The 288,358-nt window shown below is 41.3% G+C and overlaps 1 protein-coding gene across 3 annotated transcripts; it reads right to left on the reverse strand.

Moving 5' to 3' along the window:
* Window positions 1-80,971: 80,971 nt before the first annotated feature.
* LOC127632644 (ephrin type-A receptor 8-like) lies at window positions 80,972-211,923 on the reverse strand. Of its 3 annotated transcripts, none has more exons than XM_052111350.1 (17): window positions 211,770-211,923; window positions 171,415-171,479; window positions 133,094-133,757; window positions 104,177-104,332; window positions 103,215-103,673; window positions 101,442-101,566; window positions 100,287-100,449; window positions 99,451-99,547; window positions 95,329-95,396; window positions 95,020-95,145; window positions 93,188-93,373; window positions 92,691-92,752; window positions 92,349-92,558; window positions 92,038-92,187; window positions 85,615-85,805; window positions 84,959-85,114; window positions 80,972-84,136 (listed from the first exon to the last, which is right to left on the reverse strand). In XM_052111350.1, exons 1-17 carry the CDS (start codon window positions 211,852-211,854, stop codon window positions 84,022-84,024), a joined length of 3,078 nt encoding a protein of 1,025 aa, XP_051967310.1. In that variant the 5' UTR covers window positions 211,855-211,923; the 3' UTR covers window positions 80,972-84,021. The 3 variants fall into 3 exon arrangements, with proteins under 3 accessions (XP_051967310.1, XP_051967309.1, XP_051967311.1); XM_052111349.1 differs by having other exon boundaries at window positions 99,442-99,547; XM_052111351.1 differs by having other exon boundaries at window positions 84,929-85,114; window positions 99,442-99,547.
* Between the last annotated feature and the right edge of the window lie 76,435 nt (window positions 211,924-288,358).

A 288,358-nucleotide genomic window follows, 5' to 3' on the forward strand; every position in this document is an offset into this window, starting at 1 on the left:
CATATCAATATGAACAATGGTCATTGTTTGGTTGCATAGTTTTCATTGTATTGTATTGTACTGGAGCCATCACAATGAAATACCCTTGCATTCAGAAACAAAATCATTCAAATACACACGTATTTGTGCCTAGTCTCTCTTACGCAGTCACTCTTCCAAAACCTAGTGAGCTCCCTCTGTAGGCAGCTTTTAAAGCATCATACGCTGTCCACGCTGTGACCTTCATGACCCTGAGGGCGAGGTCGGTCGCAGAGCGCAGTTACTGCAACATGTCGGGGTCAGGACTACCCAAGTGCAGATCTTCTAGTGCCTTGGCCTGGTGAACTTGAAGGAGGGCCATGGCATGCAGGGCGGAGACGCCTGTCCAGTGGCTCTGTAGGCTTTGGCGGTCAGTGACGACATCATCCTACAGGCCTTGGGAGGGGAGCACTGGGCGATCCTGCCAGATGGCGGCATTCTCAGGACACCAGTGGATCCACCTGGGGGACTTCCAAGTTCCTGTGGGCCACCATGCCGTCGAGGGTAGTGAGAGCGGATGAGCAAGAAGGTCGGTTGCGGGCAGTAAAAGGTGCCCTCCACAACCTCGTCAGCTCGTCATGCACCATAGAAAGGAAACGGGGGGCTGTGAGTGATGAATCATCATTGTGTAATTAGATAAAATACGATTGTTTGTCATGTTTAAAAATAAGTAATTAAATAATAATTGTATTAATAACCCCAGTGAGCAAGCTGAAGCAAGGAACACAAAACTCCATAAGATGTTGATTAATGGAGAAAAATAACCTTGGGTGAAACCAGACTCACAGAGTTCCCCTCTGGCTAACATCATGAATATAATGTAAATATTACTTATGTATAGTTAAAGTCCATCCATCCATCCATCTTCAACCGCTTATCCGAAGTCGGGTCGCGGGGGCAGCTGCTCCAGCAGGGGGCCCCAAACTTCCCTATCCTGAGCCACATTAACCAGCTCTGACTGGGGGACCCCGAGGCGTTCCCAGGCCAGTTTGGAGATGTAATCTCTCCACCTAATCCTGGGTCTTCCCCGAAGCCTCCTCCCAGCTGGACGTGCCTGAAACACCTCCCTAGGGAGGCGGCCAGGGGGCATCCTTACCAGATGCCCAAACCACCTCAACTGACTCCTTTCGACGCAAAGGAGCAGCGGCTCTACTCCGAGCTCTTCACGGATGACTGAGCTCCTCACCCTATCTCTAAGGGAGAAGCCCGCCACCCTTCTGAGGAAGCCCATTTCGGCCGCTTGTACTCGCGACCTAGTTCTTTCAGTCATGACCCAGCCTTCATGACCATAGGTGAGGGTAGGTAAAAAAATTGACCAGTAGATCGAGAGCTTTGCCTTTCGGCTCAGCTCTCTTTTCGTGACAACAGTGCGATAGAGCGAGTGCAATACCGCCCCCGCTGCCCCGATTCTCCGGCCAACCTCCCGCTCCATTGTCCCCTCACTCGTGAACAAGACCCCGAGGTACTTGAACTCCTTCACTTGGGGCAATACCTCCTTCCCTACCTGGAGTACGCACTCCATCGGTTTCCTGCTGAGAACCATGGCCTCAGATTTAGAGGTGCTAATCCTCATCCCAGCTGCTTCACACTCGACTGCCAAGCGATCCAGTGAGAGCTGAAGGTCACGGACCGATGACGACATGAAGACAACATCATCAGCAAAAAGCAGCGATGAGATCCCCAGCCCACTGAACCGCACACCTTCCCCACCCCGACTACGCCTCGATATCCTGTCCAAGAATATCACAAACAGGATTGGTGACAAAGCGCAGCCTTGGTGGAGACCAACCCCCCACATGGAATGAACTCGACTTTGTGCCGAGGACCCGGACACAGCTCTCGTTTTGGACGTACAGGGATTGGATCGCCCTAAGAAGGGACCCCCCCCCCCCACCCCGTACTCCCGCAGCACCTCCCACAGTCTCTCCCGGGGGACCCGGTCATACGCCTTCTCCAGATCCACAAAACACATGTAGACCGGATGGGCATACTCCCAGGCCCCCTCCAGGATCCCTGCGAGAGTAAAGATCTGGTCCGTTGTTCCACGGCCAGGACGAAAACCGCATTGTTCCTCTTCAAGCCGAGGTTTGACAATCGGCCGAACCCTCCTCTACAGCACCTTGGAGTAAACTTTACCAGGGAGGCTGAGAAGTGTGATACCCCTGTAGTTGGCACACACTCTCTGATCCCCCTTTTTGAAGAGGGGAACCACCACCCCGTTCTGCCACTCCTTAGGCACGGTCCCAGATTTCCACGCAATGTTGAAGAGGCGTGTCATCCATGACACCCCCTCAACATCCAAGGCTTTCAGCATTTCTGGTCGGATCTCATCAATCCCCGGGGCTTTGCCACTGTGGAGTTGTTTGACTACCTCAGTGACCTCCCCCAGGGAAATAGAATCTGATCCCCCATCAGCCTCCAGCTCTGCCTCTAGCATAGAGGGCGTGTTGGGATTTAGGAGTTCTTCAAAGTGTTCCTTCTACCGCCCAATAACCTCCTCGGTTGAGGTCAACAGCGTCCCATCTTTGCTGTATACAGCTTGGATGGTTCTCCGTTTCCCCCTCCTAAGGTGGCGGACTGTTTTCCAGAAGCACTTTGGTGCGGACCGAAAGTCCTTCTCCATGGCTTCTCCGAACTTTTCCCACACCCACTGCTTTGCCTCCCTCACGGCCGAGGCCGCAGCCCTTCGGGCCTGTCGGTACCTTGCAACTGCCTCCGGAGACCTCCGGGACAACAAATCCCAGAAGGCCTCTTTCTTCATTCGGACGGCTTCCCTGACCACCAGTGTTCGAGGGTTACCACCCCTTGAGGCACCTAAAACCTTTAGGCCGCAGCTCTCCACCGCGGCTTCGGCAATGGAAGCTTTGAACATTGCCCACTCCGGTTCAATGTCCCCAACCTCCGCAGGGATGCCTGAAAAGCTCCGCCGGAGGTGTGAGTTGAAGATCTCATGGACAGGGACCTCCTCCAAACGTTCCCAGTTCACCCGCACTACTCGCTTGGGCTTCCCAGGTCTGTCCAGAGTCTTTCCCCACCCCCTGACCCAACTCACCACCAGATGGTGATCGGTTGACAGCTCTGCCCCTCTCTTCACCCGAGTGTCCAAAACATATGGCCTCAGATCCGACGACACGATTACAAAATCGATCATCGACCTTTGGCCTAGGGTGCTCTGGTACCACATACACTTATGAGCATCCTTATGTTCGAACATGGTGTTTGTTATAGATAATCCATGACTAGCACAGAAATCTAATAACAAACATCCACTTGAGTTCAGATTGGGGAGGCCGTTCCTCCCAATCACGCCTTTCCAGGTGTCCCTGTCTTTTCCCACGTGTGCGTTGAAGTCACCCAGCATCACTATGGAGTCCCCTACTGGGGCCCTATTCAGGACTCCATTCAGGGTCTCCAAGAAGGCCGAATACTCTGAACTGCTGTTCGGTGCATATGCACAGACAACAGTCAGAGTTTTCCCCCCCACAACCCGTAGGTGTAGGGAGGCGACCCTCTCGTCCACCGGGGTAAACTCCAACGTAGTGGCGCTCAGCCGGGGGTATCCCCACACCCGCCCATCGCCTCACACCCTTGGAAACTCCAGAGAAGAATAGAGTCCATCCCCTATCCAGGAGTACGGATCCAGAGCCAAAACTGTGCGTTGATGTAAGCCCCACCAGATCCAACTGGTAACGCTCCACCTCCCTCACCAGTTCCGGCTCCTTCCCCCCCAGTGAGGTGACAATCCACGTCCCCAGAGCTAGCCTTTGCTGCCCGGGTCTGGTCCGTCGAGGCCCACGGCCTTCACTGCCACCCATATGGCAGTGCACCAGACTCTTGCTGTTTCTCCAATGGGTGGTGGGCCCAAGGGATGTAGAGGAGTATTTCACGTCACTTTTTCGGGCTGTGCCCGGCCGGGCTCCGTGACAACCCGGCCACCAGGCGCTCGCCGACGAGCCCACCATCTGGGCCTGGCTCCAGATGGGGGCCCCGGGCTTCCTCCGGGCAGGGTAACTCCTCCTCCTTCCATAGAAAAATGTTTCTGTAAGATTAATTACCAATGTCTTTGAAGTCCATCCTGGAATAACTGCAGACGTTCACATAGATGCAATTGTCCTTGTTAATTGGCTGAAGAAGGCTATTGTTGGCAATTGTTAGTCTATGCATTCCATTTCAATCAATAGACCGAGGTGATGCAGGTAGAGATCAGAGATGTGAAACGCAGTTCAACCTGGCCGGTAATTTCGGTGAGGTTTGGTGTGGTCCATCCTAAATCCAAGGTTCAGACAATGGCATATGAAGTATCCCATGTCTTATGGTTGGAATTGGCATCAGTTCATCCTCTGAAGTCCATCATAGTTAAGTGATATATTTTAAAAGTTGGCATACAGTGTTCATTATAAAGGGGAATAGGTTTTGCATCTCGGTACTCAATACTCACTACTTTGGAGTACTTTTAAATGAACTATTCTTTTTCTCTCACTTGAGTAGTTTTTAGGACAGCTACTTTTACTCTACTCACAAAATATTTTTTGGAGTATTTTTCTACTGGAGTATGATTTTTCAGTACTCTTTCCATCCCTGATTGTCACTGCAACAAAGATGTAAAATTGGCTATAACTTTAAAATGGGCCCCATTCACTTTCACTGTAACCCAGATTTGTGCTTTTTTTTATTTAAGAAAAGGATGGATATGTCAAAATACATTTTTGTGGTAATCAATATTACAAATGCTGTCAATTGAGGTTAACTTGTATTGAACCCGTAATATTCCTTAATAAAAAAATAGTAAAAATATAGACATTTATTAAAAATTGGATTGCTGACAAAGTGAAAAACAGTCACTACAATTTACTTGCTTCATTATCATTCATTCAATACAGAAAAATATATATTTTTAAACAAATTACTAAATGGATATGCAGCACATGTTGACAATTTCAAGGACTGTTCATCGGTTTAAGTAAGAAACATCTTTGTCCATTAAATGTTTCTGACTAGTTGTCATAAGCTGAGTTTGGAATGGCATACTACCCATTCTACTCCTACTGCCATATCTGTCTATGGCAGATATTGTAAGAGTTGTATGGTAGCATGCCATCTCAGCCATTCTCATTCAAAACAACAGCAGGAAGCGCTTCACTCACTATGACTTTTACACAATTAAGGTTACTAATATTAATATGATTGTAAACATTAATAAATAAATGAATAAAATGTCATTATTAAAATTTGGTCCATGTTGTTCGGTGGCTGGATTCTCTCCGTATGTCTGGAGCTAAAGGAAATGAAAGTGTTGAGATCCCTGAGAAATCGACCACAAATGGACGAATGAACCGCTGCAGCTGGAAACATGCTGTACTAACAACTGGAGCACATGTCTTATCTGTGGAAGGTGAATGGAGTTTTTTTGCAACTAAAAGTATGATTCATAGGTAGAGTTTAGCTAAATCAGAGTATTTCATTACGGGCTCTAAAGTTCCATCTCAGTCAGGATGCTTCCTTAGAAGGCAGCTGCCTATGTAGCTATTTGAAAATCCTTTTCTCATGCCATCTCACAAACCTCAAATCTTTCTCTTGCTCTAATTGAATCTTCTATTTATACCAATCACAATAATATACTAACTTAATTGGCCCTGACAGGTTCTTAAAGTTGATTCCAAACAGCTTTTTTCCTGCAAAATCTCCTTCTCTTTTTCTTTTAACTTTCTGTTTAGTTACAATCATCCTGAATGACATTTAGGATCACTGATATTTGTTTGAAGGAGACTCCGCTCTTAAACTGCTAGTCGCAATTTTGATTGACGCCAGGTGTATATTTGCTCCTTCAAAGCATTCAATTAATGAACCAAGGAGGGTTCAGAAATTAATTCATCTGTAAGGATGTGCCAGGAAATGACATTATCAGGCATAAATCAGTCAACACCACTTTGAATATCACATTAGCTGTCTTATATGTTAATTCAGAGCAAGAGGGTTGTGGAAAGTGTGTTTTTTTTCAGGTGATGGATATGGCTTTGTTATTTGCCCTCAATTATCTGGTTATTCCATAGCACCGCAGGTTTTCGAATATATTATATGATCATTTGTCTAACAAAACGTAGCTTTAGCAAACAACCCACTGTGCCTCGAAATCATGAGGTCTTTAGAGCAAATGGTTGCTCTGCAAGGCACTTACATTAAAAGGACAATTCTGTCACACACAGGCACATACTGAGGGAGGGAAGAATAAACCTTGACCAAAGAAATGTGTTTCTATAGGACATTGAATCAATCACTCAGGAAGGGGCTTAATAGTTAAAGATATGAATTAGAAACCAAAAGGTTTTTGGTTCAAACCCCAATGATGGCAATTTCAGAATGCATCTCCCAAGATTCACTGTCAGATTCCCGACACTCTAGTTGAGTCTTTTCTTCAGTGTCTTGACCTGGCACTTGTGTTTTGTCCTGTATGTCTAGTGTCAGGATCCAGCCACTTCGGTTAGTCTTGTGTATAGTTGGTGGCTGGGTCCTGGCAATAGTGTTGTGAGTGCAAATGGCTTTGTTGTGTTTCCTCATTGCCATGTGTATTCTTTTCAGTTCAGTCTTTAGTGATACCCCATCCCCATCACCTTGTTACCTTATCTGTTCCACCTGCTCTACCTCTTTACCCTCTTCATTTTCTCCCCATTTAACCTCACTATGTTCTCTGTCCTGTGTTATTTTGTTGTGTTTTTACCATGTTAGGTGTCTGCCAAGTCGGTTCCTGTTGTGTTCTGTTTTGTCTTTTCCAGCCCTGTGTTCTCAGTCCAGCCGGTGTGCGCTGTCCTGGACTTTGGAGTTTTCCCTTTTTGGGTAGTTTTTGTTGGTTTTTGTTCTTTTCTGAATTCGAGTCCTCACCTTCCCCAAACCAAACCTGACATAAACCTTTATTAAACATTTGTTTGCTGATAGCCTACACAAACCACATCTTTAGGTTGTAATTACTGTAACAATCTGGGCTGGTATCTGAGAGGTTATAGGTTTAATTCCCACAAGGCACTATTGCATTGTGTCCTTAATCCCAGGAAGCTCTTGTTGGACTGTTCCTCTATAAAGTATTACTGTATGTTTTTTTGGATTTAGTCTTACAGAGACAGACTTTTGACCATCGACACAAAGTCTGATCAACTTTACATCTTATTCTGGTCAAGAGCCACCCACTTAGACATGAAGAGATTGTTTGACTGACATGTAAAATAACCATCCACAGTTTGTTTAGCTTACATGCAGTGTAGGGTTGGGTTTATCTAAAACAGCAGATAAACAGAAGTTCTGAAGTTGAAATCACATAATTTGTTTCCCAAATGGGAAATTGATTATGATAGTTTATAAACTTTTAAGGCTTTAGATAACCAAATTGGGTCGCATAGCCATATATGTTTTGTATTTGAATCTGCAATTATATCCTTAGTAAGAGTAACTGAAATTAATAAGAGCAAATCCAATCTGTACAGCGTAGTCTTCGACAGTGTCATTGGCTTGTACTATCTTTAGGCTCTTGATCTTGAGCCAACAGGTCACTCAGCTTGACATTTTCTAGATGCTGTGGTTACCGTGTAGAATAGTCAAAATAAAATACTACAAATACATTTGTGAATTTGCTTGTCTTTGTTTTATCTTAAGTATCAGAAAGAGCAAGAACAATGCATTATGTGGGCAAGTTCAAAGTAATTCAAGTTCAAAGAGTTGCTCTTAATAACAAAATAAGACGTCATCTCCTCAAGCCTGTCAGATCAAGACGAAGAGAAGTTCTTCAATTAAGTCAGGAAAATGAATAAGAATTGATGTAATGCTGAAAATAACCAGAAATATGCAAGTACTGTCTATCAAAGTGGGATATAGGAGTTACTTACAAACAATCGCTAGGTACTGTTGTGTGTCATGCAGTTAATTTTTCATGGTCCAACCATTTATTCCAAATAAATGGAAAGACATAGGGGGCCTGGGTATCTCAGCGTGTAAAGACACTGACTACCACCTCTGGAGTTGCAAGTTCGAATCCAGGGCGTGCTGAGTGACTCAAGCCAGGTCTCCTAAGCAATCAAATTGGCCCAGATGCTAGGGAGGGTAGAGTCACATGGGATAACCTCCTTGTGGTCACTATAATGTGGTTCACTCTCAGTGGGGCACGTGGTGAGTTGTGCGTGAATGCCGCAGAGAATAGCGTGAAGCCTCAACACATGCTACGTCTCCACAGTAATGTGCTCAACAAATCATGTGATAAGATATGGTGGCATATCTTATGGCAACTGAGATTCATTCTCCGCCACCCGGATTGAGGCACTACGCCACCACGAGGACCTAGAGCGCATTGGGAATTGGGCATTCCAAATTGGGGAGAAATATAAAAATGGAAAGAGATCTGTTCAGCAATGACAACTATCGGAAAGATTTAGCATATTAATATGTGTTTGACATATTGGTAGGATACTGGTCTTGGGGGACAAGATCTGCTGCACTGCTGCAGACCAAGTAAGGAGACTTGCTACTGCTAGAAAATACACATACATACTGAGTTAAACATGTGGGCATGCGGCTGCACAATTTGACAAAATGCAAGACATGATGCATCGAGCATGTAGGACATACTGCTGCATGAAAAGACATTACAGACAATCCCCCAAAAAAGCAGGGAACACACAAACAGAGGTATAAATATGGCGTAAACGAATGAACTAAATTTCTATGTGCATCTTGGCCTGCTAGGCCAAATGGCTTAAACGGTTCATTGCTGGACTCATAATGTGTAACTGGACCAGGAAAGCCAATAGCTTATTTAACCTGTTGATACACACCCCCTTTTTGAGCACAAACCATGAAAATGACATACCTGAACTTAAATGGTTGTATTTACTGGACCCTTTGGAGTATGGACACAGCTGTAGTATTTTGAAAGAAGACACTTTGGGCTTTATTTTCCAAGTTTCAGAATTTATATATGTTGTTATTTCTTAAAGTTAAAGAAGCTTAAGTTTATAGTAATGGAAATACTTTGTGCTGAACATATTTTTATAATCTAAAAAACAATAATAAAAGTACCAAAACAACCCAGAAATACAATGATCTCAAAGCCACAAGTCTAAAGAAGTTATGTTTCAAATTTGATGATATAACAAAAAAATTAGGTTCCTGCTAGATTTTTTCACTGTAAAATCACTGGCGGTATACGGAGTAAAATTAAGGCTCCGCCTATCAAGACAACACAAAATCTGACTGCAATGCTTGGCTATTATGAATAAAACTACACTGCATTTTTAAAAATAGACTTTGGAGACAGGCTAATTTTGTTTATGAGGCTCTAATATATAAGATAATATACAGTTTTACAACATGAATGCTGGTCAGATTGCATAGTTTGTCAATGAACGCTTGTCATGGACAATTGACCCAAGTGTGGCAAACTGGATTCATCTGGCGATCGCGTTTTCATAACAAAGGTATGAAGTCCCGTTTTGATATTGCATCTTTTCATTTGTACTCCTGGCACAAATAACTAAATCGCTGTTTCTGGAGCATTGCTATTGAGAAACAGAGATTGGATATCAATGTTGAACCCTTAGACCTTCGAAAAGATGTATAATTTGATAACATTAATTACAATTATAGACGGTAAATTACATGTTAAATTGTGGCCGAGGCTTGCCTTGTTAAAGACACACTTCTTTGTGTTATGGCCAAAATCAGAGCTTACCATGCAAGCTGATTGAAGAAGCCCCCAGCAACCACCTGAGCAAATAGTAATTTTAGAGAAAAATTCTTGCAGTGAGCTGCAGTGAAACCAGCTTATCTGCAACACTGAGAGACATCCTGTAAATTGATAGACTACCCGATTACATGTCAAAGAACCAATCAGCTTACACTATGCAAGCTTAACATGTCACATGTGAGCGAGCCAATTGGCTAACAGAGAAAAAAAATAACCTATCAAAGTACCTATCAGCTTGTGCCACATAGAGTTTCATGGCTGAAATTTTGTCATTATGATGAAAAATGGTCAGCTTGACACTAATTTATTGATCTTATCTGTTCTGTAGAACCAATTTTCACAAATGTATAAACCCTTTACCATGGTAACCATAGTTTCTGCCAAAAACCAACTGCAATTATTGTTAACAGGCCTACAAGAAAACGTCTAGGTTACGTATGTAACCTCCGTTCCCCGATGGAGGGAACGAGACGTTGTGTCAGAGAAGCGACACTAGGGGTCTCTCTTGAGCCGATATTCACCTCTGAACTATGAAAAAAGGCCAATGAGAGTTGGCAACCAGTATTTGCATGTCCCGCCCCCGGACTTACGGGTATTTAAGCGGCGCAAATACAGGAGTTCATTCAGGATTTTTCTGAGGAGCCGGAAATGGTCCGGCCACAACAGTGGCTTGGCTCAGCGACGTGGCAGGGGAGACACTCCATCGGGGAACGGAGGTTACATACATAACCTAGACGTTCCCCTTCTGTCGCTCTCTCCACATTGTGTCAGAGAAGCGACACTAGGGGTCCACTTATAAAAGTGCCATGCGCTGAGCTGTGTACGTGAACTGCTGATACAGGAGCGAGCAGGTATTCTTACGTGCAGGACGGCCAACTGTATCAGGCTGCACGTACCCTTCCCCAATGCCCCATTTAAGCCATCAGGATTCCTTATCGTTACCCTGGAGGGGGGAACAAGGTGCTGGCCGCCAACCTGAGAACGGGCCAAGCCTGGCCGGGCCTCTTTTCTCTCTATGTTTCTCGCATAGAGCAACTAAGGCCAGGGCCCTTACACGCATTGAGGGAAGGGGGTCTTAGCCCTTATTCAGGGCGGAGAATGTACGCCCACGAAGGGGGGCGGAGACCTGGAAAACTGAATTGCGTAACCGAGTCGTATGGTCCGGTGCAGCCAGCGTGACGGGTTGGGCAGTGAAAGCCACGCCTCTAAACTCCGTACTAGGGGCACCAAGGGGACGAGTTTTTTGGACGTACCCGGCGGGGCTTCGCAGCGGTTCGGAACAGGTAACGCGGCGTCGGGAGGCAACGTGGCGTCCCGAGGCTCTGGTGCTGAGAATAAACTCAAAGCACTTACCTTTCTCCGCGCATCCGGGAGGGGGCGGGTTCGAGCATTTGCGGGCCATGTGCCCCAGAGACAAAGGAAATAGCTCTTTTATTGAGAATTTGGGTACCGCAGCCCGTGTTAGGGGGTGCGGCAAATGAAAAAACAAAGGATTCTCCTCCCGGCCCTCCACCGGGGGATGGAGCGGTCTTACCACCTCCGGAGCTAACGTCTTGGGCTCTGGGTGCGTTGTCTCAGGAGCGCCTGGAAGCCTTCCGAGTCCTTGAGGGGGTCCGTGAGACAGGGGGCGTGCGATTCCTGCGGTTTGCTCGACGCTGGGGCTGAGAGCTGGGCCCGGGTTGAGGCGGAGCAGGAGCTTGTCTTCTGGCCACGGGAGGACGCCCTCGGCGAGCAGACGGGGCATGGGCCGTGGCGGCAGGCTTGCGGCAAGGCATGATGTGAGAGATGGCCTCCGTCTGCTTCTTTACCGTGGAGAACTGCTGGGCAAAGTCCTCGACGGTGTCGCCGAAGAGGCCGAACTGGGAGACAGGGGCGTTGAGAAAGAGAGTCTTGTCGGCTTCACACATCTCGACCATGTTCAGCCACAGTTGACGTTCCTGGACTACTAGCCTGGCCATCGCCTGCCCGAGCGCTTGCGCTGTGACCTTCGTCGCTCTCAGGGCGAGGTCAGTCACTGAGCGCAGTTCCTGCAGCGTGTCGGGATCAGGGCCGCCCCCGTGCATGTTGCGAAGTGCCTTGGCTTGGTGGACCTGCAGGAGAGCCGGCGCGTCCGGTGGTGCTGTAGGCCTTCGCTGTCAGCGAGGAGGTTGCTCTACAGGTCTGGTTCCATCGCAAGAGGGTCGGCAGACTGGCTGTGAGGCGAGTCGCCGCCGCCTCGAGCATGGACGGGAATCAACGAGCGTGCTGGGGTGCGGGTGGTCCGAGGGGGCGTACCCGGCATCCATTTGTCATAGCTTTTACTGAGATCTAAACACTTTAATTTCCTTTAGCTCCAGACATCTAGAAACATTCTGTAAAAATTGTACTAATGACATTTTATTACAATCCTGTTAGCATTAGTAATGTTAATCATGTTAATCACTATGAATGAAGCACCTTTTGCTGTTGTTTTGAATTAGGAGCGTACCAATCAGAAGTTAGTTGAAGACATTACTATCCACTGTGAGAGCATTGAAAAGCTAAAAGGAGTGGGGACAAAAACAAGGGTCATTTGGAACTCGCGAGTGTCCTCCGGATGCCGCATTTTAAGACATCATAGGCGTGCTCTCGACATGAAGGCTGTTCAAAAAGTTAGGCATCTTTATTCTGATGCCCCTTAAGATATCCTGTTTTGGCCAAATTCTAAGGTTGCATTGTATGTATCCTTCATGGGTAGGTGATCCCAGAATGAGCTCGGCAGAAAAATAAATCCGAGATGGCAGACGAATCGAGATAAATTTAGATTATAAATATACATATAATCAATTTAATACTGAAAAGAATAGATAAATAAGAGTTTGATATGACACAAAACCGACCATTTAACTCAAAATGTGTGTGTGCTGTGCATATTTATGCTCATTAGAGGATTGAGTCCTTTCTCGCATGTCACCTGTATTGAAATCAGTTGCGTGTCGAGTCGTGTCTCGCGCGCTGCGTATGAGGAGCACTATTGGAATGATGCACGGAGCTTTTGCCTATATAGAACATTCCAAATCGCTCTCTTATGAGGCATCATGTCAGTAATGATGCTGTCATAGATGACAGTAAGGCAGCTCACTAAGTTTTGGAACAGATCCTTTATTTCCAGGTGGACTAGTAAAAAACCTGCACACCTTAATGCCCAGAAGTTTATCAGATCGAGACAGTGCTTGTCATCCTTGTGTGCAATATACATCAAATGTTCAGTGAACGGACCACTTTAGATGAGACAGCATCTACTAAATGATTATGAATAAACATTGATGCAGTGTAGGGATGGTAAGATTCACCGATTCCCATGGGTGCATCGGTATAAAAGTTAACGATGCGATGCATCGATTTAAAAAAGTGTGCATCGGATACAAGTTGGCATTTGTATGTATTGTATTGTAACATATTTGCATCTGTAAAAAACTATTTATTTATATATAATTATTAGAAGATGTGCTAGAATTTTATTATTTGAAAATTTTCTCTCATCACCACTGCTGCTACGTGAACATGGCGTATAACAACACTATGGAGACCGAGGCGTGTCCTGACAGTCAAATACGTCAACTAGGTTCACGCCTTCCAAGATCAGAGCGCGAAATTGTGAAGCTAGCAGTGTTTCAGACTAGCTACCAGCAACTGCTGCCCGGATTATGCAAAACTGTCTGATTCCATTCAGTGCAAGTCATCAGAATAAGGCAAATATCCTGGCTATTGTAATCTATTGTGCTGTAGGTGTTTTGGGTTTAGTGTTAAAACTGAATGATATCAACATTGAACATTATTATATATTTTTTAATTAATTAAAAGGTGAATTCAATGTAGGGATGCAGTAGTCCCAACTAGCATTTAAAAAAAAAAATTTAAAATTAAACTGTGTTTTTTTAGTTGGTAGATCTTATTGAGTTGGTCATTTAAATGTAGATCATCATGCAAAAAAGTGTGGACACCCCTGACATAGAATATAGATTAACATGGCAGAGGCAGAGCTGCATCTTCCACCAAATAATTACAAATCCAATGATTGGAATCACTTTGGGTTTTATAAGAGAGATGGAGATTTTGATAAAACCATGCAGTTTGTAAAATATGTCATGCTGCTATAAAATATACAGGCAGTACGACTAATTTAACAAAACACTTGAAGCGCCGACACAAAAGCACATTCGTCTGCTGGCAAGTTACGGAACATTTCTTCATTGTTTATCCCTGAGCATCCTTAAATTGTGTCACTGTTAAATGTGTGAACTGTTAAAAGTGTAACTGGAAACAGAACAGGAAAATAACTTCTGGTTTTATTTAATCTTTTTTTTTTTTTTTTGCACTACAAAGGCCTTTTTGTGAAAGGTCCATGCGTTAGAAGTCAGAAGGCACTTAAGTAATTTAATGATTTGCTGTGTGTCTGAACCAAAGAAATAAAAGCGAACTATCTGTAGCCTACTATATTGAATTGCATAGCATCATATTTTTTCCTATTGCATCGTATTGCATTGAATCACATTGTGTTGAATCGAAATCGGATCGCACTGCATCGTAATAGGGGTGAAACGTATCGTATCGCATCGGTAGCTGCTTCATATGTATCTATAATGTATCGTATCGTTGGCTATGTATCGAGATGTGTATCGCATCGGCCTCAGTTATGAAGATGCACATCCCTAATGCAGTGGCATGTGGTGAAATGAGGCAGACTGCCATCTCATTGTTTTTTTTTTCTTATAAATCCAGAGCGAATTTAAATTTATTTGACATTTACATAGCTTTCAGGTTAAACCCATACAAATCTAAAAAAAAATAATATATAAAAAGAAGGCCACACAACAATAAATGATATAAAAATTCACATACCGTAATTTCCGGACTATTGAGCGCATAAGCCGCACCCACTGAATTTAAAAAAAATTATAATTTTGAACATAAATAAGCCGCACCTGTCTATAAGCCGCAGGTGCCTACCGGTACATTGAAACAAATGAACTTTACACAGGCTTTAACGAAACACGGCTTGTAACAAAAATAAATAGGCTTTAACGAAACACGGTGTGGCAGCGGGGGCGTGGTCAAGCGCCCGTCCGGAGAGAAAAGCGGTAAGGGCGCTTACATGCCACACACGGCTTGTAACAAAAAATAACAAATTAGCAGTAAACAGTAGCCTAGCAAGAAAGTCATTGGTCACTATCTTCCTCCTCTTGTGCACATGAAACCACTGAAGTCATCTCCTTCGGTGTCGGAGTTGAATAGCCTCAGCTTTAGTTGTCTTTTTGCACTGAGTCAATTCATCACGCTGCTGTTTCCAACGTCTCCCGTGCAGCAGCTCTATTTCCTTTTCCAACAGCCAGATCAATCGCCTTCAACTTGAAAGCTGCATCATATGCATTTCTCCGTGTCTTGAGGGTGACAAAATGACTACCGTAATCAGAATGATGGGAAGTTTGAGCACGCTTGATTTAATCTAAACAGTAAACAAAAAAGTTGTTTGACCTTAACCCGTTCGGCAATTTCATTGGTCTAATGAAAGCTTCATGCCGCCAAAAAACTGAGCACGTCACAGAATGTTTTTTTTTTTTTTTTTATAAAATTTGAAAGCGGGAAAAATCCATATATTAGCCGTGTCGTTGTTTAAGCCGCGAGGTTCAAAGCGTGGGAAAAAAGTTGCGGCTTATAGTCCGGAAATTACGGTACTTAAACATAAATGCAGCAATATATATTTCAAAATACTAAAAATGGCTTTTTTCCTATATGCAACATATATTTTCCTTAAATTTAAAAAAAATGTGAATACATTTGAATAGGCTGTGTACATACAGTATATGCCCAAACAAAATTAACTAAAGTTTGATATACTGTATGTTAATTGATATATGTGTTAATATAAATCTGTTTGCCCATTATTTTTATAGGCATCTTATTTTTGGATAATTTGTCATGTATTCATTGGTAAAAACTGCAGGTTTCATGAAGGCACGAACTGCAACATTTAAGAGCAAGCGATCAAGCAGCTCACTAGCACACCAATTCATGTTTCAAGTCATTTCAAGTTAATTTTGATTTGGATGTGAACAAAAGTGCTTTTGTCCATGTCCGTTAGTTGATACTGTTCAAATAGTTTCTCCACTTACATCAGTTCATCCCATTCATAGTGATCTGTGGAGACACAATTGAGCTTGAGAGGCTGGCATTATTGCATTGATTGACTGACAGTGTATTGAACAAATCAGTGCTAATCTGATGCCTTGTCTCCCCTCACGTGACATTTCTCCATGCTTTAGGAGCTCAATGATATTGTCAAAACTTTATCCGCTGGTGTCACTGTTTGACAGAGGCATTGCCTCATGGATAAATCACCACTGCGCTGATTATAATATGCACTTGATCTTCATGCCCTCTATGTGACCTTGTCCTCTTAACATCTCTGTTTGTCTATTCTGCTAAACTGCACATTCGACTTGAACACTCCAAGCATTGTTTTTCTTCCTGATGTGCGATATAGACCTAGATCACATTTCTGCCCTGAAGGCAGCCTGATAACGCTAAAATTATCAGAATCAGTTTTTCTCACCTCAAAAAACACTGAATAAAAACCACCCAGCATTTTAACCAGCTACAATGGAACAAGTTTCTTCTCCTTCATCGGTCTCAATCTGTCAATCATCATCACTCAGACAGATTCAAACAGAAGTTTTGTCGCTTAGAAAACAAGTGGAGAGATGAAAGGAGAATCGACATCGAGGACATATCAACCCCAGTGAACTGAGTAAATTTAAGGCAGGTCAAAGAGTGGTCTTCCTTTATCCATAATTTCCCTCTCCCTCGCTCTCAAATAGTGATTGACTTCGGCTGCCCTCCTCTTGAAAAAGACAAACTGTGAAATAGAGGAGGAGAGAGAGAGAGAGATGGTTTACGGGGGTCACGGCAGGTTTGGACTGAGTTGCTCTAAGAGGGCGTCCCGCTGATATAATCACTGATTCCATCACAGCCTTCACTGGCTTTGGCCAAACCTGCTTTCCCTCAGACCAGTGGATAGATTGTTAAACGATACGCTGATTTTCACTTTGAGCAAATGAAGAACAATGAAGATTTGAAGGGTGGGAGAAACTGAATCTTGAAGGAGGAAAATGTGTGTATTAGGGCTGTCAATTTAATAGTAAATTTAGTGTAATTAATTATATGATTAATTATCATTCCCCCAACCTGTACATTCTGTAATAAGGAATGTTCCTACTGTTTGAGCTGAACTTAGCCCTCCGTGGATATGCTTTTGCGCTCAAAGACAGCTGGACTGAGCTAGGACCTTGGAGATTAGTTTTTCAAACTTGGCACAACGTAAACCTAAAAACACAGTGCTTAGGACTACAGGTGCTGAAATCTGTAAATGCAACCAAAGTGAGATGCTCAAAAAACACCCATATGAGTAGACAAACAATTAAAAATAGAGCACGAGGATGTAGACAATAGGATTATTTCCCCCTTATCTCAGTCTGTGTTTCGGAGTTACCCCCTCACCAACGGTGAATGCTACAAACCCTCTTCCCATCACTCATAGACTGTGCTCCACCCCTGAGTCAATGGCTGCCCACCAAGAGGCAGTGGCCATTCCTGCTGCAGTGTTTCTGAACGTCCAGAGGAGGAGAAGGAAGCAGAGTAAGGCGCCCAAGCTCCAATCACTACCAGCTTTCCCAGCAACGGAGGCCGTTCCCCAGTCGCTGCCAGCATGCACGACCACGGAGGCCATTCCCCAATCGCTACCAGCATGCGAGACCATGGAGGTCGTATCCCAGTCTCTGCCAGTGCTCCCAGCAACAAGTCTGTCCAGTTCCCTGTCCATCGACAAGTCTGTCCAGATCCCAATGACCTTCGATGGGCCCTTTCAGTCCCATGGCCATTGACTATCCTGTCTAGTTCCTAGTGGCCGTTGACATGCCCTTTTCACAGTCCAGTGGCCAGCACTCATCAGACACAAGTCACCAGTCTGTCACTTATCCCAGTATCCAGCATCCATCAGACACCAGCGACCAGTCTGTTGCTCAGTCCAGTGGCCAACACCCATCAGACACCAGCCTGCTATGCAGCCCAGTAACCAGCCCCAACAGAAAACAATCCACCAGTCTGTTGCTCAGTCCAGTGGCAAGCACTCATCAGACACCAGCTACCATTCTGTTGCTCAAACCAATAGCCAGCACCTGTCAGACACAAGCCACAAGTCTCTTGTGCATTCCAGTAACCACTACTGTCACGACTTCAGACTGGCTGCGGAGTGCCGGCGCTTCTGACCTTCATGGCCCTGGGGGCCGTGATCTGTCATTGAGAACAGGACTAACCAAGTGCAAGTTTGAAGTGCCTTAGCCTATTTCCACGTCTCAATTCTGCCTCGACACCGACCCTTCCTACGGTTCGCGTTCGACGGCCAGGCGTATCAGTACAAAGTCCTCCCCTTCGGCATGTCTCTGTCCCCTTGCGTCTTCACGAAAGTCACAGAGGCAGCCCTTGCCCCACTCTGAGAAGCCGGCATTCGCATACTCAATTGGCTCATTCTGGCCCACTCCTGAGAGTTACTATGCGCTCACAGAGACCAGATGCTCAGCACCTCAGCCGTGGGGCTTCAGGTCAACTGGGAAAAGAGCAAGCTCGCCCCGGTTCAGAGCATCTCTTTTCTCGGCATGGAGTTAGACTCAGTCTCAATTTCAGTGTGCCTCACCAACGAGTGTGCCCAGTCAGTGCTAAAATGCCTTGCCGCCTTAAGGCCGGCACGAAGGTCCCTTTAAAACCTTTCCAGAAGCTCCTGGGGCATATGACATCCTCCGCGGCGGTTGCGCCGCTGGGGTTGATACACATGAGACCGCTTCAGCACTGGCCCCAGACTCGAGTCACAAGACGAGCATGGCGCCGCGGCACGCACTGTGTAAACCCGCCTGCCGCCAAACTTCAAAACCCTGGACAGACCTCTGCTTTCTACAGACAGGAGTCCCCTTACATCAGGTGTCCCGATGCGTCCTGGTCACGATGCCTCCAAATTTTTAGAGACCAGTTAGTGAACCTGCAAGCGCTGCCCCGGGAGGAGGCAGACCCAGCCCCTTCGTTGCTGTGTCCAGTACATGCTTTGCGTACCTATTTGGACCGCACGCAGAGCTTTAGATGTTCTGAGCAGCTCTTTGTCTGCTTTGGCAGACAGCGGAAAGGGAACACTTTCCCACTGGGTCGTGGATGCCATTTCATTGGCCTATCACACCCAGGCCGTGCCCCCCCCCCCTTTTGCGGGTCCGAGCACGCTCAACAAGGAGTGTTGCGTCCTCTTGGGCACCGGCCAGGGGCACCTCCCTAGCAGACATATGTAGAGCAGCGGGTTGGGCAACACCTAATGCCCTTGCGAGATTTTTACAATCTCAGGGTTGAGTCAGTATCGTCCCGTGTTTTTTCAGGTCCAAGCCGGTAGAACTCGGTAACACGCTGTGCGCTTTGGTAACTGTGCGCTTTCTCCCCCAGGAGATTCCGCATATTCGGATCCCTGGATGATTCCTTCCTAGCCCTTGTGGGTCCGCAGTTCAGCGGAGGGTCCGCAGTTCAACCCAATCCTCTGCGGGTACTTAATCTACCCTGTACTGGAATAGGTGCTCCACAGGGCAGGACTCCTACGTGGACTCTCCCTGTGTGTATTATCCGTGGTACGGTCCCCTTACGAGTGGACCCGCGTCTCCCTTATGGAGTCCCAGCTTCCCACCGGCCGCCATGTTGTAGCAACTCCCCCCTCCTAGCGAGACTGGATCTACCACTGCGCCACTTTCCACATGCCACCTAAAAACCCATGTGATGTATTCACCACTCTTGCCACACCTTCTGGGCAGGCGTGGTCTCCGCAGGGTCTTTTACCCCTGAAAGAATAGGAAACTGGGTAAGACCTCTTCCCTCAATGCGTGTAAGGGCCCTGGCCGTTTCTTGCTCTATGCAGAGAATCATAGAGAGAAAAGAGGCCCAGCCAGGCTCGGCCTGTTCCCAGGTTGGCAAGCGTCACCTTGTTCCCCTGTCTAGGGTAAACAGAAGGATTCTGACGACTCTTTTGGGGCATTGGGGAAGGGTACGTGCAGTCTGACACAGCTGCTCGCCTTTGCATGTAAAATACCTGCCCGCTCCTTTGTCAGCAGAACACGTACACGGCTCAGCGCATGGCATGATTTAAATTGGACACCTAATGTCGCTTCTTCGACACAACGTGACTAGGTTATGTATGTAACCTCCATTCCCTGATGGAGGGAACAAGACGTTGTGTCCTCCCAGCCACATCGCTGAGCCGAGCCACTGTAGTGGCCGGACCATTTCCGACTCCTCAGAAAAATCCTGAATGAACTCAACGTATTTCTTCACCTTTATACCAGTATGTCCGGGGGCGGGGTATGCAAATACTGTCTGCCAACTTCTCATTGGCCTTTTTTCATAGATCAGAGGCATATTCGGCGCTCGAGAGACCCCTAGTGTCGCTTCTTCGACACAATGTCTTGTTCCCTCCATCAGGGAACGGAGGTTACATACGTAATCTAGAAGTTCATACAGTATAAAAATAATTATGTCTACGGAGCGATAGTCGCACCAACGTGTGTGTGTGAAGGAGAGAGGGAGAGAGAGACAAGCACTAACGTAAATAAACTTGGCTGCGTGCAGCGGATAATAGCTCTCGGTCAGCCTGTTTTCACTGTGAGTAAATGAGTTTTAAACTGTTATCATAGTGCTTTTGTGATAGTTTGACAGTCTTTTTCAGAAAACAAATGTATTATATGCCTGAAAAGACTGTTTGAGGTGCTGTTTGTGTGAATGAAAACCGCATCTGCACCTAAGCAGCAGACTTGGCTGCGTGCATGGAAAGATCGCGTTTGATGTATTGACTGTGCGTACAAGTGCTATAAACTTTTTATCGTGGTGCTTTGGTGATAAGTTGGATGTATGTATATAAAATAAACATTCTGTGGTGAAAAAGACTGTATGAGTAACTGTTTGAGTGAATATAAATAACAGACGGTTGACCTGCGCATCTTGTGTTGGTGCGAAAGCTGATTTGAATCTGGCAGCTTGTAACGCAACTGGCTGTTGCAGGAACACATATGTGTATAGAATATCTTCAAATATTTGGAAAATGCATTATAAGCTACAAAAAACTACAAAAACAAAAACAAACATAAAAACCTGCTGTATTTATTCCCAGCACCATTACACAAATGGTTTTCACATGGTATATATTAATTAATGAGTCACAAAATGTATTGGTTACTGTTGTAACCTCCGTTTCCTGATGGAGGGAACAAGATGTTGTGTCGATGTAGTGACACTAGGGGTCGTGCTTGGGAGCCCCAAACACCTCTGATATTTGAGAAAAGGCCAATGAGAATTGGCGAGTTGAATTTGCATGCCACTCCCCGGGACATATGGGTATAAAAAGAGCTGGCTTGCAACCACAGAGTCCCGGCCATTTCAGCGGGTAGTTCAGTGTTGTGGTAATAGGGACACAATGTCTCGTTCCCTCGATCAGGGAACAGAGGTTACAACAGAAACCAAGACGTTCCCTATCTGTCACTCACTCAACGTTGTGTCCATGTAGTGAAACTAGGAGCCCCTATACAAAATACAAACAGCAGAACTGTGTTACGTAGGCATAGGCAGAAGGACTGGGGTGGGAGTGGCTGGAGTGGCTTTCCCTCTTAAGAAAAGCCACGACCGCAACGTTGCCATGGTCATGCTCATGCTCTCGCAGTGAGAGCATGAACCATCCTGGAATGCTGTGTCGGCATGTCAACAGCCCAAACACGTGAGGCAGTGATCGTGGCCATCAGAGGCGGAGCAATAACGACCGTATTCAGGTACTGCACATAAATGGAAAGGTATCTTTAAAAAGATGCTTTCCGTCAGTGCTCACTCTTTTATCGAAAATATACTCTTTTAGTTTGCTCAAGTGTGGCTGCTGCAGCATCCAGGGGCATTCTCTGCACTTATATGTGCGAGAGGGGGAGAACCTGCTGTAATGCGCCATATATCCAACAGCCAAGTTTAACACTTTCGCTTCGTCAGAAGTGAATGGAACGGCAGTGGATTTCATCAATACCGCTGGGCTCCGAAGTACAAATCTGAATGAGTGGATTGCAAGCCGGCTCATTTTATACCCATATGTCCAGGGGAGTGCAAGTTCAACTCGCTAATTCTTATTGGCCTTTTCTCAAATATAAGCGGTGTTTGGGGCTCCCAACGCAACACCTAGTGACACTATATCGACACAATTTCAAGGGAGTGACAGATAGGGAACTTGTATGTTCCCATATAACAAAGGTAAACTTGATAGAGTTTGTTACATAATTAAATAGCCTTCATTTATGTTCTGAGAATATGCATATCTATATGCACGAAGCACAAAGCAAAATACCTTCAGACAATATACTTTCTATTTCAGGTACTTCCTTATTTAAATTACAATTACCACATTAATTTGTTTTATATTTATGCTCTGTGTTCATATGCTTCATGTTTACTTACAGACAGTCCATACATTTTATCCAGCAAACATCAATCAATGTTTTACCTCAACAAAACCTCCAATGCAAACAAGCCTCTATCTGTTTGCCTGCTTTGACCCACTGATTACCATGGTGGCTGTTTTATGCAGATTCTGTTACACAACTGCATTAAATGTTCTATTCTTACTATGGCCCACAGGCCTCTATTATTTACTCCTAAATAAGCATACAGTAAACTTATCAAGATCATCTCCCCATCAATGCAAACATTGGGCCATACAGAGCTTTCAGGCTTGATTCCTTTTTAGGTTCCTTCTGACTATGTCCTTCAATGGTATATTGAGCACGGTGGTGCAGCGGTTAGCACTGTCGCCTCACAGCAAGAAGGTTGTGGGTTCACACAACCCTGGTTGCCCCGGCCTTTCTGTGTGGAGTTTGCATGTTCTCCCCGTGTCTGCGTGGGTTCTCTCCAGGTACTCCGGCTTCCTCCCACCATCCAAAAGACATGCAGGCTAGGTTAATTGGTGTCTCCAAAAAAATTGCTCTAGGTGTGGATGTGGATGTGGAGGTGAGTGTGAGTGTATGTGTGGCCCTGCGATGGACTGGCGACCTGTCCAGTGTGTCCCCCGCCTTTCGCCCAATGTTAGCTGGGATAGGCTCCAGCCCCCCGCGACCCTGTACACAGGATAAGCGGTTGACGATGGATGGATGGATGGATGGTTCTACTCTCTAAGATGTTCATGCAATCATCTTTATAGCTCCTCATATACATATATCTTGCAAACTCACCTACTCTAACTTTTTTCATTCTCTCTACAGGTGTCCACATGGTTTCATTAAACTATTTTGCATAAGCAGCTGTGATTTCATCCAGTTCCTGCAAAGCATTATTACTAATTCTCTAAATACCTCACTGCTTCAGCAGTGTTCAACTTCCTGCTCCTGTGGGGAGTGCTTTTATTGCTGCAGCAGTAACAGAATTGTTAATGCACATGAGAGAATAATGTAAGTTATGTATTTTTATGTACTTTTTGTTTCCCTGCTCCTGCAGGAGAACATTTAGCTATTGTCTCTACTATGCCTCCTGCAGGAGGCACCCCCTTTTTTACTCCACTGCCACAGCAGTGCCTTCACTCCATTCCTGCAGGAGCTTCTCATACTATACTGTACCATCTTAACATCTCTGCTGCAGCAGCAGCACTTTAACCCTGTTTCTTGCAGGAGGCCACTTTTACTCTACCATGACAGCAGTACTTCCACCATGCTCCCACATGATCACCTTTGTTCTAGGTTTAACTACTCCCCCCGTCGCAGCAGTTCTACTGCTCGAGCACCTTTTACTATTATCTTGACTACTACACTGCCGCAGCACAGTTGTCCTGCAGGAGCACCTTTTTATCTACTCCAGTGCCACAGCAGTGCTCTAAACCCATTATCGTCCTCGGTTTGTTTGGTTCCAAGCGTGTTGACGCTTTCTTCCTCATATGTTTCAGGTGCCGCTGGCATGCAGAATCAGCGTTTCCATGGGAACGCTGATCATGCCGACTTTCAGCAGGTGAGCGGCACCTGTTCCTTGTTTGTTCATGCCTATATTAATCCCCTCGTGTGTCATGTCCTTTGCTGGTTTGTTGAATGTTTAATGTAGTTCAGTGTTGACTGAATGTGCTTCATGAATGTGCTGTTTGGTGTGAATTAACTAACCTCACTCTCTCTGCCTAGTTAGTCCTCTCTCGTGTATCTGTTGGTTAGGTGCGTGGCAGTTGTGTGATTGCCTTCCAGTTCGCTGCTTGGCCCTTGCGTGACCATGGCAAGCATGCTTCTCATTCATCACTCCCTGCTGATGCAGCCGGTGCTGAGATCCTCGACAACCACAGTGACTGCTCATATTTATTGTAAATAAATCCTTTGAACTGTTCCTCGGTATCTGGGTCTGTTTGTCGCTATCGCACATTACATACTATGTAGAATCTTTACTCGGAATATGCATTTTTATGCGACTTACTGTATACCCTTGTCTTGTTCTAATGCTCTTTAATGTGTAAATGTACACTGGTTTATATTATATTTTTGCATTCCTCTAATAAAAAAAAAACGTACTTATACTCTGTGACGTGTTCCCTGCTCACATAAATCATGTTTAAAATAATAAAACAACATGACATACTTTTTCTATACTTCATTATCCCCGAAATGACTGTAAGGTGAGGTAGGTCTGTTTAGATCAAGTATTTGAGATGAATTGTACATAAAATAGTCATAATGAAACGAAGCTTCCGCTCTGTGAACACAGAAGTGTGATAAAGGCCTATTGGGAGAATAACTTGCGATTGAAATCTGCCAAAGTTCTGCTATAGCATGTGCTCTTAAAGGCAGCTCCACTTCATTTTCTTTAATTTAATTTACAAAGACATTTCATAATAAAACATTATTACGGTTATTGTGAGATTATTACGAGATTTAAATTTTGTTTTATTTAACTATTTTAAATTTAATTATTCAAATTTCTCCCCTTAAATTAACGTTAGCATTACTAGGTTAATTGGCATAACATTACACTGCTTACGGTTTCACTAGCTAGCATTCCTTAGCAATCTGATGTAATGTTAAAAGATGAGGACCCCAGATGAGGAAGAGACAACTAACGCTGAGGTAGGTAGCTGGCTATTAAGCAGAGTAAGTAAACAGGAGTAACTGCCGAATTTTAACGTTGCTTGTTTCTTTGTAGCATAACAGACTCCAGGTAATGGGAGAGACAGCCTCAGGGAAGGTAGTTCCCCCAGGGAGAGGGGTAGCAGGGGAGAAAGCATCCCCTGAGGGGGGGACAGCAGGTGTGTTTGACAGCAGAGAAAGGGGCAGTAGTTTCAGTAGTTGTTGGTGTATGTGGGAAATATTTATTTTGTTTATGCCAAGGAACCATAACAAATCTATGTTTACCACCTCGTTTACCATGCTTTGTGTGTGTGTGTGTGTGTGTCTGTGTGTGTGTGCGTGTGTGACTCTTTTGCAATGTCATCACCATTTGTCGATACGACGTGTTTGATTAAAATGTTTCCTAGGGCACAAAATTGTTAAAGCTACAGTAGGTAGTATTTTTTCATTGAAAAAATTGTTTTCTTTATAAACATGGTGTCCAAGTTAAATTAGGCCCTGTGAGAGATTTGTTAGCACCACAGATCGGGTAGTGTCAATCCAGCTAATTTTAGCCAATCTCTTTTGGTGAGGCAGGCCTTGGCTCTGTTTGTGAACAGCCGTCAATTGAACCCTGGCTGGAGGTAAAGAGCATCATGTATATGGGGAAGAAATGAGGGTGCTGTTTCTTACAATTCAATTTATTTAAAAGTTGCCTACTGCAGGTTTAAGAGCACAAAATTGTTTACAAGAGTACAACACTAGCCTCTTAATTTTGCTCTCAAAGTGCACCAGATGGAAGTATTTAACTTTAAAATGTACCAAATTTTCTTAGAGGGTTGGAGGTCCATGCCCCATAGTCTCACAAAATCCTGTGGGAAACACTGATATATATATATATATATATATATATATAACACAGCATTAAAAAGAAACGTCCACTCACTTTCAACTGCTTATTTTCAGCAAATGTAACGTGCAAATATTTGTACGAACATAAAAAGATTCAACAACTAAGACATAACTGAACAAGTTTCACAGACATGTGACTAACAGAAATTGAATAATGTGTCCCTGAACAAAGGGGGTGTGTAACAGTCAGTATCTGGTGTGGCTGTACTTCAGTGCATCTCCTCCTCATGGACTGCACCAGATTTGCCAGTTCTTGCTGTGAGATGTTACCCCACTCTTAAATGGGATTGAGATCCAGGCTCATCGCTGGCCATGGCAGAACACTGACATTCCTGACATTCCAGGAAATCGTGCACAGAACGAGCAGTATGGCTGGTGATGCTGGAGGGTTATGTCAGGATTAGCATGCAGTAACGGTACCACATGAGGGAGGAGAATGTCTTCACTGTAACACACACTGTGACTCATCAGTAAAGAGCACTTTTTGCCAGTCCTGTCTGGTCCAGCGAAGGTGGGTTTGTGCCCATAGGCAACTTTGTTGCAGGTGATGTCTGGTAAGGACCGGCCTTACAACTGGCCTACAAGCCCTAAGTCCAGCCTCTCTCAGCCTAATGCAGATAGTCTGAGCACTGATGGAGGGACTGTGTGTTCCTGGTGTAACTTGGGCAGTTGTTGTCGTCATCCTGTACCTGTCCTGCAGGTGTGATATTCGGATGTACAGATCCTGTGCAGGTGTTTTTGCATGTGGTCTTTCACTGTGGACAATTATTTATGAAGAAGAATTCCAGCAACATGATTTAGATCTAGAAAAACCCAGCCTTTCAGTTTGGAATGTTTCCACATCATAAATTACAGGCCGTCAGCAGGAACCACCACACAGTTAAACCAAGCTGTTCTGTGTAAGGTTACAAGGACCATCTGATTTGCACAACTCTAAGACATTTCATCTTAATCTAGCCTTGCTAGATAATTCTGAAAATCGCTTTGAATTGTGGTAAAAAAATTTCCTGACAAATTCATTATTATAGACTGATGGACTTCTTAAAAATGTGTGAAGCGATCTGCAATCACTTATAATTGATAAATATAATCTTTAATTTTGTATGATTCATCTCATTCTACTAAGAATGGTAACTATAAGGCTTAACTTGATAAAATGCAATGATGTGTAAAACCAATATGATTTTGTAACCAGGGTTCCCCTTCTGTCACTCACTCGATGGTGTGTCGAATTAAGTGACACAAGGGGTCTTCCTGGGATGCCAAACATACCACTGAACCTGAAAAAAGGCCAATGTCAAGTTGGCAGACATAATTTTCAAGCACCGCCCCAGACATATCGGTATAAAGGGAAGCGGGGCAGCGAGTGTCAGTCAGAATTTTTCGCATAACGGTTGTGCAACAGCAAAAATTAGTTCACCACTGTTCCACTAACCTCTGTTAGCATGAAGCACTGCTGTTGGATCTATGGCGCGTTTCCAGCTGGCGTTCTCTCTCTCTGCACGCTGTGCAGTCCACGCCCCTGGGCGCTTCGACAGCGCTTTCATTGTCTGAAAGAGTGTTTCTCCTCCTAAAAAGAGTTTATTTCCTCTAAAAGAGTTTTAGTTCCCACTCATAAAAGAGCAATACACAGCAGGCTTTGAACGTCCTTTTCAGGACGCGTCTTTTTAACCCTCTGGGGTCTGAGGGTGTTTTGGGCCCTGGAGAAGTTTTGACATGCCTTGACATTTGTCCTTTTTTCAGTTGTTTAAAAACATATTAATGGCTAAAGTCTGATAACACTGTATTCAGCACAAACTGGGCTACAATAATATGTGAGCAACATGCATGTACAGGTTTGTATTTTTGAGAAAATAACGTTTATGCATGGTTTTTGAAAAAAGTAACTTTTGAAGTCATTGAAATAAGGCCATATAACACATACTAAACATTTGTCCTTTTGAGAACTGGATATTGTAGCCTAGAGTTTCTGCTACCAAATGATGTGAAAACCATCCTGATCAATCATTCATACAAAACAATTTACTAATTTAACTTTTGTAAGACAATTTTAGTGTTAGAAAGGTCATATGCGAGGAGGCGTGAACTATCATGAATATTGAGGTGATTCACACCTGAGGAGACAAAAAAACCCTGCCCTGGGCCTATCAATGAAGAATGTGACAGAAAGAGAATGAATATGAGGAGACTTAATGATCAAAATCAAGTTTTAAGTTAAAAGAAGTAATCTGACTATACATTTTCTTTACATAAAGACTTAACCTACAATACCGTTTAAAAGTTTTAGAAGAAGTCTCTTCTGCTCACCAAGACTGCATTTATTTGATCCAAAATACAGTTTAAACATTGTGTGAACTATTTTTACAATTTAAAAGAACAGTTTTCTATTTGAATATATTGTAAAATGCAATTTGTGATCAAAGCTGAATTTTCATCATCATTACTGCAGTCTTCAGTGTCACATGATCCTTCAGAAATCATTATAAGATGGTGATTTTCTAATATGGGCATATTTAAAGTGCATTTTACTCAACAGATATGTGCAAGCACAAGCATTGATGATAATGAGGCAGCATAAACACTAGATCAAATATATTCTAAACATTCATATAATTTTATATCATATTACATATCATATATCATACAGCATACAATTTAAATACCTGCTTTAGCCGAAACAGCATTTAAATGTAACTAAAACTTGCTTATTAGGACATATTTAAAATTTCAATACTCTGAATCCTGGCTGGCAATTCTGGAATCAGTCCCACTAGTAAAATATGTACATGTTTATATAAAATAGCATGTCAACTAATGAAAACTAAATTACTTACTCGTCCGAAATTGTATCCTCGGCTGGATCAAGTCTCTCTTCAAAATACAAATGTTCATCGGAGTCCCGCTCTTCTTCTAAGGAAAATGTTAACTCTTCCTTACTATCCAGGAGTTTCCTCATATGTGTAAAGTTACAAATGCGCAGTAAAGTGAATGAATTGTGTTTACATCAAATCTTACTGTCGTGGGCATTTACCATTTACATTGATCGTCTCAGAACATTAGCGTATGAATGGTGCGCTCTGCTGGTGGGTGTGATAACATTAGCTATAATGAGCTGAGCCAGTGAAAACTGTCCATCACTTTGTTTTATACAGATTACATTGCAGGAGAATATATTGTTTTAAATTTGAATTGTTTTATTTAAAAGTAGAGCTTTTAAGCTTTCTTTAGACATATGTTTCATGTTTGTGTGATAAGTATGCGCAGATTTTCAGTTCATTTTTGTGACATGTTTCAGAAATTTGCTCGTGGAGACAGAGACGTCTGATAGCTCACCCTTTTTATTTACTTTATTTTACAAAAGCACAAGGTTTTGTTGTTATTGTGAGTGTACACAAATAAAAGTAGACCCTTTATAGTCTCTAATGATGTCTTACACTTATATGTATGCCCCAAAAAGAGTATTTTAAGTTGTTTCCGCTGTAATGCCGAAAATATCCAGCTGGACACGCCAGCGTGTCCGTCGACCCCAGAGGGTTAAAGATGTCTTTCCGCCTCTGTGTAGTTCCTGGATGCGGTTGATTTCTCTCCACTTCTGCTTGTCATAAAAGCTGCCTCGCTTGCCTGGGCTGCGATCACACGCAGGCAGCTTTTTATTAATTGGTCATGTTCTCAGTGTGAGAACATAACCATAGCAACATTGCGGTCACGGCTTTCTTTTCTCACGAGAGAAAGCCACTTCAGCCGCACCCCGCATTGTTCCTTCTTTCCACGCTTGCTTGCTTCCGTCCGAGCTTGGGATGAGTGCGGCTCACCTCACGGCCAGCCAGCATTCCCTCTTGAGCACCCAGAATAGGATCGGCGGACCCACGTTTCCCTTGGGCAGCCCCGCTGCCCCGGTCGTACATTTTCCCACGTACAGCTTCACAACAATCGTGGTGCATTTGCCACATGTTACCTACCCCTAGACTGGGCAGGATGTGGCCTCCGCAGGGTATTTTCCCCCTGAAAGAATAGTACTGGGAAAGACCGCCTTCATAGATGCATTTCATAGTGTTAAGCTTCACATCCTATGTGAGAGACATAGTGAGAGAGAAGGCTGCGGCTGCCGATCTTGCTTCCATGCTAGTCATGTAGCACCTGCCCCCCCCCCCCAGGGGTGCGGGGAACCTAAGGTCTGTATGTAACATCTCTTTGGGGAGGGCTACGTGCAGCCGACACAGTTGCCTCTAGCAGGCAGTAGTCTGTTTGGACCTGTCTCAACAGTTCACGTATCACGGTCAGTGCGTGGCGTTTTTAGATGGGATTCCATGTGTCATTTCATTCGACACAATGTCGAGTGAGTGACAGAAGTGGAACATCATGGTTACTGTTGTAATCTCTATTCCCCGAGGGAAGGAATGAGATTTTGTGTCCCTCCTGCCACAGCAGTAGACCTACCACTGTAAACGTTCGTACCTTATTTTTCGACTCCTCAGTGCAAAATAATGACTGACAATCGTTGCCCCGCTTCCCTTTATACCCATATGTCCGGGGCGGGGCATGCAAATTCTGTCTGCACCTTGACATTGGCCTTTTCTCAGGTTCAGAGGTATGTTTGGCAACCCAGGAAGACCCCTTGTAACACTTCATTCGACACAACGTCTCGTTCCTTCCCTTGGGGAACGGAGGTTACAACGGGAACGGAGGTTACAACAGTAACATGACGATTTTCATGTTTTGATACCTACACGTATAACAGCCATGAAAAAATGTCGTGTTTAGTATGCAAGCGTTCGCTGGCGTATACAGAGAAAGCTGATGACAACAAATATCATGTCTCTTGTACCATTCAAGATATAAAAGCTCACGATTAAATATGTGCTATTTTTGAGCGGGACATTTTTAAGAGTCTGAAACAAAGGACCATAACTCAACTGTCGGAAAAGACAGCCCAGTTGACCATGTGACTCTGAAAAGTCACTTCTACTACACCTTTGGGGATGTGGCCAATTTCAGTTAAAATATTTCCAAACAGGAAGAACACGCTCTCTTCTTCTCTTGCCTCTTACCTCTTCTCTTCAACCTCTTGAGGCTCTTCGGCTTTTCTGCCAGCAAGTGCTTCGTCTGGTCGCTCCACTGATGGCCAGGTCCTCCCATGTGACGTCCCAAGAAGGAGTGAGAAGGCCTCGCTTCACAGCTAACCTCACTAATTCATACAGACAATAAATTCGATCATAAAACACATTGACGAAACAGAACTATCGACCATGAACCAAGCAACACAAAGAACGCAAGGAACATCTCAAATAATGTTCTCAAAGTGCTGGTGTATTAATTAAATAATCTGGGTAATCCGATTGCATATCGACGTAGACACAAAGAAGGATAAATGGTTCTTAAGGTATTGTCAACAGGCTCCATAAAGTTCATTTTCACTGTACTGATCAGTTTTCACATTCTGTCACTTTTCACCAATCTGTCTCATGTATATATTTGTTAGATTACATTTATGTTTAGAATAGGAATAAAGTGTCTGTGTTTAAAGACGACGTGACTGTGGTATATTTTGACAAATAATCTGTTTATAAAAGATTTCGCTTCAAATCTGTACCTAAATGTGTGATATTATTTTCAATAAGCCATGAGAATAATATCACTCCAATAAGTGAATTAATCATAATTCACTTACTCAAACTAATTCCTTACAGTAGAAATTGTGAGCTTATACAACTAGATGTTGTATTACAATTTCAATGGTGGAGAATCTATGAAGACAAATAATCTAGTTATTTGTCATTTATCTAATTTATAATGGTTGTCGAACACGACTAATTATGTTATACATTTCATTACCTAATAAGGTACAATAAGGACAGTTTAATTTATTCCATAGCTCACATACTTCAAAACCCTAAATTCCCTTCTAAATGTCGCATTTCCTTTATTCCCTACAACTGCGAGGACGATAAGCTATCTTTCCTGTCTCCCTGTAACGCTGTCTTAGGTGTCTCACAGTGCGGTCAGCAAAAAGGTATTTTTTGTATAAAAATGTTTCTACATTTTTATAACTGTGACCTTAATTGCCAACCATCTCTAAGCTGTTAGTGTCTTAATGACCATTCCACAGGTGCATGTTCATTAATTGTTTATGGTTCATTGAACAAGCATAGAAAACTGTTTAAACCCTTTACAATAAAGATCTGTAAAGTTATTTTTATTTTTACAAAATTATCTTTAAAATACAGTATACTGAAAAAGGGATGTTTCTTTTTTGCTGAGTTCATATATAAAACACAAATGAATAAAACAGCAAAAATGTACAAGATAACATACAAAAAGTAATTTTTTTTTATATAAAAAGCAGCAAAAATATTGTATTACATTTTGGAGGACTGAATTCACAAGTGTCATTAAATGTTTTAATTCCCCCCCCCCAAAGGTTTAGAATTTCAAAGATGCTTGAAACCAAAAAGCACAACACAAGCACTGAAAGAGAAAAGAAACAATGGACATTTGACACACACAGACAGATATATAAATACATACAAACAGACAGATAGACAGTGTATGAGTGTGTCTGTGTCATTGTATTGAAGAGAGTTCTTGCATAGAGACACAGACAGTCTAGACAGTATAGAGTCTTGACCCTCGCTCCATTAGAGGTGGCTTTGCACTTTATTAATGGAAGAATTAATGTTTGGACGATTAAACTTTATTGGCCACTTCAGATGTTAAAATGACAGAATGGAGTTAGTCGCTACAAGTTGTGGAAAGGTCAGCAATTTTCCGAAACAGTCAACCCACACTAATATGTTTTTGAGGAGTCATTTCCAGAGTTGCCAGCTTCACGGCGCATTATAAATATCAATGGAATACTTTTGCTTAAGTCACTTTAAGAGGCTAGGCTGTTTTCACATGCCATTGTATATATGGCAAAATAATCTTCCAGAGACAGATTTATCTTATTTTAGCAAGCTTTTTTAAGTTTCCATATTCTATACTGTTGTAGCATTCTATTTTTTCTCTAATGCACTTTATTAAAGTCAACTATTAATTTTAGTTGATTTAGTTGGTCTCTAGCACCAAAACGGTCATAATTCTCATCAGTTATCATCTTCAGAAACTATGCACAAATTATGGTAATAATTGAACAATATGCATTCATAAAATGAAATGAATAAAAATAACATTCCAAACATTTGGAAAAGGTATATAAATTTGAGATATTCAAGTAGTGTGTTATACATTCAACCATCTGGTGCAGAACGAGTACTCTATTAGTCTCTTACTCTTGCACATCCCTACTATATAGTTACACTTTCATTTGCTCTCAATTTGTTTGTGCATTTATATTAATATTTAAAAACTAGACAGAGAGAGAGCGAGAGAGAAGGAAAGAGATATTTATATGTATATATATATATATATATATATATATATATATATATATATATATATATATATACACACACACACACACACACAAATATTACTAAATCGTCATTGAGGAGAATGTAGCATCTACCTTACATGTCATAGAGAAAAACAAAACAAGTAACAATTTAAAAATAAAAATTCCTCTCTGAGTTTCAGATGTCAAGAAGAGACCTTGAACTTTCTCAGCTACCTGTTAAAGAGAGTCTGTCTCCCTGCCCTGCACCATACAATAACAATTTTCACACGGCCTCTCGCTTCAAATGCTTGACCTCTGACATGCACTCAAACCTGGCAGGGAGCTCTAGCTTCTTTCATTGTGACATTGAGAGAGCTACACAGCCAAATGCTCTAGGGCCAAACCATTACCATGTCTTTGAAAATTTGTTTCTAAGAACATGTTCTTTTATAGACCAGCACCTGGGGAAGCTCTGACCACATTTTAAACTTAATTAGATTGAATCATTATTGCCCCTTTATTTTCTTTGAAGATACAATTGCTAAAATATTTTCAAGCTTCTACAATGAAGTGTTTTTAAAAGTGATTTTTAAGTTGATACAGCACATTGCTCAAAAAAGTCAATTGCGATTGTAACTGGGTACAATGGAAAGGAGGAGGCGAGAACTGGCTTGACAATATAAATAATATTTTAATGATCAACTTAAAGCAAAAGACATACAACACAAATGCATACAGGGCAGCTGCCTATAGGTCGTTCTCTCTTTCAAACTGCCACCTCTGGCGGCCTTTATCCTAATTATGGCCCTTATCCTGACTTTAAGTTAACGACATCACAATAATTCAAAATATAAATCACAAATTTGCATTAAAATATAAATAACGTCAATTTTGTTTTAATGTTGACATTAAGATAACGACCATACAATCATTCATAATCGGACCATGAATGTGACTACAAAGTAACATGGCGAGGGGGCCTGGGTAGCTCAGCGAGTATTGACGCTGAATACCAACCCTGGAGTGACAATTTCGAATCCAGGTCATGCTGAGTGACTCCAGACAGGTCTCCTAAGCAACCAAATAGGCCCGGTTGCTAGGGAGAGTAGAGGTTCTCGCTCTCAATTGGGTGGGTGGTATGTTGTGCATGGATCGCGGTGGGTAGCATGAGCCTCCACATGTTGGGAGTCTCCATGGTGTCATGGTGTCAGATTGACTGTCTCAGAAGCAGAGGCAACTGAGACTTGTCCTCCCCCACCCGGATTGAGGTGAGTAACCGCGCCACCATGAGGACCCATTAAGTAGTGAGAATTGGGCATTCCAAATTGGGGAGAAAAGGGGATAAAAATTTTTATATATAAAAACATTAAAATAACATTGTGACAATCATTTACAAATGATTATATGATATGATATATATTGAAAGTGAATGGTGACCGAGACTGTCAGTCCCTACATATAGGGACTGACAGTCTATAACATATTTTTAAAATAATATTTTAGCTCTGTAGGCCAAAATGTTTATGCTCCAAAAAGCACATAAAGGCAGAATAAAAGTAATCCATAAGACTCCAGTGGTTAAATTCCTGTCTTCAGAAGTGATATGATAGGTGTGGGTAAGGAAAAGATCATATTTGTCATTTTTTGCTAGACAGCAGGGGGCGATATGCAGAGAAGAATGTGAATCACCAAAAACACAAAAAGAAAGTGAAAGTTTTTCTCATCCACACCATTCACATCGCTACTGAACATACCGATTTAACCACTAGAGTCTTATGGATTATTTTTATGCTGATTTATGTTTGTTTGTTATGCTTTAAAATAGGGCTGCACGATATTGGGAAAAAAACTGACATTGCGATATTTTGTTTTTCTGCGATATATATTGCGATATGAAAAAATACAGGATGACTTCACCAGATGACATGAATAGCTCTATCTGAGAAGAATTAATTATTCTAGAATGATTGCAGGAACTACATCTTCATGGAAAAGAAACTGAAAATGACTTTTTACTTTTTGACTTATTTTGGATAGATTATTTTATTATAATAGTTAATACACTGTTTAATTCACCATGGTTCCATTGTATTCATGTAATACTCCTCTATCAATTCACCCTAAAGTCAATGATCTAACATGTTATGATATTAATAATGCATGTTGCTTACCCTAAAATAAAGGGGCTCATTTGTGAATGAAGTGTGGTGTCTAGAAGGGATTCGGGAGATTACAGGAGGCTTTATCTCTGTACTCCAACCAGGTTAAAACAGAGCATTAAACTAAGGAAGTTTCATTATCACAATAATTTATGTAAATGACAAAATAAGTAATTTATTTATTAATTTTATTATATTACAAATTAGATTACAAACCTCTTTTTTTAATTAATTTTTTTAAGAAATGTAAACAATAAATATCTTTCAATTTAAACCCTTTGGGGAAAAAAGTGCAGCTATACACCAACCCTGAGTGGTTTACAAAAATACAACAAAAAATAAAATGTTCCTAAAAGAAATAACTTAAAAAAAAGTTGGGTGATTGTATTACATACCACTTGTCAAGCGACCAGATCATGTTTTTACAACCTTCTTTGGTAAACATGTTAATTGGTACCATGTCTTTCGCAATGTGAAATGTTACTGAATCTGTGATTTTTCTCTGCCGTTTGGAACCTTTCTTGTATGGTGTAACACTAGCAAAGACATCTGAAATACTTTTTCACTTTGGATGGCATTTAGATCTGGCTTTGCACTCGACATACAAAGATATGTGGCACTGACTTAAATAATCAAACCAATTGGTGGTGTTTCCTCTTGTTGTGGCAACAATTACAAGACAATCTCGACAAAGTACCTGTTTTTGGTCAACATCATCCTGTCTGTAGACAAAATATTTCCATATAACTGACAATGCATTTAATTTTGCAACGAAATCCTCCATTTATTTTGGCGCAAGCAGCGCGCAAGCAGAGCCTGCACATCAACAACGTGCAGCAATGAACGTTTTTTTATTTTTTATTATAATAAACTCTGTGTATCTATGAACCCATAAATCGGAGTAAATTACATAATATCAGACAGATATAATGCTACATTTCCTATTGGAAAAAGAATATTGTAGACTATATGTTTATCTTACTACATCGCACGTTCTGCGATGTGACTGTTGAGGATGCGCACATCGCGGTTTTCAATGTCTTAAGTATTTAGATAGTTAGTTCTGTACAACAGTACCGCCGCTCTCTAAATGCAGATCTCCAGAGCTCCGACACTCATGTCCGAATTCACTCATTTCACTTACCGCTGAGATATAGTGCACTAATTGCCATTCACGATATAGAAAATAGTGAATTTGTGAATGATTGCGAACACAGCCATTCTCATCGCCACGATTGCATTGTGCACATCACATACACGCGCCCCACGGTGCACGCGCAGAAATGCTGTCTGTTCGCGCTCCAGTTGTCCATCACGCGAAAGGCAGGTTTAGACTTAATTTAGATGTTTACATGGATATATGCAGTTAATCCACCTGAAGTAGCTGCAATACTTTCCAGTCCCCCTGCGAGGGCACAGAGTAAATGCATAAATACTGCTTATAACATGCGGGACAAAGCACACTGATATATTGCTACACTAATTTTAAAATGTACACTTAAAAACTGATGTCATAAGAGCCCAGTTACAAAATCACCCTGAAAATGACCGTCTCATTACACAGAAAAGCCCACATTAGAATTAGAGCCAAAACGTACCTCAGCATGCTGAAGTTGGAGCTGTGACTTTAATCTTGAAATATCAGCTTGTCTTGGTGTTAAAAGAAGGCATTGCATGACGAAACTATTCTTTTTCACTGTGTGGAGCGAAGAAAGTGTTTCACTTTGAAGAGTTTGATGCTGCTGCACTGATGACTTGAGTGACAGTCTGTGATACCGGCTCATCACGCGCAGCTGTGAACCGCTCTGGTAAAAGTCCCATTCAATAATCTCTACTCAATAAATTACACATTAATTCAAATTAAACCCAGTAATATAACGACAGTAACACCACACATTATAAAGAAGTAAAAGCAGAAAAAATTCATTAGAAATGTACTTGATTGAGAGTAAAAAGTACCCACTTTTAAACCTAATCAAAGTAAAAATTTCCCCAAAATGTTCAAGTAAATGTAACGAGTTACTACTCACCTCTGCATACACATCATATTCTGAAATGCATAAAATATGATCATGCATTTGTTTTCGTATCTCGTCTCACTTCTCGCATGTACTCTGTTGTGAAACGTACTTTGGAATCCAGGCAGAGTCGTCAGGGATTGTAATGTAATTTGAAAACAACTTTCATGACAAGACAGACAGTTGTGTTATATGAATGGTACCACATCTTTGAAAGTTGTGTAATGTGTAGGAGGCATAATGTAACGACATCGCAATCATTCCTAATATGATCAGTAAAGTGCATTAATTGTGTGCAATAATTTAAAGTTGGATGAACTGTAGAAAGAGAAAGAAATACCGTGAGGCGATAAGTGGGTGCAAGCTCGTCTTTATAGATTTTCTTCCTATTAAATTTAAAGAAATTGTATCTTCTTTTTTTCAATGTATAACCAATCTTTACATTCACTGTAGTTTCAACATTGCATGTCATGTTAAACAGAAACATTCATAAACCTAGACAACAATAGTCCAATTTCAATACACAAATTCTCAATAAAGTCTTTTCAAGGTCAAGGTGTCTTTGTGCATTATTTCTTACTCAGAGTTCCAATACCACACAATATGATCTGTAACATTACATTTTCTTAATAGTCTGTATAGAAATTGTATATATATATAGTGTAATGTCGTTACAGTTACATTAATAGGTTCACAATGTTCAGTGTTACATTAGTTAATAATAATGTTGTGTTTATACCTCATTATGGGAGGGGTTGGAGTTATGTGGGTTCTTGTTGTCATGACTCCTCCGAGGGAAGGGTGTGTGTGAGAGGCAGCTTCAGACAAGAGCTAGACCGCAGTGATATTGAGTGTAAAAGTGTGGGTTACGGCCATAACAGTAGCCCTATATTTGTGAAGTGTTCAATAAACACTAAAAGAGTTCAGTTGTCGTGGTGTTAAATGAGAAACGCTACATTTGGTGTCAGAAGTGACGAACTTAGCGCAAATACAAGCTGACTGCAATGGATGCTAAGATGGATGCCGGGGCTCGGGTTAATGTGAAAGTAGAAAAGCTGAAGGATGAGTGCTTGTGGACAAATGATCCTTATGTGGAGCAGTGGTCTGTGAGAAATGCAGCTGGCTCTATGGAAGCTGCCATGCTTCGAGCTGCTGAAGCCGGATTGCTCCGCCCTTAGTCCCACATGGTGAGATCGCACAACACAGTTTTCACGCCGACATGACAGCACGGTGCCTTCACACAATGACGCAGGGACACATGATGTAAACAAACATGGCGGTGCCCATATGCGGAGTGGATACGTTGGAGACGAAATGCTCGCTATCAAAACATCGAAATACTCGGGTAAGACAGATTAGGATGATTTTAAAGCACAGTTTGAACTGCTAGCTGATGCTGCTTGTTGGACAGAAAAACATAAGGCTTTACAGTTAGCTCTGTGCCTCACTGATGATGCAGCTGCCTGCCTGATACTGTTGAGCCCTGGGGAGAGAAATGATTATGCAGCATTAGTTGGGGCTCTTCAGAGACGTTTTGGACAATGTTATCAGCCTGTCCTTTTAAGGACTGAGTTTAATAACAGGCGCAGACAACATGGAGAGCCATTAATTCTTTCCCCGCCAGCGTTTTTAAAAAAAGTTGCCAGCCACCGGCAGGGTTTTTGACGATTTTCGCTAAACTTTAATGGCCCGCAGAATATTTTCTTCCATGAATATATGAAGATGCTATATATCAAAATAAAGATCTCTGCTTTTAGGCAAAAAAAACGATTTTATTTTATCTTCATTTGTTCTTTTTTTATTGCCACTTGAACAGAGGTAGGTTTTGTCAAAAACAACATTTCGGACAAAAAGCTGAGAAAAAGGCATTTTTATCAAACAAGTGCTTTAGTATTAGTATGGTGTTCCACTTCACGTTTGAGACGATCGCAGTCTGTTTCTTTGATCAAAGAGTTGCATACTCTTTCAAAACATGTCGTGTGGTCTTCCTTACCGTATACCACCTAAAACACGGATACCCGGAAAATTCCGTGTTTGGCGGGGAAGCGTTTTTTCATAAAACCCGGAAAATTCCGTGTTTGGCGGGGAAAGAGTTAAGAGTTTTGTCTAATGACATTGAAAGCCTATGCAAAGTGCCTATGCTGACATGCCACCCACAGTCCAGAATGAGCTAGAACCGATTTAACCAAGCCCTGAGCCCAAGAGAACTATGTATTCAAATTCAGCTGGCTCATCCTAATACTTACCTAATACCTGCCACATACCAATTTTAGTGGAGGGAGTCACGTGTACAGCCCTGGACGACACGGGATCAAATGCAACTTTGGTGTGGCCTGATCTGGTCCCAGAGGGGACTGCAGTAGAACTGACATCAGCTTGACTATAAACTGTGACTGGTGATTTCGCCCCAATAAAAGGAAAGGGACCTTTCTTTTCAATGTCAGAGACCTGTCTGTGTCGTTCCACACAAGGGTGGCTGAAGTGCAAGACCCCTGTATTCTTGGCTTAGACTTCCTGAAGGCTATAGGTTGTGTAGTAGACTTACGCAGAGACTTACTTGCTCTTCCTGATGGACACTCTGTGCAAATGACTCAACAGCAGACCCTCCCGGCCAAGCCTGTTCCCCTCCTGGGATCTCTCATTGGTCCTCACGGGCCTCCAGAGATCTCCCTTCGAACCGCTACAATCAGCTGGACTCAGGGCCTTCTCTCTTAAAACGGCCCTGCTGATCGCATTCACCTCCATCAAGACGGTCTGGGACCTGCAAGGATTCTCTGTCAGTGACACTTGCCTGGAGTTCTGTCCTGCAGACACATATGTGATCCTAAGACCGCGGCCGGGCTATGTGCCCAAGATTCCTACCACGCCCTTTAGAGACCAGGTAGTGAACCTGCAAGTGCTGCCCAGCCCTTTTGTTGCTGTGTCCGGTCCGTGCTATGCTAACCTATTTGGACCGCATGCGGAGCTCTAGATGTTCTGAGCAGCTCTTTGTCTGCTTCGGGGGACAGCGGAAAGAAAACGATGTCTCCAAACAGAGGCTCGCCCACTGGGTCGTTGATGCCATTTCATCACGTCCAGGCCGTGCCCCCCCCTTGCGGGTCCAAACGCATCATAAGCGTTGCGTCCTTGTGGGCACTGGCCAGGGGCACCTCCCTGGCAGACATTTGTAGAGCAGCGGGTTGGGCAACACGTAATAGCTTCGCGAGATTTCACAATCTCCAGGTTGAGTTAGTATCGTCCCATGTTCTCTCGGGTACGAGCCCATAGAACTCGGTAACATGCTGACGAACTGGCCGGGTGAATCCCTCAGCTGAGGTAAAACCATGCGCCTGTTTCTCCCAGGAGATCCCATCTTTCGAGAAATATAGAGAGAAAAGAGGCCTAGCCAGGCTTGGCCCGTTTCCAGGTTGGCAAGCATTACCTTGTTCCCCATGTCAGGGTAACCAGAAGGATTCTGATGACTTTATGGGGCATTGGGGAAGGGTACGTGCAGTCTGATACAGCTGGTCGCGTTTGCACGTGAGAATACCTGCCCGATTCTGTATCAGCAATTCACGTACACGGCTCAGCGCATGGCACGATTTAATTGGGACCCCTAGTGTCGCAAGTGAGCGACAGACGGGGAACGTATAGGTTACGTATGTAACCTCCGTTCCCCGATGGAGGGAACGAGACGTTGTGTCCTCCCTGCCACGTCGCTGAGCCGAGCCACTGTAGTGGCCGGACCATTTCCGGATCCACAGAAAAATCCTGAATGAACTCATCGTATTTCCTTGCCTTTATACCCGTACCTGGACATACGGGTATAAAGGCAAGGAAATATGATGAGTTCATTCAGGATTTTTCTGAGGATCCGGAAATGGTCCGGCCACTACAGTGGCTCGGCTCAGTGACGTGGCAGGGAGGACTTCTCATTGGCCTATTTTCATAGATCAGAGGCATATTCGGCGCTCAAGAGAGACCCCTAGTGTCGCTTCTTTGACACATGTCTCGTTCCCTCCATCGGGGAATGGAGGTTAAATACGTAACCTAGACGTTTTGTCACAAGCGTTTGTTTAATAAGAGGTCCATTCTCTGGCATGGAGTCACTGTTGTGTGTTTGTTTGTAGTGTGTATACAAGTATAATGTCCCCGCTGGACACATCGCAATGGTTCCACGCTTTAACCAATGTTCAGAAATCAGACAGAGTTTAATAAAATGTCAGAATCTAATGTCAAATCGGTACATGCCTTAATCACGATTAAGAAAAAATTGTGCCATACATGTTAAATTAATCACATGCACTAATGTGTTAATGCTGACAGCACAAAAAAAAAAAAACACACAAATTTACAGAAAATAAGAATTGGGTACTTTGACATGCAGTGTGAACATAGTCTTAGACTGTACACTACTGACTCAAGTAAGGTTGAGTTCTTGTCTCATATCTCTAAATTCATGCTGAATGTTGATTTGTGGTCAGCAGGTGTTTGGAGTATCTCAAAGTATTGGTTTTATTCTGAGAAGCACTGACAATATATTATCCATGCAGAATCAATACTTCGGCATAATTAGAAGGCGATAATAGGCAAGATGAGGGTATCTCAAGGAGGATGAAAATACGTTTCCAACAATAATTAATCAGCGTTAAGACTTCTTAAGAGTATGTTTGAGAAATTGCATTCGAAGGCATGTTAAAATAGCAATACTTTAGATTGCAGACAACTTGCAAGAAAATGACAATTATGAGAGAAAATTAAGGTATGCATGTGTTAATCTACCATATTCATAACCATAAATAAATGTGACCCATTCATGAAATCAGTTTAAAGAGGGTGAGACTTCAGTTTTGATTGCCTTATTCAAAATGTCCTGCTTGAACGATCTCAGTCTATATTAGACGGAGAGACAGTGGCTTGCTTAACGATAATGACAGAGCACAAAAGCGCAGCTCAATCAGGAGTTTGCTCCTGTCAGAAGAGGTAGCGTTGCAACTTCCACAGCTGAAAGAACGGGAGCAGCTGTCTCTGGTGTTACAGTACTGGGATCTTAACTCTACAACCCCCTGACGGAATACATCAACTCTGGGAGACAATCAACTGCTCATTACATAGTCCAGTGCATACGGTTAAAACAAGGCACGTGTCAAATGCAAATGGATTGAACTCGAGTGCAAGGAAGTTTAGTGTTATCTCAGGACAGCTTATTTGTGAATGAGCAGAATATATAGCTTGTTGTCCTCAAACTGGAAAGAAACAAAAAGCAATTTATGCAGCTGTGTGATACACAAATTGGAGTGTGAAAATAGCTTGTCTAGCTTTCAGGTTAGCTAGATAGGAAGGTGTTTATTAATAAAATTATTATGTTTTGAATGATGCCTTAAAATTAGGGTAATATAATAATATATACAACACACTCTCATGGTGAAATCATCAGGATTCATCCGGCTTTCCTAAATTTGGCTAATTCGTATGATACCGTGTGACTGCACCTGTTTGAATTTCTTCAACTTTCACTACAGCCAATGACGTCGCTGGAAATGTACAGGTTTATGTGAACAACATCGAGCGAGACCATACGAAATAGCCAACTCATAAATTATACGACATTTCATGAGATTGGGTTGGCATATATAATTTTTATATGTCTGGAGAAACACTGAAAAATGCAAGTATTGAAAGAATGTAAAATGTAAACCCTTTACGCATGTACAACTTTGTTTTTAAGTTTATCAGTAAATAAGTTAAACACATGTTAGTGAGCACATTTACATTCACAATATTGCACCAATTATCCTTCATTTATAATTTTTCTGATTGTGAAAGTGTTTCACAAAACATAAGTGGAAACCTGTTTTCAATTTCCGATCTTCAGCGTTTTCACTCATATTGGCAGATGCTCCTATTGGATAATGTGATGTTTAGCATTTTAAATTTGTAAAAATTGTCAAAAAAGCATGTGGCTCAACAGTGCTGATACATTAGAGAGTCTAACGTATTTACTAAATACTGACAGCTGCAGTTTTTACATTGCTTCTTATGGAGACAAAAACCAATAAAACATCCATTGGTGATTGGAATCATCATGGCGCTGCCCAGTGGTTAGTCAGAAAAGCTGTGAATAGGCTGACAATTTATGTTGTCATGTAAATGCATTAAAAGGAATATTCTGGATTCCGGTCATAATATTGATTACCACAAACAGTTATTTTGACTTTATTTATTTTGACCCCTCCTTTTCTTAAAAAAAAGTGAGTCACTTACAATGGAAGTGAATGGGGCCATAAATGTTAAAATACTCACTGTTTCAAAAGTATAGCCACAAGACATAAAAATGATATGCGTTAACATGATTTTAGGGTCATAAAATCGCTTACTAAGCTTTTCTGTGTAAAGTTATTTAAATGTAAAAAATGGCATTCATCTGTAATGGATATCATGAACATGGGTTTGGGATAACTTTAGTAAACCTTTGTTAGTCAACACCACTCTCCGGTGCATCCACAGATGCAAGTTAAGACTTTGCTATGCAAAGCAGAATCCTGTGAGAACACCATGAATGCAGACAGACATGTAAACATTTTGGAGCAACATACACTTCCATCCAGCACTGTCTTTTCCAGGCACGTCCCGGCATTTTCCAGCAGGCAAACTTCAAACCACATACTGCCCGGATTACAAGTGCATGGCTGTGTAAGCAGAGAGTGCGTGTGCTAGACTGACCTGCCTGCAGTCCTGACCTATCTCTAATTGAGAATGTGTGGTGCATTATCTAGTGCATTAGATGGCAATGTAGTCCCCATACAATTGTGCAGCTAAAGACCTACAATGGATGAATGGGGGAAAATTCCACTTTCTAAAAAAAGTGTCCAAATGCTTAATAAGTGTTATTAAATGGCTACAACCCCTGGCGTTTGCTAGCGTGCTAAGTGACTCCAGCCAGGTCTCCTAAGCAACCAAATTGGCCCGGTTGCTAGGGAGGGTAGAGTCATATGGGGTAACCTTCTTGTGATCTATAATGTGGTTCCCTCTTGGTGGGGTGCGTGGTGAGTTGTGCGTGGATGCCGCATGGATGGCGTGAAGCCTCCACACGCGCTATACCTCCACGGTAACGACCTCAACAAGGCACGTGATAAGATGGGCGGGTTGAATGTCTCAGATGCAGAGGCAGCTGAGAGTCATCCTCTGCCACTCGGATTGAGGCAAGTCACTATGCCATCACGAGAACTTGGAGCACATTGGGAAATGAGCATTAAAAATTGGGAGAAAAAGGGAAAGTATATCATATATATATATATACTCACCTAAAGGATTATTAGGAACACCATACTAATACTGTGTTTGACCCCCTTTCGCCTTCAGAACTGCCTTAATTCTATGTGGCATTGATTCAACAAGGTGCTGAAAGCATTCTTTAGAAATGTTGGCCCATATTGATAGGATAGCATCTTGCAGTTGATGGAGATTTGTGGGATGCACTTCCAGGGCACGAAGCTCCCGTTCCACCACATCCCAAAGATGCTCTATTGGGTTGAGATCTGGTGACTGTGGGGGCCATTTTAGTACAGTGTACTCATTGCCATGATCAAGAAACCAATTTGAAATGATTCGAGCTTTGTGACATGGTGCATTATCCTGCTGGAAGTAGCCATCAGAGGATGGGTACATGGTGGCCATAAAGGGATGGACATGGTTAGAAACAATGCTCAGGTAGGCCGTGGCATTTAAACGATGCCAATTGGCACTAAGGGGCCTAAAGTGTGCCAAGAAAACATCCCCCACACCATTAAACCACCACCACCAGCCTGCACAGTGGTAACAAGGCATGATGGATCCATGTTCTCATTCTGTTTACGCCAAATTCTACCATCTGAATGTCTCAACAGAAATCTCAGACCAGGCAACATTTTTCCAGTCTTCAACTGTCCAATTTTGGTGAGCTCTTGCAAATTGTAGCCTCTTTTTCCTATTTGTAGTGGAGATGAGTGGTACCCGGTGGGGTCTTCTGCTGTTGTAGCCCATCCGCCTCAAGGTTGTGCGTGTTGTGGCTTCACAAATGCTTTGCTGCATACCTCGGTTGTAATGAGTGGTTATTTCAGGCAAAGTTGCTCTTCTATCAGCTTGAATCAGTCGGCCCATTCTCCTCTGACCTCTAGCATCAACAAGGCAATTTCGCCCACAGGACTGCCGCATACTGGATGTTTTTCCTTTTCACACCATTCTTTGTAAACCCTAGAAATGGTTGTGCGTGAAAATCCCAGTAACTGAGCAGATTGTGAAATACTCAGACCGGCCCGTCTGGCACCAACAACCATGCCACGCTCAAAATTGCTTAAATCACATTTCTTTCCCATTCTGACATTCAGTTTGGAGTTCAGGAGATTGTCTTGACCAGGACCACACCCCTAAATGCATTGAAGCAACTGCCATGTGATTGGTTGATTAGATAATTGCATTAATGAGAAATTGAACAGGTGTTCCTAATAATCCTTGGAGATATATATATATATATATATATATATATATATATATATATATATATATATATATATATATATGTATAAATAAATAAATAAAAATAAGTGTTATTCATATGGAGATTTCTTTTTTTTGGAGCATGTTACAAACAACTGATTTGAAATTACTGTACATTAAAAACAAAATTAATTCACTAGGTAAAACAGCACAATCTGATTGCACACGCAGATTTTTTTTACCCATAACACCAATTTCCCATTGCATGTAAATACCTTTTTAATGACACATTTATTTATAAATGAAATCCAGATGGGAGTAATTAGTTTTATGGCTGAATTTAACTTTCATCAAAGCTCAAAAAGTATAAAATATAAGTGTAACATTGAGTCTACATGCATAATAACATAAAAAAAATTGAAAATGTAAGATTTTATTTTTTACATTTGAAATCATCAGGTTTTCAAATCATTACAGTTGTGCGCACAACACTTTGGATAAACCATTAGAGCATGGGTAAACTGTTTCTCAGACAAAGTTTCTCCATCTTTTACTGATAAATGAGAATCCTGCAATGGGATTGTGTTTAAGTTTTGAACTCGGTCAACAGTGGCTCATAAAGGTTTTAGCAATTCAGTTCTGACCAATCATCATAAATATTTGTCTCTAAAGTTGTACCTTCATCAGGCTTTATGTTTCAGATGATTTGAATATGTTGATAATGCAGGTCTTAGAGTCTGTCTAAACTTACAAAAAAGCATGTGTGCTAAAACAACACTTTACATACAAATACCAATGAAAACAAATTAGATCACATTGGGTTTTCAAATTGTCATATCTTTTAATGAAGGATAATTACAATGCGATTAGCTGTCATGTGTAAATGCTCACAAGGGACGGATAGAATTTAAGAACTGTGTTAATGATAAAGAAGAGACGGCAAATTTGATCACAGGTTAACGTGTGACACCATTTAAGTGCTCTTAATTGTCAGATTGTAAAATCAGGTATGTGCAAAAACACTCGCTAATTAAAACAAATGTTTGGGTCCTTGCAGTATGTTGTTTCATCTCAATAATTATTTATTTATTTCTATATTTATACTTTTAGAAATACCAGCCATCTGGCTGTTAGCATTCCTGGCAGTAACTTGTTCTGGCAAATTTATTGCCATCATGACACTCCATTAAAAAATATAAAATAAAATTAAAGACATATTTATGGACTGAAAAGGAACCAGAGAACATATGTATCTTTCACTCAAATGAAACAGTGGACAAAAGGCAGTGAAAGATATTTCTCACATCATTGTTATGCTTCTAATAAGCCGGTGGTGTTGTCAACAAATAAAAGTGGTTTCTCAGCAGAACTTTAAAGGAATCTTGCATAAAGGAAAAGAAACTGAGAATTTCAATAATAACTAATAATAACCAGTAATAAGTATCCAGCTCTCAGAAGCAAAATGATAGAACTAAAGAAAAACAAAAAATCTTTAACTTTAAAAGGGATAATGGACACAAAATCAAATCCGTCATCTTTTGCACACTCTCGTATTGTTCCATACGCATATGACTTTCTTCTGTGAAACAAAAGGATATATTAGAAAGAATGTTAGCCTCAGTCACCATTCACTTTAGGTACATATTTGTTTCATACAATGAAAGTGATTGGTGACTGAGACATTCTTTCTAACATAACTGTCTATGATGAGCCACTGCAACTAATCTAATATTTTCTAAAATTCTAATATTTTTGCTCTTCTTGATGCAGAACGAATAATTACAATAGTGTGTATGGTTCGAGAAACCATAGTCCTTGGTGTTTCGACTTCACACTCAAGGTTGCTGTGATCTCTTTAAATGTAAGCTGTCAAACACTTTGAGTCCAACCCTCAGCACTGCTGTAGATGTTTTTCTGTAGTGAAGGTCAAGTGAAGTATCATACACTTCCTGTCAGAATCAAACAATCTGGGAATATGCATGCTGAAAGTTTAAAGGGATTTTTCAGTTCACCCAAATAATCTGTCATTATTTACTCACCCTCATATTGTTCCAAACCCATGAGAGAATTTGTAAACAATACTAAGAAAGTTCTTTTCTATACAATGAGAAAATTCTTATGGGTATTTTTTATCATTTTCCTATAGATATAAGACAAGATAAATGTATAGTGTAAATATGCATAGAAGCAATGCTGCAGAAGATATTAAGACTTGCTTTGAGGTTATGTATCTTTAAAAACACATTGCTATACCTACAGTTTTTCAAAATAATTTTTACTTTAGTATTATTATTATTATAAATGGTTCTTGTACATATTGCGTCAGATTTATGGTGAAATGAACACTAGAGGCGCTACAACAACAATGACCTTTATTCCCTTTCACACAAATCACAGAGTAAATCCAGAGTAAAGGGGCAGATTATCAGTTCATAAACACTTCCTTTTTGCCCTGTTCCTCTCACAATGCAATGCATTTTAATGTTTAATGTTTAACTATTTACAAGCTTATTTGAGTATGATCCAATTGCCCGGTAGCTCAGCACATTGTTAGAGCATTGTATGAGTCCAGAAAAGTATGCAAGTTGACACATGAGCTAAAATTGTCACATAAGCACCACAAAAAGACATGGTTGCTTCAACAATTGTGTCTCTCATGTTGCATTTGCTTTATATGACACTATCGGTTAGGTTTGTGTTAAAGGTTTAGGGTAGGGAGGTAAGTTTTGTTGGTTTATATATTTTGGAAGAAAATGTAACTCACTTTTAGCGCCACACAGTGGACATTTCACCTCAGAACTGCCACAATACGTGTAGGGAACAACCACGTAATACTGAAAAACACTTATATTAAAGATACATTATCTGAAAACATTTCTTAATTTAAAACAGACCTTTATAAAGAGTGTGGTCTTTTTGTATTCCACAAAAAAAAATAAACAAAATTATTAACGTCATACAAGTTTGGAATACAATGAGGGTAAATAAATAATAGCATAATTTACTTTTTGGGGTGAACAATCTCTTTAAAGAGAGTATTGCATAACATTTACATATTCTGCATGATCTAAGAACACTGTAAAAGTGTGTGATTACTCTTTATTCTTTTCTCAATGTAAGAACACCAGACGTCTTACCCTTGACACCTTCACCATTTGGGAAACTAACAAAGAGGTCAGATTTGCTCTGGACAAAACAAACAGAGCACTGCTTGATTTATATCCAGTGCCAATGCTCTTTATTAGACTGTCAATACATTACCTGTTGTCTATTTGCAGCTGTCGAGTCCAAATACACAGACAGGGCAAGACGAGAATAAATGCATCTCTGGCGAGTGAGAAAAGCCGCCAGTGATGAGCACCTTGATGGACAGAGTGGTAATTGTGCAGTGGACCGGAGGCATTCCACCATTCTGCCATGTGATGAGCTCTCTTTCCTCTGGATCTCGCTTTGTGTCGGAGCCCTGAGCCGATGTTTACCCTGCTCTGTGCTTGCTTTGCCTGTCGATCTGAGCAGGGAAGATATTGCGTGTCAAGTGCTCTCCTGAGCTAAACTATCATTTCAAAGTGTTATCACACAATGCTGACTCCCAAGGGCCATCAGCCCGCCCGCCTGCCTGCCATACGGAGGCGTTGGAGGAGCTCCAGGGTTTTGCCAAGTCTGAGCATATGACATCTTGGCAAAAGGATTGAGGTTGTAAAAAAGGTGCATATAACATTCCAATAAACCAAACTATTAATCAATGTTTGCATAAATATGGCAAAGAAAAGAAAGTGTGTTTCATCAAGCAAGTGTCTTTTGGTCATAAACTGAATTCAAAATATAGAACCAGGGCAATTGGGCCTTTTGCCACATTCAGCAAAAACTAATAAATAACGTTCAGCTACTATTTTAGTCGTCAAAACAAATGTTTCCTCATTTATTATTTTTTTGCCAAATCACCCCTTTTTAAGTGGCCAGGACCTTGAGCTGCCCCTCTCTGGATGAGTACCCTGACTTGATGTATCAAGGCACCTTCGCCAACTGGTAGACCATAGCTGTGTTTGAGTATTGGCAATCAAGGTCATTTAGATCACAAATGTTAGCCAATTGTACCATTCATATCTTATGATGATTCCCACTGATATTTTAAAATAATGAATTAATGATGATTATAAGCAACTTTGCAAGACACTATTCTGATTAGGGCTGAGTATCGATAGAGATTTCCAGATTTAGCTAGATTTCGATTGACAAACTCTCATTTCGATTCCAATTCAATGTGATTCGATTTCGAAAAAAGTTGGGTATATTTCCAACATGATCACACTGTAAGTCGGCACGCTGTTTCAGAGAGTTCCAATACCCTAGGATTGGCCACAAACGTGCTGATTTTCTGACAAGCGGCATCTCCTATCATATTGTCACGAATGACGGTGAAGGTAGACTCGGGATGAGGATCTAAACGCAGCAAGTTTTATTAAAAATAAAGGCAACACAAAAGAACACCAACAAAAGAAACATCCACGATGGGAAAAGGTAAATAAAATACGAAAGGCAAACAAAGGGTTAACATAACACAGAAGGCATACACGGTGATAACTACAGCGAAAACAACGATGGAAGCATAGGAAACGGGCATCTACTTACAACAAAGACCGACAGGGGAAAGGAGAAACAGACACGGTTAAATACACAAACACAATGAAGACTAAACGAGACACAGGTGAGAACAATGAAGAGTGCAGGCAGTGAGAGAGGCCCGGAATTGTGGTAATTGCGGTTTCACGCTCGGACAGTGAGACTACGGGCGGACAACAGGGAAAACGTGACATGGAATGGGAGCGGTGACGGGTGAAACGTAAAACACGGAGCGGACAACAAGGAAACGTGACATAAACGTGATTAGTGAAACAGAGAACATAGGGCAGACAAACAGGAACGTTACACATATGTTTTCAGTGTATTTGCCTTCCGCTGTGGCGCAACCAGATGCATGTAACGTTTGCAGCGTGGGAGATCAGGGTTTGTATCCCTCATTGAAACCAGGAAGTAATCGCATTTGCAAAACCAGTGTCGAGCACATTCAGAAGTTGCATTTTTCCCTCTAACATTAATTGTTTACTCCACTGATGGTTAGGATTAGGTTTGGGGTTTGGACAATGAAATTAATAAAATGTATTTCTCTTTACTGTATTACAAACTGTACAGCTGAAAATAACTTTGGTTCCCCTTCGTGGATATCTCCCCCTGGAAAATGGACCTCACATGGCCACAAAGGGCAGTGTTTTGAATTTCGGTAAGCATAGACTGATTTTAGCTAAGTAAAAAAAGTCAACCAACTATTTCTGATTTCACTGTGAGAACAGTTTAATATTTCAGTTATAATGTCCATTTTGCTAATATATGAAAACAATTTTAAGATTCTAAATACAATTCCAAACCCACAGAAATATTAGCTAGCCAATTTGCAAAAACATTGTGTCAAGTTCTCAATCATAGGTGTATGGGATGATATGGACATGTCCCTACCAACTTTACGTTATAAGTTATGTAGCAGACACGGAACACAGACATTCACCTCGTGCTCGCACTTTCTCACTGAGCCCCGCAACTCCTACCAACAGATTCTTCTAAACCCTAAAATAAGTTTTTGCTAACGATAGTGTGATCTCATTGTGCTAATGTACATTCCTGGTCAAAGGGCAACATGGGTCAGAGGTCAAAAGTTGTATTTTTAAAAATGATATTACTAATTGGATCACCCTTGAATAGGGCAAATATGAGCAAATTAATTTTGCAGTCCCAGAGTCATTTCAAGGACATCTCCAGCAGTGACATCTGTTGTTGTCAGCAGTAGACGCGAGTCAATGTGTCTTCCTCACCACATGCTAATATATTTCAGGCAAGTGTCTCACCCTAAAAACACTTCTATTACTCTACCACTGTGTAAGATTTACAAAATTGCCTAGTTAATGTTCATACCAAATATATTCACCCATTTAAGCTATTAAATATTTACATTGAATGCTGTTAACATTTGTAACGTGATATATTTCCAAGTAGGGCTGGGTATTGATTCAGATTTCCCAATTTGATTGGGTAATGTTTCAAAGCTCTTGATTCAATTTCAATTTTGATTCAATTTGATTTTGATTCATTTGGGTATATTTCAGGTAATTATGTCCATTGTACTTACATAGGCAATAAATTATCTCTCGGGCTATGCTGATAATTATACAGGGGACCTTCTGACTTGGTGCATTATAAATATATTAATTTTAAAATGTTTATTTTATCAGTAGTTTTTACTAACATTGAAATACTTCAAAGTTCAAACACTTAACTCATGGAGCCCACCCAATATTCATCACAACAGTGGCAGCTTTTCCACTAGCCTTCCTTAAGTGAAGGATTAGCATGTCTAATTGTGCACCAATGGCCAAACTCTCTGTGCTGATAAGGTGCCGCTTATGAGTAATGCATTTCTGTCTTCCTCTGAGCACTAGACACAGACGGGATTTACTTCGGCCTCAAATCTGTCTCTCTTCTTGTGCGAACAGGCTCAGGGGGAGCATGCTGTCGGCTCATCTACATAAGCAATCAAATCAAATGCTGCATTCACATAGACTCTTTAATTTAGGCATACGATGCAGATGGGGCACTGGTGAAATTGTTTCTTTTTGACTTTCTCATTCGTTTAAAATGCTGCTTAAAGGAACTGGGAACAATGTGTGGAACTGTGTCCAAAATAACATTGAAAGTGTTGACCTTTCAAAATGGCCACAAGAAAAGTTCAAACTAATTTTAATTATGCAAAGCAGATGGCCATTTTAACATCTATTTTAATCTAATTAGTGCTTGCTAAGGCAAACCTAACTATTACTATTGCTCAAACCCCTTACCCAAGAGTGGCGCTAGGGCTGGGCTACCGGGGCTTAAGCCACGAATGCTTTCTGTAAAGCCCTGAATTTTGTTGTCATCTTGTAGTGTTGTAAGAAGTACCAGTGCTTCAAAGTTGACCCTAAAACATACAGTATATTTTAATATTTTAACTAAATATTTTAATATTAAGTCATTAATTTATGATACATGTGTTTCTACAGTCAATAATCCTGACTTGGTGAGATATTGGAAACTGTTGGGAGTTGGTCCATCCAGATGCATTTAGTACCAAATATTGATATACAGTATATGCAAATATACAGTTTGATCATCTGAAGTGGTGCAAGCTGCGTGGCGATCATCTATTTGTATGTCTATGTTTGTTTATCACTCATTTTTACTAACATTGAAACAAGTCCAAACACTTTTTTTTACTCAATTGCTTTGTTTTTTCTTTTTGTTTTCTTCATGTAGTGCCATGTGAAATGTTTTATATTTAATTTTTTTTCCTGAAATCCAAGTTTTGAACTTCAGCATTAAAATAGTGTTTAATCAAATGAAGTCATAAAAATGTAATGAAATGAAAGTAGAACAATCGCTTTTCGATATACCATTGCATTTCTTTTTTTTTATAAAGTCCTTCTGCATAGATCCTTACAGCATAAACTAAAACCCAACATCGGTCTTATCTTTTTGTAAAATAAAGTGCTGCCCAACAGAGCATCACAGTATAAAATATTGATTTAAAAAATTATTCAGTACAACAGCACTCTTGCTTGTGAGATATTTCTTAAAACATTATTATTTAAACAATTATTATTGTGAATATGCATTTTAGAGAATATTACATTTTACTTTACCGTATTTACATAATTCTGTTGCAAATGGAATTGAGCTTTTATTTTGACATGATGGCTTTTTGTTATTAAGGGTGTAGCTTCACACCTCTGAACAAGCATTTGTTTAATTGGCCCTGTGTCATTATTAAAGCGCAAAATGTTGCAATTTAATTATATAAACATAGTTTGCAGGCACTCTGCACTTCACACTGAATAGGTGCTCTGTTTTGTCATCTATTACTATAGCATTTGAGTGGCTTCACACATTCACTGTGCAGCACATGCAGACAGTATATTTATTTAAAGGAACCACATCCTTTTGTGGTTTAATCGTCTCACTAGGACCTATTATGATTTTAATTATATTAACTGTGCATAAATGTTTTCCCAAATATGTTTTGTATCAGTCTTGTATCAGTCAGACATTGTGAGGGTACTGAATTGACTCTGTGTTTAGTACTACCAGTACTACTCAATAAACACTGGTATCGTGACATATTTTTGATTTTAGTATTGACATGTTAGGTCTGAACTTTACAAAAGTCAAATGTTTACAGAAATGCAAAGATGTAATTTTGTTTTAATACAATGAATGAAAGCTCTTCAACTTGGTCTATCAACACTCAATGGAAATAATAGATTGTGCTCTTGCATACTAGCATCAGTGAACATCAGAAATGGTAGTAAAAGGTAGCGAATTCATGCCAGTTTGCTGGTGTAGCTTTTTTTCTGTGACTGTGTTAAAACTTGCAGTATGAAGACTGAGTGGAATGCTCTCTCATGAATGAAACATCACGACTAATGAAACGAACTGCTCCACTTACACCGGCACACACGCTCAAACACATGGACACAATCACACTTCCTCAGTAACACAACATGAACGGGCAACCCATCTATATTTAATACTGAAAATAGTAGCTTTTTTACTCCATTGCAGGCTGTGGAGAGGCACTGCTTCAGAGTAGAGGCAACATCAAATGACGAACTGAATTGCTTGGTGGTTTTGTGCAAAAACAGTGCAATCTAAATGTGCATGCAGCACTGGATGTCTTACAAACCAAGCAGCCCATGAGGTCTTGCCGCCGATTGTTAGTCTGCGTGACTTGAACAAAATTTTAAAATATCAAACATGAGAAAAAATTAAAAACTCTTTTGATATCATATTAAAATAGTTTTGGATTCACAAATACTCTATAGGTCTGTAATTCCACCCTAGGAGATCCGACACACTGACCAGTTTTTTAAGTATAACTTTGGGTTTACATTGGGTTCAGGTTTGTCATTATGCGAGGTAAAATATAATTAATAATTTTTTATGTGTACATTTTTGCATAATTCTTAAAAAAAAAATAAAAAAATATCCCATTGTCTTACATTGAAGGAGGGACCAAAATATCACACAGAAATGGGGATGGGCTTAATAGATTGCATCAGTGCCCACCCACTTTTTCAACTTTCCTGAATTTGTAAGTATTTTTTCCATTCATTTCATCCATAGGGATTTCATGAAGTACTTCATAAAATAGTGTTTAAGCCATTAACCAAACCAATCAGCTTTGAGTTGAATCACAAAATTAGGAACTTTATTTTGAAGCAAAGATGTTTTTCAAAATCGGCTAAAACGAAAAAAAATCTGTGTACTCAACGTCTTTAATGAGGTCATGAATAACAATTCATGAAGCACAGTGAAGGTTGTAAGCAAATTAAAAACAATGGTAAAATACAAAATTATTGATTTGGATTTGTTGATTATAAGTATACAAACAATTTATTGAAAGTTTATTGCAAAATATTAATGTATGAGCTGTCAACATTAACATAAAATTGTTAGCAAATACTGTTTAATGTGTACAGGAAGTGAGGCTTAGGAGGAATCTCCTTGGGTTTTATACTCTCGATGACATCATAATTGAGGGACACATTCTGCAGTGCATTTCATCCAATTGGAGTTCGATCCTTCAGAATTTACATTTACATTTATGCATTTGGCAGATGCTTTTATTCAAAGCGACATACAGTGCACTTATTACAGGGACAATCCCCCTGGAGCAACTGTAGTTAAATGCCTTGCTCAAGGACACAGTGGTGGTGGATTTGGGGATCGAACCGGCAACACCATCCCCGCTCCTTCACAACTAGATGTAAAGTGAGCAAAGCTTGATGGGATCTGCAGTCTGTTTGGACTCCATTAGTTTGATTTTGGCACTGTTTCCTGTGTTATCAAGCTTTGAGTGTTCCTACAGGCCTCAGTCAGGCTTTATGACTGTGTGTAGGCCTGCCTTTGTCTCCAATCTGAGCACTGAGCAATCCGGATTTTAAACAATTGTGTCCAAGTCGAGTCCGAGTCAAAAGGGAGCTGAAACGACTCAAGACTGCGTTAGTCATTACAACCAGAGTTATTATTATTTTAAATTGTATTTTTTATTTTTTTCTACTTCATTTTCAATTTGTCCATTCAATTTTGTTTAGTTTTAAATAAATACAACCACAGAAAATAAAAACAGAAAAGATCAGATACCATTAAAAACCTTTATATACTACAGTACTACAGTTCACACTTTTCAGTCCTCCTGCTGTACCCAGGAGTAGCCTACTTCCCTAAAGTCAAGATAAAATCTTTTGATAAAGACGTTTTTTTTCAAATTATATTTAGTATTGATAATAAGTGAATAGAGACTTCTCCCCTCACTTGTGTTCCTCAATGTATTTTCTGACTTTTTTCCCATTGAAACACAAGTGCCAGCTTTACAGGTGACACACAGAGGTTGTTATACAAATATGTAATGGACTGAGTTGTACAATTTCCATCATGGTCTATTTCTTCCATCATATTAGTTTAAATTTCCCTGATACATAGTAAATTTGATTTTGTCTCGATATAGTCAACATTTCAAGTTAGAAATGACTGTGTAGTAAGCGTGATTCTGATAAAACCTGTTGTATTTAATAATTTTGGGGAGTTGGGGGAACATACTTTTTAAAGTGTACTTACATTATTGATATCGAATCGTAGACATTTAGATGTAATTATGAAATCCCGGCCATATAAAAAGGTATAAAGAAAGAGGAAAAGAGGATATATGGTGACCCTATGTTACATAATTATTTTGTTTATTTCTTTGGTTGGTTTTCATTGCATCACAAATGCCATGAACTTGGCCGGACTTCCAAAAAATTTCGCAAGTTCGAGAGGCTCGAGTCCGAGTTAAGTCCGAGTAAAAATGCATTTGGACTCAAGTCTGAACTTGAGTAACCCAACTGTACTGGTTGGAGTAGGGCAGAACTCTGAAGGTCCAAATATCACAAAGACAGTTTGGCACTAGGAAGTGTAATCGAGTCATGATCATGCCTAGAGAATGAGGCAAGAGGCAAGATATACAGTGAACGAGTTCGATTTTGGTTTGTTCTCACCCAAAACCGATAGAATCACTTCATAAGACATCTATTACACCACTGGAGTCATATGGATTACTTTTATGCTGCCTATATGTACTTTTGGAGCTTCAAAATTCTGGCCACCATTTACTTACATTGTGAGGACCTACAAAGCTTACATATTCATAATAAAATCTTCAGTTGTGTTCTACATAAGAAAGAAAGTTATACACATCTGGGATGGCATGAGGTGAGTAAATGATGTGAGAATTACAATTTCTGGGTGAACTATCACTGTAACACCAAAACGCAGAATGAGAAATTGCGCTTTTCATGTGGAGTTCAAAGCGGTGCTTGCCAGTGGCGTTTGACACCCTGTTGCAGATCATGAATGCAACTTCATGATTGCTGTAGCACAGCGGATAGCCACAATCTGCTGGCCAGTTAATACGATGGAGGATTAAAGTTTAAGAGATGTAATACTGTGGCAGCGGGGGCGTGGTCAAGCGCCCGTCCGGGAGAGAGAAGCGGTAAGGGCGCTCACACCTGGGCCAAATTATGTCTAACACCTGTCTCTAATTGCAGTAGAGTGAGGAGAGCAGTTAAAATGCCAGCAGCCACAGAGGAGAAGAGGGTGACCGACAAGCAGACCCAGTGTTTTGCCATTTATATGTAGTGTCTGTAAAATAGTGTGGAAAGAAGATAATTAAAAGCTTACCGTATCCTGAAGACCTGTTTCCTGTTGTCCTTGCAGAGAGAGAGAGTTTTACACTGGTGCCGAAGCCCGGGAACAAAGATTATTAGGAACACCTGTCTTCCAAGGATGGAACGGAATCGCCCCGTAGAGTCCTCCCAGCTGGCGGAAGTCCTCCAGTCCCTCGCTACACTCCATCAGAGCCACCAACAATCCCTGCTTGAGCTCCGGCAAGACCAGGATCGTCGCTTCTTTGAAATCATGCGGGCTCAAGCAGAGGACCGGCACGCCATCCGGAGCCTCCTCAGCCAGGAGGCCGCTCCAGCCGCAGCCGCGACCCCGGACACCCGTGCCACATTGCCCCCACCCGCGTTACAGAAGATGGGGCCGGCGGATCGACCCAGAGGCGTTCATAGACCTCTTCGAGAGAACGGCGGAAATTTGGGGTGGCCCCAAGACCAGTGGGCGGCCCGCTTAGTCCCTCTCCTGTCCGGGAAGCACAGCTCGCGGCACAACAACTGCCGGCAACAAGCCTCCTGGCCTACCACGACCTGAGAAAAGCCATCCTGCAACGGGTTGGTCGGAGCCCGGAGGAAAGTCGCCAGCTCTTCCGGGCCCTGAAGCTCGAAAAGTCCGACCGCCCGCTTGCGCTCAGCTCAGCGGCTCCGTGATGCCTGTCGGAGGTGGCTGCTCTCGAGGGACCGCGGCGTCGAGGAACTAATCGACCAGGTGGTACTGGAGCAGTTTGTTCAACGCCTGCCCCGAAGACGGCCGAGTGGGTCCAGTGCCACCGCCCGGCGTCGCTGGAGGAAGCCGTCCAACTCGCGGAGGACCACATGGCGGCGATTCCCAGGGCGGATGAGCCCTCTCTGTCTGTCTCCCCTTCCCCTGTGTCTTCCCCTGTTTTTTTTCCCTCCCCTCTTCCCTCTCGCTCTGCTCTCTCCCCAGGGTCCGTTCCTGCCCCCCGCAGGCGCGGAGCGTTTGCGCGCCCAGCTCCCCGGCCTTGGGAACACCCGCCAAGCCCTTCCCCATCCTTCAGCCGCTCTCCTCCTCAGGTGGGGGCACCCGCCAGCACGGGTGCGGCCGCAGCGCCTGGGCCGGTCTGCTGGAGGTGCGGAGACCCGGACCACTTCCGGGATCAGTGTCCGCTGATGGAAATAGGGGCGGTGGTACGGGTCTCCGATGTTCCACAGACTGCCCCCGATCGGGCTGGAGCGTACCGGATTCCGGTAAGAATCCAGGGGTACATACCAAGCTTTGTTGGATACCGGCTGTAACCAGACCACCATCCACCAACGCTTGGTTCAACCCGGGCTTTGGGCTCAGCTAAACTGGTGAGGGTAAGGTGTGTGCACGGGATATTCACAAATATCCCGTGGTGACTCTGGCGATCAAATTCAGGGAGAAAAACATAGTGTAGAGGCAGCGGTTAGTCCCCGCCTCACCCATCCGCTAATTTTGGGTACGGATTGGCCGAATTTTAGAAAGTTATTGGAGGGAGTTTGTGCGGATGGGTCCTGCGTGAAAGTGAAGGGGTGTGTGATGTGCGATGCTTTGGCGGGGGAGGCGGAGCCAGGGCCGTCCTCTGCTGCTCCGAGTGACGTGGGAAGGGGCGAGGTGGACGCCCCTCCTCTCCGGAATTCCCGGAGGGGACTTTCCTTGGAGCAGTCGCGGGATGATACCCTTAAGCACGCCTTTGACCAAGTGAGAGTAATCGATGGTCAACAACTCCGGCCGGGTGTCGCCGTCTCATATCCGTGATTTTTCGCTGATCAATGATCGCTATACAGGGTGACGAGGACGCCCAAACAAAGGAGGAAGTAACACAATTATTGATTCCACGGAGCCGCCGGGAAATGGTTTTCCAGGCGGCTCACTATAATCCTATGGCCGGTCACCTAGGGGAACGGAAAACACTTCTCCGCCTAATAGCCCGCTTCTATTGGCCGGGCATTGGCGGTGACGTCCGCAGGTGGTGTGCGGCGTGCCGTGAATGTCAGCTGGTAAACCCACCGGCCACCCCAAAAGCGCCATTGCGCCCTCTACCATTAATCGAGGTCCCTTCGAAAGAATTGGGATGGACCTCGTCGGGCCATTAGAACGGTCAGCACGCGGACATCGCTTCGTGTTAGTCCTAGTGGATTACGCGACGCGGTATCCGGAAGCAGTGCCTCTGAGCAACATCTCCGCGACGCAGTGTTGCAGGGGCACTCTTCAAGATAATCTCCCGGTGGGGATTCCGAAAGAAATCCTCACCGATCAAGGCACAACTTTTATGTCACGAACACTTCGCGATCTTTACGAGCTCTTGGGCATCAAATCGATTCAGCACTAGCGTTTACCATCCTCAGACAGATGGCCTAGTGGAACGGTTTAATAAAACGCTCAAGAACATGATTCAGTAAATTGCATACACGATGACGCTAGAAATTGGGATAAGTGGCTAGACCCCCTGTTGTTTGCGGTACGAGAGGTCCCGCAAGCCTCCACCGGGTTCTCCCCGCTTGAGCTGCTGTACGGGCGACGCCCCGCGGTGTCCTTGACGCCATCCGCGAAGCATGGGAGGAGGGACCTTCTAACAGTAAAAATGAAATTCAATTCGTTCTTGATCTTAGAGCAAAACTCCACACACTGGGGCTGACTAACACAGGAGAATTTGCTCCAAGCTCAAGAACGCCAACGCCGGCTGTATGACAGGGGTGCTAGGCTACGGAATTTGCACCGGGAGACAAGGTACTCGTATTACTCCCAACATCGAGCTCTAAATTACTCGCTAAGTGGCAAGGACCCTTTGAGGTCACACTGACGAGTGGGGATCTCGATTATGAGGTTGTACGCACCGATAGAGGGGCGCGCGTCAAATTTATCACCTCAACCTCCTGAAATTATGGAGGGAGGAGGCGGCCTCTGTGACGCTGGCCACGGTAGTTCCGAGAGGGCGGAGCTCGGACCGGAGATAAACAAAGACTACAATCTCAACACTCCGGTCACTTGTGGAGACCAACTCTCACCGCGGCAGCTCACAGAGGTTTCTGAGTTACAAAAGGAGTTTGCGGACGTGTTTTCCCTCTCCGGGCCGTACAAACCTCATACAGCACCACATCGAGACCGAGCCGGGCGCGGTGGTGCGTTGTCGCCTCTATCGCTAACCCGAACATAGAAAGAAAATCGCTCGGGAAGAATTAGATGCAATGCTTGATATGGGCGTAATAGAGGAATCCCACAGTGATTGGTCCAGCCCGGTTGTTCTTGTTCCCAAGAGTGATGGGTCGGTTCGGTTCTGTGTGGATTACAGAAAAGTCAACGCGGTGTCTAAATTTGATGCGTACCCAATGCCCCGTGTTGATGAACTGCTCGATCGGTTAGGTACTGCTCGATTTTACTCGACCCTGGATTTAACAAAGGGCTATTGGCAGATCCCCTTGACACCAATGTCCCGCGAGAAAACAGCCTTCACCACGCCGTTTGGATTACACCAATTTGTGACGCTTCCTTTCGGTTTGTTTGGGGCACCAGCCACGTTCCAGCGACTCATGGATCGGATCCTCAGACCGCATACCGCGTACGCCGCTGCCTATTTAGACGACATTATCATCTATAGCAATGATTGGCAGCGGCACATGCAACATCTGAGGGCCGTCCTGAGATCGCTGCGGCGGCGGGCTCACAGCAAACCCTAAGAAGTGCGCGGTTGGGCGTGTGGAGGTACGGTATCTGGGGTTCCACTTGGGTCATGGCCAGGTGCGTCCCCAAATTGATAAGACCGCGGTGATTGCGACTTGCCCTAGACCTAAGACCAAAAAGGGGGTGAGGCAGTTCCTGGGGCTGGCTGGCTATTACAGAAGATTTGTGCCTAATTATTCGGACGTCACCAGCCCGCTGACTGACCTCACTAAAAGGGGGCTCCAGATCCGGTCCAATGGTCGGAGCAGTGCCAACAGGCGCTTACGCAGATTAAAGCTGCACTTTGTGGGGGCTGCTTTTGCATGCACCTGACTTTTCTCTCCCTTTTCTATTGCAGACGGACGCTTCAGACAGAGGGCTGGGGGCCGTACTCACGCAGCTGGTGGAGGGGAGGAGCCCGGTGCTGTACATTAGCCGGAAGCTCTCCTTAAGGGAGACTAAGTACAGCACCGTGGAAAAGGAGTGTCTGGCCATCAAGTGGGCGGTCCTCACCCTCCGATACTACCTGCTGGGGCGGGCCTTCACCCTCTGTTCGGATCATGCCCCACTCCAGTGGCTCCACCGCATGAAGGATACTAACGCCCGGATCACCCGTTGGTATCTGGCTCTCCAGCCTTTTAAGTTCAAGGTGGTCCACAGACCGGGGTGCAGATGGCTGCCGCCGACTTCCTCTCCAGAAATGGGGGAGTGGTAGGCAGGTCGGATGACGCCCGGCCTGAGTCGGGCGGTGGGGGTATGTGGCAGCGGGGGCGTGGTCAAGCGCCCGTCCGGGAGAGAGAAGCGGTAAGGGCGCTCACACCTGGGCCAAATTATGTCTAACACCTGTCTCTAATTGCAGTAGAGTGAGGAGAGCGGTTAAAATGCCAGCAGCCACAGAGGAGGAGAGGGTGACCGACAAGCAGACCCAGTGTTTTGCCATTTATATGTAGTGTCTGTAAAATAGTGTGGAAAGAAGATAATTAAAAGCTTACCGTATCCTGAAGACCTGTTTCCTGTTGTCCTTGCAGAGAGAGAGAGTTTTACAAATACCCACTACAATGAATATGCAACCTATGGGGTGACTAGATCTCTACAGTCAACCACCCACTAAGACTTTGGGAAACGTTTAATTTTACTTGAACGGATGCAATTCTTTATCTTTATTCAGTGGAAGGTTTTGTTTGGAAAATGTTATTGATGCCTTTTTGTTATATATTGTTTTGTTTTTCTGTATTTAGAAGGAAATAAATGCATTTTAACAGAAAATGTTTTTATATATATATAGAGTATAATTTCAGCAATTTTTCACAATTAACTATGAAAAACTGTGATTAGTTGGAAAAAATAATAATTTTTAATCGACCGACAGTACTAGTGCAATTATAGAATTAGTTTGAGACTGTAGGGAGACTGACTCGACTGCATCATTCACAGCGGTCATGCGAGTGGGCGGTCAATACAGAGCTCTTTTTGTGTGCTTTGTTTGCCACGGTTCTATGATTGGTGGACCTTTCTCTTCAGGATCACTGGTAGTGTAATTCTTCACCAGGATTCAACTATTTAACAAATAAAGTTGAAAAAATGTGGACTGATGTCTTCAACCATGGCATATAACATTGATTAACAACCTCTGATCTCACGGTAGGTCTATCTTTAAAGGTTTGAGTTATCACAGATAATCAGTTCCCCTTTGGAAATATGAATGGGATTTTAAATCACAAATACAACTGATAAAAAAGTATGGAGACCCCTTCTCTAATATATAGGAATATAGCATTTAGTGAATATAGTGAAATGCATTCGGCATGCATTATAATTTTACAGATTTGTCAGTACTGGTACAATACCGCCTAATTTATTTTGCCACTGAGGTCATCTATCTTGATGACATTTTCAGGTTTTCAAGGTGAGAAAGTTTTAATGTTCAGAGCTTGCTGTATTCACAACAACATGGAATAAGCAGTATAATACTAATTTTATGTAAAGACAGAAGCAGTTTTCTTTCATCCAAAGTGTTGCCCTTCAAAAAGGGGAAGATGTTATCAGACATAAAGCTCTGATGCTTTAACGCCCAGGAGAAATCTCACGCTGGGCTGTAGGTTACAAGCGGGAGCGTTAAACCAGCAGTGAGAGGTTCAGCCAGCGAACACATGCGCCCAGCGGACAGACCCAAGGAGAAAATCATGCTAGGGCAGGACAGAGGCTCCAGGGGTTTGGAGATCAATGCACATAATTTTGTGCTCTATTTCCATGTTTTTTCCTCTCTTCCTCAACGGAGGGCTTAATGAGTCGGATTGAAATGTGCTGATTCCCTAAAATGTATTTTTGGCATGGAGGTTAGACTAGTTTGCATAGAGTAATCACAATGGTAATCAGTCTTGCTTAGTTGTTGTCCACAAAAGCATGCATGGCAATACAGGTGGTTAGATGCTTAATGTTGTTAACAAATCTAATTTCTTAACAGTTTGGGTAATTTGTGCTTGTTTATATCAGTTTGGACACTGCATTGTTTGGTTTTACTGTGTGTTTGGTGTGTGATGTTTTTGCCTGCCAATATGATCATACGGGAACTTGACGTCAGTACCGAATGTTCCGGTACCCTGACATGAACCCCATGACAAACAGCATCTATCGGCAGACATTTTGGTATCAATTCAAGCATCAACACATTTCACTCTAGCACTACTAACAACCTCCGAGACAAAGGTTCTGGTCTCCTGGAAACGAGGAAGTAATCGCATCATATAATCCATGATAAGCATGAAATGGAAGTTGCATTTTCCTTTTATGATTACAGTTTTACTCTACTCATTGTTAGGTTTAGGGGTTGAAATTAGAGGTCTGCAAACAGACCCAGCCCGACCCAAGGTCAGTTTATCAAGTAGGATTTAGGGTTCGGGTCAGGTTTAAAATAAAGAAAAAATAAACAGGCTTACCAAACTTGTTTCACGCATGCGCTCTCACTCACAGACATGCAAATTGACAAGTTAGGGGCAGTTCACACCGGACGCGTTTATGCGAGCGTCTGTTCTGTTTTCCCATTGTTTAAACACATGCTGGACGAATGTCTTTGACATTTGTACCACGTCTTGCTTTTTCTTCGGCGTCTCACGCAGGGCTGGCACTGTTTAAACACCAAGTTAAAAAGAACTTACATTTTTCAAAAACGTATGTTGAGACACCTGCGCTCTGTTTCATTCTTTGCGCTGATTTTAGATTGTTTTCAGCACAGTTGTCACAAATGTTCTGAACAAGTTCAGGCTGCATAGAGGGGACTGTTGCATTGTTTCATATTATTCCAGATTGTTCTGCACCAGGTGAAGTTTCAGCAGATAAATGGTAAGTCAATGTTTTTTCCCCTTCTGCGCTAGTGTACTAAGGGGCTGCTGTGCCTTATTAAAACAGTGTATGTTTACTTTTTCTGTACTGTTACGAATATGGCCTATATGCTTACATAAAATACAGCCTAATGCAACAGTACTTGCTAGGAGAAGAAATTAGATAGTGAGCAATATCGGGTTCAGGCTTAAAATCTGGCAGTATCGTTCAGGCTGTGTAGGGTCAGGCCACACAGTCTTGGGACTGGTCGGGTTTCAATTTAAGGCCCGTGCAGACCTCTAGTTGAAATAGGCTGTATGGTTAATAAAATATGCATTCGTAAAAACAACACATTTTAAAACTTACGTTTGGCCCCAATTTTCACACCAGGATTTGTATTTTTCAACCGTTTTACATGATTTGCCTATGACATTGAGATTCCCCACTTTCACTGGACAGTTGAAAAACACCCATCCCAGTTTGACACACACAGATCGGGAATCACCCATTATTGTTCCGCAGAGACCTATACTTGCACATACGTTCAGAAACACCGCCTGCTTTGGTCACTGAGGGCAGTGGTTTACATTTCAGTAAGCACAGAGTGATTTCAGCTGACATACTATTGCCAAAAAAATTTCAATCAAGTTTTCTATTTAATTTTAGTAATGGAAACTTTTGAGCCATTTCAAAGGTCTACATCATCTAGCATCAACTGATCTGACTTTCAGAAATGTTGAAAGGAGGAGACTGTTATTCTGTCTGGGGTAAAGTATCTGTCACTTTGCCTGCATATACTGCCGCCCCCTTGTACTATAGCCTACCAGTGGGGGAGCAACATCATGCTGGGAAAGCAAACTACAGGCAAGATACATGTGTTAACTAGGAAAGTGAGTTTTTCAAATATTAACGTCGATCTCAAAACACACAACCATAAAAGAGGATAGATATAATCGATGGAGCACGTTTTAACACTATTTGACTGTTGTTAGCAGGCATCTGAGTTTATCTGAGTCTGAGTCTGAGTTTCAAAATTAGTTTAATGACAGTGTGTTTAAATTTTTTACTGTTGGAGGCAAGAAATAAACTCTACGCAAGTACACAAATGCAAACTGGAGTACTTGGCCAGCACATTCCGAACCGATGCCCTGTCCGGTTGAACATACTTGTAAAAGACCTCTGTTTGGTCGGGAAAGGAGGAAGCTGGGACCTGACTCAGCAGTCAACACAAAGTTTTAATGATACAAATGAACTTCATCATAACATAAAAGACCCACACAAACATAACTCTGTGTGTCTCTCTCTCTCTCACTGGCATCTTCAGCTCCCCTTTATCTCACTCTCCTGCTGATTAGGTGAATAAGTGCCGGCCATGCACCCTCACGGCCCAGCCACGCCGTCCTCTACAATACTAATGTGTGTTATTGTGTTACTGTGGTGGTAACAAACCTCAGTACTCATGGGGGCATAAAAGAGATACCTTCAAAAGTCTGTGCCATTTAACCGGATATGTTATTATTGAGGTAAATTTTATATAAATACATTGACTTTAACTTACTTGCTCAACAATATTCTCTTCAAACTATTTACTTGAAAGAGAAAACTCACCGTTCACACTAATGTCTGCCATACCCGGCCATTGAGGCAACATTGAATGAATGAATGAATGACCGTTACATTTATATAGTGTTTTTCTGACACTACACTCAAAGCACTTTACACAGTGAACAGGGGACTCTCCTCAACCACCACCAGTGTGCAGCATCCACCTGGATGATGCGACAGCAGCCATAATGTACTAGTATGCTCACCACACACCGGCTATTGGTGGAGAGGAGAGAGAAGAATTTTTTAGCCAATTAATGGATGGGGATTATTAGGAAGCCATAATTGATAAGGGCCAATGGTGGGAATTTGGCCAGGACACTGAGGTTACACCCCTACTCTTTTTGAGAAGTGTCCTGGGATTTTTAATGACCACAGGGAGTCAGCACCTTGGTTTAATGTCTCATCAGAAGGACAGTGCCTTTTTACAGTATAGTGCCCCTGTCATGATACTAGGGCATTAGGACCCACACAGACCACAGGGTGAGCACTCCCTGCTGGCCTGACTAACACCTCTTATTGACATTGAGAATGCAATGCTTCCTTGCAATGTGTTATTGTTACGATTGAGGACGGAGTCAGACAAGGGATGAGGATCCAAATGCGGGGTTTATTTGACATGAATGGAAACGAACAGGTATGAACAAACAAAACTACCACGATGGGCAAAATGAAATCAAAACACGGGAACTGGAAACACGGGAACACAGGCATGGGAGCGAACATCAACAGGATACAACTACGTTCACATACAATCAACGAAAGACAAGGACTGAACCAAAAACCAGGATATAAATACATGAAGGAACAGGGGACCAATGAACAGACAGAACTCCAACAAGATGACGAGGGAATAAACAGAGGCAAAAGGCAAGTTAACAAGGGACAGGTGAAGACAATGACAGAGAACACGAATGCTGACAAGGAGACTATGGAACAAAACAAGGGACAAAAGTGAAAACTATGGAATTACAAATGTGACAGAACATGACAAACAAAGGGCAACGGAGAAACTAGACAAGGTAACCGTTACAGTTATGAATTGCATTCTGAGAAATTTCGGAATGTTATACTCAAGCACAGATTCAAAAACATCACGAAACAAAAGCTGCACTTCTCATATTCATGCAAAAAGGCAGTTTCTTGCACTGTTTTCCAGCAGTGGTGCTCCCCAACTGCAAAATCTACAGCCCCAAGGCAAAAGAAAACATATTTTTCTGAGTTGTAAATGTCCGTTTGCAGTCTTAATTTAATGTTGGTGAGATAAAAAGACTGTATAGGTAACAACATAGCAAGTACATCTTTCAAATGAGTTTGTCCTTGCGGGCAGAACACAACATCCAGGCATGTGTATTCCAATTCAAATAAGTGACTCTTATGAACCAATTATTTTTAGAGAAACAAAACGTCTCAGGTTACATGTGTAACCCTTGTTCCCTGAAAAAAGTGGAATGAGATGCTGCGCTTTTGCTAAGCGCTACGGGGAACAATCTTGCATTGTGAGCAGCTGTGAATTTGTGTGAAACAAGTAAATGAACATTGACCTGAATTTATAGCCTCGGCTGGTGAAGATCATTAGATGCACCTGTGGCCAGGCTATAAAATAGAGGCGTCACCAGTGTGTCGACAGATACCTTTTTCTGAAGAGCAGTCCTGGGACGTCCCAGTGTGGCAAAAAAGCGCAGCATCTCGTTCAGCTTTTTTCAGGGAACAAGGGTTACACACGTAACCCGAGACGTTCCCTTTACAAAAAGCTTCACTTTGATGCTGCGCTTTTGCTAAGCGCTACGGGGAACGCAAATACCCACGGTTGTGAAGTGTGCTCACAAAGCGCGAGAGGTCTCAGACATGAGCTTGATGTCGACTCAAGGGCATAAGAGCCCGGAGTAGCATAAACATCTAAACCATTCCATTTTGATAAATGTGTGCGAAGAGAACCCTATCGCAACACAAAACTTGTCATAAAAACTGATGAATGTGAGCGGAGAGGACCAGCCTGCCGCATCACAAACTTGTTCAGGCATGAGCTGAGATGTCAACTCAAGGGCATAAGAGCCCGGAGTAGCAAAAACATCTAGCCCATAGAGTTCGATAAATGTGTGCGGAAAGGATCAGCCTGCCGCATCACGAACGTGTTCAGGCATGAGCCTGTCATAAAAAACTGAAGAATGTGCGTGGAGGGGACCAGCCTGCCGTGTCACAAACTTGTTCAGGCATGAGTTTGGGATGTCGACTCAAGGACGTAAGAGCCCGGAGTAGCATGAACATCCAAACGATAAAATCTGATGAATGTGTGCGGAGAGGACCAGCCTGCCGCATCACAAACTTGTTCAGACGTGAGCTTGAGATGTCGACTCAAGAACGTAAGAATCCGGAGTAGCAGAAACATCTAACCCATGAAGATTGATGAACGTGTGCGGAAAGGACCAGCCTGCCGCATCACGAACATCTTCAGGCACGAGCCTGCTATAAAAAACTGAAGAATGAGCGCGGAGAGGACCAGCCTGCCGCGTCACAAACCCGTTCAGGCATGAGCTTGGGATGTCGACTCAAGGACGTAAGAGCCCGGAGTAGCATGAACATCCAAACTATAAAATCTGATGAATGTGTGCGGAGAGGACCAGCCTGCCGCATCACAAACCTGCTGCAGAGGGACCCCTCTAGCCAAGGCTTTAGAGGCGGCGACCCCTCTGGTGGAGTGAGCCCTGACACCTACTGGCGAAGCTTGACCGCGCGCCTCATAGGCCAGGGCAATAGCATCCCTCACCCAATGTGACATAGTCTGCTTGGTAGCGGCTGCCCCCCTGTTGCGGCCCCCAAAGCAGACAAACAATTGCCCAGACTTACGCCACTGGCTAGTGCGGTGGACATAAGTTTGAGGGGCACGGACTGGGCAGAGTCCGTGAAGACTTTCCTGCTCCGGCGTTAAAAACGGCAGGGAGCAGAAGGCTTCCAGAGTGACAGGGTGTAGTGTCGAAAAAGGCACCTTAGGAAGGTAGTCAGGATGAGGATGCAGGATAGCGTTGGCCATACCTGGGGCAAACTCTAAACAGGCCGGCAAAACAGACAGAGCCTGTAGATCCCCGATTCTCTTAAGAGAGGTAATCGCCACAAGAAAAACCAGCTTGAGAGTCAGAAGTCTATCAGACGCTGACTCTAGAGGTTCAAAGGGGTTTCGGCCAGACCCTCCAGGACTATTGCTAAGTCCCATGAGGGAGTTCTGGTCCTAACAGGAGGCCTCAGTCGCCTGGCTCCACGAATGAAGCGAGCGAGTAGAGGGTGCCTCCCCAAAGGCGCCCCGTCCATCAAGGCGTGGCAAGCCGAAATGGCGGCCACATAAACCCTGAGAGTAGCGGGGCATATGCCTGCTGACAGTTTTTCCTGCAGAAAGTCCAGAACTGAAACAATTTGGCAGTTAACTGGATCTGCACCATGTAAACTGCACCACTTTTCGAAGACACCCCATTTATTGGTGTAGATTCTTCTGGTGGAGGGAGCCCTAGCACTAAGAATGGTCTCGATAACTTCAGGCGACAGCCCTGTGTTCCTCAGTTGGTACCCTTCAGGGGCCAAACATGAAGTTTCCACAATTCGGGCCGGGGATGAAATATCGTCCCCTGTGCCTGAGACAGAAGGTCCCTCCTGTCCGGAATCGCCCAAGGCGAGCCGTCGAGGAGAGATATAATTTCTGAGAACCAAAATCCTGTTCGGCCAGTGAGGCGATCAGTAAGAGGCAAGACCCTTGTCTCCTTGCCATCACGTCCAGACCCAGGGGGGCTGGGTGACTCAGAGAGAAGTATAGGGGACATTGCGCAGTCTCTTGAGAGGTGAAGAGGTCCACAAGAGGTCCTCGGGGTGGAGTTTTCACTCGCCCCTTGGTATGTTTTGTCTGGACAGCAAATCTGCTCCCACATTTAGGCGTGCAGGGATGTAAATTGCCCTGAGTGACAGGAGCTTGCCCTGGGCCCAAAGGAGAATCCGACGTGCCAGCAAATTCAGGTGGCGAGAGCGTAGACCTCCTTGACGGTTTATGTAGGAGACTGCTGCTGTGTTGTCCACCCGCACAAGGACATGGCAGCCTCTCAGATGTCGGAGGAAGTATTTCAGGGCCAGAAATACCTCCATCAGCTCAAGGCAGTTGATGTGCCAATCGAGCTGATGACCCTCCCATTCCCCTTGGGCTGGATGACCACTTAAGATCGCACCCCAACCCGTCAGGAAGGCGTCTGTCATTAGTATCCTGCGACGACATGACGCACCGAGAGTGGGACCCAAGGTAAAGAACCAGGGTCTGAGCCACATAGAATGGGAACGAAGCGCTCTGCGCATAACCCTTATTTGCCTTAGGGGACTGGCCCTTGGATGAAATCCCCTGGCTTTTAGCCACAGCTGAAACGGTCTCATATGGAGAAGGCCCAAAGGAATCACTGTGGACGCAGACGCCATGAGACCTAGTATTCGTTGAGACTGATGAACAGTGCAACTTTGACCTAGCCTGAGATTGCTCAGGGAGTTGCTGAGATTGCTCGGGGTGATAGGGCTAGGCCGAATGGAAGAACCCGATACTGGAAGGCTTCACCCCCGAAAGCGAACCTCAGGAACTTCCTGTGCTGTGGGAGAATTCCAATATGGAAATATGCGTCCATGAGATCGATCGTGACCAGCCAATCGTGATGTTGGATCTGAGACACGACCGACTTGACAGTTAGCATCTTGAACTTGAACACCCTGTCCGAGCGGTTCAAGCCTCGAAGATCTAGAATCGGACGCAACCCCCCACCTTCTTGGGAACCAGGAAGTATCTGCTGTAATAGCCTGACTCTTTCTCTGGAAGGGGAACATGTTCTATGGCCCCTTTTGCCAAGAGATTTTGCAGTTCTCTCCACAGTAGACATGCCTGCTCCGGTCTTACGGTAGTGGGAACCACGCCGTTGAAACGCGGAGGGCGGCGAGCGAATTGAATTCTGTAGCCTCTTTCTACTGTCTTCAGAACCCACATAGAAATACCTGGCAGAAGTTTCCACGCTGCCAGGTTCTCTGAGATGGGTACTAATTTCAACACTTCCTGTTGAGGGGGTGTTGAGTGTTCCGTGTCCTGGACTAAGGCAGGAAGCAACGGTACACCCAACTCTTTGTTGGAAGCCTCTATCACCCGAAACACCAAAGGCGGCGGGAGTGAAGAGGTTTCGTGAGGGTATCGGGAGGGCCGAAGTGGATGATACATGCGCCCCGTCCCGAAGGGGACTACCCTCACAAAGTTGGGTACAAGAACGTCAGGGCTACTTTCTTTTAGAAATCACAGCCCTGAGGTCTTTCTTGGGCGGCTGCTGAGGGCGACGAGCCTGTCCCCAGTCCCTACGAGGGGGAGCACGACTCGCCACGCTCTGTTTTTGAGCCTCTCTCCTAGCAGAAGCGGGGCGAGACTGGGTGGCCGACGGCCCCGCCCCCTGAGTGCGGCGAGGAAGAAACTGCCCAAAGGTTTCCACATGGCTTTTCGCCTCCTGGAATCTGGAGATAACCGTATTCATGGCATCTCCGAAGAGACCAGAAGGCGAAACCGGGGCATCAATTAAGAAAACTCTGTCCTTATCTCGGATGCCTGACAGGTTAAGCCATAAATGCCTCTCCGTACTGACAAAAGCGGACATAGACCGGCCAATGGCATGGGCTGACTGCTTGGTCGCCGGAGAGACAAATCCGTAGCTCGACGAAGCTCTGAAAAGGCCTCTTCGTCGAGAGTTTTACCCGCACTCAGATCCTTCAGCAGGTCAGCCTGGTACGCCTGTAACACAGCCATGGTGTGCAGCGCAGCACCAGCCTGACCTGCCGCTTGATAAGCCCTCCCCACTAGCATGGAGGTAGTCCTGCATGGGTTAGAGGGGAGAGCAGGTTTTTTCAAGGACAATGCCGAACCCGGCGAGAGATAACCTCTTCGTGTCTCTTCGACCAGCGGCATCCTTGAATACCCTCGCGCCTCAGCACCCACGATAGTCGAATATAACGATGTCAAGGGCACGTGAACGTGCGAGGTAAAAGGGTTCCTCCACGAACGAGCAAGCTCATCGTGGAGGTCATCAAAGAAGGGAAGGGACTGATGAGGTGTTCCCTTCCCTTGGCCATCAGACAGAAATCTATCCTCTAATTTGGAGCGTTTGAGGGTTTCTTGGTCACGTGGCCAGTCTAATTGAAGTCTGGCCACAGCACGAGTAACCACATCGAGTAACTCCTCAGAGGATTTTGCATCATGTTTTGAGTGCTCTGATGTGGGTAACTCGAAATCTATAGAACCAAGGGAATCGAGGTCCCCCTCCTGAACTGAAGAGGCGCCGGAGAACATGAGAAGGACCAGCCGGATCTGGGGAGAGAGCGAGCGAAAGGGACGCACCCGTCTCTCGCTCCTCAGCCAGATCCAAACGAGAGCCCCACGAATGAAGTCGCGGTGCTGGCTCTCGGAAGTAAGCGTAGGCGTGCGTGAAGCATCCCGACCGAAAGAAGGTCACAATGCGCGCACCGCCCCGCCCCAACGCGAGAGCCGCGTGCTCTTCCCCAAACAAACAAAGCAAAACTCATGCGTGTCCTTGTTCGTCATGAAACGTTGACAAGGAAACACGCATCGCTTGCTGTTTCTCCGCCATTCGCTTTATATATATATATATATATATATATATATATATATATATATATATATAAAATCTCTTTCAGAGCAGAGAGAGAAAGGAAAGAAAGTTCTGCGCACTGCCTAACAATTTCTAACTCCTAACAAAGAGGGAAGAAAGTTTTCTGAGCAGGTTGTGAGACACACAGCATAGTATGCTCTGAATGAAAAATATCTGTCGACACACTGGTGACGCCTCTATTTTATAGCCTGGCCACAGGTGCATCTAATGATCTTCACCAGCCGAGGCTATAAATTCAGGTCAATGTTCATTGACGTGTTTCACACAAATTCACAGCTGCTCACAATGCAAGATTGTTCCCCGTAGCGCTTAGCAAAAGCGCAGCATCAAAGTGAAGCTTTTTGTAAAGGGAACAGACAGTGCATCATGTGTAGTCCTAAAAACAAATTACTTTTATGATCCGATTCTTATTAGTGTATCAAAACAGACTCAAAAATCAAAAATTACTCCTGTTTAATGAATCGTTCACAAAGACTCACAAACTGACAAATTTTCCTCATGCCAAGCTGTATTTTAAGATACATACACGATTAGCCACAACATTAAAACTACCTGAATAATATTTTGTACATTTATGCATTTGGCAGACGCATTTATCCAAAGCGATAAATGTGTAGGTCCCCCTTGTGCCTCCAAAACACTAACTTTGTCAGTTCGAACCAGTCTGCCCATTCTTTGTTTGCCTCTCTCATCAACAAGGTGTTTCTATCCGCAGAACTGCCGCTCACTGGATGTTTTTGGCACCATTCTGAATAAGCAGCAGTTACAGAAATACTCAAAACAACCTATCTTCCACCAACAATCATGCCACGGTCCAAATCACTTAGATCACATTTTAGATCCCATTCTGATGGATAATGTGAATATTAACTGAAGCTCCTGACCCGCATCTGAATGATATTTTGCACTGCATTGCAGCCACATGATTGGCTGTTTAGATAATCACATGGATGATTGTTGGTGACAGATGGGCTGGCTTGAGTATCTTGAGTATCTTCTGTAACTGCTGATCTCCTGGGATTTTCACACATAACAGCCTCTAGAATTGACTCCGTATGGTGCCAAAAACAAAAAACATCCAGTGAGCGGCAGTTCTGTGGATGGAGATGCCTTGTTGATAAGAGAGGTCAACAGAGAACTGGTTCAAACTGACAAAGTCTACAGTAACTCGGATAACCACTTGTGGTGAGAAGGATATCATCTCAGAATGCTTTTCTGAGATGCGGGTTGGTGCTGTTTTGGTGGCACGAGGGGGACAAACACAATAATAGGCAGGTGGTTTTTATGTTGTGGCTGATTGGTGTATTTGCAACAAGACATTTTTGGTAATATTATTTTATAAAAAAAAAAATAAAACATCACATTTCTCAGTGAATTATCAGTATTGGCAAGTAGCATGTAAACTGGATTGAAGAGGTTTGCCCAAATCTTAATCTAATTATTCCCTATTCTCTGATTACTGCAATAATCTGATTCTGAGAAACTGTCAATGAAACCAATAAAATAATTTAGGTTAAATCGTTTTTACACTATCTGTCGAACTACTCATACCAGCTACTAAGCCAATGTTGTTTGATTAGTTCATATAGATAATGCATGCAAAAAGATAAGTAATGTATAATTGCATTTTATAGCATCAAAAACTAGCTCTCCAGAAATATTTGGTGTGCTAAACCTTGCAGAGAACCGACAGAAACATTTTCAGCTATATTTTGAGAATATCTTTTCACTAATAAGCTCCGTGAAGTTTAATTGGCGGACGGGCCACTCTGTGACTAACAAGGTTTAATCCTGGCCTGCAACACCACGGCACCACCTGATTCAGCATTCACCCCCCTACCACTTAAAATATCTTATCTCCTGAATTAGGGCTTAATTTCCTCTCAGTCTTGTTGATATCTCTTGGGGCGTCACAATTTGCAAAGCATGGATTGTGTCAGATCCATGCAAATAAGGATCATTGGTGACAGACTTCGCTTACAACATCAAAGGGAAAGTTTGAGCGGGCCGGGTGCATGCAGAGGCCAGGAGAGTAAAGGTTCTGCATTGAAATGATGCTGATTTGCATATATGGTAATGAGTGCACTATTATATTTTATTAGTAACTCATGATTTTTTCTCTCAGAGTAGGGAAACCCTTATTCAACTTGTTCAGGTAATTAGGTCAGCCAAGGCAGATGTCTTTAATTATTTGACGTATGTATGAATATGCTTTGACTCATGGTGTAGTCAAGAGATGCTTTAGGGTAATGAAGACCATGTTTATGTACAGTAAAAGTTCATAGTAGCGTATTGAATATAGTTAAAGCATTATAATGTTTAACTGTCTTCTTTCTTGCCTTTTGTGATCATATTATGAGCATTGCATTAATTGTTGTAGTAGAAACTGTTTGCATTTTAGAAATGTATACAATCGTCCTTACAGATACTGTAAATGTACGCACAGAGATTATAGCTCATGCTATACATGCACGGCAAAATTAGTTACTCTAGGCACTCGTAAATGTTTCGTTGCAGAGTTTCAATGAAATGCACGTATAGCAAATGTTTGGAATGCTCCTGTTTGCATTTTGCCTACTTAGATGTTTGAACTGTGGATGCTCACATTTAAGTGTATGGTCTTAAACACAGTTTGTGACAAAAGCAATTCATCCTGTTGTTTAAAATGTCCATATGAATACTGAACATGTTTTGTCATGGTCAAATCTAGCACTGGCACATATAGCTATCTTTGGTTATTAGTATAAATAAATCCATACATACTGTAGTAAGGCTGGCACACACAGCTATCTAAATTTATTACTTTAAATATATCCACACATACTCTAGTTAGGCTAAGTCACTTGGTAAATAAACTCTGGGCTTTCCTGATCCAAATACTTCCAGGTCCAGATGCACATTATGAGACAGATCACTAGTTATTTAAGCCATTCTGCCAAGCTGGCCCATGCACAGATAGAAATCTTGAAAATCAGTTATGTGGTTTAACCAAGCTGGCCCAAGCACCCTTAGCTAGTATACAATCAGTGCACATTGCAGCAGTACACTGTTCTTAGCTGTATCTGCGTTGTTGGGGGGTTGTGTTTTGTGTTATGTGTTTCTGCTGCTTGTGGAGAAGCATGTCCTGCATGGTCAATGCAGCATGCCTTGTATTTGTCAAGCTGTGCAGCATGTCCACACGCTTAACAAAGTATGTCTGTGTATGTTTTAGAAGTAGCATGTCTTCACACTAGTTCTACAGCAGCATAGCAGATCTAGTCCACCATGCTAAATCTTTCAGAGAGTTGTCATGTCTTACTTTAAAAATTACTACAAACACTTGCCAATTTTACAGGCTATGCCTCAGTATTAAAATACAGTGCATTGTGTCTTGCAGGGGTATGGCACATTGCAACACAGCTAGTTGCGTGACCTCCTGGTGTCCGATCTGACTGTGCTCACTCAACAGGAATGACAGCATGATGGAGAACGAGTTCCGTGCAGCATCCGATCACACATCCACAAGTGGAACTCTATTATCTGCAACAGAATGAGGGTGTGAAAAGAAAAAGTCTTTGAATTGGACTCTTTAAATGCAACTCTGAACTATAGAAGTAGTTCAAGCAGTCTGTATGTCAGATGCGAGGTGAAAATCAGTTAAATGTTCATAGCAAGGTTCTTAATAATCATACAGTAGTCCCAAAATATATTTAGACACTTAAGTACCATTACAAAATCATGAATTTTAATCAGAGGTGGTTAGTAACATGCTACATTTACTCTTTTACGATTTACATGAGTGACATTTAAAAAAAAGAAAAACACACAGAATGTCACTGAAGACGAGCCCATCACTGCTGCAGCATCATACTCTTCAAAATGAAACACTTTCTTCGCTCCGAACAGTGAAAAAATAATAGTTTTGTCATACAATGCCTTCATTTAACACAAACACAAGCTGATATTTCAAGATTAAAATCTCAGCTTCAATTTAAGGCAGCACATTGAGGTAAGTTGTGGCTTTAATGCTAACGCAGGCTTCTATAACTGGGCCCTAATGACATACATTTTTAAGTATACATTTTTAAATCAGTGCAGGAATATATCAGTGCGCTTTGTCTCACGTCCAGCATGTTATGAGCATTATTTACACATTTACTCCGCACCCTCATGGGGATACTGGAAATGATCGCAACTACTTCAGACTGGTTAACTTCATAAATCCATGTAAACATCCAAGTTAAGTGTAAATGCCTTTTGATCTGCCGTTCGCGTGATTGGCAACTGGAGCACGAACAGACAGCATTTCTGCGCGTGCAAACCAAGGTTGTGCGGGCGGGAGGCTACCGTATGGCAAGAGAGTGGCTATGTCCGAAATCGTTCATTCATTCACTCAATCACTATTTCCTATATAGTGAATGGCAGTGGTGAACTATCTCAGTAGTGAGTAAACGATATGAGTGAGTGAATTCGGACACTGACATATACACTGAGGGTTGGAGCTCTGGGGCTTTCACAGAAGCAACGTCACATGAACTATTAAAATACTTGGGCCTTACTTGTTATTCTTATTAAATAATATATTAATACAATTCTTCATTCTGTTTGTCATTTTTAATATATATGTTAATATAAAGAGTAAACATTTGATCAAATGTACATTATTGTATTTATTTGTTATACTTATTTGTTATTATTAGTTATGCTATATTTGTTTGATATGTATCTTTAAAATCCAATACAATCTGGGTAGCGTTTCTGGGCATATAGCGCCCTCATCTGACCCAATTATCAGCAGCTATTTTGCATTTAAAGAGACACACACAAAATCAGCATGTTTTTGATTCCACCTAAAAAGAGGCATATATAACATAGTATAATAAATTATCCTTGTGGCATTTTGAGCTGAAACTTCACAGACACATTCTGAGACTATTACATCTTGTAAAAAGCGGCATAATAGGTCTCCTTTAAATCCTCCACAGAATGATAATTTCCACTGTGTGCAGTCTCCTGAGTTAAATATAATATCACCTCAGTAAATTATTTAGTAAATAAAGAATTCTTAATCTTAATGGCAAAATTCTGTATAAATATAAATAAAGAGTACATTTTAAAATGTATCTGTATGTTTTGCCTCTCTATATGTCATGTTATTTTAATCAAGTAATGATTTGTCAATAAGTAATTTAATAAATTCAGCTTGAAATAAAACATTGCTGGAGTGAAGGAAGCATCAGACTCCCAGCACATACCTTTTCCCAGCAGTGGATTATGGGCATTGTCGAGTGTACATCAAATGTACACTCGAAATTAGAGTGCATTGTGGTTAAGAATGAGAGAATAAAAGTTGAGAACAAGTGGCTCACTCAGAATTCAGACAATCCTACAAAATGTCAGACACCCGAAATAGTGCACTATATAGTGGATAGGGTGTATTTCAGACACAGAGAGTGTTCTGCAACCAGTGTTGGTACCCTCTCGACACTGAAAACTGTAACTTCACTGAAATAAGAATCCATACAGGACTTTAAAGGCTATGAAATAGCAATTAGTAGGCATTAGTAAAGCATGGCCTTGCTTTGGTTTATATTTCAGCATTATACATATTGTCCCTGTGTTTTCACCATAATAAAAGGTTTACAAACCTCTCTTCTTCTTGACAAATTCATCCAGATCTGACAAGAGCCCTTAAAGGAATAGTTTACCCAAAAATTTAAATTCTCTCATCATTTACTCACCCTCATGCCATCACAGATGTTTGTGACTTTCTTTCATCTGCTGAACACAAACAAAGAGTTTCAGAAGAAAGTATTAGCTATTTCGTTCCATAAAAGACAAGTGAATGGATGCCAACATAAATAAAAATCTAATAATTCAGCATAAAAGTAATCCTTAAGACTCCAGTGATTAAATCAATATCTTCAGCAGTGTTAAGATGTGAGAATGTGTGGATGAGAAACAGATCACTTTCACATTCTCCTTCTTGTGTTTTTGGTGATTCACAGTCTTCTCTGCCTATCATCCCCGGCTGGGCAGGGAGAAAAATTACTATCAAAATATTACAAATATTGATCCGTTTCTCACTCACACCTATCATATCACTTCTGAAGATATGGATTTAAAACTGGAGTCATATAGATTACTTTTATGCTGCCTTTATAAGCTTTTTGGAGCATCAATATGTTGGCACCCATTCACATACGTTGTACTGAACTACAGAGCAGAAATATTCTAAAAATCTTAATATGTGTTCTACAGAAGATAGGAAGTTATAGACATCTGGGATGGCATAAGGGTGAATAAATGATGAGAAAATTAAAAATTTTGGATGAATTATCCCTTTAAAGTGATAGCTCAGCCATAATTTTATATTCTGTCACCATTTTCCTAGCCTCATGTTGTTTTAACCCTGTGTGACCTTCTGTATTCTGTGGAACACAAAATATGTTAGACAGAATGTTAGCGACTGACAGTCTCGGTCACCATTCACTTTCAAAACATAGAAAAAAAAACATATTCTCTAAAAGTAAATAGTGACTCAGGAAATATTCTGTCTAATATCTCCTTATTGTGTTGCATGGAAGAAAGAATGTCATATTGGTTTTGAACAACATGATGGTGAATTATGACAGAATTTCCATTAATAATAAAACGAATACTTCTGTAATACATGTTAAATGTGTAATCTATAATGAATATAGGGGAGCTAACATCTATTATGTCATTTGTTACTCACTTCTTGAGAACTCTTTTAATTGGACATTTGCTTACTCTTACTCAGGTAATTAATTATTTTACAAAAATCACATTAGTTACAAAAAATTCACATTCTTCATGCATATGGCCCCCTACTTAGCAGTGAGAAGAGTTTCAAGCAAAAAATTAATGTTGATTTATTTCTCACCCACACCTCTCATATTACTTCTGAAAATATGGATTAAAACACTTGAGTCATATGGATTACATTTATGATGCCTGTGTGCGCTTTTTGGAGCTTCACATTTTTGGCAACCATTCACTTGCATTTTATGGACTAACAGAGCTGAGATATTCTTCTAAAATCACATTTGGAGGCATGGTGGCTCAGTGGTTAGCACTGTCACATCACAGCAAGAAGATCCCAGGTTTGAGTCCCAGCTCAACTGGGCTTTTCAGTGTAGAGTTTGCATTTTCTCCCCATGTTTGCGTGGGTTTCCTCCGGGTGCTCCAGTTTCCCCCACAAGTCAAAAACATGTGGTTAAGTGGATTGGAGACTATAAATTGCCCCATAGGTGTGAGTGACAGTCCCCCAGCCAATGGGGGCTGCGTCAGGAAGGGCATCTGGTATAAAACCTGTGCCAAGTCAAATATTTGGATCACGCAGGGATGTTCTGCTGTGGCAACCGCTATCGGGAGCAGCCGAAACAAGAAGAAAATATATGTCCATTTAATAACTAAAGCTATGGATAAGTCTAAAAAAAATTGGATTTGGAGCTCTGATTTTGTATCCGTATACAATTCTGTGCATATGTGATCATTTACCTGCAGTGAATTCTGTGTACAAACCACTACAAAGTGACATTCGTGAATGAATGACCTCAACTTCTCAAGCAGATAACCATTGGCAATGTTGAACACTGTCAAAATGCTTCCTAATATTATATCTCCATGTAGATAACAACATTCATAATGTGACAATTCAATCTGACAGTCTCCTGATATATGCAGTGTAGCCTTAATTTAGTTTTAAGACATTAAAATAATGCTTTAACATCAAAGTAATGAGGAAATTTCTCAGAGGAGTGCGCCAAAACCCAGCGGACATTAAAAGCAATTGCTGTGCTGTCACTGAAGTGCTGTTGGCTTTTTTTTTTTTTTGTTCTTCATTAAATTCACCCTGTCTAACTTTTATGTTGAAAAAGATTATACTGCAATGGGTTACCTAGGGGATGGCAACAGTTATGATGATGATGATGATGATGATGATGATGATGATGATGGACGTAAATAATAATAAAGACAATTAGTACCAAGACCATTATGAGGACAGTAGAAACAAATTGATAATGTACCCAGATCAGAAGCACTCCCAATTGGTTAACTTTATTTTCAGACACAATAGGCAGTGTTTTTATTTTATTTGTGCATACAGAAAGGTATTGCCTTTTCAAAGAAACAGAGAAAGGAAAAGCTTTATTTAATTCATATTTACATGTCTGATTCATTGGAAACTTTATTAGTCTTACAAACAGATGTACAATTACATTATTGAATCATTATATTTAAGATGAACTTAGAGACATACCCTGTTTTCAGGGTTTATTAAATGAGGTCCTGTGTTTTTAAGTCAACATGAAAAACTGTTCACAACCCATTTAAATTCTGTAATGTAACGCAATTACAAGTAAAACTGAATATTCAATGAGAAAAAAATGAGGTGCGGGGCTTGAATTTATTAATGTGGAATTGATTGGATTGTGAAAAGTGACCGTCTTATACCAGAATGGAGCCATATTGTTGGATTGGAAGGGTTGAAATATTAAGGGATTGGATTTGGGATTTTATGAAAGATTGTGAAGATAGTTTTTTATTTGGATTAATGTGCACTGAGAAATTGTGCACAATGAAACAGAAATGTGTATAAAGTATGTAAATAAGGTTGATATAAATTTCACGTTAACTTTAAATTTGTTCCACTACAAATTTATGTGCATCTTGAGCTGTATCATTTTGTGTGAAATAGGTTCATTACTGGAGCTTTAAATAGATTCATTTGACGTGAAACAACCCAAACTTTGAGAACGTTTGACATTTTAAGGGTAAGAATAAATATTTAAAAACTGGCCATCTCAGACAATAACAGAGAGATACAGATTCTACTTCAGACAGATCTCACGATGAATGTTATAAGTAGTGCTGTCAGAATTAACAAGTTGACACATAAGATTAATTAAAAAATAGTTTAACGTGTTAATTTTTCTTAATCGCGATTAACGCATTTTACCAGTAATACAGCATAAACCAGTATAAACACTGGTGTAAAGGGCGGACCCTTTGTAATGTGTCCGCCCGGAGTCATTACACTGACGCACACGCCACAGCACCAGAGCCCTTCTACCAAATAACAAAACAAATTTAGCATAAAACAGCATAACGTGGCTGTCCCATTGACATTCTATGGGCGGTATATGGTTGACTGTTACACTCTCGCCTGTGATAGAGCCGCGGAGGTTGTTATCTATTTTAAAATAATATCTGACAGCCAGTGTTGGGTAAGTTACTCTAACAAAAATTATTAACTACTAACTACTAATTATAGAGTGTAATTAAATTACTATACTAATTACTCAATTGCATGAAAATCAATTGCATTACTTATTAACCTTGATCAACCTTGACCTGATGAAAAATACAAGGATTTACTTGTATCTTTCAAATAAATCATTTAATGTCAAATAAATTATTCAATAACTTAAAGTATTTAAGGGGGCTGCATTAAATTAGAAAACATGCTAACATAACATTAGACATTACATTTCTATACAGTATCTATACGGTCTATACAATATTCAACGCAATTACATCAGAAGTAACTGTAATTAAATTACTGAAAAATTAAGATTAATTCCTTTACTTTTTTAAAGAAATGTAATTCAATTACAGTAATTAATTACTTGGTAATGCTATACACCCAGCACTGCTGACAGCACTTCCCTGTCAGTGATAAAATGGAGAAAGGGGCTCTTAACACTATTTGATGTACAAAACAAGCCTAGATAGGACTGGTGATAGAAATCAAGTATTTTTCTGCCTATTTAAGGTGCATTTTAATTACCACAGAAGTATACAAAATAACTATTTATTTCAAGCGCTTTTCATGGTAAGTTCAAATCAGCGCTCAACGTTGCCTTCTATCTTTATATTCTGGAAGGTTTTGTTTGAAAAATGCTAATAAAGCATTATATTATACATATTGTTTTGTTTTCTTTCCTAAGATGAAACAAATGAATTTATACTAGAAAATAACTATATGCCTATATATTTATATAGCATAAAATTTCAGCACTATTAAAATCTGCGAGTAATCACATTTAACTACAAAAAATTATGCCATTAATCGCAATAAAAAAAATAAAAAAATTGACTGACAGCACTAGTTAAAAGCATTTCTGTTATTTTCAGTAGACCAGCATTTACACATTTATTCCCCCTGTTTCCAGAGGGATCCACAGGGAAACTAGGTTCAGCAAGCAATAAATAACAGCAGGTTTAGTTCCAGGGTGTTTAATCAAACACATGGCATCCATAATTGCCTTTTTTACAACCACAGAGGCAATTCGGAGACTTATTCAGTGTTTGTCCATATTGTGCGCAATGCAGCTTTTATCAAGAGCCCAAAGATTCCCATTTAAGTGACTCTGTTTGTCATATGTGCTTTTAGCTTAAAGATGAAGTGTGTAATTTTGTCAGTATTTAAATACTTTTTTTGTATCACAGTTTAATATGCAGAGACAAGTACCGGTAAGCGATTCATAAGTTGACTTCGCCAAAATGTAAAAAAAAAACTAACTGCGGCGTTATAAAAATATTGCGGTTTGTTTGAACACTAACAACATTGGCTCAACCAATGTTTAATTTTAGGCGGGACTATCTGTTTACCGTCCAATGGCAGATGGAGTGTTCGAGAAGCCTGTCTGAAATTGTTCACAACTCCGTGTGGTGTTGCTAGTGATGTGGAAATTACACACTTCACCTTTAAAGGTCATGCCCATATGACATTGTTTTTGTCGTAATATTCGGCGTTGAGTATCAGCACTTGAGGCACTCCTAGTTTCATCCATGCCGTTGTGGTGCTGTGGTGGGTGTGGCAAAACATTTAACACTATGCATATTCATGTCCATCTTTTGTAATATTCATTAGGTCCACTCTTTACACATTCATGACTGTTATTAATAAAATCTTTTTCCATGTACAACAATATTTAAATTATTTGTGTCATTTAAGGCAGTCCATCATACATTTACAAAAGAAAGTAAAGAGAAAAAGGGATAGTTTCCGAATGTCCTGTTGAATAAAATAAAAAAAAACTCTTGTTTTGCATCCATTCTTATCCCAGTAATCCTCCAAGTCAGGTTCCGTTTCAGGAAGGGGTAGTCTTTTGAAGTTCATACACAAGACCCAAACACGTATCAGATCAATATGTATTTATATTCTGATGAGGCAGAGAGGTTCATGATTATATGTGCACTGATGGTACGCTCTGGTTCAGCACCTGGACCCTCATCACCTGAACACTGGTCATGATCTTCTTCTGGTGGCCCATTAATGTGACGCCCAACCTCTGGATGTCTCTGAGATAGAAGTGGAAAAACAAATATAATCAGATATTGACATTGGACATAATTGGTTGGCCTGTTCAATTATGACTAAATTAAATATATATAACAGTTCACTGCAAAAAGACTGTTCTTACCTATAGTATTTTTGTCTTCATTAAAAAGATCTAAACAACCTTACAACAAGACACATTAACTTGAGAAGCAAAATTCTTAAAAAAGATACACTAGTGTTTGTGATTTCTTTTTCTAAAAAAAGAAAATAATTCATACTTAAATGTTTCATCTGAATTAAACGTTTCTTGTTTTATAAGATGTGAAAATATTTTATTGGAAAGAAATACTATCGGTCCCACTTTATATTAGGTGTCTTTAACAACTATGTACTTCAGCATGTGATACAATGTACTTATTATATATGTGTTGTTGTATTGTACTTACATTTTAAGTACCTAATTTAATGACATTAGTAGTTACACTGTTAACTTTACCCCTAACATTAAACCTAACCCTTACCCTAAAACCTAACGCTAACCCCTAACTCAAACCCTACTCCTACCGCTACTCCTAAACCTAGTAACGGAATATTAACGACCTTACGTAATCAGGATACAACAAATATGTAACTGTAATCCACTACATCTAATAGTCAACTGATCTGACTTAGGAGGCGACAGTCAGTGTCTTAAAACCAAAAAGGTCCCTCCAATGTATTCTCAATCTACCTTGGCATCAAGATTCATGTATTTACTCTGGAACCCTGCAAGCACACAATGATGTATCTAAAGGGCTTCATTCCGGCATTACCAATCTCAAGCACTCCATCAATCAGCTTACTGTTGATTCATCCTCATCACATGCCCTAGAGTCAGGTACCCTCCTGCGGCAAATCGGTCCTTATAACGGCCCATCTTAATGGTGTCCAACCACTCGTCCACCGATCTGCAGCTGGTGAAATCAGGAATACTTCTGTTCATCAAAGTACTGTTTAGTCTGAAATGAGAACACAGGGTGTGAGAAAGCGTGTACGAGATGTACCTTTGAAATGCGTTAGCACAGGCAGAAAATCAATACAAGTTAAAATGATAGAGAAGGTTGGAGAGGAGGGACCGGTTTGGGTAGATTAATACAGGGATGAAATCGCTCTTTTTACCCATCAACCCCCAACACACACACACCTCGATATGCACCAGTAACTCAACGGTACTTGCAATTTATACAAGTCCAATTGTGAAAGAAGCATTCTTTTTTGGTTCACTCTTTTGGATCAATGTCAATATCACACAGAGGCCTTTTATTTAACGGCGAACACATCTATTCGAGATGAGCTTATTGCAAAGTGTACACGTAAAGCCTTAAAGCATCTTACCGTATTCCTGAAACTTTTTTGTCAACTTTGTGAGACTTTTCGAATGGATCATAACTGATACTAACAAAGTGCATTTGTCAAGTAAATCCCTCTGAAAGCCCTGTATCGATTGCCAGGCGCTCACCTGCACAATGTGTCCATTGACTTGAGGTTCTCTGGGTTCCGAATCAGCTTGTCCAGCACCGTGATGATCTGGCAGAATTTGGGTCTTTCATTGCGGTCTTTCTGCCAGCAGTCCAGCATGAGAGTGTGGAGGGCACCGGGACAGCCTATGGGTGCAGGAAGTCTGTAGCCCTCCTCTACAGACTTAATTACCTGCAGAAATACAAGAATCAAATTGATAAATGTAAAATATTGCATATTGATTTGCCTTTTTCCGATGAATACACTAATAAAATTATCATGATTGATATTTTACATTTGGTTAATTATTAAATGCTTTTATCAAAAGCAAATTTTAAGGTAAGGTAGTATGCTATTTTAAAAATAGCCAATATGAGGCTGGTGAAGTAATGTATGTGTGGTCTTACACGGTTGCATGCTGTAAAAATAGTACAGGTAGTGTGCTAGTAATATCCTATTCTGAACATAGACTTGGTGATGTATATGTGATCGGTGCAAAAACAGTAGAGGTAATATGCTAATGTGCTATTTTGACAGTTAAAAAATCTTTGTGTAGTATTTGTATATGAAAAAAATATTAAAGTTAGTATGCAAGTAGTATGGTATTCTGAACATAGGCTATATCAGAGGTGTCCAAAGTCGAGCCCGCGGGCCATCTTTGGCCCTCCTACTGCTCTGATGCCGCCCGCCAGAGATTTTAGAAATAGAACAGAATTAGGCCCACTATCAAGTAAATATACACAATTCATATTCTGAACACTGGATGTCACTATCACGTAAAGCCACTATTCACAGCACATCGTTTCCTTAGTGCGTTCTGTGCTGTTGCCATCAGCTCCATCCACTGGCAGAGTTCAACTGAGTTTTGAATACTCCTTTCTGAGGATAAAGCGCCACGCAGAAAGAATGATGCATTTATTAAAGGATTGGCAGCAGGCAAGATCTTTCCCCTTCTGTCGCTCTCTCCACGTTGTGTCAGAGAAGCGACACTAGGGGTCTCTCTTGAGCGCCGATATTCACCTCTGAACTATGAAAAAAGGCCAATGAGAGTTGGCAACCAGTATTTGCACGTCCCGCCCCCAGACATACGGGTATTTAAGCGGCGCAAATACGGGAGTTCATTCAGAAAATTTCTTCGGAGCTGATGGTCGTGTCTGCAACTGCTGCATATTACACACCGAGTTCCTGTCATCCCTCTGCTTCATAACTGTTGGATTCCACGGCGCACAACAGCGGCTTTCTCCTGTTTGCACGGCTGTGCATTCCTGCCCCTGGGCGCACAAGTTTTTTCCCTAAAAGAGTGATTTTATTTATAAGAGTAATTTCCTCTAAAAGAAAAAAACACAGCGGCGTTGAACGTCCTTTTAAGGACGCGTCTTTATAAAGATGCCCTTCCGCCCCTGTGTTGTTTCTGGATGCGGTAGAGTGCTCTCCGCTTCCGACGGCCACAGGCGCTGTCTCGTGTGTCTGGGTAGCGATCACACCGAGGCTGCGTTTGTGGATGGTTCATGTTCTCACTGCGAGAACATGACCATGACAACGTTGCGGTCGCGAGTGGAGCACCCCTCTCCACTCGTCACACCGCCACAAGCTCGTCTGCCCTCGCCACCCTCGACGGCGGAGCGCGCCACGGGTACGCGGCGATTCCCCAGGTGGATAGGGCGGTTGCGATCCATCTATGCCCCGGTACCCCTACCACCTGGCGAGGTCGCCCCGTACTCCCTTCCCGGACCTGTAGAGCAACCTCCTCGCTGACAGCGAAGGCCTACAGCGCCACCGGACGCGCCGCTTCCGCCCTGCATGCCATGGCTCTCCTGCAGGTCCACCAAGCCAAGGCACTTCGCAACATGCACGGGGGTGGCCCTGATCCCGACACGCTGCAGGAACTGCGCTCAGCGACCGACCTCGCCCTGAGAGCGACGAAGGTCACAGCGCAAGCGCTCGGGCAGGCGATGCCCACGCTAGTGGTCCAGGAACGTCAACTGTGGCTGAACATGGTCGAGATGCGTGAAGCCGACAAGACTCGCTTCCTCAACGCCCCTGTCTCCCAGTTCGGCCTCTTCAGCGACACCGTCGAGGACTTTGCCCAGCAGTTCTCCATGGTAAAAAAGCAGACGGAGGCCATCTCTCACATCATGCCTCGCCGCAAGCCTGCCGCCACGGCCCATGCCCCGTCTGCTCGCCGAGGGCGCCCTCCCGCGGCCAGAAGACAAGCTCCTGCTCCACCTCAACCCGGGCCCAGCTCTCAGCCCCAGCGTCGAGCAAACCGCGGGAAGCGCACGCCCCCTGTCTCACGGACCCCCTCGAGGACCCGGAAGGCTCCCAGGCGCTCCTGAGACATCGCACCCAGAGTCCAAGAAGTTAGCTCCGGAGGTGGTAAGACCGCTCCATCCCCCGGTGGAGGGCCGGGAGGAGAATCCTTTGTTTTTTCATTTGCCGCACCCCTTAAGGGGGCTGCGGTACCCAAATTCTCAATAAAAGAGCTATTTCCTTTGTCTCTGGGGCATATGGCCCGCAAATGCCGTTCTCACGGCACTCTGCTTTCAGGCCTCAACAGTCCCGGCTCCATGGACGCGGTGTCCCCGCCTTCAGCCCCACGACTGTTCCCCGGCCGGCCGGTTCAGACGAGTCCAGAGGACGCCAGCATCAGACCTCCTCCTCAGTCACGAACCTGCCCCCTGCCGGGTGCGCGGAGCAAGGTAAGTGCTTTGAGTTTATTCTCAGCACCAGAGCCTCGGGACGCCAATTTGCCTCCCGATGCCACATTACCTGTTCCGCACCGCTGCGAAGCCCCGCCGGGTACGTCCAAAAAACCCGTCCCTTTGGTGCCCCTAGCACGGAGTTTAGAGGCGTGGCTTTCACTGCCCAACCCGTCACGCTGGCTGCACCGGACCATTCGACTCGGTTACGCAATTCAGTTTGCGAGGTCTCCGCCCCCCTTCGTGGGCGTACATTTTTCCGCAGTACACGGCCAACATGCCCATTCCCTGCGCGAAGAAATCGCCTCCCTTCTATTAAAGGACGCGATAAAGCCTGTCCCTCCAACTGAAACAAAGAAGGGTTTCTACAGCCCTTACTTTGTTGTACCCAAGAAAGGCGGCGGCTTACGACCGATCTTGAACCTGCGAGTTTTCAATCGGACCTTGTCCAAACTCCCGTTCAAAATGCTCACCCAGAAACAAATTCTATCTGGCGTCCGGCATCTAGATTGGTTCGCAGCGGTAGACCTGAAGGACGCGTACTTCCACGTCTCAATTTGCCCTCGACATCGACCCTTCTTACAGTTCGCGTTCGACGGTCAGGCGTATCAGTACAAAGTCCTCCCCTTCGGCCTGTCTCTGTCCCCTCGCGTCTTCACGAAAGTCACAGAGGCAGCTCTTGCCCCGCTCCGAGTAGCCGGCATACGCATACTCAATTACCTCGACGACTGGCTCATACTGGCTCACTCTCGAGAGTTACTATGCGCACACAGAGACCAGGTGCTCAGGCACCTCAGCCGTTTGGGGCTTCAGGTCAACTGGGAAAAGTGCAAGCTCTGTCCGGTCCAGAGCATCTCTTTTCTCGGTCTGGAGTTAGACTCAGTCTCAATGACAGCACGTCTCTCCAACGAGCGTGCTCAGTCAGTGCTGAAATTCCTCGCTTCCTTCAAGCCAGGCGCCGTGGTCCCGTTAAAACATTTCCAACAGCTCCTGGTGCATATGGCATCCTCCGCGGCGGCCGTGCCGCTGGGGTTGATGCATATGAGACCACTTCAGCACTGGCTCCGGACTCGAGTCGACTCCCTCCCGGCCTAACCTGTTCCCCTCCTGGGATCTCTCGGTCGTCCTTACGGGCCTCCAGAGACCCCCCTTCGAGCCGCTTGACTCAGCTGGACTCAGGGCCCTCTCTCTCAAGACCGCCCTGCTGATCGTGCTCGCTTCCATCAAGAGGGTCGGGGACCTGCATGCGTTCTCTGTTAGCGACGCTTGCCTGGAGTTCGGTCCGGCAGACACTTTTGTGATCCTAAGACCGCGACCGGGCTATGTGCCCAAGGTTCCTACCACACCCTTCAGGGATCAGATAGTGAACCTGCAAGCGCTGCCCCGGGAGGAGGCAGATCCAGCCCTTTCACTGCTGTGTCCAGTACGTGCCTTACGTATCTACCTGGACCGCACACAGAGCACTAGACGCTCTGAGCAGCTCTTCGTCTGCTTTGGGGGACAGCAGAAAGGGAATGCTGTCTCCAAGCAGAGAATTGCCCACTGGGTTGTCGACGCAATTTCCCTGGCTTATCACACCCAGGCCGTGCCCCCCCCCTTGCGGGTCCGAGCCCACTCCACCAGGAGTGTTGCGTCCTCATGGGCACTGGCTAGGGGCACTGCCCTAGCAGACATTGTAGAGCAGCGGGTTGAGTCAGTATCGTCCCGTGTTCTCTCAGGTACCGAGTCCGTAGAACTCGGTGGCACGCCCACGATCTGACCAGGTGAATCGCTTGCACCTAGCGCCCTTCCCCTAACCAGGGAAACAGTGCGCTTCATTCCCAGGAGGTCTCAGGTTTGGGACACTGGTCGATTCCTCCCTAGCCCTCGTGGGTCACAGTTCAGCGGAGGAACTCGCTGACCCAAGCCACTGCGGGTACCGTAAGCTACCCTGTACTGGTATAGGTGCTCCACAGGCAAGGCCTCCTTCGGACTCCCCCTGTGTGTAACACCACGGTTCTGTCCCCTCTGGCGAGCTGACTCCCGTGTTTCCCTTAGGCAGTCATGGCTGCCGTGCTGTATGTTCCCCCCTCTATAGGCTGGATCCACCACCGCACCAACTTTTCCACATAGGCCCTAAGTCAGGCCTCTGATGGTTTTGCCACTTAAACTTGCCTCCCCTCTCGGGTAGGCGTGGCCTCCGCAGGGTCTTCTCCACCCTGAATAAGGGCTAAGACCCCCTTCCCTCAATGCGTGTAAGGGCCCCGGCCTAAGTTGCTCTATGCGAGAAACATAGAGAGAAAAGAGGCCCGGCCAGGCTTGGCCCGTTCCCAGGTTGGTGGCCAGCACCTTGTTCCCCCCTCCAGGGTAACGATAAGGAATCCTGATGGCTTAAATGGGGCATTGGGGAAGGGTACGTGCATCCTGATACAGTCGTCCTGCACGTAAGATTACCTGCTCGCTCCTGTATCAGCAGTTCACGTACATGGCTCAGCGCGTGGCGCTTTTATAAGTGGACCCCTAGTGTCGCTTCTCTGACACAACGTGGAGAGAGCGACAGAAGGGGAACGTCTAGGTTACGTATGTAACCTCCGTTCCCTGATGGAGGGAACAAGACGCTAGTGTCTCCCCTGCCACGTCGCTGAGCCGAGCCACTGTTGTGGCCGGACCATTTCGGCTCCTCAGAAAAATCCTGAATGAACTCCCGTATTTGCGCCGCTTAAATACCCGTATGTCCGGGGCGGACATGCAAATACTGGTTGCCAACTCTCATTGGCCTTTTTTCATAGTTCAGAGGTGAATATCGGCGCTCAAGAGAGACCCCTAGTGTTGCTTCTCTGACACAACGTCTCGTTCCCTCCATCAGGGAACGGAGATTACATACGTAACCTAGACATTACTCATGTACTTGTTAAAATGTCCCGATACCTTGCATCATAAAACTAGAGCTGCTGTTGTGCGAACGGCTGAGTTTGAGCGCTCACAGAGATGCGTGAACCAAACATACTCTTCCAGAACTTCCTCTTTAGCGCTGGGAAGTATAATTAACTGGTTTGTTCTGATATTACATTGAAAGAAGAAAAATTATTCACAGGCTTCCCAGTGCTATTTGATTGAGGACAAACTGTAGCACTGTAGGAGAGATGCGCGCGCATGCAGGTCTACAAAATAAAATGAAGCGCAACAATTTTTATCAAATTAAAATTGTATTTTTACGCAAGGAAAAACATAAGAGAAGCTATAATTAAATAGCTACAATGAGTAATTCCTTTTGAGTGAACTGCCCTATACTTTATTTACATAAAGACCATATAAAGACAATATAAAGACCAGTGACGATTTCTCAGGGCCTGCAAAGCCTTCTCTGCTGGCATAACATGCCAAATAAATAAATATTTTTTAATCCTTTTTGCCTATGTATTTTCAAACTGCTTCCCACGGCACCTTATTTTTTTCTGCATATGGCCCAGATCGAACAAGTTGACACCCCTAGGCTAAATGGACTTGAAGTATTTGTGATCGGCAGTGCAAAACCGTTATATGTAGTATGCTAGTATGCTATTTTGAACATAGCAAAACTATGTGTGATCTGTACATTTATTATTTTGAAAATAGCCAATTTGAGGCTTGTGAATTATGTGTGATCTATCAGTTGCATGCTGTAAAATAGTAAGGTAGTATGTTAGTGTGTATTCCAAACATAGCCAAAATGAAGATTGTGAAGTGTGTGTTTGATCTAGACTCACATCTCTGTTGGTCAAGTTCCAATATGGCCGTTCCCCATATGACATCACTTCCCACATTACCACTCCATAACTCCACACATCACTGGAGGACGAGAACTTTCGATAGGCAATAGCTTCAGGGGCCGTCCAACGGATTGGGATCTTTCCTCCCTAAAATTCCACAAAAAATAACAGAGGAAGAAAAAAGATTAGTAGTAAACAAATTTAGATGATATACGTTTAAACACCAACAATTGTGATATGAAATAGACATGCAGTGGGTTCCAAATATCTGAGAGCACATTGAAAAAATTCAGAACAAGGGCACTCACACTTGTGGTGTAGGCTGCATCAGGGTCATCTTCCAGAACGCGTGACAGACCGAAATCTGAAATTTTGCATACTAGATTGCTGTTGACCAGAACATTCCTGGCAGCCAGATCCCGGTGGATGTACCCCAGATCAGCCAAGTAAGTCATGCCGGCTGCTATACCACGAAGAATTCCGACCAGCTGAATAATGGTGAACTGACCATCATGTCTCTGTTTAGAGTTACGAAAACAAGCCAAGGAAGAGAAAACTTTGTGAAGTTATACTTCAGTTCACAGGGAGGTTCAGCGAGGCGAAACAAAACCACAGAGATCTAACAGAACAAACAGAGCCGCGTTACACACCCTGAGGAAAGAGTCCAGCGAGCCATTCTCCATGTACTCTGTGATGATCATTACCGGTTTGCCTGTGTAGAGTGAGAGAAACAAGGAGAAAACAGGAGAAGGAATGAGAAAAGGGTTTCAAGAGTTGGGAGAGATGATACAAGTCTATAGAAATTAAATTAAACTATAGGTTTCCACTTTCCAAATATAAGATTCCACTCTAGTTGAACATGCAATTATTTAATGTGATGAACTACATCTGTGGTTTTCTGCCAGGACACCTGTGTGAACTTGAAAGGAACTGAATTAGTACTTCCACTAAAACTCACCTTGACCCCAGTTGTTTACAAATGATTGCAAAAATGGCACGGAAAAGTGAAAATAGTTCTGAGAAAAGTTCAAGTATCAATCGTTTGCAGATGCCACTTGTTTTGATTTTGTTACATAATGGCAATCCTAAATTTTTAAGAGCAACTTAAATGTGCAAATCATTTTTGGTTCTAAAGTAGAATGCTTACTGCGAGTAACAACCCCCTCCAGGTGTATAACGTTAGGGTGGTCAAACTGCGCCATGATGCTGGCCTCGCTGAGGAAATCTCTTCTCTGTTTCTCTGTGTATCCGGCTTTGAGAGTCTTCAGAGCCACCGGAGTATCACGTTTTCCTGGCAGTTTCATCCGCCCATAGCATACTTCCCCAAACTCTCCTGATATGGGCCAGAAAAAAAAAGTATTAGAAGGTGAGATTGTCCACTCATGTCAGATTTGTTCTTAAGTTCTCATTTTAACCTTCAGTCGGTACGTTTACATGCACTTCAAAATTTCAGTTTCAGTCAGACTAATTCTGTCTTTTTTAAACGTCATGGAAATGTTTTATTCCGACTGAAACTTTTTCATACTTATATTTCACACAGATTATGCCAGTGTAGCTCGGCTTTGTCCAACATGTCCAAATGTGGTTTAAGTGACTGGATTACAAAAAGTGTTGGGACCCATTTACACCTGTATTTAGTGCTTGTGAATGGATCACCCAGTCGGATGTTAGTACCAGGTTTAAGTAGAGTCTTTAAAATTAAAATAATGTGTGTACATTGGTCATTATAAATATAGATAAATAAAGCTGTCTGAGATATTTGTTTATTTTTTTACTTTAATAAAAATAAAACACATGTATCATGTTTGTAGAAATGTATTCTTTGTGTAATATATATATATTATTTATTTTATTTTTTCAATATCAAGCGTTGTAAGCATTACTATGCTTCTGTTGCACCTTGGATACAGGTGAGTGTACACAAAGTAACCATTAATTGAAGAAACAAACATATTTCAAGGTAAAAAAATATATATTATTTTACAAATATTATGAATTTACAATATTACAAATATTATGAATAGTTTTGATTATTTTCTAGTCACAAATATCTTTGGGTTACTCCAGTTAAACTGAACAAAGTATGCCTTCTCTTAAAAATGTCAAAATATCTGATGTATTTCAAAAACTTCCGACACAGTTTTGAGAGTCTAAAGGTGTCCAATCTGTTATATATATATATATATATATATATATATATATATATATATATATATATCACAGTTTGTCTCCACTGTATTCAAGGACTCTTATTATGAAGTTTTCCCCAGCACTAAGTTTCCCAGAATCCAGTATGCCATTCCCTCATTAGTGTTCATGTGTATATAAACCCTCTAGTTTCATTCATGTTTTGTCAGTCCTTGAATTGTTATGTTTGTTAATGCCTTTGCGTCCACTCCAGTGTTTGCTTCCACTCCAGTTCTACTCCTGTGTTTGTAATTAAAAGTTTTAAAGACTCTACTCCTTCATCTCCTCTGTCCCACTCCAGCACACCAAACATTACAATATATTTATTTTTTGTTACACAACATCATAATGTCTATCTGCATTATGGTTACACCACCTGACATAATTATTTCACTGCTTGAATTTGTTTTAAATATTATTCTAAACTAACTTTGCCCAGGATTTTTTTAAGAATTTCAGCTTTAAATTACACTTATTTTATTATTATTTTTACTGTCTTCTGAGGGTTACACGACTTACATTCTTTTACTTTAAACTGCAAAAACAATAACTAAATGACTTTGAACTCAGAAACTTGAAATGAACACGTTCATCATATTAGTGGGGTATAAGTAATTGTTTTATGTGAATTACATGATTAATGTATTTTTTAATAACTTAATAGATCCAGATACAAGAAAAAAGAGCTTCCTCTCATTTCATATACAATTATGAATCTCACTTGTTAAAGGCAGTACTCATGTAGTGCCTGAATACCCAGGTTTTTTGGACACAGTTGCAAAGGAGAAATACCTGAACCAATGATTTTCTCTATTTTGATCCTGGAAGCCTCAATTTCTCTGGCAAACTTGTGGACAGCCTGGCAGGGGTCCTCATATGTGTGGGGATCAATATAAAATCTGGCTTCTGGAAATGATACTAGAATAAACAGAATTAGCATTTGGTCACATATTGCAGCATGAAAGCAATTTTCAGTCATAGCCACAATCTCTGAAGGGCCCAGACAGCAGCTACAGCAATATATTGAAGCAAAAATGCAATCGTTTCCTTCCTAAAATTCATTAAAAGAGGAATCATCTGGGAACAGAGTGTCTCTCGTACCATGGCCATTTTGGTAGTGCATTTTCTCCTCGTCTGAGTCTTGGAAAGCTTTGCTGTACCCACAGCGTCTGTAATGCAAACCAGAAGGAGAAATAGACACATTTGTATTTAGACACATTTTTATTTAAACACAAGACATAATGCCCAATGTTCATGATTTACATCCCATGCTAATTATATTAAAATGTAATTAACTCAATACTTAATCATTACAGGACTTAGAGTTTTTTAACACATTCTCTTTACGAGGGGATATCAAACTTCTCTTTGTCTTAATCTGCTAGTTTATAAATATCAAACAAACTGAAAAAGTTTCCATTCATTAAAATTAGTGATGTTAGGGCCGGGTTGCCCCGGAATAAGGGGAGAATCCTAGCCGCTCTGACCGAACCTTAAGTCTCCTTCCAGGCTTGGTAAGTTTGACAGATGGGCCCGTGCATCAAGTGAGCGAACCCCACCTGTGATCGAACGATACAAATGTGAATGGCTCACTCAGCATTCGGAACCTTGTGGACTTTACTGGGGGAACAAGGCACGCCTGAGTGGAGGTGTGAATCCTAGCCGCTAGGGCAGGTCAACCCGAGTATAGGAGTGGATCATAGGCATTCAGGACAATCTCAGCCTCTCATCCTGTGAGGTGCCCTCATAACATTTGAATGGGGAGTCCTCACTGCACTTGGAATGGGGGAGCCCACAATACAAATAAATGTGAGTTAGCTGGCATTTGAGTGGGAGTACCCCCGCAGCGGTTCGAATGAAAGAGTCCTTGAGTGCTTTAGGCATGCCCGTCCTGTGTTGTGGGATGGGAGGCTTCCAGAATGGCCGGGGCTGGCCTGTTGGAAATGCGAGGATGAAGCAAGCATCCCCCTGACCCCGAATGAGAATTTGTGGATAGTTAATCAGGGCTTGATTGGCCTTCCTGATATGAAGGTTGTTGGTACGGATGTAACCGAGGAATGCGTTGGATGACCAGTGGCCCCATTATCGTGTTTGGTGTTTGGCAGGCCTTTGTAGGCTGCTATGGTTATGGTGCCGATGCAAAAGGAATGGCTTGAGTATAGTTTTTATGGAGTATATGATTGTGTCGTTTTCTAGGATGTGGATGTTCTGAAATAGAGGGATGGGTTCTTGGGTCAAATTTTGTCATGGTGGTGAGTTCAGAGCAATGGAGGAAGTCAAAGAAGGCAAGGATGAACATGGCATCTAGTGCTTTATTTGAGTGGTTTAGAGAAATGTAGCCCTGATGAAGAGTGTTTAGGCAATGAGTTAGTAGATAGATAGAAAGTAGTTTTAGGTTTGTTGTGGTGTGAGGTAGAGGATACAGAGAGGAGATAAAAATATAGAAATGGGAGATTGTAATTTAGGTGGAAATCTTTGAAGCATTTCCGAGCTGTCCGATATGTTCGTAGGGTTAGAAGGGAAATTGCTTGAGGAATGGACTGGGGGGTGTGGAACGGGAGTTAAATTGAAGTTCTGGATGGGGAGAAACTGGGGTTGGTGGCGGTTTTGCTTCTAGGGCCATGGCTGTGAATCTCTGGTGGAAAACGAGAAAGCAATGTGGTTTTTGAGCCTGGAATATTTTATGCTTTAATTATGGTTAGCCGAGGAGGGATTTGGGACGAAGTTCACTTGCAGAGGCAGCCTTGCACAAGGAATGGATCCAGAGAAGGTGATATTCAAATGGTAGAAGGGAGGTGGATAAAGTGAAGAGTGGAATGGGTCTGGAGTGGGGTTCACCAACGGAGACAGCCTCAATTTGGAATCCGCTGTAGTGGCTCATGGATAGGAAAGGATAGAGGGATGGATGTTGCGTGGAAAAAAACCAAGGTTTCTGGAACGTATGTGAGGCAATGTCAGGGTATGGGCTTGCATGGCATTTTTTATATGAAAGGGCTATATCCTCAGGTGTGGACCGCACGGTGATCAATGGGTGAGCATACAATTCATGTGAGAATGTTTATACTGGATTTTACAGAGCTCGCTTGAAGCTGCGAGCGGTTGGATCCGCAGGCGTGGCCCGCATGGCATACAATAGTAGGATGAACGGGATGAATCCTCGAGCTTTGTGTTTAACAGAAAGAGCACATGCTTTCATGAGAATGTTTACACTGCAAATGAAACTCGATCTGCGTTACAAATGGGTTGATTACGGGATTCGATGTGAGGGTGTAAGTAGGCTATGTTGGAATTAAATTGATTGGTGCAAAGATGCAGGCTTATGGTGAGCTGTTTGGGAAGACCTAAAACAGCCAAACTGTTGTCAGTTGCTAGGTGGGTGAGGGTTCGTTTGGTATGAGTGGCATGATATGTGTTACAAAGCCATGGAGGTTTAGTCGTACGGCCCGAAAGACACCACAGTTGTGGCACCTGGGAAGCATATTTGTGCTACTTAGGGATGAGTTAATAGAAAACATGGTAACGTTGTGCCCGAGTGATTTCATGACTCCTTATAAATAGCACGGGATGACTCATCTTGTTTTGACGTTTGTGCCTGAGAGTTGGATTTAATAGATACTATAAGAACACTGTTTGCAGTAGTGTAGTGAATGAAACGACTTGTTAATACTTATGACTTGTAATAATTATATGGAAACTGAAAAAAACTGAGTATAAAGCAAAGTGCTAAGCAGAGTCATTCGGCATTGATACAAATCTGTTACATTAAACTTGGGTGGAGTGTAAAATTATGACAGATGTTGAACACTTTTAAAATCATGCATAATAAAGTTGTATGGTCAAGCTTGTAAATAAAAGTTTGTAATCCAATGATTTATGCAAATGTAGAGAAGACTGTCTGTAAATAAAGTGATAAATTGATTTTAACCTGCATGAAGAGTTTGTCCTGACGGGAGGAGGGAAAGTGATGTTATAGTGGAAGATGAGTGGAAGTTTGTTGCAGCGCTTGCTTTCTGTTATCGGGGTTCCACGGCGAGGTGAGCTCGGAGGTGGCGAGGAGAGTTTGCGGAATAATAACAAATGAGTTGGGACGCAGAGCATTATCTGCCTCTTGCAAAGCTGAATTTGGCTCGTGTCTGTTTGGACAGAGGCTGTGTATAACTGCAGTGTGCTGTGGAGTGGTCAGAGCGAGTGCTTCATGGCAGCGAGCTTGCACTAAAATATCTGCGTTGGTTTGAAAATAAGTTGTAATTAGAGTATCAGTCGATTGAAAGGAGTTCGCTGTTGCAAGATTGCCCATGTTCCGAATGCGATAAATCACGGATGGCATTTTTGAAGGGAGAACGATTGTGATATTCGTGTTTAGAATTTGGCAAAAAGAATCGCTGAATGGATCGTGCCCTAAACAAACTGTGCAGCGAGGCAATGAGGCTGACAGTAATCAGCTGTGCTGGAGAACCAGATTTAAACACTGGGGAGTGTTGGAATGATGATTGAATTAATTCGTTAATTTTTGTTTCTCCAGCATTCAAATGGAGCTGGGATAGAATTAGAGTAGCATGAGCCAGAGCAGCTCACGCATCACTCAGAAGCGTCAGAGTTTTGTAGATTCTGTATCAAATGCTGTATCTTTTTTTTTTCTCCCCCCCTCGCAAGAATGCATTCGTCTGAACAGCCCCTAAATCTACAAATTTTGTTTAGCTTTTTTGCCAAACAACTGGTTTCCAAGGAGACCGTAATTTGCCTGTTGTATCTCTTCAGGATTATGGGTTGTGTAGTTCATCACCAGGAATTCCACCACAAAAGCAATTTGATTTTCAATAATGAAGTTGAAATCATTCTGACTTGTTGCTTCTACATAAGCATATACCATGAGAACTCCTGAAAGGTCTATCTTTAAATGTTTATATGTTATCAATAAAAAAATAAAAAATCTCAATGGAGGAAAGAATGGGTTTTTTTACTTCCAGAACCCTACTGTTACATTCGATATGACTACATAAGATTATTCCTAAATCATTATAATTCAGTTTTATTGAGTCGTACTTTTCAGGGAGCAACTTTGCCTAAATATTTTCTAAACTGTGTGTAATTTCAGCATGAATCATATTTCGTGGTGTGTGTGATTATTTCAGGAAGGAAAGCTGGCATGAGTTTTCTCTAGACATATATTACAGAATACTGCAGGGGAAAGTGAAGGCAGATAATTCAAAGTACTCCTCTTGCCGTTTTCTGCAGATGACAACGGCCAGAAATGTCACCAGTCCCGTTACCGAAACCATGCAGATCCAGATAACTGTCATGTTGGTATATCGCAGGGGAGCTGGCGAAGAAAAAAGAAACCGGCACATATCAACACAAACGCCTCATTAAGCATTAAATCATCAACAGTTTTGTCACTGCAGGGTGATGCTAGACCGAAAAGTAAATGGTTGCGTAAAGCTCATATTTTTCCAAAAAGATGAACAATCAGCTTACAAGATATACCAGTGTACGGAAGATTATGAATATTCAAGGTATAAATTAGCATTTTCCACTCAGGTCTCTCAGGTTCTTTTAATGTACTTTGTCATTTATTGTCAAATTACTGGAGTTCACTTATATAGTACAATTTTCCAGGCAACAATCTCTCCATGGGCTTGGGATGGACTTTATTGAAGGAATTGCCATTGTAAGAACAATTTGGGAGCAAATCTTCTAAAACACTTCATTATTGCTAATCATTTTTATTGTAAACATATTGTAATGTTTTTTATTAGAAACAGATGAATGCATCAAAAAAATAATATTTAGAATTTTACATTTAATGGATTTAACAGTATTTAGTCTAAAAAGTATAATAACTGCTTTGAAGCATCTGTCATTAAGTCACTTTAAATACAGGAGCTTGATTAATGAATAATTAATGTTATAATATTTTCTGAAGAAAATATGAATGATGCTTGTCTTTGCAAATCTAGCTGCCAAAATGCTAAGTGTTTGTTGGCACATTTCTATATTTGTTAGTTTTATCAAACACCAGGTGAAATGTCATTAGCAGAAACATGTGGAGAAGCACTCACGTGCTTTGCCGGTTTGTATCTCCACTGATTGGCTGAAACGGCCACAGCCAGCAGAGGTTCTGGCCCGTATCTGGAAGATGTAGCTTGTGCCGGGCTTCAATCCTGAGACTTTAGCACTGGTATTCTTTGACTTTAGTGTAGCATAACTTTGTTGCTCATTGTCCTGTGGAGATGTCCCAGACGGACAAACAAGACGAAGAAGGGTTATAAATGTACCTCTAAAGGACAATCAGTTCAATTAAAGAATCTATTTAAGGTGATTTACGTTAATAAATCCATAAATAAGGATGAGAGTGACCAAAGACAAACTTCAATACAAGGACCTGGCAAAATTGTGTTCCAAACTTTTAGGACTTAATTTCTTCCATGAAGCACAAAAGGAGATGCAAGGCAACTCAAATCTCATTCACCTTTATTTAGATATGAGAACATATGAGCAGTGAAAATGAATGGTGAATGATGCTGACATTCTGACTGATGGATTGAACAGCTTAAACTGAAGTTCCAACAATATTGCAGTTTACTAATCTGTTAGCATTCCCTGCTTTAATCCAAAGTGTCCATGAACCCTGTCCCCCTCTGAAAACATTTTGCTTTGTTTAAATGGCTTTGATGCTTTTTGGTCCCCTGAGAAAACCGCAGACACTGTATGTCCATCGAAAACCTGTGCGTGGTCTTTGTTAAGCACCGTTCCCTGGGAATCAGCACCACGGACAGTGGCTTGGCAAACTGGGATTGCATACAAATCATATTTACATTGTAGCATTAAGTAGGCACTGTATACTAATTCTCTGTCACAGCTAGGGTGTATTTTGTGCCATTAGGCAACAAAGCTCCCAGCTCACACAACAATTAACTTCCCTCCAGTGTTTGGCAGCACTCACTGTTTGCCATCAATGTCACTTTAAATAATCTCACCCAATCAGTCAGAGTGCTATTGGTTGGTAATTTCCTTTCAATTAGATTGAACTGCCAATAAGCCAAGTGGTTAAATTGAGGTATCTGACTTCGGGCTAGTCTATAAAATGAGACCCTTCATTAAGTGGCACTCGCTGTCAAGCCATTTGTAATGATGCAAAGACCTTCTCGTTAATAAATCAAAATCAACCCTATTGGACTTGGAGTATATTCGCTTTGATAAAGAAATTATCCTACCTTTTCATAATATTTGATATCATATTCCAATATAACTCCATTGGGCTGAGCTGGTTCGTGCCAGAAAAGGATAACGCTGTTTTGACTGGCGTTTTCTTGTCGGATAGCCATTACTTGAGATGGAGCTGTGGAAACAAGGCATGAATGTCTAATTTGTAAAACTACAGATTCATTATATAACTATTTATATTAAATAATGAGAAACAAAAATGTACAACAGAATGCAATATTATCCTGTTGGGAAATCAAGTCAAAACCAGTTGCTGATTTAAAATGCGTTATTGGTCTATCAAATGCTAATTTTGGTAATTCGTTTTTTAAAACTTGTTAGTCAGTTAGACTAAAGGACTGGTAGACAACCTTGGCTAATCTGTTTTATGATGGTTATTTATGGTCACTAACTGGTTGAAGCCAATTTAAATGGTTGATTCATCAGACTAGTCAGCTGGTATGGCCACCTTGGCTAAGATGTTTGAAGCAGATTATTAGTTGGTAAACTAGTTAAGATGGTTGATCAGACTACAAGCTGGTGTGATCAACTTGGTTAGGGAAAGTAGATTACGTACACTAAGCTGTTTGGAGCAAATCATTTATGATCATTAGCTGGTTGATCAACTAGACTGCTGGCTGGTTGGATTGAAGTCAACCTGGTAATTGTTGGTAAACCACCTTAACTAAGATATTGAAGCTGGTAATTTTGGTCATTAGTTGGTTAAAACTAGTTTAATAGGCTGATCAGCTAGACCAGCTAGTTGGTGGAGCTGAAGTCAACATGGCTTGGGCTGGTAGACCACTTTTGCTTAGCTATTTAAACTATTAAACCTGGTCATTTATGATCAATATCTGGTTCAATCTTGTTTAAGCGGTTGAACAGCTAGCTAGACTACTGCTTCTCTGGCTGAGGTCAATGTGGTTTGGGCTGGTAGACCCCCCTATGCTTAGTTGTTTGAAGCTAGTAATTTATGATTATTAGCTGGTTCAAGCAAGTTTAAGTGGTTGATCAAATAGACTAGCTTGCTGGGGCGGGATAAAGCTGGTTAGTGTGGATAGACCACCTAGGCTAAGCTGTTCAAAGCTGGTAATTTTGGTCATTAGCTGGTTTGAACTAGTTTAGGTGGTTGATCAGCTAGAAGCTGGTGGGGCTGAAGTTAACTTGGTTAGGACTGGTAGAATGCCTTAGCGAAGTTTGAGTTTATTTATTTTATACAGGAAAAACAAACAGAGTTTAAAAGCAAAACAATGTTTTCCTGGCCAATTCAGATGATCTGATTTTCAGTGGGTTCCTATCCTACAGGTGAGTTATTTGAAGGTGGACATTTATGATTATTAGGTGGTTCAATCTAGTTTAAGTGGATATACCTGCTACACCAACTAGCTCCTTTGGCTGATGTCAACCTAGTCAGGGCTGGCAGACCACCTTGGTTATGCTGTTCAAAGCTGGTAATTTATTGTCATCAGCTTGTTCAGGCTAGTTTAGGTTTTTGATCAGTTAGACAAGTTTAATGTTGTGGCCAAGGTCAACCTGATCTTGGCTTGTAGACCACCTTGGATAAGGTGGTAAATATCTAGCTGAGCTTGTTAACCATGTTCCAAAACACAGCTTGAACTGCTTAACTATCTTGACCAATTTAGGCTAGTAAGACCTGGATTATCAGGGATTTAAGAATTATGTGAGGGTAAATATCATTGCCACTGTTCAAATTTGTTTTAAAAGTTCTGGACATCTATTCAAACATATTAATCAAGCTTAAATGACCCAACAGTGTTTCTTACCTGCCTGATTTGTGGTGATATTGACCATCACAGATTGTGGAGGCTCATTGTACAGGTGTGTGACTCCGTTCAGTGCCACAATACGAAAGGTGTAGTTGGCATGAGCGGCAAGGTTCAACACCGTCACCCAAGGTTCCGTAAGTCCCGTCTGTTGAGGTATAAACCGTACTGAGGCCACTCCATTCCGGGCCACCAACACCCCATTTACAGTTCCTCCAACTGTCCCGCCAACAGATCCAGTGTTGTCTCCAACAGCTCCATTGACATTTCCCACCCCGTTGCCCCCACCAGCTCCCACCCTACAGTCTTCACAATGCGTTCCGTCATTGTCACACTTCTGGCACAGAACGTCATATACGACATCACTGCGACCCCCCGTATCCAGAGGTGAGCCCCACTCCAGACTGACTGAGGTGCCGTTCACAGATGAAATGACGTTTACTGGAGCTGAAGGAGGTCCTGTGGGGAGGGTGAAGTTAGACAGTTGTTAATTATAGGTTAATTAGAGAGTTTGAGATTATTCAAGCTTATCAGCCCAGGCTGATCAAAGTGGAATGATTGAATTTACACTTCAGTAACTACACATCCTAAGTTGAACAAATAATCATGTCTTACATTTTTCCACTCACTCAAAGTCTTAAAAGTTAGAATTTTCAAGGGTAGTTATGTTGGAACCAATAACACCTGTGTTAACTTGAGGGGAACGGACATCATACATCCCCCAAAAATTATCTAAATAAAAATAACTTTGACATCAGCTGGTTAAAATTAATTACAAAAAATACTGCAAAAAGTGAAGCCCTAGTATGACTTGGTTTGATATTTTGTAATCTAATGCGATGACATTCAGACAGTTTAAATGTGGCTTAAAATTCCAAATATTTTTGGGGTCAGTGTATCTAAGTAGTGTAATCAGAATTAGGGGAAACAGGGAAGTTTGATTCTGGAGCATGCACACTCACTTGTGCAGGGAAAAGCAGGAGGGTCCATAGAAGAACGGTAGAAGTTGGCATCACACGGGCAGGTTAGAGCAGCTCTGGTCTCGGAGTGACTGTGGAGGGGACATTTCCCACAAAGCTTCTCACCTGCAACTGGCTTATAGAAACCCACCTCACAGGCTGAAAGGAAAAATAGAAACAATTTTAAAGAAAATAGGTTGAAGAAAATAGGTAAAGACAATTTTTTAGATAATAAAATACTTTTTTCTATCCCAGTTGAATGTGTAAAGTAAACTAAAAGTAAGTCATTGGGAAACTTGTTTGAAAAAAGCAGTTATTGTCTCCGTTCCAGAAACTACACATTGCAGTTTGGTCTTTTAGCCATTTTGAAAGTGAATTGGGACGAATTGCAGTAAAGACATGAACTTGCACCCCCTTTCATGTTAATACTACGTCATACTATGTTGAACAGACCATTATTAAAACAAATACAGAATAACAACCATTCCTCAAACACTGTCACTCTCATGTGTGCAGAGTTGGCAAAGAGGATGTTCAAGGAAGGACAACAAGCATATGGGTGAGAAATCAGTGCTTTAGGGGAAAAAGAAAATGAGAATTTAAATACACTGATAGCAAGTTCTTTATCTTGACTGGCAGAAACCCAAGGGAGCCCGAAAAGTATTCCTTCTTGGGGTATTTATCCTTGTCTGTTTTCTCTTTTGGTTTTATCCGATTAATCCTTCCCTCCCTTGATGTTTTTTTGAAAAGCTCCGGAGTTGAAAAGCAGGTCACGATAAACATCAGAACCGTATGCTCATCCCTACAGTGGCGTCTACGGACTTTCAAGTTATTCGATAGATTACCCCCGGCAATACAATCGAAAACAAACATTCAACATATACACCTAAAGATGTCCAAGTGAATGGAGGTTGCAGGGCGTGTTTGCATCTTTTCAGCAAGTTTAATGCAATTCATTTTTGTGACCTTTTCCAGGGTGATCTTTTATTAGTATTTGTTGATATTCATAAGTGAAGTGTACACAAACATTTTTGTGGACATTTGGATAGACACCAAAGCCACATTCACACTAAAAAGGTTTTCTTTTGAACATGCATTGATTTGTAATGTTCACGCTTCTCAACCACACTGGAACACTGTTTCCTCCACTAAAAATGTTCCCTATAACAGTATACTTTAAAAAAAAAAAAAAAAAAAAACTCTGAAATGCTAAAAATTGGAAAACGAGTTTTCAAATGAAAATGGATTTATGGGTACATGGCCTGAAATACCCTTTAACCCCTGTATGTTTGGGACATGAAAATCGTTGTCTGTTGTCAGAACTCAAATTGCTGAAACTTTGCCTTAGCAAGCATTGTCAATTTTGGTGGTAATCTTGTCAGTGTCCACACTAACAAGTTCTCTTTTTATGGGACACCATCCGAGTGTCATGTGGTCTGAAGCCCTTATACAATCATGTCAATTTATTGGCTGATGGCAATTAAGCAACGCCCCCTAGGGAGCTACGTCACAGGCTTCATCGAGTCTGTTTTTTGTTCTTTAGTGCTCGAATTGTCTAAGCCCGTGTTTGTTTCTAGTGACTCACATTGAAGCAAGGATTATTTTTCTCCCTTTTAAGTAGCAAACAAGTAAGGACGTCATTTTCAGAGCAATTTCAATGTGTTTTTGCAAACATTTCAAGGGACTGACGAAGGCAACAGATTCAATTTCTCAACACAAGGCATTATCCCCACTTGTTCCAGTTCTATGGCCTCCAGATTTGGAGCTCCATATGCTGGAGCTGTTCGGTTTGGTGTCTGAGAAGATAGGAGTGCGAACGGACACAGGAATCGTCCTCGTGTTTATCGCCCTCCCTCTGAGCGAAAGCGTGAGTCTCGTCGGACATGCTCTGAGGCCTAGCTCGGTGGCTATTTTCTGACGAACAACATATGCGAGAGACCATGCGTGTCGTGAGCCGTCACCATTAAAAAACGCTGTATGAGAGAATTTGTTGGAGGAATTTCAGGTGTTTATGAAGCGCAAGCTTTACCTTTGCCTTTGGGTATTCAAGCCCGTTCTACAAGGAGCATGGCATCCTCGTGGGCTTTGGCTATCGGTGCGTCCTTGTAGGATATTTGTGTGGCGGCAAGGTGGTCCTCTCCACATAAATTTTTTTGATTTTAGAATCTGGACAAGGCTTTGACTTCTGTTTCCCTGGTTCTCTCTGTTGGAACAGGAGTAAATTAATAATTCCATTTATTTAGATGCTTTAGCTTGCTTGTGTGCCACTGTATGCTTGCCACATGGGCTTAGACATTTGAAAGCTACTGTTTGCATGGCATGAATGTATTTCATTACCATAGCAATCATACACAGCTTAAGTTCCACGAAAGGGAACGTCTTGGTTACGTACGTAACCATGGTTCCCGGAGGGGAACAATATGCTGGCCATACTCTCTAGCAGCTGCATAGGCTCGTGCTTTTTGCTGAAAATCTGACTTTATGGTGCAAAAGCGAGCACCTTTATGAGCCCGTGAAATAGCTCCCTTTTTAACTGTGCATTTATTCACTGAGCTCTGTTCTGCACTTACTGATTGCACTATCATTTTATATCTGTAATGTTATTTCTTTTCTATTAAATTATCGTATTACTTTTCATTCTAATCTTTTGTTCTTAATTGGTTTTAAAATGTATTTTATCTTGTATTTTCTTTATCATTTTTATGTAAAGCACTTTGAATTTTTATTGTGTATGAAATGTGCTATATAAATAAACTTGCCTTGCCATTTGTTAAACCAAATACATTTTCTATTATCAAATAATTTGTAAATTATTACATTAGAACAGTGAAAATGGAGGCTTTATATGAAAACAGACACATTTTAATTTGTTATACAAAATACGTTTTTGTTCTAACGAATACATTTTTGACTGATACTTTTTCATTTGAAAATACATTTATTTCACTGCATTTACACCTCCACCAAAAATTTTGCATTTCTTAAACACTCTCCATTACCACATACTTTGGAAAACGATGACGTTAGGAAACCAAAAATGTAGTTTTCAAAAGAAAACGTCTCGGGTTACATGTGTAACCCTTGTTCCCTGAAAAAGGCAGAACGAGATGTTGCGCTGCTAAGCGCTACGGGGAACAGCTTTCGCTGTGAGCCGAGCTGAATTATGTGTGGAACACGTCAATGAACATTGACCGGAATTTATAGCCTCGGTTGATGTAATCATTAGATGCACCTGAGGCCAGGCTATAAATGGATACGTCACCAGGTGTCATCAGATACTTCTTTTTGAAGAGCAGTCCTGGGACGCCCCAGTGCGTAAGCAGCGCAACATCTCGCTCCGCCTTTTTCAGGGAACAAGGGTTACACATGTAACCCGAGACGCTCCCTTTACAAAAGGCTTCACTACGATGTTGCGCTGCTAAGCGCTACGGGGAACGCAATACCCACGCCGCCGCACTTGGGGCTGTCCGGACCCCTACGGTTGTGCAGTGTACTCACGAAAACGCGAGAGGTCTCAGACATGAGCTTGAGATGTCGACTCAAGGGCATAAGAGCCCGGAGTAGCATAAACATCTAAGCCATTCAATTTTGATGAATGTGTGCGGAGAGGACCAGCCTGCCACATCACAAACTTGTTCAGGCATGAGCTGAGATGTCGACTCAAGGGCATGAGAGCCCGGAGTGCAGAACATCCAAACTAAAAAAGTCCAATGAATGTGTGCGGCGAGGACAACCTGCCGCATCACAAACTTGTTTAGGCATGGGCTGAGATGACGACTCAAGGACATGAGAGCCCGGAGTGGCAAAACATCCAAACTATAAAAATCTAATGAATGTGTGCGGAGAGGACAACCTGCCACATCACAAACTTGCTGCAGAGGGAGACCTCTAGCCAAGGTTTTAGAGGAGGAGAGCCCTCTGGTAGAGTCGCTCTGAAACCTACTGGCTGAAGCTTGACCGCGCCTCGTGAGGCCCGGGCAATAATGAGGATGCCTCTTTGAGGGCACCCCGCCCACCAAGCCGCGGGCAAACCGCAGTGGCCAAATAGAGCCTGGCAGTGGCGAGGCAAGTGCCCGCTGACAGTTCTTTCTACAGAAAATCCAGAACTGAAGCAAACTGGCAGTTAGCTGGTTCTGTAATAAGAACTTTAGCAGAAGGAAACGCATGCAGGCGATTTGGCGCTTTACTGCTCAGCCCCTCCCGAGGGGGAGGGGGGGGGGACTGGGCGACTCGGGGAGAAGCAGAGGAGACATTGCGCTATCAACAGAGGCGAAGAGGTCCTCTTCTGCCCTGTAAAATCTACCCAGACCAATCTACCCAGTGGAGGGAGCCCTAGCACTTGAAATGCTCTCGATGACCTCAAGGATGAGAAGGTCCTCCCTGTTCGGAATCGCCCAAGGCGAGCCGTCGAGGAGAGGAATTAACTCCGAGAAACATATCCTGTTCGGCCAGCGCAGCGCCATTATTAGGAGGCAAGACCCTTGCTGGTGAACATTGCCAAGACTCCTGGGAGCAGAGAAACTGGGGAAAGAAACACATACAGACGCATTCTGGGTCATGTATGTGTCTTAACGTCCAGACCCAAGGGGGCTGGTTGATTTCAGGGAGAAGTAGAGGAGACATTGCGCTATTCATAGAGGCAAAGAGGTCCTCTTCTGCCCTAAGATCTCACCCAAACTTGTTCCAAGTGGAAAAAGCCCGGCATTTAAAAAGGTCTCGATAACCTCAGGAGATAGCCCTGTGTCCCTCAGTTGGTACCCTTAGGGGCCAAACATGAAAGATTCCACAATTTGGGGCAGGGATGAAATATTGCCCTGCGCCTGAGATAGAAGATCCTTCCTGTTCGAATCGCCCAAGGCGAGCCGTCGAGGGAAGAGATTAGCTCCGAGAACCAAGCCCTGTTTGGCCAGAGCGGTGCTATCAGTAAGAGGCAAAAACCCTTGCTGGCTTAACTCTGGGCAACTACTACCTTAGGGTGGAGTTCTTAACTCCCCGCTGGTATTTCCTGTCTGGACCGTGAATCTGCTCCTCATGATAACGGGCATCCAGGGATTTAACTGACCTGAGTGACAGGAGCTTACCCTGGGCCCTAAGGAGAATCCGACGTGTCAGAAATACAGCTGACAAGAACGTGGGTCTCCTTGAAGATTTATGTAAGAGGCTACCGCTGTATTGTCCACCAAGACCAAGACATGGCAGCCTCAGGAGGAGGTATTTAAGGGCCAGAAATACAGCCATCAACCCGAGACAGAGCTGACGACCCTCCTATCCCCTTAAGCTGGATCGACCACTTAAGGCCGCTACCCTGCCGGTCAGGGAGGCGCCTGTCGTTAGCAGTCTGCGACAACAAGACGCACCTAGAGTGGGACCCAAGGCAGAAAACCGGGTCTGAACCACATAGAAAGGGAACGAGCCTGAGGCGCTGAACCCTATTTAGCCCAGGGTTTTGGCCCTTGGAAGAAATCCCCTGGCTTTTGCCACAACAAAAGCGGTCTCATGAGCAGAAGGTCCAGAGGGATCACCGTGGACGCTGCTCAGCCCTGAGACCTGGAAATCGCTGATACTGATAACAGTGCAACCTTGACCTAGCCTGACTTTGCTCAGGGTGATCTGAATGGACTCAATCCTAGCGGGAGACAGTTGTGCCCGCATTGAGATTGAACTCCATACGATGCCCCGATAGACAGTGTTCTGAGTGGGAGAGAGGACGCTTTTCTTGGCATTGAGCCTCAACCCCAGAGAAACAGATGAGCTAAGACGATGTCCCTGTGCTGAACTTCCAGTTCCTGGAACTGCGCTAGGATCAGCCAGTCGTCTATGTAATTCAGAATGCAGATGCCCCGGAGTCGCAAGGAGCCAGCGCTACATCATGCATTATAAATGTGCGGGTAAAAAGGGCTAGGCTGAGTGAAAGAACCTGACCCTGGAAGAGTTCGCCCCGGAAGTGAACCTCAGGAACTTTCCATGTTGTGGCAGAACTTCTTTTAGAAGTATAGAAGTGTGTCATAAGATCGATGGTGACCAGCCAAACGAGTTGTAGGGCTTGAGACACGACCGTCTTGACAGGCATCATCTTGGACTTGAACACCCACGGGTAGTTCAAGCTTTAAGATCTAAGCCAGACGCCACCCCTCACCCTCCATGGGAAACGGAAGTATTTAGTGTAATAACCTAACTCTCTCTGGAAGGGGAACACATACCATGGCCCCTTTAACCAGGAGATTGAGTTTTTTTTTTTTACAAAAAAAGAAATCCGGCTTACGGTAGTGAGAACACAGCGTTGAAACACGGAAAAGCGGCAGAGAATTAAATCCTGACGCTCTTATAAGACCCACAGAAAAGAATATATCCGCAGAAGTTTCCACGCTGCCAGGATCTCTGAGATGGGTATTATATTTTAACACTTCCTGTTGAGGGGTTGTCGGGTGTTTCAGGCCCTGAATAAAATGCAGGAACAGCTAAAACGCCCAATTTTGACGGAAGCCTCTGCAACCTGAAACACCAAGAGGTGGCGGGAATGGAGGGGCTTCGAGGGGGTACCGGGAGGGGTGAAGTGAAGCACGCCTCGGCCCCGAGGGAGCTACCCCTAATCTAGGCGCAAGACCGCCAGGGTTTCTCTTACTAGAATTTATAGTCCTGAGGTCTTGCTTCGGGCTGGCGAGGGCGCGCAGACTGTCCCCAATCCCTGGGAGGAGGAGCACGACTCGCCACGCTTTGCTTTTGAGCCTCCCTTCAGTCAGGACCGAGGTGGGTCTGAGGCTTGCTCGCCAAGTGCAGAACCCACACTCAGGTCGCCCAGGAGGTCAGCCTGGTACGCCTGAAAAACAGCATAGTGTGCAGAGCAGCACCAGCCTGACCTGCTGCTTGATAAGCCCTTCCCACTAAAGTGGAGGTTGTCCTACAAGGCTTTGAGGGAGAGAGGGCTTTAAGTGACGATGCCGAGCCCGGCAGAGATAGCCCTCAAGCCGCCTCTTCGACCAGCGGCATCACTGAATACCCCTGTGCCTCAGCACCCACGATAGTCGAATATAATGACGCCGAGGGTATGTGAACACGGGAAAAAAAATATATATATATATTTTTTTTTTTTTTTAGGGGTTCTCCATGAGCCGAAAAAGCTCTTCATGGAGGTTATCAAAGAAAGGGAAGGAACCCATGAGGCGCTCCTTTCTTAGACTGGAAGATAAAATCTATCCCCTAATTTGGAGCGTTTGGGGTCTCTTTTCGCGTGGCCAGTCCAATCTGGCAACCGCGACGAGTAACAACATCGAGCAATTCCTCCGTAGATTTTTCATCGCGGACGGAAAGCTCGGAGGCGGAAGAGAATTGCGATCCACCTCATGATCCGAAGAAGCGCCGAACGCCGCCGAGATCATGTGAAGGACCAGCTGGGTTTGGGGAGAGAGTGAGAGAAAGGGATCAACCCGTCTCTTGCTCCTCAGCCAAATCCATGCACGAGCCCCACGAACGATCTTTTCGTGAGTGCTGACTCCCGGAAGCAAGCGAGGCGAGCACGACGCACGGCAGTCACTTATTTCCAGGGGTTTCAGTACAGCGTAAAAATGTGACGTGGTAGTGTAGGCGTTCTCCTAATTCAAAATTTGCATAGTTCATATGCACTTATATTGCAAACGGTAACAAAAATTATTTATCGTTACTCGTTCTTTACATTAAAATGCTACCGCATCTTTTACAAAATCATCTGCCTCTGTATCATAGTAAAACAACAAAAACATTTACCGATTTCCCTATTTTGTCTTAGATTCTCCATGGCTGTTCCATCAGTTTGCTGTCGCTGTTATGAAAAGCCCGCGATGAAAATATGAAACGCCCGCGGAAAGAAGGCACTATAATGCGCATGTGCGCTGACCTGAAATTTGTTTTATGTCATGGCCACGCCCCTTGTGCGTCGCTGTACTGAAACCCCTGTACTTTAGTGAATGCCCACGACGCACTCTGCCTGTTAAAGCAAATCGCAGTGCTCGCACCCGCCCTGCTGCAACGCGAGAGCGGCGTGCTCTTACCCCCAAACAAACAGCAAAAACTGATGTGTGCCGTCTTCAGCTATAGAGCGAGAAGAGGGGAACACGCACCGTTTGCGGCTTTCATTCATTCTCTCTTTTTTTTTTTTTATATATATATATATATATATATATATATATAATATTTTCTAAACAGACGAGAAAAATAGAACAACGTTCACTGCACACTGCCTAACTGATTCTATCTCCTAACAGAGGAAAGAAAGTTTTGACAGGGTGTGTGAAACACACAGAAACAGAATCGCTCTGAAAAAAGAGTTTCTGACGACACCTGGTGACGTATCCATTTATAGCCTGGCCTCAGGTGCATCTAATGATTACATCAACCGAGGCTATAAATTCCGGTCAATGTTCATTGACGTGTTCCACACATAATTCAGCTCGGCTCACAGCGAAAGCTGTTCCCTGTAGCGCTTAGCAGCGCAACATCAAAGTGAAGCCTTTTGTAAAGGGAACAGATTAGTCTGCATACGTTTTGATTTCTTATATAAAATATGTTTTTGTTCAAACTAATATGTTGATTTTACTCCATTTACATTAACACTGGAACAGCGTTTTCCTTAACAAAATATGGAGCGTTCCAAAAATGCTCTCCATTGTCACACGCATTGGAAAATTATGGCATTAGGAAACTGAAAACATAGTTTTCATATGAAAACAGATTTGTGTGGATGTGGCAGTAGACACAATCCCATCACTGGACAGTGAATCTATCTGTGAATTTTGAAGAATGTTTCAGAAAAATACCTTTATAATGGGAACCAATTAGGACTAATAAAAGTCAAGTAATTTGTACACTTGTATGGCTGATTTATTTATTTATTCATAAAAGCATAACAAGTATAAAATGTACATGTCAAACTAGGTTTGCATTAAATAAATGTGAAGACATTAAACATAGGCTAATTAATTAATATTACTTATTAGAAAAATATAATGAAAACAACCTTTGAATTCCAATAATTCAATGTTCTATGAACCTCAAAAGATTTTATGTCTCTAAAGTTATCCATACATAAAATGGTTTACATTTTAGAAGTCATCCATACATTAATATTGTGCATATCAGTATATAACAATACCTACAAATACTAATAAGATCACGCTGTCTATTCATTTTTAGATGAAATCTTGCTTTTTGGAGTCTTCTGCGTAAATCTCTTTTCAAAGCAGATAAGAGTAAAAAAGCATGAGAAATAAAAAAGCTACAGACTGTGGAGTTCTTTATCCATAGGTGTTTACATACACTACATTAGGGTTGCCATGTTTTCTTTTTTCTTTTTTTTTTTTGCACATTGGTACATTGTTTGGTTTGTCATTAGCTGTCAGAGTGCAGATCCCCTTGCAGCTAAATTTGCATTACAATGAATATTAATGCCTATTTACAGCCATTGTATGCTGACCTTGATTTCTACTCTCTGTATAGATAGTTAAATAAATAATTACCAAGGTGTTTCTCATATGACCAGACTATGCAAGGACTTGTAGTAGGACAAGGTGATTTAAGCATTGGCACAAAAAGAGACTCACACAAGTAAAAAAAAAATGTATTCACCCATTTATATAACAAAGCATGCTCAACGTAAATGTAATGTATGATACATAATTTTAATATTTGGGTGAACTAAACATTGAACATAAAGCAACTTAAGAAAATGGAAACAGTTGTGACTGGGATCTGAAACTCTTCTATGTAACCACTAAACTTAGCATGACTTTTAAGAGACTCACAAGAAGACTGAGAAATAAAACACACATGGAAACATACTCACAGAGAACTCTTATGGGAGCAAACAGCAGCTGCTAACGAGCTAGGAGGTTCATGTGCATGATGAATGATTCTGTCAGTAAAATCATAGCTGGAAATGGGTCACTCCAACACAGCTCCTCCAAACACCCACGTACTGATTGCACAGAGTGTGGACAACCACTGGACACATCCAGCTCACTCGTGTTAGTGTGTCATTCAGTCATCACTTACGCTATACAGCACTGTGCCATTTTAAATGTATGTAGGCCTACAATTTCCTGTGACGGACATATAAATCCAACAGGTGTTCCCAATCAGACTGTAATTTACTTTACAAACATTTCTGCTGCATTGTTTTTTACATTATATAATGACTAAATCCCTTGTGAGGAATACCCAAAGGCAAAGTGCGTTAAAATGTTGGAATCTTAAACATACTGTGACATCACTGATATGCTTATTTTTTCATCTTTTTTTAGTTAAGTAATTATTTGTCAGAAAAAATAATTTGTTCAAGTACTTTCAAAATAACGGAATAAAGTTATTTTTTCACAACAATTACGTAACATAATATTTTCTAAATCCCAAAATAACAACAATACACATTATTAAGTCTCCCTCTTTCCTCATCTAGCAAAAAAGACATAAAAAACTTTAGTTAGTACCTAACTTTAACAGTTTTACTCTCTGCATCGAGTCTCATGCAAAGCATGCTGGGAACTGCAATACCCCTGCCCAGTTTCAGTTATGTCAGCAAAAAGTATTCATGTAGTCACAACACATTAACATTTTTAAGTAGATTGAATGTGCTAAAACAAATCACTGAACACAATTAAACCACACTGGGATGTATAAGGCAAGAGTCTACTTTATATTTGAAAGTAGATTTAAACACAGATTGAACTGTGGGTCAAGGTTTTTATATATATATATATATATATATATATATATATATATATATATATATATATATATATATTTAAATTAATGTTAGATTAGTCATGTTGTCACATTTATATTGGTGCAAAAACAGTTTTAAATGTTGTAATATTATATACTTTATTAATTACAGATTTTGTTGGCCAACCAATTTTTTAAACAATGTTCGAATGTTACCTAAATATATATATTTTCCTAATTGTTTATGAATTTTTATATTTTGGTGAAAAGCCTATCATACGTTATTTAATGGCAGGCTCCCATTTTTATTTTCAATTAAATAAAAAACTTTCCTGGGCAAAAATGGTGGAACTATTCAGGACAATGTTTTGTAGTCAATTCTTTAAGGTATGTGTATTCACAGAAAATGACATTCAAAAACAAACCCATTGTGAAAAACATTCACTTAAGTAAAGCGTTTGACAACTAGACCCAATCTTCCCTATTTTTATTTTATTTTTTTTAGCAAAAACTGAAGTTACATCAAATAGTACAAGCATCTACCATTTTTGGTGAGTGCACTTTTACCGGTGACATTAATCAAGGTTAGTGGCATTTGGAACCAGCCACTCCGTCTCTGGGCAAAAAATTCCTGCAGCAGCGATACCAACCTTGACTAGCACTATCCAGATTCGGAAAGCCACGCGGTGACGATAAGACCTAATAGCAACTGGCCTCAAAACACAAAGGAGTGGGTCTCGATCTTGAGATTGAACATCCAGAGGGTAAAAATAAATGAAGAAATAAATAACAGTGGATAAGAAGAGTTTGCTCGCAAATGATCAGGCCTTCATGCGTCATCTCTGACTATCAAAATGCCAATTCATGCATGAAATTCCAGCCGAACCAAGAGTACAATAACAGCCAACACAGACATGACCTTTTGATAGTCATTAAACAGACAGGCCTTTGATATCGAACAGTGCGGATAATATTTTGCATTACAATACAAGGATTTACCTGCATATTAGACTTAGTCTTCGTTCATAATAACGTCTGCACATGATAGATGTTCAACAGCAGTGTGTGTAACATCTGCCAATTTAGCTAAATATCACTCATTGGATTCACTGCAGATTAAAAAAAATATTACACCTAAAAATGAAAATTCTGTCATTATTTACTCACCCTTATGATATTCTGACCCTGTATTATTTTCTTTCTTCAGTGAAAAAAATGAAATGTTGGGCAGAATGTGCAAGCTGCTCTTTTCCATACAATGAATGAACAAATGAAACAAATTCCACACAAGAGAATCCTGGCACTTCTAGCCACGCTTGCTCTATTTCATGCGTTGTTGTGTTCCAAAATGTGTCCAAACACAAGTCATAACATTCAGCATGTACATGTTGCATTCTCAACGTTACCACAAGGGGTGCTAATGCGGACATTTGTGTGAACTGTCAGCTTCTATGCTAAGATTTTCTTTAAAGTAAACTACAGTCATAGCGGAGTAACAGTTTGAAGAGAATATTGGTAAGCATTTATTCAATATAGGCTATTTATACCTGAATAATAATGCAACCAGTTGAATGGCACAGAATTTTGAAGGTAACTCTATCGCCCCCTTGAGTACTGTGGTTTTAATACAAAAACACACATTAAGCATGTTTAACTGGTCAGCGCATTGGAAATACGTTGGCCATGCGCTCACATCCGTGTACGTGAAATTGCAGTAAATGTATGTTTTTGGCCTAACTGGACATCAGGCAAGCTTTGATGTCATTGACACAAACAAAACTTACAACACTGACAAACAACAAGTTGTGTTACCTTTCACTAAGTGGCAAGTATGAAAAAAGTGACTGGAAAAAATAATTAAGAGTTATGGTAGAGGGAAGTTTATAGTTGAATATCGTCTTTTCAGCCATTTACTATTATGAAAATTAATATACTATTACAATACTTTCATAGTGCTTATTTTTGCTCTTTATGAAGCCACCATATACTTTCATTATAAGTAAAACAGAGGCATGGACATTCTGCATAATATCTCCATTTGAGTTTCACAAAGACAATAATAATACAGGGTTAAATAATGCCAACATTTTCATCAACTAACTATAATTGATCCCAAGGCTACACGAAGAAGGAGAGCATGGGTCATAAAATCTACAAACGTAGCTCCCCCACCATGTACAAAATAACCATATACCTTTGACACACAAGCATATTTTAATTTGTGCAAATGGCTTGCATTGGCCTACAGAAAGCAGCCTAATTTGAAACTGGCCATGTGTAAAAATGTGTTTATCCCAGAGGGAGGCTTTTAATGGATATATAAGAGGGCCGTAAGGAGTTAATTGTTCGTGGCTCACAATTTGATATTAACTACGCTATGTGGCTACGAGCAGGGGGCAAGGAAGTCTTTTAGCGAGTTTATTCTCGAACACGTACATAAATATACATATCAGTATGTGTGTGTGTGTGTGTGTGTGTGTGTAGGCACGCAATTTTGCTTTTGTTTTCTATTTTGTCCCTTAATCTTATTGTCTGTAGTTGCAGTTCGGCAGTGTCCTCCAAAGATCTCATCTCAAACTTTCCAAGCGCAGGAGGGTAATTGCTATCAGATCAATTTACCCAAGAAAAGTGGTGCCTCTTTCTAAGTGCTTGATAGATGAAGACCAACTTGTCTAAATTGGGGGCGACATTGAAGAGTCATTAACAGTAGAAGGAGAGATGCAGCTGGTGACATTATTGACTTGGAGAATCTGTGTGAAAGTGCAGACAGGCCCGGCTGCTTATGGAAAACAAATTAATAAATGGTTGAAAGGAATTCTGTCCCAGCGATTAGCAAAGAGTATAATTTTTTCAGTTTGTGGCATGGGGGGGCATGGTCATGTGTCAGTCTGCAGAAAAGGGAGAGCGGTAGGATTGTCACCTGACTCCTAAGCTGAACAGCTGAAAAGTGCCCAAAATCCCTCTAAAACCATTAAACCAGAACAGCCAAACCAGTGGAAACCAGATTGTTTGAGCTTATGATTTTTCAGCAGAGAACAGAACAGCATCATCCATTTAAATCCAGTCAAGATTATTTTGGAATTATAAAGTGGTCCAAACTAGTTTAAAAAATTCTCTCTTTTTTCAGAAGGGCACATTCTGACTCATGGTTAGCTGATCTCCCAGCCTGGTAAAGCTGGTTACACTGGCCTGCTTTGATGGTTTTAGAGGGGCTTAGAGCATTTCTCAGCTGGTCAGTTTGTTCGACTAAATAAACCTGTTGAACCACTAGCTTGGCAAGAATGGGAGAACAGCTAAAAACCTCAAATCAGCATGGTTATACATGGATTTTGTGCACATGTAAGATGGTTGGATTGGGAAACCAGCTGGCCAGACTGAGGCACCAGATGGCGAATATTAAAACTAGCAACAACAAAAAAAAACAGCATGGCCAGAATGGGAGAACAGTTAAACCATCTTCAAACACCTAAAACCAACAAACCACCCAGCCTGGTTTAAGCTTTTTTTTTCCCCAGCAAAAAAAAAAAAAAAAAAAAAAACAGAACAGCATTGTCCATAGAGGAAAGAAAAAAAAAATCCCAACAGGGCATTTTTTGTTGTTTTATAGAGGTTTTTTCAGATGGTCAGACTTGGACACCAGCTGGCCAGCTAAATCAGCTAAAAACCAGCTTGGGATCCCTGGGAGACCAGATCAACCAGTTAAACAACAGCTTGGCCAGACTGAGAGAACAGCTAAACTAATTTAAAACACCTCAAACAGCAAAAAACGTTAGGCTGGTTATTTATTTTCTTAGCAGAAAACAGAACAGCATTGCCCAATTAAATCCTATTAAAACTACAATTGTAGCAGGGTACATTATAGGCTGGTTTAAGCTGGATATCCTTGGCAGGTTGTGTTAATTTAAATGGTTCCTCAAACACATAGAAGCAAGTCAATATAGATGCAAGGACTCTTGCTAAGGAGATGCATACACATGTGTCATACGATCTTTGGCAATCTTCTCCCAGCAGGGAAGCCCTGTATCTCGGACCAGTGCTTCTGTCCGGAGGCTACATCGTACTGCAGTGTAACACTAATGAAGTCGTTTAATCTACCTGAACTATCCCACAGGGGCCTCTCGCTTTAATTTTGTCCTTAAACATGTCTCACTTGCACTAATAGGCAGAAATGAAACATGGTACAATGTTAACATATCCAGCTGGAAAAAGGAACCTGAATGCAGATATTAAAAACGTCACAGGCTGGCATTAATTTTAGTCGCTACGGACGTATGTATGCTATATAGCAAAGTGAGCCTGTGATTAGATGATGCCCCAGTTGGCACAAGGCATCCAGAACATTTATAGACAACTTAGAAAACTGGCCACTTGGTTGATGTAAATGGCATTAATTTTATCTTGTCATTTTAAAAGTTGTTTACTCATTGTACAGACAATAATGTCTATACCGTAGGGTCTCAAAAAATGAAAAATACAAACTGTTTCATTACAAATGATATTTTCAGTGTAACAATTGTTGTAAAAAGTTGAACTTGAGCTGGCATAAGATCAGGATTCATGTTATCCTAGCATGATTTGAGAATGTTCCATAGAGCATCTTGTGATCTTCAATGGTAGCAAAGAAATCTCCACACTCGAGCGATCTAATAGTGTTTTCCTTTGAAAATATTGTGTTACCGCACATCAAATGAGACAAATGCATCCGTGTTAATAAGCATTAAACGGCTGTTGATTGTTTGATTGAATTGCTGTCACTTATCTATGCGTGTCTAATTGAAATGTGCAGAGACTGTGAAAGAACGACTCGTTTACAGTGGTGCAGAGTAAATGAAACGATCTAAATGAAAATTTTGTGCTGTGTTCCAAATGGCAATTACCAGGGAAACACAGAACAAGCTTTTGTTGAGTTCTTTTGTCTTTAACTGACTTGAAATGTCTTGTGAAATTGCTGTGATGCTGCGGCTTTGTGGATTTTATCACACGCCCCGTTTGTTTCATGAGAACAATGGCAATGCAAATGGACTGATAAGATGGTTTTTGGTTGCAACAGGGGTGGCAGGCATGCATTGTCACACTTTAAATGAACTGCGACAAAACTAATGTGAGGAAGAAAATACCAGCTGATGAGTTTTAATCTACAGGTGAAACTCAAAAAATTAGAATATCGTGCAAAAGTTCATTAATTTCAGTAATTCAACTTAAAAGGTGAAACTAATATATTATATAGACTCATTACAAGCAAAGTAAGATATTTCAAGCCTTTATTTGATATAATTTTGATGATTATGGCTTAAAGCTTATGAAAACCCCAAATTCAGAATCTCATAAAATTTGAATATTGTGAAAAGGTTCAGTATTGTAGGCTCAAAGTGTCACACACTAATCAGCTAAACACCTGCAAAGGGTTCCTGAGCCTTTAAATGGTCTCTCAGTCTGGTTCAGTTGAATTCACAATCATGGGGAAGACTGCTGACCTGACAGTTGTGCAGAAAACCATCATTGACACCCTCCACAAGGAGGGAAAGCCTCAAAAGGTAATTGCAAAAGAAGTTGGATGTTCTCAAAGTGCTGTATCAAAGCACATTAATAGAAAGTTAAGTGGAAGGGAAAAGTGTGGAAGAAAAAGGTGCACAAGCAGCAGGGATGACCGTAGCCTGGAGAGGATTGTCAGGAAAAGGCCATTGAAATGTGTGGGGAGCTTCACAAGGAGTGGACTGAGGCTGGAGTTACTGCATCAAGAGCCACCACACACAGACGGGTCCTGGACATGGGCTTCAAATGTCAAACGTCTTACCTGGGCTAAAGAAAAAAAGAACTGGTCTGTTGCTCAGTGGTCCAAAGTCCTCTTTTCTGATGAGAGCAAATTTTGCATCTCATTTGGAAACCAAGGTCCCAGAGTCTGGAGGAAGAATGGAGAGGCACACAATCCAAGATGCTTGAAGTCCAGTGTGAAGTTTCCACAGTCTGTGTTGGTTTGGGGAGCCATGTCATCGGCTGGTGTTGGTCCACTGTGCTTTATTAAGTCCAGAGTCAACGCAGCCGTCTACCGGGACATTTTAGAGCACTTCATGCTTCCTTCAGCAGACAAGCTTTATGGAGATGCTGACTTCATTTTCCAGCAGGACTTGGCACCTGCCCACACTGCCAAAAGTACCAAAACCTGGTTCAATGACCATGGTATTGCTGTGCTTGATTGGCCAGCAAACTCGCTTGACCTGAACCCCATAGAGAATCTATGGGGCATTGCCAAGAGAAAGATGAGAGACATGAGACCAAACAATGCAGACGAGCTGAAGGCCGCTATTGAAGCATCTTGGTCTTCCATAACACCTCAGCAGTGCCACAGGCTGATAGCATCCATGCCACGCCGCATTGAGGCAGTAATTAATGCAAAAGGGGCCCAAACCAAGTACTGAGTACATATGCATGATTATACTTTTCAGAGGGCCGACATTTCTGTATTTAAAATCCTTTTTTTTTATTGATTTCATGTAATATTCTAATTTTCTGAGATTCTGAATTTGGGGTTTTCATAAGCTGTAAGCCATAATCATCAAAATTATATCAAATAAAGGCTTGAAATATCTTACTTTGCTTGTAATGAGTCTATATAATATATTAGTTTCACTTGTTTCACTAGTTTCACTAGTATTCAATTAAGTTGAATTACTGAAATTAATGAACTTTTGCACGATATTCTAATTTTTCGAGTTTCACCTGTATAAATCTGATTATTTAGCCTGATCTCATGAAAATTATGCAAATGTGGCGGCATTTTTACCAAACATCACTATGTGGTTTCTAATTTGTATTGTGGCAGTTCCGAGTGAAATGTTCATTTCGATTCTCTTCCAAACATATTAGTGCTTTGCCAACAAAACCAACCTCCCTACTCTAAACCTTAAACTATAACCTAACTCATAGAGTCATAAAAAGCAACATGTGGATTTTGAAAAGTTTTGTGGTGCTTCTACGGCACTTTCAACTCACATGTCGACTTGCGTGCTCTTCAGGACTCATCCTTTACATTGCAAATACAACTCTATCAGTTGAGCTACCACGCAGTTTGATTGCACTTGAAAAAGCTTGTAAATGCTGTTGGTTATGTAACGCAACCGTTAACGAGTATCACCTTACAAGTCATACGCTATAGTAAAAGTGTTTAGATGTCATTACATAGTATTGTGTGAGGAACAGAGTGGAAAGTAGGGGTAGTGTCAGCTAAAGTGGGACACTTTTTGGAAAACCATCTACAACAGCATTAAAATGGCTATGCACATTTTCCATACTGCACTTTGTTTGTTAATTCAGGTCTCTTTTATAATTTTATGTTGAACATTTTTTTTTACAGAAAAACCTGGCAGGGGGCGTGTTAGAGACTGAGGAGGAGGTCCTGTAGGGACTGTAAGACTTTGGTGCTGGGGTGCCGAGAGAACGGCGCACACCAGCTAGACGACCCAGGAAGTGAGGAAATCGCTCTTTTATTAACAATGTTTGTATCGTAGCCCGAAGGGGGTGCGGCAACGAAGAATAATGAAAACAAGGGTTTTCCTCCCGGCCCTCCACCGGGGGACGGAGTGGTCTTCATATTAGCTCCGGAGAGAACGTCTGACTGCCCAGATCTTCCATCTCAAGGGCGCTTAGGAGCTGGGCCCGTTTGAAGCGGAGCTGCCTGTTGTTTAGTCGCAGGGGGACGCCCTCGCCAGTCAGATGTGGCGCAGGCTGCGTTGAGGCGGCAGCGAGACATGATGTGATATATAGATTCCGTCTGCCTCTTCACTGCCGAAAACTGCTGGGTGAAGTCATCAATGGTGTCGCCGAAGAGGCTGAACTGGGAGACTGGGGCGTTGAGAAAGCGTGCCTTGTCGATGTCATGCATCTTGACCAAATTCAGCCACAAATGCCGTTCCTGGACCATGAGGGTGGCCATTGCCTGCCCGAGTGCTTGCGCTATGACCTTCGTAGCTCTGAGAGCGAGGTTGGAGGCAGGGCGTAGTTCCTGCAGCACATCGGGATCGGGACTACACAGGTGCAGATCTTTAAGAGCCATGGAATGCAGGGCGGAGGCGGCATGTCCAGTGGCACTGTAGGCTTTTGCAGTCAGTGACGACGTTGTCCTACAGGCCTTGGAGGGGAATACTGGGCGGTCCCACGCCGTAGATCCAACAGCAGTGCTTATTGCCAGTAGAGGTGAGTGGAACTTCTTGGCTCCAAAGAAAAAATCTGTCTGACAGACGCTCGCCCACTCCCCTTTATACCCGTATGTCCGGGGGCGGGATTGCAAATTCTGTCTGCCAATTTGACATTGGCCTTTTCTCAAGTTCAGAGGTACGCAAGGTTCTCAGAAGAGACCCCTTGTGTCACTACAATAGACACAACATTGATTGAGTGAAAGAAGTGAAACTGAATGAACAGAGGCATGATTCCCTCCCTTTAAACCTGTATGTCTGGGGGAGGGACATGCAAATTCTGTTTTCCAAATTCTCATTGGCCTTTTCTCAAGTTCAGAGGTAACCGAGGCCTTCAAGAAAGTCTTCTAGTGTCGCTTCACTCGACACAACATCGAAGTGAGCAACAGACGGGGAACTGTAATTTCTTTTCAATTGTAATTTTATCTGTAAATTATTATTTGTTTTTTACTCATAACAGTTGTAATAAAATGGGCATTTTGTTTATGTGTGCAAGGTGGTTATGTGTATTTGAGCACATTTATGGATACCCAATCATAAAATACTACTATAACACTTCCACACTTGAACTTAGATTCTTTCAAAATTATTCGAGCATTTTTAATGAAAGGAACCATAAAAATCTCTTTTAAGTCAGTTTATAAATTGGCCCATTTCAGCTGAAACAATCTACAGATTCCTCTATATTAGAATACAAAATATTAAAACTAGTTGCTTGAAATAAATAAGTCTATTTGTAGTTTGTCTTGTTATAACTGTGCAGACCATTCTTAAATTTTTCTGATTCAAGTGCAAATTTTTATGGTTGGGGGGTGGATTTTGAGTGACACGCCGTTTCACCGTCTTTCAAAGATAAAATTCATTCCTTTATCGGGAAAGAAAGTGCCGCCTTTTCCCAACCCCTATTCCTCTGTACGGCTGCCTGCGAGGTGGGCAGACAGATTAAACCAACATTGTCACAATGGCATAGTTGCGTGCAGGGCTTTAATTTTGCCCACTGGAACCCCTCGTTTCCTCATTTAATCCCTGTGCATTATGTTGGCCAGAAAACCTTCACGCTGTACACAATGAATACCCAGCTAAGACACAAAAAAGGCAAATTAGTTGCCCACCCATCCTCTCCGCCCCCTCACGCAAATCCCCATTCTTTCCATTCGCAGGAGCAATATCTGGTTTTGTTATCAGGACCACCAGTGTGTTGTTGGCTGGTATTGTTTTTCTCCTCATACAGTACGGTTGATAGGACACAGAGTAAATTAGTGTTATGATTGAGCAGCCATGTAGCCAGTTATATTATAAAGATACTGTATATTTTAGTTGCATTCCAACATGATGTAGAAGTTTGTTGCTGATATTAAAATATGTTCTGGGTTCAATACAATGGCATAATGTTGAAACCATAGAAAATAATTTCGACTTGACTTTTGCATATCCTATCAGGCACTTAAAGCAATAAAACTTAATTGTCATATGTGTTAACATGGGATTAGTGTGATACATTTGCAGTCGTTCAACAATTGTTAAATGAATATTCCGGGTTCAATAGAAGTTAAACTTAAACGACAACATTTGTGGCATAATGCTGATTACCACAAGAACGAAATGTGGTAAAAAAAATAAAAATTATAAAAAAGTAAAGTTGTTCAAATCAATGTTTTTACGGTCGTTTTAGGGTTTACAGTGTTATGTCATCATGGCAGCAAAGTTTAAAATCGGTTATTACTTTAGACAGTAAAGGTTAGTAAGCCATTTATCACAATAAATCATGTTAAAACATATTTTCTTTACATCTTTCACGTTTCCCGTTTACAGACCCCATTCACTGGCCCCATTCACTTCCATTGTTAGACCCTCACTGTTAACCAGAATTTTGTTTTAGGATAAGGTTATTTAAAGTTGAAATACATTTTTGTGAAAATCAACACTATGCCACAAATGATGTCAATTGAGCTTTACTCGTATTAAACCAAATCCATAAATTTTGTCTTTGCAAAGATGAAACCAAATTTTCAACTCTTGTTGAAATGCCGCAAACATTGTAACTTTTGATTTCTAAGCAAAAGAATACTGAAAAGGACTGTTTACAAAGTGAACAATCCAAACTTTATATATATATATATATATATATATATATATATATATATATTATGTATAGAAAAGAAAACTGAGGAATGTGTCAACATTATTTTCTGTGATAATTGACATCATGACACAAATGCTGTCGATAGAGCTTATCTTGTATTGAACCTGGAACATTCCTTTAAGCAGTGTCCAAGTGCTGAAATTGCTGACTTGTTATGAGACTCATTAGAAAACACATTGTGGGATCCTTTTGGAGTATATTGGTTTTCCCACACTATAAATCCATAACCATTCTCAGCATCATAAAATATAGAGAAATACAAATCCACTGTACAGCAATGACATGAAAACAAAACAATTATTTTTCAACCAACCATTGCATTTTTTTATTAAAATGATGTGCTTGCATATCCTCTCAACATAGGAGGTTTTGTTGTTGTAGTTTTTTATCAACTGCAGAATGAAACCACAATATTAATTAATGAAAGCATTAAATATTATTTTTATTCAGTAGAACAACAGTCTTGCTTGTGAGAGTTATTGCTTATATATAATGCAATTGCTAGTGCCCGACCGATATATATCGGTTGGCCAATATTATCGGCCGATATTAGCCTTTTACCAATATATTGGTATCTGCGTGTATTTTACTGATATGCGCAGATATGAAAACATATTTTCAGAGCATAAAATGCAGAAAACAACGCTGTAGTTTGTCCAGCAGAGCACTCTCCGATTCCACTAATTACAGAGCTGTTTCTGGACTGACGGCTGCTCTGGAGACATGGCGGAGTTAAGCTGTGTGGAGTTAAGCGGAGTCTTCATAGTAAGTTGCTAACTAGTTTGTAAAATACATACTGGACTGTTAATAAACAATGACCCCATCATTTTCCCTTGTCAATATAACTAATATAACATTAACCCTGTCCCTGACAACTATGTCACTCATGTCTGTTTGCTGTTAGCTAGCTATAGCTATAGTACATCAGAGCAACTTTTTGCCGCTCAGCAGACAACGGTGCGGTGGTGGATTGTGTCTGTTGAGTGTTGATTATACGCTATGCTGTTACCTAGTTAGTGAGATGCAATGCTGTCCATGTTTTACTCTCCGTGACAAAGAGATTATGGCTTACTTGCTAACCACGTAGCTACTTTCATTGCTTGTCAGCTGAGTGGAAGCTAATGTGTAAACATATATTCAACAAACTGTTTTGCTAAGGATTCCCAGTTTGGTACCCCTTTCAACTGAAAAATTCCAGTCATGCATTTATAAAATGTAATATTTAGAAGTCTGGTTTTCCACCTTTGAAAATTTCCCCAGAACTTGAGTAGCAGAATACGATGTAACACTGCTGCTGCTGTTTTTCTCTTGTCTCGGCAGGTGTAAATGCTTCTTGTTTTACTACCTGCCAATAATTGGCTGGCAGTATTAAAATAATCAGCATTTGACTGATACTAAACAGTAATACTGATGTTTATTTAGCTATTTATTTTATTTGTATTTATTCTTTATTTTAATGGTAGTGGTGGCAGTGGCTAAAGCACAGGGCTGTTAATCAGAAGGTCACAGGTTCTAACCCCACGCCCACCACCATTGTGTCCTTGAGCAAGGCACTTAACTCCAGGTTGCTCCGGGGGGATTGTCCCTGTAATAATTGCACTGTAAGTCGCTTTGGAGAAAAGCGTCTGCCAAATGCATAAATGTAAATGATACTAAACATTACTGATGTTTATTTAGCTATTTATTTTAATTGTATTTATTCTTTATTTAAATGGTCAGCATTTGACTGATACTAAACAGTATAGATTTTTGTAAAGCTGTTTATTGTATTTTTATTTATTCTTTATTTTCTCAGAGTTAATTTCTAGAATTTGTTGACAATGTATAATATTAATGTCAAATATTCTTTTATAAAAAATATTTGTTTAAGAAAGCAGCCTTCTGAGTACCTTTGCATGGTCATATCGGTGCGAAATCGGTGCACAATCCACATAGAAAAGGTCTGTTTTCATTCCAGCTCAAAAATTAACTATATTGGCCACTATATCGGTAATCGAAGAATTTCCCCCGCTAAAATCTGTATCGGTCTCAAAAATCCCATATCGGTCAGGCTCTAGTAATTACTCATTATTTTATTATTATTTATTAATACAACATTGCATATTACATTTTACTATACAGTATTAATATATTTCTTTTGCAATTTCTTCAATTTCACGCTTCTGGTTAAATTGGATTTTTATTTTGGTAACAAGCTGAATTAAGGTCTTTTAGTTTTTATGTTTTGTTGTATGACGTCAGCTTCCCACTTCTGGTACAGAGGTTCGCTATATGGCTTAATATGCTTATCAAACCGCTAAAGGCTGCGATTTACTTACACTGCTGTTCAAAAGTTTGGGTTCACTTGACTGAAATACTTCTCATGATCTTAAAAACCTTTTTATCTAAAGGTGGTATTTCTTAAATGTTTCAAATTAGTTTTGTAGACAAAAATATAATTGTGTGAACATATTAATTTATTTTATTAAATAACTAAAATTGTATAAAACTTTTTGTTTTTTTAAATAGATGACTTAATTTAATCTATTAAAGCAGCCAAAAGGTGCCTTGCATAGATGGGAACTCCTTCAATACTGTTTAAAAAGCATCCCAGGGTGATTACTCAAGAAGTTTGAACTACTTTGAAGATGCTAAAATATAACATAGTTTTGATTTATTTTGGATTTTTATAGTCGCAACATAATTCCCAGTTCCATTTCTGTTATTCCATAGTTTAGATGACTATACTATTATTCTAAAATGTGAAGAAAAAATTAAGTATGAAAATAAAGAATAAGTAAGTGACCCTAAACTTTTGACCGGTAGTGTATATAAATATGTAGAGTGCATGTGCTGCGTGCTTTACATTAAATGAGTGCTGCACTGGTTTTCATCTATTACACACACAGACAGCACACGTGGTCATTAAGATGAGGTATCAGTCAATGAAAGGCCAACTTCACACTCATTTTGAAGCATACGCCACATGCAGACCGTATATTTATTTATTTACATCTCAGCTTTTTGTGGTTTAATCATTACACTTGGGCATATCACGATTTTACTTTGTGCACTCATACATTCATTTTTTCCCAAATAATTCAAATTCCATGACATTTAGCATTTTATTATTAGGATAATTCTGTTTTTATGACTGGATTCCACAATTCCGTCCATGTTTTTCCCATTTTGTAAATCATAGGGCCCTATAAAGTAAGGGGACACTAAACTTGTTTTTTGGCCATTCACCACCACTGCTCAAAATCAGCTCAACAATTCATCAAACAATATTTCTTTTTGTCAAATTTATATGAGCAGGGAGTGAAAAAATAAGATAAAATAAAATAATAAAAACTGTGGAAGATAAAGACTGTGAATTTAAAATGATTATATCTGCTCAAAGTTTATTTAGTTAAATATTAGGAGCACACACTTGCATTTAGATGGCCTCAAAGCTAACAGACATTAACTAAATGTTGAATTTTAAATATCACTTGTATTATTATCAGTTGTGTTCAAAGCCCATTCATCACACCTTCACTGAAGTCATCATATTTAAGCTCTTGTCCAGGTGAGTTTGTGTCCAAGATAAACAAACAGACAGCTGAAGGACTGGTGTTGCATCTGTCTGCTTTGTAAATATGTAATTTGATTGGCTGCTTTCAGGCCTATGATCTAATAAATGTATATTAAAACTTTGTAGCTCTTTGTTCTCTCTCTATATATCTCTATGTTATATTTTATTTATTTATGTATTTATTTATTTTTTTCCGACTGTTCAGTGTCAGAAAATAAATATAATTATAGAAGAGTGACAGTCTAAAGCATTCTGAAATTCCCTGATGTGATGCCAATGATGTCTCGCCCCATGAAAGCAAGCGAGTTGTCTAACAATCACAAGCAGATACGAGATTGTACGAAGGAGTTTATAATTATAATCTGTGAGAGTATGAAATGTGTGAAATTGGTGACTGGGATTGTAAAAGCTAGCCTCTTCGACAATGTAGCTTTTGAACGTTTTTGAAACCATCTAATTTCAGAAAACATTACGAAGACAAAGCTTTTTGACAAAACTCTATGAGTAACAAAAGACTTTGACAAACAACTTTGAACTTTCCGAGCCTTGCAGAAGAGACTATTTTGGTGAAGCAAATCAAAAAAAAAAAACTATCTATACCAAATTTGCTGTTATTTAATTATCCTGTTGTTTAATATTACACATTACATGTCCTAACCTTTAATATGTTTGATACATGTTTAAATAATTTAATTCGTTTATACATTTCTCCAATTATTTGAATATTTGTTAAAATTTGGTTTGTAACAGTTTGACATGTTTTTGTGATATAACACATCATTTTCAACTAAAATGTACATTTTGTTAACTAAAATAATTTTCCATTTTAGTCAGAATAAAATTGACCAAAATAAATAAATAAAACATGATGAAATATCGTGAGGAATATTTTTGTAAAAGACAACAAATAAATCAATATGTCTAAACAATTGTGAATGTGAACACTGCTTGGACATTACAATATATATTGTGGGGTCCAAGTAGTGTTCACTTTCAAAAAATAAATAAATAAAAATTCACACTTTTCAATTGTTTTTACATTTGAGTCATATGATTTTCTTTTGACAAAAATACTGCATATTCCTCACAATATTTTATCATGTCATATTTATTAATTTTTATATATGCTCATATATTTCCCTATTTTTTAAAGAACCCCCAACACAAATGTTAATGGCTTAACAAACACAATTCGTGTGGAATGGCAGTGTGTTTACAACCACTAATTAATAAGTTAGCCCACAGTGGTGGCCTAGAATGCCCTTTAATCTATGTAGGTTAAATCAAGTTGCCAAATGGAGTGGATTTGAAAAGGCTCCCTGCTACTCCAATGAGCATTAACAGTCTCATCTCTGCTGAAATGGATATTTTCCCTACATTTTCACAGTGGACTGAAAGACCCATAACCATGGCTGAGAGGAGAGAGATGTGAAGCTAGTGTGAAGCTCTGTTTTGATCGGCACTTAAAACGATTGTGGGGGGCCGTCACTGAGCTCTCGGTCAAAAGAAACAAGAAACCTTTTGACGTTTTTTTTTTTTTTATCTCAATGACATGCAATCCTTTCACAGTGCCAGCAGCCAGGGCTTTATGATTGGTAAGCAGGGTTTTTTTTTTTTTCAGACTGCAAAAATATATTTTCTTAAGTGTTGTTGAGTAAAATATCTAAACAGACTTAAAACAATATAAATCAAGTCAGTGCACTCGGCAGCAAGCTTGGTAACTTGAGGTAGAACTTGAATAATTTGCCAATGGAGCAATTCAAGATATATTCTCTGAAATTAAGATTTCGCAACAAGAATTTTATTATTGTTTGTTCAACATAAAAACAGAAAATGTAACTAACTTTACCTGGTCTCATGAACATAATATGATCATGGCAACATTTTTGCGAAACAAAATTAAACCTAACCAACTGTGATCAAAAAAGAGGTAGGTACAAAACTGACATCCTAACCCTTAAAGGAATAGTTGACGTTCAGATGTAAAAGTGAAAGTAAAAGTGGAGATAGGGACTTCAGTTTTGATCTGTTTCTCACCCACACCTATTATATTGCCGCTGAAGATATGGATTTAACCACTGGAGTCTTATGGATTACTTATTTTTCCTTTATGTGATTCTTGGAGATACAAATGTCTGATCACCATTCACGTGGATTGTATGGATCAACAGAGCTGAGATATTCTTCTAAAAATCTTTGTTTGTGTTCTGCTTGGCTAAAGAAAGTCATACACATCTGGGATGGAATGAGGATAAATTATGAGAAAATTCAAATTTTGACCAACACCTAAACCTTATCGATAGTATCCAAGAACAAAATGAGAAATGCAAAGCACATTTTCTGAAGCATCCACGTCATTTCTTGTTGCTCCTATGACACTCTCATCTCACGTGCCAGCTTGTGTGCTTTACTGGTGTCAAGCACGGCCTTCCAAGTACGAAATCCAACACTCTTTGAGATGAGCTACCGTGGAAGTTAATCACATTGGAATAAGTGTGTAAATATAGGTGAGTCTTTAATACATGTGCTAAAATGGATCGTATTTCAAATGATGCATTATAGTAAAAGAGTATCGATATCATAACATAGCAGTGTGTGAGTAATAGTGTGAAAAATACTTATACGAATACGGCATGTACAAGTCAGTTTGCAAAAGAATAGTTATAGTGATGTTCTATGAGACTAGGTTGGATAACTTTGTGTAAAGAAAATACTAAGACTGTAAAGAATATTACATTATTTTTCACTGATATCTTCCTCTCCGCCAAAGCATGCATCTACTGCATTTGCGTCCAGAAAAGAAATAGCGCATTGATGTCATCGACACAAAAAACAGCATAGATACTCAGATATGTTTTTTTCCGAACATGATGAAGCATTTTCTAATGTAAATACAAATGCTGACACATAATAATCAGTTAAAAAACACTTAAATTAACAACTTTAAACTATCATATAGCTTCAGAAAAGCATATTAGAGTGTTTGTCCTTTGGAATCCTTTTTTGGTGTTTTTCACTTTATTCTTTTTTTATTTTTTATTTTTTAGCTTGACAGACATGGACACTATGAACTGTCATTATATGGAAACTAGCTTCTTGAAGATTTTTCAGAAATTTCTATTTTAGTGTTCAACGAAAAATCAAACAGGTTTGAAATGAAATGAGATTGAGTAAATAATGGCAAAATGTTTATTTTTGGTTGAACTTATTGCTTTAAGAGTAGTAAGCAGACTTTATTATTTATTTATTTTTTCATGAGGGGGCAGCAGTGTCTAAGAGCAGCCTAGTTAGCATGCTAGTATGTCCCTGAGCTGTGCGTGACTAGAACAGAGCACATTCAACGAGAGCATTAGCACAGCGACCCAGATTAGACAGCAAAAGCCTGACTCTGTGGCTCAGACATTTACCTTTACTGACTCACACAAACAGAGGCAGCGCTTTAGAAAGGAGCCAGAAAGGAAATGGATTGCTGTGAGTGCTATTAGCCACAGATCGAGCAGAAAATTACCTGACAAAGTATGAGTATTTGTGATGGTTTGAGTAATATGCTTGACACAGAACATTTTAGTACAGGCACAGAAGAGGGAAATTGAATTAATAACAATTCCACAGCATTTAGTCATGTATCCAGTGAAAAATACTGTACAGAAGCTGCTCATGGCCATGCAATGAGAGCTCTGAAAATGAGCTAGTAAATAGGAACTAAATAAACAGCCCATCTTTCAAATGGTTTAACACGATTAAATAAACCATTTGTTTATTTCCTATTTAAAGAGTGAATGAGCAACAATTGAACATGCTAACTGAGACTGAAAAATGATTTTTGGGAAGATAAAAGGTATAGGGCTAGTTAGCTTACTAGTTAGCGAGCTAGATAGTTGAAAGCAGCTAGCTTGCTGTAACTATCATGCTACAAATTTTTTTGGTTAAATTAGTAGCGTTGCTTTTTTTTAGTTAGTTATTCCTTGGGCTCGAACAGTAAACCAAATTCACAATTCGGTAATCTGTATTGGGGACACGATTCGGTACAGTTTCGGTACAGCATGGAAAAGAAAGAATCTTTCTTTAAATTATTTATTTTGAAAACACAGTGGCTGATGGGAAAGTATTCTTATTGTGAAAGCTAATTTGTACATGACTGCACAACGAACTTACAATACAAAACTTAAGAGCCTCTTATATGGATTTTGTATTAAAACAGTACATAGTACAGTGTACCGTACCGAAGGCCCTGTATCTGTTCAGTTCGACAAAGATACATGTACCACCGGTGCAGCCCTAGTAACTCCACATCACTGCAAATATCAGCTTTAAGAAATGAGTCAAACTTTGCCACTCACCAATACAGTTGTCTCTATGTTCCTCAAACCCGGCGCTACACACGCATCGTCCAATAGGCACAAGCCACTCCCCCTCCGCGCTACAGTACATCTTGGGTGTGTCTCTTTCTTCTGCATGGTCCACACACTGACCTCTGACCTCCACGAGTGAGGATGAATCTGCCCCCGTTACCACGTCCGTGAAGATGGCAAGATTCCTTGCCATACCCGTGCAGCGTTTATAGTAAACTCGCACCGAAACAATGGCAATGCAAGCTCCAATATCCTGGAATGCCAAGTAGAAGCCGCGTTTGCTGAGCGGCCCCACTCCACGAATTTCAGTGTTAAGTTTGAGTCTCCGCACGCCTAGGTCCACGTTCGTGAAACTTTCGTCAGCTGCGATGGTGTCGATTTTGGAAAACTGACTCTCCCAGATGCTTGTTCCAATTTCACGGTCGGTCTCGTAGTAGTACAGGTTAAAGGTCTCTTTGCAGGTGCCGAGTACGCCTGGCATGCTGTTGCAATCACGCAGTGTGAATTTAATCTCGATGTAGATACGCCGGGCACCGTCTCGCTGGATCCAGTTGGTTCGAAGCCAGTTGTTCTGGCTTGGGCTCATGACGTTGCACACCTGGTATGTATGTATGGGAGTGAAATACTCATCCATTTCGTTGATTGCATCCCACTGCCAAAGAGAAACAGAGAATCAGAGAGCTATATTTATACTGATAATGGTTCCATTTTAGAAGAATAGAAATTCATACAGGTTTAGAACAAAATAAGGGGGAGAATGGTCATATTTATTAGCCTCCAGCATTTTTTTCCAATCCAAATATCCCAAAATTCACATACAAATATGTGGATGTTAACTCAGCTAATGATGACAGAATGTTCATTTTGAACATTCCCTTCACGTATATAAGCTTCTATTACAAAAACATCTTTAATGCAAAAGAGATTTCATTTGTGGATTTCCATATTTGTAGAATGAAGATTCTTTTAAATCAGTGCATTATTATTCTGATGGCATATTGCTACTTATAAGGGTTTCTTTAAAACGTTTACATCTTGCATTGCATTCCTGTGCATAAGATTAATTTTAAATTGTGATGAATGTTTCCCAAATAACAGAATACCTCGTGATTCAAGGACGATTTTTGTGCAATTTTAGCAGTTTCTAATGCAATGCAAATAATCAGGCATGAATAAATATTTTATTATGAGTTGCAATTGAAATTAAAGATTCATATCATGAGCTTGAAGCAAAAATTGGAAATGCTCATCAATGTGAATGTGCAAAACTGAGGAAGCAAGGAATTGCTTTCCTTAAATGGTGACTGAGACTAACATTCCACCTAACATCTACGTTTGTGCTACATGCATGAAAGAAAGTCATAAAGATTTGACAGAACTTTAATTTAAGGCTGAACTATCATTTTAATTAAAGAGCTCTAGCAAGAAAATCTGTTTACAGGGAAAGTACAGTTGATTTTCTTTTGTGCAGGCCTGATCTGAAAATGTAGCACTGATGTCTCAGTCAAAATGTCTGCAGGCAATTAGCTCTTCTCTTTCGGCTCGCTCATGAAAAAGTAAAACAGGCGAGTAGAAGACTAGCTGCACTTTAAAAAAGACCTTGCACCCAACCGAGGAGGATCCCCATGAGGAGGGAGCCACTATGTGCCACCACACAGCAGGACTTTCATCTCTCAGAGCTCACACCAAGCTGTACGGATAGCACACACGTACGCCACAAGCGAGTGCTGCAGCGAGTTCGCCGGTAATTGATAGTGGAGTGCTGCCGAATAAGCAGACATGAGTAGACAAAAATAATGAATGTCTTTGTGTCATTATTTACACAAGATGAGTATGTTGATGTATCTAGGAGGCAAGAAAAATACTTCACTAAGATCTTAGTTGCGAAACATGCATGTATATACATACAATATATATATATAAGAGGAATTAATGAGGGATTAATGAGGAATAAGGTTTATAATTATTCACTTTCCCCTTTTTTTTCATGCTCTCACTTGGATGTAGAACCAAGCCGTTCTAACTGTAATTCCCCTTCTGTCACTCACTCAACGTTGTGTTGAATGTAGTGACACAAGGGGTCTTTCCTGAGAGCCTCACATACCTCTGAACTTGAGAAAAGGCCAATGAGAAATTGGCAGACAGAATTTGTTTGTCCTGCCCCCGGACATATGGATATAAAGGGAAGCGTGCTTGCGTTTGTCAGTCAGATTTTTCTTTGTAGCCGAGCGGTTGTTCAGCAGCAAGCTGAAGTTCACTACTGTTCCACTCACCTCTGTCGGCAAAGCACAGCTTTTGGATCTACGGCGCGTTACCAGCGGCTTTTTCCTTCTCTGCAAGCTGTGCAGTCCACGCCCTTTGCCGCTTCGACAGCGATTACTTCTAAAAGAGTATGTGGCAGCGGGGTGTGGTCAAGTGCCCGTACGGAGAGAGAAAGCGGTAAGGGCACTTACACCTGAGCTAATTATGACTAACACCTGTCTCTAATTCCAGTGAGCACAGGGAGAGTGGATAAAACCATGTCCTTTTCAGGACGCGTCTTTTTAAAGATGCCCTTCCGCCTCGGGGTAGTTACTGGATGCGGTCGATATCTCTCCAAAACTGACGATCATAGACGCTGCCTCGTGTGCCTGGGTATCGATCACACTGTGGCAGCGTTTGTGGATGGTTCATGTACTCACTGCAGAAAATGACCATGGCAGCGTTGTGGTCACGGCTTTCATTTCTAAAGGTGAATGCCACTTCAGCCGCCCCCCGTGTCGTTCCTTCTACCCAAGGGATTGAGGATGAACCGGCTGGCGATGGAGGTGATTTGGGGATGGTAGCGGGCTCGGTTTTGCCGGGTAAATCCCCACAAACGATAGATCCTGTCCCTCCAGCCGAGATGAAGAAGGGTTTCTAAAGCCCTTCCTTAACCATACCCAAAAAAGGCAGTGGGTTGCGACCAATCTTGGACTTGCGAGTTCTCAAATGGGCTTTACACAAACTCCCATTCAAAATGCTCATGCAGAAACAGATTTTAACCTGCATTCAGCATCAAGATTGGTTCGCGGTGGTAGACCTAAAGGATGCGTACTTCCACATTGACACCGACTCTTCCTATGGTTCCCGTTCAATGGCAGGCATATCAGTACCAGGTCCTCCCCTTCGGCCTGCCCCTGTCCCCTTGCATATTCACGAAGGTCACAGAGAAAGCCCTTGCCCCGCTACGGGAAGTGGGCATCTGCATACTCAACTACCTCGACAACTGGCTCATTCTAGCTCAGAGAGTTACTATGCGCTCACAGGGACCAGGTGCTCATGCACCTCAGGGCTTCAGGTCAACTGGGAAAAGAGCAAGCTCACCCCGGTTCAGAGAATCTCTTTTCTCAGCATGGATTTAGACTCAGTCTCAATGACAGCATGCCTCACGAACGAGCGCGCACAGTCGGTGCTCAGGTGCTTTGCTCTCTTCGAGCCTGGCACAGTGGTTCCTCTAAAACAGTTCCAGTGGCATCCTCGGCCACGGCGCTCGGGTTGATGCATATGAGACCGCTTCAGCACTGGCTTCAGACTCACCACGGCACATACCTTGTGTTAATCCCCCCTTCCTGCCGTCAGACTTTCAACACTTGGACAGACATCTGCCGGGAACCTAAGGTCTGTATTTGACACCTTTTCTGGGGGCGTTGGGGAGGGTTACGTGCAGCCGATACAGTTGCTTCTAGCACGCAGTAGCTTGCTTGCACCTGTGTCAGCAGTACACGTAACACGGTCTAGTGCATGGCACTTTTAAATGGGAACCCTTGTGTCAATACATTCGACACAACGTCGAGTGAGTGACAGAAGGGGAACATCATGGTTACTGTTGTAACCTCCATTCCCTGATGGAAGGAACGGGACATTATGTCCCCCTTGCCATGACACTAGACTACCACTGTAAACGGCCATACCTTATTCTCAGCTCCTCAGTGCAAAAACCTGACTGACAGATGCATGCCCGCTTCCCTTTATACTCATATGTCCGGGGGCGTGACATGCAAATTCTGTCTGCCAATTTCTCATTGGCCTTTTCTCAAGTTCAGAGGTATGGGAGGCTCTCAGGAAAGACCCCTTGTGTCACTACATTTGACACAACATCTCGTTCCCTCCATCAGGTACCAACAGTAACCATGATAGATCCTGTATCTGCCACAGAGGAAAACGAAGGTAAAAAAAAAACATTTGTGATTTTTCGCAGATAACCAATATAACCATCACAGATTCAACGTAAAATCGATATATCGCTCTACCTCTAAACACAATTATGTAGTGTATTAAAATTGACAATTGCACAATAGCGGTGATTATTTTAGAGGAGTATTATTTTTAGCACGAACTATCTTTTTTTACTTGGTCTCACAGAATCATGTTACTATACCTACATTTTTTGCAAAAAATGTTTTACTTGGCTTTTTTACATATCAAGACAATTTCCCGGTGAAATGAACACTACAACGCGGGAGAGCTTCTGGTGTAAGTAAATAATGAATCACAAATAACAAATAATATTATACAAAAATGTTTTAGATATATTGCCTACTCACTTTCCTGCAACAATAAATCTCACATCTTTGAAATATGTATCCTATGAATTGAACCAAGAGGTCAGCATGTGACGTTTCGGTCTCCTATTGGTCGCGCATCCTCTTGTCGTTCGAATTTGCAGTTCAGAGTTCAACAAACTTGAACTCTGGCACACAGCGTAGTATGATATTTCTTTGCATGAGCTTATGTTTACGCTCTGCTGCATTCGGATTCGTTTGAATGGGATTAAATGGAGCACGAATTGTAGTGTGACCATACACTTCGCTGTATTCCTCACACGATGCTATCTTATGATATTTAAACACTTTTTCAATCACCAGGCTACTTGATACATTTTAACGTTTACATTAGATGAACAACTACATTTACAAGCTTGTTCAAGCGTTGTCAAATTTTGCGGTAGCTCAACTGATAGAGTGTTGAACTTGCAATGCAAAGGATCAGGGTATGAGTCCAGAAGAGCATGCAAGACAACATTTGTGGAGAGGGCCAAAGAATCATTACAAAATGACTTAGTTGCTTTAGCAATTGCTTTTTTCATCTCACAACACTATCCGTTAGGTTTAAGGTTTTGGGAGGGAAGGCAGGTTTAACTCAATAGAGCATTAACCTTAAAAACCTGGAGGAAAAAATGTTACTTGCTTATAGCATCACTCGCCACTACCGTTATACGTGTACTGAACCACATTGAAGTCATGTAATTTTCATTAAATTTACATTTATGCATTTGGCAGATGCTTTTATCCAAAGCGACTTACAGTGCACTTATTACAGGGACAATCCCCCCAGAGCAACCTGGAGTTAAGTGCCTTGCTCAAGGACACAATGGTGGTGGCTGTGGGGCTTGAACCAACATCCTTCTGATTACCATTTATGTGCTTAGACCACTACACCACCACCACTCCACAGAAAATCTACGTATTAATTTAAGTCTACGTATTAAAATTCAGCATGTAACTCATACTACACCATTTGTGCCATGGACATGAATGATACCTAAAATTGTGTGGCTTGCTGAGGAGATGTGCTATTTCTTTAAAAGCAATCAAACTTGTGATATTCAATTGACATGATAAAACAGGTAAAAAAACAAAAAACGTACATTGAAGGAGGGACCCTAGCCATATCTAGAGACCAGAGTATCATAAAGACTTGAGAGTAAACTCTTTTAACAACCACTAACCACATTGGTATCATGGCATTGTAAAAGCTTCCCACTAAGTCTTTGAATTGGCCAACCCCCCTAAAAAAGATGGGAAAAAAGTAATTTATGAACAGTAATCAGAAAGGTACAAATTTAAACCCACCTAAGCACACATGAGGAGTTGTGCAAGGGGTAACGCTAGAATTCAGCTCCCAATGGCCTTGGGTAGATGGCCCCTCCTGAATACATTACAGGCTTGGCAGGCCTAATTGAAAGGGAAAACGCTGACCTTAGAGAAGCCTCAAGCTTGGCCACAGTGAACTTGGCCTCTGCTCACACGTAGATCTTCCAGAACGGCAGATTTCCTTGCTTTCCTGGCCTCGCCTCGACATGCAATTCCCAAGGGGGAACTACAAAAAGCCCGTTGTGGTAATTAAAATGTAGGATTTGAGCGTACACTATAACCAGCCTCCCACATTAAGTATTTATCAGTTAAATTGAATTTGTCCTTGCTCTAATGATTAGATGAGTGTTAAAATCTATCTCTCTGAACAAATCTAACACGTTTTATTAGTGCTTTTGAAGCGTATTCAGGTTGGCTCGAGGGGTGTGAGCAATTTGCTTAGTCTTTTCATAAGCTTCCTTATTTATATATATATATATATATATATCTTTTTATTTTTTTAACTACATCACATATTAAAAGATCTGTGAAGAAAACGATTTGAATCCAAGTGATGGTATTACTGGGAGGCACAAAAAAATTATTTTGTGCAGATATTTTTCATCTTGAAACTCCTTTGTATGTAGATGGAGCTAATCTACATAATCTCTGCATCGATATCAATGCATTACTCTTTTTGAATCGAAATTTGTGGCTTTATTATATTCAATCATTTAAGGGAATTAATTGATCCTTTAAACTCACACAGCTGTACTGATGATGTAAACACAGTATTTAATACTGTAATGAATTAAGTGATTCATAGTTTATTTAACATTATAGATTTATATTTGATAATTATTTAATTATCTGATTTATTTTTAATAATGACTAAATTTTTATATTTAAACAATTAACGCAGTTAATCATTCCTCCTGACCTGTACATAAATTCTGTAATAAAAGTATGTATTTTCCTATAACCAGAGAAATTAAAGCTTGAGGTACATGTAACGTCATGTTTTTACAAAGTGCATCAGCATGAGGCTGTCAGCTCGCCTCAACAAATCTCTTAAGCAGCGCTGCCACAGAATGAGACCTACACAGAATACGTTCAAGACAGTTGGATGAATTGCAACAGAAATCAAGGGTCTTGAGATGCAATTTTAAAAGTTTAAAGTACTGAATATTAAAACTGACACAGCATCCTAAAAACACAGAATTAATGAGGCTGAAAACCATTGGGATGCTCCAAAAGTATCTGTCTGACTCACAGGGACAGATTATGACTTGCAAAGGCCCCAGGGCCAATTATCTCCAAGGGCACCCCTCATTGAAATAGGAATAAAACAAACAATGTATCAATTTCTAAAGCCACTTTTTGTATTGCCTAATCAACCCTTTACTTGTCTGCTGCAATAATGCAATGGATTTAATTCAGAATATCTGAATTATATTATTATAAGGGCTGTCAATCGATTAAAATTTGTAATCAAAATAATTACATGGTGTCCTGATTTATTCACGATTAATCACATATACAAATATTTGCTGAGAAAGCCCCTCATATAACAATAATTCAATATATAATGATGAAATAATGATACATAGTTATCTTTAAATATTTAAAAATGATATGTTTATATATATATATATATATATATATATATATATATATATATATATATATATATATATATATATATATAAATAAAATAAAAAAATATTCAGATAATTAAAGTGCATTACATTCTTGTAGCAGAAGAGTTAATCATTGATAAGACAAAGTGGATTTAGAATACAATGTATTGTTTACTACCATATTATTGATCATAAGTCAATCATTGGCATACAGTTCACAGCAATCCATTTCACAAGTGAATTTGTCAATCAGTTGGAGATTTATTATGAGTGCTTGTTTAAGGATCCGTCAATCATAGGTGGAAATCTTGGGGGTCGGGAGAGTCAGGATATATATAATATATTCTTAAAATAATTGTTTAAGAAATAAAATAATACAAATGCAAACGGGGCAACAACAAAAAAAAACCTTGGTGTCCCCTTCAAAAATTGCTCTTGAGAATTGTTATGTTTATTGTCCCCCCCAACATTTTGATGAAATTTTCGCCCCTGCCGTCAATGAACACCTGTGTCAGACATGCTTGTGTAGCGTCTTGGATGCGTTGCATCATAAACATAAAATGTTTAGGTCACTGTGTCAAGTTAAATATAGTTTAATTCTTAGAACACATATTGAGATCCCTTAGTTCGGATTTGCGCTCCATCAAGTGTTTTGAACGCAAGAACGTAACACATGTTTGTGTTGTTCTGCTGCTCAAGGGTGTTTTTCTTCAATATATAAACTGCGCATTGCCACACAGCTGAAGTTTCACTTACTGCCCTCTGGAGTAAACAGGTGGTACTACAAGCTTGCATTTCTCAGGAATCTTCCATATTACTGTCCGGGGGCATTGCGATTAATTGCATACATTTTTTTAGCGCATTATTTTTAGTCAAATTAATCGAACTGAATTAACGCGTGATGTCTTTATTTTAATACTTCAATTTATGATAATATGTGCTGTTAATAAATACACAGCTGTAAACATTCAGTCATTACAAAGAGCAAAAGACATTTTTTAATGCATCCCAAGAGTCATCCATAGATGTCACTGAAAAATATGCATATATGCATTGCATTAGTTTTCACTTTCTCCGTACAAAGCATTTGAAATAATGAGTTATGCAAAATAATGTGCATAATACTTACAAAGAAGTACCATGTCAATGTATTTTGGTAGTGTCATGTCTATTTCTTTCTTTTTCTTTTTTTTTTTTTTTAGTAGGGTAAGCAAATGATGACAGAATGTTCATGTTTGTGTGAACTTTTCTTTTAACTCAGGTTTAAGCGCCATGTAAGAAGTCAAACACAGCTCCAAAAACCTGGTAGAGAAAAGTCGTTTCTGGGTGATCTAATTTTAGATTAGTGGCTTGGAAGTGAAAATCCTTTGACTCTGCTTTGACAAAAGCAACACAGAACAACTGCCCATCCTGGGGTGGTATTTGCAGTGACACAATAATGTAGCATCAAACCAGACTATTAATCTTGAAAATATCCCACCCTGTTTCACTCAAGTGAGAAATCTTGATTTGAATTGAATTCTTGCTGATCGGAATACTGGCTTTGACAGCGATACACTAAAAAAAGATGGTTCTTCAAAGGTACTTTACTGACCTTAATAGTTCTATTTAGAGCCATATCTTCCTGAAGAACCCTTTTGTGATCAAATGGTTCTTTACGATGGGCATTAGGTGTTCTTTATTCCTGCATCAAAAAATTATTGTCTTGGCAGCTCAACTGTCCAATTTCACAGACTATCAACCCTCTCCACAGGTAAACTTTGATATCTTTTTTTTTTTATATTTATCCATTAGTAGTTTTAGCAGGAAAGTTATCAGGGATAACCAATCCCATTAGCGCAGTTAAATGGGAGTGAGCATTTGCTTATTTTTCTTTCGCTTCACTCAATGTTTTTGAAAGAGAAACCATGGACAATTTAAAGATTACAGTTTATCTTAAATGCTGTTTGGAGCAAGAGGTTGGACAACTTTGAAGTTATGATTTTTAACACTTTTGTAACTGCTATAGCTGTAACTGTTTGTGTTGGGGAAGTCACATTTTCTCAGCTCATTCACATCAAACATTTTTATATATACAGTATATACGAATATACAGTAAACTGCATGGCAAAACTTTCCCCATGATGTTACTATTTTAAGCATTAACATGACTAATTCTTGTTGCAACATTATTTACATTTATGCATTTGGCAGACACTTTTATCCAAAGTGACTTACTGAGCCCATATTACTGGGAAAATCCTCCTGGAGCAAACTGGAGACAAGTGCCTTGCTCAAGGACACAATGGCAGAGGCTGTGGGGATTGAACCGAGAACCTTCTGCTTAACAGTTTAGTGCTTTAGCCCACTACACCACCACCACTCTGGTGGTGGTCATTATCGTCAAAGTAGTGTTGGGTTCGAGTCCACCTTAGTTGAGTCCGAGTAAAGTCTTAGTCATTAAACAATCAAGTCTGAGTCGAATCCGAGTCCAAAGGGGGCAGAGTTGGACTCAAGAACGATTCCATAGCAGACTGAGACGAGTCCGAATGAATCTGTTCATGAATCTGAATTAAAATGGTAACCGTAAACTCAACATCTATATTTTAAGCTTTATTTTAACAGTCTGTCAATATACATGTAACAAAAAACACCACTGTTGATTTTCATATATATATATATATATATATATATATATATATATATATATATATATATATATATATATATATATATATAAAATAATTCGTTTCTTGCTGAACAAATTTCAAAGTGGTTTCAGAATGAAAGCATATGCTTTAGATGTATGAAGACACAACGACCGCACAATTCAGCAATTCTTATTGCGTTCTGTTGACATTTCAATTGTTTGTTGCTTTTTCGCCTCCACTCAAACATCTCAAAGAAAGTGAAAGCTGTGTTAGTCATAACAATCAAGGCTATTACGTTCCAGATTTTTATTTAGTTTTTATATCTACTTCATTTTCAATTTGTACATTCAATTTAATTTAGTTTTATTTAAAATGATCCCTATCTAAAGAAAAATGAGTCTATTCTGAGATTTCTTTCTGAATCTACCGACTGATTTGGGAAAATTCTGTACAAATGAGTCAACACTGTAGTAATTAGCACTCGCTGAGAAGTTACGTCTCACCAAAATCACTGGAAAAGCCCACTGATAATATTCGGCCCATGTCGTCACGGATATGATTTAGTAGTTAATTTGCGGGAAACCGCACAATACAGGGCAGTTCTGCACGCTGCTCGTGTACCTAAATTCCTGATGCATCCATTTGTGTCTCAGAAGATAAAAAAATTACAATAATTGATATATGCTTGAGCAGCAGATGAGATGGTCTGCAATCAGTCTGAAATATTTAAATACCAACCCAAGAAAATTTCATTGAGCTCTTCTCTAACCACAAAAACATATATAATAATTATTTTGAGTTATAAATTTAACAGAATTTTCCTTCAAAAGTGTCATCTACATCTTCAAAAGAGATTTAGGCTAAAAAAAATAAGTGCATAAGTTACCCAGTGGTTTACAATAAAAAAAATATATATATATATATTATTTAAAATCAAAACATCATAACCAACTAAAATAATCTCGTAACATGACGTTTAGCTTCATACAGAAACTATATAATCGAATAATAAATAGATTTTTAGTCTGTAATTTAAATATAAACGTCTAGGTTACGTATGTAACCTCCGTTCCCCGATGGAGGGAACGAGACGTTGTGTCAGAGAAGCGACACTAGGGGTCTCTCTTGAGCGCCGATATCCACCTCTGATCTATGAAAAAAGGCCAATGAGAGTTGGCAACCAGTATTTGCATGTCCCGCCCCCGGACATACGGGTATTTAAGCGGCGCAAATACAGGAGTTCATTCAGGATTTTTCTGAGGAGCCAGAAATGGTCCGGCCACAACAGGGGCTCGGCTCAGCGACGTGGCAGGGGAGACACAACGTCTCGTTCCCTCCATCGGGGAACGGAGGTTACATACGTAACCTAGACGTTCCCCTTCTGTTGCTCTCTGCACGTTGTGTCAGAGAAGCGACACTAGGGGTCCACTTAAAAAGAGCCATGCGCTGAGCCGTTAATGCGTGATCTGCTGATACAGGAGCGAGCAGGTATTCCTACGTGCAGAACGACCAACTGTATCAGGCTGCACGTACCCTTCCCCAATGCCCCATTTAAGCCATCAGGATTCCTTATCGTTACCCTGGAGAGGGGAACAAGGTGACGGCCGCCAACATGGGAATGGGCCAGCCTGACTGGGCCTCTTTTCTCTCTATGTTTCTCGCATAGAGCAACTACGGCCGGGGCCCTTACACGCATTGAAGGAAGGGGGTCTTAGCCCTTAGTAGGGCGGAGAAGACCCTCTGGAGGCCACACCTACCTGGGAGGGAGGCAAATTTTGAGTGGCAAATACATCGCATGGCCTATACTTAGGTCTTATGCGGAACAGTAGTCGTGGTGGTAGATCCAGCCTCGCAGAGGGGGAAGCATACAGCACGGCACCCGAGGCAGCTGTAACTGCCTAAGGAAAACACGGAGTCAACTCTCGTGAGGGGACAGAACCGTGGTTTTACACACAGAGGGAGTCCGAACAGGAGGCCTTACCTGTGGGGCACCTATACCAGTACAGGGTAGCTAGTGGTACCAGCAGTGGTTTGGGTCGGCGAGTTCCTCCGCAGAACTGCGACCCACGAGGGCTAGGGAGGAGTCAACCAGTGTCCCAAACCTGGGATCTCCTGGGAAAGAAGGCACACTGTTTCCCCTGGTTAGGGGGAAGGGCGCTGGGTGCAAGCGATTCACCCGGTCAGATCGTGGACGTGCCACCGAGTTCTACGGGCTCGGTACCTGAGAGAACACAGGACGATACTGACTCAACTCGGAGATTGTAGAATCTCACAAAAGTGTTAGGTGTACTGGACACAGCAGTGAAAGGGCTGGGTCTGCCTCCTCCCAGGGCAGCGCTTGCAGGTTCACCACTAGATCAGAGGTGGATATCGGCGCTCAAGAGAGACCCCTAGTGTCGCTTCTCTGACACAACGTGGAGAGAGCGACAGAAGGGGAACAAAACATTTCGCTGCAGAAAATATCCTAATATTAAATTATGTGTTGCCGAATGTTGTGAATGGTGGACAAATGCTGTAAAAGAATGTTTTTAAGCAGCTCGTCAATTTGAAACTATGAAAATAGTCAATCAATAATAAATAGGTGCTGTTTATCTGTTTAGAGTTGCTCTCTGCTTTAGTAATAACACTTTTTCCCCCAAAAATTTAAAAAGTTACACAGTTAATTCATCAAGCTATTATGGACCAGGTCAAGCTGACAACACTGTCAGTACATTATTTGTATATGCTGTTGGGGTGACTTGGGTGACTTGATTCAATGAAGTTCTTGATTTAAGTCTTTAATCACGATGTAACCTCAATGCGAGCACAAACTTGGCTGCACAAACGGCACATGCAATTTTACCATTTGTCAGGCCCCATGTCATGTGAAACTGCCTTGTTTAGTTTCTATTACATTTACATTTATGCATTTGGCAGACGCTTTTATCCAAAGCAACTTACAGTGCACTTATTACAGGGACAATCCCCCAGAGCAACCTGGAGATAAGTGCCTTGCTCAAGGACACAATGGTGGTGACTGTGGGGATCGAACCAGCAACCTTCTGATTACCAGTTTACCAGCTATGTGCTTTAGACCACTACACCACCACCGCTCCATCTATTACATTGGATACATACCCATCTTTATGTTTTCGCCATGCCAGCCACTTCAGTAATCAATGTTATACAGTAGTCTCTGTAGTAACATTCAAGCCTATTGGTTGAATGATGAATATGCCTGTGCATGTGCATATGTGTGTGTGCGTGTTTGCTTAAACTCAGTGAAACAACTCTGGCTACGTCTATGACTTCAGGGGCTAATACAGATGCATGCAGACAGAGATATTATACATCCTGACATTATGTTCTGAAAAACTAGGTAATTTTATATTTTTATTGTGTTTTCAGGTATCCATCCCACTGGTGGTATGAGTTGTCTACTCTAATAAAAGCATATGCCTGCCTTAAAGCTATCAGATTATGTGAATTTTAAGTAGTCCTTATATCTCTCTTTCCTTTTTATATCTATTTTTGCCATTCATTTATACACTATGATTATTTAATACAATGCAATTTCTTTGTGTAATATGTTTAGTTAAAAAGCAGCTACACTATATCTTCCAGCTGTGTTCTGAGAGGATACTTCTCTTCGCTTCTCCACTGAGCACAACAGTGATAATGACTGAATTTGTGATTCATATAGAATTTTGGAATGTTTCAATTATTTTCTTGGGTTTATGCATTAACATTTTGCCCAGTCACAAAATAAATAAATAAAATCTTATATAATAAAAACCTATCACACTTTATTCCACTTTTTCTTTTTCACATTGTGAAGGGCTCACTTACATTGTCCACATACACTCACCTAAAGGATTATTAGGAACACCTGTTCAATTTCTCATTAATGCAATTATCTAATCAACCAATCACATGGCAGTTGCTTCAATGCATTTAGGGGTGTGGTCCTGGTCAAGACAATCTCTTGAACTCCAAACTGAATGTCAGAATGGGAAAGAAAGGTGATTTAAGCAATTTTGAGCGTGGCATGGTTGTTGGTGCCAGACGGGCCGGTCTGAGTATTTCACAATCTGCTCAGTTACTGGGATTTTCACACACAACCATTTCTAGGGTTTACAAAGAATGGTGTGAAAAGGGAAAAACATCCAGTATGCGGCAGTCCTGTGGGCGAAAATGCCTTGTTGATGCTAGAGGTCAGAGGAGAATGGGCCGACTGATTCAAGCTGTTAGAAGAACAACTTTGCCTAAAATAACCACTCGTTACAACCGAGGTATGCAGCAAAGCATTTGTGAAGCCACAACACGCACAACCTTGAGGCGGATGGGCTACAACAGCAGAAGACCCCACCGGGTACCTCTCATCTCCACTACAAATAGGAAAAAGAGGCTACAATTTGCAAGAGCTCACCAAAATTGGACAGTTGAAGACTGGAAAAATGTTGCCTGGTCTGATGAGTCTCGATTTCTGTTGAGACATTCAGATGGTAGAGTCAGAATTTGGCGTAAACAGAATGAGAACATGGATCCATCATGCCTTGTTACCACTGTGCAGGCTGGTGGTGGTGGTGTAATGGTGTGGGGGATGTTTTCTTGGCACACTTTAGGCCCCTTAGTGCCAATTGGGCATCGTTTAAATGCCACGGCCTACCTGAGCATTGTTTCTGACCATGTCCATCCCTTTATGGCCACCATGTACCCATCCTCTGATGGCTACTTCCAGCAGGATAATGCACCATGTCACAAAGCTCAAATCATTTCAAATTGGTTTCTTGAATATGACAATGAGTTCACTGTACTAAAATGGCCCCCACAGTCACCAGATCTCAACCCAATAGAGCATCTTTGGGATGTGGTGGAACGGGAGCCTCGTGCCCTGGATTGCATCCCACAAATCTCCATCAACTGCAAGATGCTATCCTATCAATATGGGCCAACATTTCTAAAGAATGCTTTCAGCACCTTGTTGAATCAATGCCACGTAGAATTAAGGCAGTTCTGAAGGCGAAAGGGGGTCAAACACAGTATTAGTATGGTGTTCCTAATAATCCTTTAGGTGAGTGTATATTGAAACAGTGACTCTGAACCTAATTGTGTATTTCTACTCAGACAGATTCTGTTGGACCCCAACCTCATTACCTGCATTGAGGGGCTGCCACTCTATTACACCAAAATACACAGTGATGGATGGTGAAGATATCATAGAGGATTGTGCAGATATTTTAGTGAAATTTAGCTTTAATTGCATCTATTTTGTGTTTCCATGGGACTTTGCTCTTGAACGACTGATTGTCATTATAGAAAAAAAATATGCTCTCTCTATGAAAGATAAAAGAATTTACACATTTCTGTCCCAGCCTTAATGAGTGGAGCAATGTGGGTCTGCTAATTCATTTGCATATGCATTTATTGACTCTTTCACGTTATGTATTTGTTGATGTATTTATTAAAGGTGCATTCAGTAGTTTGGAGCCAATTTAAAAAGTTTTACACATTAACGAATGAGTATGACTGCAGAAGGACGCGATAGAGCCTGTCCGTCCAGCCTAGATGAAGAAAGGGTTCTAAAGACTCTACTTCATCGTGCCAAAGAAAGGTGGTGGGTTGTGGCCAATCTTGGACCTGCGAGTTCTGAACCGGGCCTTGCACAGGCTCCTGTTCAAGATTCTGACACAGAAACGCATTTTGGCGTGCATCCGGTATCAAGATTGGTTTTCGGCGGTAGACCTGAAGGACGTGTACTTCCACGTCTCGATTTTTACTCGGCACAGCCTCTTTCTGCTGTTCGCAATCGAGGGCCGGGCGTTGCAGTTCAAGGTTCTCCCCTTCAGTCTGTCCCTGTTGCCTCACGTCTTTACAAAAGTCACGGAGGCAGCCCTTGCCCCATTAAGGGAAGTGGGCATTCATATTCTCAATTATCTCGATGATTGGCTCAACGATTTAAGCCCTTGAACAGACCTTGCATTTCTCTGGGCAGGGGTCCCCTTACAGCAAGTGTCTTGGTGTGTCGTGGTTACGACAGACTCCTCCAAGCTAGGCTGGGGCGCCGTGTGCAATGGGCACACAGATGCTGCCTCCTGGACAGGACCGCAACTGCATTGGCATATCAAATGCCTCGAGTTGCTGGCAGTATTGCTAGACCTTGCGGAGGCTTTTGCCATGGATTCAGGGCTAGCACGTGTTGGTCCAGACAGACAAAACGGCAATGGTAGCATATATAAACCTCCAAGGTGGCTTATGCTCACGTCACATGTCGCAACCCGCCTGCCTTCTCCTCCAGCGACTGAGGTCGCTGTGGGCCACTCACTTCCCGGGTTACCTCAACCATACGGTGGATGCGAAAAGGATGGCAAAGGACAGGTAGACCTGTGTGCCTCAGGGGAATCCTACCATTGTCCGCTCTGGTATACTATGGTCCAATAATAAGACATATTGGCAGTAATCATAGTGACCTGGTTCAAAATCCTATCATTTGGGACAAATTTGAAGCTTTGCTGCAGATCTCAAACTTGCTAAGATCCGAAAGTCTGCCATCAAAGGTCAGAAAAATCTACTCAAACATGAACTTAAACATTTATGTGGCAGGCATGCCCCTCCCCAGGAAAAGGGGGGGGGGGGTGTACATCATGCCGGGGGCTCCCCAGCCTGAGAGAACGAGGGAGGAATGTGGCAGGGCTGAGGGCGGGGTCGGGTCGTGATTTTACACACCCGATCCCTTATCAGGCTAATCAAGCCTCCGAGAGGGATAAAGGATGGTGCGGGAGAGATAGAACGTTTACGGAGATGTCTGTCATGTGTGTGTGTTTGTCTTTTGTTTAAGTTAATCGTTAAAATATTATTTATGTCGTAAAGCCGGTTCTCGCTTCCTCCTTTCCATTGAACTACGTTACAATTTATTATCACATTTGTCCAAGACTGTCCAGATTGATTATATAGCTCTACACTCAGAATATGTAAAAGATTCACTGATTTGTGCTATTTTTATTCCTCCTAAGTAATAGAGAAACATCTGAGACAAAGTTGATGCTAAAATATAATTGAGAACTCTAAATAATATAATTTTACTCTGGGGAGATATCTTCACTGAACACTGATATAATGCTACTGTACAAATAGATCTTCATGACACCAAATGTCTACCAACCTTCTGGGCCCTGCAGAATATTTGCTTAAGACCTTTGCTGTTCCTTCAACACTTTAGAGGTGATGAAATATCAGTATTTATTATGGTCCTGAGCAGAGCAAACATCTTGCTTTACTTAAAAAGGTGACACTGTTCGAAGTTTAGTTTAAATATGATGGTCAAATTGAAAACAGTTACATTTATTTACTTTTAATACAATAAGATTGTCATGACACCAAAAGCACCAAACACTGAACCCTATGAAGTATTTGTGAAAGTTGTAATGAATTACATATTAAAAATATATAATTTATATAACTTTTTAGAATATTTTTACCTAATATCTTCAAACAAAGTTGAACTTTAACATATTTTTCTAATAATATTATCATATTTTACAATTTATTAGCATCTCTAATTAAAAGTTGTTGTTTTTTTTTATTTTTTTTTTTTATTAAGTTTCTTATTTTTTAATTTAGCCTGCATCTGATGGTCTTTTTTTTTTCTTTCTTTTTTTAAAAGTAACATTAATTTACTTTTAATGTAATAACATGGTCATGACACCAAAAGACTATCACACTTTGGACCTTATGAAATATTTGCAAAAGTTGTAATGAATTGCATATTAATATAATATAATATAATTTATATCAGCTTTTTAGAATAAATCTTTTACATAAATCTTGTACTGCAATATTACATTTTACAATAGCCTATATGAATATGGTTTAATATTTTTTAAGTAAAATTTGTATTTTTAATGCAATAAGATGAAATAAGAATGATTTTTAATGCGATAAAATAAAATAAGAAAGTAGTACTTAATTACGTATTCATATTTTAAAATTTTTTCTTAGAATATTTTTACATAGAATCTTCATTTTTACATATATTTTTTTCTCAATAATATTTTGATATTTTACAATTTATCAGTGTCCCAACTTGAAAGTTTCATCTTTTTTTTATTCAAAAAGCTGTTAAAAAATAACGTTTATTACTTTTAATGCATTCATTTTGCTTTTACTGCTCGGCACTTCAGGGTGTTTTTCCAGCTCTTTGCAAATGGCCTTGACATGAATACATCATGATGCAATCATTGCATGTTTGTGACAGTGAAGTTTTCTCTGGACTCTATTAAGATGCTGCAGTCACTCATAAACTAATGCTGTGCCAACGGTGACCCTTTTGACGGTAACAAGGGAGTGGGTAGATATCTGGATACATCCATATCATCTCACTCTCAAAGTCCATTTGTCATCATCCCTGTCTTTCTCATCACTCCGATCAATTGTGGTGGGGTGCTGGACGAGAGAGGTTGGAAAGGAGGTGGGTGTCAATAGACATGTCACAGCGAACATGAGCCAGATAGTCATATAATGAAGTCATCGGACAGCGGCTGTCAGAACCTGAGTGATTTGCTGTATAGTGACAGCCGATGGCGACTGCAGCCCTGCAGGAATGTGCATAAGGCTGAGATGTCTGCTAGGGGTCAGCCTGGGGTCACCTGTCTATCAGCAAACCAGAATTGGACAGTAAAAAGAGATCTCACCATGAGTTCATGAAGGGGCATAAATGATTCAGGTCTTGCAGGCTGGAGTGAGGATCCATAACAACGGATTAAGACCCTAGATCTGTCAATGTTGGCATCAATCATCATTAGTGGTGCTTATGTAAGCCTGCATTAAATATTAAGGAATGAAGTGTGCAACTACACATTATAAGGTATAGTGTGTTAATATACCTTATACATTTTGCAAAATAATTTTTACATGGCCCGTTGTACATATCACAGTTTGCTGGTAAAATGAACACTAGAGACGCTTCAACAACAACTTTTATTTCCTTTCAGGGAATATGTTCAGGATGTGTCCAGTTCTCTATTAAGCTACATGCTATAGCTCAATAAATTCCCCACTGGAAGGGTTTCAGGACAAGTACGGCGAATACAACTCGTGTCACTTTATGAGCTTTTATTGCGCACATACACAATACTCATCCACAAACCAGGTAGCCTGAATGCTACCGCTACGCTAGCCTGTCAGTTGGATATTAGTTAGGTTAGTTAGGTTAGGTTGTAAACCTGCAATGAAACACAAAAACCAGAATTAACTAATAAAATTACACAATCATGTGATAGAAATTTTTGACCTGAATTACTAGCAATGCTATTTTATAGTCACTCACCGGCAAGGCATACCAGTCCTGAACATCAACTAAATGAAAATGAAACTTAAAGGCAGGACGCCTGCACACTGTAACTAATTAAGCATACACAGACACATAGTCTGGAGACCAGGAACAATAATAAACAAACCTTTAACCTAGTAAGAATATAACATATAACATGAAATATAACATAAATATGCCTTCATTTGGAATAAGACAGTAAATGTACACACTTATTTTCTCAAATACCCCAGAACATAATAATAACATCCATCACTTGTAATTATATATATATAATTTAACTGTTTAACCAAACAGTTAAACTTCTAGATATTACATTCTCCCCATGACCATGCAAATAACATTTGCATACTTGCATATGAACGTATTGTCACAACATGAATCTATCTCTTCAAGTTAGTTTTAATGTCCATAAACAATACACATTGTCCTTGATGACATTACAACCTCCTTTACCGAAACACACCACCAGCCTTGGGCAGGACGGTAGTGGGGAGAGTCTTGATCCTTCCCCGAAACACACCATGGTGGGGCATCCCTTACCAACCGAAACACACCATGGTGGGGATCCTTTACCAACCGAAACACACCATGATGGGGATCCATTACTGCTCCTCCACTGGTCAGCGCGTTCTGGTCAGCTAACCACAGCAGGTCCCCCGCTGCAACATTTCTAGCAGGCGCGTGCCACTTCTGACTGATGTAGAGGCCCGGACCTGCCAACTGGCTCCAACGCTTCCAGAACTTGTCAACCTCGATCTGGATTGCTCTCAGACGCACAATGGGGTAAGTTGGATACTTAAACCCTCGGGAGTCCCCACTGGGTCCTGCGCGACCAAGCAGAAGAGAGTTGGGAGTGATGACTTCCACGGTCTCATCTTGTACCTGGGCTCTGGCACCGATTGGTCTCTCATTTGACAGGTTAGCAGCAAGGTACAGGAGGGTCTGGAACTCCAGCACTGTCAGGTTACCTTCTTTGCCAAGACTGCTTAATGCTCTCTTGAGTACACGGACAGCTGCCTCAGCTGCCCCATTTCGGTGGGGAGAGTCCGCCGGGTGAAACACCCACATCTAGTCGGTTCCTACAGCTGCCGCCTTCTCCTGGACCTGATCCTTGTTGATGCCACATAGGAACTCATAAAGCTCCTGTAATACTGGTCTGGCACCCACAAAGTTTGTCCCTTGATCTGACCAGAGCTTTCTTGGGTGACCCCTGAGAGTTGTGAAGCGCTGGTATGCTTTCAGGAATCCTTCCGTCGACAGATCTTCCACAATGTCAGCATGTACCACTCTCAAAACCATACAGCTGAACACTACAACCCAGATTTTCATCTTTGTTCTTTGTCTTATAGTATCTTTAACACCATATGGTCCGAAAAGGTCCAATGTCATAAACTCGAAAGGTGCGGCTGGATCAGTTCGTTCGAGGGGAAGTCACTCATCACCTGTTTGCACATTCTTGCTTTGGTCTTTCGACAGTGCATACAGGAGTCAATTACATTTCTGGCAATCCTTGGTCCCAGCACCACCCATGCTTTAGATCTCACATGGAGGAGCGTGCCAGCAACACCTTCGTGGTTAAGCTTATGGGCCTCTCGTGTGAGAAGGGTGCTAATCCACGCATTGTAGGGGATCAGAGGCACACCGGTATCTCCATGGGTAATGGTCTGGACTCTACCATGACATTTTAGGAGCCCTGAAGCCTCATCCCTGCTGACAACGAGTCTGTTTAGTGTCGTCACAGGAAACGTAACACCCTTCTGGGCGGCTAGGCACAGGTCTTGGAATGCAGCTTTGCGTTCCTTTACTGTCAATACTGCCTCCCACTTTGCTAGTATAGAGGCCCTGCCTACACGGGCGAAACACTTCTTCACAGCTCTGCAGACATAACCAACTACTGCACAAAGCTTAGCTAGAGAACTGCACCTTGTTGGTTCCACTTGGTCTATGAGCATGGCTCCCCACAGTGTCTCTGTTTCTTTGGTCTCAGCTAAAGTCAATTTCAACCCATTTTCTGAGGACGCTGAAACCCCGCTAACTCCATCTGTGGCTTTTGGATCTTCACCACCAGGACTGTCAGGGTTCAACTGCTACTTGGCTTGAGCTCTGGTGAGTACTGCCGAAAAGTCCTTTCTCTGGAGTTTACTCACCACCTCCCTAGCATCAGCTGCCACTTCTGAAGCGGACTTCATGGGCCAATCCTCGACTGGACTAGACAGGAACTCAGGACCTTCCTGCCACACAGAGTTCTCACCTAGCAATTCAGGAGAGCACCCACTCATGACTAGATCAGCGATGTTGACCTCGCCTGGTATCCACCACCAGTCAGTTACAGGTCCAGCTTTCTGAATCTCTCCGACTCGGTTTGCAAAGAATGTCTGGAATCCGTAGCTTTCTCTCTGGATGGCCCCCAGCCCTGTCTGACTGTCAATGAAGTGGTACCACTTCTCTACGTCTAACCATCTATGCTTCAATACATATCCCTTTAGACATGTGGCAAAGACAGCCCCGCATACCTCAGCCTTGACTGAGTCACCTTTTTGGTTGAGGGAGGTTAACTTGGCCTTTGACTCTACCAGCCGGGTGACCACACCATTTGACGTCTCCCATCACAAGTACAGTACAGCGCCATAGGACTCACAGCTCCCATCAAAAAAAGTGATTCCCCAGGGTTTACCCCACCAGTCAGAGGGCATGAGGCTTCTGTGGAACTTAATGCTACTCAAACGAGTGTACTCCTTGAACAATTAAATTGCCTTTCCCCTGAGCTCGTCAGACAGAGGTTCATCCCAGGTGTCTTTAGTAAGCTTGCCAGCTTCCTGGAAGGCTCTTCTTACAAGGATCACTCCTTTCTGTTTCACAGGTGTTACTAGACCGATCGGGTTATACAGCCCAGCGATCTGGCTCAGTAGAACATGACGAGTCAGTGGGTTTGGTGTCTTTACTTCCATTTCTTCTTCAGTGAGGTCTATCTCAGTTCTCATCTTCTTCTTCCTTCTGGAGAAGTTGACGGAGACCATCACAAAGAATTTGTCCTCTTGCACAAGGTAGCCAACCCCCAGGGCTTTGTTATCTTCCTCCCTTAGCTGGTTGGGCAACGTCAGAGTCACTGGCTTGGACTCTGTCCCGTCCCGCCTCCCACTTTGACCGGACTGGACCAGACCCAAGGCTTGAGGTAGAAGCCTCCTGCTTTCAGTATTTTCTCTACTCCCTCTTGGATCTTGTCTAGACAGTGTGGGTCATTGTGGGACGTGAGGAGGTCATAGACGTTGGAGTCTTCCTCGATGACTCTTCTTTCCTCCCTCATATCAGAGAACTGGGGCAACTTCAGAGGTCTCTCGCAATGCAGCCCGCTGGTTTGTCCCCCATGTTCACACTCACGACAGCATAATCCTCAATCTCATCCTCCGGTGAGTCTCTCCATAGGAACCGATGCACATGGACCTCTTGTTCCTCCAGCCAAACCGAATTGTACTTCATTGTGATGTCTCCGATGGCTGCATGTTTTCCTTCCCGGAATCTGAGGAGCACCTTTCTGATGTGATTTAGGACGTCTGGGTCTTTGAGCAAAATGCTACTCATGCTCACCACTCTGAACTCCTGGCTGTTATTCCAGACAAGGCGCACCGGCGTAGTCACTGAGTGGGGATTTGGAGTGGATATGTGGCTCACCCACCAAACAGCACCTTTCCAGCTGTCCATCATGTCCTTAGTGAGCTTAACAGCAGCTCCTCTCCCCACCATCTGGTGGACTTGCTTCATGTAAGCCTCTTTCCACAGGGGGTCTTTCAATAGCCACTTCTCAGCCCTCAGGAACGTTGCTTCCACAGCTTTTCGGTTGTTGGGAAGAGAGGCTGGGTTTTCCTTCCAGGGGTACTTCGCATCCCAGTGTGGCTGGTCACTGTGGGCGTCTCTTTCCTTGAAGGTTAGACCTGCCTTTATTATCTCCAGCTCTTTCTCATCAACCAGGGACATCTCCTTTCCTCCCGGTGGGCACTTTCCACAGCGACACCCTCCACAGATAGGGTCACAGGCAGTACCGATGCTATCCCATTTTAGCCACTCAAGAATCTCTTTATTGCACACTGCTGTCATTCGAACTTCTACACTGCTTTCTTGCTCCAAATGGCTTCCTGGCCTTCCCACGAAGTGCTCTTCAACTTTGATGGCTACCGTCCTCATTGAGTGAGCGAAGTGCGTCTTCGACTGCCATGTGGTCACCTCCACTTCTTCGAAGAGGTCTGGATGCACACCACTCACGATCTTGCCCAGAAGACCATCCCACAACACCAGGTCGTCGACCCTTTGCAGCCTTTGTGGAGCTAATCGGCCTTCTCCAGTACTGATCAATAGATCAATCTTCTCTGGGCGGGCCAGTTCTCCTGGCTTAGTTTCAGGGAAGAACTGCTCTAGTCGCTCTGATTTCACCACTCGATCCACTTTGGCGATGTCTTCCATCCCGTAGCAGATCATCTTGTGAAAATTCAGGGTTCCTCGTGAGGTCCACAATTTTATCGTCACGAGATACCTTTTTGTATCAACTTTCACTTTCATCGTGCCGACACCATACACGACAAGGGAGATTGGTTCACCCATCAGCCTGAGCTTTTCTGCAGCTTGGTGTGTGATGTAATTCGTGTCGGAAGCGAGATTGACAGAGGCTCTGAGACTGTCTCCTCTCTTTGTAGTGACAGGTGCAAGCATCAGAGGACTGAATGTTCTTTCAAGCCACTCTGTTCTATCACACCCTTGCCAGAACACACTGTCGACGTTGCCTTGTTAGTACAGGCTCTGCGGACAGCATCCAACTGGTTAGGAGTCAGTCCCAACTCGGCGAACACAGCCTCTTGCTCTTCTGTCGGACCACGAGGTCCCCACTTTTCCTCTGTTTTGTTTTCATTCTTAGTAGCATCCTTCTCTTTTGATGCCTTAGGGCAGAGGAAATAGTGGTGGTCCACTGTCTAGTAAGTGAAGTTTCTTGCATTCCTTTGACCCCGTAGGTTCAGCCTGCCCCTGGATACTCTCCCATTCAGCCTTCCAGCGCCAATAGTCCCTCGAGAAATTAGGCAAACTTATGGGTGTGAGCCTTATTTTTGGCCGGGCCCATTGAGAGCTGTTATCCCCACCAGTATACAAACCAGGGCTGCCATATGGCATGCTACTACCTTGTCCCATGCTGAGATTGACGGGCGGAGCAGCACGAACACTCATCAATTGTGGCGTGCTGGCATGGGTCGGAGGTTGGGCGAAACTGACACCAAGTCCACCATCAGACCGTCTTGACTGCTGGTTGGGCTGTAACATCTCTTGGGGGGCACTGTGTGTGGTAGCTGCTACATACCTGCTCTGAGGTCGACTAGTGACAGTAGCACCTTGAGCAGCATAGGTATGCAGCATAGATGCTTGCTCTACCAGATAACTTGAATGAAAGAGAGCTCGTAACATATACAGTTCCCGGCCCATCAGTGGGCGGATTGATGACAGCATGCCGGGTGTTAACAGGTGGAGTAGCAATAGCAAGGCTTACTGGTTGGGTAAAGGTTATGTTATCTGCAGCTGCGAGGCTGTCGATATCTGTTGTGACAGGCCCACCAACCGCATCATCGCCTCCCACATCTTCTTCCTCCTCACCCCCGTCTACATCGTCTTTTAGTTCTGTGCTGTTCCTCTTCATGGCCTCATTATCACGTCGGCATGTCCACTCATCCATCAGTTGCTCCTTGTCCTCTCTCAATGATCCAAGGAGCATCCATTTATCCTTTCCATGTCGCCGATAGTCTCTCCAAGTGTACACAGCCTCCCTGAGATCATGGAGTTTCCTATCCAGCCTACCACTTTCAACCCCTTGCTGTGTCCATGGCACTACCTTACTTTTCGTGAGCACCTCAGCCCGATCAAGAGCAGACTTGAACTGTGTTAAAAGAGTGTCTATGTCCGGCGCTGCATACTTGGACCACAGCATTTCCATGATCTTGCTCTCAGTTTCAAGGAACCTTTGCTCACTGGCATCTCTCTTCGCCAGGGTGTTCCGCTACTCACTGTCGTCACCCGTTGGGTCTATCAGGCTCTGTGCGTCAACATAGTCATTACTGACATCGAGGAGTTTGTCATCCTTGAATCTTGCTAACTCTTCTGACAACTCAACTTCACGTAAACGGCCAGCACTAACATTAAGGCGGTTTATACGTGTTGTAAAGTTTCGTTGTGCATTTGAGCGTTTCCGCTTTAAGCTCTCTAGATCTGGCTTGTCATCTGCCATCTTGTATTTTATTTAATTTTACATTTTTATTTTTTTAGTGAACAGAATCTCTAAAATCACCTTTTAGCAAAATGACTCGTTCAAAAGAATCGTTCGTCCACGAACAACACAGACGTCTTTGCCAGCTGTTATGGCTTGTTGCGGTGTTGTTTACAAAGTCACTTTAGTAGTCCTGCGGCTGTCATCATTATCCACACAGTCTTACTCATGGTTGTGAAAGTTATTCAGCCCTTTAACGGTCCCATTAGCCCTTGACTTCGGCTCCTCCATTGCTGTGGTGTTGTTGATGGCCGCTCCAGAATCTGATTCTCCGATCCCAGCGCCAGTCATCAACAATGGCTCTCTTCCACTCGGGGTTTGTGTACTCTCTAGCACGACTCCGACGATGGTTTACAACTGTCCAGTTCTCTATTAAGCTACCTGCTATAGCTCAATAAATTCCCCACTGGAAGGGTTTCAGGACAAGTACGGCAGATACAACTCGTGTCACTTTTATTGCGCAAATACACAATACTCATCCACAAACCAGGTAGCCTGAATGCTACCGCTACGCTAGCCTGTCAGTTGGATATTAGTGACGTTAGTTAGGTTAGGTTGTAAACCTGCAATGAAACACAAACACCAGAATTAACTAATAAAATTACACAATCATGTGATAGAAATTTTTGACCTGAATTACTAGCAATGCTATTTTATAGTCACTCACCGGCAAGGCATACCAGTCCTGAACCTCAACTAAATGAAAATGAAACTTAAAAGCGAGACGCCTGCGCACTGTAACTAATTAAGCATACACAGACACATAGTCTGGAGACCAGGAACAATAATAAACAAACCTGTAAGAATATAACATATAACATGAAATATAACATAAATATGCCTTCATTTGGAATAAGTCGGTAAATGTACACACTTATTTTCTCAAATACCCCAGAACATAATAATAACATCCATCACTTGTAATATATATATATATATATATATATATATATATATATATATATATATATATATATAAAACACTAGTTATACCTGCTGGAATGTTCTACAGGATGTGTTCAGAAAACCTATTTGCCATTATTTTTACAAATATGTTTTGCGATGATGCAGAAATTAAAAGCCAAAGCTGATCAAAGGTAACAAGTGTGCGCAACATGTCAATCTTTTCACATTTCAGTCCATGTCAGTTCCTCATCACTCTTTTCTGCTTTATGCTCACATAAACTTCCATCAGCCTCCTGCTTGCATGAGGGAACGTGATGGATTTCATAGTCAAGGTGCTGCTTTAATCCAATTTTAATCCATCTTTCCGGGCCAGAGTTTAAGATGGCTTTTATTTCCTTTTGTCAAGTTCCTGCTGAGAATGCAACCATTCTCATTTTCCATTCATATTTACATGCACAAATAAAATGACATAAGGTTGATGCAAAATTATTTGTGAAGAGAGCTGTGCATGTTGTCAAAAGCATCTCAGAAAAGAACCATATGTAATTATTCTTTATTAAGTTATTATTTATACATTTATAATAATGAATCTGAATATCCATTTATAGAATAAAAAATACAATTACTGTATATACATTTCTTTTAGTTTATAATTACATTTATGAAATGTCTTAATGAAATGATTACATTTTTTATGGAAGGCTTCGTCTATTATGCTCACAGTTCATCATAAAGTATAATATACAGACAGCTTTACATTTTATCTCAATGGATGTCAATTATGAGTAGTCTCTATGGAGCGATTTGTGTACTCACTAAATTTCCTTTGGTTAAAACATTTTTATAGCATTAATCTGTAGTCTTTAACTAAACTCGGTTTAATATATGGGGTGATAAAGTGAGATGTGACAAGCAGGCCACACAGGACTTGAGACTGAGATAGCAATGAAATGTGTTGAGAAGTTGTCAGAGAGAGCAGTATATGCAGTATATATATATATATATATATATATATATATATATATATATAGTGTTTGCACTCTCTGTGGGTGTATGCGCAAAAACTGTGGTTGAATTCTGTTAATGTTAATGATGTGCCGCAAAGCGCAATTTGCTACTTTCCTGAGAAATAGGTCAAAATTATATTAGAAGCACATCTATTTTCAGTGCAAATTCTAAACTCAGTTCCTGCATTTGCAGTTTGGAGATTCTGCCACAATGTGGTAATAAAGTTCATGTCCAAACTTAAAAAATATAGTGACAATGACAATCACCATTGTAGCCGTTTTATAAGACAACCTTTATTTGAATTTAATCTTTCTAGAGGTCATGGTTTATTTTTAAATTATTATTATTATTATTATTATTATTATGTTTATATTTACAATTGTATTTACTGTATATATACATTTTAAATTTTTCCACCTGTTGTCGTAGAGTGATTTTTAAGTCACTGCAAAATGTTGGAGAGGGTAAAACCTTTGGGTTTGGGGAAGTGAATATATATACGATTGTTTTGACCACTTTGATATTTTGATAGTATTTTAGTTTCATTTGAAGAGTAAATAGCTTTTAGATACAGTATATTTTCAATAAACAAATTTATTTTTTAAAGCAAAATCGACAGTAGAAATAAAGTGAGTGCAAAAAAACTAACAAAAAAACCCCATCCACAGCCTAACCTGGAAGACGGTTACAATAACTGTTAATACTAACCATGATTTGTGTGTCATTTGATCAATATGATTAATAATACCTACATTCTTTACAATATCATGGAGCCTACATAAAAATCATGAACCACATTTTCTATGTGTATAAAAGGAGTAGGTCATTGTCATAAAAAATATGGCAGACATTCAACTAGGATACAGTTAATGTATAAAAGAATATAAGTCTGTATATCTAGTGTTCTAATTGATTGTAAACGGTCCATTTACACTACCAACTTCTTATAAATGTGCTGACTTTGTTTATATTGCTGGTGCATGACAGGGTATGGACTATATAGGATGCAGACTAGATTAGTAATAACTGGAGAAGAACCTCAGAATTAAATTGCACTTGACCCAGCCCATTAGCACTTTGCACATGAAATTTCGCCAAACCCACTTTCGCCTCCACTTAGTGCATGCTTGCATGAAAATATCAAAACGTAATGGTCATTCCCATTGACTCTACAAAACATATAGGGCCTTTAAGAACTAAGCTAGCACCAAGCACAGCTCTATATGCTTTAATTCATACGTGCTTATGAATTAAAGCATATAGAGCTGTGCTTGGTGCTAGCTTAGTTCTTAAAGGCCCTATATGTTTTACAGTGAATCTCTGTATAGTGATTTCCTGTAGCTAATTTAACAGTATAAATTTACTCTAGGGTATTTTACCCAGACCAAACAAGCATCAACCCCAGCTTATATGATTATGCACCTGACAGATTTGCTTTAAACTTATATCACCTGTAAAGCTGTGCTCAATGAGTGTGTAAAGCGACCCAGAGATGCAAAAGTCCTCCTCGCGTGACACAATCTGCCAAGAGCAAATAGTTTATCATCAAACCGGCGGGACACATACAGCGCGAAGGCCCCTCCAGTGTGACATAGTATACATCACAGCCATATAACGTTACAAAAAAATGTCAAATAGAAACTGTAATCTCTTTGTGCTGTGCTCTTTTTCCCAAGACTGCCTTATGCATTGTATGGCCTTGCACCGCACATCTCTGAAATAATGTAGTGTTCTGAGGAAGACAGAATTTTAAGGAAATGGAAGTGCAGAATCCTTGAAAAGATGGATGGCTATAGATGAAAGTGTATGTGCAGCAAATCCTTTTGTTAAAGTGAATCACAGGGCACAAAGAGAGCTGAAGTATTTAATCCATCAGTACCGATTCCACTGGCAGTACAATGCTGTAGCACTTTAACATGAGGGTCAGGCCTGTTACTACCAAACAAACTTACACGCGATCAGCATGTGTAAGCATTTTGTTTGCTCCAAAATCAGAAACTGATTTTATAGCTCAGGAGACTTACTAGAGTTCTCAGTCATGTTTCATTGAAGTATCAACTTTTTCTCAGATTTCACCTAAAAAGACAATTGTTGGCACACAGTACGAGTATAGAGCTATAAAATTTGTGTATAGCAGAGCCATATAGAGAGAGAGTTGCGACAACTCCATTGACTCCAATGGAACGTTTTTTTTTACAGCAATGGCGGCTCGTGGAGCCTCTCAATAGTTCCCGGAAGTATCAGCAAACACATGCCGCGCTGTAGAGACAAACCATTTGCGACGCACTTTTAAAAGGTGAGACGTTTAAAGAATAATATTATCTTATTCAGTATATTATCAGTACATCTAAATAAAAATAACTTGTAAATTAAAACCTTATAGTTGAGTATTACTCATTAAATTAGGAGATAAGGGATGTTATCGGATAACTAACAGATTAGGCAAGGATTGGAGCTGGATAAAGTTAGTAATGAACACCCTATTAATTGTAAAATCTGTTCTCTTGATTCAGTTTCATCCATCGTTTAAAAAAAAAAAGTAATATCAGTAATATATTATTACAATTTAAAATAACTGTTTTCTATTTTAATGTATTTTAAAATGTAATTTACTCCTGTGATGCCAAGCTGAATTTTCAGCCTCATTACTTTTGAACGGCAGTTTATATACGAGTATGCTTAAGTTGTTTTAAAGCTGAATATATTGTGTATATGAATAAGTATTGTAAGAATTATACATTAGATATATAATATTTATAATACATAAATAATTATATTACTATATATAGAATTGTAAGAATTGTAAACAATAAGCTTCATTTCACTAAATTTTACATTTACGTAACTGCTGCTAATAGTTCATTGACTCATTGTGCGGTGCGAGCTGGAAATCACCTGTCACCAGCCTGTCTCTGTACTATCTGAAAAGTCATAAATATGACATTAGTTACCATGAGATTAGTGAAAACAATGAACATGAGGTAACATAAAAGGCAACAGAAACCCTAGCCTGAAATAAGTTGAGGCAAATAACGGTAAGCGAACACTAATCCTCAAATATTAGCTGATTTGATCTTTAAAAAACAACATCGCTGTAACAACATACTCATGCTACATACATATGTCAGTGTGTTACATAAATATATAAAATAAATGCATTTATTGACTACTAATTACCAGAAATTGCAGTTCTGTCACTCTACTCTAACAGTTTGAAATGCCCGCCAATGCACTTCCTGGAACTATCTGAAGTCTACGTGAATCACGTGACGATCAAGCATTTAGAACTTCCGTTGTCGCAACTCTCTCTATATGGCTCTGGTGTACAGCATAGCTGAGATAACTTGGTCTATGATGAGAGAATTTGATAAGAAATGTTTGAGTTCATATTGAGATCTCTGACTTTTGATTGCAGACTTTGATATCTTGGCAAATCTGAATGCATTTTGAAACATTTTTGAGATCTCTTTATATAGTAGACAAATGTGAAATTACTGGGTTACTTGCTCAGGAGAAAAGCAAGAGATGTAAGTCTACAGCAAACATCTCCATTTAGTCTCATTCTAGTTCATATTGTGATCTATGACTTTTGATTGCAGACTTTTTCTCTTTAATACATACAATTGTTTACTGATTTTTATATGTTGGAAAATCTGAGCACAGTGTTAGATATTGTTGAGATTATTTCTGAACCTTTACACTTTTGTTATTAGCAAATTTTCTCTCAGTAGAAAAATCTGAGCAAACCTCTCAGTTTTCTCTCCAATTATTGTTATTGCTGTCAAGCAACAACAATTGAGACAGTAAAGTGATCTTTTTTTTATAAATTATTTATTTTTTATATGCAAGCTTTGCAGGAAAAAAAAATCTGAATTTGATGACAAAAAGACTGTAATAGTGAAGAAAAGGCAAGTTCTGCATCTAAAAGAGCATTGCCACGTGTAAATGAGATGCATTTGTCATGGCACATTTCAGTTGGGTCACATCAGACAGGTACACTAACTAATGCTGAGCTGTTAATGTACGCAACTAATTTTAGCCAGCTGTCAAGTAATAATTGGGGAGGAGAAGCTTCTTGTGTCAGTGTGAATATGCAAACTAACAATCTACTTGCGGAAATTATTTTTACAGTTGAGAGAAGAAATAAATGCCTGCTTCACTCGAGAGAGATGGTTTAATGGTCGTCACAGGCCTTTGGTGTTTAAATAACAGAGTGGTTGTGTAAGTAAAAAGAGGCAAAGATCAAGTAAATAGCTTTCATTATTTGTGGAGAAATTAATTTAACAAACAGTAATTAGAGGGCAAATTCAAAAGTGGATGCTCATTATCTGGAGGTTGTATAGAATTCAAGCTTGTTAACTTGCGTTGAAAGCAAACTCCAGTAAATTGTGTACATCCAATTTTTTCAAATTTTCAGGATTTAAGGAAGTGTGCTCTCTTTAAGGGGGGAAACCCATTTCATGTATGCTCTTCTACATAGTACTGTCATTAAAAATGTGACTATTTTGGACTATACAGTACTTTTTAAAGGGATAGTTCACTCAAAAAGATTTATTCTGTCATCTTTCAAATGTTCATGTTCCCTGAAATCAACTACCCAAATAACTCACAAGCGCCATCCCCCATCAGATGTCTTGAATCAATATAAACATGTTCACCACTTTCTGTGGTGCTACTGTTGCACAAGTAGCCTCAGAGACATAGTCAGTGGTTAAATTGGGATTTCAGAGGTGGGGGAACCATAAAATCAGGTGATGTCGAGTTGTCTTTTGATCTACTGTATGTTGATGTCACTTTGGATGTGAGTGATTCAAAACCCCTTCGTGTACACAGCTTTTTAATAAATCAAGCAAAATCGCTACAGCATATTAGTGGATCTAAGAAACGAGCGAGCAGTTGATTCTCAGTGATTTCTACAAAAAAGAGATCGGACCATGGTGCAATAGAGAAGACGAATGCGCGTCTGGATGTGGGAACACGTGGTCTCATGCTGCTTTTGAATATGCTTCCTCTACCAGTGTCCGCAACTGACTAAAGTGAAGCAGAACGGACTTTAAATATTTTTGAACACTTGCTTATTAGAGACAAAATGTGTCAAATGCATGAAACAAAAACTGAATCGTAGAATACAAGATATTTTATTTATTGAAAAACAAGCTTTTTTTTCGTTTTGGAATTTACGGTGACGAAACGCCATTCCAGACCATTTCAGCCCATATTTAACCCCTGGACCCAGGTTCTCCCATGGAAACCAGAAAGTTATTCTGATCACTCTGAGACACAGGTACTGGACCCATGGAAACCAGGAAGTAATCTCACTTACACCAAGACACAGGCTGTTTCTCAATGTGTGTTCTTTTTGTTCTTACATTCTCGTGGACTTGTTCGACATCATCGTCCTCTGCTGAGGTTTGATTCCAATCCTCAAGAACGCAAGTACCGAGGACGCAGGAAATCACCCGGATGAGGATGCATGGGATAGTGACTTGTGGGCAAGAACTCGGTACAACTGTGGCAGACAAAGGACATTTATCGTTTTTTTCCTCAAGAGGTTCCTGCTGTAAGCTTGTGAAAGTCTTACGGCTCGTTAGTGTCCTTATACTCCATCAACATTTATTACATTTTATTTGGGCATCATTTTAATATAGTAATAAACACATGGAGAAAATGTGTGTTTACAGACTTTATTATTTTAATGTGTCACTAGTGCTGCAAAATCTTACTGGTATGATGACATTAATGCTGTCACTGTTGTGATAATGCCAGTAGTTTTCTCACTGGATTCAAATGTGCTGTCACAGTTAATTGTGCAAAAGGAAGATCGCATAACATCTCAAAGATTGCAATAGATGTGCTCTTCCTGAACGTTGTCCTGTCCTTCAGAGTTCGTTCTTCCAAAGTAGCTTGGCAAGACAGGTTTTCAAAATTACGTTAGTCCATTCTCTGCATTCTTAAAAATTGAGAAACACCAACAGTTTCTGATGCTATGGAAACCAGGAAGTAATTGTGTTTAATCCAAGACATGTGTTCTGGTCCCATGGAAACCTGAAAGTAATCCTGCTTACACAGAGACATGGATTCTTGTCCCATGTAAACTGGGAAGTAATTAAGTTTACTCCAAGACACGGGTTCTGGTACCATGGAAACCAGGAAGTATACATGCTCACACTGAGACCTAGGTTCTGGTCCCATGGAAACCAGGAGGTAATCATATTCAATCCAAAGCACAGGTTCTGGGCCCATGGACACCAGAATGTAATTGCATTTACTCTAAGACATGGGTTCTGTGGTCCCAGGAAAACCAGGAAGTAATTGCATTCACTCCAAGACACATGTTCTGGTACATTGGAAACCAGGAAGTAATTGCATTCACTCCAAGACATGGGTTCTGTGGTCCCAGGAAAACCAGGAAGTAATTGCATTCACTCCAAGACACATGTTCTGGTACATTGGAAACCAGGAAGTAATTGCATTCACTCCGATACACTGGTTTCGGGCCCAAGGAAAACAGGAAGTAAACATGCTCATTCCAAGAGACAGGTTCTGACCCCAAAGAAACCAGGAAGTAAACATGCTCATTCCAAGACATGGGTTCTGATCCCATGGAAACCAGGAAGTAAACATGCTCTCTCCGAGACACTTGTTCTGACCCATGGAAACCAGGAAGTAAACATGCTCACTCCGAGGGTTGGGCTCTGGGCCCATGAAAACCAGGATGTAATCCTGTTCACTCTGAGATACAGGTTCTGGTCCTATGGTAACCAGGACGTAATCGTGTTTACTCCAAGAGACATGAAGTAATTGTAATTGTTACAATTCATTTAAGTGGTAACACTTTACAATACGGGTGCATTAATTCATGCTTAAATAATGCACAGATAATATTGAGTTAATGTATGACTCATGATTAACTAAGCCATTCATTAATGACTGCCACATCAGCAACTATTAAAGAGTATGTCTAATTAATAAATTAAGTAATATATTAATTGCTATTAATTATTGTTAATAACCACAATAAGCTGAAGCCATGTATTTGAACTTCCACCAAATATGGGTGCGCTAATATGCATTAATACATGGTTAATTACTGCATTATTACTGCAAATTCATGTGTTAATTACAACAATTAAAAAATACACGTATTTATATGTGATATTTTGTATATCTCTTTTTTATCTCTGCAGCCCACTGTTTTTTTTTTTTCTTTATTAAGGCAATGTTTTTGGAAACCGATATTAAATAAACAGCTTTTATAAAGTCCAATGATGGTCATTAATGATAAATGAGTTCTCAAGTCATGACTTTTTAGGCAGTACTTTGGCTGCATCAGCATATGTTTTAATTAATTATTAACTAATGGTTTGCAAAGATATCATTATGTTTTGACTTTACTTGTTGAGGCACATGACTAATAACTCATCATTAAGTAATTGTTGTAATTAACACGGGAATTTCCAGAAATAATGCAGTAATTAAGCATGCATTAATGCATATTAGTGTACTTGTATTGGGTGGAAGTTCATATACATGGCTTTGGCTTATTGTGGTAATTAACACATTAAATAACAATATTAGTTCATATAATAAGTTGTTAGGGAATTAATCCTTGATGACACATTTAATTAATAGCAATTCATATATTACTTAATATATTAATTAGACAGAATCTTTATTAGTTGCTGATGTGGCAATCATTAATGAATGGCTTAGCTAATCATGAGTCATATATTAACTCAATATTATCTGTGCATTAGTTAAGCATGAATTAATGCTTATTAATGCAGCTGTATTGTAAAGTTTTACCGTTTAAGTAATTGTGTTCACTCCGAGACACGTGTTCTGGGCCTATGGAAGCAAGAAAGTAATTGTGTTTGCATAAACAATGGTAAGCACAATTCTGAGGTTGAATTTTTGAACTACATTTATATTTTTACTCCACTGATGTTTAGGTTTAGGGTAGGAGTTTGGGTAAGGGAGTAGGCTTCCTGTTGACTGTTTTAAATAATTTACAATTACAAATTCAACTTGCTTTAAGCATAACCCTGTGGACATTTAAAAAATAAACTGGTCAACTCTCCCAGCTTCATCTACTGGAGGCTGTGGTTCAATTTCAGTAAGCACAGACTGATTTCAGAAGCAGAACTTTCGACCTCTTGTCGCAGAACCCATAGTGTTATCAGTCTGGTGGAACAGACTGAGATTTGATGTTATTTGCTAAAAGTCTTCACCTCCATCATAGCTCTCAAATGTATTTTGTGGGAAAGTACATTAAATATTATATGTCTTACTTAAAATTGAAATACAAAGCACAAGTCATTAGACTACATAAATTATACTTTCATGGTGCTATTTTGTTCTTTCTGAGCTTGACGGCTGTCATCCCCATTCACTTTTATTATAAGGAAAAGAATGTCTGGTGGTCTGTAGAAGAAAGAAATTTATACAGATTTGTAATGGTATAAGGTTGATTAATAATTCATTTAAAACTTAAAAAAAAACATTTTAAATCATATTTAGAGACTCTTTATCATTGATTTTACTTGCGTTCCACCACTGCTAAACTTATGAAATTATAATACCAGAATTTTTACATCAGTGTCTGCGATGTATTGCGGGCTTTGGTAATTGTCCTCTGGCGGGGAGGCACGTCACTCTGAGGGACATCCACATGCCGTCAGCCTCTGACAGCCACCCTCGCTAATTGTGTCAGTTCAACGCTTAGATCACTTTGTGCGCTGCTAATTCAATACCCCATGCATCATTTTCTCCATTAGAATATGCAAATGCCCCTGACTTGAAAACATACAACAGCCCCCAACATTGCGTTGTTTTTTTCACTCTCTCGCTCTGTTCTGTCCTCAACCTCTCTCTCTCTCTCTCTTTCTCTCTCTTTCTCTTTCAGGGCAGACTGCAAGTGGTTGAATAATGTGTCAAAGTGACAAGTGAGACAGAGGAGCAGGGGATTAGGGAAAGTGTGTGTGCTTGTTTGTGCGTGTGTCTATGTGTGTACAAAGCATATGTCGGCAATCACAGTTTGTCTGAGTGTTTTCAGCATACGCACTGACAGGCACAAGTCTTTAAACACATTTCACATGCTATCAAACAAACAGAATAGTATCCAAACAAAGTCAAATAAAAAATCCTACAAGTTTTAAAAATCTGACCTTTTCACCTCAATTACAAACTGAGAATTATTTGAAGCAGGTACAAAAAAAGGCAAAACATACTCTACTCAAGTACATTAATGCAGGCACTTCTAAATATACAAGCTCGTGACTAGTTACGTTCCAAATTGTGTCAGATAAGTAATTCATAACACAACGCAAGTATGCCTTGAGTTCTCAACATTGCCACAAGAGGCGCTATCAAGGACATTAATGTAAACTGTCTGCTTCTATGGTGATTTTTCTCTGTCAACTCAACTACTATCGTGGTGGAGCAACAAACTGAAGAGAATATTGATAAGTAAGTCAATATATTTATTGCAACTTACTTGAATAATAACACATTTTATTTAATGATGCAAACTTTTAACTCTATTGCCCCTTAAGTAGTGAGGTTTGCTACCGCCACAGTAACTCAACAACAGACGTTAAGCACGTTAATCTGGGCTGTGCATCGGCATTGCGTTGATCACGTGCTCTCACTAAATGCAAAAATAGTTGTTGACAAACAGGTAACAAACTGTGGTTGGTCGCTTTTTTTCGACAGTCAGACAGTCTCTTCCCATCTAAGTGTGAGTGGTTCTTGGCCAAAAAAAGCTGCAAAATGAAGGAGATTTTTCATTTTCAGAAGGAGACACAATTCAAAGTCTGTCAATGTGAGACTATCCCACTTGAACCTCACACCACTGGTTGAGCCAGAATTTGACACATCGGGCTGGTTAAAAATAACAATGTTTTGAAAGCACCACAGTGTTTAGAGTCTATGGCAGGGGTCCACAAACTACGGCACACAAAAAATCATATAATGAAAGTTCTGTTGAAATGACTGGAACTTTCACCCCTCTTCATGTCTTGACAAGCACATATTAGTGAACAGAGATAGTGTATGCAATGACACAGTAGGCCTACATTAAAGCAAGTTCAACCTAACCACTGGATTGAGCCTGTTGATCTGATCATTTTATTGGGTTATTTTCTCAGTGTTGGGTATTTTTTGTGTAACCCAGCTGCTGGCTGGTCTTTGTAACCCAAACAGCTGAGTAAATTTAACCCAATGCAAGGTTGGAGCAAAATTAAACCAGCACTGGGTTGAGAATTGTTTTTTTTTAATAACCCAACATTTTTTAGAGTGTACAATAAAGTTACCAATATCAATATAATTTGATGTGAATGGATTTTAAATGTTAAATTAATCCATGTAATAAAAACAGAAGAATGATCTCTGTGACAAAAATACTGTAGGCTCACTCCGGCCCCCCTTGTAAACATAACTGAATGACCTGGCCCTGATGGCAAAAAAATGTGGGGACCCCTGGTCTACGGGAACTCAACCTGCTAATGGCTTACTTACAGTTATCTTTTTAAATTAAACTTGATTATAAGAAACCTTTTAAACATCATACAACTATACACATAAAACAGCTGAATGTTTTAAAACACATATACTGTATTATGTTAAATAAACATAGACATGTCTTACCCCATGAGAAGGATATGTGAGCCAGCCCCAGTCTCCTGAAATTTTCGTTGTGTCCAGGAGATTTACTGTAAATTGAACATAAACACATGTTACAATGGAAATCAATTAGTGGAATTAACATTGGAAATGCATACCCTGTTTTGGCAAAATGTGAGCAATTTCTTCTCTTTTAAACTGATACAAAATGTATATCATCATAAGACAACCTGCTCTCCAATCTCCCAGAGACTGATGTCATTATCAAAAAGCATTTGGCAAAGGGACAAAATGGGAATAAACCGCAAGTTTCTCAAAGCGAGAGCCAAAGCTTTTAAAAATAATTTCCTAAATGTTTGGTTAATGGCTCCTAAATGAGTTCAAACTCTTTACTGTTGGATCAATATGCCATTTAACCCAGTGTTAAACATTTAGCATCAATCGAATAAGAAATAGACCAACTAGATTGTCTTGCTCTGTTAAAGGAATAGTTCACCCATTTGCCATTCCAGATGTGTATGACTTTCTTTCTTCTGCTGAACAAAGATTTTTAGAACATTTTCTCAGCTCTGTATGTCCATACAATGCAAATGAATGGGTGCCAAAATTTTAAAGCTCCAAAATCTACATTAGGGCAACATAAAAGTACTCTAGATGACACTGGTGGTGAAATACATATCATCTGATATGTAATAATATAGGTGTGGGTGAGAAACAGAAACTTTTACATTCTCCTTCTGTTTTTAGTGATTCACATTCTTCATACATATTGCCACCTACAGGGCAGGGAGGTGAATTTATGATAAAACTTAAATATTGATCTTTTTCTCACCCAGACCTATCATATCATATCTGAATACATGGATTTTAACCACTGGAGTCATATGGATTACTTTTACTTTTGTGGATTTTGGAGGTTCACATTTTTGGAACCCACTTGCATTGTGAGATCCTAAGGGCTGAAATATTCTTCTAAAAATCATACTTTGTGTTCTGCAGAAGAAAGGAAGTCAAACACATCTGGCATGCCAGGAGAGTGAGTAAACGATGAGAGAATTTTCTTTTTTGGGTGAACTATCCCTTTAATGGTTTACACCCGATTTGACTAATGAAATCCCATGATTTTTCTAGTTGTTTGTGATTTATAGAAACTGATTTTTTTTTATTATTTTGATTTAGACTGATTCGATAATGAATCGTTCAGATAAATTTGTGAATCATTTCAACCAATTTACAAATTGGATCTAAAATTGGACATCACTGAAGTTCTACTCTACACAAGCTCTACACAAGAGCAATATTTTGGTGATTAATTATTTTATAATAAACATTATGGGTAAAAAACTACAAGAAAAAAGATAAAATATAGATTCACTATAGAAATTTCCATGACTTCTAAGATTTTAAACTATTTTAAAATTCCCTGATATTTCCAGGTTTTCCATGACCGTACAAACCCTATTAAAATAAAAAATTAAAAAGTATCCATACAATGATTTTAAAACAATTGTAAAATAGCTGAACGTGGGGTAAAATCACTTTTTGACCATTTTTAAGCCTCTTTCATAACAAATTTCCACCAAATTGAATTGTGTAATCTTTAACTTAAAATGTTTAATATTCAAAATTGAAAAGACTTAAACATTTAATAGACTTAACAAGGAAATTTGTTAAGCAATTTATATGTTATTGCATAAGTTTTAAAAATATTTTTTGTAGTGTAATACATGGGCACAATTGGCTTATTTTATAACACAGCAGCAACAGTAATTGAATATTCAATAAATAAAAGTTATTCATAATAAAAATAACAAATCGCAACAAACCATTCTTGTCATTTGGTAAGAAACAAACCAAAATTTAATTAATTTTTCATTGAAATCATTGATATCCATTGCAAATTCATGAGAGAATCTCATTCACAGTGGTTTAGTAGTAAAACTTTTTAGTGTGGCAATTTTCGTACAAATGTCTCCTTAAGATGATTCGCTTATGTTTTCCTCTTTTGTAAGTTGCTTTGGATAAAAGCGTCTGCCAAATGAATAACTGTAAATGTAAAATGTTTACGCGTTATCTCGAGAACTTGTTGGACTACTTTTAAGATACTTTTGGGTTCTTTTTTAAGATGCAAAAGTCACTATCAACTACCATGGTACTGAATACATGGATCAGATATTCAATATGATTTTTCCTTTTGTGTTCTACATAAGAAAGAAAGTCATACAGGTTTAAAATGAAATGAAGGCAAGTAAATTATGGCAGATTATAATTTTTTTTCGGCATCAGTTTTCATTTCATCATGCTAAAGACCATGTTCAAATCGCTGTAACAAACAGCCTTTCATGGCTTGTTGCTAATCCCAACTCCAAGTTTACAAGAATGAAACATTCATATCGATGACCAGACACTGTGCCTGTTTTCGGTACCATACAATGTCACCCTGAAACAAACATTGTTTTCTTTGGTAACTGCAGCTGAGGGCCATATCAAGGTAAATTTTTCTCATGGATAAACATGGTAAACTGTATCTTGCTTCTCAATCCATCTGGGATACAGAGAAGAAACTGTGTGACCCTGAACCCAGAATCCTGCTTTACATTCACTGCACCCAACTAGTTGGTAATGGGTAAACAAGGAGTCACCTTCAATTTACAAACCTGCCATACTGCCACATGGATACGTGTCGGGTAACGCGGTAACGGATAACACAAACAGGCTTGAAACTCCCAAAGGTATCATGAAACAACAACAGGTGAGCTCGGAGCAGATGTTTTCTTCGTATATTTTACAGGTAAAATAGTACAGCAGTACAATCAGAAAACATTTTGCGTATTCACAATGCAGTCCATAAATGGGAGCAGGAAGCTGAGTGTGGACGATAAAAGCAGAAAATTCAGCCCTATTCAGCTTCGTAGGCAGTTGTCAGTCGCTAGTTTGTAGTGTGGTACAACAGTAACTTTGTGTGACTTGGCTAATGGAAGTTCTGGAATGGCTAACATCGCTAACAGATAAGCTTTGTTCATACAGACATTTTTATCTGCATATTCCACTCAAATTCATTTTTTCACTCTAACCAGATCCAGACAACATTGTATACATATGTGTTTTGAAATCAGATTAAGATGTGATTTATGCTAATGCACTTCAGTCAATCAGTGTGTCTACATGCAAACCATGATAACTACCAAAAGTCTGTTTATTTCAACAATCCAACACAAGAAAACCTTTGACTGAGATTAGAAATCATCGAATATTCGCTGCTTTTGACGTCATAAGATAAATGGTCATGCTCACAATGCTTGTGCACATTGGATAAGTGGGGTAATGGGCAAAACTCTACATGTGCCGATCGATTTATGCTTAAACTGTTTATGAACCTGATGAAAGAAAATAATTTAAGGCATTTACATGAACTTACACATTGTCAGCTCAAAGGGATAGTTCACCCAAAAATGAAAATTCTCTCATCATTTACTCACCCTCATGCCATCCCAGATGTGTATGACTTTCTTTCTTCTGCAGAACACAAACAAAGTTTTGTTTTTCTCAGCTCTGTAGGACCATTCAATTCAAGTTAATGGTGATCAGATGGTTGTACCTCCAAAAATTACATAAAGTAAACATAAATGTAATCAATAAGACTTTAAAGAGTTTAAATCCATGTTATCAGAAGCAATATAATATGTGTGGGTTAGATACAGAACAATATTTAATTTTTCACTTTCACATGTAAAATTTAAATGGTGATTTACATTACAGGACTTACATTTTTATTGTTTCTCACTCACGCCATCATATCGCTTCTGAATATATGGATTTAACTACTTAAATCATATGGATTACTTTTATGTTTCCTTTATGTGAGTATTGGAGCTTTACATTTTTTGGAAAATGTATTTATGTTCAGCAGATGAAAGAAAGTCATATACATCTTGGATGATATGAGAGTGAATAAATGATGAGAGAAATAAATTTGCTGGGGTGAACTATTCCTTTAGGCATCAATGATGTAAGAATGTTCCTGTAAAAAGGCTCAATTCTTACAGAACCTTTAATGTTTGACAGGGAGCAAAAAATATTATTTATTTATTTTGTTGCCATTTTTCCTCAGATTCGCGTATTTTTTTTAATTATTTTTTTTGTGATTTATCTGATTAAAATGTGATTCATGCTATTGCTAATAAGTTTCACTCAATGTTATGTGGCAAAAAAAAATCTGATTTGGGCCACATTTAACTGCAGTGTGAATATCACCAGTCTCTTCATTAACAGGTTGTCTGTATTTTTTCTTTCTTTGAAATTGTATCACTTTGGTTAATGTTCTTCAGACTCTCTTAAAGAACTTCCTCAGCTCTCCTCTCTCTCTCTCTCTCTCTCTCTCTCTCTCTCTCTCTCTCTCTCTCTCGCATGCAGAGAGCACGTGTTGTAATCAGCAGTATCAGTGTGCTTGGTGATTGGACTCCTAATTTGGAAAGGCTGCTTCTGATGAGGGCACTGGGTCAGAAAGTAGGAACAGATGGCTTCTCTCTCTCTCTCTCTCTCTCTCTCTCTCTCTCACTCTCTCTCTTTCTACTTGCTTTTAGGATCCTTGGACAAGAGTTGGAGAGTAACTAAGAGTGACGATATAAACTTAACTACATTTTCAGTAGCATGACAGTAATTCAATTGATAATTGTTTTTTTAAACAATGTAGCTTTTCCTGTTACAAGCTACTCTATAGCACAACATAAATTCACATTCTTACACTTTGCGCTCCATTCATTCACAAATCTGCCTGATTCCAGCCTTTGCTGAAGCACCCCAGATCATCACCGATCCTCCACCAAATTTCACAGCGGGTGCGAGGCACTGTGGCTTGTAGGCTTCTCCAGGTCTCTATCAAACCATAAGACGACCAGTTGGAGGATCGTTGATGAACTGGGGGTGCTACAGAAAGACTGTAATCTGGCAGATTCATCTTTGTGAAGGATGCATTAATCAAGCCACATACAAGGTTATCCTGGAAGAAAACTTGCTTCCTTCTGCTCTGACAATATTCCCCAAATCTGAGGATTGTTTTTTTTTTTCCAGCTGGACGATGTTCCATGCCAAATAGCCAGGTAAATCAAGGTGTGGATGGAGGACCACCGGATCAAGACCCTTTCATGGCCTCCAATCTCCAATCTCCAGACCTGAACCCCATTGAAAACCTCTGGAATGTGATCAAGAGGAGGATGGAGGGCCACAAGCCATCAAACAAAGCCGCGCTGCTTGAATTTTTGAACCAGGAGTGGCATGAAGCGGAATATAATATATATATAATTAGGGCTGTCAAACGATTTAAATATTTAATCGTGATTAATTGCATATTTTTTGTAGTTAATCGCGATTAATCGCAATATCTTCATAAACATGAGTAGACAAAATATGTTTCAGCCAGATGTATTTATCAGTCATCCACACAAAACCTACCCAACAAACAGAGTTTAACAACAGAAAATGAACACCGCACAACTCAATTCAAATTATGTACAAAATCAAGTGTATCATGACAGGATTTATTCACTTAATTTATGGAGTTTTGATGGACATAATCTTTCCAGGATCACAGCTGAATTAAATAGCTCTGATCATGTGATATTTGCAATACTTATGCCAAAACTTAAGCAGTAATTTACAATTGACAAAAAATACATAAATAACTCCTCTTAGACCCGGGTCACAATTGTAACTGGTGGAATTAAATAGGTTAACGACAGTGAAGATTACCTGCAAGGTTCCAGCAATGTCTCAAACATCTGCATAATTGGTCAGTGCACTATGAAACAGAGACACTTTGACAGAACCTTGGAGACAGCAGCAAGGTTTCCGTTAACTGGTAATTACAGTTTTAAAACAACAATGTCTGACATGTTAAAAAACTGTCTGCGCTGCCATGGAGATTTAACTTTCTTGACAGTTTATGAAGTTGTATCCCTCCAACTGGAAAAAGCAGTTAAAATCAATTCACTTCAGAATCGCATCAAAACAGTCTTTTGTTGCTATCTTCTGGAGGAGAAGGACATCGGGCATATGGTTTAAAACACTTGCTTTAGCTCATCGGTTGATTGACAGGTGAGTAGATCCCGAAATTAATTCACAAACCCAACTGGAGAGTTTATTCATGATAACATGTAAACATGCATAAAAGAACGGTTCGTGCCTGTAGATACGTTTTGGGTAATCCAGTCGGAAGTGGACAATCGAGACACATCACCGTTAGCTATAACTGGCCGTATTATTCACCGAGTCTGTTTCTCTTTTTTAATCACTATTGTTTGGATTTTGAATGAAAGTATCTGGTTTAATTGCACATCAATCATTAGACTATGTCAGTGTAGTAAAAGAAAAAAGAAAGCGCTAGTGCGCCATTTCTCTTAATTATACTACTTGCATTTAATCTAGGCGCAAACATGATCTTTAGAGCAGAATTCTAAGTTATTTAGTGAAATACCTGAAATAACAGAGCTTCAAATGTGTATGCTTAGTCCATCGTGTTACAGCACAAAATAAACACAGAAATGAGATGACTGGATTTTTTTCCAATTTGTCTGGCAAACTTCATCTTTCCCAGACACACTGGTCATGTGCAGTGCAAGGCAGGTGTTCAAATGGCAGCTGTCTTGCTGCTGCATTCATGTTTCAAAGTTATTAGCTCTATCTGTGCTCTGCGGGCATGTTCTACCGCTTGATAAAATGCTTGGTGCAAGTCATCTCCCAGCATAATGTCTCCCACCATCTGTTTTCCCGACGGTCAATGCATGTGACATTAGCGGCGTTTGCGTGAATTGACTCGCTTCTCACGAACTATGGTTTATTTAATGGGTCATATATATATATATAAATTGTGTAACGCTGGAATCGTTTGCGGGAGAGCACCGGTAGGAGCCCCTGTGTTACATAATGTGTTGGGCACGGCTGCGGGTGGCTCTGGCTCTGGCTCTTCTGTTGTCGGTGAGTCCATCAGTGTTACCCCAGCTCCTGCATCATGCACGGCAGCACTGCCAAAATCACCGGAATGGAGCTTTGTTGTGAAACATGGCCAACGCAGTTTGAATCATGCCAAGGGCCAGTTTCCCCTGTCAAAACAGTGAGCTGGAAAAACTGAGTAGATGATGCCTGAGCCTATTGTTGGCACTGGGGCACAGGAAACATAAAAGTGGTGCAAACGAAGTAGGTAAGTGTGTTTGCTAACAAATTCTCACCAGACCTTGATGCAGAGACACTGTATAACTATCTTAAAGAAATGCTTGGACTTAATATTAACTGTCAACGGATTGTCACTGCGTGTAACAGATACAGCACATTTAAACTGAGTGTTGAATGCAATGATGTTGCGGAGATGTATGACCAGGAGCTCTAGCCTGAAGGCTCTGTTGTGCTGCGATAGTATGAGCCACGCAAGGCGGGAGTTACGGGGCGTAATATCTTTACTATACTACATCTATACTTGGTGCAATGGTGCCGGTTGGGGCTACGGCCACAAAGAACTCTTGAATTATCTATGCGTGTTGTATCTTACAACTGTAGGGGTTGCGCGTTGGCAACAGCGCAGGAGAAAGGGCCCGACATATAGTGGCTGACAACTTGTTGCAAAACTGGGATATTTTGTGTTTAGAAGAAACTTTGTTGCTTAAACAGGATTTGGGGAAATTTAACTTAATGACAACTTTCACGGGGCTGGTAAATCCACAACTGATCTTACTTTGGGAATAGAGAGAGGAAGGATAGCAGGAGGGATGGCTATCCTATGGCACAAAAAGATGGACTCATTAGGGTTGAAGTTGACTGGTGTATTTCTGTACAGTTAAAGATTAATAACAAAGAGTTAATTATCCTCAATTTATATACACCTTACAAGTGTGAGAATGAGGATGAATAGACTTGCTTTTATAAATTCCTTTATTCATGACAATCATTCTACAAGTGTTTATTTGGTTGGTGATATGAATGCTGATCTTTCAGATAGATGCTCAATGTTTGAAAAGTATATGCTACAGTTCTATGATGATAGCAATCTTATATTATCCAGTCAACTGCTTTTATCTGCAGATAGCTATTCTTACATAAATTAAGCATGGCATACAACCTCATGGCTTGACCATTGCATTAATACTGCTGATGCCCATGCCATTTTGCGATCAATTAAAATGTTGTATGGGACATACATGTCTGATCATGTACCATTTCTTATGGTACTTGATTTTGATTGTCTCTCTGAGATGACTTATGAGGTTAAGAGTGCCAGAACGGCAAAACTGGATTGGGCTAAGCTCACATATAAAGATGTCTTAACATACTATAGGAAAACCAATGCCCTCTTGAATGATGTTTATTCACCCAGAGGCGCAATTATGTGTTCTGATGAAAAATTGTAATGACATTTCTTACCGTAGCGCCCACTGTGCTATGCACGATTGTATTGTGGGAGCTGTGTATGAGGCCAGTAGACCATACTTTACTTGCTCTTATAAGGCATTCAACATCAAGGCTTGAAAACTTGAACAAGTTATGAAAGCAGACTCTAGGGCTGAAAAACTACTCTGTAACAGTGTCATTGACTTTTGGAAGGAGGTGAGAGCTCCAAAAAGGAGCAATACATTGTTACCGTGCACTATAGAAGGAGTTTCTGGAGTTGTGGAGACAACATTACTCTGCTTTATTTAACTATGTTTAAAGGGACTGTAAAGGAATTAATGGAAAGGAGGAGTCAAGAACCGGCTTGACAATATAAACAATAGTTTAATGAAGAACTAAACAAAAAGACAAACACACAAAAATGTAGGACAGCTGCTCGTAAAGCTCTCTCTCTCTCTCTCACTGCAGTTTCCAGTTGGCCTTTATCCATCTCTGAGGCTTTATTAGCCTGATTTGGGGCTGGGTGTGCAGGATCACGACCCGACCCCGCCCTCCGCCCTGTCACATTCCTCCCTCATTATCTAAGGCCGGGTAGCCCCTGGCATGACGTACATCCCCCCTTCCCCTGCCAGCAGGTCATCCCCACCTTCCTGAATGTGGGAGGGAACAGGGGAAGGCAAACAACAATAATTAAAATCAAAGGGGGTACTCCCTGTAACAGTGCAGTACCCCCTATAAACCAAAGTAAAATTAAAAAAAGAGAAATGACAATAATTAAAAACCCAAGGGGTGCTCCCTGTAACAGTGCAGTACCCACTAAAAACTAAAGTCATATTTTAAATAGAGGGAAAGATCAACATGTAGCAGCAGAAAGAGAGAGGAGAGAGAGAAACACTACTGGTTCTCTGATACTCCGTAGCTTGGTTCTCAGCCACTCCTCCACCCTCTAGCGGATGACAGCCACGCCTCCCCAGGTGGATTGGAGTCAGAACTCCGGCCCTTGGCAGACGGAACGCCCCGCCCCGTTTTTGGTGGATGGTAGGGATCTCCCTCACCCCTGGCAGTGGTAACCGCTCCAGGCGGTTGGTTGGTAGCCCCTCCTCCCCTCGTGGTCGGCGGCCGTTCTTCTGCTTCCAGGCAGCCGGGCTCCTTCGTCCCCCGGCGGATGGCCATGGCTGCTCCATTGCGGTGGATGGTAGCAGCGAGAACTCCACTACAGCGCATCCCTCCTTCCCAGATTTCGCCACCCGTGTGAAGGGATTCATGGAAAGGAGGAGGCGAGAAGTTCATATTTTAATTATGAACTTATCAAAAAGACAAACAAAAAAACATGCCGGACAGCTGCCCGTAAATCTCTCTCTCTCTCTCTCTCGCTCTTGCACTGCAGTCTCCAGTCAGTCTTTATCCCTCTCTGAAGCATGATTAGCCTGAATAGGGGCCGGATGTGCAGCATCATGAACCAGCCCCGCCCTCGGCCCTGTCCCAGTGAGCACTATAAAGTGGATAATGTTGCCAAAAGTGATACAGTGAGTATTATAAACAATGAGGTCTATCAAGCAATTACACAGCTATCTGTTAGAAAAGGAAGTGGCTTAGATCAAACCACTGATGAACACCTCAAGTTTGCGAGCCCTTTGTTTTACTCGATGTATGACCCATGGACTGTTGCCAGAGTCTATGTTTTAAGTTGCTCTTGTGCCTGTCATCAAGGATAAAGCTGGCAAGGTTGGGAGCCTGGATAATTATAGACCAATTGCATTAGCTAGTGTGTTATCTAAAGTTCTGGAAATTATTTTATTAGATTGCTTCTGTGTAAATATTTGTACCACAGACAACCAGTTTGGTTTTTAGGGTAAGCATGGTAATGATTTATGTATCTATGCCTTAAAGAAGTAGTTGAAATGTATAGCAGGCAAAACTCCTCTGTTGTAATCGGCTTTATTGATGCCTCTTAGGCTTTTGATTGAGTTAATCAACAAAAACAGTTTCTGAAATTGGGTAAAAGGGGCGTGCCTAACTGCATGATAAGAATCGTGGCATACTGGTATGCCAATCAGATTATTAAGGTCAATAGGGGTAATAGAGTCTCCGCTCCTTTTGGCTTTGGTAATGGAGTATGACATGGGGGGTTACTCTCACCAGCCCTCTTTAGTGTGTACATGAATGACCTGTCTGAACAATTAAGAGGCTGCAAAACTGGCTGTATGATTGGTAACACCCTAATGAACCATCTTATATATGCAGATTTTAGATTCTATTTTTTCTCAGAGTAGTACTGGCTTTCAACCGCTGCTGAATACATGATTATGGGGTCAAACATGATGTGCAATACAATACTAAAAAGAGTGTTGCCATGATATGTAGAACAAAAGGGTATAAGGACCTACATTTTCCAGATTTTAATTTGTCAGGGCAAGTACTATGAATATCTGGGGCACTTCATTACCGATCAAATGTATGATGACAATGATGCATAAACAGCGCTGTATGTTATATACTCAATCTAACATGTTGGCAAGAAAATTCTACAAGTGTTCAGATTTTTTTAGTCTCTTTACAGCATATTGCACTCCTCTCTACACTGGTCCCTTGTGGGCTAAGTTTAAAAAGGCGAGCCTGCACAAGCCTCAGGTTGCTTATAATGACTGAATGCAGATCTTGCTTAAAAAACCTAGGTGGTGTAGTGCAAGTGACTTGTTTTCTAATGCAAGAGTCAACACTTTCCAGGCTCTATTGAGAAATCTGATGTATACATTTATCTGTCGACTGGATGATTCTCAGAACACTATTATTATGCTGCTGTGAAATCCTTGGCTTAGTGTCATACAATTCCAGTCACCTCTGTGGAAACATTGGTATAACAGTCTTTTATAAAAAGTGGCAATGACCTTTTTTCTATTTGTATTGTATGCATTGTATCTAGTCTGTTATAATGTTGTATGTTTGATAATGGACTAGTCTGACAATGAAGTTGAACTGAACTGATAACATCTATCTATCTATCTATCTATCTATCTATCTATCTATCTATCTATCTATCTATCTATCTATCTATCTATCTATCTATCTATCTATCTATCTATATTTATATATATATATATATATATATATATATTTATCAAAATGGTAGCTTGACTGTAGTTTAAAGGTGATGTGTGTAAATGCGTCTATGTTCAGATATTTTAGCTTTTTCCCACTTTATATGACTATACAGTATTTACGTCATTCATGGGTTGATTTCTCCAAAACGTGTATATACTCTACTCTGTGACACAGCAACAATGGCTCAACCAATGAGTTTGGGGCAGACTATCTGTTTCAAAAATGGTCGTTTTGGCAGAATCAGGCAATGGACTCCAATTTCAGAAGCCCATGCCACATTAACACATGGGGATGCCTGTCGCCTGTCAACTATGATGAATGACTTTCTGCGACAAATGGATCTCTCGGGGGTATTAGGTGTACATTTCCACAATTTTGTAAAACAATTTTTAATCTTTTGCCCCCAGAAAATATCATTTTTAAGAGTCCATCCATCAAAACAGAAAAGTCAGGGACCTGTTGAGGAATAAGTCAGTTTTGTTGGTTTCAGAGACACAGACATACCTGGGCAATGGTTAACTTTTCCATTTATTCTTTTACTCTTCGAAAACTGTTCTCCATTTAAATTCTTCAGGCTATTCACGAGAATGCACTTTTCAAACATGTGGATTGATGGAGGCATGTGATGCCCCAAACAGTCTGGGTCACAGAGAGATTACAGCGTCTAAAATGGCACAGGGTGAAGTATTGGTCATCGAGGTGTGTGTAGAAAGGGTACCGCCAACAGACTCAAAGCCATTAGGGCAATGCATTTGGCAAAGAAATGTCAAGTTTCTCCTAATGAGAAAGAAATATGTTTGCAATCCCAAAGGAAAAATGAAAGTAATGATTATCATTAGACTGAAATGTATTTTTAATGAATAGAAGTTGTGAATAATGCAAGCTGGTTATGAATCCACAAAAACAGGTATTGAATATACCTGTTTTTGTTGTTTCTTTTTCTGTTTTTAGACTTGTCACTTTTTCAAATGCTTAAAGCATTTCAGTGGGTAGTATTTATTAGTGCTTCAAAACTACAGTATTATTGCTCTCACTTAGGTTTGGGAATTTTTGGAAACCACTAAGTACTAAACTTCAGATTGTAATACATCCTGCACCATTTATGCTGCAAAAAATGAATTATAAACTAAAATAATGTGGCTTGTTGATGTGTGCTGTTCTATTTCTGTACAATTGGAATTAGAATTGCTGCCTTCCGGATATTACATACAAAAAAATATAGACTTATATTGAAGGAGCACTTGGAGCTATAGCTATTTAGGGACCAGAATATAATAGAGGCTTTGTGATGAGCTCTCTTGACTTTGGCCAGTATGAAACCACCTAGCAACACCCTGGCAACACTTTAGCAACCACCCAGAACATCACTGCAAGGCCATAGCAATGCCAACTAGCCACGACACCCTAACATCATGTTGGCAAGTTTTGCAGGCAAGCATCTCTCACATTTTCTTCAGAAAATGTAAAACTATGTTGTATGTTTTTTTTTTTTTTGTTTGTTTTTTTTGTTTAGCTAAAATGCAAAGAGCCCAAGCACAGGATGTACTATTCAATTAATCCTTTGTCTGCACAGACAAATCATTTTAACTGTAATTTCAAATCAAACATCTTTATCTTCTCTGCCAGTTCCAGCTGGAGCAACAACAACAGATACAGTTTTGGAAAGTACTGATGAGGGTTTAAGACGTCTTTTGATTGGCAAAACATCCATATGGCCCTAATTCCACACCTGACTAATTCCATTTTGACCATTCAAATCACTGATCTATTTTTCATTCAAACACACACACACACACACACACATGTTGGTGCGGCTATACTTATACTATAAACATAATTACTTTTATACTTTACGAACTTTAGATTCTATCCCCTAGCCCTACCCCTACCCCTAAACCTAACCCTCACAAAAAACTTTCTGCATTTTAAAATTTTCAAAAACCATTTAGTATGTTTTTTAATTGATTTGACGTATGGGGACACTAGAAATGTCCTCACAAACCACATTTATAGCATAATACCCTTATAATTACCAGTTTGTAACCTAAAAAAAAATGTCAAACCACCCAAACACACACACAAACAAAGATCCCCCATTTAGCCTTAACAGACTGTAGGGGCAAGTGCTGTTAGCGAGCACCTATGAAGGCCAGAACGGTACATGAGTGGGTGGGTGGCCAGCACCACGCCCGACCGCCTTTGTCTCCCCAGTGGCGATGTTTACACACCACACCAGGTACTCATTTTAGTCAACCTAGGGGAGGCCCGGGACCAGTTCAGATATTCGTCACTGGTGTTGGCTATGAGCGGGAATCAAACTCAGGTCGCCCTGCGCTAACCACTACACTACCGCTCTCCAAACCACCCAAACACACACACACACACACACACACTGCAAAATCTCTGAAAACAAAAAGAAGGATATTTTATCCCTTTTAGAAAATATACCTATATACTTGAGCTAAATACTGGAGCTAATGCAGTTCTGAAGACATCGGGGTGAATTAATTAAACAGTTGCGCTATTGCATACAGTTTTTCAGCAAAAAACATTGTTGTCTTTCTTCAGCGCAAACACACGTCCTTCCTATGTAAATTATAGATAAATAATAAATTATAGACGGCTTTGTTTTTTAATTTCCAATTGTTTTATATATATATTTTTTCTTTCTTTATTTTTAGCTAATGTATACAGTTTACAACAACACAAAATACTGGAATATCTCACAATGCCCTCAGCTTGACCTGCCATTTCCAGTGTGATTAACTGAAAATATTTACAGATCCTATTTGTTTTACCATCTCTTATTGTATTACTCAGTATTTTATCAGACTACAAAAAGTTAAGACAAAATTTATTTAAAAATTACAAAAATTCCAAGATGATAACTTCAATTTTGTAGTTTAAATAAAATAAAATAAAAATATATAAAAAAATACACCATTAAAATATGTATAAAGGTATATTTTATTTAACAATAAAATATATATAATTTTGCAGTAAACTATTGTATTAAAAAAAAAAAAAATTTAGAAGAAAAAGTGTGATTTATATACCATATAGTTTACAATATACCATTGTTAAATTGCTAAATCTTTAAATAATGCTCAATGTTTCACTTACTTTATATATATATATATATATATATATATACATATGTATACTGCACAGTATTTAGTGTTAAGCTATTCTGTTCTGAACACGTCAATATATTTCGTCTCATTAAGGCAATCTACTTTACCGATTTCTAACCAGGAAACCAGTCTGACAAATATTGTTATTCCATAATAATAGTTGACTTCAGATCTCACACAGCAACTGTGTGCCACTGCTTCTGTTTTTCATGTGGAAAAATGGCCATCTCCTTCTCTTTGACATGACACATTCTTTCAACACTTCACAGGAAACACAACAAAGTGATGGTGTCTAAACACCCTCACTACTGCGGGGAGTTTGTGAGCAACTCGATGCAGGCATTAAAAAAAAAATTCTGTTTCAGCTTATCATCTAAGTGAAGTAATACTTGACGACTCATTTCATAAACGCAAATCTTTCCTCAAAGCTCTGGAGAGGCTTTCTACAGCAAACACATCACGCTGGTATAGGAATCGGTCATTCGATTGCCGCTGTTTTGCCCGTGTTGAATAACTGGATGCTTTTAGCTGAAGGACTACTTTAGAGAACAGTGATGAATTGTTGATAGTGTTCAGAAACAGAGATGAATTCCCGGCTGTATTTCTGTCTGCTCTCTTCCAGGTAACCCAGAGGAAAAATTATATTACTCATTTACGTTCTCTTTATAGCTTAGGAGACTTAGAGTAAAGGAATAGTTTGTATAACTATCTTGGCCCTATTTGAAGCCTTAAGCACAGCGTTATGTGATATGACATACACATACAAAGTCAGGCGGCATGGCCATTGACTTTTGGTATTTCATGCAAGCATGCGCTAAATCTAGGTGCAAGTGGGTTTGGCGAAATTGAGTGTGCAAAGTGATAATGGCTGGGTCAAGTGCAATTTAAATTTGAGGTTCTTCTCCAGTTATTGCACCATCAGCATTCTATTTTATTGTCGATTCCCTATCAAGAACCAGTGATATAAACAAATACAGCACATTTATAATAAATTGGTAGTGTAAATTGACTGTTTGCAATGAAGTAGATGAATAGAAATAGGAACTTACATTTTTTTGTGCATTAACTGCATCCTGCCATATGCAGGACCTGAGTTGAGACATTGCACTGAAAACAGACTTGCTTTTTAAACGTCTTAGCACAATGACCTATTCCTAAGAAAAATAGCTAATTGTGCTTTGTGCCATTTCAATACAATACATTCTCAGTTTGTGCACATACATCCACAGATTATCCTTAGAATTAGCGATCTCACGGAAATGAGATAAGACGTTCCACATGGTCACAAAAATAGAGGACACTTTCTGAAAAGTCCCCTTTTGCACATCAATTACTCTCATTGCTGTCTAGGTAAAACAATTGAGATATTACATTATCTCATTTGTGATTTTTCTTTCTTATGGGCCTCTACAGCTCTGATTTCAATTATTTCAGACTAGTAGCAGCATTGCGACTGTCTGTCCTGTCTCAATGGATCAGTCTATTCCAGAGTTTTATGTTCTCTGCAGACTGAGAATAGCAAGAACTGGAGATACATGAACACAAGCCTCCGAATGTCCCTAGAGGATGAATTGGGCACAAACAGCCATGCAGCACCAAAGCCAGGTGTTCCCGAGGGAGTGTTTGCTTACTTGTTTGCTGGAGGGATGTAAAGGCATGCAGAGCTATTTTAGAGGAGGGAAAGCACAGTTAAACTATTCTGTAGAACAGAGTCCACAGAATTAAGTTTTTGAAGGGGAATGATTCAGACAATCAACTATCTCATTTTCATTATATACTGTGTGTTCTGTATATACTGTGTGTAGCTCTGGCTAGGCCACTCAAGGACATTCACAGAGTTGTCCCTTAGCCACTCTTGTTTTGTCTTGGCTGTGTGCTGTAAGGTGAACATTTGGCCCAGTCTCAGGTCCTGAGCCTTCTGGAGCAGGGTTTCATCAAGGATGTCTCTGTATGCTAAGTTCAGCTTTCCTTCAACTCTGACTAGTACCCCAGTCCCTGCCGCTGAAAAACACCCACACAGCCTGATGCTACCACCACCATGCTTCACCGTTGGGATGGTATTGCGCAGGTGATGAGCAATGCCTGGTTTCCTCCAGACATGACGTTTGGAATTGAGGCCAAACAGTTCAATCTTCATTTCATCAGACCAAAGAATCATGTTTCTCATAGTCTTTTAGGTGCTTTTTTGTCTTGCACTAAGGAGAGGCTTCTGTCTGGCCACTCTGCCATAAAGCCCAGATCAGTGGAGTTTTGCAGTGATGGCTGTCCTCCTGCAAGTTTCTCCCATCTCCACACATGTTCTCTGGAGCTCAACCAGAGTGACCATTGAGTTCTTGGTCACCTCTCTCACCAAGGCCCTTCTCCCCTGATTGCTCAGTTTGGCCAGGCAGCAAACTCTAGGAAGTGTCCTGGTTGTTCCAAACTTCTTCCATTTAAGAATTATGGAAGTCACTGTGCTCTTGGGGAACCTTCAATGCAGAAGAACATTTTTGGTATTTTCCCTTTCCCTTCCCAAGATCTGTGCATCGACATAATCCTGTCTCTGAGCTCTGCAGGCAGTTCCTTTGACCTCATGGCTTGGTTTTTATACGCATTTTCAGCTGTGAGACCTTATATTGGTTTGTGCCTTTCCAAATCATGTGCAATGACTTTGCAACAGGTGGATTCCAGTCAAAGTGTAGAAACATCTCAAAGATGAGCTAAAGAAATGAATAAACCTGAGCTAAATTTCAAGTGCCATAGTAAAGGGTTTGAATAATTTTTTAACAAATAAATTTGCAAAGTTATAAAAAAATCTGGGTTTTGCTTTGTCATTATGGGGTATGGAAAAATGTAAAGCATTATTCTGCAACATAACAAAATGTGAAAAAAATTAAGGGGTCTGAATACTTTATGAATGCACTGTATACATATATATACATATTTATATATATACAGTATATTTGTGTGTTTGTGTGTGTTTGTATTATCTTTTTAAAAATTTGCATTTAATAGACTAGTTTAATTCTATGTATAGTATGTTTAATTCTGCGTATAATACTTTAACGGGGTTCGCTGTGGGGTGAAAGGAGAACACAGGAAATGTGAGGCTTCTTCTCAAAAGTTTGGTCTTTAATAATATATAATATAAAAAAATAGCTTTTCAGCTTCAACATAAACAGACAGATTTTGTGGTAGAAGCATGTCTCTCTCCCTCGGTCTCTGGCGGGGTCTCTCCATTCATTGCTCTCCCTAGTGCTTACTGCAATCAGAAACAGATGTTAGACGTTAGAGCGCTCAGGTGTGCACCCTTACTGCTTTCTCTCTCTCCGGACGAATGCTCGACCATGCCTCCACCACCACAAATACATTTTTGGATGCAAGTCCAGTAACCTCAAGAATATATTGCATCAACTTATAGTTTCTAACTGTCATAATCACACATAATAACTCTGTGGTAATTAATGTGTGTCTGTTTTTAAAAGATACTGTACACATCAAGGACAGCTAAAAAAACAGCCAGACTATGTTCATAATTCTTTGAAATGGTGGGTGGGAGTAGACATGTACATGTGGTTTTCTTATCAGTTTATAAAAAGCCTTCTATTTTATTTCCTTTAAATTTCCTCCAATTTCAGCTTCGGCCTTCCTAGTGTCTTTAGATGAAACTGCAACAGCTTTGAAGAGACATATAAGCCTAATTTGTGTTCATATTCAGCAGATGTCAGACAAAATCATCTGGCTAAATCAGAAAATCCTTTAGAAAAATACGTGATGTCTCATATAGAATTATGTCAGGATAAGTCACAAACCAATCCGATGATACAATACAAGTCTTCTCAGATGAACAAAGATAAGTCTTTTTTGACAGCCAGATACATTTTAATCCATAAAAATGGCTTTAGTATTTGGCTGCCATTTATCGGAACCACTGAGGTGAATCTATACACTCTGATAGCATTTAATGGAAATACGTTCAGCACAATAGTGTAGATACTAAGCGCTCACATGATGATTGAACAGTGTATGTGTATGACAGCTTCAGCGGTATTTGTGAAATGACAAGATACGCTTGGATGAAAATGGGCAGTGCATTTCAAAGACAGCGCTGCAGATATGGCATTATGCCACTGTGCTGTTTTATTATACTTCTGAATAAAAAGACTGACAATAAACACCACAAAAGCATTAAAAAAAACGGATCTCAAACCACATATCACCTGAGTAGAACTTGCTTTTCCTTGGGTTTAAAGGAATAGTCCAAACCCATATGACTTTCTTTCACATAAGGAGTTTAGCAGAATGTTGACGTTGCTAATTTCCATACAAAGAAAATGAATGGTGACCAGGGATGTAAAGGCTCCAAAAAAGTATCATAATATCACCTTAAAAATAGTCTATATGTCTTGTGGGCTAAATTCCAAGTCTTCTGAAGACATACAATAGCTTTGTGTAAGAAATAGACTGAAATTTAAGTCAACTACTAGGATTTATTCCAACCTGGTCATGTTATTATATAGTACCTACATTTTAGCAAAATTATTTATTGGCTTGCTGTATGTATTGCATCAGTTTCCTGGAGAAATTAACACTAGAGGCACCAAATCAACAACTTGTATTCCCTTTGACATAAATCACAAGAAAACTGCAGTTTATCAGTTCATAAACACTTTTCGCATTATTCCTCACACAATGTTTTTTATGACATACTGTATAATCTATTTTACTATATAGTGCATGACTTGTAAGGTAATATAGTTCAACGTTTGCATTACATAAACAACTACATTTTCAAGCTTGTTCAGTTGCAATTATATTGCATTGCACTTGCAATGTAAAGGACAGGGGTCTGAATCCTGAAAAGCACAAGAGTAGACGTTTGTTGAAATTAAGTGGTTGCTTCAACAATTGAGTTTTTATGCAAAAATTTCACCACAGTAACACCATTTTCATGAGATCAGGCTCACTAACTTACAGAGCCCCTAGAGGATATTTTTTTCCTGAAATAGTTTTGAGCACCCTGGCAATATGGGCTACGTGCAAATTTAATTTTTCGCAATGGGGCATAGCATAGACGTTACACTGTTTAATTGTTAGACGATTCATGGGTTAAGGGACCCAAGAACGGAGTGACTATTTGCACTCCAATAGTCTGCTGGAAACATGGGTTAATGACAAACTATGTCCTCTAGTGCTGCTGTAGCTCATAGTATAACAACAGTATGAATGCGCTTTTTCATACAGACGACCAGGGTTCGAATCTTGCCTTTTGTTCCACGTTTTCCTTTCTTAATATTTCCTATAAAAGTACATATACTACTAAAAAAAAAAATATTCTTTGCAGTGATTTGGTCACAGTGAAGGTCGGTGTGTTGAGAAAAGGGTTTGAAAATGAACCATGGTTTTAGTAATATCATAGTAACCATGTGTTTTGGCAGAAAACATTGTTTTAATCATGGTGTTACTACAGTAATATGTTGTTTATATAGTAACCATGTTTAATTTTGAGATTACGATTTATATCGTATTAATACAGTACACCGTATGCTCATAGTAACCATGGTATCAATATAGATTAACCATAGTTAATCTTGTGCTTACTATGGTATTACTACAAATGCCATGGTTCAATTATAGTATTTGCAGTAAAACCATAGTAACCACAAAATTATGATTTTTATTCAAATGTATTGTTTTCCTGTATTATTACTTTCACTCTGAATATCATTGTTAAATTATTAAAAGATATTTGAGAAAAACTCTATTTTTGTGGAACAAAAAATACCTTTTATGGAAGAGAAAAACTCATACAGGTGTACAACAATATAAGAGGGAGTAAATTAAGACAGAATGTTAATTTTTGGGTGAATTAGTCCTAAAAAAAAGAGATTATTTCTTTCATCACCAAAGTGTAATTTGATTTTATATGGGTTAAAAAATCTTTGGCCTCAGGAAGTTCTGTTCTCTTTGAAATAATGTTTTTTTATTTTATTTTATTTTTAAGGTAATTATTTAATATACATTCACCCTGCCAAACACACACACACACACACACACACACACACACACACACACACACACACACACACACACACACACATGTTGTGTTTCCATGTTTTATGGGGACTTTCCATAGACATAATGGTTTTTATACTGTATAAACTTTATATTCTATCCCCTAAACCTAACACAACCCCTAAACCTAACCCTCACAGAAAACTTTCTGCATTTTTACATTTTCAAAAAACATAATTTAGTATGATTTATAAGCTGTTTTCCTCATGGGGACCGACAAAATGTCCCCACAAGGTCAAAAATTTCGGGTTTTACTATCCTTATGGGGACATTTTGTCCCCACAAAGTGATAAATACACGCTACACACACACACACACACACACACACACACACACACACACACACACACACACACACACACACACACACACTCAGAACTATTACATTTGTAGAGTGCAGGTTAGTTAGATAATTTCTTCAATAATCTGGGCCACTGCCTAAATAACTCTCTGTATGCTGATGCAACGAGTTGAAAGAGATATTAAATAAATCTTTTTCCTCGGAATGAGTTTGGTTTGTTTCTCTTCTCGCCTTCAAATAATCTTTATTAATTTTTCCTACCGTTCAGAGAATCTGTGCTTCCTTTGAATGATGAATTTGTTTGTCACATTTTAATATGATGAATGTGTGTGTGTGTGTGTGTGTGTGTGTGTGTGTGTGTGTGTGTGTGTGTGTGTGTGTGTGTGTGTGTGTGTGTGTGTGTGTGTTTGAAGCATTTATATTGCAGAGACTGTGCTGGTTATGTTGTGAGAAGTGGAGACCCCACTGTAGACTTACACTACCTTCACTCCATCAACGAATTAGGTTAAACCTTTGATTTATGTGCAGATTATGAGGTGTAAAATACATTATTTATCCATGAAACGAGAGGGTGCATCCATCACTGAAGATCAGACAGAGTTTTACGATCACTGTATCACGTTTCTGTGACGCAATGCAAGCTGGAATATAGAAGCTTTTCTAGATTTTAAATATTCTGTAATTTGATCCGAGATGCACAAAGCTCTTCAACAGACCAAATAAGACTTGATATTGAAATAAATGTGTACTTAAGCTTAGATAGTATTTAATTAATTTAAATCGTATCTGAGAAAGTCTATAGATGCAATGGAAAATAGGTATGTTCAAGATGATGAGAAAAATCTTTTTAAAAATCTATTTTAAAAACACAATAAACAAATACATTTGTGAATGTATTTGTGTTGGTTTCATAAAGTAATGAAACACATTTATGGCATTTTCAACAAAATCGAAAATGTCAATATTAGGTTAAATGTCAAAAAATGTCATGTGGTTTCACCAGACACCTAAATAATTTAATTTACATATATATATATATTTTAATATTTTACAAATATATATATTTTATTTTTGAATTATGAAATTGAAGAGAAATATTCGTGTTTAACCATTTGCCAATTTAAAAATTCTATAAATTGGTTAATGACCAAAAAAATAAAAAAGGGATGTCCAAGATGATAAAAAAATATATATATTTAAAATCTAGTTTAAAATGCATGTGCCAAGTTCTTAGAAATATATTTTTTGTATTTGTGTTTATTTCAAAAGGTTATGAAAGAAATTTTTTATGAAAATGTCAAGATTAAATGTAAAAAAAAAAAATATTTCAAGGGGTGTATCCACGCAAACATTAATGTGTGTATACGTTAACAATTAAACCATTAACCAAAAAAAAGCTTTAAACACACACACATATTTTTTTTATAAACATATCTAACAACTATTGTGAATTTATAAATCATGAAAATTAAGATAAATATTATGAGGTTTTGCCATTTACCATTAAAACACTTTTTAACATATATGTCTTTCTTTATTGTTAATATCATACATATAGAAATATTATAATTACCAAGAGAGTGAATTTTTTCAGTACATAGTGTATCATGCAGATTTACCTTTTGGCATTCAAAGACTTGAACTAAACTTGCCAGGTCATAAAGAGGTGACATTTTCATATATTTTTAGGAGTCTCACTGACCTTGACACATTCAAAAGATTCATTTAGAAAAACTAAATTTTTTCAAGATTTTCAGCCTTAAATCTTCTAGAAGTCAACACACAACTGACATTTTTGACCACAAAAAAATATCAAAACCATTTTAATACAGAAATGTACAACATATGCATTGTATTCAACTCATTTTTCAAATCATTTTATTTATAATTTTTTTTTGTTGTTGTTTTAATTAGTTTGAACATTTGTTTATTCATGATAAAAAATACCTCAAGACAGAGAAATTGACATGCTGTGGTCCTGACGTCTAAGACTTTTTCACAATTTTGGAAGAAAAAACCCCCCAGAATTTTACAAGGTGGCTGTCTAGATAAAGCATGATCTGGCACTATAAATAGTGACCCTAATTTAAAAATAATATTTGATTTAAAGAGATAATTCACCCTTAGTCTCAGTCAGCTTCTTTAACGTTTACTTGAGTCAATTTCCATAAAAGTATCTTTACTTTCACTTAAGCATGAATATTGGATACTTTATACAACACTGTATTCTGATTAACATTTCCTTTTGTGTTTCACAAGAGAAAATTTAAATCATTAATAAGGGTTTGGAACAAAATGTAAATGATGACATTTTACTCATTTTGGGGTGAACTTTCCCTTTAATCCTGTTGTCTCAATCGAGATTAGCTCAATCTAAAACCATCCTGAGCTGTAACGTGAGGAACTATCTCTGCAGTCTGAAGGATAAATGTCTGAGGGTTCCTGCGGTGAAAGCACATGGCAGAGTTTAGGGTATCTGCTTTGCTCTCCATCATATGCAGAGGTCAATTTGGTCGGCATGACAGAAACAGCCCCTCTGGCAGGAGCGGTCGATTGTCACAGCGCAGCTACTGCCAAGCAGTTCAACATGCACATGCTTTTATGTCTGCTGTGGGCCACTTCATCATTTGACCATTTGTCTGAATGTTATCTCTCTCCTTTCGTTCTCACACTTTGACCCTCTCTCTCTCCTTCTCCCTTCCCAAAATATTAAATGAAGTCACACCTTTTCATACTGCCTTGCATCAGGTTTCGCCGTTTATAGTTAAAGGGATAGATCACCCAAAAATTTAAATTCTCTCATCATTTACTCATCCTCATGCCACCCAGATGTGTATGACTTTCTTTCTTCTGCAGAACACAAACTATGATTTTTATAATAGCTCAGCACTGTTGGTCCATAAAATGCAAGTGAATAGGTGCCAAAATTTTATGCTCCAAAAAGCACATTAAGGCAGCATAAAAATAATCCATATGACTCCAGGGTTTTAATCCATGTCTTCTGAAGTGATATGATAGGTGTGAGTGAGAAGCATATCAATAAGTCCTATTTTGCTAGAAACACTTCTCCCTGTCCAGTAGGGGGTGATATGCATAAAGAATGTGAATCACCAAAAACACAAGAACAACAATGTGAAAATGAAAGTTAAAGTGGAGATTAAATATTGATCTGTTGATTAATTACGTAGCTACAAGTTTTATTGTGACTTACAGTGTCTACTTTTTGCTTGTCGTTTAGCCAGTGGTGTAGTAGTGTCTGAAGAGGTTGGCGTCCTGTGAATTTATGAATATTTATATAACACTTAGCTCCGGTCCTCGAATCTGATTGGACGAGAGACGTTCCATGAACACTGATGAAACCATCAGCACTGGGACGCTTTACTGTGTGTGTATATCACTCCGCTTGTGTTCATGTCATTCTAAACTAAAGTGTAAGAGTAGTGCATATGTGTTAATAGTTACTGTATAAGAGTCTTCTACATTTATTTATTTATTCTACTATACATTTATTAAGTGAATCCATGTCAGCCACTGTTTACATAGAACAGCGCTCCATGATCACTCGTATTACTGCTACACGACTGAAGCTAGAAAATAGCTTTAAACCACTTTAAACTAACAAATTAAGCATTAAGGCTCATCACAGCTGACTGATTCATTACAGAAGATGCTTACCACTTACTGGAGTTTCCACATTGGAGAAAAGTACTGTTCAAAATGGCAGAAAAGTTTGCGGTTTCTATAGTGATCGATTCTTGTGCACCGGCTACTGCGAAATAGGGAGAAATACCCCCACTTTGAAGGCTATTTTTCCACTGAGAAAGCTGACCTTCAGAAAGCTGACAGCATCTCTGCTTGGGTGTGGCAATAGGTGATCACACACACTCTCTCTCTTTCTCTCTATCTCTCTCTCTCTCACACACACACATCTCTCTCTCTCTCTCTCTCTCTCACACACACACACACACACACACACACACACACACACACACACACACACACACACACATCCATCCATCCTTGTTTATCCAATAACTTGTTAGAAACAGAACAAGCCGTGATAATATTTCTGAGAGTTTTAATAACTAATGAAAACATTTGTTTTGAACCAGAAACCGCAGATTCTGATTGGTTGCGTAAGAAAGTAGTTCCATGCACAAAGGCATTTTTATGACCTTACTCAGTTTTTCCAAATGTTCTAAAATGCACTTGTTCATTGAACTGACGTATATAAACAATATCCCACTCGTAATCATGCTAAATGGCCCTAAATCAGCACTGCTGTGACTAACTAAGGCACAGGGCCGTATTGCACATTTGCTCGTGTGATATTGCTATATATATATATATATATATATATATATATATATATATATATATATATATATATATATACATACATTCCATTAAAAACTATTTTCTGTTGTAATTATAGTCCCACATGAATTTACAAGATGTACCTTATATCAGGGTAAGTTTCTTGATGGCATAATGTACTGAAGATATCTTGATGGTAACTTAATATTAAAAATGTATTTACATTTATAGATCTTATTAATGTTCCTTTCATTAGGCTACTATGAAAATTACTCTAATTAATAAACTATTGCATACATAATACGCAATAAACTGTTAAGCATTATATAGCTTAAATGAGTGTGTTTACGTTAACACCTTGTCTGGTATTACCATATCTAGTCTACCTAAGTATTAATTGTTATTTGTTACATATGTGTACAATAATGTGCTTTTCTGTATATAATTAAATTGTTTTCCTTCTTTGAAATATAAATTGAAATGATTTGATATCACAGACAGCAATAAAAGGCACACACAAAAAAGAAATTTGATATAATTAAGGGACACAGTTGTCCAGCATCTGCGGAGAGCATCAAAAACTATTTTCACAAAGTTTAATTGCATAAGTTAAATTGAAATGTGGTCACTCCAGGGATGCTTGTGCATCTTCATTAGATTCTGGAAATGTTGCGGGCCTTACAGAAATGGAATATATGATTGGTTAGCAAATATCCAATTATGTCTGAAATGAACTTTCTGATTGGTGGATCAGCTTAGTCAACTGTCTGTCTTGCCTGTGCCATCAGTTGCACTCCCGCCTCCCACTGCTTCGTTCAGGTTTAGAGAGAATCACTGTACACTTAAAAAACAAAAAAAACAATAAAAAAACACAATTCACTCAGCAGTGCTGCGGCATCGGGTTATTATATTGAAAAAGTTCAGCATCAAAAAAACCCTTGTTGTACTGGCAGCCATACGTATCATCACTTATTTTAGGTGGGCATACGCAAAATCCTAAAACGATAGGTGGGCATACGGCGTATGTCTGCATATGCCCTAAACTACACTGTGTTTAGCTACTTAACTAACTATTACTTATTAGTTGTTTTGATAATTATTTAATTTGTATTATGGATACTTAGATACTTTTTGTTCCCCTTCTGTCGCTCTCTCCACGTTGTGTCGGAGAAGCGACACTAGGGGTCTCTCTTGAGCACCGATATTCACCTCTGATCTTATTGAAAAGGGCCAATGGGAGTTGGCAGTCGGTATTTGCATACCCCGCCCCGGACATACGGGTATTTAAGTGGGGCAAATACGGGAATTCATTCAGAAAATTTCTGAGGAGCCGATGGTCTGTCTGCAGTTTGCTGCGAGTTACACGCCACTTAAACGTTCCTGTTTTCCTCTGACGTTCTGCATGATGTTGGATCTTGACGGCGCACAACAGCGGCTTTCTCCTTCTCAGTGCACGGCATGCATTGTTGCCCCTGAGCACTTCGACAGCGCAGACACGTACACACACACACTGTGTATTAAAAGTGTTTTTACTAAAAGAGTAATTTTCTCTAAAAGAGCAAACACAGCGGCGTTGAACGTCCTTTTAAGGACGCGTCTTTTTCAAGATGCCTTTCCGCCCCTGTGTCGTTCCTGGATGCGGTAGAGTGCTCTCTGCTTCAGACGGCCACAGGCACTGTCTCGTGTGTTTGGGCCGCGATCACACCGAGGTGGCGTTTGTGGATGGTTCATGTTCTCACTGCGAGAACGGAGAGTGCGGTGTCTGATGCAGAGGACTCCCCTGGACTGCCGCCTTCGGGCCAGCAGGCCCAGGCTGAGGCCGATGCTCAGATGTCCGACATGCTTGCCCGGGCCGCCTTGAGCGTGGGGTTGGACTGGAACCCTCCATCCTCCCCACAGCCTTCTCGGTTGGATGATTGGTTCCTGGGGGCAGCGCGCCGTTCGCGGCCTCGCATCCCCCCGGTCCCTTTCTTCCCGGAGGTGCATGATGAGCTGACGTCTACGAGGAGAGCCCCGCTCTCCGCTCGTCTAGGTGCCACCCGCTCCACTCTCTCCACCCTCGACGGCGGAGAGCACCACGGGTACGACGCGATTCCCCAGGTTGATAGGGCAGTTGCGCACCATCTATGCCCCGGTAGCCCTACCTCCTGGCGGGGTCGCCCCGTACTCCCATCCAAGCCCTGTAGGACAACATCCTCGCTTAACGCGAAGGTCTACACTACGGCTGGACGCGCTGCCTCCGCCCTGCATGTGATGGCCCTCCTGCAAGTCCACCAGGCCAAAGCTCTCAGAAACATGCACGGGGGTGGACCTGATCCTGATGTGCTGCAGGAACTGCGCTCAGCGACCGACCTCGCCCTGAGAGCGATGAAGGCAACAGCGCAGGCACTCGGACAGACGATGGCCACCCTAGTGGTCCAGGAACGCCATCTTTGGCTCAACCTGGTCGAGATGCGTGATGCTGACAAAAACCGCTTCCTGGACGCACCTGTCTCCCAGATTGGCCTTTTCGGTGACACCGTCGAGGACTTCGCCCAACAGTTCTCCGCGGTGAAGAAGCAGGCGGAGGCCATTTCAGCACATCATGCCCGCCGCCAGACCTGCCGCTCACGGGCCCTGCCCGTCTGCCCGCCGAGGGCATCCCCTCGCGAGGAAACCAGCTCCTGCTCCGCCTCAACCCGGGCCCAGCTCTCAGCCCCAGCGTCGAGCACTCCGCAGGCGGCGCACACCCCTGTCTCACGAACCCCCTCCAGGACCCGGAAGGCTCCCAAGCGTTCCTGAGACAGCCGACCCAGAGCCGAAGGCGTTAGCTGCAGAGGTGGTAAGACCGCTCCGTCCCCGGTGGAGGGCGGGAGGAGAATCCTTTGTTTTTCATTTGCCACACCCCTGGCGGGGCTGTGGTACCCACATTCTCAATAAAGAGCTATTTCCCTTGCCTCTGGGTCGCCTGGCCCGCAAATGCCGTTTTCATGGCAATGTGCTTTCAGATCACAACAGTCCTGGTACACCGGACGCGGTGATCCCGCCTTCCGCCTGCCCACGACTGTCCCTCGGCCGGCCGGTTCAGACGAGTCCAGAGGACGCCAGCATCAGACCTCCTCCTCAGTCAAGAACCCGCCCCCTGCCGGGCGCACGGAGCAATGTAAGTGCTTTGAGTCTATTCTCAGCACCTCAGCCTCAGGCCGCAACGAAGCCGCCCGACGCTGCATTACCTGTTCCACCCGCTCGCGAGGCCCGCCCGGTACGTCCAAAATACTCGTCCCTTTGGTGCCCCTAAGCGCAGAGCTGGGAAGCGTGGCTTTCAGCTTCCCAAGGCATCACGCTGGCTGCACCGGACCATTCGACTTCGATTCACGCAATTCAGTTTGCCCGGCTCCGCCCCCTTCAGGAGCGTCCGCTTTCCACAGTACACGGCGAGCACGGCAGTTCCCTGCGCACAGAAATCGCGACCCTCTTAGCCAAGGGCGCGGTAGAGCCCGTCCCTCCAACCGAAATGAGGAAGGGTTTCTACAGCCCTTACGTCATTGTACCCAAGAAAGGCGGAGGCTTACGACCAATTCTGGACTTGCGAGTTTTCAATCGGGCCTTGTTAAAACTCCCATTCAAAATGCTTACGCAGAGAAATATTCTGGCTGGCGTTCAGCATCTAGATTGGTTTGCAGCGGTGGACCTGAAGGACGCGTACTTCCACGTCTCAATTCTGCCACGACACCGACCCTTCCTACGGTTCGCGTTCGACGGCCAGGCGTTTCAGTACAAAGTCCTCCCCTTCAGCCTGTCTCTATCCCTCGCGTCTTCCACGAAAGTCGCAGAAGCGCCCTTGCCCGCTACGAGTAGCCGGCATCCGCATTCTCAACTACCTCGACGACTGGCTCATCCTAGCACACTCTCGAGAGTTACTATGCACACACAGAGACCAGGTGCTCCGGCACCTCAGCCGCTTGGGGCTTCAGGTCAACTTGGGAAAGAGCAAGCTCACTCCGGTTCAGAGCATCTCTTTTCTCGGGTTGGAGTTAGACTCAGTCTCAATGACATCACGTCTCACGAGCGAGCGTGCTCAGTCGGTGCTGGACTGCCTCGCTTCCTTCAAGCCAGGCACAGTGGTCCCTCTTAAACTATTCCAGAGGCTCCTGGGTCATATGGCGTCCTCCGCGGCGGTCGCGCTGCTGGGGTTGATGCATATGAGACCACTCCAGCACTGGCTCCAGACTCGAGTCCCGAGACAAGCATGGCACCGCGGCACGCATCGGGTAAGGATCACCCCCGCCTGCCTCAAAACACTCCCACCCTGGACAGACCTCTGCTTTTTACGGGCAGGAGTGCCCCTGCAGCAGGTGTCCCGACGTGTCCTGGTCACAACTGATGCCTCCCGGTCTGGGTGGGGTGCCGTGTGCAGCGGGCACACAGCAGCGGGCCATTGGAAAGGGGCCCCGCTGCGTTGGCACATCAATTGCCTGGAGTTGCTGACCGTCCTTCTTGCTCTGAGGAAGTTCCTCCCGTTAGTTCGGGACAATCATGTCCTCGTGAGATCGGACAGCACCACGGTGGTAGCGTACATAAATCGCCAAGGCGGCGACGCTCCGCCACATGTCATAACTTCGCCGCCGTCTCCTCCTATGGAGCCAGCAGCGACTCAAGTTTGGCAAGGCCCAGGTACGTTGCACATCAGACAAGCTACAAAGTAGTTAAGCTAGCTACAACAACGCTTGCCTGCGTGATGTAAGCTTCGCTCCCAGGTCGGATCACACGCTGTGTTGGGAACGGTTTGGCAAGGCCCAGGTAGACCTGTTAGCCGCCCAGGAAACCTCCCACTGCCCGCTCTGGTACACCCTAACAGAGGCTCCCCTCGGGACAGACGCGCTGGCACACAGCTGGCCCTCGGGGCTGCGCAAGTACGCATTTCCCCAGTGAGCCTTCTTGCACCGGTGCTGTGCAAGGTCAGGGAGGACGAGGAGCAAGTCACGTTGGTGGCCCCCTACTGGCCCACTCGGACTTGGTTCTCGGAACTCAGGCTCCTCGCGTCAGCTCCTCCCTGGCGAATTCCCCTGAGAAAGGACCTCCTCTCTCAGGGACGGGGCACGCTCTGGCACCCGCGCCCAGACCTCTGGAACCTCCACGTCTGGTCCCTGGACGGGACGCGGAAGAGCTAGCCGGATTACCGGCGACCGTTGTGAATACCATCAACCAAGCCAGAGCCCCCTCTACCAGGCACCTTTACGCCCTAAATTGGCGCTTGTTCGCAGATGGGTGTTCTTCCCGAGCCGAAGACCCGCAGAGATGCGTGATTAGGTCAGTGCTTCTGTTCCTACAGGAGAGGCTGGACAGGAGGCTGTCCCCGTCCACCCTCAAGGTGTATGTTGCCGCTATCGCCGCCCACCACGATCCTGTAGACGGCAAGTCTTTGGGTAAGCACGACCTGATCCTCAGGTTCCTGAGAGGCGCCAGGAGGTTGAATCCCTCCCGGCCAGGCCTAGTTCCCTCCTGGGATCTCTCGGTAGTCTTGGCAGGACTCCAGAGACCTCCCTTCGAGCCGCTCAAATCAGTTGCACTCAGGGCCCTCTCTCTTAAGATGGCCCTGCTGATCGCGCTCGCCTCCATTAAGAGGGTTCTCTGTCAGCGACACTTGCCTGGAGTTCGGTCCGGCAGATACGTCTGTGATCCTAAGACCGCGACTGGGCTATGTGCCCAAGGTTCCTACCACACCATTCCGAGATCAGGTATTGAACCTGCAAGCACTGCCCCGGGAGGAGGCAGACCCAGCCCTTTCGTTGCTGTGTCCAGTGCGCGCCCTGCGCATTTACCTGGACCGCACACAGAGCACCAGACGCTCTGAGCAGCTCTTTGTCTGCTTTGGGGGACGGCAGAAAGGGAATGCCGTCTCCAAACAGAGGCTCGCCCACTGGGTTGTCGATGCCATCACACTGGCTTATCACACCCAGGCCATGCCCCTACCCTTACGGGTCTGAGCTCACTCAACAAGGGGTGTTGCGTCCTCGTGGGCACTGGCCAAGGGCACCTCCCTAGAAGACATCTGTAGAGCCGTGGGTTGGGCAACACCTAACACCTTTGCGAGGTTTTACAACCTCCGCGTTGAGTCGGTGGCGTCTCGTGTTTTCTCAGGTCCGAGCCCGTAGAACTTGGTAACACGTAGACCGACCGGCCGGGTGGATCGCTTGCGCCCAGCGCCCTTTTCCTGACGTCAAGGTAAAGTAGTGCGCCTTCTTCCCAGGGCACCCCACTCCGAGTTGGGACCCTGGTCGATTCCTCCCCAGCCCTCCGGGTCCACGGTTCAGCGGAGGAACTCGCCGACCCAAGCCACTGCGGGCACCCTGATGGCCACCCCGTACTGGTATAGGGGATCCACAGGTAAAATAAGAAGGCCTCCGGTTCGGACTCCCCCTGTGTGTAATTCCACGGTTCTGTCCCCTTACGAGCGGACCCCCGTGTCTCCCTTAGGCAGTTACAGCTGCCCCGGTCGCTGTGCTGTAGCAACTCCCCCTTTCGAGGCTGGATCTACCACCGCACCATACTTTCCACACGAGCCCTAAGACGGCCGTGTGACGTGTCTACCACTTTTCCTCCCCAAGAAAAAGGGCAGGTTTGGTCTCCGCAGGGTCTGGGTAAGACCCCTTCCCTATATGCGTGTAAGGGCCCCGGCCGTGATTGCTCTATGCGAGAAACATAGAGAGAAAAGAAGCCCAGCCAGGCTGGCCCGTTCCCATGTTGGCAAACATCGCCTTGTCCTCCCAGGGTAACTAGAAGGATTCCGATGTTCTTATGGGGCATTGGGGAAGGGTACGTGCAGCCAGGTACAGACGATGCGCGGCACTGGATGAAATCCCTGTCCGCCTCTGTATCGGCGGTTCACGTATACGGTTCAGCGCATGGCAAGATTGGAATGGGTCCCCTAGTGTCGCTTCTCCGACACAACGTGGAGAGAGCGACAGAAGGGGAACGTTTGGTTACGTATGTAACCTCCGTTCCCCGAGGGAGGGAACGACACATTGTGTCTTTCCTCCGCCATGTCGCTGAACCGAGCCACTGTTGTGGCCGGACCATTTCCGCTCCTCAGAAAAATCCTGAATGAACTCCGTATTTGCCCCGCTTAAATACCCGTGATGTCCGGGGCGGGTATGCAAATACCGACTGCCAACTCCCATTGGCCCTTTTCAATAAGATCAGAGGTGAATATCGGCGCTCAAGAGAGACCCCTAGTGTCGCTTCTCCGACACAACGTGTCGTTCCCTCCCTCGGGGAACGGAGGTTACATACGTAACCAAACGTTTTTTAGCTACTTAACTACTTTGTAATTTGTCTTATTGCAACTTACCTACTTTTTTAGTCGTTAAGCTACTTAACTAAGTACTATTTATTTGTTGTTTTGATAATTAGCTACTATATATTTATTTGTCGTATATCTGCTTAGCTACTTTTCATTTAGCTGCATATCTACACTTTCTTTGTTATTTCAATACTTAGCTACATGTTATGTCTTATTGCAACTATATACTTTTTATTTGTGGTTTATCTAATGACTCTTTATTTGTCATTTCGATAATAAGCTACTTTAGTTGTTATTCAGCTACTTTTTATGTGTCATATAGTGATTTAGCAACTTTTTTGTCACTTAGCTACTTAGCTAACTTCTACATATTAGTAATTTTAAAACGTAGCTTTGTGTTGCGTTGAGCTATTTAACTACTATTTAATAGTCGTTTCGATGCTTAGCTACTTTTTATTAGTTGCTTAGCAACTTTGCTAACTACAATTTAGTTGATGTTTCGATAATAAGTTACTTTTTATTTGTTGTTTAGCTACATAGCTACATTTTATTTTGTCTTATGGCGACATATCTACTTATTATCTTTCGTTTAGCTTGCAACTCTTTATTTGTTGCTTCAATAATTTGCATCTTTTTTGTCGTACGGTGACTAAGATACTTTTTATTTGCCGTTTAGCTACTTAGCTACATTTTATTTTGTCTTATGGCAACATATCTACTTATTATCTTTCATTTAGCTTGCAACTATTTATTTGTTGCTTCAATAATTAGATACTTTTTTGTCGTACAGTGACTAAGATACTTTTCATTTGTTGTTTAGCTACTTAGCTAACTACTATGCATTATTCCTTTCAAAACTTGTTATTTGTTCTCTGCTTTTTAGCTACCTTTCATGTGTCGTTGAGCTATTTAGCTACTATTAATTAGTCCTTTTGATGCTTTGCTACTTTTTTATTTGTGGTATGCAAATTTGCTACTTTCATTTGTCACTTAGCTGCTTAGCTAACTACTTTTTATTTGTTGTAAATATGATAGATAGATAAATATGCATTATAGTAATTGGATGACTACTTAGCTACTTTTCATTTGTTAAGCTACTTTGCTGTTCTTTAGTTATCATTTAGCTACTTATAATTACTTACAGTTGAAATACCACCAGTACTGTCCTCCTGAAGATTCTTAGTAACCCTGTGGTTAAGATTAAATTAAATAAAATCACCTCTACTGGGAATAAGAGGCCTGCATGGACCTTAAAATGAAACCCGAACCCGACCCATACCGAGACCGTGTGGCCCAACCCTACCCGGCCCGAACGATACTGTCAGATTATAAGGCCGAATCCGACCCTAACCGAAATCACTCACTATCTTAATAATTTCTTCTCCTAGCAAGTACTGATGCAATAGGCTGTATTTTATGTAAGCATGTAGGCAACATTCGTAACCCGAATTCCTACTTGGAAAAACCGAACCCAACAGCGCATAGCTCAAAGCAAATATGTGGGGGGGATAATTATGATTCATGCACATTGGTTAAAATATACCCTTAAACTATATTGTATGCTGAAATTGAGAAAAAAATTACTTAAAGAAAGTGGGTGCAAATTGCTGCCTTATTTTTTGGGGGTAAATTCTATAGTTTTTTTTTTTCCTTCAGTGAAGGCCTCATGAAATCGTTTATAAACCCTGTGATGCTGGGCTCCATATTACAGAGCAGGAATGTTGTATATTTATCGGTCCCCAACATGGGCAAAAAAAAAAAAAGAAGATGGAATTGATTTGACAGTCCTGTTCTGAATTATTGTTTCCTTTCTGGAAAGATAAGGATTAACTTTGGATTTCGCCATCACACCAAGAGTTACTTTTCTCTGTCCTTTAGAAGCATCGCAGTTTTGATGTAACCTGTCAATACATGCAGAAATATGTGTATACTTAAAGCATTTTAACTGCACTGAGTCTAAAAAAATCATTTGATTTGAAAATCACTGATATTGAAAAGTTGGCAATTTCCTTCATTGCATTTTAAGAATGTTTAACTGAGTTTAACTTAGAAAGAGGAAATCATAAAATCTATTAGCGTTATTCGCATACACATACTGCTCAAGCACAATATCATCATAATTACCACATCATTCAATCTTCTTTTCAAAACTACAATTTTGTAAAAAAAAAAATTACTTTACTCTTACAAATTACAAGTTATTTTTTTATTGCTCATTTTTTATTTTGCTTCTAAGTTTTGATGCATAATTTTGGGTCAACTTCTGTTCTTTATAAATTAACATGACTTGACCTAACTCAACTAATTAATTGTAGTAATTACAATGATCTAGCTCAATTATTATGTTAATAAACATGCACAGAATTGGGATCTTTCTCATTTAATTTAAGGATATTAAATATCGAATTACATTAATTTCTTCAAACTTCAACTGAACTATGAATTGAATTCATGCTCATCTCTTGGATTTGTAGGATTACACTGGAATAAATCCCTTTTCTGTAGAATAAAATCTGAGCGAAGCTTTATCTAGCCACTGTGAACTTACAACTTACAATGCAGTTTTAATGCATTTCATTCCTGTACAACCTGCATTCTAAAAAGAGATTGACACCTTCAGAGTTCAAATACAAACCTTACTTTAGGTTATTGCCAAAAAATTTTAGAAACAGAATAATGTATTTTTTTTTCTGCAAGTGTAGTGATATTGATTGCCTTCCAGCCATAAGCAAGTTGAATGTGAAATTAATTTAGTGTCTTATTGTGGTTATTGCTCTCGGCATGGGAAAAATATAAAATGAAAAGTATAAAATAAACCAAATGTTACATTTTTTTTGGTTTAGTCATTAATTTAGACTTGTCATGCAATGTTTTAACAATGTTTTGCTATAATTCTAATACTGTATCACTTTAATTTGTTGCAGGGGGCAAAAAGAAAAAGCCTCCACATGGAATTTTGTTTCGCATCTGTTGTAACATGATACAGTATATTCCATAGTATTCTACTCTATTTGTAACTAGTTTGAATTTAGACAATGTTGTGACCATTTTAATTAAGTATTTGTCATAAATGGACAATATGTTATACTGTTATACCCTGTTATACTGTATTAGCCCTAATAAATGTATAAAATCAGCCCTGAAAATCCATTCTAGAGGGTTGTACGTATTTTCTGTGTTTCTGCCAATATGATCCATATTTGAACTCTACAATAGAAGATGCACAACATTTCTTACTGCACAAAATATCACGTGGATGCTTTATAAGCTTTTCAAACTCTTTCCTGCCTAATATTGCATTTGCACAAAAGCTACTTTTAGGGCAAGTCAAATGTTTGTTGACAAAGATTTTCAAATCACTTTTGTGCAGGTTAATGGAGCAATTTAACAAAACACCAAACGCATCAGCAGTTACATGCCGAACAGTGTAGGATTAAAGCACACAGAGTTATTTTGAATTTCAAACATCCATTTACGTGCCTCATATATGTTCCTTGTTTTCTTTTGTCATTGCAGCTTCAGACCAAACGTCTGCCAAGATGTCTTTGAAGGACTCGAATTTTAAATTAAAGATGAAAGTGCAAGATTTATTGTTTTTTTTTTCTTATCTAGTCTAGTCGTTCCAAACATTTGCCTTTTTCAAATGTAAAATGAATGTTTTCATAGCAAATTAAAATACATGATCGAAATGACAATTTGAGTGAAAAGCTAAATGACATTTTTTTTTACATTTATTTGATTATTTCATGTAATTTTTTGGTTTAATGGCAACATGCATGCGCTGAAGCTGGCATGGATTTCACAAGTTTGTGCAAAACTTGATGATCCATGTAAACTCAGCAAGATTTGAGAATGTTCCAAAGATCATCTTGTGTGCTTCAATGGAAGCAAGGATATCTGACCTTCTCAACAAATTTGCCTAAATCTGATCATTGACCTGGAAATACAGCAGAATTTTACACTTAATTTATGTCATAACATTTCTTAAAAAACTCAAACTTTCTATTTATTTCCATGTTTAAATTAGAAAATGGTAATTTGCATTTCAATGTTCCAAAGACATTTGGGCCCAACTGTATTCTCTGTTTTACTCCTTGTTTCGCCAGTACTCTTGTCTAGAGTCATTTCAGACTACCTTTCTCTCCCTCGCTCACCTCAGCAGTCTTTCCACCATATTGAACTGTTTGTGACAGTGACCGGAGAGGCAGAAATAGCACGCAAACCGTGTGCTCACTTAGTGTGTCTGAGCGGAACATTCGTGTCAAGCTGCAGTCTCCATCACACGCAAACTCTCTCTAAGGCATGATTCTCCGAGATGGGAAACATGCTATTGCTGGAACGCGGGAAAATAACCACGTATCCAGAGGCTGGAAGAGGTCAAAAGGTCAGAAGTGGTACTGTCCTCATAGTAAACAAGTGTGATATGACAGCATAAGAGATCAACAGTGAGGGATTCCAATTCTTCACTTGCTTGAAAGTAATGAATGGGGTTGGTGGACTGATCATTTCTATAAAAAACAAATTGCTGTATATTTTAAAAGGATTTCGTTTTCCTAAATGTTGTTAATTTATTCTTAAGTAGTTTTTTCTTCTTATATCACACACAAAAAAAAAAAAAAAAACAGTAAATATTTTAAGCTTTACGCATTTCAATTTCAGATCAAAATCCAATCAAATTCTGTTGAGTAATCTTAATAAAATAAAAAGCCTAATATTTTAAGTTTTATTAAATGTAATTTTGTTAAAAATGACACTTCAATTTGATGGAATTTTGTTATGAAAATAAAACGGGTAAATCTTAAAAATAGGCTTAAATATTTGTTTTGAGTGCAACTCATTAATATTCATAGGCATTTGTATGTAAATTGTGGTTCTGATTCACATACACTTTGGATGTTTGGACAGGCACAGACACATACAATATTAATTTACTGACAGCATCTAAAACATAAACATTTATATAAGCACAAATGTTTTTGAATCCTTTGAGGTTTATAGAATATTCAATTAAAGGAATTAATTCATTAATTTATATTAAATTAGAATAATTAGATATGTTAATTACAGTAAATATTGAATGAGGTTTTGTTAGTTTGTTTTGCCTCCATCTATGGCTATTTTCATGGCGAAAACCAGGTTTAAATGTAAAAACGGGTAATACAACTACATACGATGATTAAGATCAATTTTTTATAAAAACTCTCAAATTTATTCTGGACTCACTTTTTTTTTTTTTTTTTTTAAATACTTCAAGGGTGTCAGCAGAATAAAACTTTGCAGAGGACTAGAAATACCCCCAAAAAATATGCCTGACAGATAATAGACTATCAAAGGAGATTAATTAAATAAAGATGCTGTCAATACTTGAATACTGCACATGTCAGTGTCTATCCACATGTAACATTATATACTCATTACATACCTACAAATGAGATCAGCCTACTTTTATAATCATAAGTAGATTTGGTTTCTTCAACAGAGTGTTAAACCATCATTAAACCAATGTAAATCTCTATCTGTCGAACTGTACAGTGGTACACTGAACTGTAGTTAATTGATAAAGTGGGTCAATACTAGTTTAGCATATTGCAATAATGTTTGTTAAAGTTATTAATGAAAGTTACAATAAAGTCAGTGTTACCAAGAAAATCTGGAAGTTTTTTAGGGGGTCCCTTGATATGGCTAAGAGTGCTAGGTTGGAAAAGTTTGGCAATCCTGTTCTAGACGCATTACACAAATACATAACACTGAAATAATATAACTTAAGCTTCTATTCATTAACATTATTAAAGTATTAGGTATCATGAACTAACAATGAACAATTGCATTTATTTATCTTGGTTAATGTAACTTCAAAATATACAATTGTACAATGTTAGTTCACATTAGTTAATAATGCATTAATATTAACCAATGCAATTTTAATAATACAGTATGTTAGTTTATGTAGAAATTAAATAATAAGTGCTGTAAAAAGTATTGCTCATTGTTAGTTCATCTTAACTAATGATATTATGCTATTTAAATAAACAAAATGACAGATATATAAAAAATGCCAAATACTGCAAACAATACAGCACTGCAGGTTGTGTTCATGGTCAGCAATAATATATGATGCATGTACTGTATATTCAATAAAAAATTTGAGTACATGATTGCACCGATGAGTTCCTACATAATTAAGAAAAGATAATTCTCTCTCTTTTTTTTATTTGATTAAACATATTATGATCCTTATATTTCTGCAACACTTCTCTTTTAGGCAATCTAATGCTCAAAATATTATTTGTTACTTTAAAATATGTAGCCAGTGATGTGATCTGTTTCCAAAATTCACCTTGAGCATACAAGTGTATGTTATCACACAGATCGCAAAGCATAATTCTAAATTCATGATGTTATCACTCCAATCACAATGACAGATCCGAAACAGTAACGGACTGGCCCACACACACACACACACACATGTTGTGTTTCCATGTTTTATGGGGACTTTCCATAGACATAATGGTTTTTCTACTGTACAAACTTTATATTCTATCCCCTAAACCTAACCCTACCCCTAAACCTAACCCTCACAGAAAACTTTCTGCATTTTTACATTTTCAAAAAACATAATTTAGTATGATTTATAAGCTGTTTTCCTCATGGGGACCGACAAAATATCCCCACAAGGTCAAAAATTTCGGGTTTTACTATCCTTATGGGGACATTTGGTCCCCACAAAGTGATAAATACACGCTCACACATACACACACACACACACATACACACACACTTGTGTTCATATTTGCAGAAAAAAGATTTTCTGCAAGTTTCTACTGATCCTGAGGCACGCACTCACATTCACATGCATGTCCATCTCGAATGAAGTATTCTTGTCTTTCGCACTGATACAAAGAAGTAATATAGATTAAATCATCGAACATAGGGGAGATCGGGGCTAGTTGTCACACTTTTTATTCCAGTGAATATTTTTAATCATAGATTAAAAAATAAAAAAAGAGAAAAAAAACGTAATTTGTTTATAGACAAATACTACACCTTAAAGTCTTGGCTACAAAACATCTAAAGAATATTTCCATCATTACAAACCAGGAAAAAAATTTACAGTTGATTTAACACGTTTTTAACTTTTGTGACAACATGCCCCAATAGCAGGGCATATTGTCGAAGTATATGGGATTGGCTGTTGCAATGGAACCTGCCAATAAACAACCTATTGTATTCTTTTCAGCAAGACTAAAGCAGAAAACCATTCCTAAAACCACAAAATAATAATAATAATAAAAATCAAACTACTAATATTTTGTAATAAATCAATTGTATAAAATTACAGCATTTATAAAACACATGTCCAAACTAACACTTATGAAATCTACCTTTGTCCTGACAACACAATTCAAGGTAACGGTTCAAATCTATCTTCATTACATAATTGATCCTTGCCTTAATGTATTGTGTAAGTGATTTTTATTGTGCTTACTTGTTTACCCAACAGCTATTTATTCAGTTATATTTAAATTTCCGAAGACAGAACTGGAGTTTGCAAGACAGAATTAACAAAAATGTCTTAATTTAAGATAGTTTTGAACAAGACGTTTGAAACCAACATTTAAAACCGCTGCTTGAGAAATCACAATTGGACTTTTGACTCAAAACATTTAGTTACTGAGATATAGCCCTTCTGTCAACTTCCCTCTGTGACAACTATCCCCACATGCCCCTAAAATGCATCACTTTGTTGTACTGTCAACTGTAGGCAAGACAGCAATAATGCATGGCCATATCATGCCAACAGACACACACTTACCTTCATTAGCAGTTCCCCTGGACCCCAGTACCTGCATTGATATAGTCCACACTAAAAGGGGCACGAGCCCCGGATCTGATGCCATCGTGCGACTGTGGACCCGGAGCGCGGGGAGAAATCTCTCTCTCTTTCTCTCCCTCTGTCTCTCTCTCCCTCTCCCTCGCACGCTCGCTCTCCTGCACTGTCTGCCAGGGTAGAAGTGGAGCTGCAGTCTCATTCAGGAACTGCTTTCAAAACTGCCTGCTTTCACTTGGACACATGCAACACCACCAGGCGCTGCGCGGGGGCGTGTTCAGCGCTGCCTGTCAGATGGAGAAGCCAATCAGAATGTTTTGAATATGCACAAGTCTTACATTGAATCCACAACACGTCCTACATGTCTGGTCTGGAGCCACATTCCTATGCATGCATTTAGATGAATAATTTGATTAATGTTGTGTTTGGGAAGCTGTGTTTTTATTTGATTGGATATCTGGTTCTACATCATAAAGAAATTACTTTTGTTTACAGAAAATAAATAAATAATGCAATAAGTCTTTTGTTTAAGGTGATTCAAAGAATAGTTCGACCAAAAATGAAAATGCTCTCATCATTTACTCATAGTCATGTCATCCCAGATGTGTATGACTTTCTTTCTTCTGCAGAACACAAATTAAGATTTTTAGGAGACTATATCAACTCTGTAGGTCCATACAAGATAAGTGAATGGGTGCCAACATTTTGAAGCTCCAAAAACCACATAAAGGCAGCATTAAAGTAATCCATGTGACTCCAGTGGTTAAATCCAAATCTTCAGAAGTGATATGATAGGTGTGGGTGATGAACAGCTCAAAATGTAAGTCTACTTTTGCTAGAAATTCAGCTCCATGCCCAGTAGGGGGCGTATGCATTAATAATGTGAATCACCAAAAACACCAGAAGGAGAATGTGAAAGTTAAAGTGGAGATTGACTGAGTAGGTAGGAACATTTATAGAAAAAATGGACTAAAATATTGATATGTTTCTCACCCACACGTATCATATCACTTCTGGAGACATTTATTTAACCACTGGACCACTTTGTTGTCCATACGTCTTTTATTCATTTGAGAGTTTAAGGGAAGATTATCAGTGACTAATGACTAAAAGTTCAGTTTGTTTGTTTGTCGCACAAAGCTTTCGTGTGACATTAGGCGACCCTGGATTTACCGTATTGCGACACTGCACTTTTTGTAAATTTAATGCTCAACAATATTTGGAATTCAGCCTGATCTCGTGAAAATTAGGTGACTGTTAGACATTTTTGCTAAATGACATCACTCGGTCCTGTAGTCCCGAGGTAAAATGTCCACTGTGTGGCGCTAAAAGCAAGTAGAATTTTCTCCCAAACAGATTTTTAAGATCTATCGAGTTTTCAGTTAACAAAACGTACCTCCCTACCTAACCTAAAGTGTCATAAAAAGCAAATGTGAAGTAATTTTGTGGTGCTTCTAGGGCACTTTCGGCACACTTGTCGACTCGCATGCTCTTCAGGACACCTTACTCCCATCATTTGAATCTTATCTGCAATCAGTTGAGCTACTGATTGCACCTGAACAAGCTAGTAAATGTAATTGGTTGTGTAATGCAAACATTAAAATATGTCGCCTTACAAGTCATGCGCAATAGTGAAAGAGTTTAGATGACAAAAGACAGCATTGTGTGAGGAACAAGTGGTTATGAACTAAAAATCTGTCATTTTAATTGTAATTTGTGTAAAAGTAAATAAAATAATTGTCGTTGTACCACCTGTTGTGTTCATTTCATCAGGAAACTTCCGCGATATGAACAAGAAGCCACATAAAAATCAGATTGCAAAAATGTAGGTAGGCCCTACATTAACACTGTTTGGATTACTGAATGATAGTGTTGTAAAATATAAGCATTAGTAACAACTTTAACAATCTTGAAAATGTCATATTTTCTAAAGTGTACATTCAGTTTATCATATATTTGTATCAAATGTCCTTCACAGCATATTTTAGCAGATAAAAAAGCAAGGCATTCAATTTCAGATCAGTGTTGTTATTATTTGCGAATAATTTTCCACCTCGATCGCCATCACATGATGGATTTTCTGATAAAGTGCTGCCAGCACAGATGAAGTGATGTCTGCTATCGGGTTGTAGCTCATCTCTTCTAAGAGCATTTCTCATGGCAATATCTGATTCAGTTAGACGTCCAAACTTGAGTCGGTATTTGCTTTTCTCACATTGATTCAAATTAATCCATAAGAAATCTCCATTGCTCACAGCATGACACTTCTTGGTGTCACTGTCACCTGATAAAACTGCATCGACATGTTTTGCATCTAAGATCACTCATACGTTTCAACTGACATGGAAGAAATATTTTTTCCCCCCACATTGCGCCAAATGAACTATTTCTTTTTTTACTAGTAGTAACTAATAGTAAACATATTATTACTATTTCATACACATTATAACTTACTAATGATTTTTGTATAATTAATATGTATTGTTTATGCTTCAAAGGTTTTACTTTGCGGAATGACCGATTTCTTTCTTATGCCATCCTTGATACTGTGAATAATAATAATTTTCTAATAAGGCAACAAAAAAAGATTATATAGTCCTTAACCTATTGGTAGTTCATGTGATTTCAAGTGTGAAAATCAGTAAAAACAAATTGGACACACTTAAAAGCCTTTTATTCTAAAGGCTTATGCTTAAATGCCTAATGCTAATTTTTTTTTTTTTTTTTTTTTTTTCGAGAGAAATTAAATGTATAATATTTTTACCAACATTATATATATATTATATTATATTATTATTATTTTTATTTATTTTTTTATTATTATTATTTAGCAAGGTTTATGTTTTAAACAAGAAAGGGTTGTACTAATGGTGTAAGTTTTGTTGTAAATTTATTTATTTTATTTTTTTTAATTACATTTATGGGTCAGTGGCATGAAGCACATTTTTTTGTTCAGAAGACATTATAAATGCACAAAATATTACTTGAATACACCTCTTATATAATGAACAGATGAACATGTTTTCAATTTCTTAGTTCAAAGGCACTCGAGAGAAACCTGACCTCTGGTTTTTAGAATATACAGTATGTACTACATAATCCAGTATTATTTAGTGACTTGAGCAAAAACCCATCAGCACACATACTTTTTTACCCTTATAACAGCTTATAACATGTGTGAAAGTGTTTTACTCATGCCTTTTTATATTTCAACATCAAAACCAGAGAATAATAAGTCTCATGTAATCGCAGGTTTCTTACGTTGACTAAGCTTTTTGTATTAAGCATGCTTTTAGTACTTATGAGCGTCTTGCTCAGTGCCATGATCAGTGTCGTCTGGGAGAGGAGCAACTTTTCTGCTGCTGTGTTTCTGCATCACAAATCCACACATTTGCGCTGTGATATTGGCGTAAATAAAACAACATGTTTGATGTAATATTGCGCCGGGTTATGACAACTTTGGTGTCACAGGAGAGTTTCTGCAGCTCTCAATGTTGTGCTGCTTAGTTTTTATTACACTATGTGTTTGTTTACGTATCATATGATACATATAGTATTGTATCGTGGGTGTCGTATCGTACGATACAATACGATACGATACTTTTTTACACCCCTAATTTCTACGAACTTGAGATATCTGTTTTAAACTACATTTTCAAAAGATTTATAATTTGTATCACCTTAGACAACCTTATTAATCAATGACTCTTATTTTTCTCACTACATTGTCAAATAGTCTTTCCTTGTTTTAAGCATTAACCTCAGTAAATTTTGTTTGATTTCTTTGAAAAAAAGAAATAATGTCAGTCATTTCAAGTAACTCTACCTTGTTTAAAGGATGTTTAGATAGGTGTACTGGAAAACAAGTCAAAAAACTAATTAATACTGATTAAGATTTTATTTAAAAAATAAATTGTTGCAAAGAATATATATATAATTAATACAGAATTTTGCATATGTGTGCTACTGTATACTGCTATCAGAATTCAGAACTGGGTTAATCTGTTTTAAAATAAACCCTGTAAAATGTGCAACTGTTTGTTAATGCTCTTAATTAAACTTTTTAAATAAGTGTTACCAGAAATGTAAGTCTCATTACTTTGCATATACAAACTGAGTTCTTCATCTTTGGTGTTGCAGCTGGCCAGGAGAAAGAGATAGAAGAGAGGAGAATAGAGGAAGAGAGAGGAGAGGAAAAAGAGGAGAGGCACGGAGGGAGATTCCAAGCCAAAGCCTGCCAATGTCTGAGAATACAGGGAAGATGTTGTGTTGGGTCACAGCTATCCCTGTTTACACCCCAGTGAACGACATGCCTACGTGTGAGAGGGCCAAGACATTTGGATGAGTCTATGATCCTCTGTTTACAACTCAAGGCCAAAAAGAAAATACAAGATCATATATTTTCCTATCTGATTACTATACATAGATACCTAGATCTTATTACATCTGTTGTCCCACTATTGTATAATTACATGTACATCTATTTGTTAAAAGCAAAAGTCCATTACAGGCAGTATATGTCCATTGAGTCTCCAGTGATCTGCCACTAGGCTACAGTGCTTGTCTATCTCAGCTGTGACATAACTGATGTCATAAATATTCATGAACACGTAAATTGATAGTGTATTAAAGGGATGGTTAACCCAAAAATCAACATTATATCATCATTTACTCACCCTTGTGATGTTCTAAACCTGTATTAGATTGATCTCTGATGAGAAACACAAAAACAGATATTTAGAAGAATGTCCAAGCTTCTTTTTTCATACAACAAAAGTAGATGATCATTGAATGTCAAGCTTCATTAAAGCACTATAAATGTAGTATCATATTAGACTCACACTCTACTAAGGCTTAGCATAGCCTTCTAAAGCCATACAATAGATTTGTGTGAGAAACATACCACAATGTAAGCCGTTATTCAGTGATATTCTTGCCCTATGTCATAGTTCTAAAACATATTCACTGTTGTGATACACATTGCATATTATCAGACATCATTGTTCCTTAAGTGCCTTAAGCACAATGTCAGAAAAAAATTTGCAAAAATGTTTAATTTAGGGGTACAACAGCTCGTCACTGGGGCAGTAACCTCAAAGGTACACCCACTGTACCTTCTTTACACCTTAAGGTACTAATATGTACCAATCGAGACAGTTAAGGCACAGATGCATTCAGATTAACATGTAAAGGGTACAGTAGGTGTACCTCTGAGAGTACTGCCCCAGTGACAAGCTGTTGTACCCCTAAAGGTAAAATGACAAGCTGTTGTACCCCTAAAGTTAACATTTTTGCAATTTATTTTTAAACAATGACAGTGCAGTGTTAATTTTTTGGTTCTATATCTTTGAAATACATTTCTTTTGAAAGCAAAGGAATAAGTGTGAAAAAGAGATCAGTACATTTTAAGGACAGGTGACAAAATCAGACAGATTTCATCCTTTCAAATACATTTTTTAATGTGTTTACCCAAAGAATACCCAGACAGTTTTGTTTCATTAATCAGCTTTAACTGCCCTGGCCTTGGTAGGGCATTTTTATTAAAAAAATTTTAAGACACTAGTCTAACCATTCAATGAGTAGATATTTCTTTAGCTCTATAATTGCTAGTCTGCATGAGGAGAGCAGAGCAGTCCAGTCCAGTGATGGAGATAGAGGAAAAATCCACAGAGATAAAATAAACTGAGAATTTCAGGTTCTATCTGACACAATAGGATCAACATAATATCATTTTGCCAAAAAAAGTCAAGTTTTTATTTTATTACATTTTTTCATGAGATCAGGCTCAATTTATTAATTCTGGTACAGATTTCATTAACAATATCATTATTTTATTAATTTTGAGGATGAAAAATGGAAAATAATAGTTGATAAAATCATTTAAATGGATAGTTCACCCAAAAATGAAAATTCTCTCATAATTTACTCACCCTCATGCCATCCCAGATATGTATGACTTTCTTTCTTCGCTGAACACAATTTGTGATTTTTTGAAAAATTTCTCAGCTCTGTAGGTCCATACAATGCAAGTGAATGGGTGCCAACAATTTTATGCTTCAAAAAATACATAAAGGTATCATAAAATTATTCCATACGACTCCAGTGTTTTAATCCATGTCTTCTGAAGTGATATGATAGATTATGTGTGAGTGAGACACAGATAAATATTTAAGTCCTTTTTTAAGTCCTCTTGCTAGAAATTCTTCTCCCTGCAAAGAAGGGGGCAGTATGCATGAAGAATTTGAATCACCAAAAACACAAGAAGATGAATGTAAAAGTTAATGTGGAGATTGACTGTGCAGGAAGGAGAAATTATAGCAATAAAGGATTTAAATATTGATCTGTTTCTTACCCACACCTATTATACCACTTCAGAAGATATATATATATTTAACCCCTGGAGTTTGGAGCTTCAAAATGTTGGCACCCATTGACTTGCATTGTATGGACCAAAAGAGCTGAGAAATCATTTTAAAAATATTCATTTGAGTTCAGATGAAAGAAAGTCATACACATCTGGGATGGCATAAGGGTGAGTAAATGATAAGAGAATTTTCATTTTTTGGGTGAACTGTTCCTTTAAGATTTCAACAGAACAGTAATAACAAATCAGAAATAAATTTGAATATAGCTGTTCGGTCACAACATAAACTTTTTTGCAATTCTGTTTGGTGGAGTTAGTGGCCCAGAAACTACACAATTAGGCTTTAAGATGACTTCAATGCATTTATTTCATATTCTAAGAATATTTTATTACACCTTTTGATCCGCATTGGTGTAAAAATGCAGACATTCCAGAACTGTTAACGGAACTGAAAATCATAAAAATTATTTGTTTCGGTATTTATTCCAAAGTTCCAATCCTAGCCAGGACACAAAAAATATTTATGTGACAGGTATTCTCTGAGAGTGAGCGAGCAAGCAAGCAATATAACTTTTAATCAGTGTAAAGCATATGTCTCACAGCTCATAACTAAAAACGTCTCATTAAAATCTATGAATATTTCATTTAGCCCTTTGTTTTCAGGGAAATTGTTAATGGGACATCATTAAGCCGCAATCAACATTACAAACAGCGAGCATTTCTGGAGTATTGTGCGCTTTTGTGAAATGCAGTTGAGTTGAACTGAGAAGAAACTGAGAACTGATACCAAGCAATGATGGATCGTGTAGGTCAGACATGTCTTCCATCAATATCAACACCATCACCACAATATTAAGGTGCCTGAGGATGTCATTCTTTTTTGCTGAAATTATGCTTAAGCAATTGAAGCTTCCTCTGCCAAACATAGTGAGCATGGGCATCATTTACATGTGGGTCGGTGGGACATGTCCCTACCATTTTTTTCCTTTGCAAATTTTGTCCCGACCACTTTTTAAAATAGCTTTGATCTGGTATCTCATGCAGAAGAACATTGTTATAATAAGTGATGATCCAGCACTGGAGTTTTTTTTTTTTCAATGTTAAAATGAAAGCTCATTGCAGCTGGTATCAGTGACGTTGAGTGACAGCGGGTGGCGATGTTCTCTCATGCATCCAGATGCGTGCTCTATACTTGCTCCGCTGTTCTGCAGCTCGCGCTGCTTTCTAGTTAAATCGCAAAGCAAAATGCAAACAGATGTGCTCATGAAATACATCCACTAGCGTGCAGATGCAATCTTAATTTCTTAAATTATAAAGTTATATTAGGATAGATTAGAACAAGGAACTCCTTGTATTTGTCACGAACGCCGGTGAAGGCGCGTCCTCCCTCAGCCATCAGAGATCGCTTTCACCCGAATACTGATCATTTAAACTACATTTCCCTACTGCCCGCATACCTAGGTCTGATTAATCCCCAGCTGTTTTGTGTTACCCTGCCCTATTTAACCATGCCTGTTTAATCCTTCTTTGCAAAGTCTTGTTTACCAAGCAAGTTAAACTCTGTCTATTTCTCTAGTTCGTCTGTGTGCCAACTTCGCCTGTTACTTAGACCTTGCCCGTTTGCAGCCTGCCTTGTTTACCTCTTGCCTGTCTCGTACCATGATTGTTTGCTGCCTGCCCAGACCCCTGCCTGTTCTAGTTACGCTATTGCCTGCCTGTTATATTCTCTGTTTGCCTGCCCAGACTCCTGCCTGTTCTAGTTACGCTATTGCCTGCCTGGTATATTCTCTGTTTGCCTGCCCACGACCTTGATTGTACGACTTGTGTTCTGCTATTCAATAAAGAACCGCAGATGGATCCCAACTTGCCTGAGTCTTCATTACAGAAGACTTCGCTGCCCATCGATCCAGCGGTGATCTCTCGCATGTCCGAGGAACTCTCCACGCAAGCGAGCATTCTGTCCGCACAGCAACATCAGCTCGGGCAGCTGACATCAGCCATTGAGGAGATAATGCGCGCCGTTCAAGCTTCGCGACATCCCATATCCGCGCCAGCACCCTCGCCCGCACCCGCGGTGGACCAAGCCAGCCTAGCGGCCGCGCCCACCTCTCCTCCGCAAACCGCGGCCAACCCCCGACTTGAACTCCCGGAGAAATTCGACGGAACACCCTCGAAGTGCAGGGGCTTTGTGATGCAGAGTTCCATCTTTCTGTCACAGCAACCGGCTCTATATCCGACTGACGAGAGCAAGATCCTCTTCGTCAGCTCAGTGCTGACGGGCAGAGCCCTCGACTGGGCGACCGCGATTTGGACGAACCAGGGTTATTCACAGTTCACCTTCGACTCATTCATGCATGGTTTGATTGAGGTGTTTGACCATCCAGAAGGCTGCAAGACCACTGGGGAACAGCTCCTGGCACTCCGCCAGGGTAATCGTTCAGCGTCCGACTATGCTCTCACTTTTCACACCCTCGCCACTCAAACCGGCTGGCTCGAGAGCACGCTCAAACTCCTCTTCTGCCAGGGGCTAAACTCGGAACTGCAGTCGGAGCTGGCATGTCGCGATGAGGGAGTTCCGTTGGACCAATTCATCTCGCTGGCGATCCGCGTGGACAACCTCATCCGCTCCAGACGACCAGCCAGGTGGTTCCTGCAACCCGCTACAGCGCCTCAACAGCATGCCGTCCCAGAACCCATGCAACTAGACCGTGCTCACCTGACCCAGGAAGAGAGAGAGCGCCGCCGCGCCCATCGCCTCTGCCTATACTGCAGTTTAGCCGGCCACCTCCTGGCCAACTGCCCGACGCGACTGTCCAAAACACAACGACCCGGGGTGAGTTTGTTGCTTTCCTCAACTCCAACCGGGACCAGCCTAGTGGTACCCATTAAGCTCCGTTGCCAGTCTTTTAGTGTAAGCGCCCACGCTATGGTTGATTCAGGAGCAGCGGGCAACTTCATTGATGCTAATTTCTGTAAGCTACATAACATATCCCTGATGGCCTGCTGTCCTCCCCTAACAGTGGCGGCACTAGGCGGACGTCCATTGGGCTCAGGTAAGGTGAGTCACACCACCACGACATCTTCCTGCAGGTGGGAGTGTTACACACTGAGACCATACGCTTCCACGTTGTAACTTCCCCCCACCATCCAGTCATCCTCGGTCTCCCCTGGCTCCGACTTCACAACCCACGCATCTCCTGGCGGGACAGCCAAATCGCGCAGTGGGGCTCCGAGTGCTCGGCAAAATGCTTGAGGACCATTCTTCCCACCACCGTGGGGACCACGAAGGTCCTGGGGTCGCCCGACCACTCCACCCAAATACCCCCTGCATATGCTGACTTGCGGGAGGCCTTCAGCAAGACCAAGGCATCCCAGCTCCCTCCTCACAGACCTTACGACTGCGCCATTGAGCTCAAGACAGGAGCCACTCCACCCCGAGGTCGTATCTTCCCCCTGTCTGTGACGTCGGCAATCGGGAGCTCCTGACCATGAAAGCTGCACTGGAGGAATGGCGCCACTGGCTGGAAGGTGCCAGACATCCATTCCAGGTCCTCACCGACCATCTAAACCTCGAATACCTCCGGTCCGCCAAGAGACTCAACCCCAGGCAGGCCCGGTGGGCATTGTTCTTCACCCGGTTCGATTTCACCATTTCTTACCTCCCAGGGTCTAAGAACATCAAAGCCGACTCCCTCTCTCGGCAGCACGAAGCCACCTCCCAAAGTCCCTCGGCTGAACCGATCATTCCCCCAGCACTGATTCTAGCTCCAGTCCAGTGGGATCTCATGTCTGACATTACCCAGGCCCACGCCTCAGCTCTGCCTCCACCCGAGTGTCCATTTGACCGGACCTTCATGCCCCCCAGTCTCCGGGAAAGGACGCTCCACTGGGTGCACGACTCCCCGAACTCTGGTCATCCCGGCATCTCCGCTACCACGCGACTTCTAAGGAACCGCTTCTGGTGGGAGACATTACCTGAAGACGCCGCCGACTTCGTTAAAGGATGCCACGCCTGCAACTCAACCAAATCCCCGAAACAAGCATTGCAGTAGACATTGCAGTAGACTTTGTCACCGACCTACCCAGCTCCCAAGGAAACACCACCATTCTCACGGTCATAGACCGGTTTTCTAAGGCTTGTCGCCTAATACCCCTACCCAAACTGCCCACAGCCCTTGAAACCGCTGAGCACCTGTTTCAGTACGTGTTCCGCTTCTACGGGCTGCCAGAGGACATTGTCTCCAACCGGGGGCCCCAGTTAACCTCCCGGGTATGGAAAGCTTTCTTCCGCCTCCTTGAAGTCAACCTAAGCTTTACTTCAGGATACCACCCCCAGTCCAATGGGCAGACGGAGAGACTCAACCAGGAGATCATCAGGTTCTTACGCACCTACTGCCACCACAACCAGTCTGACTGGAGCAGATTCCTTCCTTGGGCCGAATACGCCCAGAACTCCCTGCTCAAACCGTCTACCAACCTGACCCCCTTCCAGTGCATCCTGGGTTACCAACCCCCTCTTTTCCCTTGGTCCGGCGAACCCTCAGAGGTCCCGGCTGTAAACGACTGGCTTCAGCACAGTGAGGCAGTGTGGGAACAGGCCCACGTCCACCTACAATGGGCCATGAACCGCTCGAAGATACAAGCGGACCGCTGCCGCCGTCCCGGCCCTGATTACGCTCCAGGACAATGGGTTTGGCTTTCCACACGAGACCTCCGTCTCCGCCTACCTTGCAAGAAGCTCAGTCCTAGGTATGTGGGTCCCTTTAAGATTTTAAGAAAAATTAATCCAGTAACCTTCCGTTTACAACTCCCCACTAATTATCGTATCTCTCCAACTTTCCATGTCTCCCTATTGAAACCGGCCGACGATCCGAGGGCTGAAGAGGAGGTGACCCACGGCCCCCCCCCTAGTAGTGGGTGGCGAAGAAGCCTTCCTGGTGCGAAGTCTGCTTGACTCCAGGCGTCGCCGAGGTCAGCTCCAATACCTGGTGGAGTGGGAGGGGTATCAGGAGAGATCCTGGGTCGACGCCGGCGACATCTTCGACCCAAACCTCATCGCCGAGTTCCATCGGATCAACCCGGAGAGACCAGCCCCTCGACCTCGGGGAAGACCTCGACGCAGGTCACGTCTTCGCGTCAGGAGCCGCTCACGGGGGGGGGGGCTCTGTCACGAACGCCGGTGAAGGTGCCTCCTCCCTCAGCCATCAGAGATCGCCTTCACCCGAATACTGATCATTTAAACTACATTTCCCTACTGCCCGCATACCTAGGTCTGATTAATCCCCAGCTGTTTTGTGTTACCCTGCCCTATTTAACCATGCCTGTTTAATCCTTCTTTGCGAAGTCTTGTTAGCCCCGGCGACATTACCAAGCAAGTTAAACTCTGTCTATTTCTCTAGTTCTTCTGTGTGACAACATCGCCTGTTACTTAGACCTTGCCTGTTTGCTGCCTGCCCAGACTCCTGCCTGTTCTAGTTACGCTATTGCCTGCCTGGTATATTCTCTGTTTGCCTGCCCACGACCTTGCTTGTACGACTTGTGTTCTGCTATTCAATAAAGAACCGCAGATGGATCCCAACTTGCCTGAGTCTTCGTTACAGTATTAGAGGCGAAAACTTTACCATGAGAATCATTTTGTGTGAACTTATGCTTAATATCAAGTTAATTATGCAAAAAAAAATTAAGTGCTTGAATCAAGGCAAAAAGCATTCAAATATAACTGAAGAAGTAGATCTGCTCACTGATATATTATTCCCTTTTATTGATTAAAACAACAGCAATGATGAACAGACGATGATCATTTAGATCAGGGCTGGACTGGGAAGAGAAATCAGGATTTTACATGGCAACTGGTCCAAAACTTGTTGAGTTGGGGTGCTGAGCGGTGTTCGCTGTTCTTTTCTGCATATCGCGGTGCCATTTTGTGGTCTGTTATGCATAAGGCGGCGGCACATTTTAGTTTATCGCGGCCCAGTCGGCCCGTTTCACGGCCAGCTTGGTTCTGTGGCCAGTACAACCCTGATTGGCCCCAAAAATTTCGGTTGTTTTTAATTAATAAAAGGGAATAATATAACAGTGTACGGATTAGGGGTGTGCCCAAAGCCGAATACCTTATTCGGAACGGCACAAATAATGACTTCAAAATGAATAACGAATTAATCACAATAATAGACAAAATATTCAAAAGACTGATCGTCCAATGAGCACAGGCATAAAGCGATATTTTTAATAAACATATAGAAAATTACAGTCTGTGAAGCCAAAATTACTACAGTATTACAACAAATTCCAATGAAAAAGTAGAAACTATATTTTGCATAGAGTAAACGAAGGCTACTTTTTGGAACATTAAGACAATCTTTTGCATTTTTACATCAATTAAGCCATGTAAATGTTTCATCCCCAAATTCTCATTATCAGAATGCATGTGGGCATTTCTTTTTTTTAGTTTATTTATTTATTTTGTATTCATATATTCTCAAAGATGATTCTCAATAGCTTCTCATTAATGTCAGGGTTTCTCCTGCTTTGAAAAATTTAATTTGCTGATATTCATCTCACACTCGACTCTTTAAACACGCTAAATATGCTTCGCATGAGTGTGGTGCGAGCCATCACAGAACCTCTCATGCAAGTGATCCGCTCTGCTCTATCCCACTGTATTTCTGGATTGGCACGTGTCAACCCTCGAGGGCCTCCCTCAATATGTGAGCTCCAGAGATAGGATAGTGCAGATTGGATCCCTTGTGCAAGTCAGGATTCCCTCGATATTGCGGCGTAGACCTCAAACTTATGCAACCCATTTGAAATTTTAATTGTAATTTAATTTAATTGGTGATGGAAAATAGCTTATATTCAATTTAACCTTGAATGCAATAGAGAAATAATAACATTTTGAGCATGTGGAAGACTGTATACATCAGCAACCACCGAAGACCATTTTAATGTAATACGTTTTTTTAATCAGCATAAACAACAACTACTGCCACCATGATGTTTAAATACTTTACAGTTTATCAGAATCATATCATTCCATCCCATTTTGCATTACAGTAATGGAAATTGGATGCTTGATTGTCATAAAAAATATGTGAAAATAAAATAAAATTTAACAAATCATCATAGTCCAAAAAACAGACATGTGTGATTTACACGACACGAGCAGCACCAAACATGTTTGCAAAAGTAACGTCTAGGTTATATGGAGGCCCAAACCTGCATAAATAATAAATGAATAAATGTAATAATAAAAAAAAGAAAAAAGAAATAAATGTCTTGGTAAGACAAATATAATTCGTTTTTAATTAAATTTATTCCTGAATTTATTATTGTATGACTTTATTCCTTTATTATTTTTACATTTATTTTCAACTTTATTTGTATTCTTTTTAGCTTTTAATTATTTATTCATTTATTTAGCATATTTTTTTATTTATGTGTTAATTTATTTTTTATATTTATTTATTCCCACATATATTTATTTCCAAATTTATATATTTCCATATATATTTATTTATTTATACATGTATTTATTTTTACTTTTCTGTGTGCAACATGGAAATGAGGGAGGCGGTCCTTGCGGAGCTCCAGTGCATCATTGGATGAGAGCTCAATAGTACTTATCGGGAGCAGATGGACATCCCACCTTAGCACCCTTTGACTCGCACAGATTTTGAATATTCAGGGAACATTTTGCAGAGAGTTTAACAATCCAGGATGTGCTACGACATTCATACCGGCCTACAGCTCTCCTAAACTATCAATAAGCACCACTACTCTAAATGAAACAGTTATTTGATGCGTAGTTATCGACCTAATTCGCATGTCGCGCAACTCTCTAGATATATGCGAAGAGTCAGCTATAGATGTGTTTATTTTTTATTGCAGATGTATACATACATAAACGATCAGGGAAATTAAGCATGGTTGTATCTTTTACAATGAACAATCATAACAACAGAAATCTATATTATGGATTTGCAGACATCAAAATATGAAGTTATATACACAGAAAAAAAAGAAAAGCATAAGGTTAAATCATATCATTTATGAAACTTGCTCATTTTGTGGTTTTGTTGAAGAAACAGCTCATTTATTTTGTGATTGTAGTATAACCAATACATCTTGGATTGACTTAAGCTCTTATGTTTTTAGCCCCACAAATAGCTATAGTTTACATGTGATATGGCTATGACATAACATCACATCAAAACAAGTCAAGAGTAATCGAGCACAGGCTTCAATCTACAATAAGCCAATGGTAAACAGGACCCGCCCACATAATTATCATACAAGAGACAGAAATGTAAGAATAAATAAATTCCCATAAATGTGGGAATATTTAAATATAGAAATAAATACATGTGGGAATAAATAAATATAAAAATAAATGAATGCATAAATAAATAATAAAAAGCAAATGAAAGAATATTTTTTTTTTTAAAGAATAAAAATAAAAAGAGAAAATAATAAATAAAAAGATAAAATAATAAAAAAAGGAAAAAAGTCACACAAAAATAAATTCAGGAATAACTTTCATTAAAAACTAATTATATTTGTTTTATCAAGACATTTATTTCTTTATTTATTTTCTTATTATTACATTTATTTATTTATGTATTTATTTATTCGTTTTGCATGTTTTGTCCTCCATAAGGTTACGGATGTAACCTCCGTTTTCTGATGGAGGGAACGAGACGTTGTGTCGAAGAAGCGACACTAGGGGTCTCTCTTGAGCGCCGAATATACCTCTGATCTATGAAAAAGGCCAATGGGAATTAGGCAGACAGTATTTGCATACCCCGCCCCGGACATACGGGTATAAAAGTGGGCAAATACATCGACTTTATTCAGGAATTTTCTGAGGAGCCGGAATGGTCCGGCCACTACAGTGGCTCGGCTCAGCGGCGTGGCCGGGAGGACACAACGGCTTGTTCCCTCCATCAGGGAATGGAGGTTACATCCGTAACCTAGACGTTCCCCATCTGTCACTCACTTCGACGTTGTGTCGAATAAGCGACACTAGGGGTCCAGTTCAAATCACGCCATGCGCTGAGCCGTGTACGTGTACTGCGTGCCGTGGCTCCATGCTCGTCTCGGGACTCGAGTCTGAAGCCAGTGCTGAAGCGGTCTCATATGCATCAACCCCAGCGGCGCGACCGTTGCGGAGGATGCCATATGCCCCAGGAGCCTCTGGAAAAGTTTTAAAGGGACCGTTGCGCCTGGCCTGAAGATGGCGAGGCAGTCCAGCACTGACTACGCAGGCTCGTTGGTGAGACGTGCTAACATTGAGACTGAGTCTAACTCCATGCCGAGAAAAGAGATACTCTTAACCGGGGTGAGTTTGCTCTTTTCTCGGTTGACTTGAAGCCCCAAGCGGCTGAGGTGCCTGAGCACCTGGTCTCTGTGAGTGCATAGTAACTCTCGGGAGTGGGCCAGTATGAGCAAGTTGTCGAGGTAATTGAGTATGCGGATAACGGCTTCTCGGAGCGGGGCAAGAGCTGCCTCTGCAACTTTCGTGAAGACGCGAGGGGACAGAGACATGCCGAAGGGGAGGACTTTGTACTGATACGCCTGGCCGTTGAACGTGGACCGTAGGAAGGGTCAGTGTCGAGGCAGAATTGAGACGTGAAAGTATGCGTCCTTCAGGTCTACCGCTGCGAAACAATCTAGATGCCGGACGCAAGTTAGGATGTGTTTTTGCGTGAGCATTTGAACGAGAGTTTGTACAAGGCCCGGTTGAAAACACGCAGGTCCAAGATCGGTCGTAAGCCGCCGCCTTACTTGGGTACGATGAAGTAAGGGCTGTAGAAACCCTTCTTCATCTCTGTTGGAGGGACAGAGGGACTCTGTTGAGTAAAAGAGTAGCGATTTCCGCGAGCAGGGATTTGGCATGTTCACAGTGTACTGCGGAGAAGCGGACGCCCGTGAAGGGGGGCGGGGGCCTGGCAAACAGAATTGCGTAACCGAGTCGGATGGTCCGGGCCAGCCAGCATGACGGGTTGGGAAGTGAAAGCCACGCATCCAAGCTCCGTGCTAGGGGCACCAAGGGGGCGATTATTTTTGACGTACCCGGCGGGGCTTCGCAGCGGGGTGGAACAGGTAGTATGGCGTCGGGAGGCGCGAATGCGTCCCGAGGCTCTAGTGCTGAGAAAAAAGGTCCGCGTCCACTGTGCCGGGACTGTTGAGGTGTGGCAGCAGAGTGCCATGAGAACGGCATTTGCGAGCCAGGTGACCCAGAGACAAAGGAAATAGCTCTTTTATTGAGAATGTGGTTACTGCAGCCCCGTCTAGGGGGCAAATTAAATAAATCCAACATAAGATTCTCCTCCCGGCCCTCTACCTGCTCCGTAACGTCTTGGTCCCTGGATCGATTGCCTCAGGAGCGCTTGGGAGTCTTACGGGTCCTCGAGGGGGTCCGTGAGGCGGGGGGCATCGACTTCCTGCTGGGTGCTCAATGCGTGGGCTGAGAGCTGGGCCCGGGTTGAGGTGGAGCAGAGCGTTTCTTCGCCGCAGGAGGACGCCCTCGGCGAGCAGACGGGGCATGGCCCATGGCGGCAGGCTTGTGGCGGGGCAGAATATGTGAAATAGCCTCCGTCTGTTTCCTCACCATGGAGAACTGTTGGGTAAAGTCCTCGACGGTGTCACCAAAGAGGCCGAACTGGGAGACAGGGGCATTGAGGAGGCGCACTTTGTCGGCCTAACGCATCTCGACCAAGTTAAGCCACTGATGAGAAGGAGAAAGCCGCAGTAATGCGCCGTTAGTCGCCTAGTGTCGCTTCTTCGACACAACATCGAAGTGAGCGACAGACGGGGAATAACTGTTCTGAAACAGCTTTCCCAAACACTCAGCACGTCTTCCTTTGGTTGGCCAAACAGATAATTCCGCCCAAAATGAATGCTATTGGTTGAGATGCTTAGACAAACAGAGCACTTCAAATTGACTCTGCATTTTATAATGGGATATGATAATGTATTCTGTCACAGTTAGTAAGGAAGGAGCCAAATGCAGGAAGGAAGAATAGGGCATTTATTTAAATAAACAAATAAAAAACATAACTCTCATGAGGGAGAAGAATTAACAACCCAAAACAAAACAGAAACTAGACTGACTAAAACTGGAGACAGGAAACAGACCAGAACATGATGACACAGTTGCAACACAGCAAAACATCCAACCAAGACAGAATAAAGGAGAGAACATATAGGAGCTGGTAATTGTAGGCAGGTGCAGGTGGTGATGAGCTGGGTGGAGAAACAATTAGTTGCCCTGGCAACAGAGCTCACATTCTCCAAGTGGCACCAACAAAACACAAGAGGGAGAGAGAGGGAAACACAGACACAAACACCAACACACGACAAGACAGACAGACAGGAGGGGCTTTCCAGCCCAGACTGTGACAGTACCCAACCCACCCACTTACGAATGCTTCATGGCATCCAAACTGGGCAGGACAGGACAGAACAACCAAGGGTGGGAGGGTAGGGTCACTAGGAAGGTGACCAGGGCAGACTGGGTGGACTCTTCAGGAGCCAGGATAGGTAAGGGGATGGACAGGGAACCAGGGCAGACAGGGTGGACAATTGAGGAGCCAGGATAGGTCAGGAGGACGGCCTGAGAAACAGGACAGTGTGGGTGGAAACTTAGGGAACCAGGATAGTTTTGGCGGACAGTCAGGGAAACTAGGTGAGGGAATGGAAACCAACAAGGGATCAGACCTGACAATGAGGAAGGGAAAAGAAAGGAGTTTGGTACAGGATGGAACTAGAATGGGGCTTAGGTCAGGGAAAGTGGCAGGGCAAGTGGGAATTTGGGGAGAGGATGAGGGTGGTAATGAGTAGGGTGATCCTGGGTGGTAACTGGGTAATGGGAGATATCAGTGATGGCTGCTGGGCAGAGGGAAATGTCAGACATGTCTGCAGGACAGAGGGTGAGGTCAGATATGGCCACAGGACAGAGGATGAGGTCATTCATGGCCCCAGGACAGAGGGTGAGGTCAGACATGGCCACAAAACTGGGATCAGACTGGGCGGCAGCCACATGCAAAGTGTAAAGCTGGGCGGTGGGCGCTGGCAAAGGATCAGCCTGACCAAGGACGGTTGCTGGACAGGGATCAGACTGGATGTGGGTGGCCATTAGGCACTGAACAGAATGAGCAATAGATTGATAACTGGTGTCTGACAGGTGCTGGTTACTGGGCTGAGCAACAGACTGGTGGCTGTTGTCTGACGAGTGCAGGCTACTGGACTGAGCAACAGACTGGTGTCTGATGGGTGCTGGCCACTGGACTGGTCAACAGAATATTCGCTGGTGTCTGATGGGTGCTGGTTACTGGACTGAGCAAAAAGCTGGTCGATAACTACTATGGACTGGACAGGATCACAGGGGAATGAACAGCCTTGTCGAAGGTCACTGGGGGTTGGAAATGATCGTCGACGGTCACAGGGAACTGGACAGACTTATTGACAGCCACTGGGAATTGGACAGGCTCGTCGACAGCCTCAGGGAACTGGACAGACTCAATGACTACTGGAAACTGAACAGGCTCGTTGATGACTACAGGGAACAGGACAGGCTCGTCGACAGCCTCAGGAAACTGGACAGATTCGTTGACCATGGGGAACTGGACAGGCTGTGTGGTGACAGTCATTGTTGGGAGTGCTGGCAGCGACTGGGGAACAGCCTCCAATGCCAGGAACGCTGGCAGTGACAGGGGAACTGCCTCCATGGCTGGGAAAGCTGGCAGCAACTGGGGAAAGGCCTCCGTGGCTGGGAACGCTGGTAGCATCTGGTAAACGGCCTCCATGACAGGAAACACTGGCAGCTATTGGGGAACAGACTTCGTGGCCAGGTGTGCTGGCATTGACTGGGGAATTGACTTCATTCTCCTCCTCCACTTGGACGGTTGGAATCACTGCAGTGGAAATGGCAATATATTTATATATATATATATATATATATATATATATATATATATATATATATCATTATTTATTTTGGCTGTGAAATATTAACCAGACATATTCTTGACATATTTTGTGAAATTCAGGCACTGAATTTAACTCAAAAACTTTTTTTGCTTGTATCTCTTAAGCAAAAACCAACCATACTTCCTCTTTCATGTTAATGTGTTGTCATGCAGTACAGTCATCACAAACATGGCTTGTGTCTGCCTCGAGGTGTTTATTAAACTCCATCGCATTGTTGCGTGAGCAGCACAAGTGGGTACCTGATGTGCATGTGTGCTTGAAGAGTGTTCGGCAGAGCAGTTGGCACGGACCTTGAATTACCTGCCTGGCTACACCACGGCCTGCCATTTTGTGGCACTGTGTGCTGGCAGATGGTGTGGTTCACTACACAGGTCATGGAAGCAGAGTGGCTGCTATATATAAACCTGCAATGGCACGCAAATGCAATCTAATGAATTTACCTATTTATTAGAATAATTATTAAGTTGAATCTTGCTTCAAAGTAGAAGCTAGAAAAGCTCCTGTTTTTTGCTTATTTTGTTTCTTTTAACAAATAGTAGTTGTGCATTAATTAATCATGGCATGCACTGTTGTCTTATATCATTCATTGGCAGGACTTGTTTTTGTTTTTTTTGCCATTACATCATCACTATATGCACCCAGAAATGAAAACTCTGTCATTGTTTTCTCAATCATATGACTTTCTTCCTTCCATGGAACACAAAAGGTGGATTTCGAGGAATGTCCAGGTCACTATTTTCCAAATAATAAAAGTGAAATTGTGCTTGGTCTGTGAAGCTCTGAAACAACAACAACAACAACAAAAAAATCATAAAAGTAATCCATACCACTTGTGCGCAACATTCTAAGTATTTTGAAGCCATATGATAGCTTTGTATGAGGAACAGACTGAAGTTTAAGTCATTATAAACTTAAAAAATCATCTGTAAATCTTCGAGCAATCGAAGCAAACACGACATAAAAGGTTGTTGGCCATTGGCTGCTGGCTTCATATGCTGCTGATGCACAATTTTTGTAGTCTGTTTCAGAAATGTATTTGTCAGTGAATAATGACTAAAAGTAATAGTTCACCCAAAAAGGAAAATTCTCATAATTTACTCATCCTCATGCCATGCCAGAAGTGTTTGACCTTCTTTCTTCAGCTAAGCACGACTTTTAGAAGAATATCTCAGCTCTGAGGTCCAATCAATGCAAGTGAATGGTGACTAGAACTTAGAAGGTCCAAAAAGCACATAAAGGCAGCAAAAAAAGTAATCCATACAATTACAGTGGTTAAATCCATGTCTTCAGAAGGGATATGATAGGTGTGGGTAAGAAACAGATCAATATTTATGTCCTTTTTACTTTAAATCACCATTTTCACTTTCACATCCTTCAATAGTTTTTGGCAATTCACATTCTTCATGCATATCCTCACCTACTGGGCAGGGAAGAAACATAGATATGTTTACGAATCCTAGCTGAATCCATGTATTGTGGATTTATGTGAACAAAAGTGCTTCATCTTGGTCTTTTCCAGGTGTTTCAAAATGTTAACAGCGGCTGGAGGGCATGTGGCACCTTACAATGAAGATGGCAACCTTATGGTGACCAGTCTAGCAGATGGAGTGTTACGCTTGTTCTCATCAAAGGCTAATGTGACGTTTTAATCAAAACTCTTCTGAACTCCAGACCAAAAATACTGAGAGGACAGAATGGACAGGTCAAATTTAGTTCAAACAGTCACTCAAAGGCTTCCCAAAATTGCAGACAACTTCAAACGTATGGGCAAATCACTTTCTCTATGGCGGGATTCAGTGCCAATTTTAAGCTAATCACATTGGGAAGCCCTGCAGCTCTGCTAACCATGACGAAGTTACAAAATCATCAGAATTCTATGAAGTCTATGGCAGCCCATAGAACATACATGAAGGAAAGTTATGAAATTTCGCACATCGATAAGAGTACATTCTCAAATGTAACTGATCCAAACTGGGCTCTCTAACTCAAACCTCCTAGCACCACCAACTGTTCAAAATTTCACAGAAGTTTCGGCTTATAACTTTTTAACTGTATGGCCACGAAACAAACATGTATTTCCCCCTGATTCCTTGGCTTATGCAGAGTCAAAAATCATTATGAGTGGGCCTGGGTAGTTCAGTGAGTAAAGACGCTAACTACCACCCCTGGAGTCATGAGTTTGAATCCAGGGCGTGCTGAGTGACTCCAGCCAGGTCTCCTAAGCAACCAAATTGACCTGGTTGCTAGTGAGGGTAGAGTCACATGGGGTAACCTCCACGTGGTCACAATAATGTGGTTCGTTCTCAGTGGGGCACGTGGTGAGGTGTCTCTGCATTAACACGCTCAACAAGCCACGTGATAAGATGTGAGGATTGTCGTTCTCAGGTGTAGAGGATTGAGGCGAGTCACTACACCACCATGAGGACTTAGAGCGCATTGCGATTTGGGCATTCTATATTGGGGAGAAAAAATAATAATAATAATTCATTAAGAAACTCGCCCTGAGGGTGCCTATAAAGGTTGAGGCCAGCACCACCTTGTGGTCAAAAGATATAAAGAAATTAATTTCCGGGATCGTCCCGGTTATTGGCCATCTTTCCTGGAAACTTTTTATTCCATTCCTGGATGCAAAATGTCACAACATTTCAATATTTTCCCAACGTGTGTAAAATGAGCCGGATGAACATTTTAGCGCATGGCCATGAAAGCAGTAGGTTGAGAACATTAGCTGCCTCTGCGCTGAGTGCTACTTGAGCGACCACACTCAAGATCAGCAAACAATTTAAACAAGAGCAGCAGAAACTGAGAGTCGACCAAATAAAACGCTAGATATTATTCTGTTTGCCCACAAGTCTGTGAATACTGTATCTAGAATCTTGACTTATAGAGAACAAATGGTGATGCCTATGATGCCTATGGCGATGCCTGAGCTCAGAAACACAGAATTCAACATTTCTGAGAACATGCCAACCCGATCTCATGAAAATTCATACACAATTTACGAGTTGGCTATTTCGTATGGTCTCCCACGACGTTGTTCGCATAAATTCGTACGACTTCATCACGTGGAAATTCACGATGTCAAATGCGGAAGCGCGAGATCAATGCACGAGGCATTATGGACATACTTATTAATATTATGCCCTTACCCAAACCCCTTATCTAAGAAAGTAGTAGAGAGTGTAAACATGATGGGAATCTGTTGTGTGTGACAAAACCAAGTAATTGTCGCATATTAGATGGAAACAATGTCCAGCGACATCATTGGCTGTTGTGAAAGTCGTAGGAATTCAAACGAGTGCAGTTGCATGATATCTTACGAATTAGCCAAATTTAGAAAAGTCATATGAATCCTGAGAATTTCGCTGTGAGTGTGTGTTGTAACATGCAATGTCTTCCTAATAGGAGATTCAAAATAATGGTTGAGACAGATGAGGGGTTTTCAGTGGTCAATTCTTAAACCAGTATAATGAATGTTAATCATTTCTTAAAATTGTTAAATACATAATATTCATTTATGTTTATTACAAAGCAGGAATAAAAGAAAATGCATATGCTTTGCTTTGTTTGAGCTTTAGCAACTGCTATAGTTTATCTTAACATGAATGAATATTGATAGTAATATAAAATTAGGCTATATTGGATGTGGGACTGTTTATTTTGGTTGCTGTACTTGTAAAACACAAACGAATTAATTCGCGGAAGATTCAAGGATTTTTAAATTTGCTGAATGTTAAAGTTTAGTCTCAATCTCAGACAGCATGCCCATGGCTTGCTACTATAGGCAACTCTTATGAGAATGGAATGTACAAGTTTTATTTGTATTATTTAATTATTTTTTATTTTATTTATTTTTTTTATTTTTATTTATTATTATTATTATATTTGCTAATATTATTATTTTATTTGTGTGAATTAAATTTTATAACAAAATTATTTAATTCATTTTTAACATTAAATATAATAAAATTATTTTTTACATTTATTAATTTATTTAAACATACACAATTCATTTTATGAAATGTATATTTAATTATTATTTATGTTATTTTTTTTAGAATTGACGTTATTGTTTTAAAGAATTATACCATATGTATGCAGTAATTCCCATATCAAACAAGGAGTCAAATTATTATTTTCTTGTACAGTGCCAAGGGGGCAGGCTGTATCTTGGCAGTGCCATGGCGAATTGGCATGAAACTTTGTTATTGTTACCACACCCTGACAACATCATAGAACTTTGGTGACAGTGCCACCTATTGGTAAAAAAATTGTAAAATAAGCAATTCTACTTATGGTTATATGATTTTCTGAAACTCATAATCATTGATATCAAATCATAATTCTAAACAACGTTGTTGTGCTTGGCCCCGTAATTGCTGTTTGTAGCTATATTTGAATTTTGTTTTCATTCAATGAAAGTTAATAGTGACATTTGGTGCCTTTCTCTGCAAATGTTGATATATGTGATTCATTTGATTAATTAATTGGCATATGGTATAATGTGGTATAATGAAATCTTTTACTTTTAGTTTAAGTTTAAAATATCCATAAATCGTTTTTACATTTCTAAAGTTGTAAATATGCAAAAAAAAAAAAAAAAAAGAAAACATTTGCATTTTAGATGTTGTCACTAATTTCCATATTTTACATTTCAGCATCAATCTTTTATTTTTGTTCATTTCAGTGCTAAACGCTATTATGCTAAATTGCAGAGGTAGAACATCTCTTTTTGCATTCCAAGAAAGAAATCAAGTCATATGGTTTGAAACAACATGACGGTGAGAAAATAATGACAACATTTCTATTTTGGGTTGAACTATCCCTTTAATATTTTTCAATATCTCAAACATTAATTAATATCAACGCTTTTAATCCTCCATTTCTGCCAAGCCTCCATTTTTCCGCTTCTCATAATTTGTAATCAATAATCAAGGTGCAGAAAGCAATATGCTAATATGACTGTCAGCTCCCTTTTATTAATAAAAATGCTAATTTAAATGTAGTAATAATACACCATGAGTCACAGATCCAATGCAAAACATCTGTAGCTCTTATCAGCAATGACAGTTTGAGAACATCTGAAATTACATTAATTACATTCTTGGCAGGCAAATAACTTATTCGGAAATATGTGACTGTGATCAATGTGAGTCAAGTAAGTTAAGCCTTCTGCAAAAATAAAACACCTCTCTGCTCGCACATTACACACCATGCGTGATCTATGTGGACCGCATAGACAGTTTACAACCAGGTGATCTTATTAAGATGTCCTTAGCTCTTTCAAAGGGATAGTTCACCTGAAATAAAAATGTATGTTCTTTTTCCTTTCTTCTGTGAAACACAAAAGAAGATGTTAGACAGAATAGAAAAATGTGCAATGAACGGAACACAGAAAGTTATATGGTTTGGAATGATATGAGGGGGAGAAAATTATGACAGATTGTTCATGTTTTGGTGAAATATCCCTTTAAAGGCAGGAGAACTTAAGAGTACTTGTTTATTCAGGGTGGGGGGCAGTCTAGACTTTCTTGTCTTGTATTTGGATCACTTCCAAGGCCAGACAACACATTATGTTGAAAGTTTAAATCCATTTACATTTATTCACATGGCAGACGCTGGTTATTCAAAGATTGCATTCAAGGTATACATGCTCAAACTCATGACCTTGACATTAGTATCATGCTCTATCAATTGAGCTAAAGCTCAATACTCACATACGCAACATATTCACAAAAATCCATTTAATGGCATAATGGAACAGCCCCAAATAAAAAAAATACTTTATCTACATTTACAATAAGATTTTAATGGTGTTTAATGTTTATTCGGCCTATTCATTCATCATCATGTTTCATCCTAAATAGTTCTAAAAGGTCTTACATATCTATGAAAAATAATCTTGATACGTATTAAAGAGTTTTCACTGTACAGTTCTGCTATTAAAGAGATTTTGTTTTTGTTGTTGTTGTTGAAATGATAATAAACATCATATCAAATTAGTTTTACATTCCAGTTGAGCTTCTTGTCAGGGTCCTGTCACTTTTATCCTGTCACTCATGTTCTGTGTTTGTGTTTTCATGTTCTGAGGTGTCTGGGTAATGACTGAGCCTAGTTCAGTTTCTGTTCTGGTTCAGGATCCGGACACTTATGCTCCATGTATCGTCTTTTGTGAGCGCACTTATTAGAATCCGAATGAGCTTAATTGCCAATTATGTTTACACATACAAGGAATTTGTCTTGGTGAAAGAAGCTTCCAGTGCACAAACAATATAGCAGCAAGACAGAGATAATAATAAAATAGAATAAAAAGTGAATATAAAATACAAGTTTATATAGAAATACACAAAACTATATATATATATATATATATATATATATATATATATATATATAATTCAGCAAAAAAAAGTCCTCTCACTTTCAACTGCTTTTGTTTTCCGCAAACATATGTAAATAATGCTCAATTAGACTGAGATCCGGGCACTTCACTGGCCATGGCAGAACACTGAAATGCCTGTCTTGCAGGAATCATGCACAGAATGAGCAGTATGGCTGGTGGCATTGTCATGCTGGAGGGTCTTGTCGAGATGAGCATGCAGGAAGGGTACCACATGAGGGAGGAGGATGTCTTCTCTGTAACGCACAGTGTTGAGATTGCCTGCAGTGACAACAAGCTCAGTCCGATGATGCTGAGACCCACCGCCCCAGATCATGGCGGACTCTCCACCTCCAAATTGATCCCGTCAAGAGTACAGGCCTCGATATAACATTCTTTCCTTCAATGGTTGTGAACTGGTTTTATTGGAGCAATGGAGGAGTCAGACAAAGTGGCAGGTTCAAGGTCAGTCTTTTTATTATTTCTGTTTTCATTCACAGAATCGACGGTCACCTTCGATAACAATTCACTACTCCATTTTCCAAAGATATCTATCTATATATATACAGGTCCTTCTCAAAAAATTAGCATATTGTGATAAAGGTCATTATTTTCCATAATGTAATGATAAAAATTAAACTTTCATATATTTTAGATTCATTGCACACCAACTGAAATATTTCAGGTCTTTTATTGTTTTAATACTGATGATTTTGGCATACAGCTCATGAAAACCCAAAATTCCTATCTCAAAAAATTAGCATATTTCATCCGACCAATAAAAGAAGTGTTTTTAATACCAAAAAAAAAGTCAACCTTCAAATAATTATGTTCAGTTATGCACTCAATACTTGGTCGGGTATCCTTTTGCAGAAATGACTGCTTCAATGCGGCGTGGCATGGAGGCAATCAGCCTGTGGCACTGCTGAGGTGTTATGGAGGCCCAGGGTGCTTCGATAGCGGCCTTAAGCTCATCCAGAGTGTTGGGTCTTGCGTCTCTCAACTTTCTCTTCACAATATACCACAGATTCTCTATGGGGTTCAGGTCAGGAGAGTTGGCAGGCCAATTGAGCACAGTAATACCATGGTCAGTAAACCATTTACCAGTGGTTTTGGCACTGTGAGCAGGTGCCAGGTCGTGCTGAAAAATGAAATCTTCATCTCCATAAAGCTTTTCAGCAGATGGAAGCATGAAGTGCTCCAAAAACTCCTGATAGCTAGCTGCATTGACCCTGCCCTTGATAAAACACAGTGGACCAACACCAGCAGCTGACATGGCACCCCAGACCATCACTGACTGTGGGTACTTGACACTGGACTTCAGGCATTTTGGCATTTCCTTCTCCCCAGTCTTCCTCCAGACTCTGGCACCTTGATTTCCGAATGACATGCAAAATTTGCTTTCATCCGAAAAAAGTACTTTGGACCACTGAGCAACAGTCCAGTGCTGCTTCTCTGTAGCCCAGGTCAGGCGCTTCTGCCGCTGTTTCTGGTTCAAAAGTGGCTTGACCTGGGGAATGTGGGGATGTTTCTACTACAGACTCAGTCCACTGCTTCAGCAGGTCCCCCAAGGTCTGGAATCGGTCCTTCTCCACAATCTTCCTCAGGGTCCGGTCACCTCTTCTCGTTGTGCAGCGTTTTTTGCCACACTTTTTCCTTCCCACAGACTTCCCACTGAGGTGCCTTGATACAGCACTCTGGGAACAGCCTATTTGTTCAGAAATTTCTTTCTATGTCTTACCCTCTTGCTTGAGGGTGTCAATGATGGCCTTCTGGACAGCAGTCAGGTCGGCAGTCTTACCCATGATTGCGGTTTTGAGTAATGAAACAGGCTGGGAGTTTTTAAAAGCCTCAGGAATCTTTTGCAGGTGTTTAGAGTTAATTAGTTGATTCAGATGATTAGGTTAATAGCTCGTTTAGAGACCCTTTTCATGATATGCTAATTTTTTGAGATAGGAATTTTGGGTTTTCATGAGCTGTATGCCAAAATCATCAGTATTAAAACAATAAAAGACCTGAAATATTTCAGTTGTATATATGTATATGTATATATGTGAGCACTCTTGGGACGTACTCTCTCATCTGTCGTGCTTTCTGGACACTCTCTCTCCCGCTCTCGACACTTGGCATTCCTTAAATGTCTCTCTATGTATCACTATAATAAGACACAGGTGTTAGAGGTAATTACAAACCAGGTGACAAGCCTTACCGCTCTCTCTCCCTCCCACAGACTGACACACGACCACGCCCCCCATGCCACAATGGTAAACACGAGTGCAACCATCACCCTTGGTTTGACAAAACTGTGACTTGTAAGTGAAGAGCACTTTTTGCCAGTCCTGTCTGGTTCAGCGAAGGTGAGTTTGTGCCCATATGTGACGTTGTTGCCGGTGATGACTGGTAAAGGTCCTGCCTTACAACAGGCCTCAATCCAGCCTCTCTCAGCCTATTGCGGACAGTCTAAGCACTGGTGGAGGGATTGTCTATTCCTGGTGTTACTTGGGCAGTTGTTGTTGCCATCCTGTACCTGTCCTGCAGGTGTGATATTCAGAAGTACTGATCCTGTGCAGGTGTTGTTACATGTGGTCTGCCACTGCGAGGATGATCAGCTGTCATTCCTGTCTCCCTGTAGTCTTAAGTGTCTCACAGTACGGACATTGCAATTTATTGCCCTGACCACATCTGCAGTCCTCATGCCTCCATGTAGCATGCCTAAGGCACATTCACACAGATGAGCAGGGACCCTGGGCATCTTTCTTTTTGTGTTTTTCAGAGTCAGTAGAAAGGTCTCTTTAGTGTCCTAAGTTTTTAAAACTGTGATCTTAATTGCCTACCAACTGTAAGATGTTAGTGTCTTAACAACCGTTCCACAGGTGCATGTTCATAAATTATTTATGGTTCATTAAACAAGAATGGAAAACATTGTTTAAACCCTTTATAATTGAGATCTGTACAGTTATTTAGATTTTTAAAAAATTATCTTTAAAATACAATGTCCTGATAAAGGGATGTTTCTTTTTTTGCTGAGTGTGTGTATGTGTGTGTGTGTGTGAGCATATATATATATATATATATATATATACACACACACATATATGCTAAACAAATCTGTTATAAACAGGTAGTGCAATGGAATGTAATGGCAAAAGAGGTAGGATATGTTGGATAAATATAAAGAATAAACAGTGTATTGCACATAATAATTGCTCAATAATTGAGGCAGTTTTATGTTAATGCTTGACGGTTCTGGTGCCAGGGCTGGACTGGTAACCGGCATTTTCCAGGTGGGCCGACGCATTTTGGGGCTGGTCATGGGTGGACTGGCCATTCGGAGAACACAGCGGGCCTGTGGGTCGTTCACGAAATGTGGTGAATGGGCCGTGATACGCTCAGCGATATGCAGAAAAGGACATTACGCCCACAGCCAGTGTGGTGCTTTGAAATGGTAGAACCCAGGAACCTGAATGACTCCACTGCTGTCACAGTGCTGTTCAGAATGATGAGTGGGGTCAATGTAGGGGTGCTCCTCCTGAGATCCACAATCATCTCCACTGTTTTGAGTGTGTTCAGCAACAGGTTGTTTTGACTGCACTAGACAGCCAGCTGTTCAACATCCCTTCTGTATGCAGACTCATTGTCATCTTGGATGAGGCAGATGGCATCGTCTTCAAACTTTAGGAGCTTGACAGAGGGGTTCTTGGTGGTGCAGTCATTTGTGTATAGGGAGAAGAGAAGTGTGGAGAGCACACATCCCTGGGGGCAACATTGCTGATTGTACATGTGCTGGAAGTGAATTTCCCCAGTCTCACTAGCTGCTGCCTGTCCGTCAGAAAGCTGGTGATCCAATGACAGATAGAGATGGGAAATGAGATTTGGGTTTATTTAGTCTGTAAAAAAGCTTGGATGATGGTGTTGAAAACTGAACTGAAGTCCACAAAAAGGATTCTTGCATATGACCCTGGTCTATCAAGATGTTGCAGGATATGATGCAATCCCATGTTGACTGCATCATCCACAGACCTGTTTGCTCGATAAGCAAATTGAAAGGGATCCAGAAAGGGTCCAGTGATGTCCTTCAGGTGGGCCAACATCAGTCTCTCAAATGACTTCATGACCACAGACATCAGAGCAATGGGCCTGTAGTCATTAAGTCCTGTGATCTTGGGTTTCTTAGAAAAGGGATGATGCTGGAACTTTTGAAGCAGCTGGGAACTTCACAGTGATCTGTTAAAGATCTGTGTGAAGATGGGGGCAGCTAGTCAGCACAGGATATTAGACAAGTGGGTGAAATACCATCTGGGCCCTGTGCTTTCCATGTCTTTTGTGTCTGGAAGACCCAGCACACATCCTCTACACAGATCTTAAGTGCAGGTTGAGTAGCAGGAGGGGTAGGAGGGTGGTTGCAGGAAATGTTTGTGTGAATTGAAGTTCAGAGCAGGAGTGGGGTGTGTATATTTTCAAATATACACTAAAACACATTCAGTTATTAAGGAAAAGGTTATTAAGTGATTTTATCACACTAAAATCATGTAATGCACATATTGTTTATGTCTTGTGGCTATACGTTTGAAACAGTTAGTATTTTAACGTTAAAAATGTATCCCCCATACATTTCCAATGTAAGTGCCTTGCTGTAACCTCAATTTTTATATTTTTTAAAATAAAAGGAGGCAGGCATTATTAGTCAAACTTAACTAATTAGCTGATATTAACTAATTACCTGCTGCTCTCTGTTATGGCCATTCAGACAATCTGACTGCATCAAAGTAGTATTTATGTACAGTATATCTAATAATTACAGAGTAAATATTTTTTTAAATATCAGTAGTTTTATTTTACTGAAAACATAAAGCTCTATTTATGCAGTGTTCTCTATTTAATTACTGGATCTTGAATAATTACTTTAAAAGCTTTAAGCAATGTTTACAATAGAAACACTAAGGGCTCCATTGTTTTAATTAAAAGGTTTTTTAAAGAATGTTTGCTTATTTGTATTTTTTTACCAGCGCAACGCAACACTTAATGCTCAGGATTTGTAAATCACTGAAATAAAGATGTTTTTCTTCAAAATCTTGAAATAATTGTGATATTTATTCTAAGCAAAGAAAAATTAGAATTTCAATTCATCCAGAATCATGTAGATCTAATTGCTAGCTGAAAGCATCATGAAAACAGCCAACATTTTCAATTAACATATGTGCAATATGCATAATTTTAATAATGACAGATGTCACAATTCTACAGAAATTTGCAAAATTGTCAGTGGTGTTGTCTGTACACAGATATGTCTGGGCCTGCTTATTACACATTTCGCTTCAGATTCTGAGTGAATTATCCACTTGTGGGTGCCAAAAGTGAGTGAAAAAGGCAAGTAAAATGGTTTCATAATCAGACAAGGTTTTTAAAGTAAATATTAGATGGCAGTTATAATGATTAAAATGTACCTCCCTAACATAAAACTTTAACCTAAACCTAACCAATAGTGTACTAAAAGATAAATGAGAGGTTAACAAAACAGACGTCCTTAAACTTAACCAACACCTAAACCTAACCAATAATGTCCAAAAACAAAATGTGAAATCAAAAGCACTTTTTTGGAAGCAACCACATAATGTTGTGACCCTTCTATATGTGTGCACACCTTAGCCTAATGTGACCCAAGTCTAATTTTCTGCTGAAATATAAAGTTTTTGTTATGTTGTTTTCATGGCATTTTAAATGTAGTTCAAATCAGACATTGGTCTGAACAGCCGATGCTTGTTCACTGACCGGCATTTGTATAACACTCCCTGAGCAAGAGTATAAAAAACCCAGACATTATTTTAATATGTATAATGAATTACATTTATTAAATTGTTATTAGCAGCATTTTTTGTTTTTGTTTTTTACATGGACAGGACACGTTTTGGTATCTATTAAAATATCAGCATGTAATGGAAGACCAGAAGGTTACATTTATTCTAAATAAAGTCATTTACAGTCATATGGTGGAATTTAATTACCATTGAAACTCAAGAATTTAATACTATGAGTGAGACATCATAAAATGGAAGGACAGCAGGAATAGCGGCATTATATACAGTATATGTGAGGTAAGAGTTGTTATCTGTAGTTATTTCAAATTGTTGAGTTCGACTGATGTAAAAAAGAAAAAAGTCACATTAAATCTGACCTGCTGTTCATACTAACAGAAGGCACATGTAGCGTTACAACTTACTAATATCCAACACAGTATTTAATTTTATAATCTCATTGTTTTGCTTTTCAATTGCTAAAAAATAAATTAAAGGGATAGTTCACCCCAAAATGAAAATTCTCGTATAATTTACTCACCCTCATGCCATCCAAGAAGTGTATGACTTTCTCTCTTCAGCGGAACACAAATTAAGATTTTTAGAAGAATATCTCAGCTCTGTAGGTCCATACAATGCAAGTGAATGTCTACCAGACATTTGAAGCTTCAAAAATCAGATAAAGAAAACATAAAAGTAATCCATAAAACTCCAGTGGTTAAATCCAAATCTTCTTGAAAGATTGCGTCTTGGAAGCAATATAATGGTTGTGGGTGCGAAACAGTATGTGAAACTAAACAGGCACCACATTAGACTTTCAGATGTAAAAGTAAAAAAAGGTCTTACATTTTTATCTGTTCCTCACCCACACCTATTACAACTCTTCTAAAGGTATGGATTTAACCTTGGGAGTCTTATGGATCCTGGTCTCATTATATTTACATGAACATCATTTTTGCAATTCAAAAGTGCTGTATATCATGTTTGGCTGCAGGTTTTCAGTGAAATGTCCAACTGGGGGCGCCAAAAGCAAGTAAAATGGTGTCGAATTCAGACACGGTTTTATGGTGAATTTTAGATACTTTTGTTTTTTAAATATACCTCCCTAACCTAAAACTTTTGCTTGAACCTAACCAATAGTGTTTTAAAATATAAATGAGAAGTTTAAAAAAACACCCTTACCAAATCAACGACTAAACTTAACCATTAGTGTTTAAAATGCAAATAACTCTGTAGTGTCACATGTCAGCTTGAGTTCATGGCTGGACTTGAACCAAGGTCCGCAGTCTCTAAGTCCAACATCCTATCAAGTGTGCTACCATGCAAGCTGTCTTTATTAGAATAAGTATATATGTAGGTGAGTCTGTGATAAAAGCATTAAACTTCATTGTTTATAAAAATATGTGTTTGATTAAAAGTGTCGATATCTTAAAATAATAGGTTCTAAGTAACTGAGTGAAAAATAAGTATTTATAATGTCATAATCAGCCATTTACTGTAAGTCATGATTTGAGTAATAGTGAATAAAACACATAGATGTTGTAGTGCCTCTAGAGTTAATTTCTCCTGGAAACTGCGGGAATTGTACCTGCAGACACTATAACAAGTTTTGCAAAAATGTATATAGGGTCATATTTTCAAAGTCACGTTTTCACTAAGAGACCAGGTTGTATGGATAACTTCTGTGTTTCCTTTATGTGATTTTTGGAGCAACAAAGGTCTGATCACTATTCACTTGCATTGTATGGACCCAGGGGCGGACTAGGTAGAGAAATCGGCTGTGGATTTTACATAGAAACTGGCCCATAAGTTGTTGAGCGGGGGGTGGGAGGTGGCTCGTTCCCCTTTGGCATATCGCAGAGGCATTTTGTGGCCCTCTTCTGCTTATCGTGGCCCATTCAGCCCCGTTCAACCCCATTTCACGGTAGACCCACCGAGAAAATTCCCCGTTCTCCCTATGGCCAGTCCACCCCAATATTGACCTACAGAGCTGAGATGTTCTTCTAAAACTCTTTGTCTGTTCTGCTGAAGGAAGAAAGTCATTCATATCTGTGATGGCATGAGGTTGAGTAAATTATGAGAGAATTTTTCTTTTTGGGTGAACTATCCCTTTAATGTAAGTCTTTATTTTTTAAGTCCATCCAAACTCTTAAGATTGCTTTTATGAGTAATATTCATTGTTAGCTATTTTGTAAATGAATGGTCCACTTGTTTGATTGAATCAAATCGCCCTCATTTTCGATCGTCTTCATCCTCCATCTATTTTTTATTTATTTTTTTCATTCTATTAGAGATGGTGAAAGATTGCCTTATCTCCCTCAAAGGCACAGAAAGCTGCCTTGCGTGAAAGTGCCAGGACTCAAAATTCAGAGCAGTGATTAATGTGGTCTTCCTCCTCATAGACTGTGAAAATTAGCTCCCGGCTCTACTGAACGTGACATTGCACTCGGTAAGGATCCTTACAAACCGTAAATACAGCGTAGTCATGTGTACTCGTCTGGTAGTGCTATTTCCCTCATGGACTTTACAGATAGAACAGGGAATTTAATATCCAGTGTATTTGCAGACTTTCTGGCAAGGTCTAAAATTAAACACTTGCCAAGTGCCAAATGTGAGTGAAAAATGGGCTTTGGAGAATAAATAATATTGTGTTAGTAAGACAGCTGGTAACTTTACAAAGAACTGTATAATTTCATGGTTTATATTGAACTGTAGGCGAAAATCTCATATTGTGTCCTAATCAAGCAATAAAAGTGTGGAATTTGTCCTAACCTGCCATGACAGCGACAAGCAAAGAGATACTGGACATTTTGTTGATTACTTGGATTCTATTTCTGTAGTATCACACTGGGTAGTGACGCCCACAGTGAAATTTGATTGGTGCAAAATTACCATAACTGTCCAGTAAACATCATATATCTTCTGATTTGTTGTAGTTGTTTCACAGAAAAAATACTTGTCACAGACCAAGATGGCCCATTGGTGCACAACATAACAAAATGATCAAAGCAAATAAAAGCTAAAAAACACAAATCACAACACAACGGCGATATGCCATAATACACAATCGAAGTACAGTTTATAAAATATCCATTCCTCTTCACTGTACTACAGCCTGTACAGCTGAAAACAACTCGCTTTTTGCACCCCACCATGGACATTTCACCTGGAAAATGGAGCTCATGCATGTACATTCATCCACTTTCTGCTTTGACCACAGGGGGCAGTGTTTTGATTTCGGTATGCACAGACCGATTTTAGCTAAAGAAATGTCAACCCAATTTCTCTATGAGATCAGATCACTGATTTACAGTGTCTGATTTACAGTGTCAGTGCCTGATTTACATAGTCGCAGTCCCTAGCTTTTTTAGTTACTCATTCATTATCACTAAGGCCATGCACCTTGAAAGAGTAGATTATTAAGGTTTAATTATCACTTTATCCAAGACAGCGAGATGATGTCTTGCCATGAAGTATGGCCACTAAATGCCTTCCTAATTGTGATTAATCACTCTGAGATGACACCCTGCTTATATATTCATTCATCCAGGTTAAGACAGTTCCAATTAGCTTTTTCTTTTTAGAACAAAATCACACATTTACTCCAACTAGTCATCGTAATGAAATTAACAGAGAAACTTTAAATGAAGTTTTAGATGGAGAATGTTTGATGGTGGCCATGTTTCACTCTCATTGGAGAATTAGTGGTGTTTGCTAAGTCGAGCTTTTTACTACTATGGCTTATACTTAAGGAGATTTAAACGAAAGTTAACACTTTTTGAGCAACCATGGCACAGTCATAAATGATAACTCAGATAATGTGGCTTATTGATTAGGAGCGCTATTAATTTCTAACCGTACGTTCACACCAGAGGCGGCGAGAGCGTCAAATCGACCGGAAGTCATTCATTTTCAATGACAGCCAGAGTCTTGGGCGGTGTGGGCGTCAAATGAAAGTTAAAGTGCAGTCAACATTATGGTAATGAGCTGTGACGCGGTTTGGCGGCAACCTATTGGAATATAGAAGTGCTCCGCTCTAGCGAAGTCTAGAGAATATAACCATGTAAACTTTGGTTCCCACCAAACATTAGTTCCGAAGATAAAATGGAGGAGAAACGAATTATTGCCGTGGCGGGTTTCCCAGTAATATATGATCTGTCCCTGTTTGCTTACAGGGATATAAAACAACCAAGACCACAGTTATTATTACAAATGTATTTTATTTTGATAACAAACAACTATAATTTTAATTACTTTCTGCCATCGATCGATTTCTTATTTTCACATTTTAAAGAGTTCATGAGGATATACGCTACTTGTGATAGGTCGGCAAAAAGTAAATGGTCGACAAGTCTGGATGTTTAAATTGCGGCCCCTTTTAATATAATTCACAAAACAAAGCATTCTGAACAAACGTTGCCGCCTATTTCAACTACGTCAGAGCGTCCACGAGCGTGCTCGAGCGTTGAAGGCAGGGCAGCCAGAGCGAATTTTGACGCTCTCGCCGCTTCTGGTGTGAACGTACGGTAAGTGATCAGATTTGATTTGTAGAAGCTTGTGAAATATTAAACACTGAAGAAGGGACCTGAGTCATCTGTAAAGACCAGAATATCATAGAGATTGGGGGTGGGCTCTTTTGACCTGGGCTAGTAAGAAACCACCCAACAATCACCTAAAATAACTGCATTGCAATGCACAAAAACAGTCAGAATTCTTTGGCTGCCACATGTGCATTGCAATGAGATGAAAAGATCTGCACAAGCAGGCACCACTCACATTTTCTTCAGAAAATGTCAAAATCAAGTTTTTCTTTTAAACCTTTACTTTCATATTAAAGATATCAGCAAGTGTTGAAAAAACAAAGTTCATGCTTCAGGCATCCAAGGGTGTATCTGAGGTTATCCGTCTTTGTTTTCTATCGATTGTGGCTCTCTAAAGACCATGAGAGGATCTTAAACAAGTGAACTCTTCAAGAATGAGTCATGGTAATTAAGCAGACAGAGAGGAATGATGTTTGTGTTGTCTGAAAGCGGGTGTAATTAGTCACTTGTTGCCTGTCTTGTTAGCAGCTACAGCTTTCACAACAAGATATGTACATTTTAATATATGTGTGGTTGCTACGACTATTCGATGATGTGGTTTTTAGCATGTTGCTATGCCATTGCTATGGTCTATAGGAATATTCACAATATTATAGGGCTGGGCGATTAATCAAATTTTATTTTCAATTACGATTTTGGCCTCTAACGATTATAAAAACAAAATATTCGAGATAAAATTATTATTGTGCCACATTCTGTTTCTCAGTGAAACATCCCAGCATTATATCTTTAAAGCATCATTTATTAATGTGATGTCAGCGGCAAGTCAATGAGTTGCGTGGGGATGCTCGACACTCGATCACGTTTGCGGCAGCTAGATTATAACATGATGGCTTGCGACGTGGTGAATCATAATATGTGTGTCATGTTCCAGAGGGGTTACCAGGATATCATGTTTGGGGGGGCATTTGGCTTGTTTGGGGGGGCAACATAAACAATTGAAAAAATCGGCGCAAAATTAAGCTATACTACACACAATCTGTTTTAGTGCATATCTTTTTCTAAGCCAGGAACCCAGAGATAGGCACAGGGCCCCTATTAGACTATAGGGCTTAAACTGGATTTTTGTTGCGTCAGACCTCACTCATCTGCTAGCGATGGAAAAATATGCACAAAACAATCCACTTTTAAATTTTAATTTATCATCAGATGCAGAGGCGTTTCCAGCATTGAAGGACATCCGGGGCTTAGCCCAGACAATTTTATTTTCACACTAGCAACCACTTCCCTGTAGTCAAAAGCTGGTGAGAGGGTATTCTTTGCATTTTGCTCTGGCTGGGCATGTTTCTACAGTTCCTAAATCTTCCACTCTAGTACTATCCTCAACTAACTCATCCTCGCTCCTCCCTGAATCATCTGTGATGCAAAAGAACAGATACAGCACATAACTTATTGCAAATCAGCTGCAAACAACTAATTCATCAAGTGCTACATATGTCAAATTGTGGACCAATACCATTGAAGAAAATGTATTTGGAAGAGCAGATCAGTGGGATTGCCCTAATATCTATCATGATTCTTGAATTTTCATGTACATTAACAAAGTCATCACAAAAGAGTTATATTATAGTGAGTAAAGTGAGGTAAAAAAAATATTGAATATAAATAATTTATATTTTTTGACATAAATAGTCAAAATGATGTACAAGATCCTAAGTTAAAGCAATACATGAATGACTTTAGTCTAAGTTCATTGACACACCATGGCATTGAACTGTATATAATTCTCATCATCTCTATGAGAATAATTAATCTGTCAAACTCCTTTCATTAGGATCATTGAGATAAACAATGTTTCACTTTTAACTTTCTCTAAAGTAAAGTGACTTATTAGTTGTTACCAGTTTCCATGCCTGATTCTGGCACAGCTGCTGCTGCTGCTCCTCAGTCTGTTGCTCATCTTTGCTACCCTCTACAAAACCATTTAATCAAATCAAAGTGTATATTTCATACAAACTAATATCACAAAACAAGTCACACATACATTTTACGTTAATGCTTATTGGTTATCCTTAGCGAAAACACCACCTGATAAACAAGAAAAGTACACTCCGAACGGGGCTCAAACCACGGTCTCCGCCGTGAGAGGCAACTGCGTTAACTCGGAGCTACCAAGCTGCATCAAGGAAGTTAGAGGCTACAACTCTTGAGGTTTAGCCTACTGTGGGTGAAAGCCAGCTAGATGATGATCTTAAGTCTTTAAGGACAAAAACAAATGTGAATTCTTACCCACTGACTTCTTTCGGAAAAATCCCCAAAGCCTCATTTGCTTAATTTTTGCTGTCTTTCCTGCTAACTGCTGTTAACTCACCACTAAGTAACGTTAGTTGATGTCAACGACTGTGCAAGCTCCTCCTCTACCTGCTGCATATTCAACAGAGAGGAAGAAACGGAGTCACCCATAGGCTACCGAAATTATGCCTATGTCTATTTTTACAGGCTGTATGCAGTATCTGCAAAGCCAAAGCACAAAGAAATAAGGCAACTTATGATTTCGGGGGTTTACATAGGCTTTTGTCCGGTTTCATATTTGTCAGTCAACTATTCAAAATACATTCGGGGCTACACTCAAAACATTCGGGGCTGAAGCCCCAGCAAAATCGGCTGCCGCCGCCTCTGATCAAATGGACAGATTATTTCTCAAATTCTCAGGGGAGGCAGAGCTTATCCTAGGGGAGGCACTACCTCCCCCAGCCTCCCCCTAGACACGCCCCTGTCACTTTCACTGTGTGTATCTGTGCACTTCCAGGTTCTTTCTAGCAGCAGATTTCAATGGTGGAAATAGGCAGTTTTAATAATCTTTTAAGCTTTATAGAATGTAATGTCTTTTAATGTTAATAAAAGTTATTATAAATGGTTTATGTATGGTTTACAGTGAATAAATGATTTGGGTTCTTTTCTGAAATGTCAGCAAAACAACTTTAAACTTGGTTCAATGAGCCTGTATGATTATGTCGGGCATGTAACAGGTTGATGAATACACATCCTCACATGTTTATTAACACACTACTAAACCTAAGAAATGTTATATATAAAACTAAAAACTACCACTAGGCATGCAGTATGTCTTTACTGCTTACATTATTAACCCACATACAATAAATAATAATATTCTTAATATGATCATATTCCATAACAAAACTTAATAACAGCTGTTTTCGATTGAACAATATTATTTACTGCTTTCAAAATAAATGCAAAGACATAATTTTAACAGTATGACATTATTTTTATTCACTTATCCTTTCACAAACAGTAGTCCATGTTCTGCGGTGGTGGAGGCGGGTCCCGTTCCTCCAGCTATATTGTATATGGTGGTCTTGATCATATAAGATCATCGTTAGATCATATTTGACCTCATATCTGTCACAGTGACAGCTCTTAGGAAAAAGCGTTACATAATTTCTTCACAGAAAATTTTATATTGAACAACAGTTACTGCAGGTCAATTGGGTCTAATACAGCAGACACAATAACAATGACCGTGACCCGTGAATATTCATAATTTATGTAAAATCCTGTGTTTTTCCTGATGCAATGATCTGGTGGAAATTTATAGAAGCCCCACTCTCCAATAATGTGGGAAACGGGGTGTCCCAATCCCACAAACAGCACTTTTTGGGCAGTTGCAGAGCAATTTGAGCAAACGCTCATAGACAGCAGCTAATTTCTTGACTACCAAAAGAACCCAGAAGGGGGCAGAGCGTTTGTTTGTAAACAGTAACTTCATCTATTAAGAAGAGAAAGGGTGAATTTCAAATGGCATTTTTGCACCATTGAAGGGCACAGCGGGAAGAGGACACCACACGAAGGGGTGTTTCAAACGAATGTGAGCAACTCAAGCCCTCCACAAAGGGCCATTCCACAAGGCCATTAGCGAAGGATACATGCAATGGTTACTTCGAGGAAGTGATTTTACCATTTATGATTACGTGACCCTGGGTGGTGTAGCTATTTTAAAGCTATTGTCCTTTAATAACAGATACTTCTCCGCAGTTTACATTCATCCTCTGCCAAAAACAATGCCCATTTTTTACTGCAGGCTAGTCTAAACCCTGTGGTTTATTATTTTTTATTTTTTATTAAGACCAGTCATGCACCAAATAACTTTTGGCGGGAAATGTTCTAGTATGTATTTTAGTTACATTTATATACAGATATATTACTATTATTATTATTAAAACAGCAACAGTAAGCAATTTAAAAAAATACACAAAAGGCAATGTTTGAATTAAAAAAAAAAACTAAAACAAAAAGTATATTTATTTGCAACAAATGAACAGCAATATATAAGAGATTTCTGTTGTTAGAACAGCTGCACAGCATCGTCATGGTAACGTTTCAGGCAAAGATTAAGTGGAATTGACGTATGTCTCTCATTACTCACCAAGGGTGTTCCAAATGGCCATACATGAGACGCGAACTCTGCTCCCTTCAGAGTTCCCACTTCAAGCCCTTTGGAGGGGGTAGGGCATAAGAATGCTCACTTCCATTTGGAATTCACCTACAGTTTTTTATTTTTTATGTGAGTTAAAGATGGGACGAAGTGAACATAAAGGTGAGAGTGTGGTTTTAGCCCTTTATACACTGGAACAAAATACATTTTTATCAGTCTTTTTTGGCTTTTTACCAAAAATTATATATAAAACAATTTTAAAACAAGGTTGTAACAGGGTTTAAATGGGCAAGTAGGAGGCAGGAACCAGCTAAACAGTCAATGTAATATTTAATGAAAAAAAAAAGACAGAAAATACAAACACACACAAGGCAGATGAGTGTTGCTCGCTCTCTCTCTCTCTCTCTCTCTCTCTCTCTCTCTCTCTCTCTCTCTCGAACTGCCGCATCCGGCTGAATTTATCCCTCTCCTCGGCTTATTAGCCCGATTGGGAGCTGGGCATGCATATTCACGGCCCTGCCCTCCTCCTCGTCACAAACGTACGTTTATTTTCTTTAGGAGCTTTACTGCAGAAGACATTTTTTTTATTGGAGAATGCTGAATCCAATATTTAATCAGGGCTCAAAATTATTGCTTGTCCAGGACAAGTGGATTTTTTAAGGGGTAAGTGAAAGAGAATTTTACTTGCCTGACCAGACAAGCAGACTGATTAAAACGTCAATAACAGAAAAATATAACCAGCTATATTTGTGATGGCCTGGGTCAGTGGCTTTTATTAGAAAGTTAATATTCTTATTCTGCTGTTGAAAATAATCCAGAGTGCGTAATTGTATCATTTGCAAGCGATCTATTAACAGATGTGCCCTGTTTGATTGACAGGTGGCGTATGTGTGTGTGCTCAACATGCACATGAGTTCTGAAAATGCTCGGTATAATGCGCATCAGAATAGTCAAATATTTTTCAAAATTCTGACAAAATGCCTGTCTTGGTGAGGTATTCATGTAAACACAGAGAGTGATGTCTAAAGTGAATGTAAACAGTGGAGAAAAAAGCTGATTTTTCTTAAAATGTCGGACTTATACATTTAAATGTAAGCTAATAAACCAGCTGTTGTCTAGTGTGCCATTATAATAATTAAACATTCATGACAAGAAACAAGAAAACACTCACTGCTCTAGACAGGGCAACTTTAGTAGCTTTAAAAAGTATCAAAATATTATAATCATACAGTGAAGAACAATAGTAGATTTATGTTGCATTCCATTCAGAATTTTCATTTTTGGGTGAACTGTCCCTTTAAGGTGTTCTGGGTGATTGCTTGGTGGTAGTGTACTGACGTCTAGTCCCTAAGTATGGCTTGGTTTCCATACTTGGTTAATACAGTCAATCAATTTGGAAAGCATTAGCATATCTCTCCTCAACAAGCTACATGATTTAAGGTATCATTCATGTCCAAAGCACAAATATTACTCAGTGGGTTTGTTCAAATCCTAAACCCAAAGTATGAATAATAGTGATGCTTGCCTTCAAAGAACAACTAATGAGAAGACCAATATGATAAAAAAACAAGATGAGATTCGCCCCCCTATATCTATTGCAACACATTTGATGATAGTTTATTTAATGACCAATTAGAATGTTTAATAGACAGAGTGTCACTTATTTTTATTTTATTTAATTTTTTTAAGGTAGCATTCACTGCTATGTTTACAACAGTATTGCTAATCTTTGGAACTTGTTAGTCACATATGGCTGGAGCCAAGATGCAAAGACTGAAACAAGCCTATATGCACATTTATTATGTAAAATAAAGGAAGAAGAAAGTAAACAGATGCTATAGGTGACAGGATGGACTTCATTAGTGAGGGATTTCTGCTGACAGAGACAACCAACTCTCTCGCTGTCTGGCACACAAACATTCTTGAGAGAAAAACAGTGGGAAAGTGAACTGTGGGAGGATAAGGAGAGACAGAACAAGGGCCATCAGCACACAGCAGAGGTTTTTTGTCACTTTCAGAGCAGGTCTGTGAGCTAGCTAGTGGCAGTCATGGTGGTTGTAGGAGGCAGGGTGAAGAAGTTCATTTGGAGGCGCTTGGCTCCAAAAAGCAGCTCCCTAGACATGGATTGACTCTAGGCTGTTGGCGCTATGACAGCAGTTAGCACGTATAGCAGCTAATACCGCATGGTGCTTTTCACAGACGCTAATCTACACAACAACAGTGGCGATGACATAAAACCCAGAATGAGTCATGTTTATACATAGGCATGGTGGTTTTGTTTGACAATGCATAATATGGGTTATTTTATAATGTTTTTTTAATGGTGGGCAAGGAAGGAAACCTGGGGAGCTAGTCATATTTCATAGCCAATTTGAGTGGGCTACTTTTGAGTGTCGAAAAGGTTGGCGGTCAAAGTTCATTTTGACTAGAATTTGTATTTGCTTTTAAAACATTGCAAGGTTGCCAATAAGGTAGGGTCAATCTAAATTTTGTTTTGCATAATTTTTTATTAAACAAACATAACTGTTTTCTCCACAGCAATGGGATTATTTAGCAGTTGTTTTTATTATTATTATTATTATACACTCAAAAGAATGCTGAAAGAACTTTATAAATTTGAGGAAAACGTTTCCTCACAATTCAATTACATAATTTGAATAATAATTTGAATAATAAAAAAATTATGTTTTAATTAATTTGATCTAGTATTGTTGTAGACACTTCAAGATATTTATTTTGTCATGTCGACTAATTAAAAATGTGTCAAATTATTTTGAGGCATAACTTTCACCACTTTTAGCTTTTGACCAGTCTTTTGTTATTGCAAATGTACAGGTTTGTGAGCAACATCTTGCACAAAAGTTTTGAAACAAACATTTTTTCAAGCACTTGGGGTATTTAACATCCAACCCACAAACCACAAGGATGGTTACTCAACAATCAGAGGACATGCACTCAAATTAACATCTCGTGGCACATAACTCAAACACCACCAGTACAAATACTGCAATAAAAAGTAAATATGGATTACATAAACGTATGTAAGTGGATTGCATGCTACGAAATTAAGTTTATTAAGTAGCTTATTTTAATGAAGTAAACTGAACAAGCAGCAAAAATAGTTGGGTGCGTGCGTGCGTGCGTGCGTGCGTGCGTGCGTGTGTGTGTGTGTGTGTGTGTGTGTGTGAGCGTGTATTTATCACTTTGTGGGGGACCAGATGTCCTCATAAGGATAGTAAAACTCGAAACTCGAAAATGTTGACGTTGTGGGGACATTTTGTCAGTCCCCATGAGGAAAACAGCTTATAAATCATACTAAATTATGTTTTTTGAAAATGTAAAAATGCAGAAAGTTTTCTGTGAGGGTTAGGTTAATGGGTAGGGTTAGGGGATAGAATATATAGTTGTACAGTATAAAAAACATTATGTCTATGGAAAGTCCCCATAAAACATGGAAACCCAACATGTGCGTGTGTGTGTGTGTGTGTGTGTGTGTGTGTGTTTCTTTCACTTTCAGGAACTTTTAGCACTGTGAACTTCTAGAAAGTAAAGTTAGTTAAAATGTTATTTGCGCTCTTGCCATTTATTTTAATTTGTTTGCAAAAATTGTACAGTATGTTTTACATTTTTTTTTGTCACCACAGTGTCATTTCCACCACATCTGAATTATGTATTGTGTTTAATAGAACTCTGTAAAAATGACAGTGAAGGCAGTGATGGAATGGAAGTGGGAGGATTCCTCGTAAGCGAACAGGTCTACCTGTGCTTGGCCGAATGGACTGAGCACCAGGTCCCTGTGCACACACAACAGGTCCCACGAGTGAGCAAGAATCAGTCATCGAAATAGTTGAGAATGTGAATGCCCACATCCCTTAATGGGACAAGGGCTACCTCTGTGACCTTCGTGAAGGCTTGAGGTGACAGGAACAGACTGAAGGACCTTGTACTGGTATGCCTGGCCCTCGAAAGCAAACTGAAGGAAGGGTCTGTGTCAAGGAAGGAATGACACATGGAAGTACGTGTCCTTCAGGTCTAACTCCGTGAACCAATCTTGATGCCGGATGCTCGCTAAAATGCGTTTTTGCTTCAGCATCTTGAACGGGAGTCTGTGCAAAGCTCGGTTCAGAACTAGCAGGTCCAAGGTTGGCTGCAACCTGCCACCTTTTTGGGTATGATGAAGTAGGGGCTGTAAATACCCTTCCTCATCTCGGCTGGAGGAACAGGCTCTATCGCGTCCGTCCATAGGAGGGAGGCAATCTCCACATGCAGGGCAACGGCGTTCTCGACTTTCACCGTAGTGAAGTTGAACGTGGGCAGGCGTCTGGAGAATTGAATCGCATAGCCAAGTCGGACAGTCCTGATCAGCAATCGCGATGGATTGGGGTGCACGAGCCACGCCCCCAAGCTCTGTGTGAGTGGGACCAAGGGAAGAACTGTGTCGGACATACAGGCGGACGGGGCCTCATAACGGCGCGGAGCCTGAGGTGCCACTTGTGGCCGTGCCGAGTCCAGGGACATCAAAGCACTTACCTGGCTCCATGTGAACACTCCTGGAACAGCCTGGGACGGGAGAGGAAGAAGTTTGTCCACGTAACCTGCGGGGGCAGATTCGTACCACAGCTGGGCATGAGAGAAACGGTGCCCAGCTGTCGTGATTACGACGGCCGTGGACACCGAGTGTGGGCCCAGGAAGTGAGGTAACTGCTCTTTTCTTGAGAAAGTGGGTACCACAGCCAGTTCGCCATGTGGCGAAATCAAAAGAAAAGGGAAATAAGGATTATCCACCCAGCCCTCCATCGGGGGAAGGAGTGGTCTTCTTAGCAGCTCCTGAAGTGCAGGTTCCGGACTTATTGGGCTGCCCGTCTCGGGTTCTTGGCGGCAGGCTGCAAGACAGGTGGTAACTGCTTCCTGCGGGTGGCTCCACGCCGAGGCCGGCCCACTGGCGCATGTTGTGGTGGAGACGGTGTTACATCTGCAGGGGGATGCCCTTGGTGACGAGCAGATGGGTTGCGGTGTCTTGAGCCGCACCAGGGCAGGATGTGTTGAATAGACTCTGTCTGCTTCCTCACCGTCGAAAACTGCCAAGCAAAGTCTCCGACAGTGTTGCTGAACAGGCCAACCCGGGAGATGGGGGTGTCAAGGAATTGAAATTTGTCAGCCTCTCTCGACTCAACCAGGTTGAGCCAAAGACAGCTTTCCTGGACCACCAGGGTGGACATCGCCTCCTCGAGAGGCTGCGCCATGACCTTCGTCGCCCTGCGGGCGTGATCGATTGCCCAGTTCTTTGAGTGCACCTGCAGGAGTGCCATGGTATGCAGGGCAGAGGCAGCACGTCCAGCAGCGGTGTAGTCCTTAGATGCCAGTGATGACGTATTCCTACAGGCCCTGGACGGGAGCCTCGGATGACTCTGCCAGGTGGCGGTGCTCTGCAGGCATAAGTACCCTGAGTACCCCCTTGCCGCCCCACCGTTGAGGTTAGTGAGAGCAGAGGAGTTTGCGAATCGGGTGCGGGCAGTAAAAGGTGGCTGACACGACCGCGTAAGCTCCTCATGCACCTCCAGGAAGAAAGGAACAGGAGTGGAGTGTGGCCGTTTGCAGAGCTCTGGCTGCGACTGGGCTACCGCACCCGAGGGTTGGAGTTCAGCCGAGTCTTCAATGTCAGACAAGCCCACTCTCCAATGCTGTAATCAATAGCCCCGAACGAGACCGCAAACTCGCCCTGAGACGGGCCCATGGTCTCATTCCAGAACTCAACCGGGGCATACGAGCGTGCTGGGGAATTGGAGGACCATGGGGGGGGGTTTCCCGGGAGAGAAGCTGCCATTGAAGTCAATCGCTGCTAACCGCCGTGACCGCAATGTAGCCATGGTCATGCTTTCACAATGAGGGCATGAACCATCCACGGACGCTGTCTCCTTGTGAGTAGCACCCAAACATGTTAGACAGCTAACTTTGAGGCTGTCAGAAGCGGAGAGATAGCGACCGCAACCAGGAATAACACACAAACGAAAAGGCATTTTGAAAAAGACGCTTTCGTAAGTGCCACTCTTTTAGAGGGAATATATTTTCTTTTAGAGAAAATATGCTCTTTTTCTTTAAGAAAATATGCTCTTTCCTACTGCTGAAGTGCCCAGGGGTGCTTCTCTGCACAACACCGGTGCGTGAGGGGGAGAACTGCTGCAATGTATGTTTTCCAGCTCCTTATATACCCGTATGTCCGAGAGAGTGGCATGAAAATTCCACTCGCTAATTTTCAATGGCCTTTTCTCAAAGATCAGAGATGTCTGGGGCTCCCAGGAGAAACCTCTAGTGTCACTTCATCGACACAACGTTGAGTGAGTGACAGAGGGGGAACAATAACTCCCAGAAGTCCCTGCATGACCCATCATATTTTTTTTTATTTACGTATTTATTTTGAAAGATTAAGATTCTTCCTGTTTTTGACATCAGTTATGTACATTGGGGTGTTTTATGTTACATGTTATGTTTTTTAGTGTCATGTGTGTTACCTTGGTGTTTTGCGTTTGTGTGATTGGCACTGCACACAGTTTATAGATATTTATTGGCGATTGCTCCTTGAAGGGCCATTCCTCATGAAAGTCGTCATGTGGCCTTTTGTTTTAACACCTGTATTATTATGGTGGTTGACTTGACAGCAATTTAAAAGTGCAATTTAAAGGGGTCATGACATGTCTTTTTTAGTATTTCAATATGTTCCTTGAGCTTCACTTATAATATTAGTAAAGTGTTTTGCAATAAAATATGTAATACATTTGGAAAACATGATAATTTTCCACCCTCATTTGACCCTTTGTCAGAATTGCTCAGTTTTGCCCTCTCTTCTTGCTATCACTTTGCTCTTTGCTACTGGGTGGGGCTAAGGAAGTGATATGATAAAGTAGGTGTTGATGTGTTGTGGAGGTGGTCAGATCATCACAATGTACAGGAGGTAGAGAACAAGTCATTTTGGCAGCTCTTTTTGCAGTGAGGAGGAAGTTTTGAGCTCTGGAACTTACAGTATGTATAGTGAACTCTTATTTGTTAAAAGATCAAAGAAAATGTAATGCCTTGTGTCATGACCCCTTTAATGATATATCCATAAAAAGTTAAATCTTTTGGTTTAATAAAAATTAACACCTTGGACATGAAATTGCCTGAAGTTGAAGAAACACTCATATATACTATATGTACCCTAATATAGTATAGTTGTGACAAAGAGTGCAGGTTATTGTGTCACTCACAGTATCATATGCAACAGAGGTTCTCAACAGTGGGTCGAAATACAAAAATGGTATGCAGGTCTGTTCTGATGGGAAAAACAAAGCTAAATACAAATAATAAAATGCAACATACCATTTAATTGTGCATTTAGGATACCAACATAAATAAGCTTATCAACTTTTAAAAGGGAGAAGACACTTCCCATATATTTTGTTGTTGACGTCAAAAGCTTTGCGTCCAATCAAATTTGTGACAACTTCTGATGGTAAACTTTCCAATAAGGCAAAGAATTTTAATCCTTGGGCTAATTATACCTTTAAATCCTGTAATGTTGCAGTTCCTAATAAAATTACTCTATAATCAATTTTATTTGCTCACCAAAGCCTACTTTTACTCATAGTTTTTTCTCACTTTGGCGAGTGTTAATTTTGGATGCTACCCACAACGATAACTAACACTGTAAAGATGTTCACTCCAGCAGATCGAAACAGTCCCTTAGCTAAAAATTATCTTGAGATGCTGCTTAAAGTGAGATGTTGACATGCAGGGAATTCTCTGAGGGACAGTCATTTAAAATCCCGACTGAGGATACCGTTTCACGCAACTCAAAATTTGCCATCATCCTTCATCAAAAACAAATTATTAACCTTTAGAAACTAGCGCTGCTGGCAGACATTCGCAAGTTCACTCTAGGCTGCAATTTCTGCCAAAACGTGGCTGAAAATACACACAGGGACCATTTTCCTAACAGCTGGGAGTTCACTTAGCAGCTGATAAGCGAGTAGGGGTTGGACCCTACAGTTTCCGATTTCTCGAGAAAAGGGGAGCAGCGCGAGACTGCTTGACACCGCGGGCCAGGATAGAAGAGTAATGTTCCTCTACGCACAGCTGCTAACTGACAACAAAGGACTTGTCATCATGATTAATGGCTGAGGAAGCCTTTTTTTGTTACCACGGCAGCACTGTACCATGTTAAAGACTATTAACATGGGGAAAAGATTGGGAAATATAAGAAAAGAAATAAGGAGAGGAAATTTACTTGTAAAAACCAGTACAGGGGTGAATACAAGGGTAACCCTAGTAGGGTAAACGTGGATGAGCTGGACTTTGTGATGTAGTTTTTGATGTAGATGTAGTTTGCAGGAATATAAATAGGAAATTGTGTCATAATTTACTCACCTTCAAAACCATTATGACATTCTACCTTAAGTGAAACATAAAAGGAGGTGTTTTGCAGAATATACTAATGGCTCTTTTATACTGTGATAAAAGTGAATGGAGACTGGGTGTGTCAAGTAGGAATGGGAATTTTAAGGAACGATTTCAGTTCTGATCCTGATTCTTCTTATCAATTACGGTTCTTTAAGAAATTCACTATCATTAGTTTTACTGAATCTTTGCTTGTTCATATTACTCAAAAATACATGTAACCAAGTGAGTTGAGTTGATTCAATTATAAAAATGTACTTTAATCCATTTGTGTTAGGTCAACATGACTATTTTTATTTTGGTTGACTGAAACCGGGCAGGGGATTTTTCATTCCAGTACGCTTTGCATAGGACTCAATAGGGAGAGTAAATGTTCAAATTAAATGTGATTTGATGTGTTTTTGTGCAAAATGAATATAAATGTGGATACTTGTTATATTTAATGTTTTGTTATGTTGATATTTAGAATAATTTCTGTTATGTTGGAGTTTTGGTGGTTAACATTATGGTGAAGAGTGGAGATTGAGCTTTGGATGAAGCATGATGTTTATAATTACTCAAACAAAGTTTATTACTTTATTTTAATAGTTTAGAAATGCAATTACTAATTATTAATTATCTAATTTACTGTCCTCAGCAGCATGTTTCCAAATGATGAGACAAATTCTTACAAAATATGTGTTTATTTAGACTTTTTAATTAAGATATTTTATTCAATCATTCATTTTTATAAAAGTTTACTAATTACAAAAAAACTCATAATATGTGTCTTTAACTACACATTACCATAAGTCAAGAATCTAGAAATTTCTTTCATTTGAGTCTCACAAGCCTTCATTTATTATTTGTTTGGGAATCAGACTTGTTGAGCTATGTTTCTTGCTGCAGATTAAAACGATCCGGCTCATAAAAGTCATTTGTTTGGGAATAGAACTACACTTATCATGCAGAAGATTCAAAAGAACAGGTTCATAAGAGTAATCAGTTCAGGAATAAGACTAAACTGGCTGTGCTCTGCTGATTTAGTAGCGGCGTTGCAGTATCAATAAATTGTAACACAAGAAACGTAAGAGTATTTTAGTCATCATTTATTCTTCTATTCCAGAATAAAAATTAAGATTTTTAGAATAATATCTGAGCTCTGTAGGTCCTCAAAATGCAAGTCAATAGTGGCCAGAACTCTGAAGGTCTAAAAAATACATAAAGGCAGCATAAAATTAATCCATAAACTCCAGTGGTTAAATAAATGTTTTCAGAAGTAAAATGAGAGGTGTGGGTGAGAAACAGATCAATATTCAAGTATTTTATACTTTTAATCTCCACTTTCACTTACACATTCTTCTTCTGTTGTTTTTTGGTGATTCGCATTCTTCATGCATATCATGACCTATGGGTTCAAAGGTGGAGATTTATGGTAAAAAAAAGTACTTAAATATTGATCTTTTTCTCACCCACACCTACCATATCACTTCAAAAGACATGGATTGAACCATTTGAGCATATGGATTACTTTTATGCTGCCTTTATGTGGTTTGTGGGCCTTCAGAGTTCTGGCCACCATTCACTTGCATTGTATGGACCTACAGAGCTGAGATATTCTTCTAAAAATCTTAATTTGTTTACTGCAGAAGAAAGTCATATATATCTGGGATGGCATGAGGGTGAGTAAATGATGAGAGAGTTTTTATTTTTGAGTGAACTATCCCTTAACTGCAAGTCATAAAATCATTCAGTTCCAGTATTTCAATTTTACACACACACAAAAGTAACAAGTTCTGAATAGCATTCTTGGTTCCCTACTGTCAAGCTCCAAAACTGACAAAAATATTTACCATTAAAGTCCATTTGACTCATGTGCTATATTCCAAGTCTTCTGAAGCCATATAATAGCTTTGTAATACAAACATGAAAGTCATTAAGAAAATAGCTTACTTGCATATTCATGATAAATGCATACACTGGAGATGCTGCAATGCTGGATTTAGGAGTTGGCGACATTCTTTTTCATCGAAACAAGCAGTAAATGAAAAGCACTCTTTATGGAGTCATGATATGACACACTGTCAGGTAAGTCAGAGTGAGAGAAGCAACTTTCTATTGATTTTCATGTCATCTTAAAACAGAAAGGCAGAGGCCCTGATGCTGCCATGGCAACCAAAAGCAAAAATGCTTTCAGTAATGATTCAGTTCCACCTGCCACAAAAGTTATTTCAGAGCTAAGAGGGTGGAGATTTCTAAAAGGAATCTGTTTTTTTAGAAATCAAATATTTTGCTCTCATTCAACAAGTAGCTTTAAATTTTGCCTTATTTTTTAAAAGCACTATCAGATGTCTATGACCCCCAAATTAAAATTCTGTCAGCTTTTACTCATGACTTTCTGAACGTAAACTTGTCTCTAACCTTTGGTTAAATCTGTTGCAGCTTGTTTGTGTTTGACCTATCACGAATTATCTGACACATATGTCTTTCTCATAGTTATCTTCATAACGTAGTCAGGCCGGCGTATGTCTAGGTTGCCAGTTCTCTATTGTGCTCTGGCAGTTGTGGTCTGAAGGGGCGATCGACCCTGCCCTTAGAGCAGACAGCTTCCCTTGACTGGACCCACTAGGGACATCAATGTTGCGCTGTTTTAAGTGAAAGGCAAAATGAGAACCTTAGACACAGTGTCACATGGCCCATGAACTGCAGAATGGCCTCTGCACTGATAAGACAACCCTTCTGGCATGGTAATGTTTGAGAAATCTTTCACATGACAGGTCTAGTGGAACGCGGCCTTGAAGGGTCAAATAGAAAGATTTCATGCATGTTTGTGTTGGAGGTTTGAAGGCAAACCATAAAAGAATATAGGTTAAAGGGATAGTTCACACAAAAATGAAAATTCTGTCATCATTTAATCACCCTCATTTTGTTTCAAAACCGTAAGACTTTCAAATGCGGAACAAAAAGGGGAAGTCTTAATGAATATCATGGGCTGTTTTTTCAGTACATACAGTATATGCACACAATGAGTGCATAAAATGTCAGTGGGGTCCAATCTTCAGGATTGTGCCTAGAGACTGCAATATCAAGATTTATGGTGAAAAAATTGTTACATTTTGGTGTGTGTTTACCCAAGACCGATACTATGGATTACATTTATGGTGCCTTTTATGTCCTTTTTGCAGAGGGGAAGTTTGGACCCCATTGATATTGTATGGATACATCATATCTTCTTCAAAATATCTTAATTTGTGTTCTGTGGAAGAAAGTCATTCGACTTTGAGACAGCATAAGGGTGAGGTAAGGATGAGAATTATAATTTTGGTGTAAGCTATTTCTTTAAACTTTGGCATGATTCACACCAAAACCATCATATATCTTCTGAACACTTGTGTATATGTTCATCATATTGGTCTAGAATGACATGAGGGTGAGTAAATGGTGACATACTTTTCATTTTTGGAGAAAAATGATCCATTTAACCTCCAACCACCAGAAGCAAACAATAATATTTCAGTTTTTTGTGACAATTTGGGTTTAGAGTGACATGAGGGTGAGTAAATGTTGACATACTTTCTATTTTTGGGAAAACTATCCATTTAGCCATATTTCAGTTTTGTGTGTAACTATTTGGAATCAGAGCATCTGACAACATAATGGATGCTGCAAATTCTAACTTCGTGAGACACACTGGTCCAAAAACAATTTTTTGTTCTGAAACATTGTTTCTGCGTTGGTACCTCCTCCATGGTGGCACATCGATGTCAGACTGAGACTGAGCTGTCAGGGTTATTCTGAGAAACACGGCTTCCATCAGCCAGCACAGCTGAGACAGATGCGAGACTCATCCATGTGATATTCATCTCTAGCGCCCAAAGCGCCATCCTCCAAATCTCTTTCGAAAGCCTTTGAAGCAACCCTTTGAAGTGCCATCATTCTATAATTACTTGCATTGTCATGTTTCTAATTCATTAGACTCAACCAAGTTTGTTAAAGTGTTGAGCCCTAAATGGATGCTTTCCTTTACAAGGCTTAATGGTAAAAAAAAAAGTTAGTTTGTTAGTTCAGATGCCAGATTGACGTGGCAATTAGTCCCAGGTATTGTTCCTATGGTAACTACTGTATATGGGGTTTCCCTATCTGTCACTCACTTAACGTTTTGATGAAGTGACACTAGGGGTCACTCTTGGGAGCCCCAAACACCTCTGATCTTTGAGAAAAGGCCAATGGGAATTGGGGAGTGGAATTTGCATGCCACTCCCCCGGACACACGGTTATAAAAGTAGCTGGCTCGCAACCACTCATTCAGATTTTTCTTCTGAGCCGAGCGGTTGACTTACAGAGAGCTAAATTCCACTGCCGGTCCATTCACCTCTGCATGCTGTTGGATTTATGGTGCATTACAGCGGTTTCTCCCCCCTCGTACATGGATTGAGTGCAGAGAACGCCCCTGGGCACTTCGACAGCCTAAATTAGTATATATTCTTGCAATAAAAGAGTATATTTTCTCTAAAAGAGAGAGCGTCTGCATGGGCTGCTGGGGGCGATTTGGGGACCCCAATGGGAGTGGTTCCACTGGATAATCTTCCATGGATCTTCGTTCCCCACTACGCTCTTTTGTCCCCGGTCCAGTTCTGGGATCAGATCAGTTCTGGGATCGAGTTCAGGAGACTCGCCCCATGGCGAGTTTGATATCTCATTCGGGACTCTGGTACAGAATGAGTTCACGATCACAGCATTGGAGAGAGGGCTGATCCAGTCGGATGTGGAGGACTCGACTAGGCTCCCACCTTCAGGTGCGGTCGCCCAGTCTGAGGCCGACGCGGAGCTGGCGGACATGCTTTCCCTGTGAGCATCAGCTGGAGTGGAACCCTCCACCCTGCCTGGAACCCTCGCAGCTTAACGCTTGGTTCCTGGGCTCAGAGCGCTGCTCATGGCCGCGCTCCGCCCCAGTCCCATTATTCCCGGAGGTGCACGAGGAGCTCACAGAATCATGGCAGGCACCTTTTAGTGCCCGGACCCATCTGGCATCATCCGAGACTCCCATCCAGGGCCTGTAAGTCTGGCAACCAAGGCTTACAGTGCTGCTGGGCAGGCCGCCTCCAGCCTGCAAGCCATGGCTCTCCTGCAAGTGCACCAGGCCAAGGCGCTGAGAGAACTGCATGAGGGTAGTCCTGACCTGGGATTGATGCAGGATCTGCGCTCGGCGACCGATATTGACCTCCGGGTGAAGTAGGTTGAAAGAAACACAGCAACGTTGCGGTGGTGGCTTTCTAGCTACGGGTATGAGGCCATGTCGGTTAGCAATGGGGCGATTTAGGGACCCAAATGGGACCGTCAAGGACTTTTCCCAACAGTTCTCGGCAATCAAGAAGCATATGGAGGCTATCCAACACATCCTGTCCCTGCATGGATGAAGGTCCCACACCCCGTCTGCTTGTTGCAAGGGCTGTCCCCTTGTGGTGATGACACCAGTGGCCCGGTGTTGGCGTAGAGCCCTCACAGGAAGCTGATACACCCCGTCTCAAGGTCCACCACCAAGAACCCTAGAAAGGCTTCAAAGTGCCACTGAGACGAGTGACACAGGGACATGGAGACCCGCTACGGTCTAAGTTTGGAGGTGGTGAATAGACCACTCCATCCTCTGGTGGTGGGCTGGGAGGAGAATCCTTTGTTTTTCCTTGTATCCTTCGATTTACTGCGATTTACACCTACACACCCACGCCCAGGCTGTTGTGAGTAATGAGGACGGTTTCCCTTCACCCCCGTTGCTGACTGTTCCTATGTATGAAGAGGAAGGTAAGGGCTTTGATGTTCCCCTCAGCATAGCCACGAGGCTCCTCGACGTGGTGTTTCCTGTTCCGCCCGCTGCAAGGCCCCACCGGCAGGTATGTCAGATGCAATTATCCCCTTGGTGGCCCTTGCCTGGAGCTTGGAGGCATGGCTAGCACTCTCCAACCTGTCAAGATGGCTGGCCATAACCATCCGACTTAGCTATGCAATTCAGTTTGCCATGTGCCCGCCCGGGTTCAGCGGCATCCGCTTCACCTCGGTGAAGGGCATTGCCCTGCTTGCGGAGATCATTTATCAAGAGCCTGTCGCTCCTGCTGAGATGAAGAAAGGGTCTACAGCCCCTACTTCATCATGCCAAAAAAAGGATGTTGGTTGCAGCCAATCTTGGACCTGCGAGTACTGAACCGGGCCTTGCACAGACTCCCATTCAAGATGCTGAAACAGAAAACCCATTTTGGCGTGCGTCCGGCATCAAGATTGGTTTGTGGCATTAGACCCAAAGGACGAGTACTTCCACATCTCGGTTTTACCTTGGCACAGGCTCTTTTTGCGGTTCATCTTCGAAGCCCGGGCGTACCAGTACAAGGTCCCCCCTTCCGGTCTGTCCCTGTCACCTCACGTCTTCATGAAAGATGCAGTGGCAGCTCTTGCACCGTTAAGAGAATTAGTGGGCATTCACATCCTCAATTATCTTGATGAATGGCTGATTCTAGCTTACTCTCGAGATTTGTTGTGTGCGCATAGGGACCTGGAGCTTGGGCACGTCAGCTGGTCAACTAGGGTCAACTAGGAAAAGAGCAAGCTCTCTCCTGTTCAGAGCATCTCTTCTCTGGATGAAGTTAGACTCAGTCTCTATGTGCGAGCACGCGCAGTCGGCACTGAACTGCCTGAAGTCATTCAGGCGGAGAACGGCAGTCCCACTGAAACAATTTCAGAGGCTCCAGGTGCATATGGCATCCTCGGCAGCGGTCATGCCACTGAGGTTGATGCATTTGCTCGTCCTGCAGAGGCTTCGGCCATTGATCCAGGGCAAGTACGTGTTGGTCCAGACATACAACACGGTGAAGGTAGCGTATAAAAACTGCCAAGGCAGCTTATGCTCATGTCGTATGTCACAAATCGCCTGCCGTCTCCTCCTTTGGAGTCAGAAGCAACTTGAGTCGTTGTGAGCCACTCACATCCAGGTCGACCTCAACGGTGCAGCAGAGGCACTTTTGTGGCAGGTCACACGCCGGGGAGGGTGGAGACTCAACCCCCAGGTGGTCCAGCTGATTTGGAGTCGATTCAGCTAAGCACAGGAATCCTCCCACTTCTAAATGTGCTCTCATTGAAGACTGACCTCCTGACTGCACTCATATCCATCAAGAGGGTTGGGGACCTGCAGGCATTCTCTTCCAGCAACACCAGCCTGGAGTTCAGTCCTTCATACTCTCAAGTGATCCTGAGACTCCGACCGAGCTATATGCCCAAAGTTCCCACAACCCCGTTTAGGGACCAGTTGTTGAACCTGCAAGCGCTGCCCCAAGAGGAGGCAGACCCAGCCTTTTCATTGCGTGCTTTGCGCATCTACTTGGATTGCATGCAGAGCTTTAGACGCTCTGAGCAGCTCTTTGTCTGCTTCAGAGGGCAGCAGAAAGGGAGGGCTGTTTCCAAACAGAGGATAGCCCTCTGGGTTGTTGACACCATCGCTTTGGCATACCAGGCCCAGGATGTGCCTCCCCACTTGGGACTTCAAGCACACTCCACTAGGAGAGTGGAGGCCTCCTGGGCCATGACAAATGGCACCTCTTTAGCAGACATCTGTAGAGCAGCAGGCTGTGCAACACCAAATACCTTTGTGAGATTCTACATTCTCCATGTTTAGCCGGTTTCGTCCCGTGTGTTGTCAGGTATGAACAGGTAAGTATGCTGGGCAACTGCGTACAGTGCCACATATTAAATCATGAAAATCCATTACAAAATTGCACAAGGTGAATAAGAAGGAAATACACAAACATACATTTAAAAAATATATATTGTTTTAAAAGGTTTTTTATCATTTTCTATCATTCATTATCTTTATCGGTCACACTTTTACATAATCAAACTTGATACGTCCCAAGGCATTACGAGACACATGAGAAGCAAAAGCATGTGGCATCATTGACATCAAACCTGGTTCTATATAGATCCCTTTAAATCTGCTGAACAAATACTAGTAATAATATCACCAACCCTAAGATCACCTGAAAATACATTTTAGATGCAGCATCAATATTGAGTAAATGTGGAGGTGTGACAGTTGGGAATTTTATATAGCTTCTGTGTAATCATTTTGTCCCGTCTAAAGCAGTGTGGGATGATTATACCGGCTGTATCATTCAGCCTGATCTCACAGTGAAATCGGAAAGATTAGATCAACTTTTCTTTCATCAAAATCAGTACACGCTGACCGAAATTTCTAAACACTGCCCCCAGTGGCAAAAGCAGTAAGTGTTGTAGGGCATATGGGCATGTAGGAGCTCCATTTATGTCCAAGAGAGGTCGCCAAAAGCTAGTATTGATGTTGTTTTCAGCTTTACAGGAAGAACAGGAAGAGAAAAGGATATATTTATAAATACTATCCCCCAACCCAAACCCAAACCTTAACTTAACCATTAGTTTAGTAAAAAAGTAATGTTAGAGGGAAAAGTGAAACCTCTGAATCATGCTCATCAATAATTATTCAAACATGGTTAATGCCTGGCTTTGAACCCTAGTCTCCCAGCTGATGCATATATTTATATATATATATAGTCTGCTGGAGTCGGATCTAGTCCAGTTTATTGTCCAGGGAGCAAACATTTAAGAGCAGGATAGACGGGAGAGCCGGATGGTTAGGGTTTGTTTTTAGCCTAGCATGGACCCCCGCCCTCTTGCCGTGCTTCCACTTCCTCGCACAACGAGGACTGGAGGCCTGGTCTCCGCAGCAATCTGAGGTCGCATAGCTTCTCCTGCAGATCATCATGCAGCTTGGTTGTTGCATGAATCTTATATTTTAGTAGTGTCTGGCGATAGTAAACACAAACACCGGTTGCTCCGATGTCCATGTACCGTAAAAGTCGGGCCAACTAATAAAAATAGCACCATTTTGGATCCGGAGTGGCCACTGCGTGCTACCACGCCGCCATCTTGGATCCCCCTATATATATAAATTATATATATATAGAAAACTTGGATCCCCTATATATAAATGTGTATTTTAATTATCTGAATATTTTGTGTTTATATATATATATATATATATATATATATATATATATATATATATATATAATACAAAATATTCAGATAATTAAATTTAATTACATTCTTGTGGCAGAAGATTTAATCATTGATAAGACAATACAAAAAGCAGCTTTAGAATACAATATATTGTTTACTACCATATTATTGAACATAAGCCAATTATTGGTATAGAGTTCACAGCAATCCATTTCGCAAGTGAATTTGTCAATCAGTTTGAGATTTATTATGAGGGCTTGTTTAAGGACCCGTCAATGTACACCTAAGTCAGACAGATGCTTGTGTAGCATCTCGGGTATGTTGCATCATAAACATAAAATTTTTAGGTCACTGTGTCAAGTTAAATATAGTTTAATACTTAGAACAGATCTTGAGATCCCTTAGTTCAAATTTACACTCCATCAACTGTTTTGAACGCAAGAACTTAACGCATATTTGTGTTGTGCTGCCTGCTGAAGGGTTGTTTACTGTATAAACTGTGCATTTCCCATACAGCTGAAGGAATAAACAGGTGGTACTACAAGCTTGCATTTCTCAGGAATCTTCCTTATTATGGTCTGGGGGCATTGTGATTAATTGCGTAAATTTTTTAACGCGTTATTTTTTATAAAATGAATCGCACTGAATTAACGTGTTAAATCGACATATATACACTAAGTTAACTGTGCCTTTAAGCAGCATGGAAAATTCCAGAAAAGTATGTCAAGCCTTTAGGCAATTAGATTAACTAGGGGTAACTGAATACATTATGAAAGTCCATGTATTTGGAAACAGTCTTTCACCTGTTGTGGCAATTTACTGCATGGACAAGCTGCTCTGCAGGGAGAAAATGATTATGGCTCTGATACAAAGTACTTTGTAGTGAGACATTTTTATGTTGAAAATTCCACTTCTGAGGAAGCCATTAATCTCTTCAAAAACACACAAAAGATGGTTGCAGAGTCAAATCTTAGATTACACAAAATCGCATCCAACAGTAAAACTGTTATGGAAGCATTTCCCAAAGAAGACCATGCCAAAGACTTGAAGGACTTGGACCTAGGAGTTCATATTTTGCCTGTTCAACATAGCCTGGGTCTCTCTTGGAACCTAGAGACTGGCAGCTTTAACTTCCAAGTGAATCAAGAAGAGAAGCCATTTACAAGACGGGCATTTTATCCACAGTGAATAGCCTATACAACCGACTTGGATTTCTGGCTGTTGTCTTAGTGCGAGGAAAAGATTTACTCAGAGATGAGATGCACCTCTTTCAAAAGAAAGACAACCATGGGTGGAATGAATGGAGAAATTATCTGCAAATGTACATAGGTACATTTGCAGATTAAGAGGCCGTATGTACTTGTTCTGCTATCTGCCACACAAAAGAAAGAACTGTGCTTCTTCTCAGATGCCTCCACAGTTGCAATAGGAGCAGTAGCTTACCTGAGGATAGTTGACGCTAATAACCAATGCAAAGTTGGGGTTGTCATGAGGAAAGCAAAGTTAGCCCCTCGTCCAGCTGACATCATACCTAGTCTAGAATTATGTGCAGCTCTGCTAGCAGTGGAAATGTATGAAATTATCAGAGATGAGATTGATGAGGAAATAGACTCAGATCGTTTTTTTACAGACAGCAGGATAGTCTTAGGATATATCCATAATGTCACCAAGATATTCTATATATACGTAGCCAATGAGGTAGCTCAAATAAGGAAATCAACACATCCTGACCAGTGGTGTTATGTGAATGCCACCAACAACTCCTTGCCACCACAGTTGTATCAGTGGTATGCTTACAGTACACATGTTGGTTTTCTGTGCCACAATTCTTACTACAGAGCAATGCTAAAGAATTGACTGAGACATTTGAATTGGTGGAACCTGATGCTGAAATTCGACCTGACATTTCAGTTCTAGCAACAAAAATATCTGTAGTGCAGCTAAGCTCTCACAGATTTGAGAGGTTCTCTAGCTGGAAAGCTCTTTGTAAGTCAATAAGCTTGACTAATTCATATTGTAAGATAATATTGTGGATCCTATTGACTCTCATTGCAAAGGTTGGCATCACGCAATTTTACTGATGGAGCCATCAGAGCACCTGGATTTTGGATAATAGGGAGCAAACGTCTTGTTTCTAGCGTTAATCACAACTGTGTTAACTGCCGCAAACTCAGAGGAAGATTGCAGATTCAAAGGATGGCAAACTTGTCTGACGATAGACTGTCTTCTGAACCACCTTTCACTAATGTGGGTATTGATGTGTTTGGCCCATGGAGTGTAGTCTCATGGCGTACAAGAGGTGGCAGTGCAGATCCAAAATGCTGGGCAGTGATCTTTGTGTGCATGTCTGTCAGAGCAGTACATATTGAGTTAATTGAATTTATGTCTACGTCAAGTTTCATTAACGCATTGCGACAATATTTCTCCATCCATGGTCCGGCAAAACTACTTTGCTCTGATAGAGGTACAAATTTTGTAGGTGCCTGCAAAGAGTTGAAAATCAAGGCGAAAGACTCTTGAGTTAAACAGTTATCTTAAAGACAAAGGATGCACATGGAATTTCAATCCACCCCATGCTAGAAGGATTCTGGATGGTATGCGTATTCAAAAACCCACACGCCTCACACGTGAGGTTTTGTCAACTCTAATGGCGGAAGTTATGGCAATCATAAATGCAAGGCCTTTAGTACCAGTGTCTACGGACCCAGAAGCACCAGAAATACTCACTCCAGCGTTGTTGTTGACACAGAAAAGGAATTAAGTTTCAGCTCCTGAGGGAAATTTTGACATAGATGATCTCCATACAAAACAATGAAAACAAGTACAGTGTCTTGCCGATACCTTTTGGAAAAGATGAAAGGTAAAAGGAGTATTTGTCAACACAGCAGAATCGCAAAAAGTAGCCTGATGAAAAAGCAAATGTGAAAATAGTTGATGTAGTACTTTTGAAAGAAAGTCAGGCACCAATGATCTGTTGGACTTATTGTAAAAACCTTACCAAGTGCTGTCAAAATGGTTTGCAAAGTGGAACTGAAAAGTGTTGACAAAGGAACCACTAAATTCTTTCTGAGAACACTCTCAGAAATAGTTGTCCTCCTTTCTTAAAAAAAAAAACCTTTAGATTAACGTTGATAAGTAATGGCATAATTTAATTATACCATGTGGGGAGTGTGCTGCCCTCACAAAATTTAAATGGTAGTTTTTGTGTATTTTATTGACTATTTTATTTGTATATATTGTCAATTATTTCCTCCGGGACTTTTATTTTGAAGTTGCGATCTAATGGCTCTAATGCACACATGTTCTGACATGTTCAGAGAGCGAGAGAGAAGTCACAGCACAGTTTATAAATGCGATCTTATAACAGTTTAGCCTTGGAAAACATTTAACTGTAAGTAATTTACAAGTTTATTTTGATATAATGAGGTTGTTAAGAATGTTTGAATGTAACAAAGTCAGAGAACTGACGTTAATATTGAAACGAACATTGTTGAGAATATTGTAAACAAGAGAAAACAGTTAACATGCTCCCCGATTACTCCTCCACCCTCTCAGGCAGACGGCTGCCGCTCCTCCCTGGGCAGACCGGAGTCAGGCTCTCTGTCCCTGGCAGCGGCCCTACCATTCCAGGTGGTCGGGGAGTGGCTTCCCTCCTCCCCTCGTGGACGGCGGTCCTCTCGACCCCTCCACATTTCTGGGGGACGGCAGGGCACTCCTCCACCCCTGGCAGTGGTTACATCGCTCCAGGAAGTCGGGGAGTCCAGTCCCCACTCGCCTCGAGGACGGCGGCTGTTCACCGCATCCGGGCAGTCGGGCTACTCCGTCCCCCGGCAGATGGCAACGGCGCTCCCCTGGGTGGACGGCAGTGTCGAGGACACCGTGACGGGCATCCCTTCTCCTTCCTGGGTTTCGGCACCAATGTAAAGCAGTTAATGGGCAAGGAGGAGGCGAGAACCAGTTTGGCAATATAAATAATAGTTTTAATATAAAACTGAACCAAAACACACAAACATTTACACACAGAGCAGCTGCATGTCATTCTCTCTCGAACCATAGTCACAGGCCGCCTTTATCCCTCGCGTGCCCTGAACAGGCTGATTGGGGACCGGGCGTGCATTGTTCCAGCCCAGCCCCGCCCTCCTCCGCTCTACAGTCAGGAATTGTGAAAAACTTTAAATGGTTAAATGTGTTTGTCTAAGGTGTATGTAAACTTCTGACTTCAACTGATATACATTGCATTTTCTACAGAAAACCTTGAAAACATATAGTGAGTATCCAGAGTTTTATCATTCATTTAAAAATATTTTTATACATATTTTGAATATAGATATTTTTTATTATTATTTCAGTGTTTTATTTTTATTTTAAAAATAACATTATTTTTGGAGTAAACCAAAATCACTAAATTGTCTTAGTTCTCCATATAATCTAAAAAGATGTGCCTTTTCATAAACATGTCAAAACACATTATATGTATATATATACTGAGATTTTATATATTTTTCCAAAAATACTTGCCTGCATTTCAGCTTTTAAAGAGACTGAGATTTATTTATTTATTGCTCCACTTAGGCATGTTTTCTTTTACTTTTATATTTAAATTCTGTAAAGGTAAGCACAGCATTCTAGTGGGAAGATTAGCAGCTGTACATCATTGCACTATTAGCTAGGTTACTATTAGCCAATCACATGTCACCCATCGCTTTATAAGTCTGCTCACAATCTATCACATTGCTGTTTCAGTGTGTTAACACTGCAACCTGAGTCACATCCTGCACAGGGGTAGACTCTTCACCCCTCACCTCCTATCTCCGGTAGGGTCTGATAGTTCAGGGTACAACTACTTCAGGCCACCAGACGGGGCTTACGCCAAAGAGAGGCATTCAATTCCTGTTTCATATTCATCAAATAAATGTCATCTAAAACTTTACTCAAGTGTGCGAGTCTTCCTGATAGAAATATATTTCTTTCAGTCATGTTGGAAAAACATATTTTGGCCAGGAAGTGCTGTGTGTGTGCACATAATGAGTTTGAGTCACCAATGAATATGCTACCAATGAGCTGCACAAGAAAACATTCAAAAAGGAACAGTTGTTTTCTTTGTTTTCAGTATGGTTAGTACTGAAATCCTGAAAAACAACAGACCAAGACCTGTTATGAATTTGTGACTCTCTGCCAAACGATCTGCCATAATTAAAATGGCCAAGTTGCAGTTATTCTCCCCCATCCCACGTTACAAAAACAATGAGATAAAGAACAACTGCAGGCAGCCATAATCAGAACTTTTCTCAAATGTTAAAATTGCAAGTGGGAAAAAGGAGCTCTGGTTGAGCGAATGAAAGCTTTGCCAGGCTCTAAGGATGGGTGTTCCTAATCTTTAACAACAACGAACAGCTCTGACGATCTCTTGCTCCATTTTAGAGAAGCTTATCTCTGTTCCCAGCTCTAATTCAGAAGATAGGACTCTGCCAGCTTTAGCTACTGTAGGAGTACAAACAGGCCGTGCACAGACTAAAAATTTGAATAGGTGGTGTATTGGATGCAGCAAAGCTTGGATATGAAAGGAGAAAGGACAAATATGGCCAACTGCAAATGCATGTTAGGGGTACCAGTTTTTCCTGGGTCAAAAAGGTTCTTCGGTGATGGCTGATGTACACAGTCATCAACAAGTGTGAAGTTGGTGTATTATATAATTGCAATTAATGCAATTATGTAGTTTCATGTCATTTACTGTATATATTGGAAAGTTATCTAAGCATTTGGAACTTTTTTAACTTTAAGGTGCTATGAAAAATGTAACTAAACTTAATTTCATTTCTATCAGGTTAGTTATAATATTTTGACAGTCCATGAAAACATAACAGTAGTTCCTACTCCTTAACAATAATATTAGTAATTAATAATTACCTCTTTAGAGAGGTATTTGCCATAAGAAACCATCTTGAGAGTCAGAAGTCTGCCAGACGCTGACTCTAAAGGTTCGAAGAGGGTCTCAACCAGACCCTCAAGGACTATTGCTAAGTCCCATGAAGAGGTCCTGTTCCTAGCAGGAGGCCACAGTCGTATGGCTCCATGAATGAAGCGAGCGAGTAGAGGATGCCTCCCAAAGGGCACCCCATCCATCAAGGCATGGCAAGCCAAAATGGTGGCCACATAGACCCTGAGAGTAGCGGGGCATATGCCTGCTGACAGTCTTTCCTGCAGAAAGTCCAGAACTGAAGCAATCTGTCAGTTAACTGGATCTGCATTACGTGCACTGCACCATTTTTTAAAGACACCCCATTTATTGGTGTAACTTCTAGTAGAGGGAAATGCATACAGGCGCATTTTGGGCTGGGTGACTCAGAGAGAAGTAGGGGAGACATTGCGCTGTTTGTTGAGGCGAAGAGGTCCACTTCTGCCCTGCAAATCTCACCGAGATTTGTTCCAAGTAGAGGGAGCCTTAGCACTTAAAATGGTCTCGATATCCTCAGGTGAAAGCCCTGTGTCCCTCATTTGGTACCCCTCAGGGGCCAAACATGAAGTTCCACAATTTGGGTCGGGGATGAAATATTGTCCTCTGTGCCTGAGACAAAGTCCTTCCTGTCCGGAATCGCCCAAGGCGAGCCGTCGAGGAGAGACCATACCCTGTTCGGCCAGTGCGGTGCTATAAGTAAGAGGCAAGACCCTTGCTGGCGAACTCTGGCCAAGAGAAACCGGGGGGAAATCATACAGGCGCATTCTGGGCCATGTATGTTCCATTGCATCCAGACCCCCGGGGGGACTCAGAGAGAAGTAGAGGGGACATTGCGCTGTCTGTTAGGAGGCGAAGAGGTCCACTTCTGCTCTTGTAAAATATCAACCAGATTTGTTCACTACCTCAGGGTGGAGTTTCCACTCCCCCGTCTGTATTTTCTGTCTGGACAGTAAATCTGCTCCCATTCAGGCATCCAGGGTTATAAGCTGCTCTGATTAACAGGAGCTTGCCCTGGGCCCAAAGGAAAATCTGCCGTGCCAGTTTGTTGAGCTGGCATGAACGTAGACCTCCTTGATGGTTTATGTAAGAGACTACCGCTGTGTTGTCCACCCGCACCGAGACATGGCAGCCTCTGGAGGAAGTATTTCAGGACCAGAAATACAGCCATCAACTCAAGACAGTTACTGTGACAATCGAACTGATGACCCTCCCATTCCCCTTGAGTTGGACGACCACTTAAGGCCGCTACCAACCCCGTCAGGGAGGCGTCTGTCGTTAGGAACCTGCAACGACAAGACGCACCTACAGTGGGACCCAAGGTAAGAAACCAGGGTCTGAACCACATAGAAAGTGAACGAAGCGTGAGGCGCGTAACCCTTATTTGCCTTAGGGGACTGGATATCCCCTGGCTTTAGCCACAGCTGAAACGGTCACATGTGCAGAAGGCCAAAAGGGATTACCGTGGATGCAGATGCCATGAGATCTAGTATTCGTTGATACTGATGAACAGTGCAACCTTGACCTAGCCTGACTTTGCTCAGGGTGTTCTGAATGGACATGATTCGAGCAGGAGACAATTGTGCCCACATCGTGATCGAATTCCAAATAACCCCCAGATAGGTAATTTCCTGAGTGGGAGAGAGAACACTCTTTTTGACATTGAGTCTCAGACCCAGAGAAACCAAATGAGCTAAGACAATATCCCTGTGCTGAACTGCCAGTTCTTGAGACTGTGCTAGTATCAGCCACTCGTCTATGTAATTCAGAATGCGGATGCCCCGGAGTTGCAAAGGAGCCAGTACTGCATCCAAGCATTTCGTGAATGTGCGGGGTGATAGGGCTAGGCCAAATGGAAGAACCTGATACTGGAAGGCTTCGCCCCTGAAAGCGAACCTCAGGAACTTCCTGTGCTGTGGCAGAATTTCTATATGAAAATTTGCATCCATGAGATCCATCGTGACCAGCCAATCGTGATGTTGGATTTGTGACATGACCGTCTTGATAGTTAGCATCTTGAACTTGAACACCCTGATTGAGCGATTCAAGCCTCAAAATCTAAGATCGGACACAACCCCCCACCCTTCTTGGGAACCAGGAAGTATTTGCTGTAAAAACCTGACTCTTTCTCTGGAAGGGGAACACGTTCTATGGCCCCTTTGACCAAGAGATTTTGCAGTTCTTTCCACAGTAGACATGCCTGCTCCAGTTTTATGCTAGTGGGGACCATGGTGTTGAAACACGGAGGGCGGCGAACAAATTTAATTCTGTAGCCATTTTATAATGTTCTTAGGATCCACATAGAAATACCTGGCAGAAGTTTCCACGCTGCCAGGTTCTCTGAGATGGGTATTCATTTTGACACTTCCTGTTGAGGGGATGTCGACTGTTCCCGCATTCTGGACTAAGACAGGAAACAATGGTACACCCAGCTTTTCGTAGGAAGCCTCTAACTCCCGAAATACCAGAGGCGGCGGGAATGGAGAGGTTTCGTGGAGGTACTGGGAGGGCCGAAGTGGATGATAAATGCGCCCCGTCCCGAGGGGGGCTACTCCCACAAGGCTGGGTGCAAAACCGTCAGGGTTTGTCCTTTTAGAAATAACTGCCCTGAGGTCTTGCTTTGGGGGCTACTGAGGGCAATGAACCAGACCCCAGTCTTTACGAGGGGGAGCACAATTCACCACACTTTGTTTTTGAGCCTCCCGTCTAGAAGGACTGGGGCGGGGCTGGGTGGCTGATGGCCCCTCCCCCTGAGTGTGGCGAGGAAGGAATTGCCGGAAGGCTTCCTCGTGACTCTTTGCCTCATGGAACCTGGTGATAACTATATTCATAGCGTCACCAAATAAACCAGAAGGTGAAACCGGGTCATGAAGAAGGAACGTTTTTGTCCTTGTTTCTGATGCCCGATAGGTTAAGCCATAAGTGTCTCTACGTGCTGACTAAAGCAGACATAGACCGGCCAATGGTGCAGGCCGTCTGCTTGTTTGTGCAGAGAGACAGATCCATGGTTCGACAAAGCTCAGAGAAAGCCTTTTCGTCGACCGTGGTGTCCACACTCAGGTCCTTCAACAGATTAGCCTAGTGCGCCTGTAACACTGCCATAATGTGCAGGGCAGCACCAGCCTGACCTGCTGCCTGATAAGCTTTCCCCACAAGCGTGGAGGTGGTCCTGCACAGCTTTGTGGGGAGAGTGGGTCTCTTTAGCGATGATGCCGAGCCAGGCGAGAGAACCTACAAGTGTCTCCCCGAGCTTCAGCACCCACGATAGTCGACTATATCAATGTCGAGGGCACGAAGACACGGGAAGTATAAGGATTCCTCCATGAATGAGAATATTTGTTATGGAGGTCATAGAGGAAAGGAAGGGACGGTGGACCCGTTTCTCGCTTCTCAGCCAAATCCATGCGAGAGCCCCACGACGAAAAAGTGGGCGCTGGTTCTTGGAAGTAAGCGAGACGAGTGTGAAGCACTGTAAACAGATCGCAATGCCTTCACCCACTCTGCCACAATGCAATAGCAGCATGCTCTTCCCCCAAACACACAAAACGACACTGGTGTGTGTCAGTTTCAGCCATAGAGCATAAACATGAGAACACACCCCTTGCTTTGTTTATCAGTCATTCTTTTTCTTCTTTTTTAAAGCCTAAAAATTCTAACTCCTAACAGAGGAAAGAAAGTTCTGACAGGCTCGTGAAACACACATACACAGAGTGACTGTGACGCATCTATTTATAGCCCTGCTGCAGGTGCATCCAATGATTACACCGGCAGAGGCTATACATTCCAGTCAATTTTCATTGACGTGTTGCACACATATTCACAGCTGGTCACACCTAAAGATGTTCCCAAAGCGATTTTCCAGTGCAGCATCAGAAGTGTAGCTTTTTGAAAAAGGGAACCCTTGTTAAATGTTCAATACAAATGAAATTAAAAGACACTAAAGTAATTGCACACCTTTAATTTTAAGGTCCAAGTTATGGCATAAATATATACAGATTTATTGTTTTATTTTTTTCTATATAGAAGTTCAATCCACCATCATGAAAGTCAACTTGAAATCAAACTTTTTGTACTGCGTTGACATATTTCAAATTGAAACCACAGTTTGGGTGGGGCATATCAAAGGATTTAACGTCTAGGTTACGTATGTAACCTCCGTTCCCCGATGGAGGGAACGAGACGTTGTGTCAGAGAAGCGACACTAGGGGTCTCTCTTGAGCGCCGATATTCACCTCTGAACTATGAAAAAAGGCCAATGAGAGTTGGCACCCAGTATTTGCATGTCCCGCCCCGGACATATGGGTATTTAAGCGGCGCAAATACGGGAGTTCATTCAGGATTTTTCTGAGGAGCCGGAAATGGTCCGGCAACAACAGTGGCTCGGCTCAGCGACGTGGCAGGGGAGACACAACGTCTCGTTCCCTCCATCGGGGAACGGAGGATACATACGTAACCTAGACATTCCCCTTCTGTCGCTTTCTCCACGTTGTGTCAGAGAAGCGACACTAGGTGTCCACTTATAAAAGTACCATGCGCTGAGCCGTGTACGTGAACTGCTGATACAGGAGCGAGCAGGTATTCTTACGTGCAGGACGACCAACTGTATCAGGCACCATGTACCCTTCCCCAATGCCCCATTTAAGCCATCAGGATTCCTTATCGTTACCCCGGAGGGGGGAACAAGGTGCTGGCCGCCAACCTGGGAATGGGCCAAGCCTGGCCGGGCCTCTTTTCTCTCTATGTTTCTCGCATAGAGCAACTAAGGCCGGGGCCCTTACACGCATTGAGGGAAGGGGGTCTTAGCCCTTATTCAGGGCGGAGAAGACCCTGCGGAGGCCACGCCTAACCGAGAGGGAGGCAAGTTTAAGTGGCAAAACCATCAGAGGCCTGACTTAGGGCCTATGTGGAAAAGTTGGTGTGGTGGTGGATCCAGCCTCATAGAGGGAGGAACATACAGCACGGCAACCGAACTGCCTAAGGGATACACGGGAGTCCGCTCGCCAGAGGGGACAGAACCGTGGTGTTACACACAGGGGGGAGTCCGAAGGAGGCCTTACCTGTGGAGCACCTATACCAGTACAGGGTATCTTGCGGTACCCGCAGTGGCTTGGGTCGGCAAGTTCCTCCGCTGAACTGTGACCCACGAGGGCTAGGGAGGAATCAACCAGTGTCCCAAACCTGAGATCTCCTGGGAATGAAGGCGCACTGTTTCCCCTGGTTAGGGGGAAGGGCGCTAGGTGCAAGCGATTCACCCGGTCAGATCATGGGCGTGCTACCGAGTTCTACGGGCTCGGTACCTGATAAAACACGGGACAATACTGACTCAACTCGGAGATTGTAGAATCTCGCAAAAGTGTTAGGTGTTGCCCAGCCCGCTGCTCTACAAATGTCTGCTAGGGCAGTGCCCCTAGCCCGTGCCCATGAGGACGCAACACTCCTGGTGGAGTGAGCTCGGACCCGCAAAGGGGGGGGGGGCACGGCCTGGGTGTGATAAGCCAGGGAAATGGCGTCAACAACCCAGTGGGCGAGTCTCTGCTTGGAGACAGTGTTCCCTTTCTGCTGTCCCCCAAAGCAGACGAAGAGCTGCTCAGAGCATCTGGTGCTCTGTGTGCGGTCCAGATAAATATGTAAAGCAAGTACTGGACACTGCAGTGAAAGGGCTGGGTCGGCCTCCTCCCGGGGCAGCGCTTGCAGGTTCACCACCTTATCCCTGAAGGGCATGGTAGGAACCTTGGGCACATAGCCCGGTCACGGTCTTAGGATCACGAAAGTATCTGCCGGACCGAACTCCAGGCAAGCATCGCTAACAGAGAACGCATGCAGGTCCCCGACCCTCTTGATGGAAGCGAGCGCGATCAGCAGGGCAGTCTTGAGAGAGAGGGCCCTGAGTCCAACTGAGTCTAGCGGCTCGAAGGGGGGTCTCTGGAGTCCCGTAAGGATGACCGAGAGATCCCAGGAGGGGAACAGATTAGGCCGGGAAGGAGCTATCCTCCGGGCACCTTTTAGGAACCTGACGATTAAGTCGTGCTTACCAAGAGACTTGCCGTCTACCGTGTTGTGGTGGGCCGCGATAGCGGCGACATACACCTTGAGGGTGGAGGGGGACAGCCTCCTCTCTAGCCTCTCCTGAAGAAACACGAGCACTGACCTAACTGCACACTTCTGCGGGTCTTCGGCTCGGAAAGAACACCAGTCCGCGAACAGACGCCACTTTAGAGCATAGAGATGCCTGGTAGAGGGGGCTCTGGCTTGATTGATTGTATTTATGACGATCGGTGGTAGGCCGGCTAGATCTTCCGCATCCCGTCCAAGGGCCAGACGTGGAGGTTCCAGAGGTCTGGGTGTGGGTTCCAGAGCATGCCACGTCCCTGAGAAAGAAGGTCCTTCCTCAGGGGAATTCGCCGGGGAGGGGCTGTCGTGAGGAGCGTGAGGTCCGAAAACCAAGTCCGGGTGGGCCAGTAAGGGGCTACCAGAATGACTTGCTCCTCGTTCTCCCTGACCTTGCATAGCACCTGTGCAAGAAGGCTCACTGGGGGAAATGCATACTTGCGCATTCAACAGCTCTAGGCAGTTGATGTGCCAGCGCAGCGGGCCTCAGTTCCACCGGCCTGCGGCTGCGCGCCCGTTGCACACGGTGCCCCAACCCAGTTTGGAGGCGTCGGTTGTGACCAAAACGCGTCGGGACACCTGCTGCAAGGGTACTCCTGCCCTTAGAAAGCAGAGGTCTGTCCAGGGTTTGAAGGTTTGGCGGCAGGCAGAGGTAACTTTTACGTTGTGCATGCCGTGGCGCCATGCTCATCTCGGGACTGGAGTCCGGAGCCAGTGCTGAAGTGGTCTCATATGCATCAACCCCAGCGGCGCGGCCACCGCGGAGGATGCCATATGCCCCAGGAGCTGTTGGAAACGTTTTAGCGGGACGACGGTGCCTGGCTTGAAGGAAGCGAGGCATTTCAGCACTGACTGAGCACGCTCGTTGGAGAGACGTGTTGTCATTGAGACTGAGTCTAACTCCAGACCGAGAAAAGAGATGCTCTGGACCGGGGAGAGCTTGCTCTTTTCCCAGTTGACCTGAAGCCCCAAACGGCTGAGGTGGCAGAGCACCTGGTCACTGTGTGCGCATAGTAACTCTCGGGAGTGGGCCAGTATGAGCCAGTCATCGAGGTAATTGAGTATGCGTATGCCGGCTTCTCGGAGCGGGGCAACAGCTGCCTCTGTGACTTTCGTGAAGACGCGAGGGGACAGAGACAGGCCGAAGGGGAGGACTTTGTACTGATACGCCTGGCCGTCGAACACGAACCTTAGGAAGGGTCGATGTCGAGGGCGAATTGAGACGTGGAAGTGTGCATCCTTCAGGTCTACCGCTGCGAACCAATCTAGATGCCGGACGCCAGATAGAATTTGTTTCTGGGTAAGCATTTTGAACGGGAGTTTGGACAAGGTCCGATTGAAAACTCGCAGGTCCAAGATCGGTCGTAAGCCGCCGCCTTTCTTGGGTACAACGAAGTAAGGGCTGTAGCAACCCTTCTTTGTTTCGGTTGGAGGGACAGGCTCTATCACGTCCTTTAATAGAAGGGAGGTGATTTCTTCAAGCAGGGAATGGGCATGTTAGCCGTGTACTGCAGAAAAATGTATGCCCACGAAGGGGGGCGGAGACCTGGCAAACTGAATTGCGTAACCGAGTCGAATGGTCTGGTGCAGCCAGCGTGACGGGTTGGGCAGTGAAAGCCACGCCTCTAAACTCTGTGCTAGGGGCACCAAGGGGATGAGTTTTTTGGATGTACTCAGCAGGACTTCGGAGCAGTGCGGAACAGGTAACGCGGCGTCGGGAGGCAACGTGGCGTCCCGAGGCTCTGGTGCTGAGAATAACTCAAAGCACTTACCTTGCTCCGCGCATCCGGCAGGGGGCGGGTTCGTGACTGAGGAGGAGGTCTGATGTTGGCGTCCTCTGGACTCTGAACCGGCCGGCCGGGGAACAGTCGTGGGGCTGAAGGCGGGGACACCGCGTCCATGGAGCCAGGACTGTTGAGGCCCGAAAGCAGTGTGCCGTGAGAACGGCATTTGCAGGCCAGGTGACCCCAGCGACAACAAGGAAATAGCTCTATAGAGTGTAAAGAACTTAACAAAAAAATTCTCCTCCCGGCCCTCCACCGGGGAACGGAGTGGTCTTACCAGCTCCGGAGCTAACGTCTCGGTCTCTAAGTCTGTCATTTCAGGAGCGCCTGGGAGCATTCTGGGTCCTCAAGGGGGTCCGTGAGATGATGGGCGTCCAACTTCTGCGGGGAGCTCAACGCTGGGGCTGAGAGCTGGGCCCACTCACTTGTTAGTTGAGGTGGAGCACCACTTTCTTTCTTTCTTGAAAGCCGCAGGAGGACGCCCTCGGCGAGCAGACAGGGCATGGCTCCTGGCGGCAGGTTTGCGGCAGGGCAGGATGCTTTTTTTGCTTGAAAATAGCCTTCGTCTGTTCCTTCACCACTGAGGACTGCTGGGTGAAGTCGTCAAGTGGTGTCGCCGAATGGACAGAGCTGGGAGACGGGGGCGTTTGAGAAAGCGTGCTTTGTCTGCCTCCCGTACTGCCTGTCCATCGTTGCGTTTCTGGACCACGGAGTGGCCATCGCCTGTTTGAGTGCAGTTCCTGCAGCACGTCAAGAACAGGACCACCCAAGTGCAGATTTGAAGTGCCCTGGCCTGGTGGACTTGCAGGAGGGGGCCATGGCGTGCAGGGGGGAGTGGTCTGGGACCGTTCTACCACCGAGTGTAGCGAGAGCGGAGGAGCAAGGAAGCTGGGCTTGCTCAGCTCGTCATGCACGTCCGGGAAGGAATCCGGGGGGGGGGGGGGGGGGGGGGCGCGGCTGTGAGCGGCGCACATGCCCGCGGAACCAATTAAGCCTGGGGAAGCATAGCGGACCTTCTTGCGTCAGGCTCAGACTGGGCGGAGACCCGAAGGTGGTGGCCCAGGCGAGTTATCCGCATTCGACCCCGCTCTTACGTTCTCCGATGCATCGGTGATGTCATCATCCAATGCTGGGGAGCTCCAGGGCCCGGACGGTAGGCTGTTAAGCGGACCGCACTAATCCCGAGCTCGGGGGAAGCAGGCAAGCGTGCCGGGGAGGCGGGAGGTTTTCGAGGGGATTTTACCCGGTAAAAGCGTCCCGTTATTCTCCCCAGATCGTTCTCCATTGCCTGCGGCGCCTGCCTCAATCCCGTAGGAAGAAGGCGAGGCGCGGGGGGTGGCTGAAATGGCTCTCTATCACTACAAAAAAAAGCAGAGATTGCAATGCTGCCGCGGTTATGTTCTCGTACTGAAAACATAGACCATTCATAAAAATGCTGCCTGCGTGTGATCGCAACCCAGGAATGCAAGGCAGTTTTTATGGCCGTCAGAGGTGGGGCGAATCAACGCATCCAGAAACTACACAGAGGCGGAAAATCGTCTTTAAAAAGATTCGTCCTGGGAAGGACGTTCAACGGCGCTGTGTTTTGCTCTTTTAGAGCAAAATTCACTCTTTTAGAATAACTCTTTCGAGTTGTCTGCGCTGTCGAAGCACCCAGGGGCAAGAATGCACAGCCGTGCACGAATAAATACCCGTATGTCCGGGGGCGGGACATGCAAATACTGGGTGCCAACTCTCATTGGCCTTTTTTCATAGTTCAGAAGTGAATATCGGCACTCAAGAGAGACCGTAGTGTCGTTTCTCTGACACAACGTGGAGAGAGCGACAGAAGGGGAACCTAGATGTCTGCATTGCACTGCTTTTTCCATCCTGCACCCTCCTGCTCCTGCAAGTTTCTATCCCGCACTGGAATGCTCACGTTGAATTTTACTCTGTTCACCCACTCTCTGCCCACAGTGACTTTATTCCTCACTGCTCCGATTAACTGCAGTCCCTCATTAGTTTTCCAAATTGGGCAAAAGCCATACAAATAGACAACATGTGTACACAAAGACAAGCCCAGCTCCTGCCAGCTATGCTAGGGTGGGCTAGGAAATGTCATAGATGGGCATTTAGGAATGGGGGGTGCTCTGATTAGTTATTTTCATATCTGTTATTGGCATAACATGGTGTAATTATTAAGATAATTTGGCCCATTACACCTATATTTTACACTTATTTCCAAAATCGAAAAAGCCTCCCCCAAACTCTACCATTTTTTTCAAATCATTTTTTTTTTTTTTTTATTTACCCAACAACAGCAGACAAGAGGCTGAGGGATGATTTGATAAAAAAAAAAAAAAAATGTAGGTGAGTTTTAAATAATAGACTGTTGCTGTGCTTTTTTTACCATCTGAATGTTGATTTAGTGGTGTTTAACTATAATCTCTCCCTCTTCTCTCCAGAAATGTTCTTGACATATTACATACCGATACCATGTTTTAGACCTGCCTGTTATTTCGTAGGTCTCAAAATAAATGTCAAATGAAAACGTGCAGATAGGGCAACAAAAAATATTCTGTTAAAGAGGATATCCAAAATAATACATTTACATTTACATAAACTAAATAATACGACATTCTGACATATATCAGAATATTCTTGTTCACATAAACATGCTCAATCATTTTTTTATTACATTCAGTCAGTCAGTCACTGACTCGTATTTGCAACCAGTGCCGCTCCTAGCCTTTTGGGGGCCCTATGCAAAAATGTGTTTTGGGACCCTCATTCGGTATGTTCGTAATACTACTTATAATGTCTTTGACATTGTGGGGTCCCACTGGCGGATTGGGGTTCTAAGCAAATTGCTTAGTTTGTCTATAGGGAGGACTGGCACTCTTTACATCACTAAAAATAAAAAACTCAAGTCAGTGTGCACTGGCACACCGCAGCATAAGCACAAAAAACTTTCGTACCCATGCTTGTAAGTTGACGAATGTAAAATAACATTTTCAGGTCAGTTTTTGCCTTTATAAATGCAGATTTTTTTCCTCACTTTTGACGTGGGATCAAATCCGTGGACTTTAGAATCAAAACTGATTGTACTGTAGGGCTCAATGGGACTAAAGACCCTGAGTAAACACTTTTTTTTCTTATGGGGTGAAAAGTTTATGAAACATTTTCAAAATGGGCAAACATGGATATTCATTTTTTATAAAATACTTGACATGTAATGATATGTGAATGAGATTAGCAAGAAATTTTGCACCTTTTTCTGAAGTGGTTATTTTGAATAAGCATTATCTTAAAGCATCTTGCTGTCTCAAATATATTTGCATGAGATGACAAATTGTGCTCTGTAACTATTGCCCCGGTATCTACACTATATCAATATAACCACCCATGGGGCTTTACCCCAAGTGACCATTTAAAATATATATATACATACATACATATATAACCAATTTTTATCCAAAACAACCTTTTGCTGTAAGTTCTCTTCACAAGAAATATGTTGCTCCATCAACATTCAATACAAATAAATGCATTTCTTTAATTTTGATACACTTTGGGACCCGAAAAAAAGCCAATTTTCATTAAGGTTTGCCTTTAGCCCCGTTTACCCTACGTTTAATTAAAAAGGTCCCATGTCCACTATTTTGCTAACATCCGCAGCGTGATTTTGGGGTGGGAGAGGGAGATATTTGATAAGAGGGAACCTGTGGTACATTAATGGCAGCCACATGGTCACTGCTAGAGAAACCAGCAACCTTCTTTATGGGCACTAATACCTATGCATTTTACAGAAGTCTCTCTCACCACTGTCGCGCGTGTATCTGTATCTGACTCTCTGATTTTCAGCAGCATTATTCTAAAGTGCTGTTGACTACCTGCATTGCCTGCTCTTAAAATGTGATCATTTGATGCACATGCTGTGTGCACATTTTTATATTGCATTTTGTATTTATTGTTATAAAAAAAAAACATTTGTAACGCACAACCCATGGATGCACCGCCTGCTACCACCTTCCACTCGAATATTGTATCTTGTGCTGCAAGAAATCTAATCGGGTCCCGTGGGAGTTCCATGGGAATGCAGACCTCTATTTTAACCCCCATTTTTTTAAACAGCCAGTTGGCTGTAGTTGACATAACAGCCATTAACCTGCTTTAGTTGGCTGCAACTGCTGTTAAGGAGAGGGATATTCTCATTCTAGTGAATTTAATTGATCAAAAACCTGTGTAGAGCAAGATGAGTCATCAACATATTTGTCCATTTCCCCAGAAGAAAAGGACTTCAATTTTAAATGTGTTTCCTATATATGGTAATTTTGTCAATTTAGGAATACACTACCTGAAAGTGAAATGTTTTATTTCATGTGGTCTTTTCAATATCAATCCTGTCTTATTGTCTTTTTGTTACATATTTCTCTTGCCACACCTTTGAAACAACTTTTCTAATCTGCCGATGTCACCCATCCTTCTTAGGCTGAAACACAATAATGCAAGTACATGAACACAAAGCATACAGAAGTTTGGGTGCCCAAAGACAAAAAAGAAAATGCAGCAAATAACACATGTTGCCTTTTGCACCATAATCATTGAAGCTATTTTACCAGCTTCCTGCTTTGCATTTTTATGAGCCACGTCAAGTGCTACAAAATGTTAGTGCACATCATTTGCATCATCACAGAAGTGAACTCAAGTGAATTTTATTTGCATATATATTGAATATATATTGAATTTCTATTTGCATAGACACCTTAGTGTGGCCAACTGT

Source organism: Xyrauchen texanus, chromosome 39 (assembly GCF_025860055.1).
Source record: "Xyrauchen texanus isolate HMW12.3.18 chromosome 39, RBS_HiC_50CHRs, whole genome shotgun sequence".
In the NCBI taxonomy this organism is placed as follows: Eukaryota; Metazoa; Chordata; class Actinopteri; order Cypriniformes; family Catostomidae; genus Xyrauchen; species Xyrauchen texanus.

Coding starts and splice junctions, on each gene's coding strand:
- LOC127632644 (XM_052111349.1), bottom strand. CDS start 211,854: ATGGCATCAGATCCGGGGCTCGTGCCCCTTTTAGTGTGGACTATATCA. Junction 101,567..103,214: donor TATCACCACAAATCAGGCAG/GTAAGAAACACT, acceptor TTGTTTCCACAG/CTCCATCTCAAGTAATGGCT. Junction 85,115..85,614: donor TCAATGGACACATTGTGCAG/GTGAGCGCCTGG, acceptor TTCTCATTTCAG/ACTAAACAGTACTTTGATGA.